This window comes from Polyergus mexicanus, unplaced genomic scaffold (assembly GCF_030449975.1).
Source record: "Polyergus mexicanus isolate NDT 795.1 unplaced genomic scaffold, iyPolMexi1.0 SCAF_21, whole genome shotgun sequence".
Classification (NCBI taxonomy): Eukaryota; Metazoa; Arthropoda; class Insecta; order Hymenoptera; family Formicidae; genus Polyergus; species Polyergus mexicanus.
The window spans coordinates 4,929,764-5,172,619 of record NW_027223341.1 but is presented as its reverse complement, the minus strand read 5'-3'; the positions used below and the strand labels follow the sequence as shown (position 1 = coordinate 5,172,619).

The 242,856-nt window shown below is 36.1% G+C and overlaps 1 protein-coding gene and 1 long non-coding RNA gene across 2 annotated transcripts; both read left to right on the top strand.

Moving 5' to 3' along the window:
• Positions 1-3,209: 3,209 nt before the first annotated feature.
• LOC138941996 (uncharacterized) lies at positions 3,210-184,841 on the top strand. The gene is made up of 4 exons (XR_011448232.1): positions 3,210-3,878; positions 66,543-66,636; positions 135,542-135,584; positions 184,768-184,841. It is a non-coding gene; the product is annotated as an uncharacterized lncRNA (long non-coding RNA).
• Positions 184,842-232,916: 48,075 nt separating this feature from the next.
• Kek5 (kekkon 5) lies at positions 232,917-240,344 on the top strand. The gene is made up of 3 exons (XM_070312106.1): positions 232,917-233,818; positions 234,003-234,525; positions 236,379-240,344. Exons 1-3 carry the CDS (start codon positions 232,922-232,924, stop codon positions 237,299-237,301), a joined length of 2,343 nt encoding a protein of 780 aa, XP_070168207.1. The 5' UTR covers positions 232,917-232,921; the 3' UTR covers positions 237,302-240,344.
• The last annotated feature ends 2,512 nt before the right edge of the window (positions 240,345-242,856 follow it).

The following is a 242,856-nucleotide window of genomic DNA, read 5'->3' as shown; positions in this document are numbered from 1 at the left end:
ACTATGAGACAAGTCTGAAAAATTACCTTCCGCTCCTTCTGCTACAAAGGTTTCATTATAAAGCACTTCGCTAATCCTATCTGTCTCACTCTTTCACCGCATTGAATTTGCTTTAACGAAGATCAAGTAATTGTTTAATTAATATTATTGAAAAGCAAATAAAACATTTTCCGAAATAACGATTTTATCTATCACAATAATAAATTTTTAAGATTTATTATAGTTTTCTCAGGAGAGATAACTTTGAAAGAAATACATTTATTTAATATCATGTCTGTCAGTAAATATATAACTTTTTTATAACTTTAATTTATAAAAATGCTCCTTTAGAGTGCAATTTAACTTAATAGTGTAATTTTCGTTTAAGCAAAACCCAATTTTGCATTCCCCCTGCATATTCCATATATGATATGTACGTCCAACAAAAGTTTTTGAATTACATAATAAGTTTCCCTACTTACGGTTCTCTCTCTCTCTCTCTCTCTCTCTATCTATCTTTCTCTTCCTGTCATACTTCTGACTGGAGATCGAAACAAATATTAAATACTTATTGTTAGTACTAGCTGTCATATAACCATAAGCGTATCGACCACCATTGCATGTGTCTTTGGTTTAAAAAATTTACAGAAGAAATAAATACGATTTTGTAATATAACATCCGTTTATTAATAGAATATAGATTATACGCGGTGAGCATCAGGAATGTATCCTATCATATATTTCTGAAGAACATTTGATATATATATAATATGTGTATTTTCGGTTTCAAAATATAATTTATTATTAGCAGAAAAATATCTTGATAAAAGAAAGTTTGTAATTCATCTATACAGAAGATAAATAACGTTTAATTTGATCATTTAAATTTCTGTATTCTAAAGTAATCATCCCTCCCGATTATACATTAATATAAAATGAAAAAACTTTTCAGCATAATTTTATAAAAATAACTAAAATATAAAAATAAGAAATGAAGTAACTTGATCAAAATGGCATATCCAATAAAAAATCGATACTTTTTTTTATATTAAGGAATTTATGCATAATTGAGAACAAATAAAATTTAATTGATTACCATTGAAATATATTGATGCGTTCTTTAATACATTACAAAATGCATGATTTAATCTTTTCTTTAAATTAAAACGCCCTTAAATAATTTATTACCCGCTGCTACAAATTACTGCGTCTTTAAAGCGAGAACTGAGAGAAAGCAAATGGGTGGAAAGGATTGAAAAAGGGTGATGGAGAAGCAGGGGGATGAACGGTGGGAATGCGAGCGAACGGAGAGTGCGATGAATGAAACATAATTTATTCAACTGATATTAATAAATGGTATTTATCGCATTACTCAATAATTACGTCAGAATAAAATTGTTACATTGTTAAAGTATCGTTATATGGGGGGTACTAGTGCATGACGTGAAACATTCAGAAATAGTGTTATAATGTAACGCTAACACAAATTAGCTATTTAAAAAAAAAAAAATTTCTTAGTTTGTTTAAAAAAATAAAATAAAAGCAAAAACGCGGAATATCTTGATACATTATGTAACAATTATTATATGTAATCATTCGCCTTTTCGTGATTATTTAGTTTTCATATCACGTTAAATTGATTATATTGTATTTTCTTTAGATCGATAAACATTTTGTTATAGACAAGAGTAAAATTTTCTCGTGTGATGTTTATCTCTTCTGATTAATAGAACTACTTTTACGTCAAATTGATCATCTTTCTGCAAAGCCTTATTAATTTGAAATTTATGTCAATAAAAAAAAATATATATATATATATATAAGATAAAACTAGACATTTTGAAAATAGATAAAATGTAGTATCTCTCTTTTCCATCTCTTAAATTATTTACGGTAGAAAAATAACGAATATATGCTTTACTATAATGGGATAAATTTGACCCTCCGATAAAATATTTAACTATTAGGTGTACAACTTTGCTTCCGCCGTTTTTTTCCGAAATTCGAGGCTTTATTGTAAAAAATTGGTTTATGATTCAAAGTATTGTCCATCGCTGGCCACTACTTTCTCCCTCTTTTTCACTTTGACTCGAGTCTTCATTAAGTAATGCCTCCAATTCTGCATCTTCAAAAACCTTCTCTCTTCCACCGTTATGCCGGTCTTCGACGTGAAAATCACCGTTTTTGAAGCGTTGAAACCACTCACGACACGTTCTTTCGCTAATAGCGGCTTCGCCATAAGTATTTGAGAGCATTCGATGAGCCTCAGCCGCAGATTTCTTCATATATTGAAGCGGAAAATTAAAATCTCCCGAAAATGACGAGAATTTGGCTCGTAAACTGACATTTTCAATCGAGAATAACTTTATGATGCGGACACAAATCGACTAATGTTTCTATGGGGTTATGTCGACAGATGACCAAGTTTATCGCATGACGTCTATGATCTATTTATTTCGACCACTACTTACCGCTAAAGCCATCTATAGGAAAACGGCGGAAGCAAAGTTGTACACCTAATACTTTCTCACAATAACACAATTATGTTGTACATTATATTATTCGTTCGTAAAAGACTCAAAGTTTAATTAATTGCATTGTAATATGTATGTAAAATCTAATAATAACCCTTTAACATCACTCGACATAAAAATATAACTAGCAATTAGATGTCGTTTCGAATCCGCTAATTAATAATTATATTTCATACACAAGAAAATATATGTTCACTATCGAAAATTTTAGTTTCATAAAAACTGTTTACGTAGACAATCTCTAATTTATCTATACGTTAACAATGTCTATTTGTGCAAATATTATGAATAAATAAATATCCATGCATTAAAATATTAAAACAAAATTTGTTTAGAGTAAATATTACCTTCACAAGAATTAATTGATATAATTTATTAATTGCTTATTTAATATATTTATATTTTATTATTTAGCACTCGTAATCTCGATCGTAAACAAAAGCTACTCAACTTTTCACGATCCTCGCCATAAACGGCTGTCAATCATTATTTTTTACATATGTAGGTACATTCCCCTGACGGCTGTGTACGCTATGTATGTCTTCTTCTGCACCATGCCGAAGAAAGAGAGATACGAATCGAAGAACGATTAAAGACGCCATCTTTGCTTCGAGTATCGGCCGCTAGAAGCGCACCGATCGGGAGCGCGCGTCTCTCTCACCGTGTGACGAAGCTCAGTTCACCGCGGTCAGTCGCGCGTGCAGGTCGTATTGTGACGTCTCGCGTAGCGTCGACGCCGGTCTCTCTTTTTTTTTTTCTCGACGAGAGATCTCTCCTTTTCGCACGAGCTTTCGCCAATTGTTCCAAGTACGATGCCGCGCATCGCGTGAGAAAGGATTGCCCGTGAAGGATCGCCACTTTTCGCGTACGTGCGCGTTACATTCGCGTGCATCATGCCGATACTTGATTTCGCCTGATCGTCGCGCGATCAGTACATTCGCGTATTTACACGTTATATTTGCGCGACTGTATCTGTTTTGCGCCTTGTTTCGTATCGTCATCGCGAGATCGGTATACGTTGTCTCTCCGGCGAATCTACGTTCGCGCGCGCGCGCGCGCGCGCGTGTGTGTGTATATATATATATGTGTGTCGGTTGCGCGAAATAGCGTGACGTCGTGCGCCACGTTTGAACGGCCGTTACGCGTTCGGATTCGGGAGTGCCTGTCTCGAAGCAAAGTTCACACAGTATCGCGCGATGTGTCTTGGCTTGTGCACGCGACGCCCTTGGTGAGGATATCGGAGCAACGAGAGCTGTGTGAAGAGAGAGACAAAAGAAGAGCAAAGGTGACAGACGCGGTGAGAGAAGGATATGAAGGACATTGTCGCTGTTGATTGACGGATACGAGCTGGACGAACGGTCGACGGTGAGTACCAATTTTTTTCACGCGCGCGCGCGCGCGCGCGTGTGTGTATGCACGTGTGCGAATATAACATTGTCTCTTCCTCGGATGTTACGAGAGTGCCGATCGAGCTTATCCTACGTTACGACGATCCGTGGCACACGAGGCCCCACGCAAACCGGCCGTCTTCATTTTCTTCGTGTAACGCGGTCTCGCCCGGAATGGAATCTCGTCCGGAGCGGCGAGCCTTCGTGCGTGATCTTCTCGGGATCTTTTTGTCTTCGACTCTTCCAGCGTAGCAGCGGGGCACTTTTGCTTCTCGCACGACCGCGCACGACGACGATGCCATCTCGTCGCAAGACCGCAATCGTGCTCTCGCCTTTGAATCGTATTCTAACCGCGTATTTAATATTAAATGCGATCGTCCGATGTAATTTTAAATTTATCTCTCTCATGCGAGGCGTTTAAAGATAAAAGATCGAGAGAGAAGAGAATATAAAATATTATATATACTTGGAGAATTTTATATATACTTGCGTGGAACCTCGCTCTACGTGGAAAATTGTAAACCCATGTGGAATCGTATATGTACTGCAAAGTACACGCTTAGATGGGAGAACAGATATAAGATTTATAAGATTCCATCGTTTTTGATGAAAACTATCACTCGTACGGTAAAAATGAATAGGACTTCAAATGTTTTTCTCTGTAAGATCTAAAATTTTTATGGGTTTTTCATGATTTTCATTATGAAAATGAGAAATGCACCAATTTTCACTATGATATTCGTAATCAGTGCATCAAAATACGTAAGAATACTGAGTTTCAAAAAAATCAGAGGTGAGCACTTTTGGGCACTTCACCCACCGTTTTTAGTCTTTAACATCGATTTTCTCGAAAACTTCCAGTTTTACGCAAAAAATTTGTAGAACATAAATGATGTATTTTTACAAGAACTGCAACTTTTATTTGAAACATTTTTTTCTTACATCAATATTTATCGAAATAATATCTAAAAAGTTATATTTTTTCAGTTTTTTTTTTGTTTTGACCTTGAAAATGACCTTGCCGCAAATTTTCATTATCATATTCGTAATCAGCGTTCAAAAATACAAAAAATAGTGTAGTTTCAAAAAAATCGGAGGGTTCACCTATTCGGAACTCCACCCGATAATAATGGCATGAATATATTTAGGATGTATTTTCATATAGTATTTTATAAAAATCAATAATATACGAGATAAACTACGCGAATGAAATAAACGTTGATTCAAAGCATACGCAAACATATACGCAAAATTGACTTTGATAAATGTATTTGATCTTGCCAGTTCTTGGCACTTCGCGTTACGAAACGTCGAATTTTTTCGAATGTTTATGTTTATATACTCGCGCAACCAATGAAATTCCATTACGATATGTGTACTTTTAATTGATACTTTCGCATATTTTATTACATAGAATCATATATCGTATCGAAAATATATTTCGCCATGCAATTTTTAAATATTAACATTACAGAGAAAATACAATACAATTTTCTCAAGATACGAATAAAATTAGAGTTAATTGTTTTCTTTTTTTTTCTAATTTTTATTTTATCCAGAACGCAGTTGCAAAAAAAAAAAAAATAATAATAATTTTCATAATGTTCAAAAAGCTATTGGAATTCTCGCGATGCGCATAATAAAAGAAGATAGGATCGATAAAATAAATATCTCTTGTGGAAAAAGTCTGATGCGAAAACATACTCTTCTTCTAATATTTACTTACATACCTATATATATCAATCTTCCGTAAGTCATTGTTGTTCGGTGCAACAGTTTTGCGATGCGAGATATCAATTCTTTCGCAGCAGCGATCAATCTATCGCATTTGGCGTGAAATAAGATATCAAGCTTTTCGAGAGCCAGAAATGGGATGAAAATTCGTTTATGATCTTTGTTGCCTTAGTATTGTACTTTCTTCATCTGGATGTCTCTTTTCAAATATAGATAAATTTTTATTTGATATATAATAATAGTTTTTTTTTAATTCTATAAATATATAGGGTGTCCCATTTTAAAGGACCCACTCAAATATCTCAGAAACACTGCGTTAAATCGGAAAATGTTTCAAACAAAAGTTGTGTGGCTTCAAGGGGGCCATAAGATGGCGACAATGATTTGACCTTGGAAAATCATTTGAAGGTCATGTGAAGGTCAACTTTAAAATCTTAAATGGAAACCCCCATTTTTTATTTAATATTTTTGTAGCTTGCCTCGAGAGCTTTCCAAAACACTATAATAAAGTATTTTTTCTCATTAAGTACTTTTTGAGTTATTTTATATTTTAATCTGACATATATTGATATAAAAAAATAAAATATTTCGTAAAATATTCAGTTTTCGATAATTTTACCGTAATATTTCCATGTACAGAATAATAAGACAAATTAATTAGTGCCAAAAAAAAAAAAAACAAATAATTGTTTAAAAAAATACATTGTAAATAATTTTCTTAAAAACAATTTTTTTTTATATACTAATTGATTTGTCTCATTATTCTGTACATAGAAGTATTGCGGTAAAATTATCAAAAACTAAATATTTTACGAGATATTTAATTGTTTATATGAAAATATGTCAGATTAAAATATAAAATAACTCAAAAAGTATTGAATAAAAAAATAGTTTATTATAGTGTTTTGGAAAGCTCTCGATGTCAGCTACAAGAATACTAAATAAAAAACGGGGGTTTCCATTTAAGATTTTAAAGTTGACCTTCACATGACCTTCAAATGATTTTCCAAGGTCAAATCATTGTCGCCATCTTATGGCCTAACCTTGAAGCCACACAACTTTTGTTTGAAACATTTTTCGATTTAACGCAGTGTTTCCGAGATATTTGAGTGGGTCCTTTAAAATGGGACACTCTGTATATGGTATTTACAATTTTTTAAATATCAAAATATCGTAAATTATTTCGATGATGAAATACAAATAATTGACGAGAAGTTTAGCGCGTATTTTGTGTAAATAAACGTCGTTATACTGCCGCTTCCCGAGATGACAAGAACTGCGAGACAGTTTGCCAACATAATTGGTGCGCGTTGTCAATTCCGAATATATGTTATTATCAAGTTCGAGGAACTTTCTCTCCGGGACGAGATCCGCTTTGCAATATTATAAACGCAGTTATTTGTACAGGCTCTCTCTTCCTTCCCTTTATTGAAAGTCGAGACAACCGAACCGTTCTATTAAAACGACAATCGAGTCGCTGGATAGCGAGCAAGGGTCGACAATTTCGTAGAGTATTTAATTATAAGGTTTCATCTCGCAATTTAGAAGAGTCTCAAATGCAAAGAGAAAAGTCAATTTTCTCGACAAAATGATTTCGTCTATCAAAAATAAAGTCTCAAGGACATTGATAACGAATGCGTACGCTGCTTTTGACATACTTATACACGTGTCGGATATAAAAAATTCTATCAATAATACATTATGATAGTAATAAATTATATAGAATAATTTCTCTTTATTTTAGAAAATTGGAAATTTTCAGATATAAGGATTGAATTAAATATTTTTTTTTTATAAAAAAATACTCCACACATTGTTTTGATAAAAGTTTATATGATTCATTAAATGGAGTGTCTACTATTATTTTCTAGCAAATCTTATACGCTAACATAGTGTGATTTATTCATCGACCTATGAGCGAGTTGAAACGTTCATTTCCGTTTCAATAACATTCCGACGGATGTATACCATTTCAGTGGCTGGAAATTTGAAATCGCAGTTTGATATTTTTATATGCATTCCTTGTATCGTATTTTGAGCGGAAATATATATGCGGCTTTTTTTGTTTATTGATTTCGCATTAATATGGAAATGTAAAGCCGCGCTACATTAACGAGAGTGATTCATTTCTCGTTCGATATTCGCACTGTATTTTTTTAAGTTTGAACACATTGTCGGTTAAATAAATATACTTGTTGAGATTGTCTTTATGCTTTTACGATATAATCGAAGATGCTGATGCTTAAGAAGAAACTGGACGGATCAGCTATGTCAAGAGTTATTCGATCTAATATATTTCGAGATTCATGACATTTACATTACGCACACTGGGCACTTTTAGCTTCTTAAAATATAAAATTAATAATCAATTTATGGGATAAAGTAAAGGATTAAAATTTTTACTTTTATAATTTTTTTTTTTTGTACAATCGTAAAATTTTCAAAGTACAGTTACTATAAAAAAGTTAATTTGATATAAGATAATATTTACGATTTTGAGATTAAATTATATTCTACGATGCGAATTTATTTATCTCATAAATTAATTATTAATTTTATATTTTAAATTGGCCCAAAACTGTGTGCGCGCGCGCGTTGTCAAATTCATGAAACTCAAGGTTGTATTAGATTTATTAATTTTTGACGTAACCGATCTGTGTCCGGTTTCTTCTTAAAAATAAAATATGAACGAACGCGTAATACTTGTATTAATATTTTTCACGCTTTTTATAGTAACAATAATATTTTATGTTTTACTTACGTATATTTACTGTAAAATACAAGTGTCTATATGAAATTACACATATTTACTGTATATTATTTATAATTAATATTTAATTATTTTTATTCTAATGTAACATTTGCATTATTTTACTCGAAATATAATAGAGCACATAGTACATATCCGGTTACGCATAGATGCATTGGCACGCGGCAAGTCCATTTTGACCATAGATCGGCTACGTCATTGTACTCTCAAGTCGTCTTTATTTCTTCGCTCTTAGCCATCATGACGCGTCCAACGAGTCTTATGATAAAAGTTACTCACGTCGCGTATGAATCATACGAAGCATCGAGTTCACACTGCCCTGCCTTGAATGTCGTGCGTGTCGTCTGATCATACGTATCTTCGTGGTAGGCCTCTCAGCGATACCGCGCCTACATTGACATACGGAAAAAAAATGTGTCAGGTAGAAAGGAAGTGGTGAGGGTCAGTTTAAATGCGACAACGTGACAAGCATTAATTATGGTCATTCTCGGAAAAATTTCCGTTAAAACTGAAGGGTTTCAGGATTTTGGGAAAAAATAGAAGGGGAAAAATAGTATCTCCCCCCCCCCCCCAAAAAAAAAACAGATATCTATAAAGAAAAATGGAAAAGAAGTGATAGCAATAGAGAAAGAGCACAAAATAGAACAATAAATTATATTCATATTTGGTGTCTTTTTTTCCTTTTTCTGACAAGTATGAAAAAGATTAGATAAATTTTACATTTGTAGTGTACGAAGGAAAAAAAGATAAAAAGAGGATAAAAGATGAAAAAATAATTTTAAAAATGATGATTAATATTTTTTCTCGTATGCGAAAGCTTTATAAAAGGTGTTTTTTTTTTTTTTTTTTTTTTTTTAAAGGGATTATTATAAAGCCTGATATGTGCGCATATGGTATATTATGGAAGATTCACAATACAGTTTAGTTTTATACTTTAGATATGAGATTAGAAACGACACCTCTGTATTATGTACGAACGAATATTTCATTTCCAACTTTATATATTCTATAAACTTTAAAATTCAAAATTTGTGTAATATAGATACACGTTCCGCAAGACTTTAATCCTTCTTTTATAGATAGTAAGTTAATTATTCCGCTTATATATAGGTTGAGATTAGTATTGTTTGATAACGCATTAGCTTGATATACATATGTATAAATGGCAATATTATCTTTGTCGCTTATTCCCATATTATTGTTAAGATTTAAGTTTTAGAATGTTGTTAACTTTAAAGAGACGCATATCCTTAAAATTAATAATAAAACGAGAATGTTAAAACCGACGAGATTATGCGTAAAAGATATTCCTTAATTGATTAATTGCTTTAACATTCATTTTCGCATTATATATATCGCATTATATACTGGGTGGCCCATTTTAATCCATCCAGTCGAATATGTCAAAAACCAAGCCCGGAAGAGAAAAATGTTTCAAACAAAAGTTGTTTGGTTTCGAGGGGGCCATGAGATGGTACCATTGGTTCGACCTTGAAGAGTCATTTGAAGGTCACGTGAAGGTCAACTTTAAAGTCAACTCAAAAAGTACTGAATAAGAAAATACTTTATTATAGTGTTTTGGAAAGCTATCGATGTCAGCTACAAGAATACTAAATAAAAAATGGGGGTTTCCATTTAAGATTTTAAAGTTGACCTTCATATGACCTTCAAATGATTTTCCAAGATCAAATCATTGTCAGCATCTTATGGCCCCCTTGAAGCCACACAACTTTTGTTTGAAACATTTTTCTCTTCCCGGCTTGGTTTCTGAGATATTCGACTGGATGTATTAAAATAGGCCACCCAGTATATTGCTGCATAAGCGGGACATTTGCTCTCATTTTAGTACGTGTCTTCAATATTCGACGTTGCTCATCTTTTGATAACCCGCGGCAAGCGAATCTTTAATCATTAGTCACGCTTTATTTCGCGTCATTCATGCCGGAATATTATTGAGGATGTAAAATAGTAAATCGTTGAGATAACGCAATTTGATATTTATTCAATAATGCCCTGTAATTATTAATATAGGATAAATTATTAAATTGTAAGCAGTACACGCACGCACACACACACACACACACATACACATATATGGTATATATGTACATATAAAATCATAAAAATAATAAGATAGATACAAACATATAAGATATAGAAATTTTAAATGGATTTTATGTTATATTTTTTATGCCCGGGATATGTCTGTATAATCAATTAATTGATATGAATCTTTTCTTTTTTTTTTTTTATATGATATATATTAATATATGATATAGTGTGCGTCGTCACAATCTAAAAAGAAATATTTGTAACAATTATTTTTTCTTTGTATTGTTTCTTCATAATGTTCACTAAGATTATTTACGATATGAGTCAGCGAGTTTTGCACAATTCAGCGCAATTTAAAAAGCAGCGTTTACAAAAGTGCCGCGTTGACCGTGGAAACATTTTATCTTTTAAAGAATAGCGTCAGTTAGGCACGTAATGTCCAGGATAGAAACTGGCACGATTTTAAGATCAGCATGCGTTATAAATTGTTTTTGTATGTTGTTGGAAAATAATGCTAGAGAAAGAGAGAAATTTATTTTCTTTTATTTACTATATACAATATTAACGAATATATTATATGAGGATAAATATTTATCCAACAATTATTTGTTCGTTAACTTTATAATAATAAAGAGAGGAATTTATTTTATTTTATTTACTGTATATAATATTAACGAATATATTATATGAGGATAATAAGGATAATTTAGCCAAAAATTATTTGTTCGATAATCTTATAATTATTTATTACTTAACTTTATAATAATAGAATTAGAGTTGCGAAATTATATATATATATATACAGGGTGTCCCATTTTAAAGGACCCACTGAAATATCTCAGAAACACTGCGTTAAATCGAAAAATCGTTTCAAACAAAAGTCGCGTGGCTTCAAGGGGGCCATAAGATGGTGACAATGATTTGACTTTGGAAAACTTACGAGATATTTAATTTTTTATATCAAAAGATGTCAGATTAAAATATAAAATAACTCAAAAAGTACTGAATAAAAAAATAGTTTATTATAGTGTTTTGGAAAGCTCTCGAGGCAAGCTACAAGAATACTAAATAAAAAATGGGGGTTTCCATTTAAGATTTTAAAGTTGACCTTCACATGACCTTCAAATAATTTTCCAAGGTCAAATCATTGTCACCATCTTATGGCCCCCTCGAAACCAAACAACTTTTGTTTGAAACATTTTTCTCTTCCGGGCTTGGTTTTTGAGATATTTGAGTGGGTCCTTTAAAATGGGACACCCCGTATATAGAGATACTTAAAAAAAAATTATTAGCTAAAGATAAGTGTAGTTTTATGATACTCAATAAAATATCTGTATCGTAGGAATGGATTGATCTCGCCTCGTTAATGGAAGATAAAGGAAGAACAATTTTGTATCATAAATAACTACGTGTTACATTGACAGACAGCGTTACATTATGCACATTCAATAAAAGGCACTTACCCTGATTAAATTTCTAGGCTTATTATGCACTATATGGTATTATAGATGTGGATGGGATGGACGCGGATCGGATATTGCTCAGTAATCGTGTGGAAATGAAAGGGCAACATAGAGTATTTTAGTAGTATTTTCATTATGTGGGGAATCAATCTCTTACACTAAGAAATTAATTACTTTCTCCATACGCGTGTATTTGTTTGCATAATTTGGTGAGGTTCGCCCTCGCAGCGCGAAACTTACGTCGATTCGACGCAGCTTGTTTGCCACCTCCTCTCCTCTTTCCATCCCACTTATATAGGTATTACAACGTCGTATATGTGCGTGTTTTCACTTCTGTTGGCGGGAAAGTGCACACTGTAATCTGATTTAAAGTCCACTCCGAGTATGGTACCGTTGACTGTGGCCGTAGAATATAGGAACAGCACGCAATGGAGATCTACGTGACTGATAAAACCGCCAGAGACTTTTTCTCTCTCTTTCTCTCTCTACGTACGAGATGTTTAATTTCGTTTATAACGCTCTTTATATACATTGGATCATTAGTAGCTTCGAGGACTTATCGAGCGTCATAACGAAACACGGTCGAGTCGTCAATCACAACGATAAGACATTTTAGCCAAGAGAGAGATGCTTAATTTAATTTCTACGAATTTATCCCCGTGCATGCACGCGTGTATGTAACTTCTTCTATTCGCTGTTCTGTTCTATTAACTTTATTTACTTTTATCAATGGCTAGAAAAATCTTATACATTTGTTGATGCCAAATTGGACAGTCAAAAAAGCAGAAGTCTCGGACTGTCAAATCCGTTTGAAATCCATAAGTAATACTATCTCCTCATGTTGTTCTCTTATTATACGATTTTACATATGTAAAATATAAAAAAAGAAAACTCGGTCTTCCGTTTTTTACAAGATTCGTTTGCTATATTCGCCAAACTTTATTTTCCTCTTCCTCCTTTTACTCGCGCACGATGTTAATCATTGGATCGAATGGATGACGAAGGAAATGGATGGAGTTGGAACTTCCTAAATCCTCATCGATCGTTCGTAATGGACGAGACGGTGCGAGATGACTATGAATTTTTGATATGATCACGTCGAAATCATTATGCCTTGTCAGCGCGATTTACAATCCTTGTCGTGCGCGCGTAATATAAGACTTATGAGACTTTATGCTTCGAATAATAATTCTTCCTAGTAGCTAGAACGAGCTACTACGCATTCTCTCTTGACAACGTCAAATAAAGGTGACAGGCCGCTAAGCGCCGAAAGAAAAACATTACGCTGAAAATTAACTTGTCTTTTGTATTTTTCACTGTATTTACAAGCAGCATCTATAACAAGATTTTCAATATTGTAGCACGTTTTAAATTTGCGATCTGATCTTGAATAGTGATTGTAATTACATCTTAATCCTTATATAAAGAAGGAAACGTTTCATGTTTCTCTTTCGCGTCATGTCGGAGTCTTAAAAATGACTCGATATTAACAGTACGATGTACAATTACATCGATAATGCGTAATATTAGATGATTGCATAAGTTCGTGCCCGATTTTCATAGATGGCATTAAGTTACTGCGTGGCGAAGTTCTATTGTTTTCAAGTGGTAATTGTTGCTTATACCGAATAGATGACGTTGTCTTATGTCAATTTAGCGTCAGATATTGTTCAGATAAGTCCATTTGTGCATAAGAGAAATCATTAAAAATGGAGAACGAAAGGTGCATTTGCGGCATGTAATGCTATATGAATTTCGGAAAGGCGTGAGTGTTGGGATTGCACAAAAAAATATTCAAAGCGTTAATTTGGACCGCGCTCCTGCTCTCCGAATAGTCAAAAAGTGGTTTGGCAGATTTCGAAATGGTGATTTCAACATGGAGGATCAACCCCGCTCTGGACGGTCTTCTGGCATTGATGATGACATTGTGCATGCCTTAGTGGAAAGAAACCCAAGTATTACAACTGAGGATATTGCTGAGAGGCTAAACATCGATGATTCAACCGCTTTTCGTCATTTAAAAAAGCTTGGATACATTTCCAAGCTTGATACGCGGGTGCCGCATCTCCTGACTGAAAGGAATAAGCTGCAGGAAAACTGCAGGAGTCGCAATGGGAAATTCTGCAGCACCCGCCATATTCTCCAGATATTGTGCCTTCAGATTTTTATCTGTTTCGGTCTTTGCAGAATAGTTTAAATGGCAAGAATCTCAATTCCGAGGAATTGACTGTCGAAAACCACCTTACAAACTTTTTTCAAGAAAAACCAAGTCCTTTCTTCAAAAATGGAATCGACAAGCTTATAGATGGTTGGAAAACCATTGTAGAAAAGACTATATAATTGATTAATAAAAGTGTTATAGTCTAAAATATAATCTATTGAAGTTTATATTTAAATCGGGCACGAACTTATGCAATCACCCAATATTAATGAAAATTTTGCCAATCTTAGAATTTGAAGGTAAAATTTACAACACTGACAGTCTTGTTTGTCTCAAATCTTTGAGAATTAGTATACATTTTTGTGTAACGAAAATTATTATTCAGTATATTTGGATTCTTATTTTTTACATTCAATCATCAGAAAAGTTTTTCTAAAATTTTCTTATAAATTGTAGGATTTATTGAAAAAAAGTGCGAAAATTCTATCACAGTTATTTCGAAATTTTAAACGAATCGCTTCTCTCTTACAGAAATATTTTTCATTTTTATAGTTAATTATATTTTATTACATCAAGAATTTTTCATTTAATTATCAATGCGCCAAATATTAAAAATGTACAAATTATATGGTAGATGGTACATTTTTTTTCTGAAAAAAAAAAAAAAAAAAAAAAAATTAAGCATATGTTATCACATTTTGCAAGTTAGTTTGCAATTGTTCGCCGTTCTTTTTTCGAATCTGTTATTGGCTTCTGCTCAACAAATCCCTTTTGTGAACACATGTACCCACTATCCTGAATCCAGCTATCCAAAGTTTTACAAGTTGCTGAGAAGAAAAAAATATGTTTGAAAAATTTGATTGCTCTATCGCAGCAAGGGCTTCCAGCGGCCATGCGACAAAACCGGTGTTGGATTTAGTAAATGGCTATAATCTCTTTCAATGTGCACGTTTACATTTCGGCTACGTAGTCCTGCGATAAAAATATTGAAGAATATCTGTGGAAGATAAACAGATAAAAAAAAAAAAAAAAATGTTTTTATTTATACGGCACATGCAGCGAGATTATGTTATGTATAATTAATTGAGTTTCGAGTCATGCTTTTACCGTAATTACCTCGATTATCATAATTATTATTGTGATTATATGTTGTTTAAGTAGATGTCGTGTTATTACATAAATACATCGAGTAAATTAATTTTCTTAATCGTGTCACAATGGGAGTTGCTAGATCGCTTTAATAAATTTTGTTTGCCAACGAATAATACATGCGATTAAATATCACAATTTAAAGTAAGAATGTTAACACATCGTTATCGAACGCGTTCATTAATTTAATCAGGGTTGGGAAGTAACGCGTTACTTGTAACGCCGTTACCGTTACAGTTACTTTTTTTCAGTAACTGTAACGGCAATGGCGTTACAAATTTTATTTGTAACGGAAAAAGTAACTTCGTTACATTTTTCGGTAACGAGTAACGAATTTAACAGTTACTTTTTTCAAATTTTTTGATTTATTTAAGATATTATTCTTGCTATTATGCGTGATAAAATTTTTATCTTAACCGTAAAGCCGTAAGCAAATCGACCAATTAGCATTCTTATTATGTTGTAAAAATGCTTGAATGTGATTGATCAACTTATGGCTCTTGCAGACCAATGCGATGACGCGACGCGCGATATCCAATGAGAGCTTTATCTTTTCGGAAAAGCAGAGCTCTCATTTACTATCAGTTCTAAGTACCTTGCAACGAAAATTAGAAAATCTCAATAAATCTGACCTTATAGATTGCCATTCATTAGTTGAAGCTATTCAGCAAGGTTTAAATAAAAGGTAACTTATTAATTTGATTAATACATATGTTATTTAATTTTAAATAAGGATTTAATTGAAAAATATTATTTTATTTTAAACTATTGATTCAAAAGTATTAATTTCAATAAAACAAACAATGTCGCTTAATTTACTATATTTGATTTTAGATTTCTTACAATATTTGAAACAAAAGAATTAATAATAGCAGCATGTTTACATCCAAAATTTAAGTTAAACTGGTTAACTGGAGAAAAAAGAAAACATGCTGAAAATTACTTGGAGGATTTATTGGGAATCCGATCAACTGAAAATTCTTCAAAAGCTGGAAAATCTGACGACCACGATTTTTTCATTTTTGAGCAAAAAACGGTGCAAAATGAATCTGAACAAGAATTGCAACGGTTTTTAAAATCAAATAATTGTAATATAGAAATGTTAAACGACTATCCAAAACTTAAAAAACTTTTTATTAAATATAATACAGCTCTACCAAGCAGTGCATCTGTAGAAAGAATGTTTAGCATCGGTGGCTCTGTATTAACACCACAAAGAGGGCATTTAAATGATGATACTATGGAGCAACAAATTTTATTAAAAATTAATAAAGAATTTCGATAAAATTTAATCATTTATTTTGTAATAAACCTTGAATGAAATCTTGCTTACAATTTTTTAAAAGTTTTTCTTATGCAAAATAATTTATTAGTTTGTATTGTAAAAAAGTAACGGAAATTGTAACGACTCGTTACTTTTTAGTAACTGTAACGGTAACGAGTTACTTTTTAAAATTAGTAACGAGTAACGGTAACGAGTTACTTTTTAGAAAAAATAACGGTAACGGTAACGAGTTACTTTTATAAAGTAACTTTCCTAACCCTGAATTTAATATCATTTCAGCATGCAGTATAACAATGATTAGACTGTAACCGTATTTTATATTGAATTGTAGATCATTTGTTTCTTCATGTGTGAAATACTTTTCTATAAAATTTCTTGAAAATGAAAACGTCGCAAAATTTCGTCATGTTTAATTCATTAAAAATATAAAAAGTAATATACAAGCTTCCTCCACATTCTCATTAGCTTCATTCTTAATACGGATGTTATATTTACAAAACAAGAAATATAATTCAAATGCATTGTACATAAAAGTGTGGTATTATTTCACTTACAAGTTAAAATAAATGTAGTTTCTTCGCGCGTATATTAATTTGTGTATTAAAAAGTCCGTAAAGTTGCAGTTATAACGTAAACGCGTCGTTTGTTTATGTGTATTCTTGCGCTCTGTAGGAGGCGAGGATGATATAAACATAAACGGGCATTCAAATGTTTGATTAAGCCGCATACTCTGTTTACAACTCCATACGAAAAGTTGTAATGTTGATGATATGTGAAGGAATGTTGTGTTCTGTTATTGTTATATAAACTGTTTCGAAGCATTTGTCTCTTTTCTCTTTTAGTCTTATCTAATTTTATTCAATTCTCTTTTCGAGTAATACAATATTTATGTCAAGCATTTTCAATACAATCGAGTTATAATGCTGCATTTTTAAAATCTATACGAAAAGATTGTTACTATAACTGGAATAATGATATATGCAGATTTTTTTTCTCGATTTACCTATATGACAATTGATGATGTATTTCTATACGTTTTTGTAATCCGACATGTAATTATTATCGACTACTAGTCTTACGTGAAATATCCAATTTTCAGTAAATAATCAAATCGAATTCCGATCAGACACGCTTGTATCATGAGATGCAAAATATGGCAGAAAATCGTTGTCTTCCATTATCTTGACATATTTCTAATTTACAATTCTCTAGATTTATAAATATACATCATCGTTTGTATCATATATATTTTATGTTAAATTTTGTATTATAACTTTAATTTTTTTACAATAAAATAAAAATTTTATTAATTAGTTATGCAAGTTAGTCCGCTGATGAGACACGCATAGATAAGAGTATTGATTAGTTATATTATTATAAATGAGAATTCTAGCTATGCTATACACAATGAAGCTGTATGTTTATAATTTAGTGATTATATCTTGATGCGTGTCTGATGCGAATCTGACGATGTGGAATGAAAATAGGATTCTATAAAGCATGATTGATGAGAATTAATGGAGATTGAATACAATTTGAGTTATAGCGACATTTATCATCAAATATTGACAATTACGTTCACAATAGCAATGTATTAATCTTATGTAGTCCTGCTAAAAATGGTTTCGCAATTCGCGAGAACGTTTTTATAAGAAAAATATGATTTAATTTCTATAGGTATATACTGGGTGTCCCATTTTAATCCATCCAGTCGAATATCTCAAAAACCAAGCCCGGAAGAGAAAAATGTTTCAAACAAAAGTTGTGTGGCTTCAAGAGGGCCATATGATGATGACAATGATTTGACCTTGGAAAATTATTTGAAGGTCATGTGAAGGTCAACTTTAAAATCTTAATTGTAAACCCCCATTTTTTATTTAGTATTCTTGTAGCTGACATCGAGAGCTTTCCAAAACACTATAATAAAGTATTTTTTCATTACGTACTTTTTGGAGTTATTTTATATTTTAATCTGACATATTTTGATATAAAAAATTAAATATTTCGTAAAATATTCAGTTTTCGATCATTTTACCGTAATACTTTTATGTACAGAATAATAAGACAAATTAATTAGTGCCAAAAAAAAAACAATTGTTTAAAAAAAATACATTGTAAATAATTTTCTTAAAAACAATTTTTAAAATGGGCCACCCAGTATATGTCTCTTTCGTTGACATACATTTTTCTCGGCGCGAAATTTGCGATTGAATCTAGGATATGTTTAACCAATTAAATATTCAATTTCATTGGCGCTGGCCGCTTTTCTTTCGAACAAACAAATCGGAAATATTCCACTTCGACCACCACTCCGATTGTACTTCGGATTTTTTGAATATTGAAAATACATCGTCCGTTAGTCGGGCAGCTTCTAATATGAAAATTATTAAAATGTTGAGAAGTTCTGCGTAAGAAAGTTAGATTAAAACTAAAGTTCAAGATCGACAGGCTAGATGTTTGCTGAGCTCTAACTTGAATCGACTCAAGTCTATGGGTTGCATTTTTCATATAGGCATTAATCAATGTCGTACAAATCGACATCATCTCCTGGGGAGGGGGGGGGGGGCGTATATTGAAATAGCTACCAACAATATGTTGGGGTATGCGAAAAGGCAGATTTATGATAAGTATGATCAATCAAGAAATGCCTGTGCACTGTGACTTTTTTGAAAAGAGAAAACAATTTAGTTGATTCTAAAGATACTAAAATGCATTACCAGCGAAATATTACCATATACATATGCACGAGAATGTCGTGGAAGTTGCTTAAAATTACTATGCATATAATTCAAAATTTTAATATATCATTATAAATATTGTTACTGATTTTAAATTATGTATTGACGAATAAATATTACGGAATTAGTTTATATACATCTCTGGTCAGCGATTTGTTGTTTATACAATAATTTACATAATGAAAAACATTATCAATCCGTTTATAATCTGTATAATAATGTCTTTTTTATATTGTATTTTACACACATAATAAAAATAAATTGTATAAAATTTTTCACAGCTCAATGTAGGACACAAAAAAATGCGGCCGCACAATATCAAGCTGGAATTCTGTATATAACGCGTAAGTAATTCTGTCGATATTTGCTCTGTTTCATACTTGTCTGCGATTTGAAGGTTTGACATTTGCGAAATTATTTCTATCGACGCTCCGCAAACCCGTAATACACGGAATGCTGAAAATATCGCGAAATCGCGCAGATGTACACCGAACACACAACCAAATGGGAAATATACGGCTAGGCTAAGTCACATAGGAGAACGTTTATATATATATTGGGTGATTGCATAAGTTCGTGCCCGATTTAAATATAAACTTCAATAGATTATATTTTAGAGATAACACTTTTATTAATCAATTATATAGTCTCCATTCTTTTCTACAATGGTTTTCCAACGATCTATAAGCTTGTCGATTCCATTTTTGAAGAAAGGACTTGGTTTTTCTTGAAAAAAGTTTGTAAGGTGGTTTTCGACAGTCAATTCCTCGGAATTGAGATTCTTGCTATTTAAACTATTCTGCAAAGACCGGAACAGATAAAAATCTGAAGGCGCAATATCTGGAGAATATGGCGGGTGCTGCAGAATTTCCCATTGCGACTCCTGCAGTTTTCCTGCAGCTTATTCCTTTCAGTCAGGAGATGCGGCACCCACGTATCAAGCTTGGAAATGTATCCAAGCTTTTTTAAATGACGAAAAGCGATTGAATTATCGATGTTGAGCCTCTCAGCAATATCCTCAGTTGTAATCCTTGGGTTTCTTTCCACTAAGGCGTGCACAATGTCATCATCAGTGCCAGAAGGCCGTCCAGAGCGGGGTTGATCCTCCATGTTGAAATCACCATTTCGAAATCTGCCAAACCACTTTTTGACTGTTCGGAGAGCAGGAGCGCGGTCCAAATTAACGCTTTGAATATTTTTTTGTGCAATCCCAACACTCACGCCTTTCCGAAATTCATATAGCATTACATGCCGCAAATGCACCTTTCGTTCTCCATTTTTAATGATTTCTCTTATGCACAAATGGACTTATCTGAACAATATCTGACGCTAAATTGACATAAGACATCGTCATCTATTGGGTGTAAGCAACAATTACCACACGAAAAAAATAGAACTCCGCCATGCAGCAACTTAATGCCATCTATGAAAATCGGGCACGAACTTATGCAATCATCCAATATATATATATATATATATATATATATTATGAAGGTAAATATATTTCCATGAGAGAGGGGGAAAAGAGAGACGCGAGATAAGATCCATATGTAGTCAGTCGATTCATATAAAAAATGATGTTGTTTACATATACATATCTCGTGTTAATATCAAAGACGAAGGCCCGCGTGCTTTGCATCGTTGCGTGAGTGCAACTATAGAGGGATTGTATTCGAGCGTGAACATTTTTTTCTATGGCGAGGAAATAATGAGAAGAAAATATAAGGATGGAAATATAAGCGGCAACTCGTCGTTTATTTACGTGCATACTGTTCATTCTTTATCGAGAATTACGAGAAACTACAATATATATCATCGTAACAATTTATCGCAAAAGTTCAATTACATAGATAAGCAGTACAGAAAATGAGCAATACGTAATAATATCAATAATTGTCTATAAGTCTCAATAGTACAAATCTCTCTCAATAAAATCTTATTTTTCAATTAAATTGATATAAATTGTTAAGTGGAGATTCAATTGAGATTCTGAGCAAATGCATTGCCAAGTGTACACAAAGGATCACTTCTTTACTCGCGTTCTTTTGAGTCGCTATCGGTTCGCATGAGTCATATTCGCCTTGATTTTTTTATACTCAGCAAATCGTTGGCGAGATATAAAGCAAGCTTTGTAACTCACAACGCACAATCGCATTAACGGTAAGGTATCATTAATATCGAGGTCGCGCTCGCGATTCCATTCGTGATATTTTCGCGTACACAATTTCTTCCATTTGCAAGCGCAAGAATATTTCTTTTCTTTTTAGCGCGAGCAGACAGTCTCAGATTTTGCGGTATATTTTAGGTACGCTTCTTGTCTAAAGACACGTTGGATCGAGTAATTGCCACGATGAGATATTATTTGCGTGCAAATTACCAGAAGAATTATGCTGCGATATACAGGGTGTCCCATTTTAATCTCCTCAGGAAAATATCTCAAAAACCAAGCCCGGAAGAGAAAAATGTTTCAGACAAAAGTTGTTTGGTTTCGAGGGGGCCATAAGATGGTACCGTTGGTTTGATCTTGGAAAATCATTTGAAGATCGTGTGAAGGTCAACTTTAAAATCTTAAACGGAAACCCTCATTTTTTATTTAGTATTCTTGTAGCTGACATCGAGAGCTTTCCAAAACATTATAATAAAGTATTTTTTCATTAAGTACTTTTTGAGTTATTTTATATTTTAATCTGACATATTTTGATATGAAAAATTAAATATCTCATAAAATATTCAGTTTTCGATAATCTTACCGTAATACTTTTATGTACAGAATAATGATACAAATCAATTAGAGGAAAAAAAAACAAATTGTTTAAAAAAATACATTGTAGATAATTTTTTTAAAAACTATTATTTTTTTATATTAATTGATTTGTATCATTATTCTGTACATAAAAGTACATCGCCTATTACATTAATAAAGAACATCTACCGCACGTCTTTATTTTATGTAACGCTCATTTTGCTTGTTTTTTGTCAAAGAGTTGTGCGATACTCATCGAAGTATATCGAAAGGAAGACGGTGCGAGTTCGCGTTTTGATTATTAAGTCAATTATTATTCCCCGCATCGGTGAGCCATCGTCGCGTCAATATCTTTCCCGCTTCGTCGAGAAGGCACGGCTACGGAAGCGGAAGTAGGAAAACTTGCTGAGAACCGAGAAGAGATGATAAACGCGCTACCGAGTACAACACTCGTTTGCTTTCTTTTATTACTGGCTTGCAAACCAGCGGTACTGGGATTTATTCGATTTAGCTTACCGAATGGCGATGGTCTGAAATCGCGGATTCATTAACATATGTACGACCCAGTTGTTCTCGCTATTTTCCTCTTTTTATTGCGTTGCGATAAGCGCAACGGCCCCAGGTCGAATATTAAAATACATGAAATTTGGATGTTTAATGTTGGCATTCTTGGTATTATATTCGAATAATCCATCTAGTCAATATATTTATTGCGCATGCAAATCTTTTTCATGAATTTAACGCAGCTTAAATACATCATTACAAATGTGCGTATGTATATAACATGCCTTTCTACATATTCATATATAACGAAGATCTCATAATTCACGAATTACGCAATATATTACTATATTGATCTGGTGCAATTTGTAGTATTATTGTATTATTTAACGCGCATACGCTCTACCATTGTAGAAATGATAAAAATAATTTTATTTTAATTCGAAAATTAAACAAAAATGAATGTAACTAGAAGAGAGAATGTTAACTTAAAAAAATAATTGTTTAAGCAAAAAGATTGCTATTATATCAACTATTAAACAGGCTGTTAAGTATATATCTTTATGAAATTATTTTTTTATTAAATTTTATGAGAGAGCTACTCCTTCATATATGGTAATAAATAGATGCGATTTTTACACGATGTTTGTAAACATTTTTAAAAATTAATCATTACCTTGCCATCTAATCTTTCGTTAACATATCAAATAGTCGGTGATGAAAAGTCGTTTGAATGACGTGATATATAATGTCGAATTTTATAAACAAACTTCTGTCTCGGGTTACATGCCGAGAATAGAAAAAGGCAAATTTTCCGTTCTGTTCCAGCCAACTCTGCGCGAGTTGTATATTTATTCATGCCGCGCCAACGGTGCTTTACTTTTTTGAAGCTATTTGTTCCATTTTCCTACGACTGCTACGCTCAGCTCGTTAAGCGTGTGTAACGCGTATATGCAAACATATGCTCCAATTACTGAAGTTTGTACATAATGATCTAATTGCGGTATCGAGAAGCAAATTGGATATGCTTCATGCTTTACTCATATAACCGGCCGCATATCGGCCGATGGTACATTTTAGTGTGCGCTGCTGGGTACCCATACGAGCTGGGAGCCCATAGAGCATAGAGCTGGAGCATCGTACGAGATGAAGACGCTCGTACTAAAATATTCATGCTTCATAAGAGGGAGCGTCGTGTATCGGCCGTTTCCCCGAGAGCTATGTAAAATCGCGAGAGCGCGTGCGAGAACGAGCCGTTGGCAAATTTACATGAGATATCCGAGAGAACCTTAAGCGAATCTACTATAAACGCGGTAACGATTTCACGATGAGAGCCGGAAATTGTCCGACCGAAAGTTGTCGAAACCGAGGGATAAACCGCTAGGGAATGTTGCTTGTACAAGATTGGGATATTAGTAGGAATTAACGGGGTATTAGTCGAATGGGATATTACTCAATTAGAGAGTACTCTAATGCCCATTTAACTTTTACACCATCAAGAATATCAAACGCCGTTACGTTATGTAACAATTATCACAATTTGATCCCGCTCAACATTACCACGAGTATTATTGGCAAATTTAATATTGACGTATTGGCGTATACTGCCTATATATGGTATGTTATCGCGAATTGGAATTACTATCGAATTACTCTGTAATTACGGAATTTGCATGTAAGCTTTCGAGCAGGGCATTTCCTTTCTCGATTAAAACTTTGTAAGTTTCTAGACTTTTGTAAATCTGGAGTATAGTTACATCCCCTCACGTACAGGGTGTCCCATTTTAAAGGACCCACTCAAATATCTCAGAAACACTGCGTTAAATCGAAAAATGTTTCAAACAAAAGTTGTGTGGCTTCAAGGGGGCCATAAGATGGTGACAATGATTTGACTTTGGAAAATCATTTGAAGGTCGTGTGAAGGTCAACTTTAAAATCTTGAACGGAAATCCCCATTTTTATTTAGTATTCTTGTAGCTGACATCGAGAGCTTTCCAAAACACTATAATAAAGTATTTTTTCATTAAGTACTTTTTTGAGTTATTTTATATTTTAATCTGACATATTTTGATATAAAAAATTAAATATTTCGTAAAATATTCAGTTTTTTCGATAATTTTACCGTAATACTTCTATGTACAGAATAATAAGACAAATTAATTAGTGCCAAAAAAGTCAGATAATTGTTTAAAAAAATATATCGTAAATAATTTTTTTAAAAACTATTATTTTTTTATACCAATTGATTTGTATCATTATTCTGTACATAAAAGTATTACGGTAAGATTATCAAAAACTAATTATTTTATGAGATATTTAATTTTTTATATCAAAAGATGTCAGATTAAAATATAAAATAACTCAAAAAGTACTGAATAAATAAATAGTTTATTATAGTGTTTTTGGAAAGCTCTCGAGGCAAGCTACAAGAATACTAAATAAAAAATGGGGGTTTCCATTTAAGATTTTAAAGTTGACCTTCACATGACCTTCAAATGATTTTCCAAGGTCAAATCATTGTCACCATCTTATGGCCCCCTTGAAGCCACACAACTTTTGTTTGAAACATTTTTCGATTTAACGCAGTGTTTCTGAGATACAATATTTGAGTGGGTCCTTTAAAATGGGACACCATGTATATCGTTATTCGACACGACGTCGAGACGTTAACAATTTTATGATGTAATAATGATGTAATAAACTCATTTACGAACATTTTCTCATAGCTTGCGACGCTTCTTCCTTGCTCTTCGTCCTGAAGAGCTGCGCGCGAGGCGTTATTTTATTGTCCAATTTATTTCGGGTACCGGAATTCTCTGGGAAACGGGACAATTCGAGATAGTGTATCGATAATTCACAGTATCACGCGTTTGCATAGTGCGTAGCGGAATAACTATATCGATGTTGCCGTAGATAATCTTTCATTCAGCGTACCGTTACGAGCTTGCAGAAGTCATTTGTATAACGAATTGCTGACGGTTGTTCGTTCGTGCACAATCGATTTGGTACGCTGATGCATACGGAGTCGTTTGCAAACCAGAAACTTTTCGAACTGTTTTCGTTGCCTCCGTAATTTCCTCATCCAATATTCAAAGAAAATACTTGCTTAAAGTAGTCATCTGCTTTTGAAATATTCATTTATTTTTATTTATATGATACGTGATATATTATACCTAGGAATGATAAATTTTATACCAAAATTTTAAGCTCTTTATTCCAATAATATTAAAATAATTTTTATTTATATATGTTGACTCGAATTATTATTACGTTAAGTGTTTTATACGATTTTAATATTGCTGCTTTGGCGAATAGGAGTATCCTCGACAGTAGATCGCCTCTATCATGGTCGCACAATGCGACCGGCGTTTCTCGAATGCCAATATGACGGATTTCCCTAGGGGTTGCAAACTACTTGCGGAGTGAGGGCACGTATGCACCGATAGTGGCGATCTATCGGTTAATGTTAATACGCACACGTGTCAGAATTGGTTCCTGTTGTTAGGGCATATTCGCATAATAGTTGACATTTCTCACTCTTGTCCCCAAACGCCAATGTTCAAGGCGCAGCGAATGATCGAAGAATTTGCATATACATACATATATATATATATATATAATTTTCTCTCTCTCTCTCTCTCTCTCTCTCTCTCTCTCTCTGTACTAGTTTTTTATTCTACTAATTTATATAGAAATTTTTTTATAGAAATTAAATCGTTCGAAATTAATACTTGATTGTTAATCTCAGTAGTTTCTCGTAGAGTATCTATAAAATTAGAATATAGCAATTATTTTGATATGGGTAATTCTATCTATCCGAAATCATATCTCTTCCGCAAATAAGTATGCCGATTATTTCGAGAAATATAGATTATATTGAGAACGATCTATTTCTATTTTATAAATAGTTACACAATTCATTCATCTTATTACATTAGTGATGATTTTATTACACAGTGATTTATTATATTAATTTTTAAATTGATCTTTTGCAAACATATTTTGAATATTTTTACTCTGCGAATATTTTGAATGCTTTACTTCGGCATACATTTTAGTGCTATTTTTGTGTGTATTTTTTATCTTACAGTTTTCTTATACTATAATTTTATATTATAATTACTTATAATTTTTATTTTTAGCTACAAACATATCGCGTTGTATTGTGTATTTCATATTACTTGTACAAACAGTGTATAAAAAAAGTTGAATGTGTACATTTACACTGCATTTATGTATGGAAAGTAGTGATAGTAATTAAAATGACTCTAAAATAAACATAACGGTGAGTTTAAAATCACATATATGATAATTAAATACTTTGCTTTGCGTTAAATTAAAATGATTACAATAATAAAGCAAACAATTTATTATATTACAATTAAAATAAAGTTAGATTACTTTATGCTGGCTTAGATCTTTTATTATTAGTTGTATGTTCGATTGTGCACAAAAAATAGCTTATCTTGTTTTAAGTAACTGATAAGGAGTAATGATTAGGAGTAATTTATTTATAAAATTATCATGACAAAATTATTGATAAATGACGGCTCAATTAAATAAAAGTTCAATTTTTGCATAAATATATAATAACTTAAAATTAATAAAGAGCGTACATTATATTTTTATATGTATTTTAAAATATGATGTTATATATATATATAAATTTTCTTCTCTAGTAATATGAAATCGAGGAATGAAATTATACGATTGCTTTGTAAAATATAGCATTCTTAGGCACATGTCGAAAAAAGAGCAAACTGCGAAATTATTTAGGATTAAATGATGTGACGATTTCGAAATTTCATCTTTATGAAACTATCAGCGTTCGACATCTTAAAAATAATATAGAAACTTACCATTTCTTTCTCTTTTCTACCGCGTTTTCTTACATCTTTCAACGATAATAAAGGTAAAATGTGCACTCGCGTAGAGCGGATCTGCGCCAGCTACGTTTTCAAAGGATCGTTACGCGTTGTAAAGCGCGACAGTCTGTTCGCGGGGCAGGCTATAAAGATGGCCGAGATGCATATGCACGAAAGTGGTCATGATGTTTTTACGTTTTCTCAGGTAATTTCCGGTATATAAAGTTTAACGTGCTTCTCGTGCTCAGACGTGAGTAAGGACAGTCCTATATATCTCATCTTGTCGATTTTGGTTTAATTTGAGCCCTCGGCGCCCGATATGTGTGTCTCGAGCACTGATGGTCGACACGTGCAACGGCAATTTCTCAAGAAACTTTAGAATTCCCAACTCCACTCGACATGAAAATTCCGTCCTGAGTGCGAGATGAAGCAGAGTTGTTTCCTTCTTTTCGATTGCACCGTTACATGCGCACGTTCTATATTAGAGAGCAAGCAAAAGTTGCCGCTAATCGATGCTCGTATTATCTCGTTACGATTGATCAGTGTTACTTTGCACGTTTCTGAAATTGGCCCGCTTAAGTTGTTGGACAAAACGTGTATAGTATTTCTATAATGATTTTAATATTGGGTTGAGTAAAAAGTCATTGCGTATTTTTTGTATGTTTTTCAAAGTCATTTATTTATATAAAGAACAAAGATCAATCAATGCTATATTTTCCGTTTTGTTCGATGACCTTTTGCCATCTTTCGGTGAGCTTCATAATTCCCCGTTCGTAGAAGGACCTGTCATTATTGGCGAAAAACTGAACAAGGTGCTGATTTACCGCCTCATCTGAATTTAACGTTATTCCACGTAAGGAGTTTTGAAGAGAGCGAAACAAGTGGAAGTCTGACGGTGCAAGGTCAGGCGAGTATGCTGGGTGGGGCAACACATCCCATCCAAGCTCCAATAAATCCACTCGCGTTGTCGTGATGGAACACAACTCCTTTACGATTGACGAGCTCCGGACGTTTCTGGATGACAGATTCGTTCAAACTGTCCAATTGCCGACAGTACACATCCGAATTGATTGTTCGGTTCCTTGGTAGGAGCTCAAAAAACACCACACCCTTCCAATCCCACCACACTGAGAGCATAACCTTCCTCTGATGAAGTTCTGCTTTTGAAGTCGTTTGAGGCCAATCATCACGTCGGGACCAAGACCGTTTGCGTTCCACATTGTTGTAAACAATCCACTTCTCACCACCAGTTATCATTTGTTTCAAAAAAGGATCGTTTTCTTCACGTTTCATGAGCATATCGCAGATGTTTATACGCGCCGTCAAATGAACTTCTTTGAGTTCATGAGGAATCTAAATATCGAGCTTGCTTACGTATCCCAGCTTCTTTAGGTGGACGTGAACACTTTTTTGACTGATCTTCAATGTTTCTACAATCTCTCGTGTCGTGTAACGTCGGTTTGACTTGATCAATGCCTTTATTTTGTCGTCATCAACCTCGGTGGGCCTTCCTGACCGAGGAGCATTTTTGAGATCAAAATCACCAGCGCGGAATTTCTTGAACCAGTTTTGGCACTGACGTTCTTGTAGAGCATCGTCACCGTAAACTTTACGCAATTTTTCACAAGCTTGACGCGCGTTCTTCCCTTTACGGAAGTAAAACAAAAAAATATGGCGAAAATGCACAGGTTGGTCTTTCATCTTCAACTTGTTGTAAAATCTCCAAAACTCAACCAAATCGCTCATTTTTTTTTTAGAATGAAGCTTAAACCGTCAGCTGTTAAACGATATATGACAAACATAGGCGTGAATGAATTTAGTACTGCCAAAACTGAACTAATGCCATCTGTTGCAAAAATACGCAATGACTTTTTACTCAACCTAATAAATAAGTAGTAATTTTCAGTAGTAATCAAATTAATTAGAATACAAAATATATATATATATATATATATATATATATATATATATATATATATAAATATAGTAAGTTATATATAAATATAAATAATATATATATATAAATATAGTAAGTTTCAATAGAATAAAATATATAAAATACTTGTGAGATAATTTCAAATAATCCCGAAAAATCTTAGATTTTCCTTTATCGAGCAAAATCTAACATTTAATATTTAATAATGAAATAATATTCGATACATGCATCGAATATTATTATTATTTTATATCTGATATCTATATTTATTATTTGATAATTATTTTTATTATTATGCGTCTTTATTCATTTAATAAATTTTTAAAATGTATTTTGATAATACGTATGGCTTAAACACTAGCAACTAACAACTTTAGCGATCGAACGAACTTTATCTTTTTGAACACTAATGTAAACAGTTTTGGCATTATCAAAATATGAAATAAAATAGTGATAACTAACATTTTTATTGAGAGCATACGGACAATTTATTTAATTTATTTTATGTAATATTATTATATATAAAGAATTTTATTTACATTCAATTTTGTTTAATATAGGGATGATCTATTTTAATACATGAGATTTATCGTATATTGATTCATGAGATACAAGTTTTCATTACGTCGTAAATTTTTAACAATATTGGGATGAAAAATGTAACAGATGAAATAATACGATGCTTGAATAAAGTATCATTTTTGATAATGTTGTTATTATCGCGTAACAAGTATAAATTTTATAAAGACCATTACTTCGACACAATGAACGAGATGATTTTTTCCCATAAAGGACTTTATACGATATTATGAACGACATAGTTTCATACCGACAGAAATATGTTCTAATTGTTCACAAAGGCTTCCAATATTGTACGAACGCGTATGGCCCGTAACTACCGCAACAGGTATATATCGGCGTATCGCATCAACAAATATGCGGTTGAGTGCGTTTTCATGCGATATCGCTATTCCTCGAATTGATGCGATTAAGTGATTCAATTTCATTATTATAAGCCTCGTCATTTTTTAAGCACTCTGTTTAGAAGAATTTAATTTTTTCACAAAAATTTGATCGGATTTTAAATTATGTGTATAAATTTTTCTCTCTCTTTTTTTTCTCTTGATTAGTTGATTAAACGAACTTTGAGTGAATTTGAGGAGACGGAATTATTTTTTCAATTTATAGTATTTCAATAATCGAGTAAAATTGTTGCCATATGTAACATTTTTTTTTTTTTTTGTATTCAGTTATTATTTATATTAGAGAATAAGGAGCGAAACAGAATAATTTACTGCATTTTTGCAGAATCGCTATTGTGCATATTATTCACTATGCAAACGAAGCGAATCATAATTACAAGAGCATTTCATAATTTTTGTTTTCCAACAAAGCTGTCGGTGGTGATGTTATCCTTTTGTATAGCGTTATATATCAACGTGCTTATCCAGAAATTCTATATAAGCTTTTTCAACATTTATTACCATCATTAGCGGAATGCTTTCTCAGAATTTAGAGCTTTACAGTCCGCTATTCCTGATCTATTAATCACTATTTTATTATCTTCTGCATGTGCAATGTAACTCAAGCTATGAGAGAGTATATAAAAGAAAAAAAGAGATATATATAATCGCGCATACAGTTATTGCGATCGATTGTTTTACATAGTTTTAACGGAGTGATATTTATATATTCGCTGACATTTACTGTACATATACCAGGTATATAAATATGAAACCGGAATTTTTGTATAGAAAATACACGTTTATTGTATGAAAATGATAAAAAATATTTTATTCGAATTATTGCCCATTGCTAGCTATACATTTTTCCCATCTCTCTGACAATTTGTGGATGCCACGCCAAAAAAACTGTTGCTCCTTTGAGGCAAACCAGTCATCGAGCCATTTTCGTACATTTTCGTAAGAAGTGAATTGCTGCTCAGCAAGTGCGTGTCCCATCGATGCAAATAAGTAATAATCGGATGGAGCCAAGTCTGGTGAGTAAGCCGCATGCGAAAGTATTTCCCAATTAAACGCCTCAATCGTTTCCTTGACCGGATTTGCTGTGTGTGATGGTGCATTATCATGAAGCAAAATCACTTTGTGTTGCCTTTTTTGATATTCTGGTCGTTTTTCACGCAAAGCTTGATTCAAATCCATCATTTGTTGTCGGTAGCGTTCAGTATTAACGGTTTCGCCAGGTTTTAGCAGCTCATAATAGATCACACCCTTCTTCGTTTCTCACGTCAAAACCGCGACTTTTGAATTTTTTAAACCACTCAAAGCACTGTGATTTACCAAGAGCATGCTCACCGTAAGCTTCGACAAGCATTAGATGCGATTCTGCAGCAGTTTTCTTCAAATGGTAACAGAAAATCAATGCTGTCCGCAAATCGTAGTTTCCAGGCACAAAATTCGACATGTTCAACGCTATTAAAAACTATGCTGTTGTATGAAACTTGTATTGTTGTGAGCTGAAAATCTTTATCAGATGTCAAAACAAGAAAATGGCGCCAATGACGCGGTTTGACGGTAACTACATTGACAGCTAGGGCAATCTATGGGCAAATTCCGGTTTCATATTTATATACCTGGTAGATATTGAGATAACCAATCGCTGCATTTAATGTAATCATGCGCGGCTGCAGTTTTATTCGTTTAGATGAGTTATACACGCGAGCATATTCTCGAGGTGCATACGACCATCTCTATGGAAACTTTCTCGAGTGGCGTAAATCATGGACGAAGGTTAAAGGTTTCCGATAATCCTCCATGTATCACGCGAGAGGCACAGGTTCGAATTAACGTAAATGCGGTTTTCGCCCTCTGAATCCAGTAATTGTTGTGCTTCTACCTAGGGACAGCGGTTTCGTCACTCGCTCCGTTACTTGGAACTTGTTCCCTCGTTATGTTACTTTTAATCTATCGAGAATTTCCTGCACCCTATACGGATATGTACTTGAATTTTAAACGCGCGTCCTCGACAGGTGAGTTTCTCGATATGCACTGCAATTTAAAGCAATTAAAACTGAAGAGATGTGGAATATAGTGATATAGCGATTGAGACTTTGTTAAAAGCGTTAATTAGCATTGGAGAATAATTTCCTGTATTTAATGAAAATTTATTTTTGATATAGTAAAATGATATAGTAAAATGAAATACGATGAAAATAAACATTTGAAATAATATTCAGTATTTGTAAGCATATATTTAAAATATGCAATGTATATATCATTTGAAATTAAATGACTATTAAATGGCGTTTTATAAAACTTAACGCGGAATTTTACTTGCATAATAAAAAGTGTATAATTGGCCAACCAATGATCGAGTTGGAAGTTTTAATGGTAAAACTGTGATTGGAAAATGCCGTTCTTTATATGCAAAAGAGATGAAAGTGAAGACATTGAGCGAGTTAACGACTCTGAATATTCATGCAGGTATTTGCATATTTCGCAGTACAGGGTATTGATTTGTTTTGTGTTTTCTTAACATCGCGTTTCACTTATCAATTAATACTCCTGCTTACGATATAGCGTGATAAAATATTAGAACAATTTTTTAGATTTATTATAAAAAAATTAGCCGGTTTTTTTTATTCATGTTCAAAAGATACATCTCATCGCTAGCACAATGCAATTTTTGTTGATTTTATTTCTATCAATGTATTTTATTGTGCAAAATGACAAACAATATAATTAGTTTTTTTTTTATTTCGATATTTAGGTTGTGATGAGAAATACGAGAATAAGTATTTCGCTCTGACGAGTACGGCAACAAATACGTACCTTTGTTTCGTGCTCATTATATGAACTCATCTGTAAAATTGGTAATGTAGACATCAAAAACAATGTATATAGCTATTGTGTGTCGAACAGAAAAGACATCCCGCAATAATAATGCGTTGTGAGTTGCATGGTGAACGATATTGCGAGTACATATGCAAACTACGTACCGCTTACGGCGGTAGCTCGCGAACGAATGCGTGTCGCGTCCTTTTTTATCATTCCCGAACTCGCAAAGTTGCGTGCGGTGGCCTCGTTCTGGAATATTTAAAGACAGTCCCCGGACCGGTTCGATAAAATTATATAAGTACCGACGCTACTCTCCGGTGCACTACCGGACACGGCGATACTCCTTATATTGGATGATTGCATAAGTTTGTGCCCGATTTTCATAGATGGCATTAAGTTACTGCATGGCGGAGTTCTATTTTTTTCGTGTGGTAATTGTTGCTTACACCGAATAGATGACGTTGTCTTATGTCAATTTAGCGTCAGACATTGTTCAGATAAGTCCATTTGTGCACAAGAGAAATCATTAAAAATGGAGAACGAAAGGTGCATTTGCGGCATATAATGCTATATGAATTTCGGAAAGGCGTGAGTGTTGGGATTGTACAAAAAAATATTCAAAGCGTTAATTTGGACCGCGCTCCTGCTCTCCGAACAGTCAAAAAGTGGTTTGGCAGATTTCGAAATGGTGATTTCAACATGGAGGATCAACCCCGCTCTGGACGGCCTTCTGGCATCGATGATGACATTGTGCATGCCTTAGTGGAAAGAAACCCAAGGATTACAACTGAAGATATTGCTGAGAGGCTGAACATCGATAATTCAATCGCTTTTCGTCATTTAAAAAAGCTTGGATACATTTCCAAGCTTGATACGTGGGTGCCGCATCTCCTGACTGAAAGGAATAAGCTGCAGGAAAACTGCAGGAGTCGCAATGGGAAATTCTGCAGCACCCGCCATATTCTCCAGATATTGCGCCTTCAGATTTTTATCTGTTCCGATCTTTGCAGAATAGTTTAAATGGCAAGAATCTCAATTCCGAGGAAGCTGTCGAAAACCACCTTACAAACTTTTTTCAAGAAAAACCAAGTTCTTTCTTCAAAAATGGAATCGACAAGCTTATAGATGGTTGGAAAACCATTGTAGAAAAAAATGGAGACTTAATTAATAAAAGTGTTATCTCTAAAATATAATCTATTGAAGTTTATATTTAAATCGGGCACGAACTTATGCAATCACCCAATATTAAGCATCAGTTTCACAGGACATCGAACAATCACGATATCAATCCTGACGCCGCGTGGCGATATTATTAGTCTCAGCAATGACAGTGCAGCACGCAGCATTGCATCGTATCGCGACGTGGTTAGAGGAATATCGAATGTCACGACGAGGTATCATGCGGACATTCAGTCGAACGATAGATAGTGAACGCCGTACGAGCGATCAATTGTTTAATTGCAGTCGTGTATGGTATAGGAAGAGTTAGTTAACTGTTTTGTTAATAAGCATGTCGGACAACGCCACAAGCCGCGGAGAGTTTATCGCGGTATCATCAAGGTTTAGTCGAACGGGCGCGGATTATTCGTCGTAAATGGTTTGCCTCGGAGCTTCTGTTCCGAAGCATGTCATTGCCGGATTAATGTATTCACGCATTTACACTTTGGCAGATAGGCTAGGATTCGAACAAATATCTCCCCGATTGATGTACATAAGAAAAAAAAAAAAAAAATTATAGTTATATAATTTATACCGTCAGAATGTTCTCTATTTCGTATACGCGCAAACTTTGCTTTCTATTGATATGCTCGGCTATATAATTTCAGTCTTCATGTTATTAAACTTTTCTCTAAAATTGCGTGCTATTCGATATGCTATATGCTATATATATATTGTATATATCAATGCAGTGACTTTCGCACATACATGGGAACGGCGAATTGCAATCGCGCTCTTATCGCTCGAGGGAATTTGGGAAAAACTTTTGAATCTGCAAACGAATCTAGAAATGGGAAATTCTGTAGCAGTAGACGTCTGGAAGATGTACCTTCTTTTTTAAAATATATGTGCATGATTGAAAAAGAGATTGATCGATAGAGAGTTAAACAGATAGAGAAAGAGAGAAAGAATTTTTTTATTTTTATTATATATATATATATATAAACTTATATTAAGGTAGAGGTAGACTTTTGAGATAGATTATCTGAATATGATGAAATATCTGACAAAAATATAATACTAGCATAACAAAATGATTTAAATATCCGGCTCTCCGCATAAACGGTTAAAATTAAATACGTGAGCAATGATGCCTCTTTCATATAATGTTTCGTATTTCCAATTATACGCGAAAACCCATAGTTTTACTTTGATATTTTTTAATGAACGCAAAAACATGCAGCTAATCATTTACTAAAAAATTATTGCTCATTTCACGGAGGCATCATTTGTGAATAATGCACACCGTTTCTCTAGAAAAATACACGTATATCGCGAAAGGGAAGGTCGATATTTCATTTGATGTCCACTTGCTTTAAAGTCGTAATGTTGCCACAAGACAGAATTTTCTATGGGCATTACTGATGCCCATATTGCAATCCATAGCAAAAGGATATATTGACAGGATACTTTATTATCCTGTCTACTACAGGATATGTAATAGATTGTATAACGATTCTATCTTGTGTATTTATTCCTTTGAATTTCTTTGATATTATTTTGCATTAATTTTTTGTGTGATATAATTTCTTAAAATTTATTGAGGATAACTTTTATTTGATTTTAATTGACTTTTGTTTATTTTCGAGTACAAAATTGTGCGCTAAATTTGAAAGAGAGATATATTTAAATATAACATGTATATAATTTAGATGTATTTCGGACAACCACATTTTCGATTCTCTCTTACTGAGAAACTTTTGAGCGAAACTAGTTTCTTTCAACATCTTCATACAACTTGCAAGGGTGATATCAAGTTGTTAGTTCTCTTCCCAACGAAAGAGTGCATCATATCGCGATGCAACCGAGAAGAAAGCCTCTGAAATATAAGACAGGAGTAAAAAAGAACAACTTTACATGTATTTACATAAAAATGAAAGAAAATTGGAGTCTTAAATATATATTCAATATATATATATATATATATATATGGCTCTTTTTTATATAAAAAGTTTATTATATATTCTTTGTGCAATAGCATGATTGAAACTTTTTCAATTTGACAGATGCAATGATAAAAATGATAACCAAAATTTATAAAAAAAAGACGCGTTATTTATAAAAGATAAGTAACAGACTTATCAGAGATAAGCCAATCATAAAATCGAATCCGTGCGCGATAAATCGTTGGCGTTGATCTGATGCGTACAGCTATCTTGTGTATGTATATACAGGGTGTCCCATTTTAAAGAACCCACTCAAATATCTCAGAAACATTAACTGCGTTAAATCGAAAAATGTTTCAAACAAAAGTTGTGTGGGTTCAAGGGGGCCATAAGATGGTGACAATGATTTGATCTTGGAAAATCATTTAAAGGTCATGTGAAGGTCAATTTTAAAATGGAAACTTAAATGAAAACCCTTATTTTTTATTTAGTATTCTTGTAGCTGACATCGAGAGCTTTCCAAAACACTATAATAAAGTATTTTTTTATTCAGTACTTTTTGAGTTATTTTATATTTTAATCTGACATATTTTGATATAAAAAATTAAATATCTCATAAAATAGTTAGTTTTTGATAATCTTACCGTAATACTTTTATGTACAGAATAATGATACAAATCAATTAGTATAAAAAGATAAGAGTTTTTAAAAAAATTATTTACGATGTATTTTTTTAAACAATTATTTGTTTTTTTTGGGCACTAATTAATTTGTCTTATTATTCTGTACATAGAAGTATTACGGTAAAATTATCGAAAAAACTAAATATTTTACGAGGTATTTAATTTTTTATATCAAAATATGTCAGATTAAAATATAAAATAACCTAAAAAGTACTGAATAAAAAAAAAATACTTAATTATAGTGTTTTGGAAAGCTCTCGATGTCAGCTACAAGAATACTAAATAAAAATGGGGGTTCCCATTCAAGATTTTAAAGTTGACCTTCATACGACCTTCAAATGATTTTCCAAGGTCAAATCATTGTCACCATCTTATGGCCCCCTTGAAGCCACACAACTTTTGTTTGAAACATTTTTCGATTTAACGCAATGTTTCTGAGATATTTGAGTGGGTCCTTTAAAATGGGACATCCTGTATATATTTATCTTTTCATACGCTATATATAGTATCTATATGCAGGAGATACTGACACGCTTTTAGGAGGGAAGCGTATGTTTGTAGACGATAAGATAATTTCGTACTCGGAAAAGCTTTATGGATCGATATAAATAGAAAAGTATCTAATTATATAAAGGGAAAGTAATAAACAAATTTTTCTTATAAACTATGTTTCCGGATAATTTACGTGATTAAATTCTACGTCCGTTCAGCCAAAGCTAATTTCAATAATCGTAAGAAAATGAGAAACACGAATATATAATGCTGCAGCATAATTGTATTTTCCAATGTATTTGTTATGTATAATTAACCGATATAATTATTATGCATGACATAATAATGCATTGTTACAGAACAAAGAATAGCGATACATTGTTTATTAACGTTTTGTACAATACATTTTTTCCCTCTCGAGTATTATATAATATTATTAAAAGAGAGCATTATCTATCCTCTCTCTTTATTTAAAAAAAAAAATGGTTGTAGATAATATCATGTATATAACAAACCATTTTTTTGATATAAAATAGCGCACGATACGATGAAACATATTACTTCAAAATAGTGAAGGTGTTTCGACATATTAATAAATCACTCGTATGTATGTGCACATGATGCGTAGTGACGTTAGGACTTTCCTGTAGTTTTACGGCTTTTAGACTTTTCAGTGGGGCCATTTACAGTATATAGTTTATAATAAAGTTTTCACGCGTCACAGCGCAAGTATTGAAAATATTATAGATGTGTTGAATATCGAGGAGAAAGAGAAAGATGTTATTAAAAAGAGAGTAAATAAAAAATTCAAAAAAAAAAAAAGAATGAAAAATAATATACTGTACAATGAAAAATATCTTTATGGATATTTATGAGAATCCAGTTTAAGAATGCAGCTTTTCAGTGAATCATAAATTTAGCATTTCAATACACGCTATATCTTCTTCTTCAATACAAATACATCTTTCTGCAAGTAAATATTATTTTTATAAGGATGCGAGGAAGCATAAGCGCAGAGCACGATTTACTTCCTCTTCGCTTGATGCACGGCGGCATTTAATTATTCAAATTACGCGCGTGACACAGTTTCATGGAAATAGCTCTTATATCTAACGGAGTTGCGCTTCTCGCGTCGAATTTCTCAGAATGAAGGAGGACATCTGAAAAACTGAACTGCAGAAATCTTCTCGACCTGTGAACAAGACAATGCACTTTCTCGCTCGTCCCTTGTATTATCTGTTCACCACGTACGGTCTCGCTATTATAGCTTTCACTAAATCAGTTTTGCATAATCCCGCTTGAAATCGGTTTTACTCTGAGGATTCAGAGCGGATTGTACGTGCCGAATTTTTTGCACGCTTTACTCCGACAAGTATAGAGAGACCGCTATGTAAATTAGACTTAGTATATTTACACCTTCATTTGCGTCTTATTAAATTACACCTTATCAAATTTACATTATACGAGTATATTATATCGCATTATATAATTGAGATATACAGGGTATTCCATTTTAAAGGACCCACTCAAATATCTCAGAAACACTGCGTTAAATCGAAAAATGTTTCAAACAAAAGTTGTGTGGCTTCAAGGGGGCCATAAGATGGTGACAATGATTTGACCTTGGAAAATCATTTGAAGGTCATGTGAAGGTCAACTTTAAAATCTTGAATGGAAATTCCCATTTTTTATTTAGTATTCTTGTAGCTGACATCGAGAGCTTTCCAAAACACTATAATAAACTATTTTTTTATACAGTACCTTTTGAGTTATTTTATATTTTAATCTGACATCTTTTGATATAAAAAATTAAATATCTCATAAAATATTTAGTTTTCGATAATCTTACCGTAATACTTTTATGTACAGAATAATGAGACAAATCAATTAGTGCAAAAAAAATTTGTTTAAAAAAATACATTGTAAATAATTTTTTTAAAAACTATTATTTTTTTGACAAAGCAAATTTTACGTAGAGTCATTAACAACTTTTGCATCACACATTCGTATCTTGTTATTATTTTCAGTTTATTCAACCATCAACTTTTCCCACTACTTTTACCATTAATTACTCTTATCCAATTATCTTTTCCGATCACAAATTATTTTTACGCCATTTTCGACTCGTGTACTTATTATAACAATACAAATACGTTCGTATCGTGTAGTCGTAGAGATATAGTATTGAAAAGGATTTGTGTTGTATGCCTTGTATTAAGATGTATACGGAACGTTCAGTCTCTATTGTCTGATCGAATCAACTGCGAAAGAGCGAGCGTAGTTTCGCTTGAAATTCTCCGAGGCTCGATCTAAATTCCCGATTATTGATTGTGCAGGAGAAAATTAGATTAAGAAGCACAGAACGATTACCAATAACGCGTGGAGAAATTTTTTGCGCGATACCGCGAACGAGTAAGGCGGCGAAAGACGAGATGAAATCGATAGGATTAGCGGGATCGTGACCAAGGGTGGTTCTCTCCCTATGCGCGCAAATACGGCAGGGAAAACTCGCCGCGCTGCCGAACCGGAATTCAGGCTGCGCCGCATCCGTGTGCAACCGCAGCTGAAATTACGCAGTAAACGCACGTCTACCTTACTCCGCGACACTACGCTCGTATGCATATTGCCGTATAATAATCCATAAACAGCAGCGTCATCGCTGACGTTTGGCATTATCGGATTTGTAAACTGGCCGACGTTTGTGACGTGGCACCGTAAACTCATTGACGTTCAAATATTATCCCCCTCCCCCCCCCCCCCCCCTCTTCCTCTCTCTTTCTCCGAGTCTCTTCAATTTCCAGCTCTTCGATTCTCCCCGTCGTTTGCATTGTAATCGCGGCCATGCGGCACATATGCATACTAATGCACGCGGATCGACATTGTCGTCTCCGTCTTCTGCGGAACAATTCGTGGGTTATCTACGCGAAATTGCGGAGTCTTTTGCGCGAGACGATCGGATTGCGACGATGCGCTGACCTTAATTTCATCCAAAGCAATTTCACAAAGCAATACTAGCAGACGACGATCGTAAATAGTTGAAGGCACTGATTCGCCTATAGATTACCGAAGTTATAGATAAGTTATAGAAGTTGTAGATCAGATTTGGCAGGAATATTAAACAGTCTGTATATACATATATATATATATAGAATTTAATCTAATGTAATGTTGATATATTATTCAAATGTGACTTTATGTTAAACACGTTAAAATTAATTATACACACATACAAAATTTAGTTAGCTTTTTATTAAAATTTGATGGTATCTTGAAAAATACAAACTATAAATAAATATATATATATATATATATATATATATATATATATATATATATATATATATATAATCACTCACTATCGTTAACGGTGCATGTAATTTTGCGTAATTTATGGGCGACGATTTACTCCTCGTGACTGGTTCCTAATTAGCGATGCGTATGAAATTTCAGTGGAATGAGAAGTGAACCGTGAAGGTTGAAATTACATAGGTGCTCTTACATAGGACAAGTCGGCCGCTTATCGATTAAGGTTACATCCATGGGCTGTGATTATATTGAAAAATACAAACTGAAAATTAAATATTATATATATATATATATAATTTTACTGCTGGAAATTATTTTTGCAACAAAATGTTTACTAATTTCAAATAATCGCGGGCTAATAAGAGTTAGAACGCGAATAGTAGTGCGTTAGTTTCATAGAAAAATAAGTTTTCTATGAAACTGAATATGTGCTCAGAGCACGAAATTTATTTGGTGTTATATCAAGATTTTTAAAAATAATCTCAATTCGAGATATATAATAAACCCTCCTTTACCTGGATAAATAAAGGCGAGAAAAAAATATCGGGGCAAAGTCGCTGAATCGGGAATCGAACCCGAGTCTTTCGCTTGCCGGGCGACTGCTCTTACCTCTGAGCTATTCAGACCTCACACCACTGATACTTCTCATTCGCCTTATAATATCTATTACTAATAACGCCATCTTTCAGCCGGCGTAAACTAACAAATTTTAAGAAATTAGGCTCTCATGTGACATTACAAATTTCAAATAATCGCGGGCTAATAAGAGCCAGAACGCGAATAGTAGTGCGTTAGTTTCATAGAAAAATAAGTTTTCTATGAAACTGAATATGTGCTCAGAGCACGAAATTTATTTGGTGTTATATCAAGATTTTTAAAAATAATCTCAATTCGAGATATATAATAAACCCTCCTTTACCTGGATAAATAAAGGCGAGAAAAAAATATCGGGGCAAAGTCGCTGAATCGGGAATCGAACCCGAGTCTTTCGCTTGCCGGGCGACTGCTCTTACCTCTGAGCTATTCAGACCTCACACCACTGATACTTCTCATTCGCCTTATAATATCTATTACTAATAACGCCATCTTTCAGCCGGCGTAAACTAACAAATTTTAAGAAATTAGGCTCTCATGTGACATTACAAATTTCAAATAATCGCGGGCTAATAAGAGCCAGAACGCGAATGGTAGTGCGTTAGTTTCATAGAAATATAAGTTTTCTATGAAACTGAATATGTGCTCAGAGCACGAAATTTACTTGGTGTTATATCAAGATTTTTAAAAATAATCTCAATTCGAGATATATAATAAACCCTTTATTTATCCAGGGGGGTAAAGGATTACTTAGGAACTATTCGCGTTCTGGCTCTTATTAGCCCGCGATTATTTGAAATTTGTAATGTCACAGGCAAATGTTTACTATTTCGTTTATTATATGCTTTGATATACGATACAATAGCATCGCGGCTTCCCGAATTAAAATTATTTAATTATACAGTCGCGTTACATGATATCGTTATTGCTGAACATGCCGAGTTTTATTTTTATTCGACAAAATGCAATCTAAACAAGTTAGTACGATATAACTTTCTCGGGCAATAATTTATCGAATTTATCACTAAACTTTTAGATTCAGAAGTTACGCCCTTATACAGTTTGCATCGTACGCGTTTACGGGATGACTCGACCAGCTTGCAATTTCCTGGCCTTGGCGGGGTGTCAAAGTTCCGATGTTATCCAAGTTTGTACGATTTCCTTAGCACTGCCGACGTCGCCTCGTCCCGGAATTGCGATCGAATTTCGGCAAAGTATCGATACGCGCAACATAACTTCTTGAAATATAGCCGGGGATATTTTTTAATCCGTCATATATTTTGCGGCCATTCGCAAATGATATCCGAAAAATACGTTTGGGGCAAAAAATAGTTTTCATGTTACGCGAGATCCGGCGGAGCGTGAAACGTCATTCAAACACATTTTCTAATGTGATAGCACGTGTTGGATATTTATTTTTGTTGGAGCGAGAGCTCCTCTCGCGTAGAGGCGATCTCCGGGTTCTCGATGCACGTGATCGTGTGCGATGAGATACGAGTCCGAAGTGTCGTAATGTCGGCGATGGAAAGAGCTACGGGCACGTACGCGTTTTAAGCGAGTTCCAAGTTAGAAACCCGAATGAAAACTGTGATTTCGGGGTCCCACGAGGGAAACGCGAAGGACTCTGGAGGAAGACACGAATCACGTACGGGCGTGTAAGATACCCGCTGGCGCAGGCAACGGAAGAGTAGGTAGGGTGTATCTAGGCAAAGTGGAGAGATACGAAAAGTATGGTGAAATTACGATTGACCGTATATATGCATAGCTAAAGTATGAAGCTGTAACTTGGACCGTACGAGCGTTATCTGCGTAACAAAAATACAATAATTCAACAGCTTTACTCTGACCGCGAGCGATTCGTGCCGACTCATCAATTATTGTCTCTAATAATTTTATCGCGTGTCTGACTGACATTGTAGCGCGACGTAATATATACGTCCTACTGACCGATAACATTTGATCCGGACTAATTGGTTTGATGTTATTGATACAGATGACATAAAAATGCATTCCCACCATTTACAGATACGCGCGAGCGCGCGCGATTAAGCGAGTTTAATCGATGGATTTACACGCGACTATCGTCTGCCGCGTAAATTCTGCTACTCGAAATTGGCAATTAGTTGGCCACCGTGTCTTTGCGAAGTCCTGCACCGGAAGCATTTCCAGATAAATAATTGCCAATTCCGCCATGTCTCGCGAAAGGATTGGAGTCGCCACGTGGCAGGTCATTCTCTTTCATTTACGAGAGCAAACAGAACGTAATTTGACCGCATATGGGAAAGCAAATCGCGTATATTATGTTAAGATACCAATTGTCCGGTATACATATGGTATTTTTCACAAAAGAATTTTAATTCTCTTAATTTCAAGAAATAGTTCCTACTCCATATCATTAATTTCAATTAAATTTGATATATACACACATATGTTTAATAATTATATATTATCGTGCATATAATCGGTTACACATGATATATAATTGTAATTATAAATAATTATTAACGTATTTAACGTAATTATTATAATCGTAAATATAATTTATGATTCAGCCAGCAAAAGATATTCTTTCAATATTTTTTTTATCATTTTTATCGCGTATGATAAAAAAGAAATGTGGGTTTAAGAGTAGGATTGATACGAACATGACTCAAGATAGAAGACATCTTCTTTAAAGATATATTTTTTAATTCATCGAACTTGCGTGTGTACCTTCCGTTTTCGAATTTCCGCTCATACAAACACAGGCATGTTTTTGCGAAAAGCGTTCTTTTCTATCAATATACCCTGCGAATATTCAGCGAATGTGTGGGAAACGTATTTTCTTCGATATATCTCTATCGCGATCCTTTCACCTATTCTCCTCACATCCATTCTGCTTTTATTTCTTGGCTCTGCGTTTAGTTTTTAGTCACGAAAAAATGTAGCTCTCGTCTCCTGATATATATTATACACAGAGAATTTGACAGTTACTTCTAATAATCGAACATTCGAGCAGAAAGTATGTAAAAAGGAGCAAATCATTACGCGAGTTTGTTAATGAATACAATTGACATGTGATAATTAATTTACAATGCAATAATATCTTAACGCACTTATGAAATTTATATTTCTTAATCATACCCGATGATTGGGTAAATGAATGCTTCATTTATCCGTTACGATCTCATTAAATGTCAACGAGTTCATAAATGCGCACGAAATATGTCATCCGCTGCAATTATAATAAGTATGTATAAAATGTACAATTATTTTTTAATTGCAGCGAAAGACTGCGATATAATATTTTATTTGAACGGTTCTCATCTGATAAATGAAGTGGTATATTTCCTTGGCGAAAATTATATATATATGTATGCATATATGCATAATACTAATCTATTAAATAATATATATATATATATATATATACACAATGTCGCAGCCTTTCACTGTAATCGGGAGCAAATTGTAGATTTTATATACAATTATTATAATTGCAGCTGATATACATATATATACAGGCTGTCCCATTTTAAAGGACCCACTCAAATATCTCAGAAACACTGCGTTAAATCGAAAAATGTTTCAAATAAAAGTTGTGTGGCTTCAAGGGCGCCATAAGATGGTGACACTGATTTGACCTTGGAAAATCATTTGAAAGTCGTGAAGGTCAATTTTAAAATCTTAAATGGAAACCTCCATTTTTTATTTAGTATTCTTGTAGCTTGCCTCGAGAGCTTTCCAAAACACTATAATAAAGTATTTTTTCATTAAGTACTTTTTGAGTTATTTTATATTTTAATCTGACATCTTTTGATATAAAAAATTAAATATCTCATAAAATATTTAGTTTTTGATAATCTTACCGTAATACTTTTATGTACAGAATAATGATACAAATCAATTAGTATAAAAAAATAATAGTTTTTAAAAAAATTATTTACGATGTATTTTTTTAAACAATTATTTGTTTTTTTTTGACACTAATTAATTTGTCTTATTATTCTGTACATAGAAGTATTACGGTAAAATTATCGAAAAAACTAAATATTTTACGAGATATTTAATTTTTTATATCAAAATATGTCAGATTAAAATATAAAATAACTCAAAAAGTACTGAATAAAAAAATACTTAATTATAGCGTTTTGGAAAGCTCTCGATGTCAGCTACAAGAATATTAAATAAAAAATGGGGGTTTCCATTTAAGATCTTAAAGTTGACCTTCACATGACCTTCAAATGATTTTCCAAGGTCAAATCATTGTCACCATCTTATGGCCCCCTTGAAGCCACACAACTTTTGTTTGAAACATTTTTTGATTTAACGCAGTGTTTCTGAGATATTTGAGTGGGTCCTTTAAAATGAAACACTATATATATATATTCATACATATACGTATAGAAATAATGATATTCAAGAGAAAAATCTCTTAAAAATTCAAAAAGTTTTATTTATACAAAGTTATATAACTTTGCCATCATTTGTATATTTTTGAGATATACTTTATTCGTTTAACTTTCATATGTGACAAGGATTTTATTGTTGAAATCGCGAGGCGACAATATTATCTGCGTTCGATGTGAAATTGGAATTCAACCATGATTGATATCGCGACGAAACGGGTATGTCGAAATTAATTTTCTCGTTGTGAGGATGGACAGAATATATCGATAATATTCTTTAGCGAATATCTCGATTTCGGAGCTTTTGTTTACAATGCATGAGCGTAACTTTTGTCTCTTTTAAAAGCATCCGCTTGCCGAATAGAATTTTTAATGTATATCATGCGATGCATTTATAAATCACGAGTGCTTTGTATAATAGAATGTCGCGTTTGTTCTATCAACTAATATAACGAATATTAACAATAAGTCCTAATTTCGCAATAAAATTAGACAATCTATTTTCAAAGCGGAATATATACGCCGTAATGTCTTTCGTTTGCAAAATAAATCCAGTTTTAATGTAATATTGGATTTTCTTGCCGGTCTCTCGCCTCGCGATTTCAATGGAGCAATTGAAGAAACATCGCGCCGCGGGTATAAATCGTCTAGCACAATTCGTGCGTAACCCTGAGCCCTAAGCAGCTTTACTCGGAGATGCGAATTTCGATTTAGCTTACCCGCGTGATCGTGAGCAAACCCAATCAGCGATAGATCGAACCTCGGTTTACGGCGGTTGCTGCCTAGCTCCGTAGACTCAAGGGGAGCACGTTTACCTGCTTGCACCGCGTGGATCGATGTTGGGGTCGCTCAGGTAAGGCCCGTGTTCTCGACGTTGCCACATGTATCACGAATCACTGGTGGGACTCAAAGTTCTGCCTTTGGTTCTATTTGTGTGCCAGACAGGTATGTCGAAAGATACGACGCCTACGAGTGCAAGCAGCTATTGTACGCTGGTACGTACGTAATACCGTAGAATCGCCTTGTGGCAACCTCTCTCTCTCTCTCTTTCTCTTTTCGTCCACGTTGCCGCTCCCGCTCTTTCTTTCGATCTCGTTCCTCAGGAAGACGGGCAAGCTGATCCATTTGTACGAACTGCTATGCCGCATTGTTCTCGAATGGTACAGCTGGGCTCTCTCGTCGATGTCGGTGCGTATTCGCATAAAACGGACGCTTTGTACTCGTGAGCACGTCGCTCGACGATGACACGACGGCATGAGATCGATCGTATATAACCGTATAATTATTTCAGACAATGATTAACATTGTGCGCGAATCGATATTTGGTTGTTCTGTTCTCTCCCGTGCGGAGAAAAACGGAAAAATCTGACGGCACGTACGCAGCACTCCCATATTGGTCGACGGTTACAAATTAGATTCGGTCGAGTCCTTTTCTTCTAATCTGTTATATCCATTGTATCGAGAAGCTTCCGTCCAATGAAATTAAATAACAATGCAACGCCGACTAGGAAATACGAGTATTTCTAAGCTAAATCTGACATAGTTGTGGAAATAATCGACGGCACTCGATTTTATTGGAAAGTGGATTTCGCGGACGAGTACGTAAGAAGCATTGTCCAGTAGAAGTACTTTGAACTTGCTCGTCCGGTACTCCGGCTTGTATTGTATTTTCGCGAAATTTACGACTTGCCTCGATAAATGGGAAATTTATCTATCTGCTACATTATAGAGTTACGATAAAGACGAATGATGGAATTTTACCCCGTATAAGATTCTACGAGAAATATAAATTCGCGATTCTCTTATAACATAATTTTCTGTACATTGATATTCTCTATTCACGTTTGCTGAAAAAATGTGGCAACGAATTTGCCTGCTTTTCGAATCGTTAAATATTTGCTCACATTCGCTGATATAATTTTGAGATAGAGTCGTTCGCAATATTTGATATGCGAAATGAAAATCCGTTATTTGTACACATCGCTGCATTGCCGCAACAGCCGATAAAATTAATTGTTTGCAAGCACATTTGGTTTTGCATCATACATATGTACAATACTTACATGCATACGTACATGCATACAATAATATATATACATACATACATACATGCATGTATATAATATGAAACTATTGATAGATATCTCTGACTTTGTTATTGAAACGTCATGTCAGTTAACGTCTCTTTTGCAAAATTGACATTTTAATTTTTATTATTGTAAAGATAATATATTTTATAAGTTAAATATAATAATTCTATTCTATGTGCATATTGGAAAATAATAATTCACCTATTTATTAATAAAGCCTACAATATTATTTTATTTGACAATTATTTTGTTCTAGAATTTTGATATTGCAATTTGATGTTTTATTTTAGAGCGAAATAGAGTATGTCCGCATTTATTCATTAGGTTTTGGAATAAATTATATGCGTTCGCGCCTACGAACCGATATATATCTCAATACTGAAAATAATCTTTAAAGCTTTTTATATATATGCCGCAACGTGCATTTCCGAAAATGCATAGGTGCTGCACATATTAAATCAGGGTTCAAGAATTATGTGAAAATGCAGGCTAAAATGTAGGCAGTTGTATTTCATCGTCGATAGGAATGAATTTACGATCGTGCAGCAAAGAAACATTCATGATTGTTTATGGCAGCAAGGTTTTCCATCGTGGCTCTTTTACCGCGCGCGATCCTTTTTCTTTCTTCACATTCCTTTCGTACACATTTATGCATTTGCGAGGGCCGCGCAAACAGCTACGAGATCCTCGTAAAAAACGGACCATTGTTCATCGGGTTTACCATTTTCCACGTTTCTTCGCGACGCGACTTTTATCCCCCGCGGGAGTCGGTTCGTTTCTCCAAGTTACGACTCACCTGGTACGCACTGCGTTTCATGCGGATATCTTATGGGACGCACTGAAGCGGGGAAACGAGGGTCTCTGCATTACAATTACAGCGTAAAAAAGTTCGTCACTTAACACAGTATGCCGTACAACTATCCCGACGGTATTAAAACTGAGACGTACGTGAATACGTTTATGCAAACGCGGCGAAAGTTTTACCTCACGCGCAACAATGGGATATGTAATACAAAGTCATACTATCAAAATAAATCATTTTATGTTATTTTAAAATGTTTGCGAGCATCGGATATTAATAAAGATATTTTTTTAGTTACACGCTTGGCGAATTGATTTTATAATATTATCTGTGAATTTTAGGCAAAATATATGTGAGAAGAGCACAAGTTTAGTACATTACTGTTTTGTTTTTTTTTCGAATTATTAATTTGGATTAAAAGTTAGAAATAATATGAGATTAAGTATAATATTATATGAATAGAGAATTGCACGATTTTAACTTTAATTTTTGTACATTTCTTTCTTTTGTACAATTCAATTTATAATATATTACTCTATTATGTATTGTAACAAAATTTCTCACTCAAAAGCTCATAACATCTTAAGTTAGCGTTATCATAATTGTATGAATATCTTTTAATGAAATTAAAAGTATTTGTAGATGCTCTCTTAGATTTCGTCCACGGAGGAGCTAAAATCGGATCTTTTATCATTATCTGTCGGAAGGTATTTGCAATGATTTATTGCACAGACGAGTCTGCCTGCCCCGTAACGCCCCACAGAAACCCAGCATTATGCGAGGGCGTATATGACTCTGAAGTTTCACGAGGATTCCGATATTTACTGCCTCGCGTGCCGGATAAAGTTCTTTATACCGATTTTACGTACCAGCTGTTGTGTTCCTGTCCGTAACTCTGACTCTTTTCCGGATAAAAAATATAGGTCGTATATTTCGAAAACGCTCTGCACATGACGATTTATGAAGGATCATCGTCATCGCGACAAACCCTCCATCATATTTACCCCTCTGTCAGTTACATTCCAGCACGCACTCTCACCGGTTATCAAATTGAACACACATGTGTTTTTACTGGGGTTGCATATATCTAGAAATGGCTCTAGAAAAGAATAAGGATCACGAAATAACATCGTCGTTAGTACGCTACCATCTTTTGGCAAAAGCAGATGTATTATATTATTTTTATTTTTTTTTTTTATATATATTGCTGATCAAGGAAATAATTATATATTTCAGAAAAACGATATGAGATAACAAAAATAATTTTCTATAGTTATGAAATGTCTGGTTGCGTATCAATTCTTTTTTTTTTTTTTTTTCTTTTAACTTGCTTAACCGTTCACCGAATAGGATGTATCAGATATTGCCGTGGCGAAAGGATCAAGTGAATTGCTATGGGTTTTACGGCAAGCCAGATGGCGGAATACTAGAGATCTGTACGCAGCCACGAGAGGGGCACGTTCTTTCTATAACGATCTTATCCGTTTTCATGCCCGACTTGCCGATGTCGATATCCGAAATTTAGCAAGCTGAGGGAGAAGTAAGCGGCAAAATAATATTACGATTGTATCTTCAAACCTAATTACATTATCATTTCACTCGCTATGCGTACGATAGAATAGAAACAGCTTGCACTAATGTGACTAAATCAATATCGAGTGTTTGAAACAATTTAGGCGACGTACAGTCAATTTAGTTCATTAGAAATGATCGATAATACATTGCACACACAGGCACCTTATTTATGAAAAAATGGATATGATTTTTCAATATGGATCGCGTGTATAAATCAATTGATTCCATTAAACGTCTACGCGATTAATACAGCGATTAGTAATTAATAATAAAATATATGTATGTATATATTAGGTGTACAATTTTGCTTCCGCCGTTTTCCTATAGATGGCTTTAGCGGTAAGTAGTGGTCGAAATAAATAGATTATAGACGTCATGCAATAAACTTGGGCATCTGTCAACATAACCCCATAGAAACATTAGTCGATTTGTGTCTGCATCATAAAGTTATTCTCGATTGAAAATGTCAGTTTACACGAGCCAAATTCTCGTCATTTGCGGGAGGTTTAATTTTCTGCTTCAATATGAAGAAATCTGCGGCTGAGGCTCATCGAATGCTTTTAAATACTTATGGTGAAGCCGCTATTAGTGAAAGAACGTGTCGTGAGTGGTTTCAACGCTTCAAGAACGGTGATTTTCACGTCGAAGACCGGCATAGCGGTGGAAGGGAGAAGGTTTTCGAAGATGCAGAATTGGAGGCATTACTTAATGAAGACTCGAGTCAAAGTCAAAAAGAATTGGCATGATCATTAAGAGTGACTCAACAAGCAATTTCAAAACGCCTAACCAGTTTTTTACAATAAAGCCTCGAATTTCGGAAAAAGAAACGGCGGAAGCAAAGTTGTACACCTAATATATAGTTACGTTTCTCGCAAATGTTCTACATAGAAACCGCCAAAGTAAGTCACGAGGATTTTCATTATTTAATGCTCAAAAAGCTCTAAGCTTCTTTCAACGAAGACTTTAATATATGTACGTACGATAAAATCACTTAAGTGAGCTATAATAATTAGCATTCGTTTAAATGACTTTATCATGCTTCTACCACTATTGACAAAGGCGTTGAATCTTTTTGTCGATTACTGAATCGCTATTTCATCATCATATACCGCGAAAATGTGAAGCAGATGCTAACTTTACATAAGTATCGGTCGCTCTTTACGATTCTCGCAAGAACCTGGAATATCTTTGCGTAGAATGGGCCATTTCTGATGAGAATTAAGTTCTCCCCGCTGTCTGCAACGGCCATTCGTTCGGCACTTTAGTCGAGAAAGTCATTGTTCTAACGTGAATTTTCGTCAATTAATCGTCGCGCCCGTCCCATCTATACCATTCATCCAAATTAAATCGAGATGGAATGGAATTCCATTTAGCGTACGACTGAACGCGCTCGGTTCCGGCAGCTAGGTTCCGCTGTTGCGTGCTGTGCTCTTCCAACCGCGATCGCTCTTTCCGTTATTAACGGAGTTTATTTTTACCTAGGTCGCAATCAACCGGGGTAGTCACTTGTAGAAGTCGTTGAACCTATTCCTTGATACTCGAGCTCCTTATCACTCTAACACATGGAACATCCTTGATGCCGGGTTTACCGTAACGAGCAGCGAATAACGACGAGATATTCGAATGTAGACGGGATGGTATCGTAACTATTTGCGTTATCGAAACAGCATACAAGCAGCCTCGAGGCGATGATACTCTAGCTTGTAAGATTCCTCGTGGATTCGCACCGTTCATCTGCCGTTACGTGGCGTACAGAATCGATCGTTTGCAGTCATTACGCGCGCATGCTGCGAATAGGATGCGATTCTCGAGGCCAGTTTGGAGGGGATGAAAGGCCAATGAGGGCAATGAAGGTGGACGCGTATAGTGTTTTGAAAGTTTCAATAGCGACCGGTGTATAGCACGTGTGGTACCGCAACGATTCCGACTGCGAAATTGTAATTGCTAATCGACGCCTCGGTCGTTATTTACCGCAACCAAATTGAACTCGACCGCATATTCAATTGACTGATAATACAAACTAGTTATCGCCACCTTTTTAGTATCTCTGGACCGTTGATTGAAATCGATTAATAATTGATTTCTATAATTTTATAGCATTCAATAATTCATTAATTGCTAATTAGAAATGCCGCAATTAATTTTTCGGCTCCCAATGGCAGAAAATGACATACGACTCAACGTTATTTCTTTTGAAAGTTTTTGTCGCATGTTGCATATTTACGAGTATGCTCTTTTAAAGCTCGAGCCCTATTGATGCGGCGTACTTTAAACGTAACATGTAGCGAAAGAAGATTGCATATTCATTCGTTTATTATTATTTGAAATCTTCTATTGTATATATATTTTTAGTTGAATTTCTTTTGAGCTGAACGATTGAATTGATCTCGAAAAATGATTTTGGAAAAATCGTATCTGTGTAGAATCTATTAACTTGTACTCTCTCTCTCTCTCTCTCTCTCTCTCTCTCTCTCTCTCTCTCTCTCTCTCTCTCTCTCGTATGTTGAAGCACCATCGGCTTTTACACCGCACCGTTACAATGCCATTATTGTAACGATAATACCAGCCTTAGCGCGATCGTTGCCTAACGGTGTAATCTAGAACGTTCGTATATAACGTGCTTTGGCGCTAGCCCACAATTCCGAGAGCGGCGTTTCAGGTCGTGTAGCGAATGAAATTTGTTCCGATTGGCTAGTACATCGATCTCGCGCGCGCAAACTATTCCTTTGACGTGTGCATTTTCCCCGGTAGATTTCATCGTCGCTCTTTCGAAAGCTCTGTATCTTCTCTCTCTCTCTCTCTCTTTCTTTCTCTCTGACATGTCCATGCCGAAAGCAAATGCAGTTCGCGTATGGAAGCGCCGAGTGCGGTCACGACATCGCGGTAGTCTTGAGTGGAAAGTAAACTAGATTCGATCGCGAAACACAATGTAACAACGTATACGTTCGACACCGACATTTCGTGTGATCGGAAATAACATTGTTTCCAAATCGCCACCGTCTAAGACCCCAAACGTTGCAAATTATATAGAGATATTTTGTTTCGAGGAAAACTGGTAAGTATATTAAATTTATTAAGCATCGTCTATCGCGGCTTAAAAATTATACATTCGTATATTCGCCAAGTGATACATTTTTGCAAAAATGTATTCTCCTGGCAACTTCCTTTTTATCCGACGCCGCTGGGCCCGCAATTTACTTTCTGATTACGTCACTTACGAACCTTAAAACGAGCACGTCGGTCTACCTCACTGTTCCACGGTCCTTAACGGAGCTCCTCTGTATGTGTTATATTACCGGACGACAAGCGTGATTACCTTCGTCCAACAATGTCGTAGTTGCTCACCGGAAGAGCCACAGTCTCAATTCCGGGGACTTAAAATTTCACGACGAAGAATGCCGAGAGGATGTTACATTTAAGCCATTCTCAGCACGATGGAGGGCGAATACATGCGCGCGCGTACCTTTGTGATACTCGTACCACCATACCTTGCGGCGTACTCAAATAATTGATGATCGACCTCCTGTTTGTCTCGTATAAGTCGAGTTTAGTTATTCTATTAAGCTCGCGGTGTGCAGCCGATCGGGCGCGTGATACAGCTCACCGTTCGCCGCGTTTACGTGAAAACCAGGAACGCAGCCCCATCCTCCCTCACTCTGGATACGAACACGTGGCGTGATTATGGTCCGTATATACAAATCTCAACAATAATTTATCCCGTAGCGAATCATCAACGCCAGACTTCTCTCCGGTTTGCGCGGATATCGATGGTATTTTGGAACGAATGCTAGAGGGGGATTGTGTTATATTAAACATGAGAACGTCAAATATGCAATTTGCCTTTAATCAAACATTTTCACGGCGGTAATTTTATAATGAATTTACCGCAGCCTTGATATACACCTTGAGATTCAATAAATCTTCTATTTTATTATAATTTTCTCTTTATCATATGTCTTCGCTTGTGAGAAATTTTCAAATAAATATATATATCAAATTAACTAATAAAGGCTCTTATGAATATATCGTACGAAGAAAATAAAAGGTAATTTGTGCGCATATGTTTTATTACAATCAAATTACTGGCTCTTTATTGCCTTTTATTTCTTTCGTAAAATATATATATATGTCAAGAGATTTGACAGGATTAAGATACAGTCGTTATTTTACAAAGAACGTTCCTATATTGACATTAATCCTTAACAGGAGACAATAGCGCGAGAACTTAACAGTTTCATGCTCGATCTACAAGAGGTTATTGCCTTTCAGTAGCCGACTTGATCGTTGTAGAGTACCTTGAAAGAAGAGAAAAGCCTTACTGCAATCATTTTTTATACGTTTTGCGCGTGGTATATCGAACAATGGGCGTTCTACACAGGAGCTTAGGGTGCGATCAGAGAAAGCACATCAAACAGCAAAGGGGACTTTCTAGGAGCAATCATGGGAGATCTTTGAAAGTACGTCATTCTAGAGTTTTTAAACTCTTAATAGGCCATCTATCGTTTAAGTGTATTGATTATTATACTATAAGCAGTGTTTATATGTATGGCGCATATACGGAATTTTTTTAGCTACGATCTATACGTTATACGCGTATTATCTGTAACGGCATGATTTTTATAATTGTGCGTGATATTTAGTAATATCTATACCTAACGAATTAAAAATTTTTTGTTTTACTTTAATATTAATATATATGTATATTACAAAAAGATTATTAATATCATCAGGAATTTAATTTTACGAAAATAATAGAAGTAAAGGAACTAGATATCTTTTTGTTACGAACGTTTCACGTTATTAAAATTCGCACGACAATCCGCAAAACCATGATATCGATTTTCCGATTCTACTCATGCCCAACTGTTACCGGTTTTACGCTCGCTTTATGCGCGGTGCGAATTTTTTTCCGCATTAGATTACGTCTATGCTGTCTGGCAATATACACATCTCATGTATTTCAAAGAGGGAATATCTCGTTTTCTCAACCCTTTCTGCCTTTCAGGGAGAAACACGTTTATTATTGATAAGGAAGAAGGAAATTTATTTTCTCCAAGTTATTTTCTCTTAAGATATTTAACAAATTTTGAACGCGCGCGCAATCATTAAATCAGAAAATTAAGAAATATTATTTAAATTTTGTTAGTTCAGAATAATATTCGTTAATGTCTCTCTAAATTAGTTTTATAATCTAAAAGAGTATTGAAAAAGAGAGAGAGAGAAAGAGAGGAGGAGCCCTCTGATGAAAATTGAAAAGGGATAACTATTATAATATTAATAGATTTAATTCACGAAAGTAGCTGGTTGAGTAATGGTACCTGCATATTGTCAAGTGTTCGACATCTGCGGCGTTTTTAATAACGGTAAATCTCGGATAACGCCGGTTCGCACGATATAAAGTATCGCCATGATACTTGTCTCGCGATAAAGAATCGCTACCGCTGGCAAAAAGCGTCGGCTCGTGATGCGGGAAACCGTTGGGGAAGCTTTATACTTCCAATATTATCTCGCCCGCAATTTCTCAGTGGGATTCCGCCTGGCCCGCGCCCGTAATGTTCCTCGGGTTTAATTCTTTGCCGGACTTATGATCTTTCGACCTATATTCACCAAGAACCGATATACCATTATCTAGCTGATTTTGCGTTACATCGCGATCATTACAAAGGGCAACGCTTTTCTTCAAAATGAAAACTTTACTTTAAAGCAATCTTGTTTATTTACCTTAATCCGCCCTTCTCCATTTGCAAATTACTTTCAAACTCCGCACTCTCTCCATGACAGTCGCTTCCTTCAGCCCAGGTATTCGCGACGCGAGAAAGCTTTGAATCAATCGCTTGAAAGCCAGCTCTTGTAACTTCTCGTCCCGTCGCGAACAAAGTTACAGAACGGACACCGATCCCTTAAGTTCTACTCTCCCGCTTGTACTACTACACATAAAGTATCTTAAAGAAATACAATATGGCGTATGCACGGGAAACCCGTTTCGAGGGATGTAATCTATACATCCTTAAAATAATTTTTTTTGTAGCAGCGAGCGGATTGTTCTTGAAGGAAGCGAAGATTTTCTCCGGGAATTTCTCAAGGAAAATCACGAACTTGTCACGATTCAGGTGTCGTCGGATCGCGTTTCGACGACAGGCACGTTGTAGCCAAAAATAGGGAGAACTGTACGTGGGAGGCCATCGACTGTACTAAATTGGTCGCGCTTCCTTAATGAACGGGAACGTACGGGATCGCTGGAATCTGGTTGTGCGTTCCTTTACGTGCGAATGGTACCGTTGGAAGGAGACACCGACAAGGACACTGACAAGAAGACGATGCCAATTGTCGGTGACGTTTACACGATGAGTGTGGGACTCTCGCGAGAGAGGGGGATAGCGAGGAAGGGAAGGGAAGAGAATTTCTCGACCCTCTCTCACATGACGAATGATCTGTCAGGTGGTTACTGTCTAGTGCAGCAGACGGTAGCACGAAAGTACCGCCGGCTATGTGCTACTCTTTGAAAGCGTGCCAAAATGTATCTACCGTGCGAGACCATGAATGACCGCGAAATTTGGTGTAAACAACATCTGGATACTTTCGCTCATCTCGTATCGTAGTTGCGACTTCGCCGTAAATGGTGCGACTGCGTTAATTACACACCGAGTGCAATCGCTTGAATTTTATTCGCCGATTTTGATTTAACTATACGAAAGATCAGCGATACATACCTTAATATTGATATAAATTCTTTTAACCGATGATATTTTTATTTGCAAGTTAACGTATCAATTATAGTTGAATACAATACAAATTTTGCGAATAAATAAGTAAAACATCATTGTTAATAGGTCACCAAGCTCGATTTAAAGCTGCAGGAATAAATCATCTTTTTTTTATATATATCAGTATTCTTATCCATGTCACAAAGGTCATTTGTCCATTATTTGTCTTTTAAACAAGTACCTTTCTCACTATGTCACAGTATGTCCAACTTGCAATAATGTAAAAATGATGCATACATAAAATAACAAAATAAAGTTTCATGCATTAATGCTTTTCAATATTTTTTAATATTACGCGCCGAGATTACTTGTTACATAATATAGTTTCTCCTCGTGACCAACAGCGTCATGTCATTCTCTCTCAACGTGTGTCGATAGCTACGTCGCTTCTTCCTCACCGAAGCGGTTTATTGAATCTGCAATCATGTGTATGACAGGTATCCATTGATGTTTCGCGTCCGGCTTGGATGTCAGAGTTAGAGATGTGGATAAACGAACGAAGCTAAAACACATTCATTCTCGCTGGACAGTCGTTGGTCGACGAGGAGATGTGATATTGTTAGATGTGTGTTCTCTTTTCATTCTCTCGAGAATTTTTCTCTTAATAAGAATTCGTCTCCCTAATTGAAATATTCATATGTATTGGTATATGCGAAGAAAAATTTTGCTTTCAGTGGTCATTAACTATTAAACGGCGTCGAGCTCAATTTATTTTATCATGCTGAAACAGTTGTATTTTTAGCATATAATGTGCAAATTTTGGAATAGAATAGATAATACAAATATTAAAAGTCGTAAAATATTATGTCATATTTAATATTATATGCGTTTAATATTATATATATATATATATATATATATATCCACTAAAGTAAAAGTGTATTAGAAAATTAGTAAATATAGAATATTTATTATTCATACACGTTAAAAATTTACATTCATGTTTTTAAAAATGTTGATCATTGAATCGACAAAAACAGAAATAAAATAAGAAAGTAAATTACAAGTTTTTATTATATACTATATTGTATTGCTTAAATTATTTTTTTAAGTAGTATGGTCGTGGTGTATGTGTGTGTGCGTGTGTGTGTGTGTGTGTGTGACTTGAAAGTGGAAAGAAAATTTTCTACCTCTCGTTCAAAGACACTTTTCTGCTCCAAGTTATCACATTCCGTATATATTTAGGAGTGTATATCCTGGTATCTTTCAATAAGTCTGTGAACGATGTATAGTTCGCCAGTCGGGATCTTACTTCCACATCATAGGTCAAAGTAACTTGTGCGAGTTTTGTTGGGAAATAAAAACATTCAAACATTATGCTCTCTCTTCTTTATACAAAATAATACAAAATACTTATTAAATTCATATGAAATTTAAGCAAAGTAAATTATATATTTCGATTAGAAAAGCATTATTTTTTTTTTTTTTAATGGCATTTTTTAAAAGCAGATATTAAGATTGTACTACTTATAGTTTCTTTTAGTATACTAGAACAACACAAGCGCGTTATTTGTAAACATTTTCCACTTTTTTTTAACTTTTCTTTCCTAACTTTAATTTTTTCTTTCACAAATTGTCAAACTGTCAAAATTTGCATGATTTGACAGTTGTAAATGAAGCAAGTCGCAGCGCACAAGCGAGACAGCCAATCGGCATCGCGGAAAAGAGGCCTCTCAACGCTTCGATATATTCGAGTTAGAGGTTTCATGCCTTTTTAAGAAAGGGATCTGATCTGATTTTATTTTATTTTATTTTTTTAATGAATAGTAGGAGGATTAGAGAACAGCGTATTTATAATCTTGTATTCGAACAATTGTGGTTTTGCATAAAGCTACGTATATATTAAATAAAAAATTTTCTAATTTTATATAATTTTAATTAGTTATGGAATTATCAATTTGCAATGGTTTTTATTTAAGTTTTGTTTTGTTCCACATACTTTCTCGCATGCTTTAAAGAAAATCTGCGAGAATAAATTAATGTAATAACATATAAAATGACTTTCAAATTAAGCAAGTCATGTACATATATTTGTGTGGATATTGATTGACTTGCAAATTATTGTACTCGAAATGCTTGAGAATGACCTAGATATTGTTATTAACTACATCACTCAAAGATATGTCATATAATCCGAACGTGAATTTATTATGCATTCTATTGTATTACGTTCTTATTTCTGAATATCTTCTATTTTGGGAGAAAAAAAAAAAAAAAATGGAAATCATAAGAGACATATGTGAATATCTAGAGAACGTTTACAGCGCATAATTTGTAAAAATGTTCCCATCAAATGCCATTACCGAGAAGTTTTGCAATTTAAAACATAGTGGAAAAAATTTTGCTTGTGAATTAAATGACGTTGTCTCTAGTCGAATATCGGCGAGGATTACTTTCGACTTTAATTAAGTTTTTCATAGAACTTGTTCTTACTCGCTAATTCCAACCTAAAATGTACTCGTTATTGCTTCGTTATTGCTCGATAACAAAAAAGAATTAAATTGGAAATAATTTTTTACTTAAAAGATTTGTTTGAGAAAGAATACAATTTTTTTAAAGAATCTTAGTATATATATTAAATGTCAAGAAGAGAAATTAATAACAACTCACATATACAATACAATTTTTTTTCTTAATTTGTTTAAAGTGAATTTTATTTTAGCGAAATTTTTATTAAATTGCTATTAAGGAAAACTTAATTTCATAGCCGTCGAAAAACTCACCGTTAAAATGTTTTCCGCTGGTGTGATGAACTATTATATATATACTTACTATTATATATATACTATTATATACTAACTATATTATATATTATACACTTCAATTGAATTCATTGTGCCGAAAACAGTTAATTTTATATGACACAAAATATATTCTCCGCGTGCACTCTCGAAATCGAACTGGGGCGGAGTGGACGTAAACGAGGACGTGGAGGTCCTGTGTGTGTGTGTGTGTGTGTGTGTGTGGGTATCGTTTCATTTCCGAAAGCTTTTAATCAACGAGCCGAAATAAATCCCGTTGAGACTTTACGGTAAGTAACGTCGTAATGTGATTATCGTTGATTATCGGAAAAACTACCCGAATGCGGCTAAATCGTTTTCTGATTTAATTAAACGTTCCGCGCAAGGTGAATAACTTTTTCTATACAAATCGGATCTTAACGGAACTGTAACTTCATAAAGTCACGACAGCAAATCAAAATCGCGTTTCTCGCAAAAGTGCGAATCGATCCGCTGGCTTGTACCGCGGATCGTTCCCTTGTATTTCTATAGAACCATTTGTATTTAGGAAAAATTTGCACATTTATATTGCCAGTTGTATAGCAAGTTTCTTACGGCCAGCAAAAATTTTCCCTATGGAATCGAAAGTTGAAAATGCAGCGCAGTCTCTGGATGGCCCATTTATACAGTTGGTGCGCGAACGTTATATACAGGGTGTCCCATTTTAATCTCCTCAGGCAAATATCTCAAAAACCAAGCCCGGAAGAGAAAAATGTTTCAGACAAAAGTTGTTTGGTTTCGAGGGGGCCATAAGATGGTGACAATGATTTGACCTTGGAAAATCATTTGAAGGTCATGTGAAGGTCAACTTTAAAATCTTAAATGGAAACCCCCATTTTTTATTTAGTATTCTTGTAGCTGACATCGAGAGCTTTCCACAGTACATAAAAGTATTACGGTAAGATTATCGAAAACTGAATATTTTATGAGATATTTAATTTTTTATATCAAAAGATGTCAGATTAAAATATAAAATAACTCAAAAAGTACTGAATAAAAAGATAGTTTATTATAGCGTTTTGGAAAGCTCTCGATGTCAGCTACAAGAATACTAAATAAAAATGGGGGTTTCCATTCAAGATTTTAAAGTTGACCTTCACATGACCTTCAAATGATTTTCCAAGGTCAAATCATTGTCACCATCTTATGACCCCCTTGAAGCCACACAACTTTTGTTTGAAACATTTTTCGATTTAACGCAGTGTTTCTGAGATATTTGAGTGGGTCCTTTAAAATGGGATACCCTGTATATATATGCATATATAAAAAAAAGAACCTGCCGCGATTTGTATAAAGTTAATTGAGTTTGCATCGTTTTCTGCTTTTTTAATATAGTGATTGTTACTACTATTGCGCTACTAATTTTAAAGTATGCTACATGATACATGTCCGGTTAAACGGCAGAAAATTGATTTCACGATCTCGAAATTTATATTCTTTATGCTGTTATTTGAGTTTCGCGTTATAATAATCTCGCGTTATTTCATATTTCGTCTGTGGTTGTCAAACTATCAATAAAAGATTTGACATATCACGTTGCATAATTTTCTCTTTAATATATTAATTCTTATACGAAAGATAACATATGAAAAGGTGTATTTACGATACAAATTGTAAATTTTAATCTCTAAATGACAAAATATTAGGGTTAATGTATCAAATTTAATATACATGTCAAAAGAAAAATAAATGGATAAAAAAATAATTGCAACTTTCTGTAATAAATAAAAACAGAATTTTGATACCCATTTTCGTATATTTGTAAATATAGAAAGAAAATGTTTGCAGTACGTTAGAGATCGTGAAACGTTTAATAGAATAAAAGTAGTGCAACATACGACAACGATGTAATCAGATTTGCGATAAAGCCTATGCCTACATCGCAGATGGATATTCCATGTGCGTATCTAAATATTGGAATATTTGGTTTCAATCAGACAAAATAAATTTAACACAATAAAGATAAATTATATACACGCAGTAGCAACTTCACTCTCTGGATATACGGAGCTCCGTATTGGTATTGCGGGAAAAAGAACCGATACTCTAGGAACCGAGAGAGAACGGAGCTTCTCCGATAGAACTTCTTCGGCGAGTTTGCGCTCGATTAAGATCGCGTATCGCATTCTCCGATCGTCAAAGATCGAACTTTCAGCAACGCGCTTATTTCCAACCGTGTCCCTCGATTCGTTAATTCCATTCCGGCGCTCGCGTCGATAGGAAAAGAAAGGGGGAAAAAAAAAAAAAATCACCGAATCGAGGGAACGACTTGAAAACTTCGCTGCAAACTCAATCTTCAGGATTACCAATACTCGCGGTCTCATTCATATAAACTTGTTCGCTTCCTCTTCCTGGCGGAATGGCTCGCCGTATGTACCTATCTTCAGCTTTTCCTCCCTATCTTTCTCTCTCTCTCTCTCTCTCTCTCTCTCTCTTTCCTGTTCGGCCAGATTTCGCCAGGATAAATTATTTCCCGTCGAGGATTATCCCCTTTCTCCGACATCACGACGCCCTTACGTTACGCGGATTTCGTACGCGCGTTAACGTCTGGCTGGAATAAAACCGCGATACCCGAGATTTTCTTGTCAGCCGGAACGGCGTACCGATGGTACGCGCAAAGGAACTGTGGAGAGGAAATGCCGGCATCTACTTCCGCCGTCCGATCGCGCATCCCATGCGCTTTTCATTCTTTCTCATTTTCTCTCCGCGTGGCTTATCGATCCGACCTTATTTATCTGGCGCATGCCCGATCGCTCCAAATATACGGAACACGTCGTTGGGACAGTGATGCCAGAATTGAGACGCGAGCAACAAGACTCCGTAGTGGAGGGGATACACACACAAGCGTAAACCGTGTGCATGTAATGCGCAGAGCGCTCTGCGCATTACATGCACACGGTTTACGCTTGTGTGTGTATCCCCTCCACTACGGAGTCATGTTGCTCGCGTCTCAATTCTGGCATCACTGCGTTGGGACCGAATGAATTTTGCCTAAATCGCAAAATCGATAGCTCCTCAAGACTTTCGAGATATTGGTAAGCGTTGGAAAATATAGCGAAATAAATATTTTATAGCTAGCGCATCACATTTCATTATGAACCCCTTGATCAATCTTGAAAAAATTTTTCTTTTGTAGAAATTTGATTAGATGTAAAAATTTTAGATATTTTATATATATATATATAAAATTTAATTTTTAAAAATTGCATTATTTTTATGAACTATTATTGAATAAAAATCTAGAAACAAATATGGAAAGATATAACAAATTATTTTTAATTTATAATTTCTACAACTAGATGATCTATTTCAAAGGAAATATAACTTTTCAAGCATATCTTTATGACGATTATAAAACATTTTATGAGAGAAGAGAGAAAATGTAATTACTTTAGTTTCTACTAACGATCTATGAACAAGTGAAGCTAATAAAGGAGCACGGGAACATATAACTGCATATTTTATACTTACATTGTAATATTCATTGGGATACGTACGTATGAAAGAGCCAATATTGGAATGTTGAAACGATTAATCTCTTTAATTACTGGGGTAAAAATATTTATGTTAGACGCGCGAACTTGTTAATAATATATACATATGTATTTTGAATCTTATTACGATTGTATTGTCACTTTTGGGAAGAAACGAAGGAAAGGCTGTCTTCAGTTCTGTTTCAGTTATAGAAAAACCGGGAATTTTACTAGCGTGGATCCAGGCCAGTCAGCCTGGGAACGGACTTTACGCCGGGCAGGAACTTTCAATAAAATTCGCGGTCCTCCGAAACGCTGCTTCCTCGTACCTGCTTCACATACGTGAAAGCGAATCCGAGCTGTGCCGTCTCGCCGTGCTCGTTCGCATAGAAACTTACACGATCGTCGAATCGAATTCCGAATTCTTTATCCCGCTCGCCGTAGCTCGTCTGCGTCGTCGGTCGCCACCGAGATCCGTCCTCAACTTCGCAATCTGTAACCTCCACTTTCCCTCCCTTATGTCGCGAGTCACCCTTCGCCATAACCATAGGGCAGATTTATGAGTAGCTTTTCTCTCGATATATACTGATTCACTCTCCGTTCGTATGCTAAAGAAAATTTTACCAATATCTATTTTCAATCCAAATCGTTTCCTTTCTTGCCGAATATCTTTCGAACATCCTAAAATTCATTTCTGTCTCTTGTAAGCTTTCATTTCATAACTGGACATGGAGGGAGTATCTAAAAGAATGCATTTATATCTATTGTGCACTCTCCTTCGCGTTTATCTAAGACGCTAAGAGTAGGAGAATAATAGCGGAATATTGTCTTAATATAATAGTTAATATGAATTTTATAACTTTCTTAGAATACGTAAAATAAGATATGGAATAAATGTAAAATAAATATACATTTCTAAGAATTAATAAGAAAATATTATAATAAGCTGTTAAAAAAATTATATCGGCGTTTATTTATACCCGTATTCAAAGTTCTTCCTTATTTTAAGGACGGAGAAAGCCTCCATGAAGGATTCCTTGAATCTGCAAGGCCACCTTGTTTCATAGATGGACCTCGAGTTTCCCTTTCAGAAGGAAGGAATATTTTAGGGATTTTTAGTGACCGACTGGAGGCAGCACCGTTTTATGCTGCCTGCAACTAATTTCATATAATACATATGAAAACTTTTTCGTATTTTCAAAAAATTCCACGGGATTTTCCCAATCGCGAATGTATCTTTTCGGAATCCGCCACAGAATCCGATTCTCTGGATTTTCGTCTTCAAATCTATCGTCAGAATCATTTAAAAATTCATTGTCCATTATCCCTTTTTCCTTTATACACTTTCAGTTTGAGAGTGCGACAACAAATAACCACAAAACCACAAATGTAACGAAACTAACTTTTGGAGGTTATATTTGGTTATATTCTGCGTATCGTCTGCTAAAAAGCTTCCTCCATCACTCCTCAAGGAAGCTCGTGACCTTCCTTGAGATAAGGGAGCCAATAAGATTCCTTGTTCGGTCAAGGAAAGTTTATGAAACGTGGAACGAGGAACAAGGAATCCTTATTCCTCAAGGACGGACTATGAATACGGGTATAAGTCTCTTCATATCCAATTATTTCTGAAATTTTTATATTATATATATTGCGTTATATTACGTTTTTATAACAAAATATTTGGTCTTTATACAATATTTTAATCCTAATTATTTCTGTTTCCTATTTTCTAAAATAAATTGTTATTGAGAGATAATACATTATATTTAAAAATTTTAATATCGAAGGCGCGTCAAGTTTGAAATTAAATTCTCTCTAGCAGAATATGATTTAAAGATCGAAAGATAATAAAAAATGAATAAGACTTTATATATTAAATAAATATATATACAAAAATAATATATTTTTTTTAATCATAGAAAAAGTAATAAAAAGGACGCAAAACTTGATTAATAATCAAAAGATGTTGAACATAAAAAATATAATAGCGTACGTTTTAGTCCATTTTTGGACCATCTTCAGCATACATAAATGTCTGTCCATATTATATGTATTATGCATATATAGCATATATAAAAATAATGTTAGAAGAATTGCATATATTTTTATTTGATATATGTATAATATGTGTAAATATGAAATACGCGATAAAATTATTATTACCGAGCAGAGAATATGAATTATATATACAGTGTTTTTAGCAGTGAGAAATTAAAAAATGTACGTTATAAAACCAACGGGCGATAATAAAATATGAAAATAAAATTATTATAAATAATGTTAAAAATGGAAAAACAATGAAGGAAAGTAAAAATTAACATCTAAAAATCCATCATATATTGTACATACGCATACAAATCCTTTATTGCTTTTTACTTTATGTCCGTATTCTTTTATATTTGGACTTGGCAAATTTCGACCTTCTTTTTAAATCAATTACAATCATAGTGTAAGATAAACACGATAAAATTGCTAGAGAAAAAGATTGTGTCATATTCGAAAATTGGTCCGCTGACGTAACACTGGATTGTGTTATTTTAGTTACATTTTCTTGATAAAACCGTTTCATACAAATATGTACATATATATTTATTTTAACAACCTACTTTTTGCTAGATACGATTCGTATTTTCTGTTCGCAAGGTTGTTTTTATATTATGAATTTTTTTATGAAGAGTTTTGTATTTTGAAAAAGATTAATATGTTACGATCTCTCAATTTAGCGTTATAGTAATGTTATTATTTATATTATTAAAGTTTTAAAAATAAAAACGATCAGCTTGGAACGTTAATTTGTTCCAGATAAACGCGGATATTATAATTTTACCGTAACAATGCCGGCATGTACGATATTTACCAGCGTATTTTAATCCATCTCGCTATTAAGTACTAATCAACTGTTATGTGTAAGCTGTTTGATTATTTAATTACAAAATATAATACGATTATATCTTGCACTCACTATTATTGCGTGCAACATTCGGTTTTGTCACTTGAAAATTTATAAAGATATTTTTACGCGCATTTAAATTAATTTCTGCGCATGTTTAGATTTTGCATTTATAATTTGTTAATTGTGGTCATTGGATACTATGGAAATTTTTGTATTTTTCGCAATTCAGTTATTCACGTAAAAGCTAGAAACAATAATTTTGTTATCGAGAATTAGTCTCTTGTCATAATTTAAAGTGAAAATATGTTTTGCGTGCATTTCGTGACCGAATGTTCGATCGATCGTACTCTAAGGTAGAATCGCAAGAGTCGTTCAAGTATTTTCTTAACTATATTATAGTCGTAAAAATCCGGTATATTGATACCGAAAATGTTATGTATCCATATATCTTGCTTAATGCAACTAACGATATATCTATTCACGATTATATCTTTTTGTTTCAGATTGCTTTCTATAAATGGGATAACACTATTTGTGGTACGCAAGTGACTATAATAGCTTGGTAGCATTAATCATCCCGGTGTTCCTTCATCTCTGGTAAGTACAGTTCTATATATATATATATATACACATACAGGGTGTCCCATTTTTAAGGACCCACTCAAATATCTCAGAAACACTGCATTAAATCGAAAAATGTTTCAAACAAAAGTTGTGTGGCTTCAAGGGAGCCATAAGATGGTGACAATGATTTGACCTTGGAAAATCATTTGAAGGTCATTTGAAGGTCAACTTAAAAATCTTAAATGGAAACCCCCATTTTTTATTTAGTATTCTTGTAGCTGACATCGAGAGCTTTCCAAAACACTATAATAAAGTATTTTTTTATTAAGTACTTTTTGAATTATTTTATATTTTAATCTGACATATTTTGATATAAAAAATTAAATATCTCGTAAAATATTTCGTTTTTGATAATCTTATAATCGTAATACTTCTATGTACAGAATAATGATACAAATCAATTAATATCAAAAAATAATAGTTTTTAAAAAAATTATTTACGATGTATATTTTTTAAACAATTATTTGTTGTTTTTTTTTGTACTAATTGATTTGTCTCATTATTCTGTACATAAAAGTATTATGGTAAGATTATCGAAAACTGAATATTTTATGAGATATTTAATCTTTTATATCAAAAGATGTCAGATTAAAATATAAAATAACTAAAAAAGTACTTAATAAAACAATAGTTTATTATAGTGTTTTGGAAAGCTCTCGATGTCAGCTACAAGAATACTAAATAAAAAATGGGGGTTTCCATTTAAGATTTTAAAGTTGACCTTCACACGACCTTCAAATGATTTTCCAAGGTCAAATCATTGTCACCATCTTATGGCCCCCTTGAAGCCACACAACTTTTGTTGGAAACATTTTTCGATTTAACGCAGTGTTTCTGTGATATTTAAGTGGGTCCTTTAAAATAGGACACCCTGTATATCTGTATATATGGTTACAATAATATCCCTGAAATTAAATTAACTTACGAGCTGAAGCTTGCATTATATTTCTGTGTATGCATGCGAATACTTGCCACACATACTTTTGATTAAACTTTCTTATTAACGCGATGCATGTATTATACAATATAACGACGAAGCGTGTAATTATACCGCTGACTCGCAGTAACACATCGAAATTGCAAAGTGCCAAGAGAAATGAAAGCTAATATCATCGATCCGTTACCTAGAAATTTACCTTATGGCTCGTTATCGGTTATTATCGTACGAAGCGAGTACTCGACGCATGATAAATCAATGAGTCGTTCGCGATAAGACCCAGCGTATCGGTTGCTCCATATATTTGATTCAGCACTCTTATCGCTATTCCAGCACGGATATTGCCACATACGGCGGTTAGATGCTGGTCTTGCGCCGTGTTCGAAATGTTCTCGCTATGATATATGGGATAAGATGATACATTTTCGATACAAGTTAAACGGGCTAAATCACAATGGCTGACCAAGCATACGTTTAAAGCTATTGCATGTATCGGGAAAAATTTCACCTGTAGTCTTTTAGACAATAATAAAATAAATCGTAACACACGACTATGTGTGCGCCAATATAATATACGATTTGTCTACACGCGCTTTTATTCGGCCGTGCTTCGATGTATTAGATTTAATCGGATTTTCTTCTCGAGATGACATTTCGCCGAAAACACGCGGTATTGCAAAAAAACATACGCACGTCGGATTCTCGCGCCTATTTTCAGTTTCATGCCCTCCAAAGCGTCGTTCGGAAGAATGCATATTGCAAGTGTTGCATTCGTAACAATGCGGGCCTGAACGGATTCGGATCGTGCTCGGGTTTGACGCATTCGAAACGAATCGATTGATCATGTGCTAGCGAAAGTGTCAACTGTTTCGAGTCAAAATTTCTCTGGTTACAATCCTATGGGATATATCTGCCTTGAGTTTGCTAAATTAACGTGATGAGAAATGTATGCATTTATCGTGCACATTTTTGGTATTTTGGACGGCGATTATATTAATCCGCGTTATTTTTGCTTATTTAATAATATCTGGTATGCTCGAATAAATTCAGTTTACTTAATTCACTCTTGCTGTTAATTACTCTTAATAAAATTTCTTTATTTATAGCATTAATTTGTCTCCTAATATTGAGATTGAGTTACAATTAAGATTTGATAAAGACAATTATCGCGGAGATATTCGTAATTGTCGATTAGATAGACGTTCGATGAAAATAACTGACTTTGACCGTATCGGCTTTTTCTTATAATTTTACAAATTTTAAATACAGTCAGACGAGAATATAATGACGGATATTTATTTTGTGTATATTTAGCACTACAACAATAAATGCATAGTATGTATTGGATGATTGCATAAATTTGTGCCCGATTTTCATAGATAGCATTAAGTTACTGCATGGCGGAGTTCTATTGTTTTCGTGTGTTAATTGTTGCTTACACCGAATAGATGACGTTGTCTTATGTCAATTTAGCGTCAGACATTGTTCAGATAAGTCCATTTGTGCATAAGAGAAATCATTAAAAATGGAGAACGAAAAGGTGCATTTGGGGCATGTAATGCTATATGAATTTCGGAAAGGCGTGAGTGTTGGGATTGCACAAAAAAATATTCAAAGCGTTTATTTGGACCGCGCTCCTGCTCTCCGAACAGTCAAAAAGTGGTTTGGCAGATTTCGAAATGGTGATTTCAACATGGAGGATCAACCCCGCTCTGGACGGCCTTCTGGCCGTGACGATGACATTGTGCATGCCTTAGTGGAAAGAAACCCAAGTATTACAACTGAGGATATTGCTGAGAGGCTGAACATCGATAATTCAACCGCTTTTCGTCATTTAAAAAAGCTTGGATACATTTCCAAGCTTGATACGTGGGTGCCGCATCTCCTGACATCTCCTGAAAGGAATAAGCTGCAGGAAAACTGCAGGAGTCGCAATGGGAAATTCTGCAGCACCCGCCATATTCTCCAGATATTGCGCCTTCAGATTTTTATCTGTTCCGGTCTTTGCAGAATAGTTTAAATGGCAAGAATCTCAATTCCGAGGAATTGACTGTCGAAAACCACCTTACAAACTTTTTTCAAGAAAAACCAAGTTTTTTCTTCAAAAATGGAATCGACAAGCTTATAGATGGTTGGAAAACCATTGTAGAAAAGAATGGAGACTATATAATTGATTAATAAAAGTGTTATCTCTAAAATCTAATCTATTGAAGTTTATATTTAACGAATCGGGCACGAACTTGTACAATCACATGAATACATATCTCCAAATATATCTTCTGTAACTATTTATCTTCTTCCATTCGCCTCCCGCGATACGAAAATCCGCGAGGATTTTACGGCCCTTGTAGGAACTGTCACGCGAGAAATTGTTTAAAATTCCGCGCTCGGTTGGCCGTTTGCTGAATTCAAAAGGTTGCCGGTATAAATTGCTCGGGCGTATGTACGAGCGCGACCGGTTGTCGGTCGCGTATGTCCAGAAAATATCACCACTCTGGAATATTTTGGGATTGCTGTATACTCTCGCACGCGCGAGACGAGACGAGACGAGACGAGGGAGGCCGATAGAACGAGTCCCCGGGGCTCACCCGTCCTCCCGGATACCGTCGACGCGCCCGATGCAGCAGCAATTCGCCGGCTCCCGAAGCTCTCGCTGTCTAAATTTTATCGGCACGGCCGCGCCCGGATGCTCTCGCGTTGTGCCCTCGGTTGGATGGAAGACTCTCGGTATCATGGTCCACGGCGTGTCCCGCGTATGTAATGCAATTTTCGAACCGCATTCACATCTCAAACTATTCTAATAGATAGACAAGGGACAGCTTTACTCCGCATGGCTAAAGTTCGCCCGAGTAATTAATTTGCACGAAATACTCCGACGCATGTCCGTCTGACGGATAGTCTCGTCTTTGCTGATTGAGAAATTGTATACGTACAATCGACATTTGCCTCATTACTTTTAGGAAAAATTCGCGATCCGTAATTTATGACAATTCACACGCCGCAGGTTAGCATGAGCTTCTCCCAATGGAATTAACATTGCGTCGTAGATATATGAAGAGAATTTTGAAGGATCTAAGCGGTTCTTTGAAAAGGTATTCAACGCGTAGCCGGTATTTTATAAGTTTTGAAGCTAACTGGTTGATTACTTTTTCAGACATTCTTCAATTCTTTTCGTACTGCGACGCAAGATTAATTACACTAACAAATTCGGCCTACGTTAAGAAGTTAAGTACAAAATTAGAGAGAGAAGGAAAGAAAAGGAGAGAGAGAGAGAGAGAGAGAGAGAGAGAGAGAGAGAGAGAGAAAATTACACATCCGTACGACAAATTTGATTAATGTAAGCGCAACCTAATGTAATGCTATATTATACGTGTTCTTTGATAGTTACGTATCGTATACGCGATGTAATGTTGTCGTATAATAATCTAAGGTAATATAACTAGCGCGCAAGCATTGACATATGTTGCATCATTATGAGAAATTTGTAAAATTAATTGGAGGTAATTTTACATCATTAAAAATTTGGTCAATTATTAATATTTACTATTTTGTGAGTGAATATCTGCTTGCGATTTCTAAAATTCTTCGTGATAAATTGAACATATATAACTTTTGGATCGCCCAAGAAAATGTACGTAGGTCTTGCTTTCGATATCTAAAGGAAAATATCGTTTGATGTGAAACAAAGTGCGAAAAATTTGGAACAAGTCTGCGGAATATAACAGACATCGATTACGAATGCGCGGACTTTTCGATGTCGATTCTAAGAGAAGGGGTCGTCGGGATGGCACGACGTGTTCCTCCGGAGGATCCGGCTGCGACAAATCGCCTAATCAGGTGGATATATGAAGGATGGAGATGCGAGATTGGTTCCTGGCCGCGAGTAAATCTTGCGTGTGTCAAGACGGGAGAAGGGTTCCAGAGAAGAGAACTCGGGAAGAAGAACGACGCGAGATCGATTTCCTAAGGGATTTATGCCACTATTTTTTATCCGAAGACGCCGCGCACTGCGTCACCAGAACGTCGGGGATCCTATTCTTCCTACATGTGCCGTTTCTTATAGGAGGCGCGCCTTCATTTCGCACTATACTTTTCGCACGCGCGTTCTCGTACGAGCGATATTAATACGACACAAAATGCATCGTTCGGAAAGTTTTAATTAATTCGCGTCCTCGATGTGATATTTGGAATTCGGCCATGCGTATGTACAGCTTTAGGAAACTTTGCCCCCTCCGAAACAGATTTTCCTCGGTGCGAATTAAAAAAAATAGTTCATTGAGTTGTCGGTGAGCTCGCAAGAGCCAGTCGCCAAGCCTTTGTGCCCGATCCGCTTTGATGAGACACTGTATTCCCAACCGCGCGTACGCGGACGAAGGTTGATGCAGTTAACCTTCGTGCATAAGATCGCGCGACTTTTTAATGTAATTCTCATGCTACGCGCTAGTTTTCCTATTGAAGTTTACGGGTGGTTTTCGTTTTGCCGCGCAACACTCGAGGCACGCATTAGAGAATCTTGCTTTATACTTTCCCCATTTTATTCTCATTTACATCTGTTTTATTGTAGCGTTAGAAGAAGACTTGAAGCACATTTGCTCTCTAAACCTAGTTTTTGATTTTTACAAGATCCATTCCTTATATCGATCTATTAATCGAATAGGATTAAAGATTGAGAAATTCTTATGATGAAAAAGAGACCCCTATCGAGCTAGCCCCCCTTGCAAAAATAAAAAAACAAATAGCGTACAATTATGAGCTATTTATGAGCTTTCATATCCCGCAAATTAAAAATTTTGAGCTCGTTGCACTACACAGGAATTTAATATTTATAGTGGAGGGGCTGAGTCGATATCGACTCAAATCAAAATGCACGTACCGGAAAAATGTGGGGTGGTTTTATTGTAAAGGGGTTGTAGCTCAATAATCGAAATTCGCGTATTTTACGAGCTCATAAATTAATAAACAATATTTAATTAGAAAATAATTAATTTCCTTCATTTTAAGTATAGTTATCTCTTGTGCCGGGGAGATGTGGGGTAGTTTTATTGTAAAAGGGTTGTAGCTCAATAATCGAAATTCGCGTATTTTACGAGCTCATAAATCGATAAACAATATTTAGTCGGAAAATAATTAATTTCTTTGATTTTGAGTATAGTTCTCTCTTGTACTGGGAAGACGTAGGGTGATTTTATGGGTTAAGGGGATGAGCTCAAAAATTAAAACTATATTAGCTTAAAAGCTCATAAATAGTTCCTAATTCTGCCGCAAAGATTGATTGAATATTTTTATTTTCAAGTGGTGGGGGGGCTGAGTCGATATCGACTCAGCCCCCCTACCATAAATATTAAATTCCTGTGTAGTGCAACGAGCTCAAAATTTTTAATTTGCGGGATATGAAAGCTCATAAATAGCTCATAATTGTACGCTATTTGTTTTTTTATTTTTGCAAGGTGGGGGGGCTAGCTCGATAGGGGTGAAAAAGAGAGACCGACACTAATCGCAGTTATTAGAAAAATAAGTGAAAAAAATGTGTTTATTTTACGGTGTATAATTATTTAATTATTAAATTTATTATTTCATATGCCTACATATGTGAAACGATTTTTTTTCCCTCGGAAAACTCGAATACATCGGTCGGGTATATTTGATATTCGCGACAAATGCTTTTCTTTCATTACACATTCGGCGATAATCTCATTTGCGTATTTCGAGCGTAGTTATCCCGATAACATTGTATAATAATCGGAGCGCGATCGATGGTAATATATATTAGGTGTACAACCAAAGTTGTACACCTAATATATATTATCTTCCGCCGTTTTTTTTCCGAAAAATTCGAGGCTTTATTGTAAAAAACTGGTTATACATTTATGATTCAAAGTATTGTCCATCGCTGGCCACTATTTTCTCCCTCTTTTTGACTTTGACTCGAGTCTTCATTAAGTAATGCCTCCAATTCTGCATCTTCGAAAACCTTCTCTCTTCCACCGCTATGCCGGTCATCGACGTGAAAATCACCGTTCTTGAAGCGTTGAAACCACTCACGACACGTTCTTTCACTAATAGCGGCTTCACCATAAGTATTTGAGAGCATTCGATGAGCCTGAGCCGCAGATTTCTTCATATTGAAGCAGAAAATTAAATCCTCCCGCAAATGACGAGAATTTGGCTCGTAAACTGACATTTTCAATCGAGAATAACTTTATGATGCAGACACAAATCGACTAATGTTTCTATGAGGTTATGTTGACAGATGCCCAAGTTTATAGCATGACATCTATGATCTATTTATTTCGACCAACTACTTACCGCTAAAGCCATCTATAGGAAAACGGCGGAAGGAAAGTTGTACACCTAATAATATGACTGGATCGGCAACGATTAATGTACGGCAAGTCGGCGCCGCGTTTCCAGATATAATTTCGGTTCGAATTCACGGACGGGAACGGCGCTAACAGAGGAAACGCTCTCCATGGACGCGCGGAGGATACGATTTATCACTCATCGGTGAAAACGGCCGTGACGGGCGCATCAGTATCGTATAATTGCACGTATATTCTCCGGGCCCGGTCGCTATCAGCAGAGACCCCCGGCGCCGCCGCCGCCGCGCCGCGCGAGTCATTGATCGTACGCATCCTCATTTTCCGCACGATTTTAGATTATCATTCGGCGAGTTTACGGTCCGTCAATAACTGCGAACCGGTGATATTGAAAATTCTCGGTGACGAGCGTTATTACACCATCGTTCGCCGCACCGCTCCATCTCCCGACAGTCAACTTCGCAACCGCTCTTGCCTCCTCCGTCTCTCCATCTCTCGTATTTCCCCTCGCTCCCTCCGCCGTCACCCTTGATACGCTCGAGATATCGAACTCGAAGTTTCTCCCCGATGCGGTACTTTACCAGAGTCCATGTAAATTCCCTTTACGGCCTGATATTCACTCTTTTGCGTGTCATGCTTAAGTAGCGTTGTCTGCTGCTGGCGCTGCTCCGCTGCCCCTTGTTTGCGGCCGTATATTTTTCTCTCTTCCTTTTTCGTTTTTTTTTTTTTTTTTTTTTTTATTTTCTTGCGTCTCTTTTTCCTGGCTCGCGGCCGTTGTCGCAAGTTTATGATTCGCACATCCGACGAAAAAATCGCGTTATCTCTGGGAACACGAGCAAAATCCGGCTAACGTGATCCTTTTTTCTTCGCGGTGATTATAGTGAGTCGCTCTTACGCGCAAGCGTGCGACACACATTAATCTTCGTGAAATGATACGCCGGCACTACGCTAAAAGAAAAGATCAAAGGTTGAAAAAATTATTTGCTCGGCGTGCAAGAGAACAAATATTCCTGTTTTGTTACATACATTTACACTCGCATCCTCACACGCACGTATGATGAATTAACGTTAATGATTTCAAAATGTATACCCCGAAATACGTGCATCCAATATAAAATCGTAAATACCGACAGCAGAATCGTAGTAAATATGTGATATGATTTAAATGTCTAGCTCAGGTATCATTAAAAATATTATTTTTAAGAGGTATTCTCGTTTATAATAAATTGTAGCTATTTTCAATTTTTATATTTTCATTATAACGATCTCGATTAAAATTGACGCAATATCATTTAATGACAAGAATTCAGACTTTGACGTGAAATGTGTTATCCTTAAATACCAGGTTTTCTTTTCTCATCAGACAGTTGCTCTTAACGTTTTCAACGGGTGCTTGATAAAAATATCTATGTATTTTACTCTAATTCGTGTATCGACTTTCGCGCAAGATAATGGAAGTCGGGGAAACAACGGCGAGCATTTTCGAACGTAACCATTTTATTTAATTGCCTCCATTTCGCTTAACGATCTATACGAGTTGGTGCGATCCTTTGAGCAAGTTATCTTGGAAGATTTCTCGGCGAAATTGTTTTCGTGACATAAATTGAAGTGTAAAAAACATTTTCTCGGTGTAATACGGACTCTTGTCCGAATCAATTTTTCAATCGAATATAAAAAAAATATATTTTAAAATTGCAAGATATTTGCGGAAAGAGAATCGTCGATGAGATGAAAAGTTAGCAATCCATATTTTCAGAATTTTTATATAATTGATAAAACTCTAGCGCTTTGCTTTTCAAAGAATAATTATGAGAAACTATCATCTTCATGCAAATTTTTAATTTTTGATTAATATACAGGATGTCCCATTTTAAAAGACCCACTCAAATATCACAGAAACACTGCGTTAAATCGAAAAATGATTCAAACAAAAGTTGTGTGGCTTCAAGGGGGCCATAAGATGGTGACAATGATTTGACCTTGGAAAATCATTTGAAGGTCATGTGAAGGTTAACTTTAAAATCTTAAATGGAAATCCCCATTTTTTATTTAATATTCTTGTAGCTGACATCGAGAGCTTTCCAAAACACTATAATAAAGTATTTTTTCATTAAGTACTTTTTGAGTTATTTTATATTTTAATCTGACATCTTTTGATATAAAAGATTAAATATCTCATGAAATATTCAGTTTTCGATAATCTTACCGTAATACTTTTATGTACAGAATAATGAGACAAATCAATTAGTGAAAAAAAAAACAAGTAATTGTTTAAAAAAATACATTGTAAATAATTTTCTTAAAAACAATTTTTTTTTTATACTAATTGATTTGTCTCATTATTCTGTACAAAAAAGTATTACGGTAAGATTATCAAAAACGAAATATTTTATGAGATATTTAATTTTTTATATCAAAATATGTCAGATTAAAATATAAAATAACTCAAAAAGTACTTAATAAAAAAAAATACTTAATTATAGTGTTTTGGAAAGCTCTCGAGGCAAGCTACAAGAATACTAAATAAAAAATGGGGGTTTCCATTTAAGATTTTAAAGTTGACCTTCACATGACCTTCAAATGATTTTCCAAAGTCAAATCATTGTCACCATCTTATGGCCCTCTTGAAGCCACACAACTTTTGTTTGAAACATTTTTCGATTTAACGCAGTGTTTCTGAGATATTTGAGTGGATTCTTTAAAATGGGACACCCTGTATAATAACAATATAAACTAACTAATTATATAACTATATAAACTAACTACATAATAACTATAATAACTTAATTTATTTTCGTTAAAGACAATCCCTATTATGTAACCTGACTGAAACTTCTATCTTTAAGTTCTTTGTTATAGACATTAAAACTCTGGTTCATATAATGTACGGTTATTGTTACCTTCCGAGAATGTCGATTGATCGCGTGTCCGCTCTTTCTCTATCGTCTGTTATTTTATCCCTACATAACCGCTGGTTATCATTTGACATAACGACTTATTTCTTGAAACTTTATCGTTATCTATACATCTTATTATTAAATCCATTGGGATAACCTGTCGTATGAGAAATTGACTCCGCATCTCGGTGGCGACGTTTGTAACCGGTAATATGAGATGATACTCTTTGTAAACGATGCGTTCTAAAATACTGCCGAACATCCATATCAAGTATATTTTTTTCTCTCTCTCTCTCTCTCTCTTTCTCTTTTACATGAGACGTATTGTCCTTGTCTACATTGAATAAAGAATGTTAGCGAGTTATTTTTGCGTCGATTTTATGCGTTAGTTGTCGCTAAAGCTTCTCTTTTTACGCACATGCATACGAGGAAAATGAATCAACAAAGGAGTATTTTACTACTCTTCTCCGGTTTTTTAAACTTTTATATAAGATATTCAAGATCTATATCGCGTTGATGTATTCCTTGACTCAAGTGTATCCATGTACAATTTGCTAGGAGAAGAGAGGTTTTACTTCAATTATAATTTAATTTATTCCGGAAGATCTCTATTTTATCGTGTTATATTTATCTTAAAAATATAAATTTTTAAGGGTGCATTTACATGGCGACCCCGACTAAAGGAGAATGTTTTACAGCGATATTATCCGGATAAAAATTTTCCGCTCGCTATTATGCAAAACTGTTCTTTGTGTTTCTACTGTCAAACTAATTGAAAAGAGATAGCTGTGTATCTAGAAAATAGTACACACAATTATGTTTCCTATTAAAACAACGTTTCATTATACATTCATCATAGAAGTAGCGATTACTAACTAATTATTTTACATGCATGCGAAAGAATAAACATGTTTGAGATATTAATATACATTTATTTTTGAAGTAACATAAAATAGAGAAATATTGAAACAAAATTAAGATGGGGAATATTGAAATCGAATTAATGAGATTCTTTTAAATTGAATATTTGTCCCTTTTCGAATGAAAACAGTTCATACATACGTCATACAATTTCGATATTTCATGGCGATCTCCGTAATATATATAAGCGTTATGGAAATTGCAATAAAATATAGGTATCGAGAATATTTGAGAGAAGCTACTTACGGATAGATAGAATTTTACTCAAGTTTCGAGGATGCCTGTCTTTCGTTTCCTTGACGCCTGTCGTAAATTTCTCGTGTCGCTTGGGATCCTTCGTTAGAGATTCAGTAGGCAGCGGCGGGTCGAATTTCAGTATTATTCAATGTGCCAAATTTCGAAGTGTCAAGACAAAGAATGAAGTTCCAAAGCACATAAATATTGTAATTTGATCGATATATTGCAACGACATGCATATTCATATATTCAAAATTCACTATATGTGAAATAACGCTTACCAATCTAATTGTATATTTCCCCAACCGGTGTGACACAATTCCGATATTGAATTTATCGCGAGAAAGGAATTTTTCGTGCTTTCGTTTCTCACGAAAATGAGATTTGTCGTTTGTGTTTTAATCGCAAAGAGAAGCAAAAGAAAAAGTGCAATTATCTGACATCGCGAATATTAATGATTCCAAGTGGTGCAATTGCCTTCTCTCTTCATTAGTGTTATCTTATTACTGTTGTTTAAACTCACTTCAGTTTCGCGCGTTTCGTCTTGTTCAAGTAATAACTTCATATTCAGGTAATTAATCGCGTTCTGCTAAAATAATATGCGCAATTAAGTAAGGATGAGCCTCTTCAATACTGAAGAGAGATTGTCCTTTAGAAAATAACGTCGACGCAACAAGATTTATCGTCATTTATTCGCGACGCGAATTTCGCATGCACGAGGTTGTTCCAATTACAACGCTGTAAGTTCCCCTATCTTTAACATTTATGAGGTGTTGTAATAATTCATCATTCGTCGCGTGTCTATGAACATTAACCCGCGCTCGCGGATACAATAGCAATAGAATAATACGATGAGCGGCAATAAATAATAGGCACGTAAGCGTAAATAATTTAGAGCGCAATAAGCGTGTACATTAGAATGGTGATCGCAGACGATAAAAACATTTACCAATATATATTTACCAATATAATTTATACGGTTATAACGCGATAACGTGGCATGCTTTGTGCACTAACGGTGATATTAATTTGTATCAAACTACATTGGAGTTGTGGACATTGTATTGTGATTGCGCACTGAACATTCGACTTGGATGAGAATGAAATCGATTAAGTTTCAATGTTGATTGAATCTTATAATAATCTTCAATATATCAATATACCAGCTATATAAATATGAAACCGGAATTTGTCCATAGATGGTCCTAGCTGTCAATGTAGTTACCGTCAAACCGCGCCATTGGCGCCATTTTCTTGTTTTGACATCTGATAAAGATTTTCAACTCACAACAATACAAGTTTCATACAACAGCATAGTTTTTAATAGCGTTGAACATGTCGAATTTTGTGCCTGGAAACTACGATTTGCGGACAGCATTGATTTTCTGTTACCATTTGAAGAAAACTGCTGCAGAATCGCATCGAATGTTTGTCGAAGCTTACGGTGAGCATGGTCTTGGTAAATCACAGTGCTTTGAGTGGTTTAAAAAATTCAAAAGTGGCGATTTTGACGTGAGAAACGAAGAAGGGTGTGATCTATTATGAGCTGCTAAAACATGGCGAAACTCTTAATACTGAACGCTACCGACAACAAATGATCGATTTGAATCAAGCTTTGCGTGAAAAACGACCAGAATATCAAAAAAGGCAACACAAAGTGATTTTGCTTCATGATAATGCATCACACACAGCAAAACCGGTCGAGGAAACGATTGAGGCGTTTAATTGGGAAATACTTTCGCATGCGGCTTACTCACCAGACTTGGCTCCATCCGATTACTACTTATTTGCATCGATGGGACACGCACTTGCTGAGCAGCACTTCACTTCTTACGAAAATGGCTCGATGACTGGTTTGCCTCAAAGGAGCAACAGTTTTTTTGGCGTGGCATCCACAAATTGTTAGAGAGATGGGGAAAATGTGTAGCTAGCACTGGGCAATATTTCGAATAAAATATTTTTTATCATTTTCATACAATAAACGTGTATTTTCTATACAAAAATTCCGGTTTCATATTTATATACCTGGTATATATAATATATATCTTCAATATATATAATCACAAATTATTTTACATAATACGTAATAATAATATAATAATAATCTAGATTGTAAAGATTACCAAACTTTTAAAGTTTCTTGAATTAGTATTATTCTTACGATATATTTATTTTTGATCAGAAAGTGAATAATGAATTCAATAATAGTTTCAATGTTCATCACGTAAAAATATTCGTTTATTAATATATTCATGTATGATCTACAAATAGCCATTACAGATTCTGTTAGATAAAGCTGCGTAATGACTTTTCCAAGTATCCTATCATTGATACTCATCGCACCTACGTCATGTTCTTCGCGCGATAACAGTTTTTGCATAAGTACAATAGCCCATCTCCGTTCTGGCGGAGAATTCCTTTCTCCCAGTGTATCAGTGCAAATTGGTTTCCGCGAGGAAGTAATCTCGACCGGCAAAGTAGTTGGATGTTCTCTATGGAAAAGTATTTAATGAAGTGAATGCAGAGCAGAGCACGTTACGAGCGGCTAAAAAGAGAGAAGTCACCGGTGAACAAGCAACAACATCGCGAATAACGAGTCAACTGTAAATCCCTTCGTAAATGTACTCGGTGAAGAAGTTCGGCGACTTGCTGATTTCCGCCACGGCTCTTTCCGCCGCGAAAGAGTGTCTCGAAGTAGTGTATCCGAAAGGCTCCTTTTCTCGGGGCAGCTACCGTAATATCTATTTCACATACCTCGAACACACGTAAACGCGAGCTCGACTATCGCACGTATGCACACGTACACACGAAGAGCGGTTAGTCTCGAGAGCGACCATAGAGAGAAAACTGAGAAATATTTTTCCTGAACATGACAGTTTGGGTATCCGGGGCTGATCGTTCGGTGCTTATATGGTATAACGGGTCTTCGTCAGCTGTACAGCTCCGTCGCCTGCTCGTCTCTGCTTTCCATATCGCTCGTCCGGATCACCAATGCGCTAAGGTTACATATACCTTTACCGTCGTTTAGGCTACACTGGTGAACTATCTCTTTCGCGAAGAAACGGAGACCGCGATATCGGTGAGAACATTCATCACTAAAAAATGTCTAAGGATAGAGATAAATTTTTATCTGCCAAGTAGGATCTTTTTGCAATTTTTTCTCAATGAATTTATTTAAGATATTGCATAAAGTGATTATCTAGTTGACAATTTTTGTAATTTTTAAATTAATATCTTTTTATACGTATCCCTGGAATTTAAATAATTTTTTACGAAAGAGGAAATAAACAATATCTCAGATATCATTGTGGATTGTATGCGCTCGTACGTTTAATCGCGTTTGCGAAAATTTTTGTTTCCTATGTTTACTGGTACTGAGGTCGTTGAAACTGACTTTTGAACAAAAACGTGCGCCATTGGTGACTCAGCGTCGAAATAATGGTACGGGCAGTCGAGTCTGCGCAACGGAAATAGTCGGAAAACGTCGACGTTGAGTCGTTACCCAGCAGTCGAGAGACTCGCATGAGCGTGATAAATGTGCTATTTCTGGATTGGATGATTGTCGTTTATTACGCACGACTTTGTAATAATTGTCCTTTCGCACGCCATTGTACGTCGCTCTTTATCTTCGTCATCTTCTCTTCTTCCGCGTTTCCGCTTTTCCAGGACGTTTCGGCTACAAACTTTACAAACATATATACAAGTACGACAGCGCAGATTAAAAATGTGTTCGCGAAGAGAGCTACCACGCGATATCAATACATTGGAGCGCGACTTAGATTTTCGTTCGCACCAGTTTCTTTTAATCCTATAAACGCGCGCTAGGCTCCGCCAGGCCTTCCCTTATCATTTGTCATTTTGCCGGAACTGTCTGCTGACGGAAAATATCGTGCAGTTTTAACCGTAAAAGTTTCTCTCTTAGTTCTTAATTAATCTCTGCCCTAAAATATTTATGAAAACTCCCACAAGATTCTCATCCTTTTCATATAAAAGAACGAATATATTAATGAAATTAGATTCACGTTGGAGATAATTGATAACGGAAAAAATAGATAAATTTGCATTCTGGGTACTACAAATTAGTACAAATTCAGCTCTTTCCATTTCTGATCTTATTTTTATCTTTTCGTTTTGTTTTAGTTTGATCCTGCTTGCTTAATTTGATGGTAGCAGCGCCACGGTTTTTTTTTGGGGAATGGCACAAAGTACAAAATTATTATTAGTGGTACAAATTAGTAGAAAATGGGTACTAAATCATCTGATAGATCCAGTTTGATTCTGCTGACTTGGTCCTGCTAGCTTAATAGAGATAAATTTAGAATAGAAACTTTAGAAGAAAAATTTAGACTGTACTCTGTAATGTATCAAATTTTTATTTATCGTGCCTAATTAAAGAGGAGCATTTACAGCAAATTCGATACGTTCGTTGTAATTCGTTACATTCAGAATGTGAAATATTATACATTTTAAACGATTTAATATAATCGTTTTTATCGATTAACAAAGGGAAAATGAAAGAATTTAACACAGACATTCATGAAAGACAAAGTATGCGGAATCGTAATGAAAACGCGGTCTGTGCTATAATAGTACTTATCGATCGTTAATACCATGTGCCCTCGCGCGCGAGGTATTGTTCATTTCGATAAATTGTTTTAAACCTAAAAAATACAGAAGAAAGGGAGAGAAGAGGAGCATTATAGATATCTGCTGGATTATATCTACAATTCCTTCTTAATTATAAAACGCCAGACCGTTTCTCTCAGCGAGTCGCTCGTTTATAGGGTGATGCTGCGAGCGAGTTCGGAACTGCGAGTTATGTATCCCTTTCTGTGGTGGCAGTAGGACCGTAATTTTCTTCCCTCTCCCTTTACTTGTTCAGCATATTGGACGTCGAAGTTTTAATGAATTGGAAGAAAGAGTTTACAAAAGCCGTGAGATTAATACCGTTGTCTTGAATTTTAAAGCGGATAGCGATGTAACGGCTATCATCATTTGTTGGCGTTTCTGCGATGCGAGAAGCAGTAGTCTCTTCGAATTATTACAGTTAAATGTGCTGAATATTTAAGCAAGATCACACTTACCAAGTAGATTGTTCTATTTATTATCCGAAGCATTAATATATACAAAATATATGAAGTAGAACGGTTTTATTTTATTCCTACACAAATTATGTAGTCATTTTAACTTTCAGATTTATTAAAAAATAACTGTTCAATAAACTAAATTTGTTATATAAAATATGGAATGTCGTTTATATCGAATTTTTTTTATGCATCGGTCAACTATATTTTGATTTCTGAAATATTATTAAAATATTTCAAATGATTATTAAAATATTTCGAAATCCGCATAGACAGCTGCAGAGATAAACGTTTTATTATTTTATTAAATGTCGCTACATTATTTCTACATTCTTGGACTTGATTTGAATTAATATTACTTGTTTTTACTGTAAAAAAGAAAGAAAAACTGTATAACGGACATACTTCGCTATTCTCGCGCATCTTGTAATTTTGATAATCTTACTCTTACTGGACATCTTGCGTTACTTTGTACTCCAATCACCTATATTCCCCTTGAGTATATTTCGAACGGAGGGGGATGGAGACAACAGCCTCTGTGCATTTCTAGTAATCCTGCAAGGAGAGAGCCGTGTACAAACCCGAGATCAGTAGCGTGTACACGTTCGTGAGTTACGAAGCACGCGATAATTGACTCACATTAGGATGCAAATTACCGCCGTCACGTCATGGTGTAAAATACCATTTTAATTCTTACGCACCAGCTACTTTTCATGTATTCGACTCCAGCTACACGTTGTTGCAATTATGCCCGTGTAGCAGAGGTTTCTCGCGTATTCAGATGCCAGATTCCGCGTGTTGCGAGTTTTCTCAAATTTTTTCATTAAAGACAGCAGGTCTCGTTACTTAAGCCGTTAAATCATACATTTAATGAAATGCACGGATGCCAAGATTATCGATGTAAAACACGCGCGACATTGCGTGTAGGTACACATAGGTACGAGATGATTTATACTGGGTAGCGCCCGGCGCTTATTCACAGCTGCGTCATATTCGAGAGCGTTTTAATTGGGGGGCTCGCGTGTCTGATATACAATCGCGCCGAATTTTACGCCGCTTTAGTCGCCCCTATCTGCTCGCAGATTTTCCTTTCTTACGCTCACGTACTGGTTCCGTGCGAGCACGTGATCCACCTGAAAATGAACCTCAACGTTGAAAAATATCGGTGCACTTAGTAAGCTTTGAACGTTCCTTCGGCTTTCCACCACCATGGCTGATACAATTAAACTCGGTCACAGTAGATCCCGCGCCGTGAAATAGACCCTTTGGCAGTAGATCGGTAAATCGCCCTTGTCCTTCCCATCCCCTCCTCTTGTCTCGCCATTATATAGGAGCTCGGGGCGAAAGAATGAATAAATTCAAAGTGTCCCGAGCGTTTTCCGCGTTCGTTAAAAATTCTATACACAGATCGGCGATTAACACTTGCAACGATACGAGAGCGAGCATGAAATAATATGAAAGAGATATTGGATCCCGCGAGAAATCTTTACACGCATCGTTAATGATTGGTGTCTGTTGTATTTTATTTGCCGGCAAGTTTTAGATACACATTCAATCTGACATTGCATCTTCGAGGTCGTATCTACCGAGTAATATTTTATACGATCCCGCTAGGAAATCACAGACGAGTTGAGGGCAATTTTCTTCTTCGCACATTTGTGCTTCTGATTAAGGAGAATTTTCTGTTTGATGAAAATTCATGTGTTAACAGCAATTTTTATTTTTACAGCTGTTGAATGAAAAGATACTTGATAAATATTGTTGCGATTTATTCATTATAACGTTTTTGATATAAAACAGCGATAATAAAAGACAAGATAATTATGATTGGTGTATGCGTACTCTACTTTATATCTAAAAATTGGTGTTGCTTTTTTAGCAAGAGTATATTTATCCAACGAAGTTATATTATTTCAACATGAGATAATTATAATCACAATTTTTATTATATGTATTTTACGAAATGAAAAATCGATTTTAAATTTAATTTGAAGAGATATACTTTGTTTCTTGCAACACAAACACATCGTTTACTCCTTTCATTTATTTATAACTGTGTCATACATTATTCTAAGTAAGCAGAGGCTATGTCCTGCAATCTTCAACTTTACAATTTCCAAGTTTTGGTCTTACAATAGCGCTTCCGACGTACAATAATTCATTACGCTAACCGTAATTTCCTTGAATTTTAGCGTGAAATACGGAGTAAGAAAAACCGTAACTTGGGTGTTCCTACATTGTAGTATTCCGCCGCGTCGGGAATCATCACAAAGCTTTTAACAATGAGACAGAATTTCTCGCGATAACGGAAATCTCTTCTCATATTTCGGAAATGTCCAGTTTCAATTCAGCAGACTTGTAATTTCCACGTTAGACATTTTTAAAAATAAATTATGTAATGCAGAGAAAAGAGAAAGGGAAAGAATTCAAGCTTATGATTAATATCAATCATCGAAATCAGACGATGCAATTTATATTTGCATGTTAATAGGCTAGCGTCTTTTAACATTCGATAACTTTTAGAGGGATACAAAGCGCTTGTGCGTTATCTAGTTTTCCGTTCGCATCAAAAACACTGTTAAATGTCTCGTAAACATTCGATAACAGTATCGAATGGTATCCAATGGCAATATCACCAGAGATACAGTAGAGCAAGCGTCGATATAACTGTTGGTGAAGAGGCAAACTGCGATCGTTACGCTCGTTTGTCTTGAATACATCACATCGAAAGGCTCGCAAACGTGTGTAAAATTAGGATCATCGTGTTTGCGCACATTGTAAGTGTAAATAAATTGAAACAAATTTTCTGCATGAGGAACACGTTGAAAGCAGCCCGTTAGATCGAACGTGTTGCAGTACAAGCAGTTGATTGTGGAGCGTTAATTGATTCCCGGCGATTATTCAACGTTTGGTCTATCGCCGCAGCGTGCAAAACAGTCTGTATAAATTTTGTACTGTTTTCTACCGGTATCGATTTGCTATAACTTGTCTGGCTATTGAATCATTTATTATTAGTTGTGATAATGCTGATTATTACAGCATACGAAAAAATACTGTCACTTGGTAAATAACAGTTGCTTGCATTGATCATTCGTTCAATATTAACTCAGTAACGATTAATTTTCCTTCTCATCGAAACACATTATATCCAAAGTACATATTTTCCATGTTATTATTTTTAATTGTCAGTTATCGATCATTCCTGTTCATTCTGTAAACCCTTCTGTGACTTTCGTGTCTTAATTGTTCCGTGATAGAATGGAAGCGCGTCCATCTGTTTGAAAGCTGGATTGTTTCCCCGATCATTTTTCCTTCATTTAACCGAGAATTCTCCCTCGAACGCTGTCGCGTCCATGAATATTGACGATCGAAAGGATCGATTCATATTCTCGATTCTAATCAGGATCCCGTGACTCTCCATTTTTCATCCGTTATCAGCGCCGCATAAACCCCATCCTCCTCTCTCTTTTCTATTCGTCTTACATTTCCCTTTATCCTGTTCTTTTGCCTCGTCTTCCCTCTTCAGGCAGAACGAAAGATAGATAGCATGAGAGACTGTCTATTTAACGTTTCTCCCTAACGATCTGACGCATCATCGTATCTGCTGTCAATAAATGTAACGATAACACGCAAACAACTCCGGCATCGTTTTCCTCAGCTACGAGGAATACCCCCAAACACCCATCCATCCCATCTACTTTTACCCTCCTCCTGTTAGCCGACATCCTCGATACAATGTCTCCCTTTTTCTTCCACCTTCTCCCTCTCTCTCTCTCTCTCTCTCTCTTTCTTGTCATCTCTATTCCACCTCGGACTTTATCGCCCTATTCGGTACTGTCGTAACGATAACGTCATCGTCACGTTGTCACGGCCACTTTTCTTGTGTAAAAATTCGATCAGAAGCGAACAACCGCTTCGACATCTCTCGGCAATATTAGTTCGCGTGAGTTCCAAAGAGTTGCTAAAAAGAAAAAAAAGAAAAAAAAGAAAAGAGAAAGAGAAGTACTTTGCTACACGGAATGACGTACTCGACCGAAATGTACGCCGTGTCATTCCGTTTCGTGTACCCGCCGAATCTCGCAGAAGGCCATTAGGCAGCTAAATGATTAATCGAGCATACGAGGTACACGGCAAGGTTTGCCCGCTTCTACATGTTACAAACGCGCGCGAGCGAGGTCGACGGATAAATTACCATTTCCATGCCGGACACCCCCGCGTTGTCCACGTGAAATTAGAAATGGGTGGTATACCGTGCTCGTGAGAGCTTTCCGTCATGTATATCCGAAGCCCGAAAAGTTTACTTTATTAATAATAATCTCTTCACACAAAAACACGAACTGGTGCTGTGAGAGATGAAGTAATAGAAGATATAATCTAAAATAGATATAGTCTAAAATAAATATAGACTAAGTTGGTGAAAAATTTCTCTGACCTCTTGCTTCTCTAATAAATCATATTTATTCAACATGTTAATTTTATTCTTCAAAATCAATTTTCTTTCGCTCTCAATTTTTTATAACGCAGCAATAATTTTAACGTGACGTGATACTATTATTTTGTGAAATCGGGCTATTTCCAGCTTGATATCCAACATAAGAGTGTGCCACGGAATATTTAGAACTCTATCTATTCCGATATACGATACACGTTATCGAAGACGTGCGCGGTCATTCCAAATTCTAAGAGAAGCTCGTTCTGCGAAGAAATTCTCATTCGCAGCGTAGTTTCTCTCTCCGTAATAAAGACTACGAGATTTCTATCGAGAGGGCGGTGCGCCGCGCGTTCTCGTGCCCGCGGCGATATATCCATTTGTCTACTATGTGCTCGGAAACGTGACACGTGGTGTAATCGGGCAGATACACGCGATCACGCATGTTCGCCATATCGTTCGGTTAAAAGCAATCGACTTTCGCCTGTACACACTGTATTGAAAACGGAACACCATCTGTTTGCGCTCTACGATCAAGTCAGTGCCTGATAAATGGACCTACGTTCGATACGATTCCGCAGCGAGAACTTATTGCGTACCGTGCCATCCTTGCATATTCCGTAGAATCCAACCCGAGTTCTACATTCATGAGAACATATAAAAGTTCCGCATTACCATCGACGTTCTCGAATTTTCTCTCTCTCTCTTTTACTCACTGTCTGATGGCGTCGCTCAATAATACGCGTATCGTCTAACCGGATCCGTAATACTAACGAAACGACGTTACGATCTCACATTGAGAATTCTCCGTAACAATAATATTCCACAGTTACCATGCAAGACTGATGGTGTAATAAGGAAAACTATACCATATAGTCTCTGTAACATTGATACACTCAACGTATTTCTCTCTCTTTAGATATTGTCATGTCATATCATTATATTCAAATATTGCTTATTCATGGAACTACAACGACTCATCGACTGTTTCATGCGATCAAAACCTTCAACGACGGTGCCGAAATAGTATTTCTCGCGTTGCTTCTTATCACCGTGAGCTTTACTGTACAATTGTGTGATTTATCGTGATTCTCGCTGCTTCTGCCATCGTTAATATCGTCGCAAAGTTCTCCGAGAGCCGCTGGTAATCTACTTAAAACAATTTATCGGGAGATTGCGAACAGAGTTTACCGTATCCGATGTGCACGGAAGCTTTACACTGAGTGTGTACACGTGTGCGTGCGTACATGTATTTAATAATTTATACGAGTATCTTGAAATTATAATTCACCCTGATAAAATTGAAATCGAAATAATAATTATTTTCATGACAAGTCTCTGCCATGATAATTCGTTGGTTCTCCGATATGAAATTTTTGTCAAATGATAGGATACACGCGAAAATATTAAAGTAGTTATTTAAATTGATTATTTTACAAATTTGTACTTATCGTATAGATGGATTATCCGCGTAACTCCGTTAATCGATTATTCAGCATTATGAATTCTCCGGGAGCTTACTACATTTATCGCACAGCAAATTTTCAAGCCCGAAAATCCTGTTGGTATGCATATAGTCTTGTGTTATCGAGTTATCGGTAAAAAAAAAAAAAAACTTTCAGGCGATATTTTGGCGTACTATTTTTGAAGCATCCTTTTGGAGCTATGTACTCTGTACGTACACCCACAGAAAAGATTTCCGGATCTAATGCTATTACTCTTCAGTCTATCATAAAATAGGATCGATATAGCGACAATCATATTTATTATTGAAAAAGGAATATTTTAATCTTAAATGGAAAATTCTTAAATCTACAATAAAATGCCTAGTAACGCCACCGCATATCGGTTTCGCGCCGACTATTGTGGCGCTAACATCAAGTTATTCTAAATGCAAGAATATATAAGCTTAGATTTGTATATGTTACTCTTGTCTCAAGATAGTAAGACAATCCTATTTAATTCGAGAGAGAAGAAAAGGAATTATTGATTTAATTTTAAAATTGTTTTATTTTTATACTGCATAAGGTTGTGATACGATTAAATATGTCAAGAATATTTTTTGTCTCGTTATCAGAAATCCTTTCTGAGAGTGTACGATAGTTTAAATAAATGTATCATTGGCAATTTTCTGTTTATTTATCACGCAGCGCAAACGCGTTACCATCGTTATATTCGGATTATCGACCATTTATACCAAATTGTATTGGACTATTCCACGAATCTCTGGTTACTATTGAGAATCATACTCTCCTTTCGATTCTCGTGAGAGTTTCAATGCAAATCTCAGGCATATGTTAAAAATATCGTGCGACTGAACGCTTGAACAAAGGGCAACAAGAACATCGTGCAATCCGAACGGCTTACGCGCGGCTGCATAATATTTCGCTTCGTTTCTGAATGGCGTAAAAGTGACACCGTGCATATATTTAATTCGAGAGGTCTCGTCTCACGAAACGTGCTACTTGCCATTTACTTCGCGCGTGCTCAAGCAGGGCAAGACGAGACAACGACAGCCCGTACGCATTAAACCATGCATCTCTCACCGACTATCTACGTCGGAAGCGGACGACCCGATGCGAGTATTGTTATTAGATGCTTTGCTGGAGCATGGTATTGCGCGAATTTCAGAGAACAGTGCTTTGCTTTCCATCTCTATCGCAATTTCCTTTGCTCTCCTTCGCGCGCGAGAGAAGACCCGTCCGGTCGACGAGTATTCCATACATGAGAACAGACCACGAAAGGGATCTGAGTTCACGGTGACTCGGCACGACCCGTTTGAAATTCCTGGATTTGGGCCAATTTTCCCTCCCACGTTTGTGCAACAAGCCGAGCCCACATCATTCTGGATCACGTATCGCGCTTTCCCACGATACGCGCGTATACCCCTTCCATCTTATTGCCATATTGCATATATTTGCTTACATTTTCTGCAGATCTGTCATCAGTTGCCTTTGGAAGAAGATGAATTAACCGTATTCCGAGATGAGTTGTTTATGCGAAATGTATATTGTATATATATACCAGGTATATAAATATGAAACCGGAATTTGCCCATAGCTGGCCCTAGCTGTCAATGTAGTTACCGTCAAACCGCGTCATTGGCGCCATTTTCTTGTTTTGACATCTGATAAAGATTTTCAACTCACAACAATACAAGTTTCATACAACAGCATAGTTTTTAATAGCGTTGAACATGTCGAATTTTGTGCCTGGAAACTACGATTTGCGGACAGCATTGATTTTCTGTTACCATTTGAAGAACACTGCTGCAGAATCGCATCGAATGCTTGTCGAAGCTTACGGTGAGCATGCTCTTGGTAAATCACAGTGCTTTGAGTGGTTTAAAAAATTCAAAAGTGGCGATTTTGACGTGAGAAACGAAAAACGTGGAAGACCACCGAAAAAGTTTGAAGACAGCGAATTGCAAACATTGTTGGATGAGGATGACGCTCAAACGCAACAACAACTCGATTTGAATCAAGCTTTGCGTGAAAAACGACCAGAATATCAAAAAAGGCAACACAAAATGATTTTGCTTCATGATAATGCACCATCACACACAGCAAAACCGGTCAAGGAAACGATTGAGGCGTTTAGTTGGGAAATACTTTCGCATGCGGCTTACTCACCAGACTTGACTCCATCCGATTACTACTTATTTGCATCGACGCACTTGCTGAGCAACACTTCACTTCTTACGAAAATGTACGAAAATGGCTCGATGACTGGTTTGCCTCAAAGGAGCAACAGTTTTTTTGGCGTGGCATCCACAAATTGTCAGAGAGATGGGAAAAATGTATAGCTAGCAATGGGCAATACTTTGAATAAAATATTTTTTATCATTTTCATACAATAAACGTGTATTTTCTATAAAAAAATTCTGGTTTCATATTTATATACCTGGTATATAACCAAGAAACGTTTCCTGGTGGACACAGGATCCGACGTCAGCGTATATCCCCGCTCAATGTTAACAGGACAAATCACATCAACAAATTACGAGCTATTTGCAGCGAATGGATATATATATATATATATATATATATATATATATATATATATATATATATATATATATTCGCGATATCTCTCTCAACAGAAAAACTAATGCCGATGAAAACCGTTGGTGAAATGGATTCTATTCAATTTGTAAACTGATTTTATCTAACTCGATGTGTAATAGATTTTACGTGATTAAGTAAAGTCAATTTTAACCCCTACGGCATGCCTTCAATGTAGTGAGAAATTTGCATACACGAGCTATTAATCGTATTTAAAGGGTAAAATAATTTCACGGATGATTCATTATTATTGCGCTTTGACGACGGCCGCCTCGTACATGTAGCCGAGTTACACGATGCGAATAGATAATGAGAGGGCGAGGTGAAGCGTCATCGCATTTTAATTCGATTCTACGCTCGTTACGTCGTTTGTCGCATATGCCTAGGACAGATCATTCAACTTATCGAATGCACGAATTATTCACGTGCCAGGAATATCAATGTCACTTGCCGGTCGACGGATTAATATACCTAACCGAATCCAGTTGTCGATTCCGCGCGTTCCGCTCTATAAGATGGCTAATTGACGGAGCGACGTGAATCGATAATACGCGGAAGCCCGAATCTGGTTTCGAGCGTAATGGATGTTAACGATGTCGGATATCACGATCCGTTTGGATAACATATCCTTTTCCTCGTCACACTTACGGTCGTCTGTTTCGTTGCCATTTTTCTCTTCCCTGACGGCCCAGACTTCTCCCGTTATCTCAATATACGAAGATATACGTCGCGCAATGTTTGCCATTACAAAGGGCCCGGCCATTTAGATATCGATTTGCAATTTCACTGGCAATTACGCAAGGCGCGGAATATGTTCGTATAGATTAGATCAGATTAAATGAATATTTACGAGACGCGCGCGCAACACGAACGTAATATCACCCACGTGGCCGATCCCATACGCAATACGGCGTCATATTTTTCGATATGAATTACTATGTCTTCCACGCCGTAATTTAGCGGGCGATATAACGCCGTGTTATCAGCAACTTTTCGTCGCTAATTATACAGTATACGCGAACCAGGCAGAATTTTCACAGCGCTCTAAAACATTCCGGCCATTCCACGACATTCGCGAACTGTCAACCTCTTTCGTGAAAATCGAAATGTCGTTCGAATTCGAGAAAACGAGTGAATAAAAATGGTGGAGTGTTATTACGTTATTAGCGTGAAAAATTTACGTTCGTAGCGCTCTATCGGGCTTTTCTCGCAGAGTAACACACGGTCAGTCTATTCTCGACATGTGCGTCAAACGTATATGGAAGTCGCGTTTTATACGAAGCGAGTGCCGTCGTTTTTGAAATTTTTCACAACCCGCGCGATTATGAATCGATATGAGATATGTAATAGAATAATTGTCTGTACGGTAACCGCGTCTTACATCTTTATACGCCGCGTATCTACCCCCTGTATGCTGTACACGTAAAACGAACAGGTACGAAACTAATCTGCGATAAATTTTCGCCCGAACGTCGTTACGCTGTTTACGATCGGGAGGATTCCATGGGTGAACTTTTGATTGCTGTAAAATATGGTGCAGCTCGCTCCCTCTCTTTTCTGCGCAACTTCCGCCCGCCGTCTACGTCGCGCCAAGTAAGTAGAGTAGACTATCGATATTGAACGGCTATTTCGGTGGTACAGCTGGCAAGAGGATCTGGGTTTTTCAATTTTATCTTCCCCAACGATACCTCGATAAACTCTTTTATTGGGCACCCAGGTCTCGACGGAAAATCATTGTAATGCCGCTCGTCGATCGTGTTGCGTTTCCCCCCCGCTATTCTCGCCACTCTATATAGGCTTTTTTCTCTTAAGGGAACGTGGTAAGTTAATAACTCGGTAATTAGATAAAAATGATAGGAGTCGTGCTATATTGGACGTCGTGCAAATGCAATTAGTCGTGGTATCGGAGAGTTAGTAGAATAACTCCATCAATATCGTATTTATATCAATAAGAGGTTTATTAACGAGCTTGGCGATAATTATTTTATGCTACAAATAGGACAATAAACTTGACTATCATTATTTATTTAATAATATTTTATTAAATTGGAAGAGTTAATTTTTCATTCAGTTTTAAATAGATTTTACTTTGACATAGAAGCACGATTTTTTAAATGTAACAGACAATATGAATGCGATATCAATAAGTACGTAACTTTTGCCATTTATCATATTGGGTAAATCGTTTTGAGATTACGACCATGCTCAGGTAGAGATATCTGAATTTTATGCCAAGTTTGAAGTTTATTTTGTTGCGATATTGTTAGCTGCTTCTCCGAAAATAAGCGCTTCCAGAGACCCCAGGTGCGCACGCAACAAACTACGAGACAAAATGAGAGGTCCGTGCTTCAATTAATATTTACTCGTAGCTGACGATACTATAGGTAGACACCTTGTTCGTGCGTGACCGACCTCACTGATATCTAATGTCAATTCGCAGTGTTGTTTCGAACATGGTGTAGTCTCGACCAGCAATGGTGGCGATCGTACGAGGGCACCCTGCACATGTGTCCGCACATACACGTGATTTGTACGTATGCATATATTCACGTGCGCGTACGTACGTATACACGCATGGGGATGGAAAACGTGGATCGATAGCCTTTTCGAGAATTTCCTCGATTGCGATTCTAACGATTGTCACTTGTTCGTCCACTTTTCGTTTCCCTCCCTCCCCCTTATCTATCCCATCCATTCAAGCGCCGGTTGCCACAAATTAGCATTTTACGATGCGGCCGAAGGGACAATGGGGTTTGCGTTAAATTCGGTGGAAGAAGAGTAAAGCGGGAGGACTATTACCTCGATCGAGGAAATCCCGGCTGAGTGCTTCATTTAAAATCGAGCGATCCTGTGTTTATGGAGCGTAGGGAGGACGATCCAACGCGTCAGAATTTATTCTTAATCGAGCTGATTCTCTTAAGAATTTATATCCGAGTGCGCATGGACTCGCTAAATTATGGTTGCACGAATCTTCTTAAGAAGCATATCAATTTAAAATGTTTTTAATGTCTTTATTTTCGTTTTTATCATGATTTATATAAATACATATGTTAATATATGCTTTTATAATTTCTCTTGTTTATGTGTTTAACTGTATATGATTTTTCTATTTTAAAGTTTTATTATATATACATATTAATATTATATTATATATATAATTTTATATTATATTATTATTATATTTTTCTTATATATATTTTTATTATCAAAGCAATGCCGAATCACCAAACATATATTTTTAAATTTCTTTTTCATTTTATTTGATTAAAGCTTGAAAATATTCATCAAAATCTGAAAGAATGCAAAAAATTCAAGTTTTTAGATATCGAAATATTGAATGCTTTTATATGCAGCGCCACAAACCTACCTGTACATCGATCAATTCTAACAATAAGCTATTCGATGATTGGACAGTGTGATCGCGAAACTGAATATGGCGCGAAATCATTAAACGAGGTTCTTTGCATCTGAAATAGGTTACTATTTGCTCGGTGTGACACAAAATTATTCTCTCTAGATGAACTAGATTTGGCAGAAGAACGGTATTGCCATTGATTTAATTTGATGATTTGAAATTTTTGCCTACGCTTCACCATAGATTCGTATTTATGTATTAAACTGCAAATATGTAAAGCGACACATGAAGTATATTGAACAATGAATACGTTGTCGCATCTGATATCACAGATAGTATTACAGACACGCTTTATTCCTTTGTGAGTAGAACCCTCTTTGAATCCTTGTAAAATGCAATAATCTCAAAAATTTTCTCACTGTGCACGCACATGTATTTCGTTTTACAGACTTTTAGAATACGTACTCCATTTTTGCATTGAGATTTTTCGAATATTCCATATATTTTATTATTTGAAATAAATATATTTCAACATATTTTTAATAATCATAGAATTGCTTGAAAAACATCTCTTTTTTAAACAAAAATCTTGAAATAAAGTTCTGAAAGGCAGTCAAAGCAGTAATGATTTTTTATCGAATCGTACACATTGACTTTTAAATTTATATTTTGTTATTTTTAGCTCTATTTTTGTATTTTATTATTTGTTCTCACGAAGTTTGGCCATGTAATATATTCGATTACTGATAATTATTCAATCCAATATATTGGATTGCTACTAAACTATTAATTATTATTAAATTTGGCGATAATATCGAATTTCGATTTACTATAAAAATTGTTTTAACTCATATTGATTTATTATTGCACTAATTAATAATTCTTAATACAAATATAGTTATATGCAATTTAATTTATTAGGAAAAAAACAAAAAGCATAAATTGTAAATTATTTAAATTAGAATTTCTATCAGACTTGAAGAGTCATTGACTAGAAAGCATCGCTTGAAGCGATTAGTGTAAGCACCATGCATGTAAACGTCGATTTATGGTATCGTAAACATCAGCGATCTGCATTAGACAACGCTTCGGGACGTATGTAATTCTGTTACATGCGAGAGTTACAGTTATTGATAGATCAGCGAGCTAGACAATATGTCTCGTTAAAATGCGACAACGGTTTACATTTAGACGTGATGAAAATGGGTTGCCATTTCTGGTACAGCGCGATTTATCCATCATAAAACTTTGGCGCAAAAGGAGGTTCGGCTTCGGTTCCTCGGGATTAATGTGCCGTAAGTAACGCGTCTCCGATGGAATATACATATAAGGAGAAAAAGGAAAGGTCGGATTATACTGGCTCTTTTATCCCTGGCATTTTATCTTAGGACTTCGAAATAATACGACTTACGATAAATACGTATATATATATCATTATAGGTACTCGTTGCCGCATCACAACACATTGACAAATTATTGCATCGAGAGATCGCGTTCACGCGTATTATAATAAATTTGCGCTCGCGTCTAATAATTTTGTTAAATTAATTAATTCAGCGATACTAGCAGAACATTAGATGAAAGCAATTAGAATCATTTTTCGAATCTTGGATTTATTTAGAGCACATTTCGGTAGAACATCGTAATTTTTAATGAGAGGAAAATATTTTATCGTTATTAAAATATACTATATATTACATGTAATGCACAAGATGCTATAAAGACGTTAATTTAAATTACGTTAATTTTCTTAATATCATATAACGTAATGTACTTAACGTACACGTTTAGTCTTGTATCGACATGGAAAATCGATCCAGCTACTTAACGTTATTTCGCTAAGAACGTGCGCTTTTCTGTTATGAAAGTTTGGCGGGGAGGAACGAGCCGAAATTAACGATAAGTTATTATAATATGCTATTTCGTAGGCGGGTTGCGAGAGTTGTGGTGCTTTGGAGCGCCAAAGTAAACTCGGCCCTGATGCCAGGATCTTCCGTATCGGACCGACCAGAGTTTACTTCCAGAGTTCGAAGTTTCGTAATTTGCTGTCGGAGGGCCAAGACGTCGCATTATTGTGCACGCCGCAGTTGTAATAATCCCTGTCCTAATTACTACGCTATGATAAAATGGGATTCCTTTGGAATTGAAAATTCTTCGAAATGACGAAGAGATTCTTCTTGATTACATCCGCGCAACTACAATATAATACCTCGTTGCTCGCACTTCGTTAGCCGTACATTTATATTTCCTATTTGAGATAAAAATGTTAAAAACGGAAATTAAACTTCTCTTGTCGGAGTCGCGCGAGAAAGGTTCTTTGCATGGCAGCAATGATTTAAAGGATAGTCCGGCAATATGTCTACACATACGGAGCCATGATAGAGTTCACGAAAGCAAATACATGTGGTGAACGTGACTTTTGGAACACGCGCTCATTTTGCAACGATAATGCAAAAACTTATTCGCGAAGAATACTTTGCGACGATAACGAATGCTACGCTATACTTGTCACGTGGATAGTATGCCTTAATGTTTCCACGTAATTTACATCTCACCGAATTTATGAGAGACTGACGGTAGTTTACGGCTACGGCGTGACGATCGATTTGAATATCGAGTTTTCTTAATCGTCGATTCCCGCGACTGGCGAGGTTCCTTTAACGATTACCGCAATGGCGACGAATGCTTTCAATGCCGACTTGGGGATAAAGTACGTCATGAATTATTTTCTATGACCATAATGCACATTGTGCTTCCGATAATATTACGAATTAATTTTCCGTATTTTTTCGATAAAATAAAATTTAAACGACAGTTTTATCTTCTTCAAATCTATAATAATATTTTATACATCTCATTGCAGATATCAATTAACTATATAACATATGGATTTTTATAATTATTTTTTAATTATATTCTATTGTAAACATAGCTTTGATTAAATTTAAAATTCTTTCTTTGATATTATTAATTACAAGAAATTAAATTTTTATTACGTATATGTATGTGTCTTGCGTGCTTAAATCAAATCCATACATATACAAAGAGCAAAATTCATCGCACAATATCAGACATGCCACATTAAAGTTTTTAATGTGTATATGTGCATGCATGTAAAATTTATTTATACGTCTTTAAAAGTTAAAACCGATGATCGTTTTAGAATTTTTAGATTATCGTATAAAATGCTATTTTCATGTAATAAAATCAATTAAAAATATTTCAATTCTTAAATAAAACTGATTATATTCTAAGCCAAACGAGATTTGCATAATTACATCGGTGTATGTTATCGCAAAAGAATTCACTATATTATGATTTATAGTTTTAGTTCCTTTTCCAATTTTCTCTCAATGTTATATACTGGCCTTCGACGTGAATTAATTTCAGTGTATAACGGTGTGCTCTCTCTCTCTCTGTCTCTCTCTCTCTCTCTCTCTCTCTCTCTCTCTCTCTCTCTTGCGCTTTTACTGCACGAATCGTTACGTTTAATTTCCGAGAACGTCGCATCATGCGATCCTGGCTCCACTGTTCCTTCGTCTCCTGCTATTATAGAAGCGGAGCGGGACCGATTTGTGCTCGACGATAGAACTAGTCACAGCTGCGCTGACAGCTAACTCGCACCATATCTCTCGTTTGCCAGTTGCACACTTTGCATTATTTCCCACTTCTTCTTTTTTTCATACATCAATACGAAATGCATATTATCTGGCACACTCATATCCGACCGATTGCTTTCACGCTTTTAATTATCCCTAACTCTTTTATTTCTTTATTCTCTTTTTTTATTTCTTTTTTTTTTCGGACAACTTGATACGTGCGGATCAACCAAGATTTCGCAAAGTTAAATGAACTAGAGAAAGCTGGTTCACGTCATAACGATGAAACGGAGTGCTGCTAGAGCGGATTTTTGATACATGCCCCATGGTATTACAGCCGTGGCGCAGCAACGGGAATTGCAACGTGTATCGAATCATAATCGGATGAGAGACGTAACTCGCGATTAACGAGCACGAAAATTGGCACGGATGGAGTGCGCTTTTCGAATATTGTCCGCTGCTCGCTCGATTTCGTCCGGACGCGCAAGCATGGCAATAACACGCGCGTAACGTCGGGCGGTGGAATTTGTTTCCGTTATGAATTCACCGCGATTTATTTCGACGGCGTGATTCGAAATGGCGCTTTATGCCGCGGCACATACTTTATACAGTAATCGAATTACGGGATAGCGATTTCCGTTCCTTTGCGCTTTGCAACGCATCGCGATATATTGTACTTCACCAACTCGCCCAAGCCAACGATGCATTTTGTATTGTGAAGAATGGAAGCGGTATCAGGGCGCATCAGAACCATCAAAGTCATCAGTGATGTACGGCTATTTTCCTCCTCTCCACCATCGCTGCGCCTTGGCGAACTGCCAATCTCCGTTGCTACGGCGCGTTCCTTTTCTCCGAACCTTTGTATCAATTTTCCATCCTTGCGATCGTGATTGCATCATGGACGCGGCAAATTCCATAGCACAGCAGACTGTTCAATCGTAAGATCAAATCCTCGATGATTGTGTAACATTAATATAAAATGTATTAGGTGTACAACTTTGCTTCCGCCGTTCTCCTATAGATGGCTTTAGCGGTAAGTAGTGGTCGAAATAAATAGATTATAGACGTCATGCGATAAACTTGGGCATCTATCAACATAACCCCATAGAAACATTAGTCGATTTGTGTCTGCATCATAAAGTTATTCTCGATTGAAAATGTTAGTTTACGAGCCAAATTCTCGTTATTTGCGAGAGGTTTTAATTTTCTGCTTCAATATGAAGAAATCTGCGGCTCAGGCTCATCGAATGCTCTCAAATACTTATGGTGAAGCCGTTATTAGTGAAAGAACGTGTCGTGAATGGTTTCAACGCTTCAAGAACGGTGATTTTCACGTCGAAGACCGGCATAGCGATGGAAGAGAGAAGGTTTTCGAAGATGCAGAATTGGAGGCATTACTTAATGAAGACTCGAGTCAAAGTCAAAAAGAATTGGCACGATCATTGGGAGTGACTCAACAAGCAATAACCAGTTTTTTACAATAAAGCCTCGAATTTCGGGAAAAAAACGGCGGAAGCAAAGTTGTACATCTAATACCGTTATAACTAATTGCAACGATTATAAGAATGCTTTCCTCTTCAACTTTATCTTATGAAGGAGATAAAATTGGGATATAAAAAAATGCATTATATATCTTTTTAATGCTCCATTAAAAAGTTTTATAGTTTTCAAAAAAATTTTGAAATATAAAACGAGATGACATTTGTATAGTGTCTGTATTTCAAGCATCATAAGATAATGGAACATGTCATAAAATCATGATAGAGCCAGTAGTGCATACGTTTGATCGATATTCTGACCGAAATTCGCATTGTATGGAAGTACGTGTGACACAACGGACCTAAACTCCACCGTAAGGCTCCACATAAATCAGTATTATCTCGCATTAATGCGCTACCAGCGCGGAGGTAATGTTCATAGATTCGCTTGTAATGAACACGCTACGCATCCTGTACATTAATCCATGTAAAGAGTATCTGATGTACATTATAGTAGCAGGAATCGATACGCGTCCATCGTATTTCTGTATAAATTTATAATACACAAATACATTTATGTCATAATCTTTAATAATCAGCCACACATGTTTACATACATATTATTACATGTATCTCTACATAAGTATATGTATGTATGGTTTTTTTTTCTTTTTTTTTTTTTTTCTAGAGATATTGCTGTGCGAGCTTCTCCGTTTTTCTGTCCACCTCCAAGCACGGACGCAAAAAGTAAGATACATATCATATTTTAAATCGTTGTAAAGTCGCGTTCTTTTATAGCTGAAAGTAACGAGTTGAAAACCTCTGCGAATACTATTGACGTTGCAGCAGGCTTCGATGTATTTATGCAATGGAAATTGCGAAGCTTTCATATCGAGCCATTTGGTGCTAAAGATACCTTAATCGAAAATGTTTCTGAGCGAACCCGATACTTGTGCGGCCCGATGGTTACATATTTATCTCCGAAACTTTTTTTTTTCTTTTTTGCATAGGAATGTAATATACGCGTCTTTTGCGCAAGCTTTCGTTTCTCGGTCCAGTGAAATAAATATTGGCTTTCAGCGACAAAGAGGAGATACCTCGTCAATTCGAGTATCGACTGTCGAACAATATTTATTTAGTTGATATCGATCTCGTTGTAGAATATTGGCTTCCTCCACGGCAGCGATCGGATTTTACAGACTCGCTTCCTCTTCTCGATTTTCTCGCTGCGATTCGCGAACTTACCCTCACCTCGAAAGCTGTGCGAAGTGCAGTCGATATTATATAACGGCAGGAAAAGATTCATGAAAACGATAGCGAGCGAATATTTATAAATCGATTGCATTGGGTATTACAGATGATGCACCATTCATGGCAAATGTGAAAACGATAGTCAGTCATTCAAGTTGTTTCTTGTTACTCTTTAGCCAATTTATAAAATCAAACTCTCAAGTTTCAAAAGTTCTCTTAAATCAGCGCTCTTCTAATCGTAGGATGGTATTTCAAAGTGTGCGCATAGTTTTGCAATCTACTACTCGCGTCTATTTACTCTCAGTCGGTCTACTTTCTTACTGGCAGCTCAACATGTATCACAACTGTACCCCATTGTACGTGCATCATTCGAACGTGTCTAGCGCAACATTCCTAGCTTGATGTTCCGTACGTGCTTTCCAGTCAAGTCTATTGTGTTTCCTACTGTCCCGTGACATCAACAAGCGTCGATATAAAAAGTACCGAACAAGCTATATTTCACGCCGTTCCTTCCGACGCTTTTAATTAACAATATTTATATATATATATACAGCGAAAACAATTTAGTTTAATTTGCAGCACATCCTTCATACGTCGTGACTTTTGCGCAAATTTATTTTATATAGCTAGATATTTAGCACTACGGATATTTTTACCTCGATTTTACATTCGTCCAAGTATTATTTGATGCTTTTTTTTATTCCGAATCAAACCGCCGGAGGCACGAGAACGATGATCGATATGCCTCGTGCGAATCGTCCCGAGGATAGAGCTACTTTACGCGCGCGAGATAGACTTTATTTCTCGAGCACGTGATCTAATTAATTTCGATGAATTCTCGCGAATAATGACGCCGACATTCTTACCGGCACCCCTTTTCTTTCTTCCACCCTCTGGGAGTAATTTTAAATTAAACACTTGCCGGTTTAATAAAGCTTAATGCACAGTCTGTGTTGACGGGGCAACAAGTGCAAATTGCGTCGTCGCGTATTGCTGCGGCAACAGCATGACCTACCGTGCCGTTTTGCCGTTGTAACAATTCTCCGGTCTTCTCGCCGAATCTCTCCGCCTTTATCCATCTCTGTCGCGGCTACGAGTGCTCTCAGCGAGTGGTACGACTATAGGATTTTCGTGTAGCTTCGAGCATACGCGCAGGACACGCCGGGAGTCGACGGCACGTTTCATCGCCGACGTCGTCGTTTTCGTCTTCTTAACGATGGATGCCTGCGGGGCGCGTCTAACCGCTACGATAAAATAGTGCATTCTGAACACTTCCATTCCCTCTCTCGCGTTCACCTTCTCTCCTCTCAGGCGATCCATTCTCTTCTTATTTTTTGCCTCCCATCGCTTTGTCGAGCGTGAAGAATATCGATTGCACGAGAAGATATCTAGACGCGGTAACGATGAGCAAAGTGGAAGTTTAAATGAACGTCGAAAGATGCAAAGGATACGGTCCACCGGAAACGCGGAAGGCAGAACGGGACTTGAACCTGACTGCCGGATCTCGGAGGCGGACCGACGGGCTAGATATTTATTTCGGGAACGTAGCTTTTAGAAGATTACATTCTGTTTGTTGCGCAAATTTATTGACTTTGATCTCGGTTGTGGCATTTTTCTACTTATCCTCGATGTCGGTGAACAATGTAAATGTGTATACGCGTAGCTACGTAAGTCGAGGAATAAAGCGTCGACGAGAATTTTTACGGTGAAAAATTTCGCATGCACGTAAAATATATCTTGTATGCATCATATAATAATGCTCGCGGCCATAAATCAAAATTTGGGTCGAAAACGCTCGAGCTCTTCAACATATACGCTCGTCGAAAAAGAAAAGAAGAAAAAAAAATTATAACAGCACTCTCAAAGATTGACTCTTTATATCTTAATGCGCGTATATTTTTTTTTAGCATTTTATCATAGTACACAGATATACACACACACAGCGTTCTATTTAATCGTTGCTATCGGCATCAGTGACATATCGTAAAGTACTAACCTTCGCGTATCCATCATAATCATGACTTGCCAACATCTTATTGCAATTTACGTCGCTGTAAAATACCTCATATATTGCCAGTATCGTCAGTCGTGCGCAATATTCGTGCGTGCTCTGTAATTGCGCCACTACGTGTGAACCGTCGAGAAAATTTACGATGATACCGACCGGCTGCCAGGATCAAACGTCAAAGTCCGGCTCCCGTGCGGCTTCTTCATTTTCGCTTGCGCACGGATGCATCGCAATCCCCGGATCTATATACGCGAGCTAACCCTTCGGGATACCGTTAGTACAATCTCTGGCCCCTGTTTATTTCGGATACCTTACGATTCGTTCGCACGCGAGAGTTGGTTCTAACCGAAAGTACAAAGAAACCCCATCAACGAAAACGTCAAACCGGGACAAATGAGCGACCGAGGCACGATTTTTTAGACGATACGTGAAATCGTCGATGATATTCGAGACACGAGCGAATGAACGAGCATGAGGGAAACGTTCAATCTATTCTTTTTGGCGATAAGGGCTAAATCTCATGGCGAAGCTTGGCAACGTGCAATCTATTCTTTTTGACAGATAAATATAAGAAATTTAAAGCGAGGAACCTAGTTTTTCTTCGACGACAAAAATATATATGATGTGATTTGATGGACGCATACAATGTAGAATAGAATGTTTTATGAATATATAGCGAAACATGGATATCATATCAGCGAAAAATGGATTATTACATAAGCTATGTATCACGTGTGAAGAAGGAAATTAAATACAAAAGTGTTTAAATAGGAAATACGTTTTACATAAATAAAATTCATTCGCGAGAAAAAATAGTATTGACGCTATATATATGCTTGTTTCTCTCAGGATCGGGTTAAAAAAAAGAAGATTTAAGAGAGAATCGTAAATTTCGAGATTTTCCCTTTTGTAAATGTCAATACAATTTATCCGAGAACGATCCATTGTCAGATATGGTCTAAGATTTATGTATTGACAAAAAACGACGCTAATTGTATCCGAAACGTGAAACGTGTTGTGAAAAATGTTGCTTGCTCTCGCGAGAAACACAGGCTAGCCGACGATACAATCCATCATTCGACGTTCAACGTGACACCGAGCGACGACTCTCCGAAGCTATAATGATATAATTTAAGCTCGTTAACAGACACAGTGTGCCGGGTGTACTCGAACGTCGACGTCGCGCTCTCGAAGCGCTTCGTGAAGTTCGTCAACCTAATTCAGCGGCAGTTTACTCCCGTCTATGCTCTCGAGAGTCGAGAGTGAATCGCTTTCATTGGGCGACGCGCCCGTTTCTACGTTGCTCGCCGGAAGAAATGAACGTTTGTCAGCGCGATAAAGCTGCGAAACTCTGCCTCTCGAACCTGCGAAATCCAGTTTGACGAACTTTCGATTACGGCGCGGCAATTTGGCCGCTTTTTGCCGCCTGATTCGCGAAAGATTTACGATATCGTCTCGAGAAAAGAACGATCACTTATCTAGAATCACCGCACTCGATTTCGATTGGCGACGATTTCTCAATCGCTTCCCTCGTGCGACGACGAGTAGTGTGTCGCGTCAGGTGAGAAAAAGCTTTTTCCGGCCCTGAGTTTCATACACGAGAGCGACACTTTACCATTGATTGGCGCAAAACAGTGGAAACTGTTAAGCGAGCGCGCGTGCCACGCATGACAAACACACACATTACGCGCTAACGGCACGGAGCACTTTGCAACCACCACGAGCGAAACGCAATTATCATTAGAGCCGCGGCACAGCGACCGCATCGGGATAGTTGTCTAATCGGTTGACCACAATTAGCTTCGATATATAATATCAAAAGAAGAGCAGAATGCTCGCGCGCAGTCCATGTTTGTATCCGTCAATTTTCTATCGATATCTCCATTGTATTCCAAAGAGAATATTTTCTCTTTTATTTCCAAACGCATGCAATTTCCTCAATGGTTCTGGTTTCTCGATTTTTCTCCAGCGTAACGCGTATTCAAAAGGAGTAAAGTCAAAAGGAGCGAGAAAATATTACACGTTCAAGGGTGCCGCCAAGCGTGCGCTATATATGTATATCGTGAAAATGCAGTCGATTCTTCTTTCGCTATGCATAACCACTTCTCTCCATCTTCCTCTGCGATTCTTTCGAGATTCTCGCTCGCTCGCTCGCTAACATTGACACGAATATATTCGCGTATCGGGTCGATTCGGATTTCAGTCTTTTACGACGGCGTTTTCCGGACGCGTCGAATATCTCGTGACAAATAAGGCGTATATTCGCGTCCACGAAGAGGCAAACGATTTCTAGAATTCGAGGAGAACGGACAATATAATACAAAGCTCTCGCGTGCATGCTGGAGCTTTAAATTGCGTGGAAATTCCGCGCCGCGTTTGCTGTGTGTTTTAACATTGCTCTCTCTCTCTCTATCGGTTTATTATTTAATTGGTTTTACGTATAGAGTTAAAGTTTGATACTTATTGCCATGAATTTATTGCAATCATATTTTTGAGTAGTTGTATCGATGTTGCGTATATACGTAATTAAGTGTTCTATCTTAAGTAAATTGGAACGAGGACTGAATGCAATAACCCTCGGATAACGTTTCGTGTTGATAATAAATCGAATCGGGAGTATAATTGTGCGCGTTTTATTTTAATCGCGATGCCAAATTGTTATCCAAATAATCATGTGAACGAAGATACAATCTTTGCCTTTTTATAACAAGCGATTATTATATAAAGGTATAAATTTTGTTGCAGCTTGTTTTTAGCAACATGTATAATTAGCGCAATTTCTAATGTAAAGTTATATAACTGCGTATATATTTCACAATCGACATGGATGTTTATAAAAATATCCCGCATGTTTCTCTCTAATCGAGATATACGATATCAAAATGTTTAAAACTAGCGGTTGATCGATTTCACGCAGTCCTCTAACAAGGGGAGGGCCAAGTCGTGCACGGATTTCGCTCAATTTTAAATATGTTTTAGTACTAACCCCCCACTAATTCATGGACAAGTGCAACGACGCAATACTCAAGCATTCGCGAGAAATTTTGCAGTAAAAATTTGTCGTGCGCTTTCTATACCGAATTAGCGAAAGAGGTTAGCAGATAACAGCGTGGCGCAAAGAATAAGGCGGCGGCTTAGAACGCTGCCTGTTGCACGTTCGAGTCCTGACTATACCAATTTTTTTTTTTTAATTTTTACAAAATATTGCAACAAGTGAACGCATATGGAGTAAAAAAATTATTATTTAATAATTATTAAATTTAATGCTAATACTATAAATATAATATTTTATACTCGCATACTTTAACGCCTGTAACCATACGAATAATATCGGTTCGCAATACGATTAAAGACTCCATAATCATTTTTTTTTTAAATTCTGCCTAAATTCTTTCTAAAAATGACCGGTCAGTGCTTTTGTACTACTGTGGAAGTTTTTCTGTTGCCGAAAACTCGATTATGAGACAGTTGTATCTGCTACCTGCGGAAACCGTTATTTTCTATCAGGTAGAGGGGAGTAGAGACACGGGTAGCTCTTGCTTTAAATTTGGCCGTTTGTGTTTCAAATGTTTCTTTGATGATTATCATCCAAAAATTTGTACACCCAAAGAAGATTCCGAAGAGAATTCCGATATATAAAAATAAAACTATGTAAAAATGATTATGGAGTCTTTAATTGTATTGCGAACCGATATTATTCGTATGGTTACAGGCGTTAAAGTATGCGGGTATAAAATATTATATTTAAAGTATTAGCATTAAATTTAATAATTTTTTTACTCCATATGCGTTCACTTGTTGCAATATTTTGTAAAAATTAAAAAAAAAAGGGCAGCGTTCTAAGCCGCCGCCTTATCCTCTGCGCCATGCTGTTATCTGCTAACCTCTTTCGCTAATTCGGTATAGAAAGCGCACGACAAATTTTTAATGCAAATTTCTCGCGAATGCTTGAATATTGCGTCGTGCCACTTGTCCATGAATTAGTGGGGGGTTAGTACTAAAACATATTTAAAGTTGAGCGAAATCCGTGTGTGCACGACTTGGCCCTCCCCTTGTAAGTGACATCGATGTTGATTTTGTCACGTATTAGAGTAGTTGAAATATTCGCTTTGGAAAATACGACGAATTTCCTCTCATTAATTTTCGGCGTTGATACGAAGAACACATGAGACTTGACGATTATTTTATGACACGTCACGTAGTCGGAGATGAAACGGATCAGCTTCACGTAGCGTTTACATTTAGGAAGATATACGAGCGTTGCGTTCAGAAATATAACGCGCGTTGCCAGCAAGTATTTCGTTAATACTGCATAATATTCGCGATATCCGATGTCTGGTATGAAATTATCCGGGAAGTTGAGTTGCAAGAAGATCGCTCCGCGAGCAATTCAGTCAGGATATCTCGCATGGTCGAATTCACGCAGCGAGTTCTGTCTGTGCTAAAGGACGATTTGGGACCGACTTCGATCTCGTGTAAAGCCATTTGTCGAACCCGCTCTTGAGTGGTTTTCGGCTCTGCTGGTCATCTAATTCTGACACAAGCATTGCAGCTGCATTATTGCGTACAATATTCAGTTCGTCGGCGAACACCCGGCTATCCTCGTTAAAGTTTCACGACGCCTTTCGTTATTCACGATGCGCGCTCGTCTCTGTGCAATCACGTTATTCCCAGTGATTCGTGGAGATGAGATCGCAGAGCTGGCGACTCAAGTTTATCGACGCGATCGTTTTTCCAGCTCGCGAAAAGATGTTTTATACGGATAGAAGGAGGAATGAGATGATGGTCGTGGAAAGCGATAACTGGGTGGATTTCGATACTCGGATAATGTTGTTCATCGCAACACCAAAGTTTCTCCAGTTTTTTAATCCACATTTCTTCGCAATTGTTTTTTCGTTTCCATCTCGGCGATATCACGGGATTGTTGGTATAACATCTCCCGCGAGAAATTTCTAGATCAATTCACTTGATGACACCTGGCTTTTCAAATTCTTTCACTATTATTACCGCTACTATCTTTCCATGACGATATTGCCATCGATTCGATTATTACAACAAAATTGTCGAATCGAAATGTATATCTCAGCGCGCTTTTACCCATTAGAAATCGAGAATTGATTCTAAAAAAGTATATAATCGTGTCATATTGAAATGCCAAATAAAAATTTTAAACTTGGAAATAAAAGAATGATGTTTTATGCACATCTCCGATATTACCAGGATTAAATAGGCTTCGTAGTTTGGTTTTGCGGATTTCTTCGTTAATTAAGTGCTTATGTATTCCCTATAATTGCATGACGCTGTTTGTAACTCTAATGAGGATCCTTTATGGTTGACTTAAAAGACTCGAGGATTTATACGTGGATTCTCGCGGATTAAGCTGTCAATTAGTTGGCGTGTAGATTAAATCCTATCAAGATTTATCTGCTAAGCGACTCGAGAACTGTTTCATCGGAAACAAATGACATTGAATTTGATTCCATCGAATGGTAGATATAACAGAGACAACAAGGAGCGATCGATATATATGGGCAGAAGAGCATTCTCTTGCTTTCTCTACCACGATTAAATATTTACAGATCAGGAAGCTAAAACTCGGCATGATCGATTAAAGAGATAAAAAGGAAATAATCTTAAATCAATATTAAGATTTAAATAAGCAATAGATCTAGAGAGAAAAAAGTATAAGAGGTATATATAATTTTTGTGTGTACTTATTTATTTATTTATAAAGAAAATTTTTATGATTTAAATTACATATAAATATAATTTTTTATATATAATAGAATTTCGGGAAAAATGTGGTTAAGATATATTTCGGAAATTTTATTAAATTCTAGAGATATAATTTTAAAATGAATGTACATTTACTATATTATGCGAACAGTAATGTGTCGAGTTTGATCGCATCGAATTTCTACGCGCAATTTTCCTTCTCATTTTACATAGATTTGATTCTCTTAAATTTTTCCGATACCGAGAAATGCTCTTCTCCCATCTGCGTAACTTGTGAGTATAGAGTGAGTGAGTATATATTATAGCTAAGAGAGAGAGAGAGAGAGAGAGAGAGAGACTATTTACTTCGAATAACTCATTAGCACTCGAGTTCTGCTGATACATATTTTAGATTTAAAAGTTGTATTCGACTGCTTGCATAAATCAGCTCTACAACGTTTTTCGTAGATTATAAAATATTGTTTTACATATATAAAATATATCGCTCAGAGCATAATACTTGTTTTATTTAAGAGAAGCGACATCTTAATTATTATCGAAGCATTATGATATTATACAGTATATGGGACAAGTGTATATCATTTTACTTTAATATAAAAGACTCGTAAACTCATATTCTTTTTCTTATCAAGATATGAAAAATTTCCAAATTAATTGAAAAAATTTGACACATGATAAGTTTATTATTCAACAAGCAGCAATCTATTTAAAGTGTGCCTTCTCTTACATAATTTCATTTAATTACAAAATTAATGGTCAGAAAAAGTGAACGTTGAGCACGAAATCTTTCTCTCTCTAATTGCGAGACGAACAAAGACTAATTGCTTTTTACACCTGCAATCGCATATATCGCGCTAAGAATTTCCTCATTAGATTCTGAATATTCTAGAAAGAGACGAACTTTAATAGTCTGCAACCGAATATTAATGCTATATTGGAACGCATGCGTCGAATTATGCAATGTAATTTCGATTTCGTGGCTATGCACGATGAAGCATCATCATCGACCACTCATCAATATCGATTTCGTATCGTATCATCGCGATACGCGACTTCTCCTTGTTTGAGTATCCGATTTCGCGAGGCTGAAATCGATTATCTCGAGGACACGAGTTTGCACAGCGCTTCTGCACGATATGAGATCGTCGCAAACAGAATCCGGATATACAAATGTGCCATGTATTTTTTGGGTAACATTGTGTTTATACATACACCTACAACGCAACACACACACATTTAACATACATATACATATTAATTTTAAGTAATTATTTACATAAAATAAAGTAATTTCTAAGAAAATTTATTGCTAAAATAAGACATTTAACTCGGGAACAGAAAACAAAATTTTTTGAAAAAATTGATACTTTGCATAGTATTGTATGTTTTTTTTTTTGTTACTAAGTAATTTGATGCTACTGCACTAATATAGGTCAAATTGATCTTATGTAGCAAGTTTAAATATGCATTTAAATTAAAAATTGCTTAAAACGTATATTTTGTTTTAAGAGATTATTATTTCTTGTTATACTTCTTTCTCCCGTTAGGAGAAAAAAAAAACTGTTTATTATTATTATTATACAAAGAAGAAAGATAAGAATCATGAATATTATAGCAATATTATATTTCACCGAGCGATTTTAACTTTCATGTGATTTCCTATCGATCATCCATCTGATAAAGAGCGTATAGATTCTTGAGATAAAGGGCCTATAGATTCTCGATGGATTATATTGGAATCTAGAACATCAGCAATTAAGCAACAGAATTTAGGTCGATTTTATAACGTCCGATTGATTCGAGATTGAATACGTTTACGATCCTTTGACGCTCGATTGAGCGGCACTCATTGCGGATAATCGAGCCGCTAATTTGGTGGTGGAGCCAATTGATCGTTAACTATCATCGTATTAACATTCCTACTAAGTTAAGTTATCAAAATCAATTCTCTCATATATATGACTTTTGATTTTATAATAGATTTAGATTTTATTTATATTTTATTAATACTTAATTACTTTCATAATAAATGTCATTCTTATAATTTTTAACTATTTTAGAAAAAGAATGCGAGAGAGGGAGAGAGAGAGAGAGAGAGAGAGAGAGAGAGAGAGAGAGAGAGAGAGAGAATAGAGATTCCTGATTTAATTTATTATTAGGTGTACAACTTTGCTTCCGCCATTTTCCTATAGATGGCTTTAGCGGTAAGTAGTGGTCGAAATAAATAGATCATAGATGTCATGCGATAAACTTGGGCATCTGTCAACATAACCCCATAGAAACATTAGTCGATTTGTGTCCGCATCATAAAGTTATTCTCGATTGAAAATGTCAGTTTGCGAGCCAAATTCTCGTCATTTGCGGGAGGTTTTAATTTTCTGCTTCAATATGAAGAAATCTGCGGCTGAGGCTCATCGAATGCTCTCAAATACTTATGGTGAAGCCGCTATTAGCGAAAGAACGTGTCGTGAGTGGTTTCAACGCTTCAAGAACGGTGATTTTCACGTCGAAGACCGGCATAGCGGTGGAAGAGAGAAGATTTTCGAAGATGCAGAATTGGAGGCATTACTTAATGAAGACTCGAGTCAAAGTCAAAAAGAATTGGCACGATCATTGGGAGTGACTCAACAAGCAATTTCAAAACGCCTAACCAGTTTTTTACAATAAAGCCTCGAATTTCGGAAAAAAACGGCGGAAGCAAAGTTGTACACCTAATATAAGAAATGTCTATGCTTTTTATATAACTTTTTTTTACATCATTATAACCAAATCTAAATTTAATCCCAAATAGAGAGAATTATTCGCTACAGATTCTTCTCCTATCTAAATATCGAGAGTAACCACCTGCTCCTCCTTTTGGCTCGGATAACTTGCATAGTACGAATTCCTCCTGGATATTTCAAGCATCGTATAATAAATGAGCCGTTTCGGAAAATAACTCCTTTGACGAGCGTGTAATATTACTGATTAAATATATCTTAAACTTCTTAAGATATGTATGAACCGCGACGCACTGCATACGAGATACATTAGGAATAATATTTGCGAAATTCAAACGCGAACCTTCATATTGGGTGGGGAGCATCCCAATTAATTTAAGCCAACTTCAGTTGCATACACTATCACTAATATGAATACAAAATACAGAAACTGTGCAAATGAATTCAATCGAAATGTATACGTGGCTAATAATGTAAAGAAGACACGATATACACTATACGCGCTTCGCGCTCTTGGATGTTCCTCTCATCTATACATCTCGCTCGCTGTAGACACGTGTTCTAATAATACTAATATAGCGCTATATAATGCCGTATCACGGCGATTCATTATGAAATATTCTGTATTTACGCATCACTTCGATGGTTGCATTTCGTCGCCTCCTGTCGCCTCTAAAACGTGTTGATACAATTAATATGCGTATTGTAGATTCTGTAGAATCTAGTGAGTAAGCATGCGTGCAAAATTTCGATAATGAACGACCTAGCTGCGAACATGGTAATTTATCACCGTGTCGCCTAGTGTGTCGCATAGTTTTCATATTGCAACTTATTAAAGAACATCAACTTTCGCGGACGGTAACGAAACAATGACGAAACCGAACTTTGTCCCCTTGTTCTCGTCAGTTATTATCCGAAATTGTTTTATCGTGACAGGTACGAAATGGTGAGCAATTTTCGCGACATAATTATTAATGGAACTCTTTCGCTCGACATAAAATTAGGTCATCATCGTTGGATATATTATAATAACTATTCGGGAAATTTCGTGTATATTATTGTATTTCAATATAATACTGCGCGAATTATTGAAATACAACTCTGCAAAGTTTTCCGACGTGTATTTATTCAGTTTCATATTAATTAAATTCCCATAAACTGTCTCTATTTTTGAAGAAAACTGCGACAGATCGATACTAGACCTTCAGTATAGTTGGTTTATTTACGATCTCGAAGATCCCTTAAGTTTTTAGCGCACGAGAACGAATGACAGCATCGCATTAATGTTCTTGGCCGTTTTATCGAGATAGATCATGAAATTCTTACGAAGGACGCTTATAGAGCCTTCACGTTTCATATTGAATTTTACGGCTAATAATGTAATCATGAGAAGAAAATAAAAAAGATGCATATTTTTTTGTACCTGATATATCTTTTTAATAGTAACAAATGTGCAAATTATTAAACTGATAGTTTAGAATAATTTTCAATTTATACTATAAATGAGAAGACTTATAACATTTTCTTTTTCCGGTTTATAAATCATAAAACGATTCAGAAAAAAAATATTTTTTTTTTTTTTAAGTTCTCAAAATAATGTCGATTATATGCTTTCATTGTGAGCTATTGACATATATTCTGCAAAATAATGCAACTTCTCGTTACACATCTAAATTTCAATTTATAAATTTCTTGTAAATATCTCTACATTTCCTGTATATGCATTTTTTTTGCTTTTTTTTTTCTCTTTTTTCTTGTGTGCCAATTGTTTTTTCAGTCATAGAGTTAAAAAAATTTTGCTAAATTTAACAACATGCCAATTTTACCGCGAAACATCTAACAATGTTCTTATCAAACTCAGATGAAGGCGAGAAATTTCTCGCGTATTCCTGAAACACGTATGAACTTAAATTAGCGAACGGGCTAATCCATTTACTGGTTACAAACTTCGTCTACGTGTGACGCCTAGATAAGGTCGCGTATTCAAAGCATAATACCGAGGATTCGTGCATGAACACAACTTTGCCTCTAGCAAAAACGTTGGCTTCGAAGCGCAATACTATTAGCAAAGAAATGATCTAGTTGTCGGACTTGTTCCGGAACAGAATAGGCGGGGATGATCTTTGCTTATAATCGCAAAACGGATGTTACGATTTGTATGGTCTTAAAACGAATTCTGTCATGGTAAAAAAGTTTAAATTCCATTTTCGCCGCCGATTGAGACTATATTTCTCTCGTCTGCACGGCACATTTTCGAACAAATCTAATCTCTATCAAATCTCCGACAGATAAAGGAATAAGAAAGAATTGTCCTACAATTCGTCGAGTATAATACGGTGAATCTCGTCGCTATATGCAGTTCGGATCTGATTAAACACGTCGCGCGTTCCTTGCCTTTCTTCCCATAGGGTTTGGACTAGAGTTGAATCTAATTCTCGGTACCATTAATTACAATTAAGGCTCTCTCCCTCGTGGGAATGCTCGACCGAAAAGAATACGGGACTCTTCTCAGGAGCACTTACGAGGCCGTTAACTTGCATTATTATCAGGACAATGGGAGTGGCTCTTAATCGGGAATTCAACCGATACACTCTTTGGAATGCTAACAACTAACGAGACGATGCAGTATTCTGTATCAAATAGACTATCTCACGCTAATCTATATATATATTTTTAGAATGTTAATCGGTTTATTTTTTTCTATGCCTTTTGACACTATTATTTGTTGCCATTGTGCATTTAACAATGTACGGTACAATCGACGCATAATTCGAAAATCGAAAAAAATCCCTTTTCTTATATATACAGGGTGTCCCATTTTAAAGGACCCACTCAAATATCTCAGAAACACTGCGTTAAATCGAAAAATATTTCAAACAAAAGTTGTGTGGCTTCAAGATGGGCCATAAGATGGTGACAATGATTTGACCTTGGAAAATCATTTGAAGGTCATGTGAAGGTCAACTTTAAAATCTTCAATGAAAACCCCCATTTTTTATTTAGTATTCTTGTAGCTGACATCGAGAGCTTTCCAAAACACTATGATTAAGTATTTTTTTTTATTAAGTACTTTTTGAGTTATTTTATATTTTAATCTGACATATTTTGATATAAAAAATTAAATATCTCGTAAAATATTTAGTTTTTGATAATCTTACCGTAATACTTCTATGTACAGAATAATGAGACACCCCCCATAACACCGTATAACACTTGTGACAAGAGATATTTCTGACTTAAAAGAAAAGAAGATTGCGAACCCTGTCGTCTTTGTCCTTTCTTTATTTTTGTACTGTTGCAATTTTGTAATTAGTGAATCTCTATTTGTGACGTAATTACACGAAAATTAAATCGGATCGAGCTTCGAGTCGACCAATCGATGAAAATAGATATGGAAGAATCTTAGATTGTCTTTCACGTACGCGAAATCTTTTTTATCCTTTTATCATAATTGAGGCAGTCGCGTATTCTATGTACCGCAATATTTCAAAATTTGCTGCTTCTATTTGACTTTGCAAACCATTTTGCCGCGACCTCCTCCGCGTCGCCATTCTCTTTCTATCTAACTTTTGTATCCCCTGACTAGATCATCTTAAATTATGTAAGAAATAAACAGCAGAGCTGTTGCGTCGTATATATGCGTTTGCCGCGAAACTTATACTTGCTTGCCGCATGATTAAACTGTGCTCCAGGTGTTTTGAAAGATTTTCACCGTTTTGCGCTGTATATATTCTAAAAGGAGAGACAGATGCGCGCATAGAAACTTCGCACGAAAATTACTTCGGACATTTGCCTCGTTCAATCGATGACTGATGCGACAAAGTTCTTTGCCGTAGCTGCTGATGCCACGCGTGATAATTATATCGCGTGAAATTAATTACTGCCATCATAAGATATGCATAAATAACGTTACGGTTATAACATATAAATCATACGAGGCGATCGATATTTTATTTACAATGTATGCTTTTCATCTCCTCGCCGCCACCTTTCTTCGACGTCGATCGGAAAGAAATGTAAAGAGATTTATCTCTTGTCAACAAGTGTACCCCTCGCATATTATTAAGAAATACAACAATAAGTAGGATCTGATTTTGCTCTTTTGTTATCGAATAGTATTCTTTCCAACGAGTTTGACTTGGCTTTCACTTGCAAATAGTGACTTTGTGACAATTACATGTACGGAATCTATCTCGATTTGCATTTGAAGAGATGCTTTTTCGACCGAAGGGCCTCATTGTCATAGAAGACTGTTTTGCATTCGAATTGCGTGTCACTTTCAGGCTCTTCTTGAGAGATAGGTCTTCTTCGAGTTTTTCCGTTGTATAAAACGAACCGAGAACGATATTCTTACTGAAAGAATATAATTGAAGAATATAATCGAATGCTGTGTTCTATGATTATTCTCTTTATTCGCAAAGACACATTTCATCTATTTTTCTCTTTTCTCTAAATGGTAATATTTTTGTCTAAAAGTAATCCTCCATATCTATTAACGTATTTTACATAGTCATTAAAATTATCTATTCCGTTTGATGGCAATTCATTACCGAGAATACCAAAGTGCTGGAACGATTTATGAGTGATGGGTTTATGCATTTTACTAGCATACCTTTGCATATTCTAGCATGGGTAATCGGCAAAATTGTGATTAAAACGTACGCGTTCCGCAGCCATTAAACAAAATTTTCGAGCATTCGTGACAATTAAATTCACCATAAATAATAATATTAAAATTAAGCTCTCTTATGTACATGTTGGCATTTATATGCTTTTATCGGGAATGATTTTTTTAGCCATTCATTTCGCGCTTGTAATCCTTTTGAAGGTTTTGTATGCATTTAAAGAACAAAGGATTCAAAATGCGCGAAACAGTTAAATTACAGTTGGCTTGATAACACTTTGCTGGGTATCCTTTAGCTTCTGAGAAAGCGTTACGCTATCTTAATGCTCGTGAATCAAGCAGAAACGTGTTTTTCACGTAACTCGGACAACATACGGCGCGCATAAACTAAAGGCAACTATTTTTACGGGAATGGCACATTTTTCCGGCCACAAACGCGCGCGTTGTTCCGCAGAAATTTCATTAGCACCGTGTTGTAGTATTCTCGGGTGATTTTTCGTTGTAGATGGAGAAATATGAAAACACCGTAGACTACTATTGTCAGTCCATGTCGGTGAAAGAGGTAGGTGGCAGGAAGGGCGACGGCGGAGGAAAGAGAATGCCGGGAAGTCGAGAGGATCCGCGTGGCTGTAAAATAATATAAACGAGAGGATTATCGGCTAAGCTCTCTCCCTCCCATGAGCATTAAATGCACTCTTTTTCCTTCGCTTTTCCGTTCCTCCGGCTATTCTCTGTCTTACGTTTTACCTGCCAGTTCTGTACCAAAGTTTCCGAGACTTTTCTCAAGCTCACCCTTCCATCTTTTTCTCTTCCTTCTCTTAACGTCTGTCTTCTGTTCCATGATGCATTTGAGCCTGGTAATTTCGAAGATTTGGAATTTTTGTCGATAGAGTCTGTCAGTTCTTGAATTTGAGTTATTCTCGCGTATATACCATATATATATATATATCATAATCGATGCGTACACGCATCTCTGTAAATTAAATGATTAATTAAATTGAAAGAAAACAAGTCAATCGAGTCAACAAGTTTACCTGCGTTTTATTCTTGACAATAAAATGACAGCTTTATTTTCACTATCTTTATATTTTCTGTGTTTGTCTACTAATTTATTGTAAGAGTTCTATTTTCAGCAAAACTTATTTCTATCATATCGTCAACTTAAGAATTGATTAATATTAATTTTTTTTTTCCCCTTCATTATTTCGCATAATGCATATTCTTGTAATAGCCTGATTGATTATTTCAATAAAAGTAACGAGTTTTTAAAATAGCGACGAGGGCGCTTACTGAAAAAGTTTTTCAGTATAAAGTTCACGGCAAAGGGCACGCGGTAGATAAATCTCGCGACCTTTAACGGCATCTGGCGTGGGATTAATTTTTATAGGCTCCCGACCGCCCTTTAGCTGGCGTTCCTTAAATTCCGAATATGCGTAATCATGAATCTTTGTAGACGGAGCATCGCGAAAGTAGTGGGCGAAGTGAATTTTTTTTCTGGCGCGTTCATCGGCCAAGAGTCCTGTTTTCGTTTCACCGTGTTATCAAGAATTGATCGGACGGGTTAGGAAAGTTATGGAGGCTGCAGGTGGTATAAGATTAGAAATGGCTATACACGTTGACAAAAACTTCCATCAAGTGTGCAGCGAAATGACATCGTATACGATCCGCTCCGTGTATTTCTCGTTGAGAGCGAAATGGGAAAGTCAAGCTGAACACGAGACACGATTCGTTACGACGAACACACCTTAGTTTTCGTATGTATGTGTGCGCATGCAATTCGCGTAACAGACAAAAATATGTTATAACATGCGCTGTGTTTCGCATTTAATTTTTCCATTGCAGAAGGACCGGAAGTGTTGCAGCCATATCAAAGCGGTATTAAATTAGAACTTTATACATATAGATTTAACGAGCTTGATGAATTTAAAAATTAGTTGCATTAGCCGACGGTATCGTAAAGTTTGCGTTAAATGAAAGTAACTAAATTTGCCATCACTGCGCTTGCTTTCATAATTACGAAAACTGAATCTATATTAATTATGCTCTTTATAAAGCTTATATGAAAATTGACATATTAAATGAATTTTGATAAAAACAGGTTGCGACGTTTCTAAGAGATACGTTGCGTTATTTTTCATTGACGATAAATTCTGATGAAGCAATGGCGGCGAAAGCACATATACAAACAGATACAGTTGCGTATTTATTTTCTCGTGTATGTTTTTTTTCCGCAAAATGTCGGAAGCAACCGCGATTCTTTCCGCAAGCTTTAATTTATTTTGCGATAGCCTTAGTGGTCGCTAGTGCATGTACGGTCGGAGTTCCGTAATGCAAAGGCACCACGTGCGAAGGGCTGAGAAAAAGAAAGGCGCGATAACCATGGCTATATGAGGTGTACTCTCGAGAAGCTTTTCACCCTAATTTCTCTCTTTTGGAAAGTCCATAGTAGTTGCATGCCCAGCGCAACCGCTATTTCCACGAACTTTCTCTGGAATTACTTGCTTGTGCCGCCGTTGCTTCTAGCCGCTGTTGCCTTGATTTGGAAATAATTGTCGCAAAGTTTAGGCGAATAATTTTGCAACGGCGTGTCAAGCGTGCCTCTTGTGCAACTATCAAAGTATACGCGTGACTGTGGATAGTCATGAGAAAGTTTAACAAAAATATAACCGACAACAGTTGAACAATGATCTCGGCTTAAAAAAATATCAATAATACGCGGCATGGCTCTATTCTTGCACTAAATCCTGCGATTTGGCAAACTGTCACTATCGATATAAAGTATAGAATTTTAGCCGTATATTATATATACGACAGAAAAAAATAAGAGAAATTCAAAATTATTGTTATCTGTAAAGATATGACACTAAATCATATCCATCATATCCAGCTGTTTTATAAGCATTTTTTCCGTATAAATTACTAAATAGCAGAATTTATTAGAATTATAATCGAGATAACATATTAATATATTTTAATAATTACAAATTTAATATTGCATCTGTATACTTTGCATTTCGGGGAAAAAAATGCTGTTGCTTCAATTAAAGTCTACGTTACGGGCTGCCACAAACATACATGGTTCGTTCAATGATATTTTTATTTCACCAAATATCTGGATAGTTGCTTTAATAATCCAGATATTTGGTCCAATAAAAATATCATTGAACGAACCATGTATGTTTGTGGCAGCCCGTGACGTAGACTTTAATTGAAGCAACAGCATTTTTTTTTTCCATGTAAAAATATTAAGCAAGAATATCGAGATAAAATAAATCTTACATATTATCGTCTTGACGGCTGGATTTTACATTTTGTAACATTTATGGCTGCATAGACAGCAAGTTAATTTGAAGAAAGAATTGAGAGAGAACAGTGATATGATATAATATATTTCTTATATTAAAATTTAAATCCGCCGTTTTGATAAAGTTTCGAGAAACTTTTTATTTTTATTGTTTTTATACTTACTATTTATTATTTGCATAACAATTCGCGATGAGATATATGTATATCTATCTATAAATATATTGGGTGATTGCAAAAGTTCGTGCCCGATTTAAATATAAACTTCAATAGATTATATTTTAGAGATAACACTTTTATTAATCAATTATATAGTCTCCATTCTTTTATACAATGGTTTTCCAACGATTTATAAGCTTGTCGATTCCATTTTTGAAGAAAGAATTTGGTTTTTCTTGAAAAAAGTTTGTAAGGTGGTTTTCGACAGCTTCCTCGGAATTGAGATTCTTGCCATTTAAACTATTCTGCAAAGATCGGAACAGATAAAAATCTGAAGGCGCAATATCTGGAGAATATGGCGGGTGCTGCAGAATTTCCCATTGCGACTCCTGCAGTTTTCCTGCAGCTTATTCCTTTCAGTCAGGAGATGCGGCACCCACGTATCAAGCTTGGAAATGTATCCAAGCTTTTTTAAATGACGAAAAGCGGTTGAATTATCGATGTTCAGCCTCTCAGCAATATCCTCAGTTGTAATCCTTGGGTTTCTTTCCACTAAGGCATGCACAATGTCATCATCAGTGCCAGAAGGCCGTCCAGAGCGGGGTTGATCCTCCATGTTGAAATCATCATTTCGAAATCTGCCAAACCACTTTTTGACTGTTCGGAGAGCAGGAGCGCGGTCCAAATAAACGCTTTGAATATTTTTTTGTGCAATCCCAACACTCACGCCTTTCCGAAATTCATATAGCATTACATGCCGCAAATGCATCTTTCGTTCTCCATTTTTAATGATTTCTCTTATGCACAAATGGACTTATCTGAACAATATCTGACGCTAAATTGACATAAGACAACGTCATCTATTCGGTGTAAGCGACAATTACCACACGAAAACAATAGAACTCCGCCATGCAGTAACTTAATGCCATCTATGAAAATCGGGCACGAACTTATGCAATCATCAATATATCTAAATGTGACTCTACGACATAAATATATCATAGATAATCAAATAACTGAGTAATATTTGCAATAATCCATTTAGTGGAATTCTTATTTAGAAACGGAAAAGATAAATCTCTTGAAATTGGATAAATAATTAAATTATTGGATACGTATTTCTTAGCAATGAAAATTTCAGTCCCGACATTCTTACTGCTTGTTTCTCGAAATTATTTTTTAATTACGAATTTGAGCACTAGTTTAGTCATTTGGCTTACCAGCCATAATCTATTTTCTTTTCGTTGACCGAATGACTTTCGTGCGAAATATCTCAACAGTTGAGGAGAATGGAAGAAGTTTAACGAGACGTTATACGATTCGAGATAAGGCGGGGGCGGTTCGCTTATGCAGAGGGGCCTGGCTAACCCAACAGCTTCATCACGGGAAGTGGTGATAAACGAGCCGGCTCGGCCAGCCATACGTAACCCGACCGCGTTTCTATGCGTTGTATTCGGGCCGAGAGACGTGGCTGTTGTATCAGGCCGACGAATGACGATGGTCAGTACGACAGCGGTAGAGCTAGGACCAAGCAACATCAGCAAAACGACCGGCAACGAGCTCCGGAGATGCTTCCAGGCCTCCATTCGATTCAGCATCCCTGAACGGTATTCGGCTGCGTGCACACCATTGCATAACGCGCGGAAATCGCATGTTGCGACGCATACTCGAACGGCCGAATGATGGATCATCGAACCGGTTGAATATATATCTTGAAACAGGCATTTTATCGTTATCGGGAACGGGATAGAACAGCTCTCGTGGCGCGCGATAAAGCACGACGGCCGTTCGTTCACCTGTTTCCTCTCCCGCGTTCCCTTCTGGCTTTCTTTTGTGCTCACGAAGCTCTGCCTCGTAGATCGCTCACGCGGATCTCGAGTCGTCCACATTAGTGCGACCCGCGAACCGCATCTTCTCCGTTTCGAGTGAAAATCCATACGCGTAACATAAATGCGTATCGTGCAAGGTTCAGTTATTTGCTTCTATTATTATGCGAATCACTTGATTGAGAGTGTGTCGAGAAATATTACCCCGCGAAGAGTTGATAAATTATTACATTTGTAAGGATCTGTTATTTCTAATGTCTTTAATTAAGTAGAGAAAATTAAGAGCATTCTTCGAGTATCGGGGGGGGGGGGGGGAGAGGGGGAAAGCATGAAAATTAAATACCGTCATAAAATACTGGGAAGAAATGAAGAAAATTAAATGCCTCTTCTAAAATATTTCTTCTATGTATTTTATTTATTTTAGAAAACTTTTTTTAAAAAGAAGACTGAGAAAGATAAAGAGAAATGGGAAACGAAAAATAATTTAAACTTACGCGAATAGTGTTGCGGAACTTTCTACATCTGTCTTCGTCTAATATTAGCATTCGAGCTGGTATGAATAGCCAAATAATGTTTAGCGGATAACGTGCAATTTACATCGAAAGATTTATGCAAAATGGTTAGCGTTTTCGTGAAAATGCACAGACAGACGGCATCTTGCGTCTCTTGTGGCTCAGGTATAAAGCACGTGTGTGTGTGTGTGTATATATATATGTATGCGGACATGTAGCGCATTGCATGCGTCAGTTCAAATTTACGGAACGTGTATGCTACTTCACGATGGTGAATTTCGGAGACTGAGAACGTATATTTGCAGTTTGTGCCGAGGAAAATTTTGCGGAATAAAATCGCTTTGTAACGTTCTACGATCGTATTATTTCACGAAAACATACATAATATATATAAATGTGGCACTGAATGGCTATTTAAATCACAGGCAACGTGATTCTGACACTTCATATTGTACATACGAAGTATTTAATATATGTGTTTCGGTTTTTCGATATACTCATATATTCAAATAATTTCTTAAATCTTTTACACGCGTATTGATAAATAAAAATATTTTTTTCAATCTTATAAATATTAATTCTAATATTATAACTTTAATTTATTTTATATCTATAATAATGTCTCATAGGTCCAAAGAGAAAGAGACCATATTACCGTTACACCTCAATTACCAAATGTTTATCGCGAGATAATGAGAACCTAGTTTCAACGTTATCCATGATAAAGCGTTCTCTTTTGACACGATACACTACTGAATGCTTTAGTTAATAATTCACATCTCGCGAAGCTTGCGTCTCACAACTCACTGCCGATGTATTCCACTGCGCGACCTACATATTAAAGAAAGCCGTATCGCTCTCGTTACTAACGCCCATGCACGACGTCATTAGTAACTTAATATTAGTAATTTCGGAGCACTGCTTCTTTCAAACCTTTCTGTGTATATATATACAGTATATATTCTTCCCATCCATACATATTGTGTCATCGGCATCATATATAACATTTACGTAGATGTAAAACCAGTTATCGCATCAACATGTAACGTTCAAAGTAACACTAATACATCTCTCTCTCTCTCTCTCTTTCTCTTTGAAATTGCCGCAAAACTTTTCGCGTGTAATGGTACATCGAATTGCGATTGATAATGGCCGACACTAATTACGATAATTTATAGCCCAACTTTTTATTCTAGCAGAAAATACTGGACGAAATAAAATATCGACAAAAAACGATATAATCAATATCGTAATAATTCGTCATTGCTACTAAAGTACTATGTATCGTATACTCATGGTTTCATAGAGATTTATAGATTTACTGAATATACTTACTAAGTATGATCTTAAGAAACTTTTTTTTTTTTTTTTTTTTTTTTTAAATAGAAAAATTAGTAAAAATAGATGAAATAAAATTAGAAAATATCGTTTATGTTTCATGGAAAATTGATAACGAATTATATAAGTATTAGGTGTACAACTTTGCTTCCGCCGTTTTTTTCCGAAATTCGAGACTTTATTGTAAAAAAACTGGTTATATGTCTTTGAGGCGTTTTGAAATTGCTTGTTGAGTCACTCCCAATGATCGTGCCAATTCTTTTTGACTTTGACTCGAGTCTTCATTAAGTAATGCCTCCAATTCTGCATCTTCGAAAACCTTCTTCTCTCTTCCACCGCTATGTCGGTCTTCGACGTGAAGATCACCGTTCTTGAAGCGTTGAAACCACTTACGACACGTTCTTTCGCTAATAGCGGCTTCACCACAAGTATTTGAGAGCATTCGATGAGCCTCAGCCGCAGATTTCTTCATATTGAAGCAGAAAATTAAAACCTCCCGCAAATGACGAGAATTTGGCTCGTAAACTGACATTTTCAATCGAGAATAACTTTATGATGCGGACACAAATCGACTAATGTTTCTATGGGGTTATGTTGACAGATGCCCAAGTTTATCGCATGACGTCTATCATCTATTTATTTCGACCACTACTTACCGCTAAAGCCATCTATAGGAAAACGGCGGAAGCAAAGTTGTACACCTAATATAAATAAAGTATCTTAATAAGCGAAATTTTTGTAATAGATTGATAAATTTTGATGCAATTTTTACGCAATTTTGTAATGTTAATAATTGCACATTAATAATACATAAATGATTCAAGTGAATTTCTTATATATAAAAGGCTTGACATTCCTCGATTTAGCATCCGCGCGTACGATAAACGATCATTGACGGCCGTTGATGCAAAAGCTAGTCCTGAACATGAACATTTATCGTGCACGTTTCGGCGCCAAGTTGCAGTCAAGTTTAATTCCTTGGTCGAGTACCGAGCTCGCGTCGAATATGGATCCGAGTCCTCGATCGTAAGGGAGCTTCAAACTTTAAGTACTTTAGATACTACCCCTTTGAGAGAAATACTTACACCGCAATTTCTCTGTCGCTCGAAGGCAGTGCGAGGCCGCTGCGATTTCAAATATTCGTCAAAAGTTCATCGACCTTCGAAATATTTTGCAGCGCTGGATAATCAGCTTCTTTTATTTAAACTACTCTGTATAATTTGCCGTCTATGGCACAAAAGGACATTTCGGACGTATTTCCTTCATTTTCGTTTGTACATCCTTCTATCCGCTCCTCATCTCATTCCAATTTAGCTTTCTCCACTAGTAAAGGCGTCTTACTAAAGGTTGAAATCGTTGAAGCGGAGAGCGTAAAATTTGAATATCCACTAACAATATCAGCGTTTCGTGCAAGAAAATGCAAAGCATGCCGAGACAGAATTTTCTCCGAGAGTAATTTCTTCTTTTTTAGAATTGCTTTAATTTACACGAGTTTGTACATTTCCCTCGTAAATTGCGCGAATTGCGTGATTTATCACATGATGATTTAGAAATCCGTTTAATCTATTTGGTTATTTCTCAATGCATATGCATATATCGTGTAACGAAGAAAATTATGAGATACGATGTATTAGTATCTCTCTCTTATAACAATTCTAATCTCACCAAAGACTATAACATCAATATTTCTGTCTTTTCTCATTGCTGTTATTTTTCTTTTCCGATTCATTTTGTTCCTTCCCTTCTCGCGAATAACAAGAATTACGCATCTACCACATATCACGAGAGACAAACGGCTTGGCTTAACGCCAGATGCATCTCCGCGATTCTGAGCAAATCAGATATTTTTCTTCCATTGCATCACCTCTGGTTTTAAAAATATATATCTAGCGCGAAAAATGGTGATACGTAAAAAAGATATGAAATATAATAATATAATACCGAAATCACAGATAATAATAATAATAATAATAATAATACAATAATAATCGTTTAAATGCGTTTTGTTAATGCAAGGAATTTCTGACAAAAGAAAATAGTTTTTTTTTTCTCGTATTGCTGGAATGCAAAATTACAAATAACCGAAATTAATTATTAGACTTTCGAACGTATCTTTGATCTTCTGCTTATTCGTTTCGTATATATAATGCGAATTCAAATATTGTTCTACAAGTACACGAACTTTAGATATATTCATACTGTTAACTTAAGTTAAATTTCGCACGAGGCGCTATATGTATACCGTGTCTGAAATATGTAACTTCGCTTGACGTATTCTTCACGCTGATCTAATAAATGAAAAATTATCTTAATATTAATCTCAAGAAAATCATCACAATGTGCCTCTTGTAACAAAAAGCAAAAAAAAAAGGTAATAATAAACATGTCATAAAGTTTTGCTTAAACATTTACAACAGCACGTTTGTATGACTAAATAAGTGCGGTTGGCAAAGGCTAAGAGAAGTTGTCGGCGAGACTGTAGTTTGCGAACTAAGGTTGGTTATCTCTGATAGATGTAAAAATATTGATACTGTGTGCACCCAGGCCGCGAAGTTGAACGAAAGTTTTATGTATGTACCAAAGAAGTGGACAGGGAAAGTCCCGTCGCGGAAAAACTTTGAGTAAAATATCCGTCCGTGGAAAGTGCAGAAATATAAATTACATCGACCCGCATCGCCAAAGATACGAAGTCAATTCCGATAGTAATGATATTGCGCCATCAAAGCGATTGCATTAGGAGAGATTGTGTTCTGTAAAGATTTCTTAAAAAGTTGAATTAATATCAAGTGAAGATAATTATTCTGTAGAAAATTTTGTTGTTAATTTCCATAAGAAAAATGTAATTTGATACATATATTTATCAAATCTTACTGTTTAATTTAATACAATATTTGTAGCGAGATTCGCATTATACTCGACTTATTGCATAAAAAAAAAAAAAAAAAAAAAAAAAAAACGAGAGATTATATTTTTCTTTGTAATTATATTCAAACAAAATATGCAATACAATCAAATTATACATTTGAGAATAAGCTGTTTGAGTTGTTAATTTAAAGAATTAATCTCTTGACAATACACGTTGATAGTTGTTTTAGATCTGTGATTCCTTGCTATTTATATGAAAAGGAACATTACATTGCGCAAGTTCCAATAGCAGAAAAATATGTTTTGCGTTGAATAACGGACATAGTCTTCCCGCGAAACAACCCCCTTGTGCAATATTACTGAAACAAACGCAATCGCACGGAAATTGTTTCCAAAAATGGGGCACATTGCATTTTGTACTGTACGATATCACCACACGTTTATTACTTATACTTTCAAGGAACACTACGATATTCAATACATATCTCTTCTCACTATTTCAACTATTTTCATTCTTCTTACATTAACAATTCACATTCTTAAAGAACTTTATTCGTAGTATGAATCATAATTACTTCAGTAACAAAATATTATTTAATTCTAATTATTTGAATTCTAATTATTTGAATCAATTACAATACAAAGTTACTAAACTTATTAATTTATCTCTCAATTAATTATGTTTCTCATTATTGGTACTTTTGCAATTTATTTATGTTCCGCTTTATAAAATCACTTCATTTCGAGCAAATAAGAAAAGTACTCTCTCACTCGTCTCATTTAATTTTCCACAACGTGTATAAGGATAGGGATGCAACGAACTTTTTGCAATGGCAATCTTGCTCGCAATTGGCCTCGCAGAATATAGCATTAAAGAGCGTAAGAAAACTGCACGAAATATCTTCGCAGGTTTGTCGTACGCTTGTACCGAGCTCTACTGGTATTTCTAATTTACGAGTTTAGGAAGTTACTATGTAGCCGTACAATACGTAGCTGCTTTGTGTGTCCACAGTCGCGTAGTTTAAAATAGAATAGTCGGCGATTCTGTTGATCGAGAAACATATTCGTTTCATACTTTTGCGCTTTTTGAGATAGTGATCGCAAATGAATGAATATTCTTGAAAATTGTATCTAATTCTACATTCATTCGCGAATACGATTCGATCGAATATTCAATTGAATTTATATTTTTTGATCGCAATGAAAAAAAAACACACACACACACACATTGATAGATTTATATAATTAATTAATTTTTACATCTTCTTCCCAGAGTTTGCATTATTTAATCTGTTATATCGATGTTTAAATAAACTCTTAGTGGTGCACTCTTTAACTCTATTTTACAGTGAAAATTTCGAATTTATAAAGCTCAATGTTGTGCAGATAATTTGTGTATTTGAAGACATATGACGTTTGAATTTATTTTGTTATTTAAATAGTGAGTAAGGAAGAGAAAGTGGCAGAGGGGAAGAGTGACAGAACGCGGGAGAGAGATATACGGGTGAGAACCTATGCACACAAGACGGTCCGTGCGAAGGTCCAACACGTACTCTACAGAGTAAATGTTTAATACAAGCCTGTGGAGCAAGATGTAAAGTGGTATCTGGGGAATGCAGCTGGACTTTAGAAGAGAATCTAGCACGTTCCACGTGTAACTATCTTTTCATTATTTAGGATTGATAGTTATGTTTTTTCTTAGCAACGCAGTGATATCGCATTGTATTATTTACGACGTCCAATACATCTATTTGCTGATAATATTAATATTAATATTAAGAAACCGAGATAAAGAAATAAAAATTTAGAATACTTAGTAAATATCAAAGAAGACATAGAGCCGTTTCTGCAAATAATTAGTAATATAATTAGTTGATTCGTACATTCGGCGAATTAAACGTTAAAATATAAGGCTAAAGTTGACAGAAGAGCACTTCCTGTCGTTTGTGAAACTATTCACGTTTCTAACGCTCGCTTTTACACATCGCGAACATGCCTCGCAGTCGTAACTCTTTAAGCATCCTTCTATCGGCAGAAACGACGAATTCTTGAAAGTTCCGTGACGTACCATTAATTGGCGTTCACCCATCGGCGTAACGATCGCTCTTCTTCTGTCACAAAAGACTCACGTTCTCCCTTAACGACGAGATAAGTTCTGACGTTCTGACCTCGTGGCGGAGGAACATACAAAGTAGTAGTTCCGTATTTATCTCGGAAGAGTATCGTCGAGTGCTCGAAACAGTTGTCTCCGATGCGGTCTTACCGAGAGATAGAACCTTATAAGTATTCGCAATCACATTACAGGGATGCGCTAATATTTGTTATATATGCCGCACTCGAGAAGAACCGAACAGTCATGTCAGTTCCGTTCCCATTAATAGCGACAGCAACGGCGCGTTTTGCTTCATTATCCGCCGTCAATTGCTGCCTTCAATGACGAACTCACGTTCTGCGTCTTGCCTCAAAGTTCGACGCCTGCTCTCCTTTGATTAAGTATTTTGGGAGATAATAGAGTCAAGAATTGTCTGCTAAAGCCTGATGCGGAAGCAAGTTCGGGTTTCTCAGAAAGTAGGTAAAGTATGTAGGAAACGAACCAAGTAACTGCACGAGCTCCGCCTTGTTCGCTTCAGTGAAATTCTTGCTGCGCAGGCGGTGAAGCGTCGTATATGAGAAAGGATTGGATATCGCGTTATTTTCTTTTCTGGATCCTCGATCATGTTGCAAGTTACGAGTCGAAGGCCTTGCATTACTCAATGCGACATGCGTTTGCTCTTAAAAACGGCTATATATTTTACTATCGGCGCGTGTATCCGAGATAAATTGATGGCCTAAGGCTCTCATTGGAAGGTCGGCTTTCGTGCAATAATAATATCGGTGCCGACGATAAGTGTTACAAATGTAATATTACATCGTCGGTTTCTCTTTATTTCTCTCGTTTTCTTCTATTTTCGTTTAATGCGAAGCACATATAAATCTTTATGTCAATCTTACGGTATATTTTACAGAGAGAAACGATAACGATAGCCGCATATATCCGGAGTTTCTTCTTTCATTAGCACATTGTATTCGCTATTCTCATTATATTCCAACATTCAGCGAGCAGGACTGAAATCAAATCATTTGTATGCATTAAACCGTGATATAATTGCATTTCAGTGATTTTCGTTATAGCCACATACCGGCTTAGCTTTTCATCTCTTTGCGAAGCGCGTGTGTTTACGCTGGTAACATAGCTACAGCTCAATTATCTAACCTAACCTCTGACTATTGAAGCGTTAAGCAAATTCACGCGTACAGAGAAACAGAAACGTAATGATGAGGTAGCGCCGTGTGATCTCGAGAACGTTATATGACTTTGCAAAGTGACTGTCTGAATACTATATACTCAGACTAATCGATTATCTATTACGATTCAGGTTGTCGGACGTTTCGAATATAGCTTCCTATACGTTAGCTGGGCTAATAATACGTGACGACAGAATTTTAAATGCATTCTATCGTGGCGAAATTTTTAATAATACAGTGATCCTGTTTCTGTGTGTGTGTGTGTGTGTGTGTGTGTGTGTGTGTGTGTGTGCAATAAAACCGCAGGAACCTTAACAGCGCGTTATATTATATTCCCAACATGTTCATGAAAATTCAATGGGGGCTGGAACAACGCGTGGGTTGGTAACCGTAATAAAGCTAAGCCGTATAACGACACTGTCATTAAGTGGCATTGCGGTCATGAATGTCGTGCCACGCGATACGACGGACCATTGTTTGGATTAGATCATTTTAACCGAGCTTTTTCGATGCAGGAAAATGTGTGATTATTTATTCATGATTACATATGTGAAGAATGACCTCGATGTCACACGGTAGGATTCTAGATAATCCCGGGATCGTGGATAGAAATTCTGCAAGTTAATGACATTCCGGATAATCGATTACTCAACATACCGCGAGGGGTTAAATTAGATGAGGTCACTCGACGATAGATGATGAAAATTCTTAATTTCTTCACATGAAGCCTTTGCTTTACATATTGTTATTAAATATTATTATTATGTACATAATAATCATTTAAATAAGAGAGTAAAAATCTAAATGCATAAATAATCTGAAAGAGACTTTAGCAGCATGTGCTAGCACTGTCAATCATATTTACATTTCAAACTTACAACTTTTGTTCACACTTTTAATATGTATTTACTGTTATTAATAATTATTAGTTTCAAAATTTATTTGCCATTTTATGAACTATTTTATAAACTGAAGAAATTCTTTAGTTTATATAGAAGTTAAGATATCTTCTGATTTTACACCGTAAATTTGTTGCTCTTGGCTCTTAATTCAGCCTTAATAGAGAGGGGCACGAGGTTCTCGTGTAACCGTTAATTAAGATGTCTATCTGCGCGTTGCAAAATATAGAGCGGCAATAGTAGGGCGTCCGATAGATACGATCTGGAAACTCGGCCAAATCTTTTCAAAGACGTCGCGCCGTAACGGAGTAATGAAAGACATCGATTTGCCGTGGGGGGCGCGTTACATGCACCGCGGCAATTCCGGTTGAGCGGCGCGATAGAAGTACGGGTAATAAATATCGCTTTGCAATCCCGTAATTTCGTCGTCGAGATACCGATTGTGCTGTGCAAACTATTCGAATATCAAGCGAACGATCGCCTCGAATGATCGGCATGCTGGGACGAAACTGAGCCTGCGGATTTGCACCATTAAAAGATAGACTTCTGATTTTTTCGAATGCATTTGCGATCTTCGATCTCATCTGCGTAGGACCTTATTACTATTTCGACATCCTTGCTCCTAACGTCTCGACATTCTCATACAAGTGAGTTCGCATTTCCACATAAAAATAGGCACTTTTCTCGAAATATATTTCTCGTAAAGTCCGAAACTTTGTACAAGAAACTTATCATGTCGCAGAAAGTAGAAGCTGAAAATACTATATAGCTTCGCGTACATTTATCCAGAATACGTTACAAGTTGCGCTACAACAAAAGGGGAAAAAATGCGATAATATACGAGGATAGAAATTTATATGCGGAATAAACTTTCCAATTTTTAGTATTTTAAGAAAAATCATTTATATAGTCTTGTATAGTCTTCTTCTATTCGATCTCATGACATGTATTTTGATGCATACATAGATTCTTTTTAAAATATGTATTGGGTGATTGCATAAGTTCGTGCCCGATTTAAATATAAACTTCAATAGATTATATTTTAGAGATAACACTTTTATTAATCAACTATATAGTCTCCATTCTTTTCTACAATGATTTTCCAACGATCTATAAGCTTGTCGATTCCATTTTTGAAGAAAAAACTCGGTTTTTCTTGAAAAAAGTTTGTAAGGTGGTTTTCGACAGCTTCCTCGGAATTCAGATACTTGCCATTTAAACTATTCTGCAAAGACCGGAACAGATACAAATCTGAAGGCGCAATATCTGGAGAATATGGCGGGTGCTACAGAATTTCCCATTGCGACTCCTGCAGTTTTCCTGCAGCTTATTCCTTTCAGTCAGGAGATGCGGCACCCACGTATCAAGTTTGGAAATGTATCCAAGCTTTTTTAAATGACGAAAAGCGGTTGAATTATCGATGTTCAACCTCTCAGAAATATCCTCAGTTGTAATCCTTGGGTTTCTTTCCACTAAGGCATGCACAAATGTCATCATCAATGCCAGGAGGCCGTTCAGAGCGGGGTTGATCCTCCATGTTGAAATCACCATTTCGAAATCTGCCAAACCACTTTTTGACTGTTCGGAGAGCAGGAGCGCGGTCCAAATAAACGCTTTGAATATTTTTTTGTGCAGTCCCAACACTCACGCCTTTCCGAAATTCATATAGCATTACATGTCGCAAATGCATCTTTTGTTCTCCATTTTTAATGATTTCTCTTATGCACAAATGGACTTATCTGAACAATGTCTGACGCTAAATTGACATAAGACAACGTCATCTATTCGGTGTAAGCAACAATTACCACACGAAAACAATAGAACTCCGCCTTGTATGCCAGTAACTTAATGCCATCTATGAAAATCGGGCACGAACTTATGCAATCATCCCTCAATTTGTGTTCTATTCTTCCACGTTCTGGCTTACTCTGACATAATTTGTCTTACTGTGATTATATCTGGCGCACTTTGTTGGCGTAATCTAGGTTACTTTGATTTATTCCGGATGATTCTGACGTACTACACAATGTGTAACTTACATTAGTTTAAATTACGTACATATCTATTTTCGACCTGATCTTATATGACACATATGATTTTATATATAGGTATTTTTTTCTGTATTTAAAGTAATTATTGATAATTTATATAAATTTATATCTGTACCGTAACTTTGTGTAAAAAAAAATCGTGATTAAGCCTCTGAATATGCATCTCCATCCTCAACATAGGGTCGCGCTAACTATTCTACTTGCGACGTCGGAGTATTTCGATTCCTTCCTGTCTACAACTTTCTAATAATGACATTTGAATTCTGAATATAATTATATAACTTTCGCCATCTACCTGTAAACTATGATCGGCGTGGTCGCTCAGGACATGCTTCCGCAATGTAATTTCGCAGACAATTAACACTCGGTTCTCTGTGTAACGTGCTTATCTAATCGTAACTTTTCTATGCGTCCAAGAGTTATGACGCGGCATGTCCTTATTGCGGTCATCGAAAGAAAAGTACGTGCTAGAACACGTGTCACGGGACTTACGTTCTTCTTGGCTGACGGATACGGAGTACGGCACGCGAGAACACTAATCCCAGAATACAAGTGTCACCGTTGTCTGTCACTTGCGGAAAACGCACACGCAAGCGGACGGTATTTGAAAACGTGAGGGGAACACGCGATAGAACATATTTTTCGTATATCGCGGCGTATATTGCTTTAAGCAACATTTCTTCCAAAACTGTCTGAAAATCCTACAAAATTTGCCAATTCTGTGGCAAATTTCCATCACGATGGACGGCATCGTAATTTCTCACGGCTATTGTCACGAAAGCGGATTAATTTACGTTTCTCGCATTCATTCGTTCCATTTGAGCGAATTATCAACCGGAATACGAAAATTCCCATCACAGCGCAATTATCCTCCTGTCTCATTTTTTTTTGTTCTTTTTTCTTTTCTCTTTTTTTTTCTATAAAGTTCATGAAATTGGTAAAGCATTCAGTGTCAGTTGGCTCATCGAATTAACGCTTCATTATCTAAAACGGTGAATTTCCGCATTAGTACACGGTGTTCGAAATTACGCGAAGTACATCGCGTATCACACATAACTGTGAATATTCTTTGTTTTTATAAAATGCTATTTTAAATATTTGCGCGATCATTCTGAAATACAGATTCTAAAATTTGCATGGGTATATATGCGAAGCTATTTGAGTGGCAAGCGAGGAAAACTGGCTATTTAAGTTCAACCTATTTTCCAGCACGCATATGATGAACGAATAATACATGAAGAGTTGACAAGTATTCCCCTTAGAACACAATTGTAAAAGATGCAGAATTGCTTTTCTCATTTATAATATATCGCGCATTGACGCTACAGCGATAAACATATGTATACAAGAGAAGAGAATAGTTGTAACCAAATTTTAGCAAAATATTGAGAAAGAGATCGTATAATTACGCGAGTAGATGCGTTTTCGATTAACTTGCCAAATGCCTCCAGAGAATTTGATCTCGTGAATTACAAAAGGTTTGGGCGATATTATATCATCGCAATTGCTTGAGGCGAAAATAAAAACAGTGAAGAATTCGTCGATGCTATTCCATTACAATATTCTATTAATTTAGTTAATTTATATTAATTCCATTATAATATAAAGTGGATACATATTTGCATTACAAGGAACTTTTGCGCGCGCGCGTTGCTCTTTATTGTAGAAACGTTAATTATATTGACGGCATAAGAGGCGACGGATAGCGTAATTAAGGAAACCATTGACTGCAAAATCCGATTTATCTGCTTCGAAGTTTCGCGATGAGGCAAATGTTTCAATCAACTCTGCTTGAAACCGCTACCCAGCAGCCGTTGTTCTAGGACGTTCGGAATGCAATTATAATAAATTCTTAACTATTTAAAGTTACCGAACTATCCGAATTCGTTTCCGACGATAATAGCAAAACTAAATGGGTAGAAGAAAAAAAATAGTTTTTTTTTTTTATATATATATAGAGCACACTATTACCCGTATTCATAGTCCGTCCTTGAGGAATAAGGATTCCTTGTTCCTCGTTCCACGTTTCATAAACTTTCCTTGACCGAACAAGGAATCTTATTGGCTCCCTTATCTCAAGGAAGATCACGAGCTTCCTTGAGGAGTGATGCGACCTTTTTAGCAGACGATACGCAGAATATAACCAAATATAACCTCCAAAAGTTAGTTTCGTAACATTTGTGGTTTTGTGGTTATTTGTTGTCGCGCTCTCAAACTGAAAGTGTATAAAGGAAAAAGGGATAATGGACAATGAATGTTTAAATGATTCTGACGATGGATTTGAAGACGAAAATCCAGAGAATCGGATTCGGTGGCGGATTCCGTAAAGATACATTCGCGATTGGGAAAATCCCGTGGAATTTTTTGAAGATACGAAAAAGTTTTCATATGTATTATATGAAATTAGTTGCAGGCAGCATAAAACGGTGCTGCCTCCAGTCGGTCACTAAAAATCCCTAAAATATTCCTTCCTTCTGAAAGGGAGACTCGAGGTCCATTTATGAAACAAGGTGGCCTTGCAGATTCAAGGAATCCTTCATGGAGGCTTCCTCCGTCCTTAAAATAAGGAAGGACTATGAATACGGTTATATATATAGAACACAACGTCACAGTAGCTTGCATTTCAGAGGAATCGGGATTGTGATTTGCATCTAAAACGAAATGCGCTCTCTTTATATTTACGTGAGAATGATACTTCAATACTTCTTGTCAAGAAACATTCAATATTTTACCAATATTTGCGCTTTTTATTCGATGATTACGAGAGATTTTTGTACAGGGATTTGGTAAGATTTAATCCATGATATTGAGCACTTTGTGCATTGATATGATATGAGAAAAGGGCAATATAAGACAAAACTGTACCATCTTCTGATATATTGCATAGATAATAATATTTAAATAATATATATATATATATAATTAGAATAATATTGTTTCTTTATCTCTCTTTTACGAAAATATTTTTTTTCTATGTTGCAGGTGAATATATTTTCGGACCATGTTTGAACGGTGCTGCAAACAGGTATATTAAAATTTTGTTTGAACTTTTTAAAATGGCTTGAGAATACAGCACAACGTAGAAAATTTATGAGAACAAATATAAAGCATTGTATACATATGTTATGCGTCACTATAGTGTGCTATTATATATAATAATGATATTGCATTGCGGAACGCCGTATACAACACGTCGCTTACTTTTCGATTTCCGTTGAAAAAATTGAAATGCTATTTTCCTTTATGATGTTATATGCTCGCATTGCCATCAATGTAAACCGTTCAACATGACGGGCCCCATTTGCCCCGGGAATATTTCCGTTCTTTGGCAAAATGTAATTTCCTTGCGGCAAGGACCATGCGTTTTAGCGATGGGAAAAAAAAAAAAAAAGTATCGAATGTGAATAATTCAAATGTCATTTCTCAGTCGGATTTGTCGGTTCGATGCCCGCATACCGCCAAACGATATATCCGATAAAGTGCCGAAAGCAATCGGCGTCACCCATTCGGTGTAAAAAAAACTTATTTATGGAGTATCCGTCGATATCCGGCCTAACGTTGATTGTCACCCTAGTACCCTTATGCTGTCATAGTTTTTCCTATCGTGACAGACACGATAGGACGATGATATCGCTCAGATTGTTAACTAGTATTTCTTTTTCAGGTTTCTTTTTTACGAAAATTATTTCTTGCGATATATCACATGATAGCATCGCACATCAACAAAACGACCGCACAGTGCTAGTGATTTAATTAAATTGTTTGTTTTCCAGTTACGCGTAATTGAAATGCAACTTTTAGAACATCAGTGTATATATCCATGCATTTGTATTTGTATAAATATATTCTTCACAGCTGCCCGAGAGAAAATATTCATTGAAACGCACGGCTTTGTTTGAACAGAATAACTATTAGCTCCAGCTTTGGCTTTCCACGTTTTATGATTTTTAAATTTGCAATTCTCTGTAAAACGCGTGCACATATCTACGCGAATTGCCATTAAATAATGAACAAACTGATTGCATCCTACGCGATTTAACTCGATTTCTTATAGCTTCGATGTATTAAGAGCGATAAAGAAATCTAAATCCCATATTTACATATTTTTCATCAAGTTTCTGTACATGACAATATTCGTAATGGATAAAACAAACTTGTAAATTGAGCTCGAAATTTATGTTTGGATTCGTTAATTAATAATCAAATATCTCGTTGTTGCTGAATAGGGAATTAAATTACCTATACATGTAATTTAATGATATATATATATATATATATATATATATATATATATATATATATATATATATATCCAAATACGGACTTATAACTCATTTTTGATTTGTTAATAAATAAATGATTATTAAATTACATATATAGGTAATTTAATTCCCTATTTCCCGCAACAACGAGATATTTGATTATTGATTAACGAATCCAAACGTAAATTTCGAGCACAATTTACAAGTTATACAAGGTGTCCCATTTTAAAGGACCCACCCAAATATCTCAGAAACACTGCGTTAAATCGAAAAATGTTTCAAACAAAAGTTGTGTGGCTTCAAGGGGGCCATAAGATGGTGATAATGGTTTGACCTTGGAAAATCATTTGAAGGTCATGTGAAGGTCAACTTTAAAATCTTAAATGGAAACCCCCATTTTTTATTTAGTATTCTTGTAGCTGACATCGAGAGCTTTCCAAAACACTATAATAAAAGTATTTTTTCATTAAGTACTTTTTGAGTTATTTTATATTTTAATCTGACATATTTTGATATAAAAAATAAAATATTTTGTAAAATATTCAGTTTTCGATCATTTTACCGTAATACTTCTATGTACAGAATAATAAGACAAATTAATTAGTGCCAAAAAAAAACAAATAATTGTTTAAAAAAATACATTGTAAATAATTTTCTTAAAAACAATTTTTTTTTATACTAATTGATTTGTTTCATTATTCTGTACATAGAAGTATTACGGTAAGATTATCAAAAACTAAATATTTTACGAGATATTTAATTTTTTACTGTCCCGTTGGTAATCCGGAGGGACCATTTTGCACGCTAATGGCGGCGATTATCGTGAAAACATCGGCTTAGCTGCTATATTTCTTGTTCGAAAGAGTTGTTAATACTTCGCCTGCGATCCCGCGATGATAACCCAATTTACAATCCGGCGCGAGACAAGTTGACCTCGTCGTAGAAGCTTGACGGTAAACAATGCCAAAAGCTGTTTTCGCAGGTCAAGAAGGTGCGAGTCAGCTCGCTAGGCACGCGTTCGAGAAAGTCACGTTTTTGCAAACGGGAGGATCGGCACATACAACCGCTATAAAAAGCTCGTTAGGGCGCCACTTGTTGTCACAGCACCCCCTGAACCCTTTCGACGTCTCTATTATGACGAAAAAAAATTCATCTCACGGGTACTTTTTTTTTATATATTCGTGAGATTAGAGGGAGAGAGTATACCGAGGGCGTCGGCGACGGCTTTTGTTCTCGATAGGAGTCATAAAATTACGCTCTCCTTGTTCAAAGTAAATTTGCCGAAGCATAGAATCAGTCAAACCCCCCCCCCCCCAATTTCTTTTATATTGTGCAATAAAGATAAACTCGAATTTTTGCAAACGCTAATAAGTCAATAGAATATAAGAAATATAAGATACGCATGTTTTAATTTGACCTCCTCTCTTTCGAGTACGCTTAAATTGGAATACGCAGTTTATTGGAATAGATCTACTCTAGAATACGTACGCTGCATTATATTTGCTTGAAACGATTTGATTAATAAATACAATAACGTAAATATTTAAAAATAAAATATTTTCGTGTATTATTATCGTACAAGGTTGGAGATTTGCATATCGCGCTTTGTAGTCTCTAATAAAAACGCATTTAATAATTAATATGAAAATAAAATTATACATTTCACGCGCGCGCGCGCTGCGCTTATCCATTTATTATAATCTTGTAATCGCATGTACATTTTACTCTTGTATTATTCGTATCTTTTTTGGAGAAAACATTTTTGAGATTATATTTGGTCTGATTATTTACAATATTTTATTTAATCTTGAATTTATATATACAAATAATACGAAGATAGAAGTTAATAATACGAGAAAGGTGATTCCAAAAATCAAAAAATTGAAAATGCGATTACTTTATAAGCTCTAAAAAAAAAAAAAAAAAAAAAATGTATATGTTTATTTTCTCTTTATCTTCCATTATTAGATAAGATATTCGTAATCACAATATAATCATAGACGATTTATCATTGAGATGAAGTAAATACACATCCAATCTTGGACTCCAAATATGCCCTTAATATTCGCACACTTTCATAAAATGAAATTGTTAATTATAGCGGACGAAATTCCTCACTTAAACTTCTCTTATATTTATTCAGCGATGGAATCAGAGAGAGTGTATATATTTTGTAATATTATAACATTTTGTAAGCGGAAAATGAAAATCAGATGAAGAAAAGGCAGGAAGAGATCCCGGTAATAAACGTCACACGGCCTATCTGCCTGTTCTTAGTCAAATTAAACTTTTAGAGTTGTTACGGAGAAATTCACCAGATTACTAAGGTGAATCGTTTCTCAATATAAAAGATGTTTAAAATTTATTTCAATTATTATTCAAATTAATCTGTCAGTTTTATTTATTTTCATTTATTGCTTGTGTAAAATACAACATATAACAAATAAATTTAATAAAATTTTCCAATATAGATCGATAGTGTAATAGTTTCTTGAAAATGTTGTCAGGACACGTAGTTTAAAGGCTGGATTAGGCTAAAATACGGTTCATTAAGAAGAATTATAATACACGTCCGTCGAAGGAAGAGTAACAACAACTTATTTATGACAAAACACGAACGCGCCTTAGTGATTCAATAAATAAAGAGAACCGTAGTAACTGTATCTTATGTCTAGTTCTCACTGCTATTACAATAGCATCGAAATTGGTCGAAAATATCTGAAATATAATGCTTCGGACTTTCCCTCGTTCGCAGTATTTTTTTATATCATGCGAATATGAATATTGAATACTCGCAACGTTTGCTATCATTTACACCATGTTCTAAAACGCCTATGTAATTCTTGTAAATGGGGTAGAAATAATTGATGGGGATTAACACGAAACATTCAAGAATAGTAGGTAGGCAATTGAAGGATCGACAGGACACGAACAATCAGGAACAAATGGCGAATATTTTAGAGTATGCGTCACTTTGACAAGACCGGCCTGGCCTATTCATCAAATTACTGTCGCGCGTTTGCGTGACTACGAGATTCTCCGCGAAGCGCTGATATTAATCATAACGATCGATTTTCATGTACGCGGTGCATAAGCGACAATATTATCAACAGATGAAAGAAACCGCGAGATGAAGCTACTGAGAGAAAGGGGGAAGCCTCAAGCCAGCTTCAGCGTGAAACGTTATATGACGTTCGTCCCAATTATAGCCAAATTGCTGTCGCGTTTTTGAAACTGACACTTTGCGCAACGGCCATTGCGATGGGGCTTCGAACGTCCCGATACTCGCGTTCCCCCCCCCCTCTTTTTTTTTTTTTTTTACCATCCACTTTGTCGGCCCGCCGGCATAGATAGAGGCAGCCAGTCTCTGGTATTGAATTCTACAGACGCAAAATGCCGCTGAAACGATTGCACCCGCCGCGATGCGTTCCATTTCGCGTGAATATCGAGTAGCAGACAGCAAGAGCAGTCGACTTCCTGATCGCGAGTTATTGTCTGCTACCGACGTCTTCTCAACTCTCTCCCATCGAAATTTCTTCTCTCCCCCCCCCCCCTCCCCCGTAATGCAAATCGCGCTGACTCGTCGACGGTTGCATCGGGATGTTCCATCGCGCTCGCGCGTCATTCGAGATGTTACGATTAAAGAGAAGATGCGCGCGGTCTCTTTCACGATCGCGACGCGATTATCATTTCGCGTAAATGTTAAGGCGCGTTTATAGGGGGCGATGGACGCATCGATTGATTCGATCGAATTGAATGTTACCGGCGATATAAGCGGACGGATATATGGTAACAAAGTTGGCGACAACGCTATCGACGATATTAACGAATTCCTAACGAACGTTATCTCCAACAAAATTGGAAACTCGATGCTATATTTCACATTCATAGATTTTATTACCGCGACATGATCGCGCGTATGCGACAGCATACAAAACGACGCTTGTAATAATTCTCTTATAAAAAGCGATTTCGATGGCGTAGAATAAACCTGGCTTTGCGTGCCTTGCATTATTAATACGCTCAATGTAACATCAACTGACAAAATCACGCGCAAAATGTAAATTAGTCATTATTCATATTTCTACGTGGCATATAAATCCGTAAATCGTGGCGTGTTACGAGATCGGAAAGAACGAGGGAGAAAACGAGAGGGAAAAAGACGAACGGAGGGTGCAATTCGATAAAAAAAGTCATAAAATTCATCAACATTCACCCTAACACGTAGGTGGATGCTCGAGCATTATTAAATTTGTATGCAATACAAGTAATACAAAGTAATATATCAATGTATGACTCGTTATTCGTGACCTCGGATAAAGAGAAAGAAAAAAAAAATTAATAAATCATATATCGAAATTATTCATTTTCTTTTTAGTACGGTAAACATTTTCGAGATCGAATATATTCCGGGCGTATATAATATCTTCTGACCAAAGATTACGTAACTATTAGGTGTACAACTTTGCTTCCGCCGTTTTCCTATAGATGGCTTTAGCGGTAAGTAGTGGTCGAAATAAATACATCATAGACGTCATGCGATAAACTTGGGCATCTGTCAACATAACCCCATAGAAACATTAGTCGATTTGTGTCCGCATCATAAAGCAAATATTCTCGATTGAAAATGTCAGTTTACGAGCCAAATTTTCGTCATTTGCGGGAGGTTTTAATTTTCTGCTTCAATATGAAGAAATCTGCGGCTGAGGCTCATCGAATGCTCTCAAATACTTATGGCGAAGCCGCTATTAGCGAAAAAACGTGTCGTGAGTGGTTTCAACGCTTCAAGAACGGTGATTCGAGTCAAAGTCAAAAAGAATTGGCACGATTATTGGGAGTGACTCGACAAGCAATTTCAAAACGCCTAACCAGTTTTTTACAATAAAGCCTCGAATTTCGGGGAAAAAACGGCGGAAGCAAAGTTGTACACCTAATATGATCGATCGATTGCGTCCTCACCGCCTTCCGCAAGGTGGAAAAGAAACATCGCGTGCCTTTAGGAGCCAATATTTCAAGAACAGTCTCTGTAATTCTAAGGTCGCTAACGGCAATGCACCTTAAGCGATCTGTTTTAAGAGTCTGCGGATATTTCTCAATCTATTCGCGCGATTTTCCTTAAAGCTCTCTGGATTTAACACTGAAGGAGTTATTTCCACGCCTTTTAACATTGAGTATCTCCCTTTTGGAAAGGAAATTCCAGAGGAAAACAAAAATGAATGTCGCACAGTCGAATTGAAAGGGAGACATTACGAACCCTCTCTAACGAATTCTCAAACGTTCCATTTGAGCTTTTTATGAACGCGTTTATTTCACGTATTTACGACTTTTTTATTGCATTGTATTTATTTCGAGAGACACGCATCGTTAAATCTTTCTGGTTTACTGCGACACGAAATAGTACGCGGTGGGTGCTAAACAAAAATTGTAGCGTCTCGGTAGATAAAGAGAGTACTTGCACGGGAACTGGCGAGGTGAGACGCCGGGTACATCTACAAGAGTTGTGGCGTTCCACTCCAACGGACTACGTCGCGAAAGATACCGCGTTCTCTTCGCGCATAAAGTAAAGACGGAAATTTATATCTACATACATATATTTTTTTTTTATAACGCAGCGACGAGGAGTACAGCGAATAAGTAGTAGCTAACTCGATCACTTACAATAACTTGAAAACACTGGCGTCGACATCGTCTTAAACGCGTTCGCACAGACTCGTAAAACTAGGGTTGCACGAGACCCAAGACAGGACAATATTCGCAAAAATATCGGTCTTGAAGATTTTAATCTTGTCTTGGTCTTGAGAGGATTTTTGTATCAAAGATCTTGTCTTGCCTTGATTTTCATTAACAGTTTTTATTTAACACTAAATTATTTGTCAGCTTGATAAAAAACAGAAAATAGTAAGTATATCCGATTTCTTCTGTTATCCGAAGCGCCGAGCACGATTCTCGTTTGTTCTTCACTGCGTATGCTCACGTCTCGATTGCGCAGACGCAGTCTAAAAACTAAACCAAGTTCTTCTGCTGAACATGCAAACATTTCCGAAAGTGATAATGAAAGTTCGGAGGTAAGTGCAGTTAAACAATGCACATAGAAAACTTATTTTAAGTATGAAACAAGGAACAATGAAAAAATCGGCGTATGTTTATTATGTGAAAAAGAAAATGTGACTAAAGAAATAAAAATGAAAAATAGTAACGCTACTGGATTAAAAAAACATTTGGAGAAAGATCATAAAAAAGCATATGAAGATTTATTCGGATTAAAAGCAATGAAGAATAAAATATTGTCAGAGAAACAAAAAGCGATAGATATTTTTTTTAAACGTAAGTATTGAAATTAAACTTTATAAATTAAGTAATATAAAGTAATTAATTTGCGCTATTTTTATGTCACATTAAAGTGTGTAATGATAATGATGCGCAGACTCTTTAAATTTAAATTTATAAATGTTTTTATTTACTAACAATAAATAAAATTTTTCGTCTTTCTCGCCTATTTCCATATTAATTAAAATCTCTGTTCAGAGATCGGGAACAATTAAATATTTTTTTTTTAAAACCAAGACTTCTTGATAAGATCAAGTATCTTGATAATTTGTTTTGGTATTGTCTTGATAATTAATTTAAAATCTTGTCTTGATCTTGTCTTGAAATTCAAGACAAGATCAAGACAAGACCAAAACTAGTCTTGGTATCTCGTGCAACCCTACGTACACGATGCACGTTTCGCAGTAAATACTTGGTATATTTGCGCGCACGGATATTTCATTGAAATATCTGTGTATCTGCGCGAAACGCAACACTTTTCTGTCGAGTTGCCGAGCGTGCGAACAGCAATAATCGTATCCAGAGCGCACAATAAGTGCGCGCGCTCGTATTCACGGCCCTTCGTATTTTTTGCCCTGCTATATTCGTTCCAACCGATATTTGTGGTGTCTGTTTTTTTTTTTTTTCCCGCCAATATCATGTTCATCAAAGGAAGGTTTCGCGGATTTTATATGGAATCCCATATAACGGACGGTACAACCGAATATTGTTGTTGAAATCGCACAAAATGGCTCTATTTATTCTTTATTGTTAATCTCCGATCTGCAATGTTTTTTGCACATTAAATTTTACAGTATACAATGTTTTCACCGCAAAAAGACATGGTAGATACTTTTTTTTTTTTTTTTCAATTTAAAAACTAATACATTTTTTTATTGTCCAAGCGCGAAGCTTTTTCTAACAGATATTTTGCAAATGTCTCGATATATCACCGTGGTGTACCGATGCAGACGCGCATATAATACCCTTTTATGATATATTACACATGTTCGAATTGGACATGTCTCAGCTCCCATGTCGCATCATCATCGTACGTATCTTTCTCGTAATGCGTTTTCGATCCTTGATCGCATCGATAGCATCGACGAAATATATTTGGGGTCGGTTCCCCTCGACCTATTCGATTGAAAGCTGCGAAAGAATATTTTGTCGAAGCTCGCGATTCTGAAAATACCATTTCGGAGCGGCACGCGCTCAGGGCACAGGGGATATTTGCAATCACGATAGTCCGTTCACGGTAACGTAACCTCCGGGCACGATTGATCCTCTGCTAAATGCGGTGCGGTTTGCGCAGTCGGAAACTTTCCGCGCGAACGTCCATCTCTCGCGTTTCGTTATAACGGAATAACGTGCGCAAGACCAACGGCGGTACCGACATTAATCCACGTCTGACCTATCGGGAATGCGAAATCCAGCAAGGATAACAGCATCCGAGGGTCTTACCGGGTCTTCACCGGTATGCAAACACCGGTATATCATACTTGGCAGCTCACTACGTCATGCAGGACTGAGATGTCTCGTACCTTGGGATTTCTACACACAAGTCTAACCGCGTCAATATCGCGTATTAATTGATATCATCGCAGCTGTCAGTTTTATTCTGTGGCGGAGATTTAACGTTTAAGATAAATTGAATGTAAAGCGTATATGGTATATATTACCATTTTTTTTTTTTTATATATATATCAATTGATTTGTCTCATTATTCTGTACATAAAAGTACGTTAAGATTATCGAAAACTAAATTTTTTACGAGATATTTAATTTCTTATATCAAAATATGTCAGATTAAAATATAAAATAACTCAAAAAGTACTTAATAAAAAAATACTTTTATTTATTATTTTTATTATAGTGTTTTGGAAAGCTCTCGATGTCAGCTACAAGAATACTAAATAAAAAATGGGGGTTTATATATATATATCCAAATACGCGGACTTATAACTCATTCTTGATTTGTTAATAAATAAATGATTATTAAATTACATATATAGGTAATTTAATTCCCTATTTCCCGCAACAACGAGATATTTGATTATTGATTAGCGAATCCAAACGTAAATTTCGAGCATAATTTACAAGTTATACAGGATGTCCCATTTTAAAGGACCCACTCAAATATCTCAGAAACACTGTGTTAAATCGAAAAATGTTTCAAACAACAGTTGTGTGGCTTCAAAATGGCCATAAGATGGTGACAATGATTTGACCTTGGAAAATCATTTGAAGGTTATGTGAAGGTCAACTTAAAAATCTTAAATAGAAACCCCCATTTTTTATTTAATATTCCCGTAGCTGACATCGAGAGCTTTCCAAAATATTATAATAAAGTGTATTTTTTCATTAAGTACTTTTTGAGTTATTTAATATTTTAATCTGACATATTTTGATATAAAAAATAAAATATTTCGTAAAATATTCAGTTTCCGATAATTTTACCGTAAGACTTCTATGTACAGAATAATAAGACAAATTAATTAGTGCCAAAAAAACAAATAATTGTTTAAAAAAATACATTGTAAATAATTTTCTTAAAAACAATTTTTTTTTTATACTAATTGATTTGTCTCATTATTCTGTACATAGAAGTATTACGGTAAGATTATCACAAACTAAATATTTTACGAGATATTTAATTTTTTATATGAAAATATGTCAGATTTAGATATAAAATAACTCGAAAAATATTTAATAAAAAAATACTTTATTATAGCGTTTTGAAAAGCTCTCTCATATGTATATATGTCGGCAAATTTGATGCATAGATCTCTGTCGCACGAATAACTTCGTATACGTTGATCGTTTATGTTACCGACAAGAATAATATCGTCGTTATTACACTATGTTTGTTATGTTAATTTCATAAATGTTGATTTTATTTTACTATTAATAATATATATGGGAGAATTTAATTTTGATTATAATTACATGAAAATATCGCATACATAGAACATTTTATAATAATTGAATAGTCTGAGTATTCACATAGTTCTCTTTTTTACTGCCAATACGTTTGTAGCATAAAATAATTATTATAGCGCCCTATATTCTTATTTTCTAAAAAGTGTAATTACACTTTTGCTATGTACGATTAAATTATATATAATAATCATGGATTTATAATTATTTATTCGTTGTATTTTTCTCTCTAAAAAATATTGCATTAAACATCGAACGTCGAAAATGTGGTAAAAGAAGTGATGATAGAGGCAAAGATCGTTAACGAATTCAGATGATTTACGCGATGAGCCTTAAAGGAGATTAAAAAAGATTAAATGGCACGATTAGATCCGATGAGATCGCCTTAAAACTCGCGAGTGACAGCTGTAATGTTTAATATTGCACGAGAGTGGCTGTGAAACCGCTAATCGATAGATTCCAGATCACGAGACCGTTCTCGGATTAAAAAAAAAAAAAAAAAAAAAACCCGGGGACCATCTGCTACTGGCATTATAGCAGCAAACCGGAACTCGTCAACGCTATTCCCATCGTCATTTTGTCGCGTGCACCGGTGAATAACGGATTCAGTAACGCGCGCGCGAAATGTTCTCCATTGGATATTTTATTTTTATTCGACGAGAGGGAGAATGACACATCACAGGTTCCTTCCTATTTTATTTTACCGCTATTCGTCCTTTCGAACGAATCGGATATTTATTTTTATAATGTAATAAAGGAACATACACTCTCAGAAGTTATACGCGTGGAACTGGGTCGTAAATCGATTGATCATGCTTCGATAAAGGAATGTCGATATGGAAGAGAAAAGGAATGGGTTCTGAAAGGAAGAGGGTCGAGAATCAATTACATCGTAGTCGACGAATCTCCATGCGACGTTTGGCGGTGCATTACGTAGGCATTATAAGAATACTACGTCGGCGAAATAAATGCGATTAAGCGTTCACGAAAGTCAAGACTCAGGACTAACGTCGGTCGGGCAGTGCAAAGGGCAGGAAAAAAAAAAGAGTAGGAGCTCTCTTCCTTCTCTCCCTTCTTCCTGCGATCGGAAATGCATTGCCCTTAAGACCGGACGAGAGGCCACTCGGATTATCGATTAAACGACAGGATGTCGTTATCGTTTGTATACCTCGTGCGTACACGACGTCTAGCCCAAGAATAAATATTGAGCAATCACCGGGAGTCGCAAAACACGACGCTCCTTTCATCTCTTCGTCCCCTTCTTACGTTCAGCTTTTATCCTTTTTTTAGTACATTAACTCTTTCGTACCATCACACGATGCAGAAATGCTCTTCCTCTTCACTTGTAATACAAAATGTACAAAGTAAACATTTTAGAATCACTCAGTTTGATGACATAAATTATTTAGTCTCGTTTGCAAAGCGAAAATACGAATGCACCGTATATACCGTAATGTAGAAAAGGAAAGAGAGACAGACAGAATTTCAATTTTTTTTAAATAAAAATTTCAGATCTTTGTCTCAAGAGATATACAAGAAGTTGATTCTGCGAAGACTAATGTAAGAAAAGACGCCGTCAACGAAAATAGAATCGAAGAATCGTAAAATCAGATTCTGCGAGAAAAACGGTCCTTTTACGGTCGTTGACACACAATCTAATTAGACTTTAGTTAATATCGTTACGGTGAAAGATACAAAACTTCCGGCTCTGTGGAAGTGAGACAATATATTGTATTTTCTTTTTACCTCTTTCGTATCTCGTTCGTTACGTTACGAGCTATTGCGGGACTTTATGTCACGTCCCTGTTCAGCATCCGTACGATGCATCTTCCTGGATAGAAAAAAGCGGTCATTATCGGAGAAAGCGCGCAGTGACCAATTCATTGATCTCGAGATCTTCGATGGAACTAAGTAGAAGAACGTTTACTGTGGTTCTCAACAGCGAGAATTTCTCCTTATTCGTTTCTAATCACTATATTATCTCAGCTATATATAAATGACTAGATTTTGAAAAATAAATCTTTAATAACGGGAATTTATCATTATTGCAAACTTTTATAACTTTCTGCTAAAATTATTTACATGCGAACACTTTCAAACGATGATTAGATTTTATGTGTAAGATTTATATATTTTTTTTTTATATACTTTGTGTGCTTTTATTAGCTTATATTTTAAAAATGTTATCCTGCATTCACGTGAAATATAAAAATACCGTTATATTGGTGTTATAAAAGTCAAATTTTATCAAATACCTTTTTTCAATCAATGAATTCTTTTGCGTTAAAAACGCGTCAAAAATTTTTTAATGGAATTAAAAAAGAGAGAGAGAGAGAGAGAAGATTAATTCTCCAATGATAACATCTAATGTCTCTAAAAACTTACAAACACAGAAGACATTAAAACGCATTAGTTTTCTTATCTGCTATTATTTCTACTTTACTATTTTCAATGGCGTTAAGTCTGATTCTTCTAATTATATGTGATGCATTGTCCTCGCAAATAGTGTGACTTTAGTCATGGTGAGAACCCGAGCAAACGGAGAAGATAAACGACTCGATGTACTGTAAAAGAATCAACGCAGGGCGCTCGATGCCGTAAGCCCGAGAGAGAATTGAGGAAGTAGGGGGATGGGTAAAGAAGTGATGGAAAGAGGAAGGAAAGTGGAAGGATCAGTCAAGAGAGAGAGAGAGAGAGAGAAAGAAGAAAGGACGCGATTCCAGGTCATGCATCGCGAAATGCATCGAAGCACATCCGGACGAGTCGATACTGGCTCGCATCGATTTCGTGCGAGCTTATCTCGTCGATAACGGAATCCAGACTCGCCGGGCCGGGACCTTCTATACTTGTTCGCGCCATGTGTGAGAGTGGGATAAAAAAAAAAGAAGAAAAAAACCATGGCCCAGTGCACCATATGCGCGCACCTGGTGAAATGTTTCACCGCCCTGGTGCGATGGAAATCGCGAAATTGAACGACGGGCGGATCCTACGCTGCTGACGAGTGACACTGGTTTTGATCGATCACTATGCCGCGTACGATTGACGCAACAGGCAATTAATAATTCATCGCTTTTTCTACTAGATACGGGTATCGCTCTATCCAACATTTTTTTTGACAGAATTACCGCGATTGTGTAAAAATCTCACTTTTCAATCAATTCATCAAGCATGCGAATTTATCGTTTCTCTTATTGCTAACGTAGTTTTTTTTTTATCATTACGAATACCTACACGAATATCTTTATACGATAATTGGGTTGAGTAAAAAGTCATTGCGTATTTTTGCAACAGATGGCATTAGTTCAGATTTGGTAGTACTAGAGTCATTCACACATATGTTTGTCATATATCGTTTAACAGCTGACGGTTTAAGCTTCATTCTAAAGAAAAAATTGAGCGATTTGGTTGAGTTTTGGAGATTTTACAACAAATTGAAGATGGAAGACGAAACTGTGCATTTTTGCCATATTTTACTGTTTTACTTCCATAAAGGGAAGAAGGCGCGTCAAGCTTGTGAAAAATTGCGTAAAGTTTACGGTGACGATGCTCTACGAGAACGTCAGTGCCAAAACTGGTTCAAGAAATTCCGCGCTGGTGATTTTGATCTCAAAGATGCTCCTCGGTCAGGAAGGCCCACCAAGGTTGATGACGACAAAATAAAGGCATTGATCAAGTCAAACCCACGTTACACGACACGAGAGATTGCAGAAACATTGAAGATCAGTCAAAAAAGTGTTCACGTCCACCTAAAGAAGCTGGGATACGTAAGCAAGCTCGATATTTGGATTCCTCATGAACTCAAAGAAGTTCATTTGATATAAACATCTGCGATATGCTCATGAAACGTGAAGAAAACGATCCTTTTTTGAAACGGATGATAATTGGTGATGAAAAGTGGATTGTTTACAACAATGTGGTACGCAAACGGTCTTGGTCCCGACGTGATGATTCGCCTCAAACGATTTCAAAAGCAGAACTTCATCAGAGGAAGGTTATGCTCTCAGTGTGATGGGATTGGAAGGGTGTGGTGTTTTTTGAACTCCTACCAAGGAACCGAACAATCAATTCGCATGTGTACTGTCGGCAATTGGACAGTTTGAACTAATCTGTCATCCAGAAACGTCCGGAGCTCGTCAATCGTAAAGGAGTTGTGTTCCATCACGACAACGCGAGACCACACACATCTTTGGCGACCCGTCAAAAATTATTGGAGCTTGGATGGGATATGTTGCCCCACCCAGCATACTCGCCTGACTTTGCGCCGTCAGATTTCCACTTGTTTAGGTCTCTCCGTGGAATAACGTTAAATTCAGATGTGGCGGTAAATCAGCACCTTGTTCAGTTTTTCGCCAATAAAGACGGGTCTTTCTACGAACGGGGAATTATGAAACTCACCGAAAGATGGCAAAAGGTCATCGAACAAAACGGAAAATATATCATTGATTGATCTTTGTTCTTTATATAAATAAATGACTTTGAAAAACATACAAAAAATACGCAACGACTTTTCACTCAACCCAATAGAAATGTATATAAAGTAATTAGATAATCACGCTTTCGCCGTTTACGCACGAGCGAATATAGAAACGGATTGTAAGAAAGCATTTATTTCAGGATCGGTAAAAAACAAATATTAAATATATGCGATGATTTTATTTTCTATTATAACTCTACATAAGAGGAATATTTAATATTAAATATAGCATTCTCTTTGTCAATGACTGAATTAAAAATACGCATTACAAAAAATAAAATTTCTGAAAATATATCGTGAACAAAAATTTCGGGAGAAAACTTCATCTAATATAATAGCGTAACGAGAAAGCCAGATAATCCGAGCGAGATGAAAGTAGTTGTGAGACACATACATGATTTTATTTGAGAGTGTCCCTGATCTCCCGCATAAAAGAACTCGACTCTTCTAGCGGACATTGACCTTTATGGACGGGACGCGGTTCGGTCTCCTTATCAATTGTATCATTATAAAGTTAACGATCTTGCTAACAACGGCCAGCCCGTTTTGAGAGTCTCCTATAACAGGGTCTTTGTCCGAGCGTACTCGCTTGTGACATTCGATTTCCCGAGGGCCGGAAATCACTATTGTCATTCAAAGACCTTCCTTCCGGATGCGGTTCTTCAAGATATAATCAATTTTAAATTGTTCATAATCAGTGGCGTCCTTCATGAAGCGATTTCGAATTTCTCAAAAAAAGTTTGCGACTTTTAGAATAACAATATTGGAGATAAACATGCATTTACTGTTATTATTATTGTTACTACTGTATCCTAAAAATGCAAGAAATATTTCAAACGCACTTTGACATCTTCTTTATATTGTCCTGATATTGACTGACGTTACTTTCCAATTGGTTAACTCAAAACATAACACTATTTATTCGTCGAGATTAAGTTGACTCCGCTAATAGCATTTACCTGAATGTACTATCGGAAGTGAAATTGTGAATAGTGAAGAAAAGTTGACTCTTGCGCATTCCATTGAACGCAAAATCTTTCTCGACGCTTGCAAAATCTTTCTCAAAGATCGCAGCCCGTAGTCACGTCGCTCTACAATAATAGAATCTCGTAAAAACATAAACTCACTTTCACGGTTACGAGCCTGAGACACGAACTTGCCTCGAGTACAGACGCGAGGCAAACTATTTTCGAAACTACACGGCCTTCCCGAACCCGCGTGGTACAGCTGCTTCGTGTTTTCGCAAATCCTCACAGCTAATTTACACGCTTTGCTTTTCTCGTTTCCGCTAATCGACGCGATGGCGCGGGGATAATTGCTCGGCAGTTTTGTAATAACAATGGCCGTCGAACTTTCTGCATGAAATGTAGATTTCATCGTTGCGCCGGTAAAAGTCGATTTCAATCGACCCTCGAATATAAGAGCTCAGGAAGAATCACCGCGAGTTGAGATGAGCGATATTGAATCCTCGATGAAAATATCTTCTCGTAATAATCAGTTATGATGAGCCATTGCTGGCGAAGAATCCGGAAATAATATAACTTCTCCCTGATCTTGATAATTGTTGTTTTACGCCTACGATGTTTAGCGCGATTAAGCCAAACTTCTGTGGAATATTTTCAAGTTACGGAACAATATGATTATTTAATGGACTTCACGAAATAAACTGCATAAGGCGAATAATTGACATAAATTTTTTCCACAAAAATTCGATCTATTTTATAAGAAATGATAAAAGGACATTCCATCAAAAGTTGAAAGTTAAAAGATAGAATGCAGAAAATAAGTTAATATTATACGAAGAGAGATTTTTCTTTTAACCTTTCTTAATATTAATGAAAATATCCGTTTTCTTCTCGTTCCTTATTTTTATTCATTTTAATCTTTCAAACTTTATCCTTTCTTCCTTAACGAACTCTTGACACACATCGCGTCGCGTCGATCCGCCTAGAAAATCCGAGAATAAAGAACGAGCGGCGGATTTTATTTTGTCGGATTTTTCATCTCTTTTTCCGCCTCTAGTATCCGAGAGAGCTTTCTTACACTTGGGAATTTCAACAATCCGCCTATGCATTTTCCGCGACGCGATGGTGTTTATTTGACGGTAGCGTTTTCACCGTCAAATTATGCAATGGTAGTGTGCGTGCGATTACGCAATGTTGACGTTGCTGCGACATATTCGATCATTGTTATGTCATTTCTCGAGGAATCGAGACCGACTCAACGACAATGCGTTTTTCTCACATCGCACTCTCGCTTACGTTTGCCCGCGTGCCTCGCGTTCGCTTCAGGATGCATGTCAGAACAGTAGCATTCCGTAGATGCACGCGATGGGTGAATGTACACGTGTCACCTCGCGTGAGAAACGTTGAAATTGTTCCCCAGGTACGTGATTTCGTGGCTCGACCTCGTCAGGATCTCACCTCTCGTCTCTCTCGATTAAACGCGCTTCCTTGACAGCGCGTTGGGAAGAAAAACGTGAACCGATCTTCAGGGATTCATAATCCGAAAGGTGGATTTATACTCTGCGAAGATTCGCTTCGATCGATTTGTGACGAGCGAGATACGAATCTTTAATCCGAATTTACAATCGCGCAACGGTTGATGGAAAAGTCGACGATGGTATCGACGTTGAATAGAGTTTCTCGACATAGCTGCGGGGATGTAACGTCACGGACGTAGCAAGAAATGCTGCGGCGCTAAGTAAGAGGACCGAAGTAACGAGATATCTATTTTCCACGTTGCAAGTTATAATGTAAAAAAAAGTTGTTTCGGTTCGTTGATAGCGTATCGATGTACTTATTAAAGTACGTTGCATTAGATCGGAGGACGCAAGGTGGCAATTTAAGAGGCAAGTTTCCGATCCGCAGATTTATTTCGTACAACTTTGCGAAAAGAAGACTCGGATCATATAATTATCAATATATTTAACAATTTTAACAATTAAATATATTTTAACTTTTTTTTTACGGAATTTTTGTGCATTTTACGATAATTATACTCGCATATCGTGCATCATTCTAAATGTATTCGCCGTCGCGTTATTTGAGATTTCTCCATCGTTTGTCTATAGGATATGGTGATGGTTCTAAGTTGTAAGTATCTTGCGAGAGCACGTACCCGCTGGTATTCCTTGTCGAATTAAATATTTAAGCGACCGGAGTGCTGAATGTCTGAGCACCGCATTTTTTTGCGGAGTAGAAATGTACGTTCACACAGACTATAAACGCATAGAGTGCCTCGCTGTCGTAAGATTTTAACTTGATTCTGTATATAAGTATTACATCGAGATCAATGGAAAATGGAGAGATGAAGAGAGATGCTTTTTATTTCAAGACAGTTGAATGGATTTGTTAACTTCTTTCAGTATCAGCGTATCCGTGTGTTGGAGTTTCGATACTCAACAAATTTTACGTAGTTGAGAGAACGCAGATCATGGATATGTCACTCCAAGTTACACAGACCTGTAGTTTACATATCTTGATTGCACCTTTGTTTGCTTTGATAATCATCACATGAGCACGAGAATAATCCGTGCTAATCGTTAGTATCGTTGATTGCGTGAAAAGGAGAATCACTCGTTAAAATAATTGCGGAATCATTATTTGCCATAAAATATTAACATAGACATTAATATCATATCGCAGAGGGTCTTAACGTTCCGCAAGTCTCCTCACCTCTCTCTTGTCTACGTTTGATCTTAAATTATTCGCATCTCCGGCGTCTGCCGATATATAAATGCGTATCTACGTGTATATTTGGCTGCGCGTGCGTTCGTGCATACATATTTGAAAGTGCGGAAGATTACAGGAATTCCCAGAATTAGACAGCACCGGCGTAGAATAGGCGCGATGTACTGCAGCTTCCCCAGCTTTGCGTCCTGCATACGCAATTGAGCGGTAAGAAGAGTTATGAGGCCCTCCGGAGAGCCCCCTTGAATAGAGAAAAGAAATGACGAGGGAAAGATCCCGCGAGGATACGCGCGAGTTCTCCCCGTATACGTGCCACGCCGAGTATCACCCTCGAATTTTATCCGTATAAGCGAGCGTACGTTGCGGTCGCGGATCAAATAGATGCTAGATTCCCCGCGCCACGCATTATTCTCAATATGGATTTATTTATACTAGCGAGTGCGCACACGTACATACCAGGTATATAAATATGAAACCGGAATTTTTCTATAGAAAATACACGTTTATTGTATGAAAATGATAAAAAATATTTTATTCCAAGTATTGCCCATTGCTAGCTATACATTTTTCCCATCTCTCTGACAATTTGTGGATGCCACGCCGAAAAAACTGTTGCTCCTTTGAGGCAAACCAGTCATCGAGCCATTTTCGTACATTTTCGTAAGAAGTGAAGTGCTGCTCAGCAAGTGCGTGTCCCATCGATGCAAATAAGTAGTAATCGGATGGAGCCAAGTCTGGTGAGTAAGCCGCATGCGAAAGTATTTCCCAACTAAACGCCTCAATCGTTTCCTTGATCGGTTTTGCTGTGTGTGATGGTACATTATCATGAAGCAAAATCACTTTGTGTTGCCTTTTTTGATATTCTGGTCGTTTTTCACGCAAAGCTTGATTCAAATCGAGTTGTTGTTGCGTTTGAGCGCCATCCTCATCCAACAATGTTTGCAATTCGCTGTCTTCAAACTTTTTCGGTGATCTTCCACGTTCTTCGTTTCTCACGTCAAAATCGCCACTCTTGAATTTTTTAAACCACTCAAAGCACTGTGATTTACCAAGAGCATGCTCACCGTAAGCTTCGACAAGCATTCGATGCGATTCTGCAGCAGTTTTCTTCAAATGGTAACGGAAAATCAATGCTGTCCGCAAATCGTAGTTTCCAGGCACAAAATTCGACATGTTCAACGCTATTAAAAACTATGCTGTTGTATGAAACTTGTATTGTTGTGAGTTGAAAATCTTTATCAGATGTCAAAACGAGAAAATAGCGCCAATGACGCGGTTTGACGGTAACTACATTGACAGCTAGGGCCATCTATGGGCAAATTCCGGTTTCATATTTATATACCTGGTAGAGATACGCGCCGCTTCCCTGGAAAATGCGGCCGATTCACGTGCGGTATCAATCACGGAACGCATTTGCAATTGAAATTATTCGCTCGGCGCGATCGCACGAACGCTCCCTTCGGTAAAAATTGGAATTTCGATCGGTCATCTCGCACAGCGATAAAAATTAAATAGTTCGGTGGCGACGTGGCGCGAGGCGATCCGCGGAATACAAAACGCGAATATCGTTTGTTTCTTTCGACGAGACAAATAATTTCGGCCCGACGATTATCGAGAGCGCGCGACCCACTTTGAGACCACCGACTTATCAAATCGCGTTAACAAGACGAATATAGGACAGTTGCCTGAGTTCACGGGAGCTGTAAATTCGGCAAACACCGCGTTCCCTCTGCGTATTCCGCCGCGAAATTTTTCGTCCTTATTCGTGCTTATCCGCGGATTTACCATATAAAGCAAACGGTGCACTCTCTCTCTCTCTCTCCTTGCCGCGCGTCTAGGCTAGATCTGGGACTTGGCGAGACTTCGCTCCCGCGTGTGGCGACATATGGCTTTCGCAATCTTCGTACAACTTATCCTATTTCGGGCAATCTTTTCTCCCCCGCCTGACCAGCGATATTTCAGAGCGAAATTTTTGCACGGAACGAATTCTCTTTCTCGCGCTCGATCGCGCCACTCGTTTTCGCGCGATAAGTTATGAATGCAATATCATGAATAATATTCGTTGCGGGTCTGAAACAGCGGAAAGTCTAGAATATATATCTACCGACACGCAAATCGTATTTCAGCGGATTTATATACATGTTTCTTTGACTTCTCTGGAAACGCGAGGCGTTCGTTCGTGGTGAGCTCTAATTAAATTAATAAAGCACGCTATTCGATGTAGATAATGGAACCAAAGGAAATGTTAGTCCAAAAAAAAAAAAAAGCAAGTAATTTATATTAATTTTTTACATCTGATATCCGAGAGAACCGAAAGTTTAAAATACGAACGACGAAACGGTGTTCAATGATTGAGCGATGATTGCAGTAGGTCTTCGGCTCCGACAGTTTCCAGTTCGATGGAAACATCACGGTCGACCGAGGCTCGCATTAAAACGAAACGCGTTCGAAAGGAATATCTACTTATCGTTAAATGGGGAGGGGAAGATCTGCGGCCGACACTGACGAATTTCCTCGTCGAATATTAATCCCCTTCGACTTATCGGCATGGTTATTTTCCGCACTAAGGCCGGACAGCCTCGTTAGCTCTGAAATATCGATACCAGAGCATGTGGCTGTTCACTGCGCGATCGATGGTTTTTTCCGCAAGAAAGCGGACAAGAAAAAAAAAAAAGAGCGAGAGGAAACGCCGCGGAAAAGACGCGCGGCAAGCGAGCCAGCGCATTTAATGGATGCCTCGAGGCGTCGCGACGCCTCGCGCCTGCAGCGAACGCATCGCGGATGAATAATAGTTCTACCACTTAATCGATACTCACCAATCATTTCTCGTTTATTCATACACGCTTCTGCGATTTACATTTTTCGGGGATCCTAACAGAAAGTTCGTAGCTTTTAAATAACTATCAGTCGTGTATGACTAACAAACGATGTTTACCATATTTCATAACGCGATACATTTTTCACCCTCTGTCATGTTTTTCATGAATAATAATGCTACTGCAGAAAGTGACGGAGACTGCTCGAAGAGACATCGTAAATTTAATCTCTGTGCGATATATTAGGTGTAAAACTTTGCTTCCGCCGTTTTCCTATAGATGGCTTTAGCGGTAAGTAGTGGTCGAAATAAATAGATCATAGATGTCATGCGATAAACTTGGGCATCTGTCAACATAACCCTATAGAAACATTAGTCGATTTGTGTCTGCATCATAAAGTTATTCTCGATTGAAAATGTCAGTTTACGAGCCAAATTCTCGTCATTTGCGGGAGGTTTTAATTTTCTGCTTCAATATGAAGAAATCTGCGGCTGAGGCTCATCGAATGCTCTCAAATATTTATGGCGAAGCCGCTATTAGCGAAAGAACGTGTCGTGAGTGGTTTCAACGCTTCAAGAACGGTGATTTTCACGTCGAAGATCGGCATATCGGTGGAAGAGAGAAGGTTTTCGAAGATGCAGAATTGGAGGCGTTACTTAATGAAGACTCGAGTCAAAGTCAAAAAGAGGGAGAAAGTAATGGCCAGCGATGGACAATACTTTGAATCATAAATGTATAATCAGTTTTTTACAATAAAGCCTTGAATGTCGGAAAAAAAAACGGCGGAAGCAAATTGTACCTAACCTAACCTAATGTATCCTACACGAGAAAAATTGAGAAAAGGAAAATTTTATAAATTTTAAAACGATCCTATATACGAGATACATATTTCGGGAACTTAATTAATCATTCGCCAAGAACGAGACTGTCGATTCTTCGTATTTCGATTGCCTGCATACCCGCCGCTTGTCCGTCCGTCCGTCCGTCCGTCTGGCTGGCTGGCGGCTCCGTCACGCTTTAACGGGGACGGAATTATTCATGTCACGTAGCTCGCGCTTTATACGCTATTGACTGCATGGTACCCCGTCACATCGGGGGGAGGGGGGGTGCAGGAGGGGGGGGGGAGAAGAAGAAAAAAGTACACTGCACGGTCGAAAAAAAGAAACAGTACGAGCGGGGCAAGCCACATCTCTAAGCCCATTAAAGCGCTATAAATAAATCCAGCGAGCAATTCAAAATCTTCAGATTGTTTTACGTACCGAGAACAGAATAAAGCGTTTAAAATAACATGATTAGAAATAATGAATAAATTGATTAGATCGCGCTGAAAGAGAGATTGAGAAAAAATCCGTCGCCGCGCACATGTCCAATCGACAAAGATGTACGGCTGTCAAATGACTAGCAATTCATGAAAAGCAAATATCGATACGAGTTCGTTACGCAATATGTATTCACCGAAATCCCTTGTTTAATCGTCGCGTTATTTATTGCGAATGGCGAGATCCGATAATCATATTGTCATAGCGACAACACGCTCGTTCCGATAGCCTTGAAATCGCCCAGTTTATGCGAGATATTTCATGCCGAATCGCTTCGGACAATCGAAACAATTGTTTCAACCTCGATTTTTATCCATTGTCCATTTCAACGAATTTTACTCGTCAGTTTGCATTATATATCGCGAGTCGCATTAACCGACGTCCGCAACGAGTTATTTAATGTTAAGGCATTGTAACGATAATGCTGAACGTTACAGTATATGGTATGAAGCACAATAGCTTCCCCCAGGGAGCGGGATTGTTCGCGCTGACTATGAAAAGGGATTACACGTTATATTTCGAAACTCTAGATTTCGCATAACACATTCTCTCTGCGCGTCAACTAATTACGTATTTAGTCGCGCAAGGTATGCCAAAATCATCACATTCTCTTTTGCAACTGTCTGAGCGAAACGTTAATGACGGTTTTAGAACTCGAGCGAATTTTTAATTTGCGAGAATGATAGAAAATTAAAGAATTTTATGCAATTAAGAGTTGAGAGGGTTGTTAGATAATGAATTTTCGTGTAATTAATGTCAAGCGCAAATTTTAGTTTAATAGAAATTTATTATTTAAACTTACAAGAATTTAATTATTAATTTATCTATGTGGAGAAGGAAAGATTTTTCAATACGGATAACGCGCCGTACAAATTTTTATTCGAAATAACCCGAGTTTATATTTGTCAAAGAATTTGTAATTAGTAGAAAATCCGGCGCTCTTGGGATAGTCTCTGCGCAGTGAACAAGTAATATAACAAAGTTTCCAAGAATGAACTCGGAAGTGTGAGAATTTCCAGAACGAAATACCGCCATACGTTGTCGCGTTGACTCCTTTAACCTCTTCTATCTGTCTAACACACGACATTCTTGGAGACGACATACACGGGTAATGTCCGGAAAAAAAGAATATTATTATAAAAGAAAAAAATTCTTTATTTGCGGGAAAAAAATAGATCATTTTATTTGTTTATTTTTTAAAATTATAATAGCGTTTTATAAATATTTTTTAACAGAGTACGTATTTTTTATATGTACAATATCTTCTTTGTAATATAATAAATCGTCGATGACATAATTATTACCCAAATTCTATCTTTGAATTATATTAATATTATCGGTGGCAAATATTCGAATTAATATGATTTGCGATAAATAAATCGATTTTAATGATCATTTGAATAATAAATGATTTTTATGATGTCACCGATTACCGGACGAATTGGAAATTTTCCTACAAAAAGAAATATAAACTAGTCGCTTTTATCGCATTGAGTGAAATCGGCGGGTTAGGTTAGCAATTACTGTATTGCAGATGGGCGAAAAATCAATTTTGTGCACGTTTGCAATACAATGTGTACTGTAACTTATATCGATAATTACTGATGCGAATTTAGTTGCGTGTTTTTCGACTCTCGGATGCATTAATCAATTGATTGAATCGAGAGAATTATTGATAAAAAACATGGCAATTATTAAATCTGTTGTATATGATATTTGGAAAATAAGAAACAATCAGGGTTGGGAAAGTTACTTTATAAAAGTAACTCGTTACCGTTACCGTTATTTTTTCTAAAAAGTAACTCGTTACCGTTACTCGTTACCAATTTTAAAAAGTAACTCGTTACCGTTACAGTTACTAAAAAGTAACGAGTCGTTACAATTTCCGTTACTTTTTTACAATACAAACTAATAAATTATTTTGCATAAGAAAAACTTTTAAAAAATTGTAAGCAAGATTTCATTCAAGGTTTATTACAAAATAAATGATTAAATTTTATCGAAATTCTTTATTAATTTTTAATAAAATTTGTTGCTCCATAGTATCATCATTTAAATGCCCTCTTTGTGGTGTTAATACAGAGCCACCGATGCTAAACATTCTTTCTACAGATGCACCGCTTGGTAGAGCTGTATTATATTTAATAAAAAGTTTTTAAAGTTTTGGATAGTCGTTTAACATTTCTATATTACAATTATTTGATTTTAAAAACCGTTGCAATTCTTCTTGTTCAGATTCATTTTGCACCGTTTTTTGCACAAAAATTAAAAAATCATCGTGATCGTCAGATTTTCCAGCTTTTGAAGAATTTTCAGTTGATCGGATTCCCAATAAATCCTCCAAGTAATTTTCAGCACGTTTTCTTTTTTCTCCGGTTAACCAGTTTAACTTAAATTTTGGATGTAAACATGCTGCTATTATTAATTCTTTTGTTTCAAATATTGTAAGAAATCTAAAATCAAATATAGTAAATTAAGCGACATTGTTTGTTTTATTGAAATTAATACTGAAGTTACCTTTTATTTAAACCTTGCTGAATAGCTTCAACTAATGAATGGCAATCTATAAGGTCAGATTTATTGAGATTTTCTAATTTTCGTTGCAAGGTACTTAGAACTGGTAGTAAATGAGAGCTCTGCTTTTCCGAAAAGATAAAGCTCTCATTGGATATCGCGCGTCGCGTCATCGCATTGGTCTGCAAGAGCCATAAGTTGATCAATCACATTCAAGCATTTTTACAACATGATAAGAATGCTAATTGGTCGATTTGCTTACGGCTTTACGGTTAAGATAAAAATTTTATCACGCACAATAGCAAGAATAATATCTTAAATAAATCAAAAAATTGGAAAAAAGTAACGATAAAAGTAACTGTTAAATTCGTTACTCGTTACCGAAAAATGTAACAAAGTTACTTTTTCCGTTACAAATAAAATTTGTAACGCCATTACCGTTACAGTTACCGAAAAAAAGTAACTGTAACGGTAACGGCGTTACAAGTAACGCGTTACTTCCCAACCCTGGAAACAATGTAAACACAAAATTTTTTTATTTTTATAGAGATAACTCAAAAATTATAGTTTGGAACATCTGTAACCGGGGATCTCTTTCTTCCGTTACACAAATTATTGTCGACTTTGCATTTCGTCGTAATAATGTCTCCTGAGATTCTTTAATATCTTGTAAGAAACGTTACGCAATTCTCCCTAACCTTTAATCTTGTCGCAACCTTCCGGCTTTCCGTGTCTCTTAAAACTTTGATTTTAATTAAAGTTTGTTCCATCTGTTACTTGCTTGTTTGAACTATTGCGGACGATTACTTTTATTTCCGCTCCGTCGTCGGCTGCTAAATTTTTCAACTGTCACGCGCATCTTTCTTCAATCGCGCATATGCGAGTGTTAATTCCTTTTCGTATCTTCCGGAATATTTTGTGAAAAATGTCTCTTCTCATTTATGAAATGAATTATAATTTTCATGTACTTGTAAATTGAATTACAATTTCCAAAGCCAATCGTGCTTTGGTGCAACAATCGAATCGATTTAATTGTAAGCTTCGTTCGATACGATCAATCGATTATCAATCGATAATTTATCTATTTCTTTCGATTCGTATCTCTCAATATTTGCAAAAAATATTTTTGTCATCTTATATTTGCCCGTGCAATTTTACATTAAACTCGAACATCATTGATTCTGTCTGAAGGGTAATTTTTTATAAAGGTTTATGTGTTACGATGTTATAGAAACGAAAAATCGATCTGTGAAATCGAGAACAAACTTGTAACGCACATCTCGACGAGTGCAAAAAATCGAGAATGTGTATCTTCAAAATAAAAACAAAATACCAAACATCACATGCGCGCAGAGAAACTGGGTCACAACGCAGTTTACGCTTGTACGATGAAATTCGCACGTAAAATGCAATATGTCTTTACGTTAACCGGCGAAGCATACACGTAAATTTTGTTAACTTTCTTATTTATGTAAAAAATAATAACACACTAGTAGTAATTGGAAATATTGTTTATAGTAAACGAGTTGTCATAAATCTCATAATTAATATCCCAAAATAATTAATATCAAAAGTCAATCAATAAAATAGACACGTACTCGCTTACAGCGTATATGAACGTCCCCTTCTTTTTATAGAAATCGCTTTTTACTAGTATAAAATAGTGACATTTGTCGAAGTGATGGGTAGAAAGCAAAAAAAAAAGAGAAAAAAGGAAATATATGAGCCCCGATAATTGTCGAGAATTGTCGTCATTGTGGCATACGCAACAAGAATTACGTACGGCCGATAGGCTAGTCACATTTATAAACGTCGAGTGTCGTATAATGAAAAAGGAGGATGGAGTTGCGCTCGTACGAGCGGAAAAGTGCGCGCAAAATGAACCACGAAATTAACGAATGGGCCCGAACTCATATCCGCGCGTTCCATTTTGCCGGCCAATTAATTATTTAAAACACCCCCGCCTGGAAACACAACACACCGTTCTGTTGATACCCATATTAACGTTTGCAAGATGGATGACAGAAAATACTCCCCGTCAAGCTTCGCGTTCAACCCCTCTTTTCATGAATGCACAATCGAGTAATAGATATGCGAGGTGTCTCTTTGCTGCACGTGTTCTTTCATTTATTATATTTTAATTAATTTTACCTACGATATTTTAATTAACTTTTCGAATTGCTTTTAAATATATAAAAAGAGATGACGCGTAGACTACGCGTCTTCTCGCATGTTTTTGTAAATAATATTTTGACATTACTTACATTTTGTTAATCTATTTCCAACATGATTTAAATAAATATACCTTTAGATAGTGAAGTGTATTTTTTATTTGCCAGAACTTAGAAATCCCAACTACGTTAAACGGCTGGACATTTCGCTTAACAATTAATGATGCGAATTAATTGGTAATTATGATGGTATATTTTCTGCATAGCCATAAATAAAAAGGGGAGAAATTTTACTTTCTACCGTCATGGAATTTAAACCATAATGATGCTCCATATTTCCTTTTGCGGTAAGCGGGGAATATTTGCTTGAGTATTCATATAAATGAAAGGAGCTCCGGATATGTGATACTGAATAGGCATAATTAATGGAAATTACAAACTTCAAAGTAATAACTGTCGGAGCTTTTGGCCGCCATTTGGTTTGCTACTCTCAGTTGCATTAAATGTATTTAAGCATAGAACGCTGCCTGATCATCGTGTATCTTTACGCTTGCGGTATATTAATTAAGCATACATCTTTGGAGATATACTCTTCGGTGTTCTTGAATCGCAAATAATTATAATGCATCAATATCTAGATGCACGTTCGTTTCCTGCAAAATACACCTACCTGGAAAAGTAAAGGTATTTATATGACAGCGAATACGACTACACGTGTGTGTGTGTTTGTATACAGGGTGTCCCATTTTAAAGGACCTACTCAAATATCTCAGAAACACTGCGTTAAATCGAAAAAGATTTCAAACAAAAGTTGTGTGCTTCAAGGGGGCCATAAGATGGTGACAATGATTTGACCTTGGAAAATCATTTGAAGGTCGTGTGAAGGTCAACTTTAAAATCTTCAATGGAAACCCCCATTTTTTATTTAGTATTCTTGTAGCTGACATCGAGAGCTTTCCAAAACACTATGATTAAGTATTTTTTTTTATTAAGTACTTTTTGAGTTATTTTATATTTTAATCTGACATATTTTGATATAAAAAATTAAATATCTCGTAAAATATTTACTTTTTGATAATCTTACCGTAATACTTCTATGTACAGAATAATGAGACAAATCAATTAGTATAAAAAAAATTGTTTTTAAGAAAATTATTTACAATGTATTTTTTTAAACAATTATGTTTTTTTTTTTAGCACTAATTAATTTGTCTTATTATTCTGTACATAGAAGTATTATGGTAAAATGATCGAAAACTGAATATTTTACGAAATATTTTATTTTTTATATCAAAATATGTCAGATTAAAATATAAAATAACTCAAAAAGTACTTAATGAAAAAATACTTTATTATAGTGTTTTGGAAAGCTCTCGATGTCAGCTACGAGAATACTAAATAAAAAATGGGGGTTTCCACTTAAGATTTTAAAGTTGACCTTCACATGACCTTCAAATGATTTTCCAAGGTCAAATCATTGTCATCGTCTTATGGCCCCCTTGAAGCCACACAACTTTTGTTTAAAACATTTTTCGATTTAACGCAGTGTTTCTGAGATATTTGAGTGGATCCTTTAAAATGGGACACCCTGTATATAAAGCGAGTGGAACTGAATGAAATTTAATAGCCAAAAAATATATTTATACATGAATTAATATCATTTGCTGTAACATATAATAACATCCAGTTAGAGAGGAAAATCGGAAATTTAATACACATATATGATTTCGAGTACTATTCCATCACGCAGGTCACGAAATCAGTCTAATATTATTACGCAATTATGCAATATATAACACATCTGTGTTACTTGCAAATAATGTATTTGACTATAGACTCAATGGACCACCATCGAGGCATTTCTGTAATTGAATGAAATATCAATTTGCTTTATTATGTGCGCATGGCTATAATTAGATTTCCATAGACATGGATATGTTATTATTAATACGGGGATATGACGTTTCGTCTCTCGTAAAATAGATGAATCAGACAGCATTTCATGCTTAACACCGTGCCTATTGCTTTTGAATAAAATAGAGAGAATAGAGTATAGAGGTATGATTTGAAAGGAGCAAATTAGATGGGCGTAGTTGCATCTTTATCGGAAAATCGATATTACGTTACAGAATATTCTATTTTCAAGACTATACAGTAGGATCCATTGCGCAGTATGGCTTCATTCGACGATTGTTGTATATAGAATCGATCATCTGAAAATAATTGTCGTTTTACTAACGATATGATATTCAATCTCGACATTTTGACGCACATACATACCGTGCTTATTCACGATATCTGTTCGCGCGAATAACCGTTGTTAACTCGAACAATAATAATTCGCCGAATAACGGGATTGTAAACTATAACGTAATCGAAACCTTTTTGCGAGATCGCGGAAATATACGCGATTAAAAAAATACGATAGTGCAAGGAAAAACTACCGTGAGGGAATATAGACGTAAAAGCGGACCTACAATGACGTGTAGATGTCGTCGGTAATCCGATGGGAAATGAAATAGAGAGCCGGTAATTAGAATATTCAATCTATTCGCAAACGTACGGGAATGGATGCATTTGTGTGCGTATTGTATTCCATCTTACACTCTTTTGTATCTTGCCTGCGTCGTATGTGCGAAATAAACATCATTTACTCGCGATGAAAAATATTCTGAATATTTATCATCGCGATATATCGAAAGAAAATTATATCTAGTATATTAAATTGATTTTCTAGCGAGACGCGCGAAGAGAATTGACGCAATTTCTGAAGAAAAATCGATCAAGCCTACAAGTATATTTTTATACGATCGATAATTGTTAATTAATGGCTACATGAGTAACGGATGTAAGATAATTACAAGATTGCATAATATAATTAATAAATGAGAGTTATAATGTTTTATTTATATGATATCTCTGACATTATAAAAGGTGCAAATTTAATTTATAAAAATAAAATATTTTCTCGCGTCTGTGATAGCTGTTGCAGGGATTCAAGTAAAATTTAAAGAGGATTGGAATAAATCATTAGCAAACAGTTTCAGTGCATTGAACTGCGTCGCTAAAAGACCCAGTATGAAATGACGAATAGCACAGACACTTTAAAGAGGAACTGGACAGATCGGCAACATCAAAAGTTAATGAATCTAATATATTTCGAGATTCATGAATTTGACATTACACGCAAAGCATTCTTAAAATAGAATTAAAATTTTTATATTCACGAATTTCGTGTGTACAGTTACTATAAAATTTTCGTGATGCAATCACTATAAAATGAAATATATTAAATTTATTAATTGATGTTTAATTTTGAGATGTCGCCAGTAGATAAATTAAAGGAGTGTTTACATATGTACGATCCAACTGGCAATTTATTGTTCGATTGTTATCACAACGTTTTTCGACCATATGGTTTTGGTCCTTATCAAGTGAACTAAAATTACAATATTAAATTATTATATTATTTATATACTTATTTCATTTTTGTAACGTGATTATCATTATTTAATTTTAGTACACTTGAAAAGGACCAAAACCATATGGTCGAAACGTTGTGATAACAATCGAACAATAAATTGCCAGTTGGGTCGTACATATACACTTCCTTAAATTTATTAACTTTTGACGTAGCTGATCCGTCCAATTCCTCTTTAATGTCTAAATTCGTGCAATTTTTTTTGCGTAACTATTATATATTGCATCATTATTAATTGGCATTGTATCGAAAACGCAATTTTATTACATTCATTTGCAGAAATCTAGGAAAGTATGTCAAATTTTGAGTTTGTAGTTTGAGCGATACGATGATCCAAGCTTTATTCCTGTTAGCGAAGCAATCGTTAATTACATTTAACATCCTCATCGCTGACACATGACACATCGTGATACTGTTGGAATATAAATTATTTAATCGATCGTGACAGTTTCTAAGTTCCAAATCTAATGTCCAGTTGTAATAACAAATCTAGATTTGCCACTAATCGTGATTGTACTAACGAATTATCTAAATTAAGAATAAGAAGGAAATTTTCTGCCAAGTAAATAATTTGTGCTACATGTGCTTGAAATTATATTATATACGTGTATTGTGAGAAGATATGTAGAACGAATTCTATCCAAAATTGATTTTAAATTCTAATCTAATATACATGCTATTGGATTATTTGTGTTATTCCGATTAACGAAATTATTATTAAGGAAACATTACTGTTATTATGCTATTTATTTATTCACGCTTAATGTCATTATAATGTCAGTACGTTATAAACGAATTATCTCATTTAAATTAGTGAATTATGTTACGTTATATATTAAAAAAATTAGGGGTAATGAGACTGCGCTTAATTAAGATTAAAATTAAAGAAAAGATTAACGAATGTACAGGGAGAAAAAAGTATGACGGTTACAGAGCGCAGGCGGAAATGTATAGCGTGATAAAGGAGAAACTGTAATTGAGAATCGTTTTGTTGGTCGACGAAACCCTTTTCACCGAAAATGTGAATCTTTTCGATTAACGGATTTTCGGCATTGTTCAGTCTATCTTTGTCTGTACGAGCGTTTTTCCAAGGTTTTGTCAATTTAAAGTTTCTACCATGTCTCCCCTCCCCCCCTCCCCCCCTCTCTTGTCCACCACCTCTTGTCTACCACTTCTTATTATTCAGTTTTTTTCTCCCTCACGACTATTTTTCCTTCTCTTACTCATATTTTCAGCGTTTCATCATCCTGTGCTATTTATTTCGCCTTTTCTCTCTCTCTCGCTCTCTCTCTCTCTCTTCTCGACTGTTTCTTGCATATTTACTATATTGCAGTAACGAAATATATTTTACAGCATCTCTTTCATCCGATGCGTTCTTCACACTGTTATTCTTATTTCTTAGTTCCTTAGCTAAATCCGGCAATTGACTTTGTTATTTCATTAACGGACTCATTATTACACTTATATGTATAAGCAATTTTCTAAATTAAAAAAAAAAAAATCCAACTTTTTTTATATTTTGCACAAAACTTTGAAGTCACGTTAATTATCGCATAAATTAAAGTTCGACAGATGTTGTCGCAATTTCTCGTTAGTCAATTCCAAATGCCGACGTTGAAACAGGTCGTTTCGCAATTGTTACCCGTTAGTCTAGGGGGTAAAGGTCGATTAGCTCGGCCAAAGTCGGAGCTAAGAGCATAAAGCACACTCCCGAGCCACAGTTTGGCCCGATTGCTTGCGTCTTCATCCCTCGGACACCCCTCGTTCGTCCCGATTTTCTCTCTCTCTCTCTCTCTCTCTCGCTTTCCTTTCCTCCTTCGCATTTCTCTCTCCTCTTTGTACAATTCCCCAAAGGACCGAAAGCTACAGCACCACGTTTAAAGAGACGCGACGTTAAATGGGTACACCTAATACCTGCGAGTCTGAATTATACGACAGCTCTTACCGCTCATTTGGTATTCCGCGAGGATAATTTCATTTCATTGAATCCATTAGATGCTCGCGCGGATGAGCGGTGTCAGATCCCCGCTACTTCTGTTGCGGAGATGTGCAAACGTACGTTGTCGTCGAGCAGAATAAAAACGTAAGAGAGATAAACGTATTACTATCTAGATCTTCTAAGACACGGTTTACCCGTGCATACGTTGCACCAATTCATTTCATCGACTCTCTGATATTTTCTCGGATACTTTTATGGCAATCTCCGTTGCAGTGTGAATCTTTGGTGGCATGGCGGTATTTTAACATTCTACGAAAAAATTTTATCGCGAGAATGCTAGAATTATCCCTTTTCGCAGACTCGAGTCGGATTTTTAACAGATTCACGGCTGATACGATCATTGATTATAATGTATTGGGTTGAGTAAAAAATCATTGCGTATTTTTACAACAGATGGCATTAGTTCAGTTTTGGCAGTACTAGAGTCATTCACACATATGTTTGTCATATATCGTTTAACAGCTGACGGTTTAAGCTTCATTCTAAAGAAAAAATTGAGCGATTTGGTTGAGTTTTGGAGATTTTACAACAAGTTGAAGATGGAAGACCAAACTGTGCATTTTCGCCATATTTTACTGTTTTACTTCCGTAAAGGGAAGAACGCGCGTCAAGCTTGTGAAAAATTGCGTAAAGTTTACGGTGACGATGCTCTACGAGAACGTCAGTGCCAAAACTGGTTCAAGAAATTCCGCGCTGGTGATTTTGGTCTCAAAGATGCTCCTCGGTCAGGAAGGCCCACCGAGGTTGATGACGACAAAATAAAGGCATTTATCAAGTCAAACTCACGTTACACGACACGAGAGATTGCAGAAACATTGAAGATCAGTCAAAAAAGTGTTCACGTCCACCTAAAGAAGCTGGGATACGTAAGCAAGCTCGATATTTGGATTCCTCATGAACTCAAAGAAGTTCATTTGACGGCGCGTATAAACATCTGCGATATGCTCATGAAACGTGAAGAAAACGATTCTTTTTTGAAACGAATGATAACTGGTGATGAGTAGTGGATTGTTTACAACAATGTGGAACGCAAACGGTCTTGGTCCCGACGTGATGATTCGCCTCAAACGACTTCAAAAGCGGAACTTCATCAGAGGAAGGTTATGCTCTCAGTGTGGTGGGATTGGAAGGGTGTGGTGTTTTTTGAGCTCCTACCAAGGAACCGAACAATCAATTCGGATGTGTACTGTCGGCAATTGGACAGTTTGAACGAATCTGTCATCCGGTGCTCGTCAATCGTAAAGGAGTTGTGTTTCATCACGACAACGCGAGACCACACACATCTTTGGCGACCCGTCAAAAATTATTGGAGCTTGGATGGGATGTGTTGCCCCACCCAGCATACTCGCCTGATCTTGCGCCGTCAGACTTCCACTTGTTTCGCTCTCTTCAAAACTCCTTGCGTGGAATAACGTTAAATTCAGATGAGGCGATAAATCAGCACCTTGTTCAGTTTTTCGCCAATAAAGACAGGTCCTTCTACGAACGGGGAATTATGAAGCTCACCGAAAGATGGCAAAAGGTCATCGAACAAAACGGAAAATATATCATTGATTGATCTTTGTTCTTTATATAAATAAATGACTTTGAAAAACATACAAAAAATACGCAATGACTTTTTACTCAACCCAATATATTTAATACGATAGGTAAGCATGCAGATACTTGATTAAGACAAATTGAAAACATTTTTTCATATGAGACATTCATATTATACTCTAATAAAAAAGCCAAAGAACACCATTAAAATAATATTGTGTCTCGTAGATAGAAGAGAGTGCGCAAAAATCCAATGCAATAAAAAAAATTATTTATACAGTACGTTGAATAAAATTGACGGATTAGATTACGGCAAACGCAGAGCATAACATATATTTAATCACTCACGCGAAGCTTACAAAGTAAAATGAGATATATAAAAGCTTACATATAAAATAAATTCCTTTTACAATCTCTTGCTTTTATGGCGCTACGCTATAATTAGGTTAAATGGTATGTTTTAACATGACGATTCTGCGAGAAACGCATTTATGCCGATTCTATTATGTTCAACGAAACTCATCATTACAAACGAGCTACATATACCATATATGCTTGAAAAAAGAACATATTTCACGATTTTAATAATTTTGAAATTCATTATTCTGCACAAAGTATGACATAATTTATTGGCGCGGAGAAATTTATTAATATTTTTTCCCATAATCGCGCTCCAATTTTGCTTCGTGAACCAGCGCGGTGGAACAAAGCTTTTAATATCAACTCTTTCGATATCTAGAACGAAGCGAAGTTTCATCATGACACCCGTGTTTCCCGATAATCCAAGTATCGAGCGATGAACTTCACTACAGAGAAAACATAATAAAGCCGGAATTTGTTCTGTTTGTCTTATAAGAGAATCATCCAGGATCGTTTTGACATTTTTCGCTCGAGGAGCAGTAATTCGTTTCCGTCCACGCGATCGTCTCGCCGCGCCGCCGTCGTCAACAGGTATCCGACAAGACTGTTTTTTTCGTTGTTTGATATCTACGTGCGTACGGTTCGCTGAGTTTTACCAAGGCGAGTTTCGTCCGTGCATCGTGCAATTCGCCTGGGGACGCGCGGTGAGTGGCATTTTATTTGAGAACGAAGTGAATTCCCGGGCGCCGACGATGCCAAATAAGCTGTTTCCCGCGCTCGATACAGCTTAGCCCCCTTCTTCGTTTCGTCCGCCAAATACGGCTGTGTGCACGGCATTGCCAGATAAACAGCAGAAAAGCCCGGCTTTCTATTGAAGAGCTGCCCAATTGAAACGGCGGTGCCTGCAGGCTCTCGTCGGTTGAGAGATGCAAGTGGGAAGATAACTTTTCGCGATCTACTTCTGGTCTTCCGCTCCCGCGAGACCAAATGCGTATTAAACGAAAATCCGTAAGCGAATCCTTTCGCTTCGTGCAAGGAACACATACACGGGCGTCAACTCCCTCTTTACAGGACCAAGTGGCGCAATTAAGATGAAAAAGTCTTCAACTATCATCTACAACGTATGTTATTCCGTTTTTATTATTAAATTTTAAAAAGTCGAACAATTTTAGGGTGAAATATTTTCCGAAATGTGCTATTTGTATAAGTGAAATAATCCATATTATAATGTATGTATGCACGATATCATATACACATTTAATATAGTTTATTTTCATTTTTTTTATATATTTTCTATGTGGAAACTAAAACCGTAAATAAGGAGAATTTTATAAATCTAAGTATAATTAGATAGTCATACGATCTGTGTTAAATGATATTTATTAGATAATCGTTTTTAAATTAGAACAGACAAAATTATTACTGAATTCGATTTTCATATAATTTCTATGAGGATATTGCCAACGGAAATAAATTATTCAATCTTTAATTGTATTTATTGATTTTTATAATGGTTTTATTATTTTATTATACGAATTTCTTTTTTTAATTTTCACTTCATAAATGCAATATTATCAAATATGAGCATGGATCTAATTTCTTTATAAAATTATATAAATGAAATTGGTTCGCTGTATTAATTTTATTTTTTGCATCCCTGTGGTTTGATTTTTATTTTTATGGTAGGACCCATATATACACAAACATAGCTAAGCGGCATTATCTAACGAACAAGAGATTAATTTCGTAATCGACTAATCATTTATATAAGATACTGAATATTCTATATAACATACGACGCACAATATATTTAATAGCCAACAAAATAGAGTTTTGTTGGGATCACGCTATTTAAGAAATATTTGAGATAATACAATAATATATTGACTCCCCATATTTTCACAGATATACGAATGTGTAAACTGAACAATTGATACAACAGATATCAGATACATCAAACTATATTTTAAAGTCAATATTTTTAAATTAATATAATATAATTGATTAGTATATTTTAAACGGTATCTCTCGATTAAAGCATAAACGAGCCTTCTAGTTAGAGGCGAAATTTCTCATATTCCTTACTGTAAAGATTTCGATTAAAATGTACTGCCTACGATTATTACGCTTTCGCATTATCCCAAGTTCGCATTGTACGTAACAATAATTTTATGTTGAAATACTAAAACGGAAATTGCAAAAGTATTATGAACGGGTGCCTTATAACGATAAAGAGGACTTATGCTATATAAGCTGAAACGCTGTATTTGTCTAACTTTATACATCGGCAGTTTCGTGGCTTTCTCGCTCCGTTTCGATTTGTATTTGTATAGTGGGTATAAAAGTATCTGTTTTGCATAGTATTGTAGCGTGTTTTCAAAAATTGCATACTACTAAATAAATAATATTCTTAGAACTTTTGACCAAAAAAAAAAAAATAAATAAATAAATAAAATTATAATTTAAATTTTTATCTCATTTATACATTTTTTTTAACATATTTTCATTGTTTTTTTTTTCCATTATAATATGATTATTATGAAAATATATTTATAATAATAAAATTCACTCTTGTTCAATTTTGTTAAATTTGGAAAGTATATGTATAGAATATATTATACCAGGTATATAAATATGAAACCGGAATTTGACATCTGATAAAGATTTTCAACTCACATACTCACAACAATACAAGTTTCATACAACAGCATAGTTTTTAATAGCGTTGAACATGTCGAATTTTGTGCCTGGAAACTACGATTTGCGGACAGCATTGATTTACTGTTACCATTTGAAGAAAACTGCTGCAGAATCGCATCGAATGCTTGTCGAAGCTTACGGTGAGCATGCTCTTGGTAAATCACAGTGCTTTGAATGGTTTAAAAAATTCAAAAGTGGCGATTTTGACGTGAGAAACGAAGAACGTGGAAGATCACCGAAAAAGTTTGAAGACAGCGAATTGCAAACATTGTTGGATGAGGATGGCGCTCAAACGCAACAACAACTCGATTTGAATCAAGCTTTGCGTGAAAAACGACCAGAATATCAAAAAAGGCAACACAAAGTGATCTTGCTTCATGATAATGCACCATCACACACAGCAAAACCGGTCAAGGAAACGATTGAGGCGTTTAGTTGGGAAATACTTTCGCATGCGGCTTACTCACCAGACTTTGCTCCATCCGATTACTACTTATTTGCATCGATGGGACACGCACTTGCTGAGCAGCGCTTCACTTCTTACGAAAATGTACGAAAATGGCTCGATAACTGGTTTGCCTTAAAGGAACAACAGTTTTTTTGGCGTGGCATCCACAGATTGTCAGAGAGATGGGAAAAATGTATAGCTAGCAATGGGCAATACTTGGAATAAAATATTTTTTATCATTTTCATACAATAAACGTGTGTTTTCTATACAAAAATTCCGGTTTTATATTTATATACCTGGTATTATGTTATATAAAAGATTGCATTTTGCGGAGGGAAATATTGATTAATCTTTGTGTCATAACGTATTTGAAACTGTTTGAAATGGCAACGCAATCGTCTCCACCTTTATAGCGTTCTGCACATTATTGGCAATAGATTAATGAGACATCCTCTCACGGCAGTCGATCAATTTCTCTTCAATATCTAACCACGCCTCCAACGAACCGTCACTTCCCTCTCGATTATTTTAGATACGTATTTCTGTCTATGCTGGAGACGCGGACAGATATCGAATACGTTTCAGGAATTAAAAAGAAGGTTGATTTATCCAGACGAAGGGTTCATAACTTGAAAACCGGAGAAAGTGCGAGAGAGAGAGAGAGAGAGAGAAACAGTGATATTGGAATCACTGCGAGAGATTGCGGCGAACCGCGGGAAATAGAGTACGCCAATGAAGAAGAATGGCCACCAAATTCCCGACAGGTTCTTTATTACTTCTTCTTCGTTTCTGCTTCGAGCTTAGTAGAAGGGAAAAAAAAGGAAGAAAGACGAAAGTCGCAAACGAATTTCTTCCGTCAAGCGGCGCGAAATCTCCTCCAGAAACCGTCTGTCGCTAGGAGATGAATGAAAGACTCGACGAAACACATTGCTGAATGCTTTTAAAAGTTTTCATCAGACAGTCAAGTCGCACAGGCATACGCGAGTCTTCCGGGCAACCTGAGAACGCGCACGCGACAAGAAAATAATTAACTTTTTTCTCTCTCTTTTTTTCTCACGATTCTATCGCAGATACATTTAATCGCAAGAAACCATACATTTCCATATAATCCTATGCATTCTTTTTATTTATGTTCAATTGATTTAATTGAATTACAAAGTCAATTTTGGAACCAATCGTATATACAGTGTCCCATTTTAAAGGACCCACTCAAATATCTCAGAAACACTGCGTTAAATCGAAAAATGTTTCAAACAAAAGTTGTGTGGCTTCAAGGGGGCCATAAGATGGTGACAATGATTTGACCTTGGAAAATCATTTGAAGGTCATGTGAAGGTCAACTTAAAAATCTTAAATGGAAACCCCCATTTTTTATTTAGTATTCTTGTAGCTGACATCGAGGGCTTTCCAAAACACTATAATATAGTATTTTTTTATTAAGTACTTTTTGAGTTATTTTATATTTTAATCTGACATATTTTGATATAAAAAATTAAATATCTCGTAAAATATCTAATTTTTGATAATCTTACCGTAATACTTCTATGTACAGAATAATGAGACAAATCAATTAGTATAAAAAAAAATTTGTTTTTAAGAAAATTATTTACGATGTATTTTTTTAAACAATTATTTGTTTTTTTTGGCACTTTTTTATATCTCTAGAATATAAACTAAGTCAATCCTGTAGAGATCGTTTTCTGCTTCGATGCTTCGCATACACAAAATAATTTATATTAACTTAAGTTTTTATTAAATATATTTTTAACAAAATACTGAGAAATAATAATTCCTATGGATGTTAATATATACGAAATTAATATAGCATATTGCGTGTCAACAAACTAAAAATTAAATTTAGTTTTTCGAAGAACAGAGATTGATGGCTTTATAAACAACGATTATATATCATTCCTAGATAAATGCGGATTACGCTTTCAAGTGTAGATTAAATGTAAAATGTATATTGACGCAATTCTTACGTTGACACAAACTATTGTTACGTATAGATACCTAAAACTGCTTTTGTGCTTCTTTGGCTTCTTCGTTAACGTTTGCGATGACAGTACGTATTCTATTTCTTGTTCTTGATCGCATTGTCTTACGTCTTTACTCTGTTATGGCGACTAGTCGACAAAATCGATAGAAGCCATCATCGAAGGAGTCATATTTCGAAGCAATGAGGCGACGATCAGCCATCCCTGCGACTTTAATGTTGAGTGAAATTATCGCGTTTAATTATACGGGAACAATATTATTTCAACTAGCGAGATGCGCCCATTAACCCTTTCTCCGCTGTCGGTTTCAAGTAATCGTCGCCGATACGAATCCTATATCCGGATAGCGTGCCGTGCCGCCATTTTTCTATGCTAATTATTCATATGCCATCTCACACTTTTTGCATTTGCAGCCACGTTCATAGATATTTACTTAACGGCATGTTGTAAAGCGCAAACGTTGTATTACCATAAAACTGCTTTGTCGAAACAACGCGATTAATATATCGATCCACGTAGTGATTAAACAAAGTAAGACATGTACGGAATGGAGGATCTATAAATTTCAGAAATGAATGACATGTTTATCACATTTTGCCTGCAAATTGATCGATTGTTTTCAGCTTCGATTTATTTCTGCAAATGCTATTCTAACATAATATGATTGCTATCGTGATTTACATAAAACATGATTCTTTAGTCAAATTAAGCGCAAATGATATTTCGGAGCGATAGCAATTGAAGGAAGCAATATCGTATAACACATTCGATGAACTTAATTTAACGATTGCAAATGCTGGAACACGGGCGTCGTTGCTATTCTATAACGATAACGCGATATCCTTATCGTAAGTGTTTACACTATCGCATCGGCGTAATTTTCCAAATGCATCTATGACGTGCCTCGATAGCGGCGGCACGTTTTGCATCACACTAATCTGGAATCAGAAAGCATATTAAGCTCTCGTACACTTTTCGCTTAATGACAAGCTTGCTATATCTTTAGTTCTTTGCTGTGCAGAGGAAACGTTTTCTCATTCCGTTTCCATTACTGCGCGACGGTTATTTGAACAAAATAATTACAGAAATTTAAGTCTCACTTATCATACAAGCGTACGATAAATGGAAAAATTTATTCATATAAGGAAATTATTTATATAAGAAAGCATTTATTTCTTTACGATTAAAGGATCGATATTATAAAGTATTTTTATTGAGAAAAAACTTTCTGTATGAAACTTTTGTTATGTGACTTCTATCAGAAACTTTCGCATATTTTTTAGATAGATTTTTTTTTTTTTTTTTTTTTTTTTTTTTTTTTTTTTTTTTTTAATGGAGAGTGTGTAATAATTTTTTTTCTGTTGATGACTTTTCTTTAATTATTATGCAAAGTTTGTTTTATATAGATTAGCGAGGTTTCAAATCTCTTAATTAATAATTGTTATTTATGAACGGTGTATTAGATGGATTGGACGAATGTATTTAATGCAATATGCACAGATTATTTTAATACAGGATTATCCAATTAGTTAAATATTATCTAGCAAATCTATAAAATTATCGATTTACGCGGCGATTCATTACGTATCATACAATATTTAATGAACGTAAATATATTTAAATCTGCAGTGTTGTATTATCAATCACATAGTACGATGAAACAGAAATTTTTACATCGTGATCTTATATAAAGCGCGGTATATTCGTAATTAATAAATAAACACTTCTCCTTTAATAATACATAGGGATAGATCATGTCATTATAAACTCATTTATTTCTCTATGATACACACAGACGATACTAAATGCAAATAATAATCTTCAATGTCGCAATTCCATCAAATTATTACCGATGCAGTGAGCTTATGGGAAATTAAGCCACAAAATTGTTTGCGTTCGAAAGCTCCATCCGAAATTGACGTGAAATCAATATCGAATCTCAGAATATACAGGGGAAAGAGCATTAAGCAGCAATTTAATATTAAACAACGGTAATGTATATTTTTAAATATACGCTTAAAAATGCGGTGACGTCAACAATACGTCTGTTTTTTTTTCTTCCAGAATCTTCATCGATTGTAACGAAAGGATTAGAATTATTGTTTATAGAGAAATGCATCAATCTCGCAAGTGCGATATCGATTTGCGTTAATACTTTATATTGCTGCTATTCTAATCTCTTTAAAGTAACTCTATTCTAAACTAGTTTACCTGCGATCTGATAATTACGTTTTCATCGAGGTATAGTGATTATTGCCTCCAGCACCAGCACAGTATATCGAAATTCAACTGGTACTTGAAATTACTGCTAATAACAAAGCCGTTCGGAAACGTATTAATAATGATCAACAGAGGAAAGAAGATACACGTTTAATATTAAAATACGAATAAAACGATATATAAGTGCAAATTTTATTATATAAAAAAAAAAAAAAAATCTATTATCATAATTATTACGTTATTAACAAAACATGAAAAAAACTGAGTGACACATGATTGTATAAAAAATGTATTATACGATTACTGCGCTCATTGTTAAATTTAGGCCAATGATGTTATTTCAAGAAACCTAGGTATCGACCTAGGCGCCGACAATGCTTCCTTAAAATCAGCAGCGCAAACACTACAATATTTTCTTTAAATTCCACTCTAATGCGATAACCAATGGCATGGCGATAGCATGCGACACGTATTTCTATCGACATTTTATAATTATTTTTACACTGCTTCTCGAATCGGAGTCTCTATTCCCAACTTTTCAAATTAAGCTTATTTTTTTCTTTAATGCCAGATGAGTTAGGAATCGTGTTTTATTTGATGAAAGTTACCGCAGTGAGATAAAATTGTCAATAATCTTCAATACACTTCCGCTTATCGGCACCGAAATCAACTGCAACCGGAGAAGCGAAATCCCCGGAACGTTTTGCAATCTAATATTCGACGTTTTCACAGATCGCCGGTGATTAAAGTGAACGTTTAATCGGTATTTTTGATCTGATACCTCTAGAAATCATCGCTCACAAAATGATTCTGGATGGATCAGCATCCATTGCTGTTTATCCGCACAGGAAGCGTAATGGCGGATGTACAATCTTGTTATTGCGCTGCGGTGATATGGGCCGAGGCTATAGTGATTCAATAATTCAGTATCACGCCCGCCGCCGGCGCTATTTCGTATCTCGAGAGTACTGACCTACATTAACAGGCATGGCTACAAATGAGGGACAAAGCAGACGAGCAGGGAACACGGAGGTGCGAGGGAACACCTTCGTCCAGCCGCTTGCCATACCGCTTCGTCCTCCCATATCCGAGTTCTGCGGAACTCAGGATTCCTGGAAGCGCTTACCTTCGCCCCCTTTGAAAGCGCATAGCGACCGGGGCTCGCGGGAGAACAATGAAAGTCCATCCTTGCCATGAAACAATGACGAAACGCGTTTCGGTCCGAGTTAATCCCCGGACTGGAGGTCGTCTCGGACCATACAGATCTCTCTCTCTCTCTCTCTCTCTTTCGGCCTTTTGTCCTGTAATTGTTTGCCCGATGACGATAAGGCGCAGCAAACGACCTGGGAAGGAACACGCTATCAAGCTTCGATCGCGCGTTGCAATGGATGTCGCTCCCATATATGTATACATCTTACGATCGTAACGTGTTTTAATAGCCGTATCTACTGGTCGAGTGATTAGGAGGATAATAATGGCCAATGGTGTAGATAAGGATGTCTCGGCACGTATATCATCCCGATAAAATAAATGTGGCGGAGGAATCGCGCCATTTTACAAACTGATTTCATCTCCACGCTGTTGTTACGTACCATAAGTGTTTTGGCGTTCAGTTCTATGAGTTCTTATGAGGCATCTCGCTGAAACTAATTCGACAAAGATCTTTCCCAACCGGGAATGAAGGTATTTCTCAACCGGTAGACGTTATAATCAATCTTGAATGTCATATCGCCGAAAAATTCCATTATATTGTATCCACGTTTTTAATATCGATCCTATCTTGGATACCGGATGGTATCTATAAATTTTGGGACACTGGGTACATGAAGAACGTTATTTCAGAGTTATTGGAGGAGGCTAAGGCGGCCTGAGAGAGATTGCATGGACCTTGTTGCAACCTTTGAAGATTTGAAGGGCATCTATTCACAGCGCAGATCCTCGAGAAATCCTTCAGCTTCCATGACAACAAAGGATTTAGGATAATCTTGAAATCCTCGGTATATCAACGTGTATACTACTAAAATCGAATTGCTTGGTAGAGCCAGAAAAATCGATACGATTGATTTTTGCAACTAGTGTAATAAAATAGATTTGTACAATGAGATACTTGTAAAACTTTTTTAAAGTTGTCTGAATTTTTGCTATCTCCCTATACTTTCATGAACTAATGTGGTGTCAGATTTTAAAGATGTATAAAAAATAATTGAAAAAAAAACACTTATATGTATATGAAAGAATATCAAAATAAATTACAATTCCGCCACATATGCTTAGTTCGATCAATTCGAATGTTTTTTTTTTTTTTCATTTGACTTCCTGTTTTATTTTTTTTGTCAATCAAATACTAACAGAATTTGCATTTTATTAATTACCTTACGTAGTTTCGCGGTTACTCATGTTCACGCTATTTTGATACAAAATTGCAAATTACAATTCGAGCATTCGTTCAAACTCGATCGCTTTTGATATTTTTTCAACAACAAATTCTCTGCAAATGGCGTTTCGTTTTTCACCAATCAAAAAATAATCGAATTTGCAATTTATCGATTATCTTTTCATGTTTACTCGCCTCTGCGCTTATAACAATATTTGGTAAATATCGAGAAAAGTTGGTGAAAAAATGCAAATTATTTACTGCGAGTTAATTATTGTGAGTGCGGTAAATTCTAGTTGCAGCTTTTATATATCACGTATTTCTTTGGTTGCGTCGCGGATAAGCAAGCAAAAATAATATACTTCCGTACGCAAGTTTTCACATCATGTTTTTCACATTAGCAAGCCACGTCTCGCGCAACACAAAAGAAAAAGGAAGAAAAAATGGCGGAAGTACGTGCTGTCGACACGCGAATTCATTTCCGTTGCAAGCTCTCGCCGGAACGCGACTTGCAGAAGCGCGCGAGCCCACTCAATTCCCGCGGGAACGTCCCTAAAATAATCCCGGGCGCAAAACGTGTCGTTATAAAAATTCCATCGTCTCTCGCCGCGTCGACGGTGCGATGGTACGAGGAGAATTTTGTGTTCGTCTGACGGTTTTTCCCCTGCTTGCATTCGTGCATCACCGTCACCGCTGTCATGGCTGTCCCACCCATCGTACGCGGTACCTTCTCGCTGTCTCTCGTAAATCTGTTTCTTCATAAATTTTTCATCGAACCTCGAGGAGGCACGCAACCAGCTACAGTGCGTAACGCTGATGATATAGAACGACTACTTTTTTAAGCGAGTCTTATATCTCGCACGCGCGAATCGACCGGTGTGCTCGTCTTGCCACGTATTCGTAATTAATTAATAAGTGTGGAACGCGCACGGCACATAATAGTGGCCGTCGATGTTAATTGTGGTCTAACTAATGAAGGCGCCGACAGGTCTTGGTTAAGCCGCTGTCACACAGTGACACGAAGCCTAATACGCTCAACAGCGTAGGGAGATGGCTGTCAACGGGAGAGAAGAATAAACTGTAAGGCTTCCATGCAGCGGAACACCTTTCGCTTCTGTCAGAGAAGCGATTATACCTCCTCACGCGAAGCCGAATGCAACTGCGAATAATTAATTTCTGGTACTCGCGATTCCTTACAAGTGGCGCAGCTTGGAACGAACGGAGATTGCGATGGTTTATGACATCTTTCTCTATTCCGACGTCATCTCTCTATTATGATTTTCAGCGATACTGGAATGTAGAACGTAGAGTTTAGTTGAAATTGCGTGAATTGTCATGGTACATGACGGAACGTGAATTATGAAGGAATCTCGCATAATTCGGATGGGCACTAATCTAGGCAAATGTCGCGTGATTATTTAAGTAGAATGGCTCGTACATGTCACCGCGGAAGCTAGGAAACATCGTCAAATCCTCGCGGCAGATTAACAGATTTCAGATATTAGATTTAATTTAGTATATGAAATTGATTTAATTATTATAGAACCGATTTTTTATTTATAACTAACGCGCGTGGAAGATACAGATTGTGCAAATAAGACAACAGATGCAATATGTCTTTTTAATAATCCGTGTGATAAATGTTTGCGTTTTTTAATATATATTTAAATATATAAATTTAAAGAGAAAATGGTGCGAAGTAAAATATGATTATTTTTTGTATTCAAATTTATAGCTTAAAAATGTGCGAAAGATATGGTAAATCAACCTTCGAGAACATTTGACTGACTTAAATGTAAACGTGAAATTTTAGGCACTTTCCTTTCGCTTCGGGGATTAATCGGTCAACGTCCGATTAAAATTGGCCGATATGCGGTATCGGAAGCCGGTATGCGGTGCAACGAGCGGGCGGCCATAGCGCTCGCGCATATTAAATCGTATATACTGCGGCAATATACACGATTTAACTCTTCTCGCACAATAGATTCTTCCGCGCGAGTTGCCGTGTTCCGTAAAATCGAACGCAATCGCTCCGAACCGCGGAAACAATATTTCCCGCGGCTTCTCTTTCATCCGCGCTTTTCTCTCTTTCCCATCTCCCCTAGTTCTCTCTCTCTCTCTCTCCCATCTCCCCGTGTGTGTGAAGCTAGCATAACATTTCGTGGAAGATCATAAATAATTAAGAGTTCTGGCTTTATTTTCAATAGTTCTAGAGTTCTTGATAGTTTAAACAAATAGTTTTGGCGATTAAACCAAAGAAAATGCCTCAGGACAAACTGTTATGCCAACTTCACGCAGCATATCACTTTGTCCTACGACATTTTCCTTATCAATAATTGTTCAAATTTAAAAGATTTATAATTCTACATGAGTTCTAAGAAGAGTTCTGCCTTCTACCAGGTATATAAATATGAAACCGGAATTTTTGTATAGAAAATACACGTTTATTGTATGAAAATGATAAAAAGTATTTTATTCCAAGTATTGCCCATTGCTAGCTATACATTTTTCCCATCTCTCTGACAATTTGTGGATGCCACGCCGAAAAAACTGTTGCTCCTTTGAGGCAAACCAGTCATCGAGCCATTTTCGTACATTTTCGTAAGAAGTGAAGTGCTGCTCAGCAAGTGCGTGTCCCATCGATGCAAATAAGTAGTAATCGGATGGAGCAAAGTCTGGTGAGTAAGCCGCATGCGAAAGTATTTCCCAACTAAACGCCTCAATCGTTTCCTTGACCGGTTTTGCTGTGTGTGATGGTGCATTATCATGAAGCAAGATCACTTTGTGTTGCCTTTTTTGATATTCTGGTCGTTTTTCACGCAAAGCTTGATTCAAATCGAGTTGTTGTTGCGTTTGAGCGCCATCCTCATCCAACAATGTTTGCAATTCGCTGTCTTCAAACTTTTTCGGTGGTCTTCCACGTTCTTCGTTTCTCACGTCAAAATCGCCACTTTTGAATTTTTTAAACCATTCAAAGCACTGTGATTTACCAAGAGCATGCTCACCGTAAGCTTCGACAAGCATTCGATGCGATTCTGCAGCAGTTTCCTTCAAATGGTAACAGAAAATCAATGCTGTCCGCAAATCGTAGTTTCCAGGCACAAAATTCGACATGTTCAACGCTATTAAAAACTATGCTGTTGGTATTGTTGTGAATTGAAAATCTTTATCAGATGTCAAAACAAGAAAATGGTGCCAATGACGCGGTTTGACGGTAACTACATTGACAGCTAGGGTAATCTATGGGCAAATTCCGGTTTCATATTTATATACCTGGTAAAAGTAAAAAATATTCATAAAATGAAATAAAACAATTTTTTCCCCGAAAACTCGTATTTTCGAGTATAGAGGTGATATGCTGACTGTATTTCGATAGTTTTGATTATTCCAAATAGCAGCATATCACCTCTGTACTCGAAAATACGAGTTTTTCGGCTAAAATAATTGTTTAAAAAATTTTCTAATTATTTCCTCCATCAGAACTCTTTGGAAAAGCAATGTACATGCCCAGAACTACACGAGAACTATTTTATAATAATCAGAACTCTCGAAATACAGTCAGCATATCATCTCTATACTCGAAAATACGAATTTTTCGGCTGAAATAATTGTTTAAAAAATTTTCTAATTATTTCCTCCATCAGAACTCTTTGAAAAGGCAACGTACATGCCCAGAACTACACGAGAACTATTTTACAATAATCAGAACTCTCGAAATACGGCCAGCATATCACCTCTGTACTCGAAAATACGAGTTTTCGGGGAAAAAATTGTTTTATTTTATTTTATGAATATTTTTTTACTTTTAGAAGGCAGAACTCTTCTTAGAACTCATGTAGAACTATAAATCTTTTAAATTTGAACAATTATTGATAAGGAAAATGTTGTAGGACAAAGTGATATGCTGCGTGAAGTTGGCCGGATATCAGTTTGTCCGGAGGCAATTTCTTTGGTTTAATCGCCAGAACTATTTATTTGTTTAAACTATCAAGAACTCTAGAACTATTGAAAATAAAGCCAGAACTCTTAATTATTTATGATCTTCCACGAAATGATATGCTAGCTTCACACACACCATCTCCCCTAGTTCTCTCTCTTCTTCTCTCTTTATCCACGATCTCTCGGCTAGTTTTCTTTTTTGCTTGCCCCAATCTCTTCCCTTCTCTTTAACATCGCGCCACTCTTTGGCGACAACGAGCGCTTTGAACTTTTCCAATTTTCACGCGATGAGATTCAACTACGGAAGCGAATGAGACACCGTTTATAATGTCTGTGTAACGATCCTTAGTAGCGTTTGCGGTGATGATGTTACGTATCCGCTCTTACGTATTAACGAAGGGATCTCATAGAGAGCACGGAGATATGCGCGTGTTGTACGCAATGCATAAAATACTCAAATTTAATGTATTTTGTTTGACGTACTTTGAAAAGTATGGATGCGTAGATTAATTAAAATAGTACATCGTAAAATGTGTATGTACATGCCGTATATGGTATCGTTTTGACGCGATGCGAAATTTCAGCGAGAACTGTCAGGATTACTTAGGACACGTAAGCGTCTAGTAGCGATTAACATTATTCGTGTCTGATTTCAGAATGCCGATCACTGAGGGACACGATCGTGCCCGTCCATGTAATCCAGGAGAAATTATCCCAGTTCGACACGTAGGTAAGTAGCGCGTTAAATCGACCTCGAGCCCAAGCGGCTTCAAATTCAATTGCTAGCCTGCCACTTAATATGCCACGGCCAACGAGCTGCAAATTCTTGCTGCGCGGATGCGGTAATTCCATTACAACGTTCGTTAAGCACGCGGTTCAAAAGAAAGATTTCCCGAGGGTACTTAATACCGTAACGAGTTTGTGCTGTTGGCGACGTGAGCGTCCATCTGATATACCACGTGTAATGTGACAATGTGACAATTAGGAAAAAACATTTTTCACATATATTTTTATATTATAATTATCATAATCGTATCGGTTTCGATATATTGCTGATAAGCCACATCTATAAAGCAACGAGTTTAATATCGAAAAGCGGGATTATCGGTCAACTCATTCGTTCATTCCCTTCCCCACGGCAAGTCTTTCATGTTCCCAGCTCTATACTTTGGGGATACTTTAGCGTTTCTCGTAATCGAAATTTAATTTGTCATTGTTCACGAATGCATTTGCGTGTTAATTTTGCAGAAATCGTAAACTTGAATAGAAATGGAGAGTATTGGATCTACGGGCGGTTTTACACTGAGCGATAGACTCGATTGCCGATGTTTCTGGCTTATCTATTGACGCATGCATGTAATTTCGCGGACGAGATATTTGTTATTTAGTCAAGCCAATTAATCAACGTACGCACGCTCCTATCTTTTTCATTTCGATGTACCTATATGCTCCTATTATGTGCTTCGTACGGATATCGAATACGATCGTTATGTATGAAATGTACAACGTATGCATTATCTAGCGGTCGAAGATTATGCTTCAATTAATGCGCTTTGTGCAAGTTTCCGGATTATTTGAAGTTTCCATACGACTCACTCATAAGTTTAATCAAATTGAAATGGTTTTTTATATCGCAATTATATTAAAAAAAATATATGGTTTGTCTCTTTATTTGTTTTGCGTTTTGCATATAATCGAAAATTTTTTAAGGGTTGGCTATATCTAGTCAGATTGCCTGGAAAAGATCAACTAAATTGACCTTTGGCAGTGAAGTTGGCACACTATCTTTCAAAAAATTAAATTTTTTTTTAGAGTTCTGAGTGCATCCCAAGTTCTAGAGTTTCTTATTAATTTTAAAAATAATCCTGACAAATTAAGCTAAAAAAACTATCGATGAATCTTAGGGCGATGAATCGCTAAGACCGATATATAAAAAGTTCTTGCAATTTTTCATATGTTGAATGAAAAATTCTGTTGGGAGTTCTGGATAACATCTTAAAAGTTCTAAAAAAGAAATCTTAATAGCAAAGTTAAGTATTTTTCGTAGCTATAATGTTATCGCTGATTTAGTCGTTTCATTTTGTGAAGTTAGCACTCCTAAGATTCATCAATTTTTTTTAGCTTAAAATTCGCCAAAACCATCTTTAAAATTAATAAAGAACTCTAGAGCTCTTTCGGGTGCACTAATACCCGTATTCATAGTCCTTCCTTATTTTAAGGACGGAGGAAGCCTCCATGAAGGATTCCTTGAATCTGCAAGGCCACCTTGTTTCATAGATGGACCTCGAGTCTCCCTTTCAGAAGGAAGGAATATTTTAGGGATTTTTAGTGACCGACTGGAGGCAGCACCGTTTTATGCTGCCTGCGACTAATTTCATATAATACATATGAAAACTTTTTCGTATCTTCAAAAAATTCCACGGGATTTTCCCAATCGCGAATGTATCTTTTCGGAATCCGCCACAGAATCCGATTCTCTGGATTTTCGTCTTCAAATTCATCGTCAGAATCATTTAAAAATTCATTGTCCATTATCCCTTTTTCCTTTATACACTTTCAGTTTGAGAGCGCGACAACAAATAACCACAAAACCACAAATGTAACGAAACCAACTTTTGGAGGTTATATTTGGTTATATTCTGCGTATCGTCTGCTAAAAAGGTCGCATCCACTCCTCAAAAAAATTCGTGACTTTCCTTGAGATAAGGGAGCCAATAAGATTCCTTGTTCGGTCAAGGAAATTTATGAAACATGGAACGAGGAACAAGGAATCCTTATTCCTCAAGGACGGACTATGAATACGGGTATAAGAACTTAAAGAAAGAAATTTAATGTTTTGAAAGATGAGGTGCCAACTTCACAGAGGTACTAAATTATGTTACTTTGAGCGTATTATATTGTCATTCGATGCATACCAATCTAGCGATTCATGCACGATATAAAAAAAAAAAAACTTGCAGATTAGTCAATCAATGTGATTAAATACATGCATGAGTATTAAATCGGTAGCAATAACGACGATTATACCAATTATGATTTAATAATATGTATAACGATTATGTAATACGCGGGAAATGTAATTAATTTTGAAATAACGCTATCGATTCACACAGTCCACTAATCATGGGAATCGAGATTAGTTGGAAATGACATACGGATTATTGCGCAAAGTAACACTCAATTCATTATTATGTATTTAATATCTCACGTTTAGCACGCGCGTTGACGCACCTCTGCAACGCATAGATCCGATATATCTGTGTCTAATTTTCATGAAATTTCCAATGTAATGATTGCTATTGCGTTTTGTTACTGAACACTTTACCGATACTTAACGCAAACGATAATATAGCCGCAGCAAATGTAATATCCGATAATACTCGAATTCAGAGATGCGTGTTTGTAAAAATTCAAAATTTATCGAGAATCGTAATCACCAAACGAACGATCATGCAAGCATTGCTTGCAGCAATTCAATATCATATCGATTGAAACCCTCTTTTAAAACTGATAAAATCCGATGTGAGCGAGAAAAGACAATTTATCTCTACCAAAGCGAATCGCATGTGTGTGTCGTGTAATCTCGGTTAAGCGGCGAGAAACACTTGGTTTTTCGCACGATTTCATTAAGCTACTTTCGACACGCTCAAATTTGACATCACGCAATTAAGGGAAAAGATCAAGCACATACCATTGCGCGTCGGAATCTCGAATTGATGGACCGTTCCGACGATGCCAATTACATCCCGATTGTCCGGCGACGGCGGCTTGCTCATTTGCTCGCTTTCTCTATTTACTTCGACGCATAGGTGTACCCATCTACCCATCTACCTACCCGTCTATATCCCGGTCGATTTATGGTCGAGAGAGCGAGAGAGAGAGAGAGAGAAAGAGCGCTGGCCAGAATTTCATTTCGCGGAGGCACATTCGGTATCCTTGGGGAGTCATCCGGGCTCGCCCGCCTGGCAAATTTAAAGAACGTCCGTCATCTTGACGGATCTCACACACCGTCTCACGATGGCGTAAAGATGGATTTAAAGGATATACGGTCGGCGTGACTGAAATATAACCATATTGTATCGACACTACGTCACAGAGTTTTGTCACGCCACTTGTCACAGCTTACAGCCGCTATTTCGAGAGAGATCTTTTATATATATATATATATATATATATATATATATATATATATATATATATATATATATATATACAGGGTGTCCCATTTTAATCTCCTCAGGCAAATATCTCAAAAACCAAGCCCGGAAGAGAAAAATGTTTCAGACAAAAGTTGTTTGGTTTCGAGGGGGCCATAAGATGGTGACAATGATTTGACCTTGGAAAATCATTTGAAGGTCATGTGAAGGTCAACTTAAAAATCTTAAATGGAAACCCCCATTTTTTATTTATTATTCAGGTAGCTGACATCGAGAGCTTTCCAAAACACTGTAATAAAGTATTTTTTTATTAAGTACTTTTTGAGTTATTTTATATTTTAATCTGACATATTTTGATATAAAAAATTAAATATCTCGTAAAATATTTAGTTTTTGATAATCTTACCGTAATACTTTTATGTACAGAATAATGAGATAAATCAATTAGTATAAAAAAGAAAAAAATTGTTTTTAAGAAAATTATTTACAATGTATTTTTATATATATATATATTATTCGTTTACGCGAAGTAACTGATCGGTTATGCTTTACGGATAATTTCATTAAATTGAAATTTGAACGTAAAAATAGTTATTTCACTACACGAGCTGCGTTTTCAGATAATTCAATATACTAATAATTTGACTTTTAAATATTCATATATATAATTCAATTTTAAATTGATAATAATAAAAATTAAATTAATAATAAAAATAATAATAGAAAGATAAGAATATTTTTGTATATTTTCTTATGATTAACCCGAAATTTAATTTATCTCTAACACTAAAGCAGTTTATTGAAATATTACATTGCAGTTAGTTGAAGCCTTTCGAAATATGCACAAAAGTTTTTTTTTTTTTTTTTTTAAATATATACTTAGCATATTCTTTACACAGAGAACTTTTTGAACATCAAAATTTCAACATCAGTGAATGTACTGATATTAGCATTTTTCGATCAGTAAAATCTGAACGGTAGATTTTCTTCTCACGATTTAGCTATGGATATTAAATGTTCGTTGAAAATGACAATATGACTCATTAACATGCAGTTAGAAAAACGAAGGGGAACGCAAATGCGATGTAAAGTCCGCGCGCAGACGACAATGGCGATGATTGCCGCAGTAATACCGCGTGAAATTATATGGAAAATCGGTCCTCTCTGATCACTCGTTGACCTTAATATCATCGTGACACTATCAAAGTGGAAAAGAGGCCGCTTCGTATCTTTCGATACTTGAATGGTTCGCCGCCAACAATGGAAAGTGCGAACCAACGGCATGACGATATATGCGTCCTCGTGACGGAGCGGAATCGCACCAGGATACAATTCGTGGGTGTTGCAACAATTGTGAAAGTTTCAGGCGGCGAGAAGAAAAACCCGCGGCTATACGATACACGCGATACATTATTGCCCAGATAAGGCCGTACGGTTTTGCTCACCAGTATGGCAGCATGAATACCTATCTATCTACCTTGCCGGGTACGCGATTACTGGTGGCCAAAAAAGCGGAATATATCGGAGAAAGGATCGAACTTGCCGCTCGAATACTCAATAATAGTAGACGGAAAGTAGAGGAAACTGCAAGAATCACGAGATGATTGACACGTGATCTTGTAAAACCTGTGCATACGATATGTACTTTTCCGATCCATTTTGGAAAAGTAATTTACAACGGTTGTCATGATTTTAAAATTCTTCATCAGTCATATTGTGTATGTAATAGCTGATAATAGGACAAAAAATAATAATATGATTTAAAAATATATAGAGAGTGTTGACAGATATTAAAATTCGAATTAATTTTTATTCTAATTATTATACAAGTCCTCCCTGTAAACAGATTAATATTTCTATCGAATATATAAACAAAGTTAACGCGCAAGGTAACATAATCGGCAGCAAATCCCGAAACACGCAAGATTGCAGCTGGGTTTGGTACATCGATACGTACACGGGCAGATATTTGCATGGCTATATCAAAATGATGATAAAACATCGCTTGGCACGATTTAAACGCGCCAAATGAGCCATTAATAGAAAATAGTGATTTCGTGTATATATCCCGAAAATTCGGGGAGAAATTAATCTATTTAAATTAAAGCGGCCCCGCGAATGTACGACGTTACGGCAATCCCCAGGCGCCCATTAATTACTTAATTAGCCATAATCACGTATGCAATTTGTGCGAAAAAGTTAGGCAAATAACGCATCACATCTGGTGATCCGTTGTACTTTATCAACTCCAGCAAGATCGTGATATTTCTTGCGTTACATAATTTGTAATGAATAAAATTGAATAATATATTTGGTTTTTATTGCACATTCAGCTTACGATCGAAAGACCGATTAAAAATCTTCGGACATTTGCGTACACAATCATGAAAGATTGATGAATGCAACTACTATTCAACAAGACGATAATTTATCGAACCAATGTGAGAGACGATCAGCCTCTTATAAAATATGATAGGGCTAGAGCAGAGAGCGCATTGAAAGTATTATTACGAACGCCTTTTATAATGGCGCGCCACTCGCTATACTCGCGCCGATAATAAGTGACGCAAAGTGCCCAATTGATCGCGATCTTTGCCAGTTTCGCGCGAAGAGACCACTTTTCTGAGCCAACGAAGCTGAATTAATCGTCGCTCGGCGACCTCACTTGGCGTTTCTGTCAGCGCGAGCACGACGAGCACCTCTTATACTTGCCTTTCACGTCCGAAAGAGCAGCGATTTATCGTCCCTTATTTTCACATCAACCAGACGAAGCGAGCACACGCATACAGCCGAACCTCATGTTTTTGATTCACCTCCCTTGAAAAAGAGATTTCTAAAGCGCATCCCTTACGTTCGCTTTGTGTAGTCAACTTTTTAAATGGCAAGTTTTAATTGCCAACTCTCCATTTTTTGTTTAACTATCAATCGTAACAATACTTTTATACATCTCATGCAACATAAACAAAATGTTAATAATAATTATTAACAATATTTAAAGAGAATCCAAAGAATCTAATAATATTGATATTGATGGTTAGCTAAATATGCTAATATCTCTCTCTCCCCCTCTCCCTTTTTCTCTCCCTCTCTCTCTCTTCCTCCCTCTCTCCTACCCCCCCCTCTCTCTCTCTCTCTCGATGTAGTTAGCTATAAAATTGAGAATATTTATATAAAATATTGGATGATTGCATAAGTTCGTGCCCGATTTTCATAGATGGCATTAAGTTACTGCATGGCGGAGTTCTATTGTTTTCGTGTGCTAATTGTTGCTTACACCGAATAGATGACGTTGTCTTATGTCAATTTAGCGTCAGATATTGTTCAGACAAGTCCATTTGTGCATAAGAGAAATCATTAAAAATGGAGAACGAAAAGGTGCATTTGCGGCATGTAATGCTATATGAATTTCGGAAAGGCGTGAGTGTTGGGATTGCACAGAAAAATATTCAAAGCGTTTATTTGGACCGCGCTCCTGCTCTCCGAACAGTCAAAAAGTGGTTTGGCAGATTTCGAAATGGTGATTTCAACATGGAGGATCAACCCCGCTCTAGACGGCCTTCTGGCATTGATGATGACATTGTACACGCCTTAGTGGAAAGAAACCCAAGGATTACAACTGAGGATATTGCTGAGAGGCTCAACATCGATAATTCAACCGCTTTTCGTCATTTAAAAAAGCTTGGATACATTTCCAAGCTTGATACGTGGGTGTCGCATCTCCTGACTGAAAGGAATAAGCTAAACCGCATGACTGTGGCTCTTTCTCTTCTCGAGCGTAACAAAAAAGAGCCTTTTTTAGATCGAATGGTAACAGGCGATGAAAAGTGGATTCTCTACAAAAACGTACAGCGAAAGAGGACATGGAAAACAGCAGCTGAAGGAGCAAAGGCTGGCTTGCATCCGATGAAGGTGTTGCTGTGTGTTTGGTGGGATCGCAAGGGTATTATTTACTTTGAGCTGCTCCGACGCGGCGAAACAATCACGGCGGACAAGTACTGTGAGCAACTAAACTAGACTCGCTGCAGCTATTCGAGAAAAACGTCCGATTTTGGCCAATCGAAAAGGCGTCATCTTCCACCACGACAATGCTAGGCCACACGTCGCTCAACAGACGCTGCGAAAACTGCAGGAGTCGCAATGGGAAATTATGCAGCACCCGCCATATTCTCCAGATATTGCGCCTTCAGATTTTTATCTGTTCCGGTCTTTGCAGAATAGTTTAAATGGCAAGAATCTCAATTCCGAGGAAGCTGTCGAAAACCATCTTACAAACTTTTTTCAAGAAAAACCAAGTTCTTTCTTCAAAAATGGAATCGACAAGCTTATAGATCGTTGGAAAACCATTGTAGAAAAGAATGGAGACTACATAATTGATTAATAAAAGTGTTATCTCTAAAATATAATCTATTGAAGTTTATATTTAAATCAGGCACGAACTTATGCAATCACCCAATATATTCATATTTTCTATATATTTATGTAGAATTAATCAATTCTTCCTTTTCTTATATTTTCAATTACTGCAAAAGCTGAAAATACCCGAGTTCATCTTATTGTTAGATCGCTTGTTTGCAATTCTTCACCTTGCGTACTACCACGGTCATATCGCTGCGAATCTAAAAAGACAAGCGTCTACAAAACCATTCCCGATTCAATCTATGTCAAGTACGTCGTGTATCTTCGCCTCCCCTGAGACGTGTTGCGGTGGCTGACACTTTAGTAGAGATGTATCTTAAAATGCGTCTAATATCGTTGATCTCAATTTTCAGAAAATTTAGATCGACTGGCTGTGGATAATTTTTCTTTCTTTCTTTCTTCGCGTCAAAGATAAATTTTCAAGTGCATCTAGTACCGGTAAATATTAGTAAGTTAAATAATATTTATAAATAATTAATTTTTATGCTAAAATAAAATTATTTTCCTTCGCGACAGTTATACATTTCTTTTATAGGAACGCAAAAAAAAACATTGATCGTGAGGTAGTGCACGATGTTGAAACGAGAGATTTTGAAAGGAAGCTCGAGTTCTTCCCTTTTCATCCATCCCCGCAAAGCCTCGCAAGTATCTCGCGATCAAGACCCGTCGAATATCGTTAAACCCAGGATTGCCGCTCGTTCGTCCCTTAATCGGCGGATGTACCGACAAGACATGCCGTCAACGTGTCGGCACGTATGCCCGTATACGCTTCGTCGACGGCATCGCGGGTTCTTCGAGGGTAAACCACGACGATGGCGAAGGGTCGGCCGAGACGGCCCATTGTGCTCGCCCGGCGCGATCTTCATGGGTCGGAAAGCACACGGCTGTAGAAACACATTCAGGATAGAGAGGAGAGAATGGGTCGCAGCGGAACGGCGGGGGCGGGGGACACGATTCCAAGAGACACGAGAAGAGTGTTAAAGAACGCGAGGGACGACGTTGAGGGACTGACGCGCGCTTTGCAGGAACAACACGACTTAGTGGTAGTATACAATGTGGTGCGAATGTACACGACCCTCGGCATATAACTCTCCCCACCGATACATTACGCTCCGCATTCTCGGTCTTCATTATTATTTTACGCGCGGATACCACGCGCATGGAATAACTATAGCGGGGAACGCGAGCACAAAGCGAGCGAAATATAAAGATCCCGAGGAGCTGCCTGGAGACTCTCCACTTCAATTAGAGAAAAAATTCACCACCGTCGGGATTAATAGACACGCCGAAAGGAAATCGAGCGATATAGCGTGGTTCTTCGATCTCCTTGGTCCGCGCACGTAATGAATTTATTGGCGCGCTTTCATTATATGTAGTCTTGGATCGTTAGATACGCGGCGAATCCCCGTTGCATTCATCTCAATTCGCTATTTCCTATGTTATGGAACGGTGATTCAGCAGCATCTTTCACGATGAAACCGAATCCTAACAAACATCAAATAAATACGATGCGATGTTTCGATCGTTAATAAAAGGTATCGGGGGGAAGAATTTGAATAAAAATGTAAATTCCTTTCAAGAGATGAACAATTGGTATAACGTAATGCCAATATTATTTACCAAATTTATATTCAGGTCACTAAAGCGATCATGATATATCCATTAATCCAGGTTTAATCCGGATTCGTGATGTAGAGATTAATTAGGATGCGCCGGCATTACGACTGATAAAATCCGATCGCGTAATATGCATTTGCGCGATCTATTGGGTGTACAACTTTGCTTCCGCCGTTTTTTTCCCGAAATTCGAGGCTTTATTGTAAAAAACTGGTTATACATTTATAATTCGTTTTGAAATTGCTTGTTGAGTCACTCCCAATGATCGTGCCAATTCTTTTTGACTTTGACTCGAGTCTTCATTAAGTAATGCCTCCAATTGCCTGTATCTTCGAAAACCTTCTCTCTTCCACCGCTATGCCGGTCTTCGACGTGAAAATCACCGTTCTTGAAGCGTTGAAACCACTCACGACACGTTCTTTCGCTAATAGCGGCTTCGCCATAAGTATTTGAGAGCATTCGATGAGCCTCAGCCGCAGATTTCTTCATATTGAAGCAGAAAATTAAAACCTCCCGCAAATGACGAGAATTTGGCTCGTAAACTGACATTTTCAATCGAGAATAACTTTATGATGCGGACACAAATCGACTAACGTTTCTATGAGGTTATGTTGACAGATGCCCAAGTTTATCGCATGGCGTCTATGATCTATTTATTTCGACCACTACTTACCGCTGGAGCCATCTATAGGAAAACGGCGGAAGCAAAGTTGTACACCTAATATGTTCTATGTGTCTAAACACATCGCAAGCGCGGATGACGGTGGTTTCCTCATACGCGAGATTTTAGCATCCGGTGGTGGTTAAGAAAAAGGGACGGAAACGCGGATGAGTTTTATACGAGGCGGTGCGATGGAGATTTGTGATATGTGTTACACCCGCTCCACTTCGGCAAGATCCCCAAATTATTGGAGCAACATGGCACACTGCGTTGCATTTCCATTTGCACTCTCGTATTTCTCTATTCACAACTGCCGCAATAGCGGGACACGCTATGTCAAGGATAAATGTTCGCTCTTGTTGATGCTGTGTAAAGATGGCACTTTTTTGCGTGGGTTTATGCGAGTGCGTTTATTTAAAATTCCGATACCGATGAAAATTGTAACATTTTCTTTATATAGCGATATAATTGGATATTTTAATTAAAAATATTATATTACAAAATTGTTACAATACCATATAACATATATAAATAATTAATTGTACGAGCTAATTATTTAATATTTTGAATATATATATATATTATATTGCATTATCCTGTTATTCGATCGTCGAGCGCACACGCGCGCAAATCAGTTGTTTATTAAAGTTATTAATTATTTATATTAAAATATCTCGGAGAGATATATTGATATTTTCGATTCGCAACGTCTCTCATTTTGAAGATGCGATGTACACGATAGCGTAAACCGCAGAAAATCTCATCCAACTAACGTCACGTGTGCGTAGTCACGTGTACATTGATGCATATAGACGGTTCACTTGCTTTGCGTCGACCAACATCGAGCTCATGCGTCACCGCAAAGCAGGTGCAACGCATGCACGTCAATCAGATTTTCCGACGATCCGTAGACACACGTGGCGAACCGCGTTTAGTTCGCCATTAGCATGATTAAGATCCGCTTACACATTTGTCGCTCTCGATTGATTTAACTTGCAAACGATAGCGCTTTTCATGCATTTCTATTGAAAGATGTTACTTATTCCCCGCAAGTGAAAAGGTACGTAAGATACAGGGTTGGGAAAGTTACTTTATAAAAGTAACTCGTTACCGTTACCGTTATTTTTTCTAAAAAGTAACTCGTTACCGTTACTCGTTATTAATTTTAAAAAGTAACTCGTTACCGTTACAGTTACTAAAAAGTAACGAGTCGTTACAATTTCCGTTACTTTTTTACAATACAAACTAATAAATTATTTTGCATAAGAAAAACTTTTGAAAAATTGTAAGCAAGATTTCATTCAAGGTTTATTACAAAATAAATGATTAAATTTTATCGAAATTCTTTATTAATTTTTAATAAAATTTGTTGCTCCATAGTATCATCATTTAAATGCCCTCTTTGTGGTGTTAATACAGAGCCACCGATGCTAAACATTCTTTCTACAGATGCACTGCTTGGTAGAGCTGTATTATATTTAATAAAAAGTTTTTTAAGTTTTGGATAGTCGTTTAACATTTCTATATTACAATTATTTGATTTTAAAAACCGTTGCAATTCTTCTTGTTCAGATTCATTTTGCACCGTTTTTTGCTCAAAAATGAAAAAATCATCGTGATCGTCAGATTTTCCAGCTTTTGAAGAATTTTCAGTTGATCGGATTCCCAATAAATCCTCCAAATAATTTTCAGCACGTTTTCTTTTTTCTCCGGTTAACCAGTTTAACTTAAATTTTGGATGTAAACATGCTGCTATTATTAATTCTTTTATTTCAAATATTGTAAGAAATCTAAAATCAAATATAGTAAATTAACGACATTGTTTGTTTTATTGAAATTAATACTGAAGTTACCTTTTATTTAAACCTTGCTGAATAGCTTCAACTAATGAATGGCAATCTATAAGGTCAGATTTATTGAGATTTTCTAATTTTCGTTGCAAGGTAGACTTAGAACTGGTAGTAAATGAGAGCTCTGCTTTTCCGAAAAGATAAAGCTCTCATTGGATATCGCGCGTCGCGTCATCGCATTGGTCTGCAAGAGCCATAAGTTGATCAATCACATTCAAGCATTTTTACAACATAATAAGAATGCTAATTGGTCGATTTACTTACGGCTTTACGGTTAAGATAAAAATTTTATCACGCACAATAGCAAGAATAATATCTTAAATAAATCAAAAAATTTGAAAAAAGTAAAGATAAAAGTAACTGTTAAATTCGTTACTCGTTACCGAAAAATGTAACAAAGTTACTTTTTCCGTTACAAATAAAATTTGTAACGCCATTACCGTTACAGTTACCGAAAAAAAGTAACTGTAACGGTAACGGCGTTACAAGTAACGCGTTACTTCCCAACCCTGGTAAGATATTAGAATAGAATAGAAACTCTCTCCCAAGATACTTTTGCATGTGAATTTTACGGTTCGGGATTGGCGGCGTAAAGGTGGAGCGTTATTATCCTCCTGCAAACGAGAGACACGTAACGAAACCCACCGGCGAGCTTTCTATATCCGTCGTAGACGAATATCCGCGGTAATTTTCTCAAGTGGACGTTATTACAGGCGGAAAGAACAAGGGACGTACGAAGTGGGTTGAGGGTGATTACCAAAGATTACGGCGTATACGCCGGTGAATACTGGGTCACGGAGTCCCGATCTGTCGTGAGATTATGTCGCTACACTATAAGATCCGTTCGTTGTGTTACACCATGTTCCTTACTATACGTTCGCACACTTGCCGACGCAATACAGCTAACGATGTTTGGTCAAAGGTGGACGACGGTGTGTTTGATCGAAGGCAACACAATTGATCGTACCTGCCGAATCACATTATATCGCGCTTTATTATGATCGATCATATCTATGATCGATGATTTCAACAAGTGCAGTGAAATTTCACTATATGTTCTGCTTCTCTCTTGCTCTTCTATAACTATAAAAAGTAATAATTTTATAGATATATAAAGAATTAACTAGATATTTAAAAATCTAAATTAAAAAAATTTTTTCAACGATTTTATATTTTATTAAAATGTATAAAAGGATATTTAAATTATATATTCTGTTTTGCTCATAATCAGCATAGTTTATTATATCGATATAACATTAAATTAATGAAAACTAATTACTAAATGTAGTTGCTGATCCAATGATGAAATATTATCTAGCCACAGACTGTCATTTTGTCTGTTCTAAAATATACGTCGTAACATATTAACCCAGTTAACCGAGATAAAACAAGAGTTATGTTAGAGTTTTTTAACAGGATTATGATAAATTGGTACAGCCACTATTGTTAGTCAGAATTAATAAAAAATTACCGTTATACTTCTGTCATCTTCTCGAAAGCTATTTCAATATTGATAAATACTTCTTGTTCGATTTATGTCATCTACTCTACAATTTATATCAACATATAATATACAAATGATTTATAGCGCAAAATTATATTATATTTGATCGATATAAAAAAACAATTACTTTGGCTAACATTAATCTTATACAGCATGCAATAAATGTCAAGTTATATTTTGAAGATAAAATTCATTAAAATAATAAAATATTTTAAATAACGTTGGAAATTTAATAATTAATATATTAGAAACCTACTTTTTAAACAACTGAATTTCAGCCAGAACTTTAATAATTTTTATATGTAGCACAGAAAATATTTAAAATATTAAAATATGCATGTGCGCAATACGTATGTATATGTATATATACACATATATATATATATATATAGACAGGGTGCCCCTTTTTAAAGGACCCACTCAAATATCTCAGAAACACTGCGTTAAATCGAAAAATGTTTCAAACAAAAGTTGTGTGGCTTCAAGGGGGCCATAAGATGGTGACAATGATTTGACCTTGGAAAATCATTTGAAGGTCATGTGAAGGTCAACTTAAAAATCTTAAATGGAAACCCCCATTTTTTATTTAGTATTCAGATAGCTGACATCGAGAGCTTTCCAAAACACTATAATAAAGTATTTTTTTATTAAGTACTTTTTGAGTTATTTTATATTTTAATCTGACATATTTTGATATAAAAAATAAAATATTTCGTAAAATATTCAGTTTTCGATAATTTCACCGTAATACTTCTATGTACAGAATAATAAGATAAATTAATTCGTGCCAAAAAAACAAATAATTGTTTAAAAAAATACATTGTAAATAATTTTCTTAAAAACCCTTTTTTTTTTATACTAATTGATTTGTCTCATTATTCTGTACATAGAAGTATTACGGTAAGATTATCAAAAACTAAATATTTTACGAGATATTTAATTTTTTATATCAAAATATGTCAGATTAAAATATAAAATAACTCAAAAAGTACTTAATAAAAAAATACTTTATTATAGTGTTTTGAAAATCTCTCGTTGTCAGCTACAAGAATACTAAATAAAAAATGGGGGTCACCGTTTAAGATTTTAAAGTTGACCTTTACATGACCTTCAAATGATTTTCCAAGGTCAAATCATTGTCACCATCTTATGGCCCCCTTGAAGCCACACAACTTTTGTTTGAAACATTTTTCGATTTAACGCAGTGTTTCTGAGATATTTGAGTGGGTCCTTTAAAATGGGACACCCTGTATATATATGTCAAAATATACATAAAATAATAAATGAAATTTTATCCTAAATTCCATATTATGCATTATACCGAATTATATATTGTGTAAAATGGAGTTAATATCGTATAGCGCGATTAGGTTTTTTTTTTTTCTTTTACGTGCATTTGAACGTGCAGCAGAAATAATCGAAATACTATCGATTTCGTTCTATTTGTAAAGATTTATAATAGATATCGCTCTTGCGGAACTAGTTTTAAGTAATGATGATACGAGACGAAGGAAAACGTCGGTGCGTGTTCGGAAAGCGAATGGCGCTCAAAAGGGAAGCTGCGCGAGAAAAATGAAAGCGAACGAGTTTACAGAAAGGAGGATAAAATTGAAGAGCATGCCGTGATCAGGATTAATAAAAAGATCGATGAGACGTTTACTCCTTCGAGGAAATTTTCGCGCGACATTCTAATATCTTTGATGCGTCCTGAAACTCTTTGTTACGTTATCGTTTATGTATAAAACTCGCGTTAACTACTTTACACTGTATTATAAGCCTCTGTTATATTGTTAGTCTGTATAAAGTATATAGAATGAATGTTCGTATAAATTACGAATATATCATTAATTTAAGAACATACATGTACATTAAAGAACATCCAACTCAAATACAAATCGTAATGTCTGTATCAGAAAACTATCAGAGATCTGTGAACCGATATTAAATATTTTAGCACGGTAAAGTCATGTGTAATACGCAAATTTGTTAATCTCACAAATTTTATTTACAATCGTATATGCGATATCGCGAGTGTCAGATTCGCGTGATACATTATCGCAGTTGTAATCCTTTGCTTAACGCATATTCACATACGCATGCGTATCAATATATCCCGGAATAAACGCACGAGCGTGCGGCAATGTTTTTCGTCGGCTAACCAGCTCGAGAATCTACAGATCCATCTCAATTAGTTGGCGTTATTACAGCGCAACAAGCTTTGCCCCGCATTACCAGCTATACCCACCAACCGGAAATGACGGCAAGTTAGTTTCCGCAGGCGCTCGGTCGAGGAACGGGAGTGCGTTTGACTACACACAAGCGGCAAGATAGTGCCGAAATTTCGGGTGCCGTTAAATAGATTGAGCTGTGCTTGCATTACTAGTCCGACAATAATGACTCTAACGGTTGTGTGGGTGGGTTAAATATCCGCTGTCCGGAAGGTGCGGTGCGGCTTGATATAAGCCGACTAGCGATACCGAGTTCATTAATTATAATCAGAAAAAGATACATCGTGTAATTTCCGGATCCCCGAACGCTCAGCGTACACCGTTGCGTTTCGGTTCGTATTCAATGGATTATTCGTGATATGATAGTGCAATGCAGGGTTGGGAAGTGACGCGTTACTTGTAACGCCGTTACCGTTACAGTTACTTTTTTTCGGTAACTGTAACGGTAATGGCGTTATTTTATTTGTAACGGAAAAAGTAACTTTGTTACATTTTTCTGTAACGAGTAACGAATTTAACAGTTACTTTTATCGTTACTTTTTTCAAATTTTTTGATTTATTTAAGATATTATTCTTGCTATTGTGCGTGATAAAAATTTTATCTTAACCGTAAAGCCGTAAGCAAATCGACCAATTAGCATTTTTATTATGTTGTAAAAATGCTTGAATGTGATTGATCGACTTATGGCTCTTGCAGACCAATGCGATGACGCGACGCGCGATATCCAATGAGAGCTTTATCTTTTCGGAAAAGCAGAGCTCTCATTTACTACCAGTTCTAAGTCTACCTTGCAACGAAAATTAGAAAATCTCAATAAATCTGACCTTATAGATTGCCATTCATTAGTTGAAGCTATTCAGCAAGGTTTAAATAAAAGGTAACTTCAGTATTAATTTCAATAAAACAAACAATGTCGCTTAATTTACTATATTTGATTTTAGATTTCGTACAATATTTGAAACAGAAGAAATAATAATAGCAGCATGTTCACATCCAAAATTTAAGTTAAACTGGTTAACCGGAGAAAAAAGAAAACGTGCTGAAAATTACTTGGAGGATTTATTGGGAATCCGATCAACTGAAAATTCTTCAAAAGCTGGAAAATCTGACGATCACGATGATTTTTTCATTTTTGAGCAAAAAACGGTGCAAAATGAATCTGAACAAGAAGAATTGCAACGGTTTTTAAAATCAAATAATTGTAATATAGAAATGTTAAACGACTATCCAAAACTTAAAAAACTTTTTATTAAATATAATACAGCTCTACCAAGCAGTGCATCTGTAGAAAGAATGTTTAGCATCGGTGGCTCTGTATTAACACCACAAAGAGGGCATTTAAATGATGATACTATGGAGCAACAAATTTTATTAAAAATTAATAAAGAATTTCGATAAAATTTAATCATTTATTTTGTAATAAACCTTGAATGAAATCTTGCTTACAATTTTTTAAAAGTTTTTCTTATGCAAAATAATTTATTAGTTTGTATTGTAAAAAAGTAACGGAAATTGTAACGACTCGTTACTTTTTAGAAAAAATAACGGTAACGGTAACGAGTTACTTTTATAAAGTAACTTTCCCAACCCTGGTGCAATGATCATTTAATTTCACCAACGTGATTTTATATTAAATTTAAACAACAAGATTATATATCGGTGTTTACATAATATGTTATTAGATTAATTTTCGGACTGTCCAGTGCGAAAATATCGGGGAAACATAAGATGCACCGAGATGATAATGCGCATCGGTACAACACACCTAATATATTTGACGATTATTTTTCTTCACGCACAGTCGTTGTTTTCAACCGTTCGCCGTTGAAGTGTGTCGACCAACAGCAAAAATTTGTATCGCGTAACGAAATGGCGCGTCGCTATTACATCGCGCGTGTGAAATGCGTCGGCAGTAATTGCCGTGGCAATTACGCCGCGTCACTCCGTCGCCAACCACTGTCTATGTAATGCGACTCTAAATGCGCCTTCCCGCATAGGGCACGTACCTACGTTACATTATGCACCGAGCGCGTACGGGGACTGTTCGGAGAACATGCCGTGCCAAGAACCGCGGAATGAGTCCAAATTGTCATGATAATCGAGCAATTAAACTTTTGCTCCCTTTTCTCATCCGGTTCTTTAACACTCGAGCATCTCATATGTACCTGTACAGCACCGCAAGATTGCAATAACATTGCAGCAACATTTTTCTGCAAGATTGCAATATTGCAGAAACATTGCTGCGAAATGTTGCTGCAACGTTGTTATGATATTGCAGCAACAGTAAAATGTCCGCCTACAGAAATATTGCAATATAATATTGCAGCAACATAACAATATAATATATGTATATGCAATAATGCTTTATGTATATTTATCGACATAATATCCTTAACATATGAAAAAAATAATAAGAAATTAGGCCTATAAGAGTCAGGATCTAGCGTGTATATATTGTAGTTTTTCTGTATTATAATAATAACGAAATTATAAAATGTAAATTTTTCACTACACATTCGACTTTCTTCAGTGACGGAGAATATCTAAGAGAAATAAGAAAAAACTCAATTTGCAATTGCGTAAACTCACAATTTCTTTGTATCCGAAATATTCAGATATCCGGATGCAAAAAGATTGTGGTGAATTTTCGCATACCAACGAGTTTTTCACATCTCTCTTATCTTTATATAATCTCAAAATTTATTTATTAAAATCTGAAGTATCTTTTGCATATTAGAAAATTATTATCAAATTTTTTATTTTATATAAGAATGGAAACTATTAAAAGAATTCTTAGTCCAATGTCTGAGCCCCTGTATTAGGGTCATATCATACGACTTAAATTAACAAAAATAGTTATTATATCTTTTTAATCTTACTAGCCGCTCTTTGTAAACTTTATATATAATCATCATGATTAAAAATTAAATGCGGAATAGATGGCGCAACATGCGCCGCATAGTGGTAAACGAATGAACTAGCGATTATTGAATACTTTTTTTGTAATATTTTCGGAATGTTGCTGTAACATTGCTAAAGTTATAGTGTAAAATAATGTCTTTACAATATTTCTGCAACATTAAACTGCAATATGCAATATTACAATGTTGCAGCAATGTTGTTGCAACATTGTTCAGTGCCGTATGGATAGGTACCATGTTTTTCCGTATAGTGAACAATAGTCGGCGAATGTATCGCAGCATAGCTTGAGCGAAAGGATTATAAATAATATTTCTAAAGATATTTTGAAGAGATATAGCTTTTTTTTCTCTACGTAATATCTTTTATTCGCACTTTAAAGAGAAAAATATTACAAATCTTTTAATATAAATCTCTATTTATGTAAGTTTGTGCAATTGTCGGGGAATGTCAGATAATCGACGCTCAAATAATCGATATTGTCTATTGTGCAGCATCCATATATGAGCATGTGTCATTTCTTCCGTTTCTTCTCAAACAAACGAGGCAAGTAAACCTGGCGCCGACAAACATGGGGAGAAGGTGGAAGGGGGATAGCTGTATTTGAAGTTCCACTAATTGCGAATGGTCTCGCTGCTGAAACTTGCGCGGGGAGGGCAATCCTCTCGGCAACGACAAACGTAACTCTGTGTATCGCGACGGTAAATACAAATGGATGCGACGCGGAGAAAGTCAGCAGCAGAGTTGAGAAACCCGAAGTAGCCAAGCGCCGCGCAGGTTATACAAAGCTAATGAATTTTTGTGACGGCGTGCTTGATGAAGCCAATAGTCTCTGTTAGCGCTCGCTGTTGCGCGCGCATGTAACGTGTCACGAAATTTGCTCAAACTAATCGTCAAACTGTCGTGAAAGTACTAGTAGCATGAATAATAATGCTCCTGTTTTTTTCTTTCTTCTTTTATTCTTTTCCTTTTTTCACGCCATCGGGCGTAACGATCTGTATATATTCGGAATAATCAGAATAGAGAGAGAGAGAGAGAGAGAGAGAGAGAGTAAGCTGTTTAATTTTATTTTCTTCAACATTAATTATTACAATCTTCTTTTTAGGATTGAAAACGATTTTTATATGGGTTATGCTAAAGCAAATTACGTGAAATAGATTTATGCGCGCTTACATATTTCGATATCGAAGGTATCAAATTTAAATTGATTGTCCTCTCGATATAATTCCGTCGCTCCCGAGAGTTATTGATTTATATCACTTGCCACCGGCAACCTGTATTTCAAAACAGCACGGCAACATTGTATGTACAGCGCGAAACAGCGCATTTTAGAACCGCGAAAGAACGATGCGGGAATTACGACCGCGTCCGCTAATTAATCACGCTCGGCAGTAATTCCGCGCAGCTCGCATCGCGCGCTCATTTCAGGATATGGTGGGTTTGTTTATAGCACCGGCTAACCGTAACATTAAAATGTCCGCTACTCGAATGTATCCAAATGATGGTATATCATCGATGCTGATAATATTTGCGGGGACGACGCGCTTTCATTCTGTGTATATAATTATAAATTTAAGTATCCTGTAGATGAGGAGATAATTTACTCAACACAACACGCATTGTACGATCGTTCGATGTATTACGTATATAAATATACACGGTGTATGACTCTTTTTTTATTTCAGCTTTTTGTTTCTTTTTTTTTTTTTAAGTAAATTTTCGAAGAAAAAAATTTTTTGACGGTGAAGAGAGAACGATCAATACCAAGACGAATTATCAAGATTCTTGATCTTGTCAAGTAGTCTTGGTTTTTAAAAAAAGTTACCTAATTGTCCCCGATCTCTGAACGGAGATTTTAATTAATTAATGTGGAAATAGGCAAGAAAAACAAAAAATTTTACTTATTGTTAGTAAATAAAAACATTTATAAATTAAACAACAGAAATTAATACAATAATTATTATAAAATTAACATCCTTAATATTCTTTTAAATAAAATAATGTCTGAAAAAAATATAACACCTAGAGATAAAAACGGCAATATTAAATTTTACACAATATTATTAACTTAAACGAATCTTAATATTCTTTCAAATAAAATAATGTTTAACATAAAAAATATAATATTTAAAAATATAAATACTTATAAATAAAAACCGCAAATTTTTGACATTAAATGAGATTTCACCCACGAATTGAGACACATTAATGCTTTTAAAGATTTGCTTTGTAATCTGCTTCTATTTTTTGACATAGTCAGAGCTCCTACTGAAAAAAATCTTTCTGCTAACATAGACGAGGCAGCTGAACTTAAAATATCTCGAGCCATTTTTGACAATGTTGGATAAATATTAGCCTGTGACTTCTCCACCATTCTAAAATATTAATATTTACACTCTCTCTTGGAGCCTGTAGATAATTATTGATTTCTGTTGCCCAAGAAACAGTAGATGTTTCTTTAAATAAATAAACGGCGCTTATATCTATTACATCTTGATCTTCGGAATCATGTTCAAATATATTTTGATGAATTTTATTTGCTGTTTCTTTGGAATTTTCTACATAATAATTACTTTTATAAATATCCTGAAATTTTAAATAAAAACCAAGTTAATAAAAGTGTTAAATAAAAACCAAGTTAATAAAAATCAAGACAAGACAAGACAAGATTAAAATTTTCAACACCGATACAATATTTTTGCGAATATTGTCTTGTCTTGGGTCTCGTGAAACCCAAGGAGAGACTAAACTTCGCAGGGACTATCAACTTTAACATTATTTCTACGAGAGGAAGATATTAATAAAATTTAATGTCGAATTATTACTTTTTGCATAAACGCAGAATAATAGAATTCAAAAGTTATTATTTCACTTTGAACGATGATTGCAATAATTTGTTACTATGCGAAATATTCCGTCATTTCATCTGTGAAATTTTAGTCGTACTATGTTTTACTCGGATATACCATTACCTTCATCGTATCGCAATATTATAATCTCATAATTCGCTTTGTTAACGCGTATTATTGAGAATCTTGCACATAATAATCGTCACTATGAACTAGTCCCAGCCGCAACATATGGACGGACTTGCTGGAAAAATTTTATCAAGATCCAAAGTAAAGATATGTACAGAGACGAACTATTATATCGAAATATTATTATCGCAGAAAATATATCGGATGCGCATATTTGTATATATTATATCACAGTAATTAGTAATTATATCGTGAAAAGTATTTTTGTAGTTCGTCATTAGTATCGTCTAATTATTACCGCGCATTAATGATTCGTTAAGTGAACAATTCGTTTTTTTATACATGAAGAACGCGCTTTAAGGATTAAATGGCAATCTCCATCCTCATAAAACGGATACTCCATCAACGATTTTTACGAGCCGATATATTTGACCCATTCAATTCTATCTCTGCAATGTTTCGATTATCTGTCTTTAGTATCTAGATTCTAAAGTATCGGTCATGATTTACTGTTATATTAAAAATGCGACCCTCATTCCTCGTCCTATTCTATCGCCGTCTTTTGCGTTTAATGGCTTGTGTGAATCTTCCGTCGATGTACGCAATGCGTCGAGCGTAGCACGAGAACATTGTAACATCCGAGCAGCATTGCCCAACATTCTACAGTTCGCGCAAGGGTGGAATTTGCAAGAGATGCGAATACCGGATTGCGTCCGCGACGTGTACTACACGAATTCTCTAAGCTGGCAGTCTTGCTTTTTTCCTGTAAAAGCACAGTGGTAATCATGCAACTCTCTCCCGCACGAACAGGACTGGAACTGCTGCTTCCCTGTCGCAAAAGCATGCGACAGTCGGAACCTTCGAGTGCTAGAACAAGTAATACCCTTTCCTCTGAAATTTTAGAAATTCTATTATCACCGTCGATATCGGTAACACTTGTGTAGTAATACTTGAATGTATCTGATCAATCATTTAATCGAACTTATAATTAAATTCTGACAAATCGCCCGCTTAATGGATTCTTTACATTAAATACAAAAAAAACCGATATAATCGATTGAAAAATCTATAATGCAGCATATAATTAAGAAAAGTATTAACGTTAGAATTTGCATTAAAAAATAGCAGTTAGCTCGTAATAACGAGCGCGTATTATATTTGCGCGCCATTTTTCTCATTTTGCATTCGTTCTTCATGTACATTTTAATTCAGCCAACGCAGAAGCATATTTTTCTACTCGGAGATGTTCATTTCTCGAGCGGTTAAATCTGTTTTCAGAACGACGCGATAATCTCAATTTTGTTCCCCTTTTCAGATCGCGTTTCTAAAGGGAAACGAGAAAATCCTTGCTACTCAAAACTAAAAGCCACAAAGTCCCGCACTTGTGCTGCCTCCTACAGGTTTTCTTTTCAACAATACGAAGTAATGGTACGCTAAGCCATGATTTTTGTCATTCTTTTTATTACGAAGCTTGACTCTGCGTACGCAGGCTTTTCGAAGATGTTAAAACAGGCAAATTACATCTCCTGTAAAATATCATTTATCTCTTTTTTTTTTTCTTTAGGAACGTCTTAAGACAGCGCGCGATACCGATCTTTCATTGATTCCGCAATTAGATCCAGCAATATGTCTGAATATATAAATTGCAAAAGAATTCATTTATAATACGAGAAAAAAATCATCCATATGTGTTCTTCCAAAATGATGATCTTCTTGATAATATGACGTGTAAAATATTTTGCAAATATATGCACATATACAAGGTGTCCCATTTTAAATGACCCATTCAAATATCTCAGAAACATTGCGTTAAATCGAAAAATGTTTCAAACAAAAGTTGTGTGGCTTCAAGGGGACCATAAGATGGTGACAATGATTTGACCTTGGAAAATAATTTGAAGGTCATGTGAAGGTCAACTTTAAAATCTTAAACGGAAATCCCTATTTTTTATTTAGTATTCTTGTAGCTGACATCGAGAGCTTTCCAAAACACTATAATAAAGTATTTTTTCGTTAAGTACTTTTTGAATTATTTTATATTTTAATCTGACATTTTGATATAAAAAATAAAATATTTCGTAAAATATTCAGTTTTCGATAATACTTCTGTACTATACTATATAGAATAATAAGACAAATTAATTAGCGCAAAAAAAAACAAATAATTGTTTAAAAAAATACATTGTAAATAATTTTCTTAAAAACATTTTTTTTTTTTTTTATACTAATTGATTTGTCTCATTATTCTGTACATAAAAGTATTACGGTAAGATTATCAAAAACTAAATATTTTACGAGATATTTAATTTTTTTATATCAAAATATGTCAGATTAAAATATAAAATAACTCAAAAAGTACTTAATAAAAAAATACTTTATTATAGTGTTTTGGAAAGCTCTCGATGTCAGCTACAAGAATACTAAATAAAATATGGGGGTTTCCATTTAAGATTTTAAAGTTGACCTTCACACGACCTTCAAATGATTTTCCAAGGTCAAATTATTGTCACCATCTTATGGCCCCCTTGAAGCCACACAACTCTTGTTTGAAACATTTTTCGATTTAACGCAGTGTTTCTGAGATATTTGAGTGGATCCTTTAAAATGGGACACCCTGTATATCAAATTCGAAATAATTTTTAATAAAATCGGATGTGACATCGTCCGATTCCGCAATTATGTATCTTATGCTTCTATTCACAATTTTCGTTTACTCTATCATTATGCTAGTTTATCGCCATTTAGTATAAACTAAAACATTTTGGTTAGGCTGACAGTAGGCAGTCGCCAGCATCTGGATCGACTACTTACAGACAGTATGTTTTTCGGCGACGCCGTAGAGTCTCGAGCGAGTCTTCACGCGCCTGTTTATTTAAGCAACGAACGCGCGTATATTCGCGCACCCACGCATGGAAAAACGTTGCCGGTCGCACGTGCTTCCATGCTTGCATTAGCGAGTCAGCCGTTAATAAATAAGCATAATCCTCGCTGAATAAAACATTTCTTTGTGAGATTCACGTTTCCTTCACAGAGCAGCTATTTTTTCTTTTCGATTCTTTATTAAAAGCTATGCAAAAATATACAAAGGTATATACAGCGGTATCATGTATTGTACAATGATATTAAATTAATAATCGTTAAATGTTCGGTTCGACGAAGCTTTAATCGAACTCGCGATATTCGGTTAATTTTCTATCTTCATCTTTTTCAGGCTAAGAAGGTAGAAATCTAGTTGATGAAGTCTCAGAAATGCCTCGGGGTAAAAGATAATTTTCATGAAATTTATACAGTGGAAAGATCTTGATACTCTTCGTATTATATGGAAGTTTTCACAAAATGAAAAAACTAACCGGTACTTTTTTTTTATTTTTAGGACAAACATTTTTTTTTGGTATAGATTCTTCATTTATTCTCAAAAGAAATCTGATGTCTTCATAAGTGAATTATGAATAATACGGACATCTTTTATAAATTACTACGAATGCCAATTTTAGCAACCATGGACGAAATAATTGGAAAGTAATTTATAGTTTCTGTTCGCAGGCTAAATTAATTACTACCAAATCCTATATCGTTATATGAGATATATGTATTTAGAATAGATAAGATTTTTTTAAACTGCTGGAACCCCTATCCAATCATGCTATTTTTTTCGGCAATGCGTAATAAAATCTTTATCGAATGGTTTCTCGTTTATGGTCACACAATCCTAATGTCCACGTGTCATTATCGGAAAGGGCAATATTGGCCTGAAACCTTGTCGAAATGGTCGCTATGGCGCAGATAACGCGACACAAATCATGCGATTCGTATTCAGGCAGAATCGCGCGATACCTCTTACACTCATCGGCAGGCCGGCTTTCAAAGGGAACGGGGATGTGCACGGAGGTCGCGGCTGGCCACCGTAATTTCGCGAGAACCCGTGTAGCATAATAAGGTACCCACAAGCGACTATCGGGAAGTAGTCGAAGCCGCGTTACACTCTGTTATTCCGCTGTGCATGCAGAGAGAGAGAGAGAGAGAGAGGACGAGATGGTTAGATCAACGACCTGCAACCCAGGTCACTACGATACAAAGCAGACTGGCCTCTCTTTTGCATATGTAAGCCACTTTCTTCGCCTTGCTACATTTTCCTCTCTACTTTTGCTTATCTACTTATGTTTGAGAAAGCTATGAACTGCTTCACAAAGAGCTTTCACTATGATATCCGCGATGCGATGTTTTTATAAAGAATAAAGATATTTTTGTACTTTCCGTCAGCACGATGTTCGTCAGAGTTTTAAATAATTGAAAAATATTGCTTGCGATAATTAATGCAAATCCGTTCATTTAAAACGACTGGAATGTATTCCGTGACTTTTCGCTATGATCACTCTGCGCGATATTCAAACATTGTTGATATTGTTAACACAGTATACAGCATATCACGCTTCTGACAATGAGATCAAGTGTGTAACATGCGCTTGTCTCGCCTGACATTAAATTTGCAGCAAATCTGTTTTGGATATTACGTTAGCATGCAAGGAAACTGACAACAAAACACACTCCATGTCGCGAACTTAAACGGACAACTGGCTGAAAATTCAAAGCTATCTCGATAGTTACCGTGGAAATATAATCATTGCGTGAATCTGTATGGTATCACTGGTGACATATCAGATACCAAAGGGATCTAATATTGCAACAGTAGATATTGGTAAATATATCCTTGAGATGGTATAATCCATTAACGCATGACAATTGAATATTGAATATCTACAATAAATGAATAAGCTAATGATAGAAAATAAGAATCTGATGATATAGACAGAAAGTGACATCCTTATATCTGAATATTTCGATCGGGAAAAAGAATCGTTCCTTAAATTTTCTATTTATAAATGAGTTTCTCTCTTCCTAATCATCAAAAACACACGATAAAAAATACCGTAAAAAATATTTCGCGCGTATATCTGCTAAGATGATATCTTCACCTTTCGCATTGATCGCGCTTCTTTCACTTTTCACGATCGCCGTCCGTGTGTTATTGAGCTTACATTAGTGCGCGTTAACGAGACAGCGCTGAAGCCTCGTAAACGCTTGCCATGAAGGCTTGATGTAGCAAGCAGTCAATTTGCGCGTACTACACATTACCGGAGATGAGCAGATACACATAAAACGGTGCGAAGGAGAGACGTAGACGGAAAAGTCAGTATGGCATCTACACGTTTGACCGGTAACGAGGACAACTCGTCCCTGGCCTGCTTCGAGGAAAGTACAATATATTTCTTCCCGATTCGCACGCCCGCTTCTCGCTGTTTTTATGCCAAGGTGTATTACTAACAACGAGACTCGCCAAGGAAAATTAGCCAAATTCGTAAATTGGGGAACGGTGAACAAAACCTTTCGTCTCCAAATTCGAGATCTGTCGTGTTGGATTATTAGAATTATCATTATGAATGTTCCTTTCTGCATTTCTTCCGTGACAATACAATGCATCCAAGTGCGCGTTCTCACGATGATGTTTCTAAGAAACGTACGTGACGTATATATGTTTGTGGTTTGCGGAATACAATACCTATTTACCGTAAACAATGGACAGCTGTCCATTCGCGCGTATATCTGAGCGTGATTTCTTCGGAAGTAGTTGACGGGTCCGACTCTCGAGTATTAGATGCTATCCATACGACGTTTTGCGATCAATATTGTCTTCTCACTTTACTTCGTATCCACCGATTGAAAACAGTGTTGAGAAAATCTTGTACCAAATTTCCATCCTTTTCGCTTGTCGCGTATCTTAGTTTGTCCAACAGCTTTAAGAAACCGATAGAAATAGCCTTTAGCTTTTCCAATACTGTATTTCAAAAGTTAAAATCTAAAAATATTTTATATAAAATCTAACCAGAATTGATTCTAATGCATTTCTAATGTGATTTTGCAAGAAATAATTCTAAATCCAAGAATAATTGAACAAAAGAACTAATAAAGTTGATCACATTGAAGATGTTCCGTGATTCAATTCATGATGCATACATATCCATAGAATGGGAAGATCCTTCCGTAGTTAGATCTCTCAAGAAGTCATTTTCGATTCCGTTAGGTAAACGAAGAAAGGATTTATTCTCGCTGCACCCTCTCATGCCGGTGGATTCCACGCGCATATTAATCGATCTAGCACGGTCGAGAGGTCCTTCGGTGAGAAAGTTCGGTCGACGACGGCAAACCAATCTATGAAAGGCTGCGAAAGCGCCCGATCGCTCACTCGTTGTAGGTAGGTAGATAGGTTCTCGCACGACCGCAAACTATGATGGACATCGTCATTAAATTCGACTTCAAACGCACGTCGTACGTGCTCCCCCTCGCTTCCCCTCTTATCTCTCTTCCTCTCGTCCTTTTCTCCATGGCGACGAACCATCATGTATGCGTCGTATACATGACCTGTGGACATTGCGAGAGCTGAGTGAGCTTGCAGCAGGACAGCCGAAGAGAGGGAGAGACAGAGAAAGAGTGACTCCAGCCAGCGGTTGGAGAGGAAGAGAAACTCGAGGGGATAATCCGAGAAGGAGGTGGGTGTTCTCGATATGATTAATGCTTCGCCTGCGTGTTCATATGTGGAGGACAGCTGTGAATGACTCGAGCTCCGCCCAACTACCACCGTCGACATTCGACCGAACACACATCCGCAACAAGAGAGAGAGAGAGAGAGAGAGAGCTCGTCTCTCCTCTTCACTCATCTTTCACGCAGGAATACGCGCCTGTTATTTCGACTACGTTGCATTCGTGTTACAACGCTCGCGCGAGCGATATGCGCCCTGCTCTGAATATAGGACGCGTTCTATGCGTGTTAATTGGCATTACGATTATGATATGATATCATTCGCAACCGTGATCCGACCATTGCTCCTTCAACGACCCATCGGCGCCTTGCCGCATATCTCATGGCGCCTGTTTCTTCTTTTACGAGCGCGCATAATACACCGTAAATGATAGTATTCCCGGAGCGGATGAGAAAAACCAGTTCACTCAAAACGGCGACTATTTTTTTAATGAGAAGAGAAATTATAAGCCAGGAATTAACGAAAAATTTATTTTTATTAAAAATAATTATTACATGTATATGTATATTGTGTAAATGATAAGTATATGCACATTTCAAGTAAAATAAATCAAGCTTTCTTATCGTTGTAACGCATTATTTTATTAATATAACTGTGCAATTAAAAGATGAATAGATATACAGGAATAACGCGAGGCTTTTTCTATGATATGATGCAAGTATTGTGGCCTATCAGTATATTGTTGAAGTAAAAAAAATATGTCATCCAATGATGACGCCACCGACTACGAGCGGGGACCAAGCTGTGGACAGCGTAATTTATTTCGCGGCACTGGAGGCGACGTTTAATTAACCGTACGCGGCTCAAGTTCTTTCGTTCTCGCGAAAGTAAGCGTTATTTCAAGTAATGCGCGCGAGAAATTATGAGTGTACGAAACGAGATTAACGTTTCCGTGCTTTTCGTGCACCGCCGGCGTCGTTACGTTCGCTTCTTTTCTTCTGCTTCCGACGCGCATTTTTTGTAAAACTTCTTTCTCAAATTGCACTAGACTTTATATATATATATATATATATATATATATATATATATATATATATATATATGTGCTATATTACACGATGGTAAAAAATTTTGCAGGCAAAGAAAAAGAAGAAATTATTAAATAGATGTTATTTCTAAAAATTAGTTTATATGTAGGCAAAACACATTAAAATCGCAGAATGTATGTATATTATAATTAGTAATATATATATATATACAGAGTGTCCCATTTTAAAGGACCCACTCAAATATCTCAGAAACACTGCGTTAAATCGAAAAATGTTTCAAACAAAAGTTGTGTGGCTTCAAGGGGGCCATAAGATGGTGACAATGATTTGACCTTGGAAAATCATTTGAAGGTCGTGTGAAGGTCAACTTTAAAATCTTAAATGGAAATCTCCATTTTTTATTTAGTATTCTTGTAGCTGACATCGAGAGCTTTCCAAAACACTATAATAAAGTATTTTTTCATTAAGTACTTTTTGAGTTATTTTATATTTTAATCTGACATTTTGATATAAAAAATAAAATATTTCGTAAAATATTCAGTTTTCGATAATTTTACCGTAATACTTCTATGTACAGAATAATAAGATAAATTAATTAGTGCAAAAAAAACAAATAATTGTTTAAAAAAATACATTGTAAATAATTTTCTTAAAAACATTTTTTTTTTTTATGCTTATTGATTTGTATCATTATTCTCTACATAAAAGTATTACGGTAAGATTATCAAAAACTAACTATTTTATGAGATATTTAATTTTTTATATCAAAAGATGTCAGATTAAAATATAAAATAACTCAAAAAGTACTGAATAAAAAAATAGTTTATTATAGTGTTTTGGAAAGCTCTCGATATATATTGGATTGAGTAAAAAGTCATTGCGTATTTTTTGTATGTTTTTCAAAGTCATTTATTTATATAAAGAACAAAGATCAATCAATGATATATTTTTTGTTTTGTTCGATGACCTTTTGTCATCTTTCGGTGAGTTTCATAATTCCCCGTTCGTAGAAAGACCTGTCTTTATTAGCGAAAAACTGAACAAGGTGCTGATTTACCGCCTCAAATGATTTAACGTTATTCCACGCAAGGAGTTTTGAAGAGAGCGAAACAAGTGGAAGTCTGATGGCGCAAGGTCAGGCGAGTATGCTGGGTGGGGCAACACATTCCATCCAAGCTCCAATAATTTTTGACGGGTCGCCAAAGATGTGTGTGCGGTCTCGCGTTGTCGTGATGGAACACAATTCCTTTACGATTGACGAGCTCCGGACGTTTCTGGATGACAGATTCGTTCAAACTGTCCAATTGCCGACAGTACACATCCGAATTGATTGTTCGGTTCCTTGGTAGGAGCTCAAAAAACACCACACCCTTCCAATCCCACCACACTGAGAGCATAACCTTCCTCTGATGAAGTTCTGCTTTTGAAGTCGTTTGAGGCGAATCATCACGTCGGGACCAAGACCGTTTGCGTTCCACACTGTTGTAAACAATCCACTTCTCATCACCAGTTATCATTCGTTTCAAAAAAGGATCGTTTTCTTCACGTTTCATGAGCATATCGCAGATGTTTATACGCGCCGTCAAATGAACTTTTTTGAATTCATGAGGAATCCAAATATCGAGCTTGCTTACGTATCCCAGCTTCTTTAGGTGGACGTGAACACTTTTTTGACTGATCTTCAATGTTTCTGCAATCTCTCGTGTCGTGTAACGTGGGTTTGACTTGATCAATGCCTTTATTTTGTCGTCATCAACCTCGGTGGGCCTTCCTGACCGAGGAGCATCTTTGAGATCAAAATCATCAGCGCGGAATTTCTTGAACCAGTTTTGGCACTGACGTTCTTGTAGAACATCGTCACTGTAAACTTTACGCAATTTTTCACAAGCTTGACGCGCCTTCTTCCCTTTACGGAAGTAAAATATGCCGAAAATGCACAGTTTGGCCTTTCATCTTCAACTTGTTGTAAAATCTCCAAAACTCAACCAAATCGCTCAATTTTTTCTTTAGAATGAAGCTTAAACCGTCAGCTGTTAAACGATATATGACAAACATATGTGTGAATGACTCTAGTACTGCCAAAACTGAACTAATGCCATCTATTGCAAAAATACGCAATGACTTTTTACTCAACCCAATATATATATATATACATTTTAACACTATGTGATATTGATACAGAAATTATATTACGTTATTTTAAGAAATTGAAGTTTCCTATAATAAATTTTTTTATTTGCTCAATTCAATATTCATCATAAATGTGAAAAATTTGACGTAAACAATGCACCGGTGTATAAAGTATAAAGAGTATTACTCTCTCTCTCTCTCTCTTTCTCTCTTTTAATGCAGAAATTTTACGTGTATCCCATTCTAGAAAGAAAATGGCAGAGTTTATAAACTTTCAACCGAACCTTTAAAAATCTGTATTTTATCTTATTACACATGCTTGTTTTTCTAAAATTTTTTTCGTTGATATTTCGTGTAATAAATATATTTTTTATTATTCGTATATTTCGCAAGTTGATACATTTATATGAACGGATCAAATTTTTTTATCTCAAAAAAAGTTTTCTATCCATTTGCCGTTCTGCAAAATATTATGTAATATTTAATATAGTTAGGAAGCACATTATAAAGTGTCAGAAAGCAGCTTGTATCTGGAATGGCTTACCAAATTATTTTCTACATAGAAATAACGCGCGTGATATCGTGATGATGTTTTCAGCGATGAAACTCGCCTTATTTGCTGAGTTAATTAGGAACTAATGAAATTCTTGTGTGCATTTACGGTTGGTCTTATTATTTGCGTTAATACTTCATTTTCATTACTCTTGCTCGGTATATAGCTAGTTAAAACTTACGGCACCGACGATAAGCTTAGCATTTGCCCTTTACTAGCGTTCTCAACCCCCCCCCCCCCCCCATTACATCGGTTGCTCCCAGATTTCATTTAATCGCCACACGATGCGCAAATTTGCTTTATAATGTTTTTCTCTTGACAGCAGACAATAGAAAATACAAATGTCAAAATTTTCTTATCTTCGACGAATATATCAATTTTCTTAAAATCAGATGGAGAGATTCGCGGTCCCTTATAATGGATATGAAATACAAATTTCTTTAATAATATACATACGTAACCCAACAAACAATTTCTCGTATTTATTGGATTCACGGATGAATATTTTTTGTTGGATGAAACCTAAGGCGACTTCTAACAGTGGAGTCATTCGCGAGATCGAGGGTTTCTTCGTCATTTGTTAGGTTGAAATAAATCGTTGCGACAATCAATAATTCGATGTGAATCGCCATAAGGCGGTAGATGCTGCCAAACAGACAGATTACGAGGAGATATCGAATACAGATGGAATTCGATTTGCAATATGCAGAAAGGGGTTCGTTCGAAGAGACGAGAAGAGCGGGCAGCTTCGATTGAAAATAGTTCGGTTTCAATCTCATCTATCTCGTGGTTCTCCAGAGCTCCTGAATAAACACTGACTTTCTCGTTCCACCTCACCCGGAATCAATTCTAGCGAATAACCGGGGTGTTAAGTTCGCTCAAGGCAACGGCGGCCTCCGGTCGTCGACAGGGAAGGGTTACAAGGGGCGAAATTTAAGGGGCTCTACGGTCACTCTTCGGAACCAACACGCTCGAAATAAAAAGCAATAGATAAGGGAGAACGGGAGAAATCTGCAACCTGTACGCGATGCGGTGTTGCGTAACCGCATCTATCATGCTACATACGGATTAGGTCCTGTTTACATGGAATAGAATCTCATTACCAACGATGATAACGTGCTCGTCACGTGACGTATTTTTTATTTTTTTTTTTAATTTTTTTTTATTGCTACGAGATTCGATATGAGAGATACGCGCAATGGCCAAATATTCACAAGCTGCATAGCGTTGCTGAGCTATAACTCCCTCATACGCGGAATTGGAATGGTGTTTGCTTTTCGGAAACTCAGTTCAGCGAATATGTTTTTCTTGTATCATATCGAGTTGCATACATCGATTACATCATAAGTGCTGTAACTAATTTAGTATTGTGAAAATGTTATATATTGATGTAAAAAGTTTTCGTTTTCCTAAAAATATATAATTGGAGCATTTGATTTCTTAGCAAAAGCTAAATATTATAATATAAATAAAAAATATTTTTCATAACAGTTTTAGACACGACTCTGCATGTTTTATGCATATATTATTAAACGGGTTACTTTGCAATACTGAATTTTTTAGAAAATTAGAAATTAACATTTTGCGTTTGTGTGTATTTTTGCGTGGGTGTATTATATACACGCGTGTCGTTTAAGTTGCCGGATAGGATGGCAGTAACATTTTTGAATGATGCATAACAACTTTTTTAAATATGCATAAATTAAAACTCCGCTATATCCATTTATTTAAATTTTAAATTTTACAAACTCCCCGCTTTGTTAACATGATACCATAGTATGTTATATCATGTCATATTATAATACACAAAGTGTCACCCTTATGGAAAAATATATCAAGCAATCGCAGACTAAATATTTAATTTTCCATGACACGAAATATTCTGTAATATAGATACAACTGTACATGATAAAAGAGATATGTCAACGTTGTAACACATAATTGCAATTTATTTAATGCATTCATATTTTTGCTCATATTTTCAGTCGAGCATAAGAATAGATATCGTATTCTTTAATAAGAACATTATGGATCTGATGTAAATTATGAAACGAAGGCGGTGATAGCAGCTTGTAGATATCAGCTCGTCCTCTTAGATACCGTCACGTATATAAAAACTACAATTTTTCTGACAGCATATTCCTTAATGATCATAACGTCATTATAAATTAAGTTCTCGTGACCAAAATAGTTTTCGATAATAGATCGACGCTTATACCCGTATCGTCATAGTCCGTCCTTGAGGAATAAGGATTCCTTATTCCTCGTTCCACGTTTCATAAATTTTCCTTGACCGAACAAGGAATCTTATTGGCTCCCTTATCTCAAGGAAGGTCACGAGCTTCCTTGAGGAGTGATACGACCTTTTTAGCAGACGATACGCAGAATATAACCAAATATAACCTCCAAAAGTTAGTTTCGTTACATTTGTGGTTTTGTGGTTATTTGTTGTCGCGCTCTCAAACTGAAAGTGTATAAAGGAAAAAGGGATAATGGACAATGAATTTTTAAATGATTCTGACGATGGATTTGAAGACGAAAATCCAGAGAATCGGATTCTGTGGCGGATTCCGAAAAGATACATTCGCGATTGGGAAAATCCCGTGGAATTTTTTGAAGATACGAAAAAGTTTTCATATGTATTATATGAAATTAGTCGCAGGCAGCATAAAACGGTGCTGCCTCCAGTCGGTCACTAAAAATCCCTAAAATATTCCTTCCTTCTGAAAGGGAGACTCGAGGTCCATCTATGAAACAAGGTGGCCTTGCAGATTCAAGGAATCCTTCATGGAGGCTTCCTCCGTCCTTAAAATAAGGAAGGACTATGAATACGGGTATTAGTATTGGATTTTTGTTTCGGCATTACCAACGTTGCTCAAGGTGATAATTAATTCCTGTCATTTGCAGCGTTTCGTAAAGTTTCGTTAAAAAACAGGGTTAATGATTCGATAAATAAATGAATGATCTAATGAATTTAATTTCTACAGCGCAAATAAAACTATTCGAACTATGCTTGTATTTTCTACAATCACAGTGTCTCTCTATTTACTTCTAATTTAATCATTTCATGACCGTCGACAACATATAGCCCACATCTGCATCCGACAGTAGTACAGGCACGTAGTAAATATATGGCGATACTATACGACATACACAAATGGCTGCACAAGGTATAAATTTCGTCGCTGTCTGAGTTTCATATGGAGCGTGCCATTGAAACGTGTTTTTGTTATGAATTCGACAAATATTTGCCCGCGTGACATGGGAAGGTTGACACATGCCGTTATGAAAAAACCACGAGCGATAAGAGATCAATCGCGTGTACGTTATTTCGCGGCGTGTAAAATTGCATAAGAGAGAGAGAGAGAAGAGAGTATATACAGGTTTTATAATCAATTTTCATTTAACGATACGCGACGAGATCAATTTTAATCGCACACATCAAATCAAAATATCAATTTTGAAACAATATATAGCAGTGTAATAGTTATTCGTGTTTGTTAACGGTAGCTTTTAAAAATATCGTTGCTATTTGCAGGAGATATTAATTACCCACTTTTGAGCGTATCCTGTTGAATAAATCTTGATAGAAATCGAATTTTTGAAACATAATTAATCATCATGAGACATGCAAAAATTTTAGAAAAATATGTTCTTGCCTAAAGCAATTTCTATTGTCGTTTCTTTGTACAATATTTATTGGCTCACAAGCTAGTCTTTCTAAACGTTTAAGATATTTACAACGAAAAATAATATTTCCAACCATTTTCTGAATGTATATGTATAGAGAATGGGATGTATATGTCAGACATTGATGGGATTTTATATAGAATTAAATCGATACATAATTATCTAATTACATAAGCGTATTACGTACGCGCACACACGCGTATATTTTATATATAAAAAAATAAATTAAATATATTTTATTAATAAAATTATAGAACTCGTATATTTAATCACTGGAATTAATTAACTTTTGTACATACGATCTGCGAATTTATGGCATTTTAAAGTTTTAATCCACGGATATAAAATTGCATTAACACGAAATAGGAATAACGTACGGACGTAATTAATGATTACTCTCTTGCGCAAATAAAATGAATAATGCGAAACGAAACGATGGATTTTGTCCATCGTTTTCCAATGATTATCGTCCAGCAGAATATTCGACACGAATAAAGACACAATCATTAATAATTAACTTTCTGAATCCTATTAGGCATTTCATTTTAAATAAAATTGGTATATTTTTATCTGTAATAATATAATTTATATCTGATCTATAAATTTAATATTCAATCTCGAAATTGTCAACAGTCGGTCGAAAAAACACAAATAAAACCTAAAAAATTCCTGTAGAAATAAAAATTGCATAAACGATTTTTATTTAATTTAAACAAAACTTTGTTAATTTTCAGGTAAATAGAACGAGCTTCTTTAAATTTGATTCCAGAATTCTTACAAAAAATGTATCTTTTTAATCTGATGAATAATGAAATAAAGTAAATAATGTGTAAATCAAAAATTTTATTTAAATCAAAGCAAAATTTTATGTAAATATATTGCTGTAAAACAGATGCAGAATCCATCAGCAAGATTAAATTTTGTCGCAATTAATTTTGAACTCGTTCTGTATATTGTTGAAAATATATATATCGAATCCTGGTTATCTCCATATATCTGCCGATGTATAAGGTATAACGGCTGCCATATGCCATTTTTGTCGGATTTTTTGTTTTGTTTTGTTATTCGAACAAACGCAGTTAACGATTATTGCACTTTTTCTCGGTTATCCATTATGCATTGTTAAACCAGAACTCCCGGCGAAAAAAGCGGCTTACGCGACAACGATCGATTTGACGATCGTTTGCTTTCCCTTAACAGAAAGTTTTTTTCATTCCTCGTTGTTTGTTGTACCGTATATGGGACTCCAGAGATTGTTTTCACTGTTCTACAGACTCTTATCGAAATGGGAAAAGCACATCCTTTGTTCCCCTAGGTTTTTGTCGATGCATTTCAAGCAAACGATAGCGAATTTTGCCAGTCGAAACGCAAGTTGTACCAAACAATTTAAATGTATTATTATATTATATTCTAAATACATTTTATTATTTATGTAAAAGTTATATATATATATATATATACAGGGTGTCCCATTTTAATCTCCTCAAGCAAATATCTCAAAAACCAAGCCCGGAAGAGAAAAATGTTTCAGACAAAAGTAGTTTGGTTTCGAGGGGGCCATAAGATGGTGACAATAATTTGACCTTGAAAAATCATTTGAAGGTCATGTGAAGGTCAACTTTAAAATCTTAAATGGAAACCCCCATTTTTCATTTAGTATTCTTGTAGCTGACATCGAGAGCTTTCCAAAACAATATAATAAAGTATTTTTTTATTAAGTGCTTTTTGAGTTATTTTATATTTTAATCTGACATATTTTGATATAAAAAATTAAATATCTCGTAAAATATTTAGTTTTCGATAATTTTACCGTAATACTTCTATGTACAGAATAATAAGACAAATTAATTAGTGCCAAAAAAAAAAATACACATAATTGTTTAAAAAAATACATCGCAAATAATTTTTTTAAAAACTATTATTTTTTTTATACTAATTGATTTGTATCATTATACTGTACATAAAAGTATTACGGTAAGATTATCAAAAACTAACAATTTTATGAGATATTTAATTTTTTATATCAAAAGATGTCAGATTAAAATATAAAATAACTCAAAAAGTACTGAATAAAAAAATACTTTATTATAGTGTTTTTGGAAAGCTCTCGAGGCAAGCTACAAGAATACTAAATAAAAAATGGGGGTTTCCATTTAAGATTTTAAAGTTGACCTTCACATGACTTTCAAATGATTTTCCAAGGTCAAATCATTGTCACCATCTTATGGCCCCCTCGAAGCCACACAACTTTTGTTTGAAACATTTTTCGATTTAACGCAATGTTTCTGAGATATTTGAGTGGATCCTTTAAAATGGGACACCCTGTATAACATATTAACTGATATTTACCTTTCGATTAATACCTTTATTTGTTTGAATCGATAATGAACTGTAGCCATAAGCTCATGTTCGTCATATTAGCAAAAAGCGCATCTAATTTTAAAAATCGTATTTTCATATCAATTCTAAGTCAAATGACAAAGCACTGTTGAACGAGGTAGTCATTACGATACGACAACATGATGAACAACAGCGACATTCATCATCAATACTGCTCTTCGGCATTTAATATCAATAAAAAAAAAAGACGAAAGAAAAAGAAAACATGAAAGAATGCATTGACAATTTTCACATTTTCATTTTCTTAAAATTATTCTACTATAATGGCACCATCAGCGATTTTTTCATATTTATCCAGCTCTCGTAAAGCACAAAAGAAAAAGGGAAAAAGGTGTAATCAAGATGAGGTTCTCTGACTCCTTGTGAGTAGATAGATCGATAGATATGTATCGTAAGACTAAAAAAGCTAAATCTTTCTTTGGCCGGACCTATTCAATACACAACATCCACCACGATGTCGAAAGATTAAAGGCCCGCGGCAAAGGACAAAAAATATAAAGAACCCTCACTAACGATATTTCGAAATTGCCAACGACCAGCGTCATTTGTAAAATAAATTCACGTATGATTATTTTTTATTAGACGCAAACAATATTCTCCATGCTATTATGAAAAAGGATATAATTGCTCAAATATTACATAGATAAAAGAACGATACTCGAGTATTATTATAAATGACAACACATATTTATCAAGCTGCAATATATTCTCCTACATAATAATTTTTAATTATCCCCGCATGATATGTATGCGTTAAGAATTTTTATGATCGTAATACGTGTTGCAAAAAATGTACATTTAACCGATAACGAATTTAGCACTGAGAATTTTATTTTAAGCTTCGTGGATAGAGAGAGAGACAGAAAAGGGAATACATAGATATATTTCCCGTATAATTCTCCACTATACCTTTTATATACAGAATAAGTCTTGACTATTAAAACGTAGTACGTAGACGGATCTGCGATGGCAAAATGTAATGATATTGTAATTGTGTTGTGGAATAAATGCACGATCTAATCGGCCACGCGGAGCGAGAACAAGGTTGTCACATGCTGGAGGTGAGTTTCACGAATTGCATCTTTCGCATCGGCGTGCGAAAGTGCGGAAACGACTTTGACGATGCTCCGATAGTTTCGCGTGACCCGAAGTTAATAACTCCGCGGCGCGGCACCGAACTTTCGCGGACAATGTTCTTGGCCACAGATTTATAAGATTCGGCCTTATTTGAAAAGTTTATGCAATTTCGCGGTCCCCGGCACACGGCCTGTAAATATTCCGTCCAACTTCGAACTTTCCGAATAATATGCAGCTGAGGTTTATCGAAAAGAGCAGACACTAGACACTACATAGAGATTAGATAAATATCGAAAGAAACGTAACAAATCATACGTTATAAATTATCACATTGATATTGACAATTTGTCTCGAAATATTATTGAAAGAGCTAATTAAATGCTAATTAAATGGATTGATATTATTCCAGTTATTTAAAAAAAAAAAATTTAATATTATTTTTAAGTAAAAAATATAAATATAGTAAAAGTTACTCTATCTTACATTGCAATTATCGAAATTCGATCGTATCGCATAATTGTTGCAACACGTTTATTGATTGTATCAAAAACAGGCATTAATTATTTTTAAAGAGATGCTTTGAATTTTTTATTTTAAAAATGTTTTAATATGTTTTCAGAATGTTTTAATATTATTTTAGCTTTAAACATTTTTTCACTGAATATTGGAATTATTACATTGAGAATATTGTGTTTGTATGTGTGTGTGTACCATATATGTAATAAGTATATGCACATGTACTCTATCGAGTGCAATACAGTATTATTATTTCAAATCGCACACTTTATTGTATACGCACATATTGGGTTGAGTAAACAAAAGTCATTGCGTATTTTTGCAACAGATGGCATTAGTTCAATTTTGGCAGTACTAGAGTCATTCACACATATGTTTGTCATATATCGTTTAACAGCTGACGGTTTAAGCTTCATTCTAAAGAAAAAATTGAGCGATTTGGTTGAGTTTTGGAGATTTTACAACAAGTTGTTGAAGATGGAAGACCAAACTGTGCATTTTCGCCATATTTTACTGTTTTACTTCCATAAAGGGAAGAAGGCGCGTCAAGCTTGTGAAAAATTGCGTAAAGTTTACGGTGACGATGCTCTACGAGAACGTCAGTGCCAGAACTGGTTCAAGAAATTCCGCGCTGTTGATTTTAATCTCAAAGATGTTCCTCAATCAGGAAGGCCCACCGAGGTTGATGACGACAAAATAAAGGCATTGATCAAGTCAAACCCACGTTACACGATACGAGAGATTGCAAAAACATTGAAGATCAGTCAAAAAAGTGTTCACGTCCACCTAAAGAAGCTGGGTACGTAAGCAAGCTCGATATTTGGATTCCTCATGAACTCAAAAAGGTTCATTTGACGGCGCGTATAAACATCTGCGATATGCTCCTGAAACGTGAAGAAAACAATCCTTTTTTGAAACGAATGATAACTGATGATGAGAAGTGGATTGTTTACAACAATGTGGAACGCAAACGGCCTTGATCCCGACGTGATGATTCGCCTCAAACGACTTCAAAAGCAGAACTTCATCAGAGGAAGATTATGCTCTCAGTGTGATGGGATTGGAAGGGTGTGGTGTTTTTTGAGCTCCTACCAAGGAATCGAACAATCAATTCGGATGTGTACTGTCGGCAATTGGACAGTTTGAACGAATCTATCATCCAGAAACGTCCGGAGCTCGTCAATCGTAAAAGAGTTGTGTTCCATCACGACAACGCGAGACCACACACATATTTGGCGACCCGTCAAAAATTATTGGAGCTTGGATGGGATGTGTTGCGCCACCCAGCATACTCGCCTGATCTTGCGCCGTCAGACTTCCACTTGTTTCGCTCTCTTCAAAACTCCTTGCGTGGAATAACGTTAAATTCAGATGAGGCGATAAATCAGCACCTTGTTCAGTTTTTCGCCAATAAAGACAGATCCTTCTACGAACGGGGAATTATGAAGCTCACCGAAAGATGGCAAAAGGTCATCGAACAAAACGGAAAATATATCATTGATTGATCTTTGTTCTTTATATAAACAAATGACTTTGAAAAACATACAAAAAATACGCAATGACTTTTTACTCAACCCAATACACACGTACACATACACGCATAATAAAGATGTTGTCAGAGAAAACAATGAATCTCAATGTGACTTTCAACTCTATAAATAAGTTTGCAAAAGAGAAATTTTTTTTTTTTCACGTTTCTCATGTTGATTTTATATGATCATATTTCATCCTTCTTCCTTTGCTATTCTATCTTTGACTATCGAATGTTTCTATTTTCGAAATTATATTTTTGTGCAAAACTTATCTATAATTTTTACAAGTATGTTTCAAGATTAAACTTTGACATAAAAGAATTCAACAGACCGTTCAAAGAGATACTTGACAAAGTTGAAAGTTAAGCCGCTTTTAAAAGAATTGTTTTAACGATCTCTTCTTGATGACCGTATAAAATTTCTTTTCTTGAAAAAGATCAACTCCGGAGGAGAAACGTTATTTTTTTATACGCTTTTTCACGTTAGTACAAAAATTTTTAATTCACCTCGGATACACCTTGTATTTTGTGAAACAAGAAGATGAAAGTTAAAAGTAAAAGTTTGCAGATCAAGACGAGTTGAAATTAAACTTCCTCTCTATCTTTCTGCCAGCATGAATCGTTAAACAACAACATTAAAGTAAATTGTATTCTGTGAATGAATGTGGAAGATATTCAATGAAATTTTAATCATATTCCGTAGATAGCAATTGCACTGTACCTATATGTATGTATATGTATATTGATTAGCAGATCTTCCTTTCATAAGAGGATGCGGAATCTGATTATACAAAAATACATTATCAAGCCCGTGAATGCGACAAATCAATATATCAATGTAACATCTCTATCAATGTGCCTTATTCTATTTCCTGTACGTTAATTACATCTGCATTAATATAGAAAATTGTTTCGTTCTAAGGAACGTGAAATATTACATCTGTAAACATATACATGATCGTTACACATCGAATAATACAGTGTTTATATTCTAGAATTATAATATAAGCTTGTAAGAGCCACGTCTCGGGTATTCTTTAAGTTCTTTAAGATACGCAGTGCATATTTTTCCCCAACCAGTTCTTGTATACAATGTTTATATGTTTATATATAGATTTCCTAGAGATAAATATGAATCCAGCGAATCGGGATAATGGATATAATAAATTTTACAATATCTCATGAACGTTATCTTCATAACGTATATGATTTCTTGTTTGGCAGACAATATACAATGTATATTTTTGCACGTTTGTGCTTATAACATATTAATAGAAGTTAAAATTTTCTCCATATATCTCGTCGCGTGCGATAACACACACACACACACACACACACACACACACACACACACACACACACACACACACACACACAGTCTATTTATATTTCCGATAAATAATAGCGTGTTGACGGACTGTTACAAATACAATCATTAATTCGTTCGCGATTCCTGACTCTATGGCTGTCGATGATGGAATCTGCTAACGACTCTGTCCTTATTCTCTGCTAATTAACTATTAACGACTTATCGAGAAAAAATGACCGCGGTCAAGAGTTCACGCGCCCTATCCGCGAGTGCCCGCGTTTATAATTAGAAAGTCGATTACCATGGTGCCCCCGTCGTGTCCCACGGTGACCCGGCATAATGAAAACAACATCCCCCGATAATTCACGGAAAATACGCTTTATGGAATCGATTTAACACTGCACTAACTAAATATCAAAGTAAATTCGTTTACTTGTGCAAATTGAAATTATAGGCTACGATGAAATCAGCTCTCTCTTCAATAAAGCATTATATAAAGTCATGTGTTATTATATCATCATACGTTGTACTACATATCTCGTGACATTGATATTCATAGTATAAATCATAATGCGTTGTCTGGTCTTAGCTTGGTCAATATTTATCGAGGGAATTGATCGTCTACAACCTGCTTAATACGCGTAATTTTGTGTGATATAATTGGATCAGTTGAATAAATAAACCTGATTCCAGATGATGTGACTTAATTAATTATAATTTGTCATTGATATATATATATATACGTGTGATGTGATTTAATTCGTAGATCTGAGAATAAAGGAGAATGAAAATAATAATTCCTTCTTCTTTAAATGTTATAGAAAAGAGAAAAATTTATATGTTGATTTATTTTGATTCTCTTATCGTATTTTTATCCTTATATTTTTATTCTGACATGCATATTCAATGCATTATTATTATTTCAATAAATCTTTTTTTTCCGCACCTTTCATTAAAAGGATTAAAGATAAAATTACTATATTTCTCTATATATAGGGTGTCCCATTTTAAAGGGTGCCCCACTCAAATATCTCAGAAACACTGCGTTAAATCGAAAAATGTTTCAAACAAAAGTTGTGTGGCTTCAAGGGGGCCATAAGATGGTGACAATGATTTGACCTTGGAAAATCATTTGAAGGTCATGTGAAGGTCAACTTTAAAATCTTAAATGGAAATTTTTTATTTAGCATTCTTGTAGCTGACATCGAGAGCTTTCCAAAACACTATAATAAAGTATTTTTTTATTAAGTACTTTTTGAGTTATTTTATATTTTAATCTGACATTTTTTGATATAAAAAATTAAATATCTCGTAAAATATTTAGTTTTCGATCATTTTACCGTAATACTTCTATGTACAGAATAATGAGACAAATCAATTAGTATAGAAAATAAAAAAAATTGTTTTTAAGAAAATTATTTACAATGTATTTTTTTAAACAATTTTTTTTTTTTTTTTTTTTTTTCACTAATTAATTTGTCTTATTATTCTATATAGTATAGTACAGAAGTATTACGGTAAAATTATCGAAAACTGAATATTTTACGAAATATTTTATTTTTTATATCAAAATATGTCAGATTAAAATATAAAATAACTCAAAAAGTACTTAATGAAAAAATACTTTATTATAGTGTTTTGGAAAGCTCTCGACGTCAGCTACAAGAATACTAAATAAAAAATGGGGTTTCCATTTAAGATTTTAAAGTTGACCTTCACATGACCTTCAAATGATTTTCCAAGGTCAAATCATTGTCACCGTCTTATGGCCCCCTTGAAGCCACACAACTTTTGTTTGAAACATTTTTCGATTTAACGCAGTGTTTCTGAGATATTTGAGTGGGTCCTTTAAAATGGGACAGCCTGTATATTCATGGCAGATTTCACTGTAAGATATTTAGAACGTAGACAAGTGTAAAACGTATTTAATAATAATGGGCAAACCGCGGACTAAAGATTCTTACTTAAACAATGTTTCGTAACAAATGTCAAGCCGAAGGTCACAATAATAACTTTAAATCCACTTTGTACAGAGCGATTACGTCGAAAACGAAATTCTCCTTCTCGCCTCAGGATCATTTGTATCACGACCCGGTAATTTAACAAAAAGTTGCTCGCTCTATTTCGTTATTACGTTTAAGCGCTTCCAACTACGAGGTACTGACTCTCGAAGAAGTTTCAATGGAGCAGCGCGCTATACATGAAAGTTTTTCTCGTCGAAGTCCCGGTTTGCGCTCATCCGTGTTTCGAGCGTTATCTCAAAGTACATATAACACATATAAATCCGTCCGCCATAACTTCTTTGATATTCTCGTAAGACGGCCGCGTGGTTCGTCGTCGTCGTTCAATAATCCTTGTTTCCGTCGAGAAAAAGTTTCCACCGGTAGGAGGCAAGGTGTTGCGCGTATTCCCCAGTTCCTCGCAAATTACAGATTAAATCGTAACAACGCTTTTGCGTAGAAAACACAAAGTTCCCGAAAACTCACGCGACTGCGAATCGTTTACAGTAATCCGCATCCTGTTTATACGAGGCCGCTTCATGATAAAAGATTTGGCACGGTTCACAGCGCCTCTCTCGGCCCATTTCGATGACGAACTTTTTTTTGTTTGATTTTTTTTTAAACGCCCCCATATTTACGCGTCGCTTCCGCAGCGGAAGCTGCATTGTAACGAGCACTTTCAAAAGTCATTTGTAAATATCGCGATATTCGCCCACCAACACTCGCCATACCGATCGTTACACATCCGCCAATCATCGATCGCTCGTGTATTTCGCGAAACCTTATTTTAATCGCAAAAATATAGGACGGGCAGGGAGATCCGACGGGATAACCATTACCTCCGGTGTGTTGGCTCGCATGATTGATGAAATTTGTGTAGGAGCAACAGGGCATACTTGCCGTAACCCTCTGGGAGTGCTCTTGATTGATAGAGGGTGTTCGAATTTGAAATTCCACCCCGCGGAAAGTTGATCCTCCCTCTCTTTCTTTCTTTGCATCGATGTTTTTTTTTTTTACTCTCCCTGTTGCGTGGCACACGAACGGGTCGGACACACGCACAACGTCCGCGTCAAGCAACTTCCGTATTTCCGCGACGAGACGGGTGGGAGGTTCCTTCCGGCACGGTACACGCGTTGCCAAAGGACACTCGTCTCGCCCGTTCATCGTTCATCCGGGCTAAAAGCCACTTCGAGCCGTATACAAGCGCCTCACTTTCTCCGTATCTAACGTCCTCTTGTTGGTTAGCCATTTACAAGTCAAATGCGGTCGATCGATACACGACTAGGATCGAGAGAAAGGACCGCCGTCGCGAAAGAGGAAGAGACGAAAAATCGACGTATACAATATCATGCGAGTATTATCCTTTAGTATCTTCGTTTTATATGCATAATATTAACCGATTTTTTTTTGTTTTCCGGAATATTCCGCGAAGAAGAGAAAACGCTTCGCATATATCATAAGCAATACATCTCGAATAGCATATTCTGGTTCAAAGAGCGCTGTTTTATCTTCAAATCTAAAGCCGCTGACAAAAGGAAAGCTGAAGCGATATGTATGTGACAGGTTTAAAGAACGATGCGCTCGGAACATTTATTCTGATCCCGGAGCTGGACCACCGATCGAGCTCAAAAGAACTCGTCTCACGGCCACAACAATAAAGTTCCAGGATTGTAAGCAAGTGCAGCGACCGCGGCCGCTCTTTGTGGATAGAGACTTCAAAAAGTTCGCGGCACTGAGAAGTAAAGTCGGCCGCGCGAAGCATGTATATGTGAAAAGTTAGCGAGAATCTACAATGGCACAAACGTCGAAACAAGTTTCCCGACAGGTCCCGGTGCGATCTTCAACATGAACAAATATGTCTTCTTGACGTTAATTTGCCGTTTGCTTTATATTGGGTGTACAACTTTGCTTCCGCCGTTTTTTTTTCCGAAATTCGAGGCTTTATTGTAAAAAACTGGTTATACATTTATGATTCAAAGTATTGTCCACTCCCAATGATCGTTTTTGACTTTGACTCGAGTCTTCATTAAGTAATGCCTCCAATTCTGCATCTTCGAAAACCTTCTCTCATCCACCGCTATGCCGGTCTTCGACGTGAAAATCACCGTTCTTGAAGCGTTGAAACCACTCACGACACATTCTTTCGCTAATAGCGGCTTCACCACAAGTATTTGAGAGCATTCGATGAGCCTCAGCCGCAGATTTCTTCATATTGAAGCAGGAGATTAAAACCTCCCGCAAATGACGAGAATTTGGCTCGTAAACTGACATTTTCAATCGAGAATAACTTTATGATGCGGACACAAATCGACTAATGTTTCTATGAGGTTATGTTGACAGATGCCCAAGTTTATCGCATGACGTCTATGATCTATTTATTTCGACCACTACTTACCGCTAAAGCCATCTATAGGAAAACGGCGGAAGCAAAGTTGTACACCTAATACTTTTCGAAACGTTATTCGATTTCAATTAATCCGCTATAACACTCATTGACAATCCTCGAACGGGATTCAATAATCGGGGTTTAATTTATAATCGTTCTCGTCAAGATTCGCACGATATTGCGTAGCTCGGGTATCTTTTTTTTTTTTTTTTTTTTCGTTGATTTAACTCGTAGAGAGACTCGGGATGGGTTGTGCTTGTCGACGGGAAGACTAATTTGATGCACAATCTCGTATTCCACAACGATAATAAAAGGGTTGAGGCGTACTCTAGTTGCTGCGTTGTATTAATTTAACTTTAGCGAAACGCGTCGACGCGACACCAGCGTTGAAGAGTACGAGTGCTGTAACGGTATTAAAGCTAAATTGCCAACAGTTCTCGGTAGAATGTCCCGGGATGCTCGGAAATTAGCGAGGTTAACTAACAAAAAATAAAAAAGGAGAGGAAGACAAAGGCCGGCGGCCGTGGAGACAAAGAAAGTCCCGGAGGTCTCTGATGACACCAAACTGTCTCAGACACAGTCAGACTTCTCCGATAACATGGAAAGTCGAGTTTAGTTTCGTATAGCGAATTACGAAACATTCTTGTGCTGTGTAACGCCGCCGTAAGAACAGCGGTGCGTTTAGACCGTCCTACGCATATCGATCGAAGCGCGTTAAACATATCCGAATCTGTGAGACTCGAAAATCGAGCACAGACATTCTACAAAATAACCTAATACAATATATAATTTCACATACCGCGCACAATGCGTTTACAACCGTTCGCGTTAAAAACATATGGATGGTGTTTACATGAGCATAAAATCATTACGTAACCGCGTAATTTGTTCGGTATGAACAATTATTTCAGCGTATATTAACCAAAAGTGTCAAATAGCGTGCTGGATATTTGTATCGCGTACAAATTATTCAAAATTATTAAGCAACCGCATATTATTCGGTAATAATTAATTCCTGCTGCATATACGTATGTAATATAACTATTCGATCGTATAATTAATGATCTATATATATATCCATGTTCAACTATCAATAATGATGAATACCCGCATGAAATACAAAACTAGTCGGTCGCGTTGATGAATATTAAGTTATATTACATATATTATCTTGATATAATATTGCATAAGACGAAACTCCTCGTCTCGTCGTATGCAACTCTATTTAACTAAATAAGTTCTACGATCGCGGTCTCGCAGTCACGTTCTAATGTCATCGCGCTGTTAATAGGATTCCTCAAGATGGGACCAACAATGAGAACAACAGGCCAATGGTTGCTCTGTGCTACGTTTATCGTCGCCCTGTGTCAAGGCCAAGAGGACTGGATGCAATGCTCGTCGACTTGCAAGTGCAAATGGGTATCCGGCAAGAAGACCGCCGAGTGCACCAAGCAAAATCTCACGCAGGTGCCGGAGGACCTCTCGCCCGAGATACAGAATCTCGATCTTACCGGCAATCACATGACTCATCTCATACACGAGGCGTTCAGTCGCGTCCACCTAGTGAATCTGCATAAATTGGTGCTGCGCGAATGCGGCATCGAATCGATTCACACGAACGCTTTCAATGGCTTGAAGATCGTCATTGAGATCGATTTGTCGGGCAACAATATCCGTAGTTTACATCCCGGCACCTTCTACGAGACTCAACGATTGCGTGTATTGTTACTCAATCAAAATAGATTGAGGGTGCTTGAGAGCGGTCTGTTCTTCAATCTCACCTTTCTGCAAAAAGTGGCGTTGTCGTGGAACAGATTGGAGCGCATCGATGAAAAAACGTTTCGCAATCTACCGGGTTTGCACTCCCTCGCGCTCGACGGGAACAACTTCACTACTCTGCAACTGCAGAGCTTCGAGAGTCTTCCTAAACTCGGCAGCCTCGAGCTTCAGAATAATCCGTGGAATTGTAACTGCCATCTCAAAAGGTTTCGCGACTGGACGATCGAACGAAAGTTATACACAAAGCCAACCACTTGCCAGGAACCGCCCAACATGGCCGGTAAGATGTGGGACGAAGTTACCAGCGACGAGTTTGCGTGTAGACCGAAAATCATCACCATCGGCCCGGGAACCAAGATCGAGATGAGCAGAGGAGAGGTGACCTTCTCGTGCAGAGCAACGGGAATCCCACGTCCTCGGGTAATTACACTTACGTACAGATGTTACTTACGTAGATGTCGCTTTGCTCTAAGAATCTAGAATAGTTTAAGGCGATTTTATTTGCATCATATCTTGCAAATTTTATTAAGCGTTTCTTGTATAATTAATTTTTTAGCATTATTTGTGCAATATAAAATATATCACATACGATTATTTGTTTCAGTTATCATGGACGCATCGTACTCGTGTTTTAGACAAAAATGCCAAACGCCCGAATAGTGAGAGAGGCTACATGTTGTCAGCGAGCCACGATTGGTTGAATCTCACTATTCCTGACGTGACGCCCTCCGACAAGGGCGATTACATCTGCCACGCGAAGAGCCCGGGTGGTGACACCGAGAAGAACGTGACCCTGGCCGTCATAGGCGACGCACTTGGCAGCAGAGATAATTTTATCAGTCTGCCACTCGCCATAGGGCTCGGCGTCACCGCGCTATGCTTGCTGATCGTCGCGATAGTGCTTTGCGTGTGCTACTGCCGGCGTCGCCGGATCAGGCACGACGAGAAGAGTCTCGAGGCGGCGTCCTTGGAACATCACGGCCTCGGCGAGCAGGAGAAATCCCTGATCACCACTATTAATCCGGTGGTGAAGCCGCCGAGACGCTATGAGGCACCGTCAGTGACGTCGCACGGCACGGAAATGACGGAGCTGAATCGCACGTTGCTCGACAACGACTCCGTCTTCGGTCAGTACACAGCCTATATTACTAAACAGTGCGTGGCCAGATGCTAGCGAGAGATTATCTTACATTAGACAGATGACGGATCTCGAAACGCGCGCGTATTCACGGACATTGATCGAAAATCAAAAATTATCAGTCGATACGAAGCTTTAATGGCTCGCGTAATAAATATCGATCGTTTCGTTAAAGTAATATTCTTTGCCCACGAGGAAACAAGAAACAATATACGTCGCTTATACTATAATGTACAAATAACGTGTGCGTGTTTGTACGTATGTGTGTATGTGTAATTATAAATCAATTTGTTTCGTGTCGAGCGCGCGGACCGTAATGCGAGAAATGTCCGACGATTTAATCAGATGTCATCGATCTTAAGGTAAGGAGAATTTGCCAAATTGCAGGTAGCACACTAATGAAGATCCGTTAGGGACGCTTATGATACACTGAGTATTTCTGAACATAACATCGTGCTGTGACAGTGCGAAGACATTCGTTATCCGCGTTCAACTATTGATATCATCATCGTCTAGGAATATTTTTTGTAGATATGAGAAAGAGCAAATATAGGACAAATTTTTAAACGTGAGAATGTTAATTATGAATTGCATAGTAAATAGTTGGAACGATATAATTGCACAAGTAATGACGACAATAAGATTCACCAAGATTGTTTTGCGTATATCAACATGCGAACATTGTTAATAAAAATATTTTTCGACGAAATCATGCAGATAGTTGTATGCGATATTATTGGACTGTCAAAGATATCTTAACGATATAAAATTATATATCGTTTAAAACACTGTAAAAAAATACAATAACGCGAGAGATTCGAATCTTGTAAAATCTTCGAAGTTTATAAATGTCATACGGTCCTCATAGTGATACGATATATTGCCGAACATTACGCTTGATCAACGACTTTGCTCGTGCAACGTAGTTGCATTTTTCGATGACGTTAATGAACCGCGCTCATCGTTGCGATCATCGTCGCGAGTAATCCGATTCAAAAGCACTCGTTCGCGCTCGTCAAGAATAATGTCAACTTTCGTGTCAGGATCTTAGTAACAATAAGACAATGTTCTGGCGATGCTACCTTGCCGCGCGCGTCTGCGTCTCACAGATCTTATACCCGTATTCATAGTCCGTCCTTGAGAAATAAGGATTCCTTGTTCCTCGTTCCACGTTTCATAAACTTTCCTTGACCGAACAAGGAATCTTATTGGCTCCCTTATCTCAAGGAAGGTCACGAGCTTCCTTGAGGAGTGATGCGACCTTTTTAGCAGACGATACGCAGAATATAACCAAATATAACCTCCAAAAGTTAGTTTCGTTACATTTGTGGTTTTGTGGTTATTTGTTGTCGCGCTCTCAAACTGAAAGTGTATAAAGGAAAAAGGGATAATGGACAATGAATTTTTAAATGATTCTGACGATGAATTTGAAGACGAAAATCCAGAGAATCGGATTCTGTGGCGGATTCCGAAAAGATACATTCGCGATTGGGAAAATCCCGTGGAATTTTTTGAAGATACGAAAAAGTTTTCATATGTATTATATGAAATTAGTCGCAGGCAGCATAAAACGGTGCTGCCTCCAGTCGGTCACTAAAAATCCCTAAAATATTCCTTCCTTCTGAAAGGGAGACTCGAGGTCCATCTATGAAACAAGGTGGCCTTGCAGATTCAAGGAATCCTTCATGGAGGCTTCCTCCGTCCTTAAAATAAGGAAGGACTATGAATACGGGTATTAGAATCGCGTAGAATTTTTTTTCCTCGTTTTTCTTTTTCTCAACCTTTTACTGTTAGATTTTCTTTTTTAACGTTCGTCCTTCTCTTTTGTTCATGTTCTCGCAGTTGACGGTGTCGGAAGCGGTGTCGTCGACAGGGTAGGCGACGACGAGAGGGAGCACGAACTGGCTACTCCGGAACTCGATGGAGGAGGCGATACCGGCGGCACATTGCCGCGCGGGAGTGCCAGTTACCATCATCGACAATATCCACCAGATCTGTTGGCCTTCTCCGGTGGTCGCGGCGCATCGCCGACTAGCCAAACGTCGACGGCGCCTGACAGCACGCGTCTGCCTAATCAGCACACGACGGCAACGACGACGACGACGACGACGACGGCGGCGGCGGCGGCGGCATCATCATCATCATCATATGGCTCGCCGCCGTCCGGCCAGTACCATCCAGCCGCCTTCAAGACGTTGCCACACAGCCGCAGCGTAACTCCGTACGGCCTCGGACCGTCGTCGTCTTCGTCGTCGTCGATGGCACCGGTACTGCCGCGTCACGGCTATGTAACGATCCCGCGTCGACCGCGGGCGCCCAGTTGGAGCAGTGGAACCCCAATGTCGCCCACCGATATCCTCGAGCCGGTATACGATAATCTGGGGCTGCGCACCACGGCGGACGGCAGCTCGATGTTATCATTGAACAAGAGCCCGGAACCGGCGTCTTCGTCCATGCGAGGCCGGCCACTTCCGGTCACGCCGGGCGGCTCGCACTACGGTACGATTCAGCGCAGCACGCCGAATATCCTAACCGGCAGTCCGCTGGACCGGTCGGCCCCGGAAGGCGCAGCCGAGTGGCCGATCAAGCTGCCGGACGAGAGCATGAACGGCGGTCATTCGCTATTGACGCAGCAGCAACAAGCTACCGCCAGCAATACCCTCGGTAGAAAAGTGCCGCCTAGACCGCCACCGAAGCCCAAAAAGAAATCCGCCAACGGGCCGACGTTGTACGAGGACGAGGGAGAAGACGGCACGGAAGTATGATATCATGGATATCGTCCGCAATGAGGACGATTGGTCGTAGTACGCCATGATGGGGAGCGTGCGACCACATTTACAATAAACCGGTAGTGCCTTTCGAAACGCGTATTTCGCGCGCGTGGAACTTCCATTTCGCACAATGAGTCGCAGTCATCTGAAAGATGAACGAGGCATGAGGCGACTCGGGAAGACAACGGCGTGGCTCGCCGGAACCACTGACGTTAAGAGTACACGGCGATTGTGTCACCTGTTTCCCCACCTTGTAAGCTATCTCTTCCTTTTCCTCTTTCCTGTAAATTATTTTGTAAATTATTTATTGATATGCTGCAGAGAATCCGAAATATTCAAAGCCAATGAATCATATTATCATCCATACGAATTATTTTTAAACGATTATCGATGGGTGTCATTTTCCCATTTCTCATCTCCTATATATTATTTTGTGTTTTCTTTTTTTTTATCGAGTTCCTTTAGCTTTTTATTTGACGCTAGCGCGGTGAGGTGATCACGTAATAAAGTGAATAATATTCCGGACACATTGTTGCCGGCTTAGTCGATAAGGCGAAATCTATTCGCGTTTTGTATGAAATTTATGCGAAACAAGAAGCAACTGCTACAAGAGCTGAACACAAATCGTTCTATCAAGAGCGATATCAGTGAAATATCGTCTTCTATCCGCAATGGAAAACCGCGATCGTCTCGATACGATTGTACACATGTACAATATAAATGGAAGTGTTAAGATTCAGACAAGCAACGTTTTGCACATGTTACATTTATGCGGAAAACGTAATGAGAATTTAACATTGTTAAGAAATTATATAGCTGTTACATGTCATCCTGTCGCGTTTCTTTTTTAATGTCGAAATTCCGACGCTTGTATCAAATTTTAGCAAGACCGTTGCATTCTCATGCGACGCAAACTCTCGAGCAGCTTACATCGAATGGCGTGCGTAACGATTTATGTCCCTTTTCCCTCTGTAAGAGCATCGTTACATCGAATATTCGTAGAGATATCCCGTACTCTGTTAACGACATTTCATATCTTTAATCGTCGAAAAATATCGCTTGCGATAATTATAGCAGCAAATTGACATTACTCCGTCGTATACTTTGAATCGGAAACTGCAGTATTTTGTCAATCTATTGTTACGATTATTCTATTCAATGTATCTTAAATATACGTAAGAGGCACGCACATATATGTATATTAAAATCGGAGAAGATATTGATAGATATCGTTAACGCAGTACGTAATATAACAGTATGACGGTGCCATTTTGTATTACGTTAAACGGATAAATCTCTATTACAGTAATGTATAAACCTAAAGTAGATGTAAGTACGATGACACTCGAACGTATGTTTGAGATTGTAAGAACAAATGTATTATGAAATGAATACGATAAGGCAGGCGGCGTGCAACCAAAAAACGTACATAAGTAACGTCTATTTCTATCTAACGAATATCGTGACTTTGAAATTCGTATAATCAACTATCGTCGGAATAAACGAGTGATCATAATAACAGCATATTTCGGAAATTGCGGTTAATTTGGCGTCATTGTCCAATTGATCTTTGCCACTACAATCATATTAGCTATAACAAAAATAACCAGTTTAATGTATATATATATATATACTCTGCTATTGATTCAAATTTATTTCGGAATTCCAAATTAATCGAACGCGCGTTTCAATTAGCAACAATAACAGAGTTCAATTATTAAAAATTGCAGCATTGCGCATAATATCCCTACTACGCGAAGAATCATTGACCGGAGCGAATATATGCGACTCATCGATCGCGAATGAAATGGGACATCGGGGAATGCGAATAAATGTTAGATTGACATGATTTAAAAAGATGGGATATTACGACGTAAACGTAGAATTCAACGCGTCCCTATTTTCAGATACGCGCGATCGCTGCAATTCTACCATCGACGACAATATCGCCAAGTACCAACGTCCATGCGAGCTATATATCATCGACGAACGAACGGACTTATAGTTCGGAAAACCAGATGGCCGATAAATCGTCTTCTTCTTGAAACTAGAAAACATGTGACTTTTATCGAAGCGATTGTCGCGCGCGCACAGCCGGCTCGCATTTTTCTTTCGTCGCAGTTAATGCCTTTTTGACGGGGAACTCATTCGAGCTTGTCTCGTCTTCTCTTTTTTTTTTTTTTTTTTTTTTTTTTTTTTTTTTTTTGCGATGCGATTTTCGCGATATGAATACGGATCATCCCCACTTGCTTCCATTATCTTCCATGCTGGGTTAATTCTGTCGATTTGCTGCTTCCGTTTTCTGCGCGAGGCATCAAGCTGCTATACATCGTGATAAGGAGTGCTTACGTGTTTACACACCAATACAAAGACCGCCGCTTCACCTGTAGGTGATATTTCACCGGGGTAAGCGTTAGGTAGGTAGAGAACGTTCTTTAACTGCGAATTTATCGCCGACGAGCTACCCCCACTCTTTATGCTTTTGTTACCTTTTTATCCGGGAGATTAACGTTCTATTTCTCTGGCTTTAGCAGGGATTTTTCGGACGCGATTGTACACAACTTGTTGCGATTGCGCGGGACGGCAGTTCTCCGTAACAAAGTGCCGAGTAGTCGGGGGAGATGTATTTCCGATGAATCTTGCGCACGAACTTGACTTACTGTCGAACGATGCTTGAATTCAAAGGACGCTCTCGATCAATCCGACATCCTGTCTTTCACATCCGTACTGTTCAAATAAAACAACGCCGAATCCTTTTCCATAAATGTATTATACGCGGGATCGTGTCGCAATATACGGAGTACCTTGGTAGTGTATCCTGTACTTTATCTCCAGATTTAGAGAATCGATTGGTCGCTTTTTCCTTGTACAATTGTATGAGAAAATACATTGCGACAATATTAATCTTTCAATATTTAAATATCACGGTACTCTGAATACTAGTTAAATTTCTTTTAAAATACAGATTACTTAAAATAGAATATTATTATGCGAAAAATAAATTTGTAGCATCTATCATTTTACATTTTCTCTGAGTTTCAAGACAAATCCTTATATTTTTTACCTTATAATATTATAATTATACAATACATATGCTGCAATATATCGAATTTAATTTGGGGTGGGGGTGGGGGGGGGAGGGGAATAACTTCTTTTTAATTTTTTTCGTATTTTCTTTTGTTTCCTTTTTTCAAGATTATTCTTTATCTGGATGTAACAGTGTCCCGAATGTGAGATTCACAAAAGCATAGTGTGTGACGGTCGCCGATGATGAAAACCGAGCTTTACTCGCGCCCGCGTTATGCCGAACAGTATTAAGCGCTCGATGACTGCAGTTTCGAGCGCAAAGAAGGCAACCGTCCGGGTGAGAGAGACATGACGGAGAAAATAACACGACGCGGTCGTGTCGCCTCGATTTTTCGCTACGATCGACGAGCGACGAACCCGATGATTTTATATCGGTGCGTATCTATTCGCGTACATAGAACGCGTATCGCAACAGCGTAAACACGATGTTCCCAGTTTTTCGTGGGCTAGTGCCAACTGACGACGATGTTATCGTCTCCGTTTTCTCCGATAACGAATTATGCACGAAATATTAATTTCTGCGCCTTTTTCTCCTTTCTCGTGACTTGTAATCGCTATTTCATCCCAGATGAAGATCGCACATCGACGTACATAAAAAAATCGAGCTCGCACGATCGGAGAGAATGTCGGACAGTATTTTAAGCGGCCTAGCAAAGTCGCGTATCGCCCTGCTCGATCGTCGTGCCATGCCAATGTACATACATACACTCTCTCTTTTTTTTTCTCTCTCTCTCTCTCTCTCTCTCCTTCGACTTATCCATACACCGTTCATATTGTAAATGTTGTACGCGATGGAAAAACTAGCACGGCACGTCCGGTCGTAACAGGCGCCACCACGCGTATATTTTTGTAATTTTGTATTTTGAATTGTGCTCTCCGCGTGTAGCTCGACGTGTCGCTCGATCCGGAGGTCGATTAGCGGCCGAGAACCAGCTTCGACTGTCGATATCACCATATATCACACGCGATCGTAATCCCCGGATGCATTCGGCGAGTATTGCAAGAACCACTGATGCACGTTCCATTTAACACTATGGGAAAGTGCTGCCCGCGTCCGACAGTTAACGAAGCGAATGTACGTACGTCGTACCCGGTATCGGGATAATTTATTGATTGTCGCCGAATTGTATTCTGAAACGCGATTGTGAACCGTCTCACCTATGCATCTCACGTCGCAAATGTTCGACATCGAGCGATCAGGGAATCGAGCAACGTCTATTTCAAATGATCTATTTCAAACGATCTCGTTCATCGCACGTATCTTCCACAGGAAGCTCTCTCTCTCTCTCTCTCTCTCTCTCTCAAAATTTATTTTGCATTGTTTCGGGTTTTTTTGTCAAAGATATTTTGTTTTCTCGCGATTTTGCTAAAGATTTTTATTTCATCATTATTTCAAGATTTCTGTTGATAAAAGTTAACATATTGCTGAGGGGTTGATGTATAACCAGGAATAAAATTGAAAAATGCGACTTCGCACGAACGATGACGCCTTGACATAGAGGTCATTTAACGCTTTCGTGATAATGCGATATATATGCAATAAATGCGAATCTTCAGCGCTCAATTATCTATCCGATTGCCGCATCGTTTGTGCCATGTTTCAAATATGTACGCGCACACTCCTCGCTTCCAATACTCTTCGATTTACTTTATTTAAAATCGGATAATTTACTGACTGACACAAGCAAACTTGTTTAGGCTGCTATTTGTTGCGCACAGGTGAAAATTTAGTTTGCTATTTATCGAAATTATTAATGGGGCGTCATTTTAATAGTATTAACATGTTCGCATATAAATTGTATCATTAATATTATTTATATAATTTCAAAATAACCACGTGGTTATTATTCAAGTTATTAAATAGTTTTAATCATTTAATTATTTATATATTAATTTCAATAACAAAAAGATATCAGATTTCGCTTTCAATTTGTTACACAGATCAACTTGTACGCGAAATGGCATGTTGGTTTTATTATATGACGCTTTACTCTCTGCCAATGAGCGGTCAATCGAAGGTACTACCGTCCAGTAGACCGGTCCAATCTTACTTACAATATTTCGAGCAGTTATTTACGTGGACCTAATTAAAACACTTTTTATAAAACGCATATATTTTGTAGAATACAGTTCACTGAAAGCATTCGTATAGACCTAAAATGTATTATGCCGAATACTTTTAGCATTTATGCAACATTCCGTGAGAATAATTTTGTATTCTACGATTGTATAGTATGTATAATATTACATATTTAAGCAATGCCTGTGCAGTTTTGTTTTTTTCCATGAAATCGAATATTGGTTTAAAAAAAAAAAAAAAAAAGACAGATTGTTTAAACGATAGATATGCGCATACATTCCTGACCCAAATACGTGGAAATGTTTGCAACAATTTTTTTTTGCATTTACTACGGATAAATCTTTTTACATTGAATTTGTATGAAATAAATTCTCTGATGTAT

Excerpts from the sequence above, each read along its gene's own strand:
- Kek5 (XM_070312106.1), top strand. The coding sequence starts at position 232,922 with ATGGGACCAACAATGAGAACAACAGGCCAATGGTTGCTCTGTGCTACG. Across the intron at positions 233,819-234,002 it reads CGGGAATCCCACGTCCTCGG|TTATCATGGACGCATCGTAC; the intron begins GTAATTACACTT and ends TATTTGTTTCAG. Across the intron at positions 234,526-236,378 it reads CGACAACGACTCCGTCTTCG|TTGACGGTGTCGGAAGCGGT; the intron begins GTCAGTACACAG and ends ATGTTCTCGCAG.